At 47.6% G+C, this 288358-nt stretch overlaps 4 protein-coding genes and 1 pseudogene across 4 annotated transcripts; 2 read left to right on the top strand and 3 right to left on the bottom strand.

Moving 5' to 3' along the window:
- Window positions 1-24616: 24616 nt before the first annotated feature.
- Window positions 24617-103738, top strand: UBTD2 (ubiquitin domain containing 2). Its single transcript, XM_075541948.1, has 3 exons — window positions 24617-24806; window positions 82743-82979; window positions 101331-103738. Exons 1-3 carry the CDS (start codon window positions 24737-24739, stop codon window positions 101726-101728), a joined length of 705 nt encoding a protein of 234 aa, XP_075398063.1. The 5' UTR covers window positions 24617-24736; the 3' UTR covers window positions 101729-103738.
- A 4357-nt stretch (window positions 103739-108095) lies between these two features.
- On the bottom strand, window positions 108096-120861 carry EFCAB9 (EF-hand calcium binding domain 9). The gene is made up of 5 exons (XM_075542725.1): window positions 120726-120861; window positions 113882-114030; window positions 112932-113108; window positions 111546-111683; window positions 108096-108140 (listed from the first exon to the last, which is right to left on the bottom strand). Exons 1-5 carry the CDS (start codon window positions 120859-120861, stop codon window positions 108096-108098), a joined length of 645 nt encoding a protein of 214 aa, XP_075398840.1.
- On the bottom strand, window positions 117354-119561 carry LOC142438929 (cysteine-rich protein 2 pseudogene; annotated as a pseudogene).
- A 24730-nt stretch (window positions 120862-145591) lies between the features above and the next one.
- On the top strand, window positions 145592-286079 carry STK10 (serine/threonine kinase 10). Its single transcript, XM_075541947.1, has 19 exons — window positions 145592-145997; window positions 176354-176518; window positions 210043-210091; window positions 217579-217728; window positions 228660-228732; window positions 229904-230098; window positions 230820-230901; window positions 243879-244013; window positions 247583-248125; window positions 250261-250391; window positions 257489-257612; window positions 258031-258210; window positions 262173-262265; window positions 262970-263099; window positions 265620-265744; window positions 268126-268314; window positions 269218-269343; window positions 272099-272212; window positions 282449-286079. Exons 1-19 carry the CDS (start codon window positions 145842-145844, stop codon window positions 282587-282589), a joined length of 2901 nt encoding a protein of 966 aa, XP_075398062.1. The 5' UTR covers window positions 145592-145841; the 3' UTR covers window positions 282590-286079.
- On the bottom strand, window positions 242680-242877 carry LOC142438925 (translation machinery-associated protein 7-like). Its single transcript, XM_075540963.1, has one exon. It carries the CDS (start codon window positions 242875-242877, stop codon window positions 242680-242682), a length of 198 nt encoding a protein of 65 aa, XP_075397078.1.
- Window positions 286080-288358: the final 2279 nt, after the last annotated feature.

The following is a 288358-nucleotide window of genomic DNA, read 5'->3' as shown; positions in this document are numbered from 1 at the left end:
GTCTCGATGAGTCAGAACTGACTGCACCTAACACGGACGGCGACAGCAATCATCATCATCACAGTCATTCAGCTGATGGCAACTATCATGGTAATTATGATTGATACCATAATAAAAATAGTTTATATACAATGATCCCACCATTATGTGTTATCAGTATTAAAACACTTCAAAACTATCAAACTTCTATATGTATGTGTGTATACACATACATACACATACACACTGTAGTGGCTGTATGTTTCTGTGTGCTAGATTCTATGCAACCAGTATTTCAAATATTACCAGCAGAGTCACCCATGTTAGACAGAGTCACCCCTGGAAGCCAAGCCTTCGGGCTAAAGATGGACTAGGAGGAAGGACCTGGCTATTTGCGTCTTTGGAAAAATTGGGCAGTGAAAACTTTACTAGTCGCACTGGACTACTGTTTCATAGAGCACCCGAAGATGAGCCCCTCAGGCTGAAGACACTCAAAATGTGATTAAGGAATAGCCGCCTCCTCAAAGGAGGGACGACTAAAGGCATGGATGGAGTAACGCTTTCAGAAGCTCCACTCGCTGATGTGGCACACCTCAAAACACAGCTTCAGACATGCATTAGTAATCCGAATGTGCGCAGGGCCGGCCCCAATCCCAGAAGAACGCACTACCAAGGACAGCGCTGAAGATATCATCTGGGGAGAGTGATGGGTCTGCTGAGCCCGCATGGAAGCAAACTACGAGGAAAAGAGAGAGTGGACCGCATCCTGGTCCACCAAACTTCTAGGACAACATTCCTGCTTGGAGCAGCCAATGCACAGAGAGGACCATAGGGCCGACCCCTTCACTGACCCACAGCGCTACAGGGGACAGCACTGGAGACACAGTGCGGGAATTGTACCCGGTCTGACCCCCCGCACCGGGGCAAAACATGAAGGCTGCACAACAGAGCAGGACAGAGCAGAAAGGGGAGCACAGCAACGGAGTCCCCGAGGAATCCCCAAAATAGACTTCTGACTCGGGGGGTGGGGCTTGGCACCTCATCAGACCCTATCAGAAAACATTCATAAGGGTCAGCAGAAAAACCTGGAACTATTTATAGGATTCTTTTTTCTTTTTCATGTCTATCTATATAAAATAGGCAGGATTGTTTACAATCTTGAGGAGAAAACAACAAGATCGATGGTTCCAGAGGAACATGGGGCGAGGGGGAGGGAAGGGGGAGTCAACAAACCCAGGGACAAGGGAGCTACAGTGATCTAAATTGATAATGAGAAGGACATAGAATGTCTGGTGGGGTTTGATCAAGTGCAATGTAGCCGAGAGGAACTACTGAGGAATGAAGGCTGAACATGATGGGACAGAAGGAAAGTAAAAGGAAATAGAGGAAAGAACTAGGAAGCAAAAGACATTTATAGAGGTCTAAATACAGGCATGTATATATGTAAATATATTAATATGTGATAACAGGGATATAGGTCTATGTGCATATATATATATATTGTAGTTCGTTCAAGGATCGTTTGCTGGCCCTTAGGAGCATTTTCCAGTCCAGTCTGTTGGGGCACCACGCCCTGGCCCCAAAGTCCACTTTCAGCATTCCCTGGGGACCTTGAAACTCCATTCCCTTGCTGTTCCACTGCACTCCCCCAGTGCTTTGCCTCGGTGTGGTGGGATCAGGTCAGGTGCAATTTGCGCACTGTGTCTCCGGCGCTGTCCCCTGTATCGCCCTTAGTCACTGAGGGGCATCATGTCTCATAGTGGGGCCAGCCATGTTGTTCTCTCTGTGGACTGGCTGCTCTACTCAGGAACATCATCCTCACGGCCTGGTGGGCCAGGCTGTGTTCCACTGTCTCCTCCTGCCCCTTCATCTGCTCCCATGTGCTCTGATCAGATATGTCCATCTCCCGGAGCTGCAGAGTCAATGTCGTCCTTCGGAACAAATTCTTTTCGGGGGAGGGGCAGGAATCCACTTAATTTTTTGGTGCTGGGGCCAGTCTCCCAGCTATGTGCATATATTTATATGCTGTGGCAGTTACATAATCTGGTGTCAACTTGAGACTATTAAGAAAATTGGGTGGAGTTTAAGCCTGTCAATCAAGTCACAGTTTGATTACCTCATTTGGAGGCACTACAGCTAGTAGTAGCTCACTGGAGGCCAGGTCTGCTCCCTCTGCTTCATCTTCCTGCGAGACATTCCAGTTGACAAGCCACATGGAGTCAGAGTCCTGGAGCTGGAGGAGCCACATGGAGATCCACAGCAGCACTGAGCTGCTTCCTCTACCACCGGATTCACAGGACTTTCCACCTACTGGCCTGTGACTGTCCTTCATTCAGCATCATTGCATGTGTTGTGTGAGTTTGAAGAGGAATTTACAAATTGGTATCAGACATATGGGCTAATATCTGACTTATGGACTTGATCTGGACTGGGCTGGGATGTTTTCGTAATATAAAATTACTCTTTATATAAAGCTCTTTCTTATACACATATGAGTCTCTCTGAATTTGTTTCTTTCATTAACCCAGATTAACACATATGTTAAGTATTAAGGTAACAGACAGACATTGAGCCTCTACTCAAACCCTCCCTCCATGCAAGAACACTTTGTTATAATAACCTAGCATTCTGTGATGCTCACCTTCCTGACATGATCGCTGAAGACAAAATGGATGCATAAGCAGATGTGGTAAGGAAAACTGAGGGTGCCCGGCTATTAAAAGATATAGCGTCTGGGATCTTAAACGCCTGAAGTTAAATAAGCAGCCATCTAGCAGGGAAGCAACAAAGCTCACATAGAAGAAGCACACCAGCCTGTGTGATCACAAGGTGTGGATCAGATCAAGTATCAGGCATCAGAAGACCCAAAACAAAAAATCGTATCGATGTGACCAAGGCGGGATGGAGCAGAGACCCAAAGCCCATCTGTAGATAATAGGACATCACCGCATAGAAGGGTCACAAGGAAGAAATGAGCCAGCCAGGGTGCAGTATAGCACTGATGAAACACACAACATTCCTCTAGTTCAGGGGTCCTCAAACTTTTAAACAGGGGGCCAGTTCACTGTCCCTCAGACCCATTGGAGTGCTGGACTATAGTTTTAAAAAAACTATGAACAAATTCCTATGCACACTGCACATATCTTTATTTTGAAGTTAAAAAACAAACGGCAAAAACACCCGGCGGGCCGGATAAATGTCCTCGGCCGGGCTTCATGGGCCGCCCACGGGCTGTAATTTGAGGACGCCTGCTCTAGTTCTTTAATGCTTCCTCCCGCTCCCCACCAGTGCCCTCCCCACAACGCTATCATGACCCCAGTTCTACCTCACAAATCTGGCTAGACTGGAGCATGTACACTGGTACAGAGGAGAGTTCGCTCTCACCACATGGACAGGACACCCCCTCAGGAACAGTCATGGGAATAGTGGTACCATGAGGGTAGGGGAAGGTGTAGGAGAAAGGGGAGCCAATTGCAATGATTGACGTTATACTCTCTGGGGAAGGTTTCGGGGGGGTGTGGGGAGTTCTGAATTAAATTTCTCAGAACACTCACAAAAGGCAGATGCTGTCGTTCTTTGGCCCTTCAGAAAGCCAGCAAGCAAATTGCCTCTGGCACCACATAGTAACTGTTACCAGGCCCTTTGCTCTTAAGTGGTCAGCTTTTGCTCTGACCACACCACTTGTGAGCCATTGTTTGATGGTGCTTTGTCTTCAAGACTGGACTGGAAACCCAAATTTCATCTCCTGTTAGTTTTCCCCCCAAGAAGTGCTTCAGGATCTTGATCTCACTTGTTTAAAACTGCCTTGAAAGCTCTGCTCTTGTCTGCACCTGATCTGGGTACCATCATTTTGACACCCAGCTGAAGTCTGCTCCACTTGAACTTTTTCCACATACAATTCAACAGTTTGACCATATCAAGAAGAGTTGTGCAAACATTACTATAATCAATTTTAGAGCATTTTCTTCTTTTGTAAATTCATGATTAGCTTCCCATTTCACCGCGCCAGCCCAACCACCCATGCCATATCCCCAAGAAACCACTTTAAATTTTCAATTAGAATTGTGAAAATGGAGCCAGTTAACAAGTCTAAGGTGTTGCTATTGTGTCTGCTGTTAATTGTCAGTCCTCCTTATTTGGGGCACGAGCAAGATTAATGTTTCCCCTGCAAATTGACGTGATGGTCTACTGCCGTGAGTAGAATCTTCAACATGGCCTCATTGCTCCTTAAAGCAAATTATCCATTAGTAAGCCGCTTGTCTCCCCAGGAAATAGGTTTCCAGGCTCATTTGTCATCTCACCGGAAGAAATTCCCTGAGAATAAAGCCCAACACAAAAGAAAGCAGAACAAAAAGGTGTGCAGAACATGAACCTGGATGTTAGAGATTCTGTTGGGCTCCTCAAAATATGTGTTAGAATTGTCACCCCCACCTGCGAGTGTAATCGAGTTTGGAAATTGAGTTTCTCTTTTCTGTTTATAAGGCAATTCCAGTGTAGGATATGGTCTATACCTCATTACTTCTGAGTTATAAAAAGTGCAAAATAGACACACATATCCACACACACAGAGGAAGATAGTCACCTATGACGATCGTCTGCTAAACCAAGTGTGGTGCTTACATAATTTCATGTCAACTTGAAGATATATAAAGTGTAGCAGTGGCAGGTCGAAGCCTTATGGCATCTTCTTATGGACATGGCCCTTTCTCTGCCTTCACCTCCTTCAGGTAGACCCCGCAGGCTGCCAGGAGCCCTGGAGATATTACTGCCGCCATTGGATCCACACGACTCTGCACCCACCAGCCTGTGATCTTCCTGCATCTGTATCATTGCTTGTGACTGCATGAGTCTGAAGAGGGACTTAAGGACTGGTATCAGACTTAGGGACTTGAGTTGAATGGAACTGGGATGTGCTCTTGATATATAACTGCTTCTTGATATAAAATACTTTCTTATATATATGTATATGAATATAATGAGGTACCCCAAAATACATAAATTTCCCCTCAAAGCTATGTATTTACAAAACAACTTAATCACCCTCAAAGTACTCTCCATTACATTTAGTACATTTGCCAAAGCTGCAATTCCATTCTTGGAAACATTTTTCAAACTCATCTGTTTGGATGGCTGACAGCACCTCTCTTGTTTTTATCTTTCCTTTGTTTTTTTCCCCCCTCACCTCTTTTAGTCATCAAATTGCTGCCCTTTCATGTCCCTCTTCATTCACAGAAACAAACAAACAAAAAAAGGTCACACAGAGGGATATCAGGTGAGTAAAGAGCACGGGGCAAGAGAGGCATACTGGGTTTTGCCAACCACTGGTCTACTGAGATGGCTGTGTGAGCAGGTCCCCTGCTTAATCTGGCCTTTTTTATTGTACACTGTAATGCAATCTTTTCAGAACCTCTAAATAGGAAGCTTGATTAACAGTCTGACCTGGAGGAGCAATCTCCAAATGCACTAGCCCCCTCACATCAAAAAACCAAATGAGCATCAGCTTGATCTTTGATTTCACTTGACCAGCTTTTTTCGGGGTGAGGGGATGATGGCATCTTCCACTGGTTTGATTGATGTTTGCTTTCGGGGTTGTAAGGATAGCACCGTGTTTCGTCGCAAGTAATGACATCAGAAAAATGGCGGGGTCGCTTCTGAGCCATTCTTTCAAGCACAGCAAGTTTCACTCATTGCTCTTTTTGCTGGTCAGTCAGAACTCAAGCCACAAATTTCGCAGCCACCCTTCTCATTCCCAAATTTTGCATTAACACTTGCTGAACCGGGCTCCAATATAGTCCAGATAGCTTCCCCATCTCTTCAATGGTCTGTCGTCAGTCTTTGAGCACAAGTGCATGCATTTTGTCCACAGTTTTGTCCATTTTGGAAGTTGAAGGACGTCCAGAACAAGGCTTGTCATCAATCAACAGTTCACCTTGTTTGAAATGAGAAAACCACTCATACACTTGAGTTTTTCCCGTAGCGCTGTCCTTGTAAGCTGTGTTCAACATCACAACAGTTTCTGGGGCATTTTTCCCAAGGAGGAAACAGAATTTCACAGCCACACACTGAAATTGGCCATCACAGAAAAACAAGGTTCAAGTGAAACGACTACTGGGTGCACTAACTCAGAGCAAGTTTGCTGGATGCTCACCCAGCTAGAAAAAGGCAAACTCTGAAATCTCCACCAAGTGGAGATTTTTTCCAGTTTGGGGTGGGGGGTTCACTAGATTTGTGTGTATGAGGGTCACTAGATTTGCTTCTCTAGTCAACCCAGCCTAATCTACCAAGGAACCCTGGCACCTGGGTTACTGCCAAGGAAGGGATCAACACTACATTTACCCTCCAGATGGGTGAGAAAACCATTTCTGTTCTTTACAACCACTCCCTTGTGGTGGTTTTGTGACCAAAGCACTAGGACACGAAGACACAGTAACGCTGTATCTACCTATATAATTGACAGAAGGGAAGAAGCAATTTTTTCCTTCTGTCAATTTGAATTGAGTACCTGTCACTGGCCACAGAAGGAGTACTGGTAGAGATTATTCGATGATTATTATTGTTTGATCAGTTGTATTTGGAGATTAGGCTTTTTGTGGTTCAATTCCAAAAAGGGGAGCTCAGGGAACGTAAAGCTGAATAAGCCATCTCTCCCTCCAGACTCACCATGTCACATACAGAAATACACGTCATGACTGTCCTTGGGTGTAACACAGGAACAGGAGAGCACGCTCCAGTGGGCTGGAGGAGTGTCTGGGAGAGAGGAGAAGGGGGAGTGTCTTCACTGGAAATTTATTTGCAAGCATTTAACCGGGTCTCCATGCCTGGATTCTGTAAACCTTTCACTGGTTGCCTGCTTCAATTAGATTTTAATTGCCCACAGCTAGTGTGTGCTGCTGCTGTGTGGAATGAAAGCTTCACTGGTGCTCTGTGCGCAGGATTGCCTGGTGGGCACCTCCTAGCCTCCATCTAAGAGCAGCCCAGGCATTGGAAAGGAAGGTATTTGCGGGCGAACTGCTGCAAAGACGCCCTATCCTTTACGGGCCTATAGAGGGAGCATATGACTCAGTTACGGCTCCATCCTCCAGTCTCCCGAGGGTGAGTCATTCAGCTAGGTGGGGCTATGAGGTAAGAATTCCACTTGCTTTAAAACATGGCAACTACATCAAGCTCTCCCCATGTGTTGCTCTGACACACAAAACCCCTCATACTGCCTAAAGCCCTCCAGTTACCTGGCCCAGGCTGAAATCTAAGCCCTTGAACTGGGCACACACACTTCATGTATGCACCAAGCATTGTTCCAGGTGCTTGGGAGACAAAGACACATACAAACTGCTCCCTGTCATCAACCAGGAACCCTGGTGGTGCAATGGCACTCAGCTGCTAACAAAAACGCCGTTAGTTCAAACCTACCAGCTGCTTTTCAGGAGGAAGATGAGGCAGCCTGCTTTCATAAGTATTGAAAGCCCAAGTTGATGGCAACAGGTTTGGTTTTTGGATCACCCTGCCATCCAATGAGAGAGTTCCAACCCAAGCACACTTAGAAGAAAACAAACTTAGGGGGCAGGTTAGGCGAGGGACAAGACAGCAATGGACAGAAGGGGTGACATGTTCGCTTGAGTGAAAGGGAGGATGGAGGTCCAAAAGAGGGAGAAGAACCATCAGAGAGGGGCCGGGTGGTGAGTGGTTTGAACTCTTGAACTCACAGGTCATGGTCTGAAATGCAAACCCCCGCTTAACTCACAACAAGGAAATCACACACACACACACACACACAGAGAGAAACAAATCTGTAGTTATCAGCTGTATATCAACTCAGGTTAGCTATCGAACGTCAACCAGTTACACAAGCTAGGTGGCTTCAAACAGGCCTACAAGAACAACAACAAATTAACCCCACTGTTGTCAAGGTAATCCTGACTCACAGCGACCCTATACAGTGTCCATGACTATACATCTGTACAGAACTGCCACCTCTTTTGCCCACGGAGCTGCTGGTGGGTTAGCGGTCACATCGTTGACCATGATGTCACCAAGACCCTTTCAACCAAGCTTCAGGGGAATAAAATGAAACGTCATAGGTTTCATGAAACTCAAAACTCACTGCCATCAAGTCCATTCTGACTCATTGCGACCCTGCAGGACAGAGGAGAACTGCCCCTGTGAGTTTCCAAGACTGTCACTCCTTATGGGAGTAGAAAGCTTGTCTTTCTCACCCCAAGCAGCTGGTGGTCTAGAACTGCTGACCTTGTGGTTAGCAGCCCCTCTCATTGCCCAAAGTTCCAGAGAGAAAGTTCAGACAGACATAGCTGGGTTGAGCTCAGATGATGTTTTACCTCTTTCTCGGTCACGTTCTCATCTGGGTTGGCTTCCCCAAAGGGCAGGCTTTCCAGGAGCCCTGGGGTGGTGGTGATGGTGATGGAGTGTAGTGGGTTACACTTTGGGCTGCTAACCACAAGGTCAGCAGTTTGAACCCCGCAGCTGCTCCGTGGGAGAAAGAGTTACACTCTGGTAACCTACAGGGGCAGTTGCGTAGAGTCCCTATGGATCAGCATTTACTCCATGGCAAAGAGCTTGGGGTTTTTCTCTTTATGTGGCCCCAGTGCGTCACCTTATGGGACAGTAGGCTGTTCTTCCTCACAAATTCATGTTTAGAAGAAATTCCTTTCTTCAAACAGTCATGGATCTGACACATATTAGCTCAAATTGGATCATATGCCCATTCCTAAAGTGATCAGGGGTTTAGAATACACTGATTCAGGGAGGTAATGGGACTGAATGCCTCACCATGGGCCACTAAGTCACCATGAGGACTGAGCTGCCCATCATGAACTGGGTATTGTCTGACCAACAGCATCATAAAGTTGGACGTGCACAGCAACACTCCATTGTTAAATGGAAGTGGTCTATATGAGATCAAACCAAAGCAGGACCTGAAGGTATAAGCAAGTGGCCTGTGTGATCATGAGGTGTTGACAGGATCGGGTATCAGGCATCAGAGGAACCCAAGCAAATAATCATATCTATGCAAAAGAGGGGGGGTCAGAGTGAAGACCCAAAGCCCATCTGTAGACAATTGGACATCCCCTCACAGAAGGATCACGTGGAAGGGACGAGCCAGCCGGGGTGCAGTATAGCACCGATGAAACACACACATTCCTCTAGTTCTTTTTCTTCCCCTCTAGTTCTTTAATGCCCCCCCCACAATTTTGACCCCAGTTCTACCTTACAAATCCAGCTAGACCAGAGCATGTACACTGGTGCAGATAAGAGCTCTTGACTCACAGAAACCAGGACAGATAAACCCCTCAGGTACAATAATGGAAGTAGCGATACATTGAGGTAGGGGGAAGGTTGGAGAGAAAGGGGGAGCCTATGGCAATGATCAACGTATAACCTCCCCCACCCCTACCCCTAGGGCAATGAACAACAGAAACATGGGTGAAGCGAGACAGTGGATGGTATAAGATATGAAAATAATAATGATTTATAATTTATCACGGGTTCATGAGGGTGGGGAAGGGAGGAAAAAATGAGGAGCTATACATGGGCTGAAGTAGAAAGAAAATGTTTTGAAAAGGATGATGGCAGCATGTGTACAAATGTGCTTGATACAATGGACGTATGGATTTTGATAAGAGCTGTAAGAGCTCCCAAGAAAATGATTAAATAATAATAAAAAGCACAAAAGCAAAACAAACCAAAAAGGAATATGCTGATTCACTCAAGCAGGGTGATCGTCTCCGTGATCAGTTGGGGTTCAGACATTGTGATCATTCTGATTTCGTGGGCTGATTTTCTAAAACAGATCGTCAAGCCTTTCTACCTAGTACATCTTCGTCTGGAAAGTGCTGAAACCTGGTCAGCAGCATAGAAACTCACAACCCAATTGGTAGATGGGTGGTGGCTGTGCGTCCAATGTCCAATGCGTAATCAAGAGAACACAAGTAAACCTGGATGGAGCCTGGCCCATACAAAGGAGGCCAGAATTCTTCCATGCAGCCTTTAGTGCCTCAGGTGTATCGCTTTACCTCTAAACATGTCCGTGTGTTTTTCTAAGAATGAGGACAGTCTCTCTCACAATCACAGAACAGTCATTAACATTAGGGAGTTTCACATCGAAACACTATTTCTACCTAAAGAGACCCAGAAAAGGAGCTTTGGTGAAGCAGTGAGTTATGTGCTAGGTTGCCAACCACAAGGTCAGCCATTTGAACCTGCCAGCCTCTCCTCAGGAGAAAGACAGAGCTTTCTACTCCCGTACAGATGTAGACTTGGAAAATGACAGGGGCAGTTCTCCCCTGGGCTGTACGGTTACCAGGAGTCAGAATCAACTGCATGGCAGTGGGAGTTGTCTTTTTATAGGATCTATATTTGTGCCCATTCCAAAGAAAGATGATCCAACAGAATGCAGAAATTACCAAATAATATCACATGCAAGTAAAATTTGACTGATGACCATCCAACAATGATTGCAGCTGTACGTTTGCAGGAAACGACCAGAAATTCAAGCTGGGTCCAGCAGAGAACATGGCATGGGGGATATCACTGTCGATGCCAAAGGGATCTTGGCAGACGTCAGAATACTAGAATGATTTTTACTTGTGTTTTACTGACGAAGCAAAGGCATCTGACTGGGTGATTATTAAAAATAAGAACCATGCATAGTATTGAGAAGAGTGGGAATTCCAGAATACTTCCTTGCGCATGTGCAGTAAGTGTCGATTGACTAAAAGGCAGAACAAGGAGATGCTGTGTAGTTTGACATCAGGAAAGGTGTGCATCGGGGATGTATGCTTTCATCAATCTATCTGCCGAGCAAATAAGCTGAGAAACTGGGTTACATGAAGAGAAACAGGGCATCAGGATTGGAGAAAGACTCATTAACAACCTGTGACAGATAGATGACACAACTTCACTTGCTGAAAGTGAGGAGGACTTGGATGGTACTGACTGATGACGACAAAGACTACAGTCTTCAGTATGAATTACAACTCAGTGTAAAGAAAGCCCAAATCCTCACAACTGAACAAATAGGTAGCGTCATGATAAATGGTGAAAATATGGATGTTGTCAAGGATTTAATTTTGCTCGGATCCACAATCAATACTTACGGAAGTAGCAGTCAAGAAATCAAACAGCGTATCACATTAGACACATCTGCTACAAAAGACCTCTTTAGACTCTTTAAAAGCAGAGATCATTTTGCTGACTAAGGGCCGTCTCACCCAAAGGATGGTATTTTCAATTGCCTCATATGCATGTGAAAGCTGGACACTGAATAAAGACGACTGAAGAAGAACGGATGGATTTGCATTAGGGAGTTGATGAAGACTGCTGAAAGTACCTCAGATGGCCAAAAGAACAAACAACTCTCACCTGGAAGAGGTGCAAATCAGAATGCTCCTTAAACGTGAGGATGGAATCTCCTTATAGAAGGGTCTCGGGAGGAGACGAGCTAGTCAGGGTGCGATGGAGCAACGATGAAACATACATGGTTCCTCTAGTTCCTAAATGCACCCCCCCACACACACACACTATCATGATCCCAATTCAACCTTACAAGTCTGGTTACACCAGAGGATGTACACTGGTACAGACAGGAACTGGAAACACAGGGAATCCAGGGCGAGTGATCCCTTCAGGATCAGGGGTGTGAGTGGTGATACCGGGAGAGTGGAGGGAAGGTGGGGTGGAAAGGGGGAACCGATTACAAGGATCTACGTATAACCTCCTCCCTGGGGGACGGACAACAGAAAAGTAGGTGAAGGGAGACATTGGACAGTGTAAGATATGACAAAATAATAAATTATCAAGGGTTCATGAGGGAGGGGGGAGCAGGAAGGGAGGGGAAAATGAGGAACTGATGCCAGCGGCTTAGGTGGAGAGCAAATATTTTGAGAATTATGAGGGCATTGAATGTACAAATGCGCTTTACACAATTGATATATGTATGGACTGTGATAAGAGTTGCATGAGCCCCTAAGAAAGCGATTTTTAAAAAGCGAAGATGGAGAGACTTTATCTCAAGTACTTTGGACACATTATCAGGAAGGCTCCATCTCTAAAAATGACGTCATGCTTGGTAGAGGGTCAGGGAGAAAGAGGAAGGTCCTCAAGGAGATGGATAGGTACAGGGGCTGCAGCAATGGCTCAAACATAAGGACATTGTAAGGCTGAGGCGGGACTGGGCAGTGTCTCCTCTGGGCATATGTAGGGCTGTAAGGCTAGGAACTGACTTGATGTCACAGATCAACCATCCTTACATAAGATGCTTTGGGACAGCGGTTCTCAATCTCTGGGGGTCAAACGACCCTTTCACAGGGGTCACCTAATAACATCAGAAAACACATATTTCCCATGGTCTTAGGAACTGATACACCACTCCTCTCTCTCCAGGCGGGTCCACTCACATGCAGAGATGCCCACATATGAGTACCCAGTGTGAAGATTGTTACCCATGCTACACCATGCTTTGAGACAACATTTCATTGATTTGTCATTAGAAATAAATATTTCACAATATATAATTACATATTGTTTTGTGATTCATCACTATGCTTTAATCATGTTCAATTTGTAACAAGGAAAATACATCCTGCAACTGAGCACAAGGATCTACATATAACCCCCTCCCAGGGGGACGGACAACAGAAAAGTGGGTGAAGGGAGACGTCGGACTATGTACGACATGAAAAATTAATAATAATTTATAAATTATCAAGGGTGCGTGAGGGAGGGGTGGGGAATGAAGGGAAAAAATGAGGAGCTGATACCAAGGACTCAAGTAGAAAGAAAATGCTTTGAGAATGATGATGTCAACAAATGTACACATGTGCTTGACACAATGGAGGTATGTATGGATTGTGATAAGAGTTGTATGAACCCCCAACAAAATGATTTAAAAAAAGGAAATGATGATGGCAACATATGTACTAATGTGCTTGACACGATGGATGAATTTATGGATTGTGATAAGAACTGTATGATCCCCCCATTAAAATGATAAAAAAGAAAATACATCTTATATATCAGATATTTACATTATGATTCATAACAGTAGCAAAATGACAGTTATGAGGTAGCAATGAAAATAATTTCATGGTTGGGGGCCACCACAACATGAGAAACTATATTAAAGGGTCACGGCCTTAGGAAGGTTGAGAACCACTGCTTTGGGGTGCAGTGACTTAAGCATTGGGCTGTTAATTGCAAGGTCGGCAGTTTGAACCCGTGGGAGAAAGATGGAGGTGTCGGCTTCTGTAAAGATTTACACCTTGGAAACCCTGGGCCCTAATCTGCTTTAGAGAGGTGCTATGAGTTGAAATTTTATCACCTGACCCACGCATGTCCTTTATAGATGTTTTTCTCCCTCCAGTTCAGGGTCCAGTCTACAATGCCTAAAATGAAACGAAAGCCACTGCTGTCAAGTCAATTCACAGGACATTCAGTCCTCATATTTCTTTAGCCTCTGTAGCCTAAAACACCTTTTTCAGCCATTCCTTTGTTATTATTATTATTTTACAATAATATGGGGGTTTGGGTGAAGGAGGGTGCAGCAGCTGGGGTTGCCATTCAACAATTTCTGCACAGGTCATTCAGCAACATTGGTTGCAGTCTTCACAGCCCACCAACCTTCTCATTGCTTTTGTCCTGGTGGTTTCGTTTCCCTTTGCCCTCACATTCTCATCTTTATTTCAAAGTAATTGGTGACCATTTGGTTTCCCATAGGTGATTTTTCAAAGAAGCACAGTATTGATGAGTGATGTTCGGTATTTTGTTACTTAGCTACCAGATGAACTCGGGGCTTAGCCTTGGCTCAAGGTTTAAAGATTATGTCAAGGCAATAGGCTCAGGGAATCCTCCAGTTTCAACCAGTCCAGTAGGTCTCTTGTTTTGTCTTTGTTTTATTTGGAAGGAACTGGAGGTTCTGTTCTACATTTTCTCCATTCCATTAGGGCCTGGTGTAGTAGTTTCATAGTCTGGTGTCAATTTGAGATTTGAAAGGATTAAGAGTGAAGGGGTGGAGTCTAGTCTGTCAATCTTTGTATAGTCAATGAGCCCTCTGTGGGGGCATGGCCTTCTGAGAATTTTGGAAACTCCTGATATTCCTCCTTGGAGGTAGGAGATACCTCTCTCTCTCTGCTTACTCCCTGATACAACGCTCTACTGACAAGACACATGGCATTACGCCCTGGGAGCTAGAGAAGCCACATGGACCTACCCTGATGCAGTCAGACCTCTGTAGCTGGAGAAGTCATGTAAGAGACCCCTGCCAGCGTTGAGATGCTTACAACGCCACTGGACTCAGAAGACTTCCAACCCACTGGGCTGTGATCTTCCTGTATTTGGCGTCATTGCTTGTGTTTTGTGAGTCTGAAGAGGACTTTATAGATTGGTATCTGACACATGGGTTAATATTGGACTTAAGGACTTCATCTGGACTGGGCTGGGATGTTTTCTCAATGTTCAATTGCTCTTGTACCTAAACCTCTTTCTTATTCACATATGAGTCTCTATGAATTTGTTTCTCTAGTTTACCTGAACTAACACACCTGATTAGAATAGTTGGTATTGGTAGCCAGACCACCTAGTTCTTCTGGTCTCAGGTTAGGTGAAACCATATTTTCATTTTTATGAGATTTACTTTAAGCAAAAAAAATTTTCCCTTTTAGTATAGAAATCCCCTCCATTTGAGTTTAACTGATGTTTCTTCAGGATTACAGCTAGGTTATACACCCCCAGTCAGAATACCACTTAGATATTCTGTCATCAATTATTCTGGTATCAAGTTTGATCACTAGGTCAAGAGAATGTCCTTTACCCCCCTACTGTCTACTTAGGTTTCCCCCCTCCCTTTACAATGAATCAACAATTTGTGGAGGATATTTTTAGACATTACAAACATCTAACTCCTCATCAAAATTTCATATCCATTGATGATCTATTGCTTAATTTTCCTGACTCAATCTTTACTTTTCTGGTGCCATGAATTATTTTATATGGCCTTTCAAACCATATAGTCTTTGCAACTCCTATCAAATGTGAAGTGTTTGTGACCCACCAATGCGATTGGATATCTTGCTAATAATGTCAGTAAGGAACATGGCATCTTTTTGGGGGCACGGGGGGTGACCATAAAAATAAGGTGTATGAAACTCTCTAACATAGGAATTGATTGGTTTTGTAACCCTGCTAGACTGAGCATGAGTTACCCCAGAGGTAGAAAGGGGAATCTCACGACCATCAAGAGAGAGGAGCCAGGCATGGAGAGCACCCTTTGGACCCAAGATCCCTACACTGAACCTTCTTGATCCTGAAGGGAAAGTTGTGACACCAGAAACAGCAAAAGACAAGAAACGGTGACAGTGAAGTGGGAGTAACAGAAGCAATAGCACCAGGAGGCAACAGAGACGGGCACAATAGCTTTCCGGACCCACAGAGCAGCGGTTCTCAACCTGTGGATCTCGACCCCTTTGGGGGTCAAACAACCCTTTTACAGGTGTGGCCTGATACACAACAGGTGCAAAATTACAGTTATGAAGTAGCAATGAAAATAATTTTATGGTTGGGGGAGGGTCACCACAACATGAGGAACTGTATTAAAGGGTCAGCAGCATTAGGAAGGGTGAGAACCACTGTCACAGAGCAAGAAAGCTGAGCACCTTCAGGCAGGTGACTAGCTAGCAGAGTGGGGTGCTTCTGGGCTCATGGCAAGCTAGGTTTGCTGACCCAAAGAGTTAGAAGTGAGTACTGTTGTGCCATTCCCAGCACATTTTTAATGGGGGAGGGGGCACCTAATTCAATCCGGAACAGTTAACAAGCTTCCAAAAGGGTGGGGTGAGAAATATTGTCTTACTCTGGGTTGAAGGAACAAAGCCAGTGAAATGTATATATTCCTATAGAGAGAGATTTACTTGAAGGAAACAGCTCCCACAATTGTAGGGTCAAGTTGCTAGGTAAATAATATATTGGAGGACAAGATGAAGAAGGCCAATTGGGAAGGTATTACAGTAATCAAGGTAAGAGGAGGTGGTGGTGACAGCAGGGATGGAGAAAAATTGAACAGAGTCAATATACTTCATGGGTAAAGAGGACATATTAATGGACTGTGTGTAGAAATTAAGGAAGATGAAGGAATCACCAATAACTCCTGTGTTTGAGACTTGGGTAATTGAGTGACTTGATCATTTGTGGTGGAAGGAAATGACTGAACAACAATAACAACAACAAAAATTGGCAAGGGAATGTGGAGCATCAAGTTTAGTCCTAAACATGTGTTCCTTGATATTCCATCTAGGAAACTAAACTGCTTCAGGAAATAGCTGATGTGCAAATTTAAAAGGCTGGTTTCTGGGCTTGACCTCAGATCTGCTGGATCAGAATCTCTGATAATCTTATTTTAACATGTTTTCCAGATGACTGAAATCCATACTACAGTTTAACAGCTGCTGGACCTCACTCTTCCCATTTTCCTCCTTCATTTTTCTTCTTTTCTCTTCTGCACTTGCCAATTCTCCTTGAAGGCTTGGAGAATTGGCTGAGTAAAGAAGGCACTAGAAATATAAGAATAATAAATATGTACGGATATAGTAGTGTATAATATATAACAATAATAAACATTTATATACACAGCCCCAAAATGCATGAAGCAAAAACTACTAGAATTAACTAATGAATTCTACAATGCTCAAGATATAAGAACAATACTCAAGAATTGGTAGTATCTCTATACAGTTGCTATGAAAAACTTATAAAAGATATCAACAAAGTATTTCCACCTACAATAGTATCAAACATAACAAAGCATTTAGGAATAAATTCAACAAAAGAAATGTTAAAACCTGTACACTGAAAACTATAAAACATCATTGAAAGAAATGTAAGATATTCACAAGTGGAATGGTATACTTGCCTCTAGCGGGAGAGGCTTAATATTAACATGGCAAAAGGACCTACAGATTCAACACATTCCTTATAAAAATCCCAGCAGCCTATATTTTTAGAAATTAGAAAGGTGATTCTACAATTCATGTGAATATATAAGGGATTAAGAATAGCTAAAATAATTTTGAAAAAAAACCCCAAAGTTCCAGGACTTACATTTTCCAATTTCAAAATTATTATAGAAATACAGTAATAAAACAGTATGATACTAGCATAAAGTTAGACATAAATATCAGAAGAAGAGAATTGAGAGCCTGGAAATAAACTCTCAAAATGATGGTCAATTGATATTTTAATACAGGTGTCAATACAGTTAAATCAGGAAAGAATAGTCTTTCACACATGTGCTGATAAACAACAACAACAAACCAAATTCACTGCCATTGAGGAGAGTCCACGTCACAGTGACTCTATAGGACAAAGTAGAACTGCTCCTGTGGATTGGTAAGGTGGTAATTCTTTATGACAGCAAAAAACCTCATCTTTCTCTTACAGAGCTGCTGGTAGGTTCAAACTTCTGACCTGAAGGTTAACAGCCCAACTCATAATCTATCATGCCTCCAGGGGTCCATGGAGAACTGGATATATACATGCAAAAGGATATTAAAAATTAAAAGTGGATCAAAAACCTAAACATAAGAGTGAAGACTATTAAACTATTCGGAGTAAACTTGGGAATAAATCTTCATGTCTGGATTAGGCATTGATTTCTTAAATATATACTCAAAGCCTAAGTGATAAAAGAAAAGAAAGATAGATAAATTGCATTTCATCAAAATTGAAAACAAGTCTTACAAAGGACTATCAAGAAAATGAAGAGTCTAGAACAGCAGAAAATACTTGCTAACCATAAAACTAATATGTCCCACTATAATGACTATAATAAAAGATAGAAATAACAGCATTAGTGATGATTAAAAGAAATTGGATTGTTCATACATTGCTAATAGTAGAGTGAAATTGGTGCTGCTGATTTGGGAAATAGTGTGGCAGTTCCCCCAAATAGTAGATGTAGAGTTACCATAAGACTCAATAAAACAATTAAAATAATTGATCCACCACAAACTTGCTCACAAATGTTCATAGAAGTCTTATTCATAATAGTGGAAAGAACCAAAAAAAGCCATCATCTGATTAATGCATAAATCAAATGTGGTATAGCCATTCATTGGATATTACAAGGCCAGCAGTTCGAAACCACCAGCTGCTCTGTGAGAGAAAGATGAGGCTTTATATTCCCATGAAGAGTTAGTTCTACCCTGTCCCGTCCTTATAGGGTAGATATGAGTCGGTGCGGTTTCATAATTTGTTATGATCCACACAGTAGGATGCTTTGGCATAGTCAATAAAAAACAAGTAAACATCTTTCTGGTGTTCTCCACATTTGGCCAAGATCCATCTGACGGCAGCAGTGATATTCCTTGTTCCACATCCTCTTCTGAACCTGGCCTGAACCTGTGGCAGGTCCCTGTCAATGTACGCTGCAACCTTTGTTGAATGGTCTTCAGCAAAATTTTACTTGCATGTGATATTAATGATATTTTTCTGTAATTGCAGCATTCTGTTGGGTCACCTTTCTTTGGAAAAGGTACAAATATGGATCTCTTTCCATCAGTTGGCCAAATAGCTGTCTTCCAAATTTCCTGGCATAGATGAAAAAGTGTTTCCATTGCTCCATCAGCTTGCTGAAATATTTCAACTGCTATTTCATCAATTCCCAGTGCCTTGTTCTTGGCTCATGCTTACAGCACAATTTGAACTTTTTTCTATTGACTACTTTTTGGTACAGTGACTCTATGTATTCTTTGCATTTTATTTTGATGCTTCCAGTATCATTCAATATTTTGCCCATAAAATTTTTCAAGATTTCAACTTGAAGCTTGAATTGTTCTTGAATTTTTCCAGTTCAAGGTAGTCTGACTGTGTTTTTCCTTTTCGGTTTTTAACTCTAGGTTTTTCCACATTTCATTATAATATTTGGCTTTGTTTTCTTGAGCTGCCCTTTGAGATTTTCTATTCAACTCTTTGAGTTCACCATTTCTTCCATTTGCTTTAGCTACACGATGAGTAGTAGCAAGTTCCAGAGTTTTTCTGACATCCACGTTAATATTTTCTCCTGTGATGAATGATGTTCTTGATGTCCTTCCACAGCTCATCGGGTCTTCTGGCACCAGTGTTCACTGCATCACACCTGTTCGTGAAATGTTTTCAAAATTCCAATGGGATCACTTCAGGGTCATATTTTGGCTCTGGTGTTTTTGCTTGAATATTCTTCAGCTTCAACTTGAACTTGCATATGAGCAATTGATGGTTTGTTCCACAGTCAGTTCCTGCACTGGTTTTAGCTGCTGACTTTGAGCTTCTCTATTGTGTCGTGCCACAGATGTACTAATTTGATTTCTGTGTATTCCATATAAAGAAGTCCATGCGTATAGTTGCCCTTTGTGTTGTTGAAGAAGGTATTTGCTATGAAGAAGTTGCTGGACTTGCAAAATTGTATCATGTGATCTCCAGCTTCTCACTAAGACCCTAGTTTCCAACCACCATTCCTTCCCCTTTGTTTCCGACTCTTGCATTCCTAAGAATGGGAATTCCAGAACACTTCATTGTACTCATGTAGACATGTGTCAAGAGGCAGTTGTGCTAACAGAACAAAGGAATACTACATGGTTTAAAATCAGGAAAGTGTGAGACAGGGTTGTATCCTCTCACCATACTTATTCAATCTGTCTGCTGAGCAAATCGTCAGAGAGGCTGGATTATATGAAGAATAATGTGGGATCAGGACTGAAGGAAGGCTTATCAACAACCTAAGATATGCAAATGATACAAGCTTGCTTTCTACAAATGAAAACTTAAGGCACTTGCTGATGCAGATCAAGGATTGCAGCCTTCGGTATGGATTACAAGTCAATGTCAAGAAGACAGAGGGCCTCCCAACCGCACCAACAGGTAACAGCATGATAAATGGATAGAAGGTTGAAATTGTCAAGCCTTCGTCTTCCTTGGCTCCACAATCAATACTCATGGAAACAGCAGTCAAGAGACCAAAAAGATGGGTTGCATTAGGTAAATCGGATGCACAATACCTCTTTAGAGTGTTGACAAGCAAGGATGTTACTCTGAGGACTAAGGTGCACCTGACCCAAGCCAGGGTATTCTCTATTGCCTCATTTGCATGTGGCAGTTGGACACTGAATAAGGAAGACCGAGGAAGAGTCAATGCATTTTTCCTGTGGTGCTGGAGAAGAATATGGAAGTGCCAAGGGCTGCTAAAAGGAAAAACTGATCTGTTTTGAAAGAAGTACAGCCAGAGTGCTTCTTAGACACAAGGATGGCCAGGCTTTGTTTGACATCTTTTGGACATGTTGTCAGGAGAGACCAGTCCCTGGAGAAGGACATCATGTTTGGTAAAGTAGAGGGGAAGCACAAAAGAGGAAGACCCACAAGGAGATGGACGGACACAGTGGCTGCATCCATGGCCTCAAGCATAGGAACAATTGTGAGGATGGCACAGGACTAGGCAGTGTTTTGTTCTGCTATGCATACGGTCGCTGTGAGTGGCATGGACTAGATGGCCCTTAACAAACACCATGTGAGTCGGCATGGATTCCAAGGCCATGAGTTTGGTTAGAGCAGCGGTTCGCAGCCTGTGAGTTGAGACCCCTTTGAGGGATGAATGACCCTTTCACAGGGGTCGCCTGAATCACAACAGTAGCAAAATTACAGTGATGAGGTAGCAAAGAGAATAATGTTATGGTTGGTGGGGGGTGGGGTCACCACCACAGGAGGCATCAGGAAGGTGGAGAACCGCTGGGTTAGAGGATGACCACAACAAAGAATGAAACACGGCAAGGAGCCCTGGTGGCATAATGGGGTAGGCGCTGGGCTGCTAACTGCAAGGCCAGCAGTTTCAAACTAGCAGCTCCAAGGGAGAAAAGATGAAGCTTTCTATTCCTGCAAAGATGGACCGTCTTAGAAACCGACAGGGGATGTTCTACTAAGAACTCCTCTAGAGTTGCTACACATCGAATCGACTGGATGGCAGTGTGTTTGAGCTTTATGCTGTTACATAGATGAATCTTGAGAACATACAAACATGAAAGGTACGGTCACAGACCACAGAAAATGCACTGCACTGATACCAGTGTATTCAAAAAGTGCACAGAGGAATGGATCAAAGGATCAAGGAAGTTTCCCAGGAACTTTTTGAAGTATGAAGTGTCAGCATAGGCAAATCAAAAAGGAGAGAGACCAACCAATGTTTGCGTAGAGCTGGTAGAAATGGATGTCAACGGCTCATCAGTAGTGGTTTTCCATTGGGCGGATGCACATGCTCTAAAATTGATTGTGGTGCTGGTTGCGCAAGCGTGGCTATATTAGAAACGATTGGTTTCTATCACTTTAAGATAGCAAATTATATATGAATTTGAGCTCAATAAAGGGTTTTTAAAGAAAAATACAAAGGGGTACCAAAACAAAAACAAAAAAAAAAGGGGGTACCAAAAAGAATCAAAAACCCAGATTTTTTCAAAGCTATGTATTCAAAAAAATTTTTTTTACAAAACAACCATATCACCTTCAAAGTACTCTCCGTTACACTTAATACATTTGTCAAATCTGCGATTCCATTCTTGGAAATCTTTTTCAAACTCATCTGTTGGATGGCTGACAGCACCTCCTGTTTTTTTTTCCTTCATCTCTCCTGTGTTTTCAAATTGCAGTCCCATTGCATGAAAAGGTCCCTCTTCATTCTCAGAAACAAAAAGAAGTCACACGAAGGGAGGCCAGGTGAGTAAGATATGTGGGGCAAGAGAGGCATGCTGTTTTTTGCAAAAACTGGGGCACTGAGATGGCTGCATGAGCAGGTATACTGTCACGATGGCAAAACCAGTCCCTCGTCTGCCACAAATCAGGTCTTTTTGTCGCACACTGTTATGCAGTATTTTCAGAACCTCTAAATAGAAAGCTTGATTAACAGTCTGACCTGGTGGGACGACTCCAAATGCACTACAAGTCAACATATGCGTCTGTTTGGGAAGCTGTCCAGAATGAGGTTTGTCATCATTCGACATTTAGCCTTTTTTGAAATGAGAAAACCACTTGTACACTTGAGTTTTTCCCATAGCGCTGTCCTTGTAAGCTGTGTCCAAACATCGCAACAGTTTCTGCATTTTTCCTGAGCAGGAAACAAAATTCACAGCTGCACGCTGCTCTCTTAAATCGGCCATTGCCAAAAAAAAGGAGGTTTGAGTGAAAATGCTTTTATGAAGAAATACACTGTGACCAGAGAGAACCTGGTAACACCACAGTGTGCACTAAGTCAGAGCGAGTTGCTGGATTCTTATTCATCAGGAAAAATGTATACTATGAAAATTCCGCTCTGCCCAGCACAATTCCAATTTCTTTTGAGTGCCCCCTCGTATAGAAATACACACATGCAAGAAAGCACTGTGGGAACCTATGAAGTAAATTGGAGCATGTTGGGAAGATTAGATAGATGATGCTAAGCATGACACTAAGTTGATAAAGAGCCCACAGACCTATTAATATTGGCTCAACTTTACAGGGGAGAAAACAGCTCTGCAGAAATGGAATGTCCCATAGCGAACACATAATGAAATCAGACCCCAAGCCAGGAAATCTGAAAGCAGAGCCTGGTCTCTTCCCTGCTATGTTATGCTGCTTCCTCTCTGCTGTAGGAGGAAGACAGGTTGGAGAACATCCGGAGCTGAGAAGTTATAAGATGGATGAGACTGTGCTCTCTTCCTAGTGCCACCTCGGCCGTGCTCATCAGAAAGCACTCACCACTTGGTTGCTCACCATCTGTGTAATAGACGCTGTAGAAGTCCACTTTGATTTCTGAACTTTCTGAAGTAAAACTCAGGATGAAAGAAGCCCTTTGCAAAAATTCAGCAAGTAGCTTCTGTCCTTCAGAGAAGTACTGTCTGTCTGCCTATGTGTATACTCAACTAAGAAAGATCAGATAGAAATCTTTGTGGCACAGCCCCTGAATACTCCTAACATGGCGTGTATAGCAGCTCTATTAGAAGGTTTATGATTAGAATTAGGAGAATACTAATTCTTCAATAAAAGCAGACTTTTTTTACAGGACATTTTTGGGCTTTAATACAAATGCAGAGTTGTGTGTGTGTGTGTGTGTGTGTGTATGCGACTCATTTTAAAAATCCGAATAGCAAATAAATACAAGGACCTGCACTTCGGGCCATTTCTGGAAGCTGGTTTTTCAGATATGGAAAAATCCCCAGTCAAAGGGTAGGAACATGCTTAAGACTCTTGATCCGTATTGCTAAATTGCTTTGCAAAAAGATTGAACCAATTACACTCCCACCAGCAGTGTATGAGAATATATTTAAATGCAAATTCCAAGCTGCAGTGTCTTTTTCTTAGGTATTTCACTAAAAAAAAATTGTTGTTTTTTTTTTACCCCAAATGCTAAGCAAAAGCTGACCCAGGATGTTAAAAACAGAAAGCCTGAAAGGAAAATGGAGCAGGCAGTTCAACCTGCTCTTAGGTGGATGTAAGCTTTAGAGAGGCCCAAGCATGAAGATAAAGATGTAAAGCTCTCATAGCAAGCACAATTTTGAAGGAAGCTCCACAATTTGGCTTAAATTGCAATGAGTTAACGCCAAGAATGCGGGGCGGTGATCAGCTAAATTAGTTTTTAAGACGCAGAGTATTTTACTTTTTTATTTTACGCTGCACGGAGGTTCCACGCGGATTTGAGGTAGGATCCCTGAGAAAATGCAACAAGCTCACGCCCCCAGAACTCTGGCCAGGCTTCTCTCTCCGCACGGGGACGGCCTCGCCTCCCCAATCAGTCCAGTTGGCCAACCACAACGACCGCCTCTTCTTCGGTTCTAGCAGTGATTTTAGGGGGCATGGCGGTATGGAGGGCAAGGGGAAGCCCGGACTTGGGATACCCATCAAACTGCGCGCTACCCGCTTCCAAAAGGTGCTGCGACCTCAACGCTCGGCTGGGGAACTTCTTTGGGAAACCCCATCCCCTGCCTCGAGCGAGCCTTCCATGATTACTTCAGTGCCCTCGCGCGACTCGCTTCCCGCAGAAAGATAAAGAGCTGACGCCCGAGGAGCCAGAAACTCGGTTTTGTTCTCCTTTCTCACTTTTGTTCCGTCTTCCCGGCTACAGGACCCTCTCTTCCCGGTCTTCTCCCCACCCTCTCCCGTCCCCTCCTCCAGGCTTCCTCGCCCTTCCCCGTTTCCCCCCGACAGACCCCTCTTCGCCTCTTTCTCTCTCCTCTCCCCTCCCACTCCCCCCGGCAGCCCCGCCCTCAGCCAATCAGAGCGCGGGCCTCCCCCGGCCCCGCCCCTCCCCGGCCGTTCGGGGCGGGCCGGGCCGAGCCCAGGCCGCGGGTGCTGGAGGGCGGTGCCGCGGGGCGGGGGCCGATGGGGCCTGGCGGACGGGCGGCGTCGGCGCGGGCCTCGCCGGGACGTGGGTGTGCGGGGCTGTGAGGGGGCGCGGCAGGCGGGCGCTGCGGCCCGCCCGGGATGGGCCAGCCCCGGCCTGGCGGGGCCGAGCCGGAGGCGAGGGCGGCGCGCGGGCCGGGCGGGCGGCCGGGAGGCTGAGGTGAAGTGGGCGCGGAGGAAGGGGCCGAGCCACGGCGGTGGGTGGAGCGGCGAGGGGGGCGGAGGCTGGGCCGCGGCGGGCGGGCGGGCGAGCGAGCGGAGCGGCGCGCCTGTCCGGAGCTTGGCGGCGTCGGCGCCGGCGGAGGCTGAGGCGGCGGCGGGCCCGGACGAGCGCCCGGAGGTGGCGGACGAGGCGCCGGGGGCCCCCATGGGCGGGTGTGTGGGCGCCCAGCACGACTCCTCGGGCAGCCTCAACGAGAACTCGGAAGGCACCGGAGGTAGGTGAGCGCCAGGGGGCGGTCTCGGCCCCCCATTGTTCCCGGCCAGGCCCGGCCACCTGTCCCGACCCCCCTCGGGCCCGCGGGCCGCGGCCCCCGCGCCCCTTTGTCATCCTCCCCTCCACGTCACCCCCCGCGCTCCGCTTCCGGCTGCCCCGCGGGCCGCGGGGGTCGCCCCCTCCCCCCCGCAGGCTCCGGGAAAAGTCCTCCGCGCGCGGGGAGGCAGCCGCCGGCCTCGCCAGCCGCGCCGCCTCGGCTCGGGGAACTCGGACCGGGAACTGCCTTCCGGCCACCTCACCCCCTTCCCAGCCCGTTTAATTATTCAGGAGCAGGATGGCGGCGCCGGGCTGGCAGAAAAGCGGATTGATGGGGCGGAGGAGGGGGGCGGGGAGCCTCCTGCCTGCCCGCCGACGGGCCCGCCGCCGCGCTCCGCACCCTGGCCCGGCCGCCGGAGTTGGCGGGGCTCAGCTTTCCAGAGTTTCCGATGACAGCTGCCCTCGCCGCTCCCCGTTTGGCCATTTAAACCCGCAAGTTTCTGCAGCTCGACCGCGGCCGCAGGCGTTGTAAGGCGGGGAGGGGAAACGAACCGCCCGAGGACAACGTGGCTTCTCGCTACAGGCTGGGCCGTGGGGTCAGGGAGCTGTCCGGTGGGCGACGCGGGTTGCGGCCGGCCGCAGGGAGGGGCGGAGGTGCCGGCGGATGAGGACTGGCGGACCCCCGTAGGAGCGGTGCTTGCAAAGTTTGCGAGCGCGGGACGCGCGCCGCCGCCCCGGTACAAGTCGTTTGCGGGCGAGAGGGGCCTTCATTCCACCGGGCGGTGTGTGGCAGACAATAAAATTCGTTCTCCCAGGACCGTGTGTCGGTACTTTGATTGGTAGCTGTTAGAATGCTTTAGTTCGAGAATAAACAGCCTCCCAGGGATGCCAGAGATAACAGTTTGGTTTTGTTCTGACCTGGTGTTATGGCTCCAAGTAATGAACTGCAGAGAGAAGTTCCTAAACTCAATTGTTGAGGATGGGCCCCTGTAAAACCCTTTAAAAAGAAGAAAAGTTACCATGCTGGCATTTCAACCAATTCCTTGTCCGGTCTCCTAAGTTTTGTTTGTGCCCTTAGCTTTAAGTTGCTGTGTTTCCAGAATTTGAGGTTCACCCTTGCTTACTATCGGTGGGTATCCTCGACGATTAAATCCGGGGCAGTCTGTCGAAAGCTCCGTGAAGGGTGTCTGGAGGATAAAAGTTTCATGGAAACACTGGTGCCGTTCATGCCATTAGCACTATTATTTGGTGACCCAGTAATAACAAGGAGATCTTAAGTGACAGAGTAAAACATTTACTCTTTTTTACTCGATTTTAAATAACCTTAGGCGAAATGGCAGTGCGTTTCTTTTTTGGAGTTGGGGTCAAATTGGAGGCCAAAATAACTCGTTTTGAGGTGGCCGTTGATGGTCCTGGAGTATACTTGTTAGGTCACTGTTTACACTCTGACTTATAAGTTCTACCCAACTTTTTTGTTCCTTCCTCTTGATAAAGAACTTGAACCAATTTATTAAAACCTTTTGTTAATGTGACTTAAAAAACCAGCCAGACAGTGTTAGTGTGGGCTTTTAATAGCATAAGGAGTCCTGGTGGTGGTGTGGTTAAGCCTTGAGCCTAGATCTGAAAGGTAGGTGGCCATTTGAAACCACCAAGCTGCTCCGAAGGATAAAAAGATGTTATAGTTGCAGCCTTGGAAACCCATGCAGGGGCTTGCTCTGAGTGGGTATAGACTCAGTGAGTTTTATTTATTTATGTTTTTTTTTTTTTACATATTGTGAAGCCTTCTCAAAAACTCTGCCCTCAAGCGGATTCCTTATAAGTACACAACCGAGTGTGTAACCACTGCACTGCAGGGCCTCGTCTTTCTGTCTCGGAGTCAGCTGGTGGTTTTAAACGAGACCGCGCAGTTAGCAGCCCTACTCTTAACTACTATATCACTAGGACTTTGGTAACTTACTACCAATGGTATCCAGCTAGTTAGCTGTAGTGCAGTGGTTTTCTTTTTTTTTTTTTATTAGGGGCTCATACAACTCTTATCACAATCCATACATATACATATACATACATCAATTGTATAAAGCACATCTGTACATTCTTTGCCCCCATCATTTTCGAAGCATTTACCCTCCACTTAAGCCCTTTGCATCAGGTCCTCTTTTTTCCCCTCCCTCCCTGCTCCCCTCTCCCTCATGAGCCTTTGATAATTTATAAATTATTATTTTGTCATATCTTGCCCTATCTGGTGTCTCCCTTCCCCCCTTTTCTGTTGTCCGTCCCCCAGGGAGGAGGTCACATGTAGATCCTTGTAATCGGTTCTCCCTTTCCAACCCACTCACCCTCTACTCTCCTAGTATCCCTCCTCACCCCCTGGTCCTGAAGGGATCATCCGCCCTGGATTCCCTGTGCCTCCAGCTCCTATCTGCACCAGTGTACAACCTCTGCTCTATCCAGACTTGCAAGGTAGAATTCGGATCATGGTGTCGGGGGAGGGGGGAGGAAGCATTTAGGAACTGGAGGAAAGCTGTATTCATCGGTGCTATGTCGCACCCTGACTGAAGTGCAGTGGTTTTCAACCTTCCTAATACCACCACCTTTTGATAACAGTTCCTCATATTGTGATGTCCCCTCAACCATAACATTATTTTCGTTGCTACTGTTATTATGAATCATTATGTAAATATCTGATATGCAGGATGTATTTTCATTGTTACAAATTGAACATCATTCAAACATAGTGATGAATCACAAAACAATGTCATATGTTGTGAAATATTTATTTCTAATGACAAATGAAATTTTGTCTTGAAGCATGGTGTAGCATGCATGGGTAACAAACAGGCGTCTCTGCATGTGGGTGGACTCACTAATGACAGAGGAATGGTGTTTCGGTTCCTAAAACCATGGGAAATATGTTTTCCGATGGTGTTAGGCGACCCCTGTGAAATGGACATTTGACAACCCCCCCAAGGGGTCATGACCCACAGGTTGAGAACCGCTGCAGTAACGTCAGTATGGTGGAGGCCAGAGTTCCTGGGAAGGTAACCTGCTCTCTACCTTTCCAAAATAAAGCTTAGGAAAAGGAACATTAATCATCAACTGCTTTGTTTTCTTTTGGCTTGAAGGAATGGTCCTGCTCTAAATAGAGGTGGGTAGGTGGGTGGGGAACTGTGAGATAAAAGGATCAGCTTTGAAATTTAATGATAGAAGCCTTTATTCTGCTTGATTGCCATGAAACTTAAAGAGTAATTGTTTAATAGAGTTAGGTAGCTTAGGTGAGTTGCAGGTTAACATGACCAGTATTTGTAGTGGTTACTGGTTGGTCTGTGATGTTCGAAACCACCAGTTGTTCTTCAGGAGAAAGACCGGACTTTCTGCTTGCAAACAGTTACAGTTTAGGACCTAAACTCACAGGGCCATTATCCTGTCCTATAGGGCCACTCTAAGTCAGCAACAATTAGATGGCAGTAAATTTGGTTTGGGATAGGTTTTTGTTAGAAAGAGGCAGGTTTTGTCCTAAGGGTGTTGACACAGGTCCTAAGCTTTCAAACATATATCACTGCCATGTAGATAATTTTGACTCCTGTAGGACCCTGTACAAGTTCTCTTCTAGTGCCCTTTTGGGCTCCCAAGGCTATATCACCCTTTCTAGTGTAGAAAGCCTTGTCTTTCTCCTGTGGAGTGGAAGAAACATACAGTAAAAACTTCAAAAACATACAATAAAATCTTCAAAAACCACTGCCACCAAATCAAATCATAGTGAGACCCTATATAGGGTTTCTGAGGTTGTAAATCTTTGGATTTCTGGTTCTATGCTATAGGAGCCTACTGCCTCATTTTCCTCCTAAAGGGAAACTGGTGGGTTTGAACTGCTCACCTTGTATTTAGTAGTCCTAAGCTTAGCCCACAGCACCACCAGGGCTGATTAAACAAACAATGATGGTTAGTAATTTTCTTGTGGACATAACAGGTCATGAAAATTATATTATCAACATGGAGTAAAATGGATCTTTCATGTACTTTCTGTGACATTTAAAATGTGTATTGATTAAAAATGGGGAAAATGTATATTGATTATGTGCCCCAATTTAAAATTAGTTCAACCCTTTCTGATTAACAGCCAGCATTTGTTAAAAAACAATAGTCTTTTATTATTGTTACTGTTTTAACCTTTAGATTGGATGAGATGGTGTACTTAGTTTTAGGAAAGGGAGCTTCAAAAAGTTCATGGAAAGATTCCAATTTCTTTTAATTCCATTTTTTCCAGGAATTGTTTGAAACTCCCAGGTACGTGCAAGTAATTGAGTGAGTGTATGTAGTGAAAGTTTCTAGATTAGTTGGATTACTTAGAATTTGGTTAATTTTTGCGAGAGAATGAAGGAAATGGCTTAATTCACGATAAGGTTTGTATGATCATTATTTTGGGCTCATTTGTGGTATCATCCCTAGCATAGCTTGCTTAGAATTCCATTTTTGTGTTTCAAAACTACTTGAGCATTTTTTAAATGCCTAATTTTAGCCAAGACAGGCATATATCATACAGGTTATGAAAGATCATTTAACCGTTCTCTCCACACTTTCATGTCTTAGCTAAGATTTTCAGTTGCTTTGACAGTTTTAGACAGCATATTCTGTATGATTCTCTACTTCACGATAATGACATTGTGATGCTGGCACTGGCACTGAAGACCTCTACAGGAGGCTTTAGTCCACAGCATTTAGTCCCTTCGATTTTACTTAAAACATAACATATACACAATGTGTGTGTGAGAGAAAGATAATTAGTTGAATTTAGCTAACCAACTTTTTTCACTTTGTGCACATCTTGCAAGAGTATGTAGTTACGTACCAAGAGGATCTCTGTTTATAGGTGCATCATTCATTCTTTATACAGGCTATTCCAAGAGGACTGATTTTGGGGGACCACAAATTTCCAGGTTTTCATGAGAGTAAGACTGCTGGACAGTCTGTTTTTTGTTTTTTTAAGACTTCATTTCAGATAGTCTTAGGAACATCATGGAGTCCTTTCAGATATCCATTTATAGCCTCCTTACAGACACCTACTCAATGAGTAAGAGTGGTTTTGGATTAATAATAGCTATCATTTATCCAGTATTTATTATATAACAAGTAGTATGCTAAGTGATTGTTATTTCATTTAGTTCTCAAAAACTTTTTAAGGTGAATAAATACCTATTTTATACAAGAAGAAAATTGAGGGTCCTCAAAGTTCAATAACTTATGTTCAGCTTCTGGGAGAAAGTTGCGACTTTCTACTCCTATAAAGAGTTACAAGTCTCAGAAGCTTTGTCCTAGACACGGGTCCTCAAGCTTTTTAAACAGGGGGCCAGTTCACTGTCCCACAGACCCGTTGGAGGGCCAGACTATAGTTTAAAAATAAAACTATGAACAAATTCCTATGCACACTGCACATCTTATTTTGAAATAAAAAACCAAGCGGGGCAAAAACACCCGGCAGGAGGGACAAATGTCCTCGGTGGACCGCATGTGGCCCACGGGCCGTAGTTTGAGGACGCTGTCCTAAAGGTTGCTGTGAGTTGGAATTGACTCCTCGGCAGGCCATTTGGTTTGGTTTGGATGTTCAGCTTCATGTAATTTATGAATGGGAGCTAGAATTTGAACCCATGAGTATAATAAATGCTAGTTTCTTTGTGCCCACTCCCTCATGTTAATTTTTTTAATCCATAGAGTAGCTAATCCTTTATTGATGAAGAGAAAATATGTATAACCAGTAAGTCATATATATTAAAACTAAAATTTGCTTTCTCAACTATGAATAGAACATAAGCTTAAAGGTTATTTCCTCTGTTTATAATCTGGTGAATGGGCTTCTTAGCAGTGAGATGATTTTATAAAAAGGTGACAAAAGTTAATTCATAAACTTCAGCTTCTTTTAAGAGATGATGGTTATATTTAAGTGTTTTGCAATCAAAAGCATTGAGCACGTGCAATATGCTCAATGTTGTATCACTTGCTTTGATTGAAAACCAAAATCCTATTTCTTGAGTATCTAAAAATCTTTTAAGGAAATTAATATAATATTCACAATGGAAAAAATCTTAAAATATATAGGTAGGTGGATTGGTAGTACAGGCATTGTGAGTTAGGTATTGGGCTACTGGCCGTAAGGTTGGTGGTTCAAACTCAGTAGCTACTGCATGGGAGAAGGATGCAACTGTCTGCTCCTGTAAAGATTTACAGGGAGGGAGGGCTGGGGAGGGGGAAAAATGAGCTGATAGAAGGGCTCAAGTAGAAAAAAAATGTATTGAAAATGATGAAGGTAACATGTACAAATGTGCTTGACACAATGGATAGATGTATGGATTATGATAAGAGCTGTATAAGAGCCCCCAATAAAATGATTTTTAAAAATTCACAGTCTCATAAACCCTAGATAGGGTTACTAAAAGTCAGTGTAAGCCACTTTTTAAAAGGCATGTTTTTCAGGGCCTGGTATAACATGCCAGGTGGAAGAGTAGGCTGGAGTTAAGGTTTGAAGCTGGTTGTAAATGACACATGAAGGAGTTGGGTAATGGTTAATAAGGTGGTTGCAATGTTTGAAGCAGTGTGTCAGGAAATGTTGGAAAGATTGGACAGGTAGTGAGTAGGATGCTACTATGGACTCTTGAGGAAGTCTCATGATTTGATGAAAAGAGAAACTGACTATACTGTGTATTCAGTAAAGATGTAAATAAGTTGTTGGTCTTATAAAATTCTATCATGCAATTCTCAGCTTAATTTCTATCACCAAATTCATGTTTTCCAACTACTGTTTATTCCTTTTTGTTAACAACTTTTGCATTACATTCACCAGTAATTATTAATGCATCTTGATTGCATGTTTGATCAGTTTTTGACTGCAGTGGTTGGTAAAGTTTTTAATTTCTTCATCACTAACTTAATGTGGTTAGTCCCTGAATTTGAATAATTGTTGTATTGATTGGATTTCCTCAAAGGTAGATAAATATAATGGTAGCCTAGACAGCAGTGTGTACTTCATGATGGATTTAGCAAGACCCTTTTTCTGACAGTGAATGCCATGACATTCTTCTTGATTGTGTTATTCCCAGTATCAGATGTTCTGATTCAAAATGGCCAACATCTGCCCATTTCAGCTCACTAATGCTAGGATATCAGTCTTCATGCTTGCCACTTCATTTTGGCCACTTCCAATTTTCCTAAATTCATAGTGCACACATTTCAAGTTCAGACCCTTAGAAGATTTTTGCAGGTGTTTCTCCTTACCTGGAGTTATGCCCCATCAACAAATAAAGATCTTGAAGGTTGTATTCCCATTGTCTTTCTGGGCTAACATCACCATGGTTGACTCCCCTCTAAGAAATCATCTCTTTCGCAGTCACATTTTGAGTGCTCACCACTTACCAGTTCGTTGTGCTGTGGTGGCTTGTGTGCTGCTGGCAGCTATGTCACTGGTGTTTCAAATGCCAGCAGGGCCACCACCCAAAGGGAACAGGGTTCAGTGGAGCTTCCAGACTGAGAACAGACAACAAAGAAGGACTCAGTTCCACACTTCAGAAGAAGAAATCACTGAGAAACTTATACCTAGCTTCCAAGTATTGTCAGATAGTGAAAGCGTAAACAAAGGAAGCAGAACATTGTTGACAATATGCTGGGGGATGGGCCTCCCAGGTTCTAGAGCACTGAAAATGTGAGTGAAGAGGTTTAAACAATTGGAGATTAAAAAAGTGGAGATAACATTTTAATGTTGCGCAGAAGGTTAGATATGAAATTCTTAGATGGTTAGGGTACAACACAGGTGTACCCTAATGAATGGGTCAACATTAAATTGTTTCAAGAGATAGCGTATGATCAAGAACCCACTGTATTGAAGAACTTTGAGCTGCACTGAAGGCCTTAGAGAAAAACAAGGCTCAAGAAATTAGTGGATGTAGACACACATGGGGGCTACATCTGACCTCCCTCTGTTTCCAAGGCAGATTACCATAAGGCTGGAGTCAGACCTGCTTCCACCTTCCATCCCTTTGCAACCCTATTCTGATACCAACTGACCCTCACATGAAACTCTACTTTTATGGCTGGATTTGATAATTCATTGTAGTGGACACACTCAAAAACCACTCACTGCAATCAGTCAGTGCTGACTTAGAGCGACCCCCTGTGCGTTTCTGAGTAGAAAGCCCAGTCTTTCTCCCAAAGAGCTGCTGGTGGTTTAGAACTGCTTACCATGGAAATTGCAGACCAACTTTAACCCCATACACCACCAGGGTTTCACTAGTGGCCACAAGAGCTCACAAATATTCTCACGAGTAGAGGGTTTACTAGGGAAGTTAACATATGAGAAATGCTCAGTATGCAGGTCTCTCTCAGGGGTCTCAGCCACTGGGCCTAGCCTCTGCCCTACTTGGCTGGTATTACAAAGCACTTTTAGGGCTGCTAATAGATGCCAAAAGGGGGTGTCAATGAGCTATGAGCTTAACCTGAAGGCACTCAGCTCCAGCTCTATGTCTCTTTCCCCTTCCTCCCCTCGCCCCCATCCAATTAAGTGCCCAGAAGTACCCTACTTTACAAGCCAGCGTCTGCCCACAGCATGCAGCTTTACTTGCTATCTAGACTGGGAAGCCCACTGTTCCATCTTATGCTTTGACTCTTGGTTCTGCTGCACCTTTAGCACTCCTCATGTCATAGCTGTATATTGGATTAAAGAGGTTCAATGTACAGGGATACCAAGGTCCAAAAGACATGCTCTTTGGCTGGTGGTACAACCTCTTCCCTGCTTCTGAGAGGGCTTATTTTATACCCAGCAGATGACAAGCATATTTAACAACAGAATCACATAATCCAGTCACTGCCTACTTATTCAAATCCATCAGAAAAACAATGGTCTTTTGGTAAGAGGTGGGCTAGACTAATCATTATCAATAATGATCACTGTGTTACAGTGGAATAACAGTAGAAAAGTTGCCACAAACCGAAGAAGCACTAGAAGCACTTGTTTATGCAAAAAAAAAAAAATTTTTTTCAAAGACAACTAACTACCTGCCAACGGAATGGAAGAGATCCGTATTTATGCCCATTCCAAAGAACGGTGATTGAAGAGCTGTGGAAATTATCAAACAGTTATAGTAATATCCCATGCAAGTGAAATTTTGCTGGCAAGAATTTAAAAAATAGTTGTATTACATTCACAGAGAACTACCAGAAATTCAAGCCGTATTCAGACAAGTATGGAATGAAGGCTATGTTCATTGCTGATGTTCGGTGGATCTTTGCTGAAAGTAGAGACTACTATTGTCTTCTCTTGATTATGCAAATTGAACTGGGTGAACCATAACAAATTGGATCACATTGAGAAGAATGTGAATTCCAGAACACTTCATTGTGCTCATTCAGAACTTGTATGAATAGGCAATCATTTGAACAGAACAGGGAAATGTATGGCTTAAAAAATCAGGAAAGATATATATCAAGGTTGAATCCTTTAATGATACTTACTCAATTTGTGTGGTGAGTATTAATCTAAGAAATCAGATTATATGAAGAAGAATGTGACACTAGTATTGGAGGAATGTTTATTAATAACCTGGGATATGCAAATTACACTACCTTGCTTGCTGAAAATTGAGTATTTGAAGTGCTTTCTGATGAAAGACTGCTGCTTGTATGGATTGCAACTCTATGTAAAGAAAACCAAAATAGACAACACCACGGTAAATAAAGGTAAGTCTGAAGTTGCCAAGAATTGTGTTTTATTTGGATCCATTGTCAATGCTCATGGAAGCATCTGTCAACTCAAATTTGCTATAGACAAGTTTGCTGCACAAGATCTCCTTAAAGTGTTGAAGAGCACGGATGTCATTTTGAGGAAGATGCGCCTGACTCATGCCATAGTATTTTCGATTGCATTATATGCCTGTGAAGGTTGGACAGTGAATAAGGAAGAATTGATTCATTTGAATTGTGATTTTGGCAAAGAATATTGCCAAAACAAACATATATCTTGGAAGAAGTACATCCAGACATGCAGAATGCACTGTAGAATTGAGGATGCCGGGACTTCATCTCCCAGACTTTGGACATTTTCGTAGGAGAGACTAGTCCCTGAAGAAAGATATCATGGTTGGTAAAGTAGGTGGTCAGCATAAAAGGAGTAGACCCTCAAGGAGATGGATTGACACAGTGGCAACAATGGGCTCAGATATAAAAATTGTGAGGATGGCACGAGGTAGTCAATGTTTTAATTCTTTTGTGCATAGGGTCACTGTGCGTTGGAAACAAAAGCACCTAATAACAGTGTATAGGAACCCCAATGGCAGAGTGGTTATGCCTTAGGTTCCTAACTGCAAGGTCAGCAGTTCGAAAGCACCAGCCATTCTGTAGGAGATAGATAAGGCTTTCTACTCCTATAAAGAATTACTGTCTTGGAAACTCACAGGGGTTGTTCTGCCCTGTCCTACAGCATTGCTATGAGTCAGCATTGATAGCATTGAGTTTGATTTTTGATTTTTTGTTTTGTTTTTAACAACCAGTGCCCTGATGGTATAGTGTATTACATGTAGGACTGCTAACCACAGGTCAATAGTTTGAAACCGCCAGTGTACTCTGTGGGAGAAAGATGAGACTTTCTACTCATAAAGAGTTAGAATCTCAGAAACCCATGGAGGCAGTTCTGCTCTGCCCTATAAGTTTCTATGAGTTGAAATCAACTTGATGGCGGTGAATTTGAGTTTTGATTTGGTTTTAGCAACAGCAGTAGCAAATGCTTAGAAGTACACATGAATTTTACCATCTGAAGATATGAAATGACTGCTATATGTAAGTAAGAAGAGGAAAGGACCAAGAATTTAGTCCTGAGAGCTTTTTGCAAAAGGATAAATTACCCCATAAACCAGGGCCTGACACACAGTAGGTGACCAGTCCTCTGAATTTAGTTGTATTGATGAGAAACAGAAATAAAGATTTCTACCTATAAAACTTCCAGATTTGAGTGTATGTATTTGAACAGGCCATTTCAGAAAATAATTAGGTATTTCTTAACTTTCATTCTACATTTGTTGTTTAAATAGCTCAGTAATTTGGTGCTGAGGTTAAATCCCCCTCTGTTTTCAGTCTTTTATCAAATCAAGTGGTTGAAAAACTTCCCCAATCAAAAGAATCTTGGAATTTGTATTGGAGAAAGACAATTTACAAGAAAATCCTGGCTATGGAAAATGAGGCATTTTTCATCTCTGACTTTCTTAGGCACTGATGATTAGCACACAACAATATGGGCAGATTGTTTAATCCATTCGAGATGATAGGGATTTCTATTCCTCTGACTTTTGATAGCCCTAGTTAGTGCGTAGCAGCTTTCTTCCTCTTGGACAGACTTTGATAGATTTTATTTGTAAAGCTATGCAATTTTTTTTTACTGCAAAGCCTTGGCAGTATCTTGTTAGTAGTAATATGCCCAGGCGAGTCTTCTAATGAGAATGGTTATTCAATGGCCATCAGTAGTAATGATCAACTTTTGTCTTTAAATAACTGAATTCATTTTACATTTCTAGTGGCTTTAGGACAAACATTCTTTTCCTGTAATACAGTCTTAGGTTGATTTAGGTTAAGCAACGTGATCATATTGAGCCTGGTGATAAATTGCTGACCTTGTGATTCTCTCATTTTTTCCTTACTGCAGACCACCTGAATGGTTTATCTTCCTTTGGAGGACCAGTGTACTTGATTCTTCCGCCGTCTATCCCTACCCAGTTTTCTGCTTCTACTTAGGGACTTCCAGCAAGCTCCTCATGATTCACTGGTAGTTCAAAGACCATAGGTTGAAAACTTTACTAATGTGTATGTACTTAAAGGTGCATATATGTTGGCCAAGAACAAGCAGCATGTATTCATCTTGCATCAGCTACTTTTAAATGCAGTCAGCAAAAATCACATTTTTTTAATATATCCAAATATTGAACTGAGGTCAAATATTGCTCACTGTACATTGGATGCTTTGTTGCCATATTTTTACATACTTGCAATAAAAAGTATCCATTTTAGCTTTTTTCAGAAATGTATCCATTTTAGCTTTTTTCATTTGAAGTATCCATTTTAGCTTTTTTCATTTGAAGATAGATGTCTTGAGAAGAAAAAAAATTCCATATGAAAGTCACTTTATATGAATTTTAGCTAGGTGTCTTGTTGATAGACATTTGCTCCAGATATGACTAAATGAATTATACCTGCTCCTCACTTATTACCTATTTCATCTGACAGTTTGCATTTCCGACAGTGGGGTGGGGGCAGGGAAGCTTTCAGGCTATTTTGTGCATTAAGGAGGCAGTGGACTTGGTTGAGAAATGTCCCCTCCTTTAAGAAGGTCCCCAGGCAGCTTCTCAAAAGCTTGGGCCCTACTGTCCCACACCCTCTCCTCCCTCCTGCTGGCTCAACTGGTAGGGCTGTGCTGGCCTCCACACACAGGCAGCACTGAGCCAACAAGCGTTTGCTTGTTATGCTTTTCCAGCTCCTCTGCAGCCAGAGACTCTTCCAACTCAAAATTCCTGTTGAATAGGAAGAAAGCAAAGGGAGAGCAGGTTTGGGATGGTGAGTGAAGGACTTGCAAGCTTCGGAATAGAACCCTGGAGGCAGCCCTGGGAGATCTCAGACCCAGCTGAGGAGCCAGCAAAAGTGATCTCAGTGACAGAGTGCATCAGTAGATCTTAGCTGTTATTTAGTGTTTTTAACTTTCTAAAAAAAAAAAAAAAAGACAAATGGATGGGCTGAAAATAAACAAAATCCTCCATTTTTGCATAATGTCAATTTTTACATAGAAACTTGCTCCTTGGAACCTCACTATATGGATAAATGAGTAGGTTTAATGACTTTCAGCCATTTCTGATTGAGTTCTTAATTTCAAAGGAAAGCACAGATTGTTTTTGCATTTATTATATTTAATTGGATGCTAGGTATAAAGAGGTTCAGACTACTGCTTTGCATCCAGATACTTTCCATGCCTGTAGACCTTGTGACAAGAGTATTTTAGAAGTGAGCAGTGTAACAAATGATCCAGTTCATTTCACATTGAATCTGCTTTATGATAAACTATCATCTTCAACTCAAGACCAATGCTATATTTCTCAGATGAGTTAGATGCTTCTTCCTGAAACTTTAAAAATAGCCAGCCCCCGTTGTCTCTAACCCGCCAGCACTTGAATCTAGTTCTAATTAAAGATATAAATAAGACCTGCTTATGATGACAAAAGGAGTGATGGTGTAGTGGTTAAGCATTAGCTACTAAGTGAAATGGCTGGTCAGACCCACTCATCACTTTGGAACATGTGGCATTCTGCACCACTGTCTAGATTTACAGCCTTACAAGTCCTGTGGGCAGTTCCACTCTGACCCACAGGGTCCCTGTGAGTCAGTAGTGACTTGATGGCTATGGGTTTGGGGTTTGTGATGTTAGTTTACTTGTAGGTTTTGATGGAGGGTCCCTGTACGTTAAATAAAAATCTAAAACTAAGCTCATTTCATTGCATTGTTTCTAGTTCATAGTTAACCTTTAAAGGGTTTTTAAGACTAAATTGTTTATTACGGAAGAAATGGCCTCATCTTTCTCCTGAGGAGCGGCTGGTGGGTTTGAACCTCTGACCTTATAGTTAACACCCTAACTAAGGGACTCCATATACAAGGTAAATAGGTGAAGTTTTAGTTTCTGGGTTCACAGACAAGGTGGCATTAAAAGCTTGAAAGAAAAGGGGGCTAGAGTTCATTAAATGAATAAAAGACTGTTCTGGAAAATGAAATTGTACAAAGATGTGAAAAAGCATGACATGGGGACATTGCAAGAAGCGTAGGGCAGGGACAGAGATAGTTAAACTTTATAAAGTATGAAGGGACTTCAAAATTTTCACAGAAAATTTTGTTTATCTTGCAATATCCTATGAACTATTTGAAGCCCCCCTCATACCAGAGAGCCCCGGTGACACAATAGATTAAGCATTCAGCTGCTAAATGAGAAGTCATCCATTTGGACCCACCAGCCCTTTCTGCAGGAGAAAAGCAAGGCAGCCTGTATGATGGCCACTATGGTCACTAAGAGTTGGAACTTGGTGATAACAATGGCTTGGTTTTGTGTTTGGCATTGCCATTATCAATAGACCAAGATAATTTTTGTAGTTGACACTAGTTAAGTTGGTCTTTAAAATTTTTCTGGTGGGGGGTGTTTTTAACTAACTAGTTACCATGTGTGATAGTTAAGGTTTATTGCGCCAGCCTGGCTGATAAACACATGTGGGAATAATTGAAGGGTGGAGAGAGATGACTCAGTGAGCCTCACCTTTTTTGTTCTCTGGTCTCTTGTTCTCTGATGGTCAGACCAGTGTGCGGCTGCCTTAGCTAGCTCTCTGCCTGAGCTGGCAAGGCTCACTTCCTGCTAGACATCCCCGAGGAGAAGCCACATGGACCTATGCTGGGTGCTGGAGCAGCCTTGTGGAGACCCTTCCAGCACTAAGATGCTTACATGCTCACTGATTCGGCTTTCCTCCTGCAGTCAGCGTCATTGCATATGTTTTGTGAGATTGAGGACTTTGAGACTGGTGTCAGACATATGGGCTAATGTTGAACTTAAGAGTTTGGACAGCACTGGGTTGGGATGCTTTCCCAATGTACCCTTTATATAAAACTCTCTTGTAAACATCTGAGTTTCTGTGAATTTATTTCTCTAGTCTATCTAGACTAACATGGTGTAATACTGAATTCTGAAAGATTATTTTAATACACAATTCCTATGTTACAATGACTAAAGAATACTTAATCTTTTATCATTCTGATGTATTGCCAGAAAAGCATATGATTTAACTTTCTTACCCATTTACGTATTTGTCTTACTTCAGTCTGTAGCTCTTAATTAGCTCTCCGTTTTCTGGCACATGGTGAGAGTTTGGATGAGTTCTGTAGATCTGTGTTAGTCCCTGTTCAAACGACAGTTTTAAACATAGTGAAAAGTTGCTAGGCTAGTACAACAAAATGTTTGAATAGTTAATATTTGCGTTTTATGTTTGTTTTATGTTTTTTTTCTTTTTTTACATTTTATTAGGGGCTCATACAACACTTATCACAATCCACACATATACATACATCAATTATATAAAGCACATCCGCACATTCTTTGCCCTAATCACTCAAAGCATTTGCTCTCCACTTAAGCCCTCTGCATCAGGTCCTCTTTTTTTTTCCCCCCTCCCTCCCCGCTTCCCTCTCCCTCGCGATGTTGTACTGATGAAGAACACAGCTTTCCCCCAGATCCGGGATGCTTCCTCCCCCCAACTACCATGATCCAAATTCTACCTTGCCAGGCTGGATAGGGCAGAGATTGTACACTGGTGCATATGGGGGCTGGAGGCACAGGGAATCCAGGGTGGACGATACCTTCAGGACCAGGGGTGTGAGGGGCGAGGCTGGGAGAGTGGAGGATGAGTGGGTTGGAAAGGGGGAACTGATTAAAAGGATCCACATGTGGCCACCTCCCTGGGAGAGGGACGGCAGAGAAGAGGGGGAAGGGAGACTCTGGATAGGGCAAGATATGACAAAATAACAATCTGTGTTTTATGTTTTTATGTGTATTTTTGCCTAACTGTTTGAAGTGAATGTAGACATCTGGGCACAACGTACATCCCTTAAAATAAAGTTGTTCACCTCCGATAACATTTCACACCTAAGAAGATTTATAGTGTTTTCTGAGATCTAGTCCATAATCAGCTTCTCACTTGTTCCCAAATTGTCTTTTGTAGCCCCTTGTTCTCAAAATAGAATCTAGTCAATATTTACACATTGGAACAAGACACATTTGTCATGTCATTGTCCTTGGCTGCTGGGGAAATTGACCCCATGTGTATTACCAAGTGGTACCGCCCCATGAGGTATCTTGGCTTTAATCTTTTTCTGTTTTCCTTCATGTTATTTATTTTGCTGTTTTTGAGAATATGCTTGGCAAGACGACACCAATTCAACAGTTTCTGTATGTACCATTGAGTGCTTTCCGTATAGTCTTTGAGTTACACAGTTACTCCCAGCCTTCTTTTCTGTGTTGCTCCTCCTCTGTTAACATAAACTCATTGCCTCCTAAGTTCCTGTGTAATGTTTCATGTTGCTGTTGTTCATTTAATTCCATGTAGGATTCTTAAAAGAGCTTAATGCTCAAGGCAGGCACTTTTAGTTAAGCTAAACTATTGTAAGAGAACTTAGAGGATACTTTTGTTTTAAAGTTTCAAGATTATTTCACAGCAATAGTTTCAGGAGTTCACCCAGGAAATCTGAGTCTCTGATAATTGGAAATTCTTTTCTGTAGTTTCCCATGTTGGTCAAAATTATTTTGTAGAACATTGAACATGTTATTAGGTCATGAAAATGGCCCTTAGCCTATATCCTATGAAGATTATGGCAGTATATAAGCAATACTCTATCTCTGTCTGCCATTGTAAATATGTCTGTCAAACAACTTTTGCCAATTCACATTTAAGTGAAGTCATACAATATTTATCCTTTTGTGCTTGCCTTAAGCATAACATCTACTCTGTGCACATTAGCCTGTGTTGTCTAATCTTTGTGGAAGCTGCCCAGCCTTTTCTCCTGTGAGGTCATTAGTGGATTCAAACTAGATGAGGCTCTTCTTCCTTTCCCCATGACATTGACTCTAACGAGTTTTGTAAAATGTCCTTCCTTCTCGATTTGTTTTATTGTTTGCTTGTGATGTCGTTTAGTGTCCCGCGTTTCCTGTAAACTGGAATAAGGGTTTGTTGTTGTTTGTAAGTTTATCATGGTTGTCTTAATGATCCTAGTGACATTGTGGGTTGCAAGCAGAACTGCTAAGCAGAACTGACTCAAAAGCAATGAGTTTAGTTTTATTTAGTTTTATGATACTTGTAATATATTCTCAGACTGTAAACTACATTGAACTTGGGAGAGAGTCTTAGCTTTTGTTCTTTCATAGTGCTGTAGGCTCAGTTAATATTTGCATAGAATATGTCTCTGACTTTATAAAGGCTAGGAGGGAAGTAAAATTCCCTCTTACATCATGTCTCTGATGTAATAAGAACTGGGAGTGAGGACCTTTGAGCTGTGTCCTACCTCTTCCTCACTTTATATGTGACCTTAAATACATTGCTTTGACTTTCCAGCTTCTTATAAAATGAACATGTTGAATGGATCAGTAGATTGACACTTTTTAAGCAGTTGAATCTTCTTTTTAAATGCATCTTATAAGGTGGCTCCATAGCTCAGGGGTTAGAGCACTGGTCTTGTAAATGCATCTTATATTCAACCTCAGTATGTCAGCCTTAGGACTTTATTTCCTTTTTATTTCAGCTTCGTTGTACTGACACAAAGATGCACGCTTTTTAAAAACCGTTGAATCCTTTTTTAGATGCCTCTTATATTGGACACCAACATAACAGCCTCAGCGTTTAATTTCCTTTTGTTTCATTTTGACTGTATTGGTGAAGAGAGTCATGATTCACTAAAAATAAAAATAAATGATTTAAAGTCTCAAAGCTCTGTAGGTGATTTTTTTCCCCCAAAGATGAAGCACCAGCACTATCAACGGTGCCTATAAATTTAAACAATAACACCTGTCAGGCAGTGTTAGGACTTATATTTTCACTGAGTATTGTTCAATTACTATGTGATGATGAAAACATGCTGAGCAAATGCATTTGAGCTAGCTATGACATTTAATCTCAAGAGCCAGTGTGTTATGTGGATTACTATGCTCACTGGTATAGTTTTACATGAGTAGGTGTGTATGTGCTTACAGTAACAAAGGGCATCAGGCAGAGAAGCAGCCTTCCCAATCATTGACATTTACAAGTAGTTCCTCACGTTTCATACATGCGTCAAAATAGCAAGAGCAGCTTCATTCCAATGTCCTCACAAGAAATGAGACCCTACAGCCCAAGCCATTTCCTGGTGGTCTTTGTATCTGAAATGTAATATCTGCCATGTGATGTTTTTTATTGTGGTTCTTGAAATCCTTTTTTAAAAATGTATTTTGCAAAGTAATTTTTTATCATGATTGAGAAACACCATAGCAAGTGTTTATTTTGTTCCCTAGGGTTCTTTGTAACCCAGTTTTTAAAAATCATGTGACCAGATCCTAGGAAAAACTCTTTACTTAACACACATCACTTCAATACATTTTTCTCCACTTTGCAGGAAGGTGTACTATGTTGGGCATTGTTTGAAATGCTTGGAGTTGGTAGAACTACTTAAAAGGGTACCATGAAGTTGGCTCATCCTTACAGGGATCCCATGGACAACAGAACAAAAGACTGCCCAGACTTGTGCCGTCTTCACAATCCCTGATGTGCTTGAGCCCATTGTAGCCACTATGCCTGTTTGTTCATTCATCTTGCAGAGAGCCTTTCTTTTTGAGTCTTGGTGATGTGGGCTACACATTGAGCTGCTAACCACAAAGTCTGCAGCTCACAACCACCAGCTGCTCGGAAGGAGAAAGAGAAGGTTTTTCAGTCCTGTAAAACTTTACAGTCTCAGAAACCCACAGGGGCTCTTGTACTCTGTCCTATAGGGTCACTATGAGTTGGAATCAAGTTGAGGCAATGGTTTTTTGTGAGTTTTCCAGGGGCTAGACTTACGGTTCTCAACCTGTGGGTTGTAACCCCTTTGGGGGCCAAATAACCCTTTCACAAGGTTCGCTTGTTTCATAACAGTAGCAACATTACAGTTATGAAGTAGCAACAAAAATAATTTTATAGTTGGGAGAGTCACCAGAACATGAGAAACTGTATTAAAGGGTGACGGCATTAGAGAGGTTGAGAACCACTGAGCTAGACCCTTCTAAAGAGCATTCTGGCTTGTACTGAAAAGATAGTTCTATATTAAGTTTGTGCAATTTAGAGGAATAAATTGCTACCCAGATAACTTCAATGCTCAGAAAACTATTTAAAAGCAAATAAAAGAAAGCTAAAACATGGAAAAAGAAAGAATCGGTGAAATAGTGACTTGTGCATAGACCACTAACTACAAGCTTGTTACAGATTTTGGGAAGTTGTTGATTTGTCCACCTCCATCACCTTTATCACCACTTTCCTACTCCTGCAAATTGATTTGCGTTTGCCAGGAATTTGGGGAAGAGTTAGTTCAGTGCGCTATCCATTGTGCCACAGAGCCCAGCTCATTTGCCAAGAATTTTAAGAGTATCTGGTGGTCTTTCTCTTCCATGAGAACTCTTGACTTTATAATTCTGTTTATAAAACTCTTTCATTGTTTAAAATGTGAACTTTATCTCTGAGGCTATTCCATCTGACTTGCCTTCACTTTTCTGTGTCTTTTGGACACAGACTATTCCAGCATTAAGTAAATGACTCGTGGTTGTAGGTGCTATTAAGTCCCAAATCCAAAGTTCAGACCTCTGTCTGGAGGATCTAATTCATTCACAGGGCTGTGGAAGCTGGTGAGATCAGGGCAGCCGATAAGCCACCACCCAAGGAAAACCATACGCAGGGTCCAGAGCCAGAAGTGACAAAACGTCCAAAAATCAAAGCAGATCTAATTGTTTCTGCATTTGCTCAGTCTGAAAGGGGAGAAGGAGGTCACCCAAAATTGGTTTGGATAGAGGTATGTGTGGCTTTTGCCTTCGGCAAACTACACCCCCAAGAATATGTGACTAATAAGGTGCTGATGATTTTCAGGTACCCTCCTACTCAGGGACCCTATGTATCACAAGATGAAACACTGCCAGCCCTGCACCATTCTCACAATTGTTGTTGCAGCCCCTGTGTCAGACCATCTCATTGAGGGCCTTCATCTTTTTTGCTGCCTTTCTTCTTCACTGTGTATAATGTCCCTTTCCAGGGACTGTTCTCCGGAGTGAAGAATGTGCAGGTGTGCAGGAGACAAAGTCTAGGAGCATTCTGGCTATACTTCTTCCAAGACAGATTTGTCTGTTCTTTGGCAGTCCATGGTACTTCGGGATTCTATGCTAGCACCATAATTCTGACTCAAAGTGACCATGTAGGACAGGCTAGAACTGCCCCTCTGGGACCAGCACCATAATCCAAATACATCAATTTTTCACTTATTCCAGTATTATTCCAGAGTTCTTTATTATTGGTAAGGTGAAGACTCATAGTACTTTTTACCTTAATCCTGTTCATTAGCATAACTCCCTCATTTGGAGGGAATTATTTATTATGCTAATATATTACCCATGGCAAAGAGGCTAGAATTTCCAGCATATCACAAAAGTGGCTATGGCCACAAGGGCCATATTAAGTAATTGAGCATATCATAGGTCCGCTTTGAGTTATTTTTTTTAATATGGTGTGATGTAGGGGCCCAAGTTCAGTCTTAGGCATACAGCTATCCCATTGTTCCAGCACTATTTTCTGAAAAGACTATTTCCCCATTGAGTGGTTTTGGCACTTTTGTCAACAATCAGTTGAATGCTAGCATGAATATAAACATTTACTTCTACACTCTCAGTCATATCTGTATGTCTGTTCTTGTGCCAGTACCACACTTTTGATTATGAATTTAGTACATTTTAAATGCTTTATAGCAAGTTTTATTCTTGCTTTAGCTATTCTGGATTGCTTGCATTTCCATATGAATTTTAGGATGATATTTCTATTTCTGGGGTATCTAGGATTCTGATACAGATTGCATTGAATCTGTAGATCAATTTGAGAAATGTTGCCAAGTTATTTCAAGTAACATGAAATCTTCACTCCTCTTGGGTCTTTTATTTTCTTCAATGACATTTTGTAGTTTTCAGTGTACAAGTTTAATATGTTCATTAAATTTATTCTAATGTATTTTATTCTTTTAGTAGTGGCTGAGAATACACACAGCAGACATTAATTCAATGGTTTCTACTTGTACAAGTCAATGACATTGATTACAGTCCACAAGTTATGTAACCGTTCTGTTTTCTGATTTTTTTTCTTCTTCATTAACATAAACTCACTGCCCCCCCCCAAGGGTTTCTATCAAATACTTCTGCCGTTGTCATTTTGTTCCTATGTAATTAGTTCTTAAAAGCTTATAAAGCTCAAGGCAGACTCTTTTTTTACTATGTAAAGGTAGACTGTTTGGTTTTAAGAAAATTCTATTCTTTTTGGTGTTACTATAAAGTGGAATTGCTTATTTGGTTTTATATTTTGATTTTGCCGTGCTAGTATATGGAAAAGGAGCCCTGGTGGCACAGTGGATTAGATGTGCTTCAAACTGCAAGGTCAGTGGTTCAAACCTGCTCCTGTAAAGAACTTCAGTTTTGAAAACCCTATAAGAATGGTAGTTCTTGAACTCTAGGATTGCTGTGAGTTGGAATTGATTCATTGGCAGTGACTTTGTTTTTCCCTGACTAGAACTTCTACCACAGCATTAAATAGAGATGATGGATTTGTAAGTTCTTTTTAAAGGAGTTCATCAGTGAAGCCACCTGACCCCGGACTTTTTGTTATGATTTATTTTAAAATTACTAATTCTCTCTATCAGATTTCCTATTTCCTCATTGGTCATTTAGTAGTGTGTTAATTTCCAAAGGAACCTAGATAGCTCAGTGGTTTAAACACTTGGTTGCTCACCAAAGGCTTGAGCAAACGCAACAGGTACTTCCAGGGAGAAAGATGAGCTTTCTGCTTCCATAAAAGAGTTCAGCCTTGGGACCTCCGTGAGGCAGTTCTGCTCTGTCCTGTGACATCACTAAGACTCAAAAATCAACTTAGTGGCAGCAGGGATTTTTTGTTTAATTTCCACATATTTATGGTTTTCCTGTTTTATCCGGCGCTTGTTCTAATTTCATTTCATTGTATTTCTAGAGCATGCTTTGTATGGTCTCCGTCCTTTTACATCAATTGAATCTTGTATTATGTACTAAACATATGGTGTGTCCTAGAGAATGTTTCCTATGCACTTGAGAGAAATGCATTTTCTGCTGTTGTTGGATGAGTACTCTATACTCATAGACTCATAAGAAGCCTCTTAGGTCTAGTTGACTTATAGTATTTTTAAGTTGTTTATTTCTTTTTGATTTTCAGTCTAATCTATTCATTACAGAAAATGGGATGTTGAGGTCTTTATTGTTGACTTTTTATTTCTCTCTTCAAATCTGCCAATTTTTATGTCAAAATTTGATAGTTACGTAATATTTATATTTAAAGTTGTATTGAATCCCTGATGAATTGAGCCCTTCCCTTCTTTGTCTTACAGTAATAAGTCCAAAAGTTAATTTTGTCTGATAACAGTATAGGTATTTCAAATCTCTTTTTATTGCTGCTTGCTTATGTGGCATATCTTTTTCTACCCATTTACTTTCTATTCTCATGTCTTTGATTATAAAATGTAGGTCTTACAGATAGCATGTTATACTTTTTGGTAGGGATTGGCCTCTATTTTGCTAGTCTCTACCCTTTGATTAGAATGTTTCCTATTTATATTTTATGTAATTATTAGTAAGGTAAGATTTACGTATGTTTTGCTGTTAGGTTTTATTTATTTTTGAGGGGGGTATATTTCTTTCACTCCTTTATTGCCTTATTTATTTATTATTTTTTTAGTACTTATTTTCTAGTGTACCATTTCGGTTCGTTTCCTATTTCTTTTATGGTTCGTTTTTTAGCCATTTTCTTAGTGTTTGCCCTGAGGGATTATAAATTATTGATTTTATTTTTTAATTAAAAATGATTAATTTTTAACAGTCGAGTTTGAATTGATGCCATCTTGGTTTCAGTCGTATATGTAAACTTTGTGCCTTTCTAGCTCTGCTCATCTCCCTTTTGTGCTATTATTGTCATGCGAATTGCATCTTAAGATTAAGATTTGTGTGCCCCCCATCAAAGAACAAAAGATCATATCATGTGTGCTCACCTTCCCAACATGATCGCTGAAGACAAATGGGTGCATAAGCAAAAGTGGTTAACAAAGCTGATGGTGCCCGGCTAGCAAAAGATAGAGTGTCTGGGGGTCTTAAAGGCTTGAAGGTAAACAAGTGGCCATTTAGTTGAGAAGCAACAAAGTCCATATGGAAGAAGTGTACCAGGCTGTGTGATCACGAGGTGTCTAAGGGATGAGTTATCAGGCATCAAAGAATAAAAAATCAAATCATTGTGAATGAGGGGGAGTGCAGATTGGGGACCCAAGACCCATCTGTAGGCATCTGGACATCCCCTTTCAGAAGGGTCTCGGGGAGGAGACGAGCCAGTCAGGATGCAGTATAGCAACCATGAAACATACAACTTTCCTCTAGTTCAGGGGTCCTCGAACTTATTAAACAGGGGGGGGGGACAGTTCACTGTCCCTCAGCCCCTTGGAGGGCCGGACTATAGTTAAAAAAAAGAAGAAGCTATGAACAAATTCCTATGCACACTGTATATATCTTATTTTGAAGTAAAAAAACAAATCGGGCAAAAATACCCAGTGGGCCGGATAAATGTCCTTGCGGGCCGCATTTGGCCCACGGGCCATAGTTTGAGGACACCTGCTCTAGTTTCTAAATGCTTCCTTCCCTCCTCCCTCCTCCCCCATCACCTATCATGATCCCAATTTTACCTTACAAATCTGGCCAGACCAGAGGATGTACACTGGTTCAGATAGGAACTGGAAACACAGGGAATCCAGGACAGATAATCCTTTCAGGACCAGTGCTGAGAATGGTGGTACTGGGAGGATGGAGGGAGGGTGAGATGGAAAGGGGGAACTGATTACAGGAATCTACATATAACCTCTTCCCTGGGGGATGGACAACAGAAAAGTGGGTGAAGGGAATGGGTAAGATATGACAAAATAATAATTTATAAATTATCAAGGATTCAGGCGGGAGGAGGGAGTGGGGAGGGAGGGGAAAAATGAACTGATACCAAGGGCTCAAGCAGAAAGCAAGTGTTTTGAGAATGATGATGGCAACAAATTTACAAATGTGCTTGACACAATGGATTTATGTATGGATGGTGATAAGATTTGTATGAGACCTCATTAAAATGATTTTTAAAATTACCCATCAACACAGTATATAATTACTGTTTTATGCAATTGTTTAAGTCAAGTAAGAAAAAAAATTATAGCCAAATTTTGAAGAACATCCTGTAGCATTTCCAATAGGGAAGGGCTGCCCCCAACAAATTTTCTCAGGTTTTACATATCTGGAAATGCCTTCATTTCTCCTTCACTTTTAGATTAGGTATATATTTTTAATTATTTTTTTAATCTTGGGGAGTAGAATTTGGATTGACAATCTTTTCATCACTTCGAATCTGTCATCTCACTAGTTTTTGCTCTTTATGGTTTCTTTTTTTTTTTTTTTACATTTTATTAGGGGCTCATACAACTCATCACAATCCATACATATACATACATCAATTGTATAAAGCACATCCGTACATTCTTTGCCCTAATGATTTTCAAAGCATTTGCTCTTCACTTAAGCCCTTTGCATCAAGTCCTCTTTTTTTCCCTCCCTCCCTGCTCCCCTCTCCCTCTTTATGGTTTCTAATGAGAAAATGACCATTAATTTTCTTGAGGATCCCTTGTATGCCATGAATTACTTTTCTCTTGTCACTTTCAATATCCTATCTTGGTCTTTTCAACAGTTTGATTATGTCCTTATGGTTAAGGATGCCTTTGAGTTTATCCTACTTGGAATTTGTTGAGCTTGCATGTTTTGATGAATATTTTCCATCAAATTTGAGAAAACTTCAATCATGATGTCTTCCAATATGCTTTCTGCCCCATCTTCTCTTTTCTTTCCTTCTGGGACTCCAGTTATGCATATATTGCTGCCTTTGTTCAGGTCTTATTGTCAAGTTCTTAGAGGCTTTGTTCATTTTTCTTCTTTCTTTTACATTTTTTAATTGTTTCTTATATTCAAGGTCTCGGTCATTTTGAGTCCAAGGTTCCTGGTTCTTTTGCTTACTCAAACAGGCTGTTGCACAGCGAGTTAGGCCCTGGTTTGATTGTATTCATATCAATTAATCCGTATCTCAGGGACTTTTAAAGCTATCTATGGATATCTCAATTAGAACTTTTTCCTCTTTAAGCTTTTTGGTTACCTGATTGTTTGCCTTCAAATGCTTTGCTACCTCAAGCGTGTGCAATATTTAACAATTGTTCATTGTTTTTTGTTTGTATGGATTTTTTCAAATACCTCTTGGGGGAAAAAAGGCTATTTACATTTGGAGATCTCTGAGGAGAAATTAAGCCTTCTGAATGGTAGTTTCAGAGACCATGCAGACAGGTGAAATAGTGAGAGTCATCTGAACATGAAGCTCTGAAAGCTGTAACCCCAGTCTGACTCCTACTGGGACTGTTCATATAGATGGTGGTTTTCCTTGTGATTGTATCATACCTGCTATTTCATGGCTGCCATCCAGCTGGTGAGAAGGGTGAAGAGACAAGGACAAGTTAAAATGCCGCAAGGCTATTCTTACCAAGATTCAGGCTTTTTTATTTAATGAGAAATAATAAATGTTCTCTTGATTATTGTTTGTCATTGATTATTTTCTGGAGTACTTTAAAAAGTAGCTTTTGCGTCAATATTCTCATTGCATTTATGGGAGAGATGGTTTTTCAAATCTTTCCTGATAATGTCATCCTTAATTGTTGTTTATAAAGAGATTAAATAATTTTAAAGCATTTTTCCTTTACATTTACCCACTTAGTTATGATTTTTGGTGCTCTGCATTCCTTCATATAGATTCATATTCCCATCTCTTACCATTTTTCTTCTGCCTGAAGGACTTCAGTGTTTCCTTTATTTCAGGTTAGGATGTGATGAATTGTTGCAGCTTGTTGCTTGTCTTTGCATCTGTATGCTTGAGGCATGCTGTTCTATTATTTACTTGTAGTCCATTGCCATGTTTTGCTCTCCATATTATTCTGACCTAATAAATTGAGTTGGGCAGGGTTTCCATCTCATTTGTCTTCTCAAAGTGATTTTAGAGAATTGGCATGATTTTTTTCCTGAAATGTTGACTCAGTAGTAAAACCATCTGGATCAGGAGTTCTCTTTTTTGGAGAGCTTTAAAACCAAATTTAGTATCTATAGTAAAAACAGAGCTAGTCAGAGATTGTCTTTTTCCCCCATCTCTATTATCCTTGGAACGTTTCCTGGGTCTATAGTGATGCTGACTGTTTCATTCCTGTCATGTCCATTTTTGTCTCCTCTTACTTTGGTCAGTCTGGATAGAGGTTTATAAACTTTATTGATGTTTTAAAAGAATCAGTACTTGGTTTCATAAATTTTTCTCTATTTTTCTATTTTCTGCTTTTTGAATGAATCTTGAGAAAACTTGCATTTCCTGCATTTTCAAGACTTTCACATTTTCTGCTAAGCAGTGATTTTTATCTATATCCCAAATTTTGATATATTTCTTTTCTTCGTCTATTTGGAGTACTTTCTAATTTCCTTTGGGATTTCCGGCGTGGTTCATTGAGCTGTGCATTAATTTGTAATTATTGGGAATCTTCCAGATATATTTATTAATTTCCATTTTTGGAATTAATAATAATAGTCACTGTTGTTGGTAGCTGCCATCAACGTGGTTTCTGACTCATAGTGACTTCATGTGCAATAGATTGAGACATTGATCTGTTCTGTACAGTCCTCCCAATTTTCTTATCTGTGAGCGCATTGTGCTGCCCCACCACTTTAGCAATCAAGATTTCCTTCTCCAGGGATGGGTGTCTCCTGACAACATGTAAAGTCTTGCCATCCTTGCTTGTATAATGGTCATAGAATATATTTTACGTGAACTCAGTTCTTTTTTTAATGCGTTTGTATGAGTTTAAGGCCTGCTTGTTCCTGAATGTGATCTGTCTTGGTCAGCGTTTTATGTACATTTATGATTGCAGTGTCTTATTGATGAATTCATTATTTTGTCATCATCTGCCTTTGGAGCTATTCCTTATTCTGATACTTTGTCTGATAATAATGCAGCCAGGTAAGCTCTCTTTTGATTGTTGCTGTTAAACTTAAAAACAGAATTCACAAGATAAACAAGTGGCCATTTAGTTCAGAAGCAACAAAGCCCACATGGAAGAAACACACCAGCCTGTGTGACCACGAGGTGTAGAAGGGACCAGGTATCAAGCATCAAGGAACAAAAAAAAAATCACATCATTGTAAATGTGTGAGTGCATAATGGAGACTCAAAGCCAATCGGTAATGGGTGAGTGCAGAGTGGAGACTCAAAGCTCATCGGTAGGGAACTTACTGAAGGGTTGGGGGGAGGAGATGAGCCAGTCAAGGTGCAGGGTAGCAACAAAGAAACATATAACTTTCCTCTAGTTCTTAAACACCCCCCCCCCATTATCATGATCCCAATTCTACCTTACAAATCTGGCTTGACCAGAGGATGTACATAGGCACAGATAGCAACTGGAAACAGGGAACCCAGGACAGATGACTCCTCCAGAACCAGTGATGAGAGTGGCGATGCCTGGAGGGTGGAGGGAATGTGGGATAGAAGGGGGAGTTGTCGGACAGTGTAACATGACAAAATAATAACAATTTATGAATTATGAAGGGTTCATGTAGGAGGTAGTGGGGAGGGAGGGGGAAAACGAGCAGCTGATATTAAGGGCTCAAGTGGAGGCAAATGTTTTGAGGATGAGGGCAACAAATGTACAAATGTGCTTGACAAAATGGATGTATGTATGGATAGTGATAAGAATTGTGTGAGCCCCCAATAAAATTATTTTTTTTAAAAGAACAAGCAGATCTGTCTTAGAAGAAGTTCAGCCAGGATGTTCTGTAGAAGCAAGGATTTGAGAGTTTGTTTCACATATTTTGGGCATGTTATCAGGTGAGACCAGTCCCTAGAGAAGAAGAACATGCTTGATGAAGTGAATGGGGCACCAAAAAAAGAGGAAAACCTTGGAGAAGATAGATTGGCACAGTGGTTGCAACAGTGGGCTCAATCATAAGCACACTTGTGAGGATGGTACAGGACCTGGCAGTGTTTCATTCTGTTGTACATGGCATGGGTGCACTATGAGTCCGAACTGCCTTAATAGAGCCTAACAACAACACCTGTTGGAATTGACTTGAAGGCCATGGGTTTCTTTTTTTTTCTTTCTCCTTTTCCTTTGTTGGGTATGTGAGATCAAATGGTCAACATTTACCCCAAAGCCAAGATGAGAAGGGGCAGGGATGCTAGATCAAAGGAACCCAAACAATAAAAAATAATGAGACTTTTGACACATGGGAAAATTATAATTATTGTCATAGATCAACTTGTATAACAATTGTTAAATAGGAGCTTAATGTGCTATGTGAACACATTTAAAACAATAAAGCCCTTTTAAATAACTAAAAAGAAACAACCAGAACTCACTGTCATCAAGGCAATTCTGACTCTTAGCGAGTCTATGGACAGAGTAGGACTGCCTTTGTGAGTTTCTGGGGCTGTAAGTCTTTAAGGGAGCAGTAAGCTTCATCTTTCTCACAGTTTTGGTAATGGGTCCAAACTAGTGGCCTGTTGTTAGTAGTCTAGGTGTGATCAAGTCCCTTTCCACTCACTGTTACCCTATGGACAACAGGGAGTAACACTGCTGGGTCCTGCACCATCTTCATAATTGGCTGTTTTGTTTGAACCCACTGTTTCTGACTCCATCACTGTGAGGGTCTGCCTCTTTTTTACCGATCATCTATTTTACCATGTATAATGTTCTCCTGGAGGGATTAGCACCGCGTATATTCGAGTATGTAATATGAAGTCTTGCCATCCTTACCTTAAAAATAAGCAACAAAATCTTATTATGAATTGTGTGTTAATCTGGGTACTTTAGAGAAACAAGTCCACAGAAACTCATGTATATGAGAGAGTTTTGTATAAAGGTTAAGTGCACATCAAGAAAACATCCCAACCCAGTGCTGCCCAAACCCACATGTACAACATTAACCCATGTGTCCGACACCAATAAAGTCCTCCTCCATCTCACAAAACACACTATGATGCCAACTGCAAGAGGAACGCCGAATCAGTGAATGTGTAATCATCTCAGCGATGGCAGGGATCTGGCTGCTCCAGCATCCAGGGCTGCATCTGGGTAGGTCCATGTGGCTTCTCCTTGGGGATGTCTTGCAGGAAGTGAGCCTTGCCAGCTGAATCAGGCTAAGGCAGCAGCACTCTGGTCCAATCATCACAAAGCAAGAGCCAAGAACTCGAAAGATGAGGCTAACAGAGCCATTTATCTCTCTGCACTTCAATTACTCCCACTTATGTTTATCAGCCAGGTTGGGTAAACTTTTATTGTGAATTAGGTGAAGGTTACAGAGCAGGTTAGTTTCAACAATTTTGCTGTATGTCATTAATTGCAATCGTCACAGTGTAATATCACTTATTTCACTTTCTTGTATTTTCTGTTTCTATTCCAATTTCTTTCCTAACTCTTCTTTCTGAACTTTGACCTTGGATAAATGTTGCCCTTTTGATCTAAAATGGTGGATTATTCTAAGGAGTATTTACCTTTTAAGTATTATTGTTTCTTCTATAGACCTGTGTATTGTTTTTCTAAAAATGGTGGAGGGGCTATGAGTTTATTTCTAGACCTCATCCTCACTTTTAAGCAGCATTCTGGCTGTACCTATTCCAAGGCAGCTTTGTTTATTCTCTGGTTTCCCATGGTATATTCAGTATTCTCTGTCAGCACCATAATTCAAATATATCAGTTCTCTCAGTTTGGTTTTCCTTACCCATTGTCCAACTTTTGAAAGTGCGGTGATTGGAAAGATCATGACTTGGGACAAATATGCGTTAGTCTTTAAAATGGTAACTTTGCTGTTTAACACTTGGAGATTTTTGGTTTGGTTTTTAAAAAACTTTTTTACAGCTTAGTGACTATGCTTTGGGTTGCAGTACACAAGGTTAGCAGTTTGAAACCACCTGCCACTCCTTGGGAGAAAGATGAGGCTTTCTACTCCTGTAAAGAGAATTAACTCGATGGCAGTGAGCTTGGGTTCTTTATTGGGAATTAAGTGAGATTTATAGAGAAAATCATTGTTTTACACCCCACAATTCATACACATTCTCATTTAGCTAATACATTGTATTCCCTTCAATCTACCATCACTTATCCCATTTCCTTTCTTTGTTTTATGTTTCTATTCCTTTTTTTCTGACCCGCTGAACTTTGTCCTTGGGGCAATAATGACTTTTAGATCTTAAAAGGTTGAGTTTTCCAAACACACAAGTGAGTTACGCTTCAGTAAGGACCATAGTCTTGGAGGCCATCCCACCAGCAAGCTTGGTCCCTTTATGATTTTGAATTCTGGTAGACTAGAGGGTTACATATGGGTTGCTAATCAAAAGGTCAGTAGTTCAAAACCACTAGCTGTTTTTCAGGACAAAAAATGCATCTTTGTACTCCTGTAAAAATACAGCCTTTTGGAAACCCTTAGCGGCAATTCTACTCTGCCCTATTGGGTCCCCTGGAGTCTGAATCGACTCGGCTCAGTGCCAGTGAGTTAGGTTTTGGCTATCTAGGACCTTCTAATGTGACCTGTTTCAGAGTAGTTGGTAGTGGAACCTGGACACCATCTAGTTCTGGTCTCAGGGTTGTGGAGACTGTTTGTGTAGTCCATTAGTTCATTGGGCGGATTTTTTTAAAAAAATTTTTTTAGAGTGAGTGAGAGAGTGAGTGAGTGAGTGAGTGAGAGTGAGTGAGTGAGTGAGAGAATGAGTGAGAGAGTGAGTTAGTGAGTAAGAGTGAGAGAGTGAGAGTGAGTGAGAGAGTGAGAGTTGAGTGAGTGAGTGAGTGAATGTGAGTGAGTGAGTGAGAGAATGAGTGAGTGAGAGAGTCAGAGAGTGAGTGAGAGTGAGTGAGTGAGAGTGAGTTAGTGAGAGAATGAGAGAGTAAGAGTGAGTGAGTCAGTGAGAGTGAGTTAGTGAGTGAGTGAGTGAGAGTGAGTTAGTGAGTAAGAGTGAGAGAGTAAGAGTGAGTGAGTGAGAGAATGAGTGAGTGAGAGAGTGAGTGAGAGAGTAAGTGAGTGAGAGAGTGAGTGAGTGAGTGAGTGAGTAAGAGAATGAGTGAGTGAGAGTGAGTTAGTGAGAGAATGAGAGAGTAAGAGTGAGTGAGAGTGAGTCAGTGAGTCGGTGAGAGAGTGAGTGAGTCAGTGTGAGAGAGAGAGAATGAGTTAGTGAGAGTGAGAGAGTGAGTTAGTGAGTAGTCAGTGAGTGAGTGAGAGTGAGTGAGTGAGTGAGTGAGTGAGTGAATGAGAGTGAGATAGTGAGTGAGAGAATGAGTGAGTGAGTGAGAGAGAGTGAGTGAGTGAGAGAGTAAGAGTGAGTGAGTGAGTCAGTGAGAGTGAGTTAGTGAGTGAGTGAGTTAGTGAGTAAGAGTGAGAGAGTAAGAGTGAGTGAGAGAATGAGTGAGTGAGTCAGTGAGAGAGTGAGTGAGTGAGTGAGAGAGTGAGTGAGAGAGTGAGAGTGAGTTAGTGAGAGAATGAGAGAGTGAGAGTGAGTCAGTGAGTCGGTGAGAGAGTGAGTGAGTGAGTCAGTGAGAGTGAATGAGTGAGAGAGTGAGAGTGAGTGAGAGTGAGTGAGTCAGTGAGTGAGAGAGTGAGTGAGTGAGTGAGTGAGAGAGTGAGTGAGAGTGAGTCAGTGAGAGAGTGAATGAGTGAGTGAGAGTGAGTTAGTGAGTGAGAGAGTGAGTTAGTGAGTGGGAGAGTGAGTGAATGAGTGAGTGAGAGTGAATGAGTGAGTGAGATAGTGAGTGAGAGAGTGAGTGAGTGAGTGAGAGTGAGGAGAGAATGAGTGAGAGTGAGTGAGATAGTGAGTGAGTGAGATAGTGAGTGAGAGAATGAGTGAGTGAGAGTCGGGCGGATTTTTTTTTACATGAGTCTTTTGATTTCCTTCATCTTAGATGACTGTGCACAAATTTTTAAGATCTCAATCGATACTAAAGTAGGATATAGAACATTGTCTTTGTGAACTATATTGTGCCAATTGACTTTGATCTCCCAAAGATCTATGATCCTGATTCCTTGAGTCCCAGTGACTTTGTTGTTCTCTCTGTGCTAATATATTTACAGAGGTTTCTTGTAGACATCCTATAATTGAGTTATTTTTAAAATGCAATTTCACAATCTATTTTATTTTTATTTATTCTTGGGGAAAAAAAACACTTTTTTTAAAAACTTAGATGGGAAGACAAATGCAATCACGGGGTCCTTACGGAATTTCCCATACTGCTCAAACACATAGAATTGCCAAGTCTTGCAGGTCTTGGTCTGTTATTTGTAGAAAAGTGCTTAACCAGGTAAGTGCTGGGAATTCCTGCACAATTTATTCCGACAATTCTAATGATGACCTGTGTTTTCAAAGCAACTGAAGTGAAGGAGTTAAGAGGAGAGGTGAACAGGTTGAGAACCTGGAAATTTGTTGGAAGTCTATAGATCTTGAAATCCATGTATAACGAAGAGCTAAAAACTCAAACCTACTGCTGTTGAGTTGATTCTAACATACTGGGCTGGGCTGCTCACTGCAGCCCTCCAAAGGACTGGACTGCCAGAGGATTCCCACCAACTGCTCCATAGAAGATGAGGCAGTGGTGGGACATGATTAATGGCAATGTAACAGAGCTTTTACTGAACCCAAGTGAAGGCTGAACATGATAGTGGGACAAGAGGAAAGTAAAAGGAAATGAACTAGGAGACAGGGCATTTATAGAGGTCTAAATACAGGCAGTACATATGTAAATATTTATATATGACAATAGGGAAATAAGTCTATGTACATAAATTTATAGGTTTAGTATTAAGATAGCAGGTGGACATTGGGCCTCTACTCAAGTACTCCCTCAATACAAGAACACTTTGTTCTAATAACCTGGCATTCCATGATGCTCACCTTCCTGACACAATCGCTGAAGACAAAATGGGTGCATCAGCAAATGTGAAGAAGGCTGCTCGTGCCTGGCTATCAAAAGATTTAGCATCTGGGGTCTTAAAGGTTTGAAGGTAAACGAACGGCCATCTAGCTGAGAAGCAGTTAAGTCCACATGGAAGAAGCACACCAGCCTGTGTGATCATGAGGTGTCAATGGGATCAGGTATCAGGCATCAAAGACCCAGAACAAAAAATCATATCATTGTGAGTGAGGGGGAGTGCAGAGTAGAAACCCAAAGCCCATCTGTAGACAGTTGGACAGTCCCCTACAGAAGGGTCGCAGGGAGGAGATGAGCCAGTCAGGGTGGAGTTACACCATTGAAACATACAACTTTCCTCTAGTTCTTTAATGCTTCCCCCCCCCCCCCCCCAGTATCATGATCCCAATTCTACCTTACAAATCTGGCTAGACTAGAGGATGTACACTGGTACAGATAAGAGCTGAAAACAGGGAATCTAGGACAGATAAACCCCTCAGGATTAATAATGATAGTTGCAATACTAGGAGGGGAACGAGGAGGTGGGGATCTACATATAACCCTCTTCCTGGGGGACAGACAACAGAAAAGTGGGTGATGGGAAGCATCGGTCAGTGTAAGACATGAAAAAATAATAATTTGTAAATTATCAAGGGCTCATGAGGAGGGGAGGGGGGAAAAGGGAAGGGCTAAAATGAGCTGATACCAAGGACTCCACGTAGAAAGAAAATGTTTTGAGAATGATGATGGTAGCAAATGTACTTTGCTTGACACGATGGATGGATGGATTGTGATAAGAGTTGTATGAGCCCCCAATAAAATGATTTTTTTTTAAAGATGAGTCAGACTGCTTCTGTAAGATAACCACCTGGTCTAGGAGGGTCAACTAGGATTTAGAATGGAGCAGCAGGTTTAGTCAAGGAGACCGTCAAGTGTTTCTTGCTGGAGGTATTAGGTGGGTCTGAATCTGAGGATCACACATGTGACACTAGAACTGACCTCTGTGGCCTTCTAGGCTGTAGCCTTCCTGATGGTTTAAGAAAGTAAAAGATTGAGGATGAAGAAAAAAGAGATAATAAGCAAATTAAGAACCAGAAATGGGCGAAGACAATGACTTTTCTATAAAGCTTACAGAGAAAAAGCCTTCCCCTAGAGTTGCATCCTGAATTCAGACTTTTAGCCTCCTAAACTATGTTAAAATCAATTTCTGTTTGCTAAAGCCACCTACTTGTATTTCTGCTCTGGCAGCACTAGATAACTAAGAAAGAATGAACCACCAGAAGAGTGGAGTGCTCTGACAGGTAATGAAAATGTTGGAGTAGTTTTTGGAATTGGGTAATGGGTAGAGGCTAGAAGAGTTTTAAAAGTGCCTAATAGTAAGAGCCTAAAGTGCCTTGAAGAGACTGTCGGTGGGCTTAAGGATGTCAAAGGCTCAGAAGGAAATGATAAGAGATAGAGCAAGTCTCTATCATCTTAGAGAATACATACGGTCATTATGGAAATTAAATATGCTTCTGGTACAGCTTGAAAGCAAAATGATGAACATGTGATTGAACAATAGAAGAGAGGTGCTTTTTAAGCAGTAGCAATAAACATCTGAATTATGTTCAAATGTTTGGTAGAAGGTAGAATGTGTAAATGATGCACTGGAAGATTTAGCTGAAGAGATTTCTAAGCCAGCTTTTAAAGGGGCTGCATGATTTCTCCTTGCAGCTTATAATGAAATTCGAGCGAAAAGAGATGGATTTAAAAGTGTGAAAAATGAAAACAAACTTAAAGATTCGGAAAATTCTATTACACCAACTTAAGGACCTATGTCCTAGAATGTTCACCAAAAATGTGGCTACACAATCTTTTGTTAAAGAGATTAAGCCCATGTCTAATGGATCTAACCAACTACCAGCAGAAGATCCATTTAACTTAACTTGAAAAGGACAGAGAAAGACTAAAAGACAAGAGCATCTACAGCCAGGAAACATTAGGGAAGCTACAGCTGTTTTCCGAGAAAGGAAAGGATTATCCCAGAAACAAGTTAGAGATCAGCAGGATGCTTAGAAGCAGCATAAGGAATAATGTCTTTTGGGTTTCAGAGGTGGAGCCAAGACCTTCTGAATCTTTTAGGCTGGAGTCATAGCTTCCTAAGTTTTATAGAATTTAATCTGCCATCTCAGTTCTGGAATGTTGTGTTACTGTTAAGTGTGTGCCAAGAGGATGAGGCCGTAGCAGAAAGCTGAGATGGTGAGACTGCCATGTCCACGGTGCAGAAGAACCTGACTTGCTGGCACCAAGAATGTGGGATCATCACTTAGATGGCCAAGGAGAACTGGGTCCCCAAAATCCAGGACGCAAGAGTTATCATTCTAGGGGGCCACAAGACAGAGCTGAAACCCAAGGCCAGGAGGACTTTACCAGTATCCAGAGTCTGGAGGGCACTACTTATAAAGTCTTAATGTTCTGTCTTACATTTCCAGGTTCTAATATACATTACAAATAGCTACACAGAACCCATGGGAAAAAAACTAATGGTTTATTAAGGAATTGAACAAGTTGTAATGCCAATGAGAATTACTCAGGATTGAGTGGTTTACCATGACATTTACAAAGCTCTGTCAAGTATGTTAAAGTGCCCAAAGGGCATACCACTTTGCTATAAGTCTCAACCCAAAGGCATTCAACTTAAGCACCAAGGACCAGCAAACCCAACTTCCTGAATTAGGTGCCCAGAGGTACCCTACTCTGGAAGCCAGCCTTGCAGACACTCAGCTTTACTTGCTCTGTGGGTTGGGAAGGACATCACTCTTTTTGATGCTCTGGCTCTGTTAGGTTTCTGGAGTGGGTTGTACCTCAGTTCTTTGCTTCACACACTGAAAGAATTCATACCAAAGCATGTTTTGTAATCCAAGTGAGTTCGTATGAAGGACCCAAAAAGTTCTAGGTGTTACAGTCTCAAAAGGGTACACACTATTTCTGGAAAGCATGCCAAGCCATCAGGAAGCCGAGCTAGGGTTCACAACTGGGCACGAAAAGCCCAGTTGTGGGAAAGAACACCCACAAGGGTGGAACTGGGGAACATAGGAACCAAGAGGTCAAGGGAGCTCGTGAGTAAGAGAGCAAGAGCCTAAGAGCCCAGGAGTGAGGGGGCCTGCCAGAGCGGTGTGTATTTGCCCTTCCCCTCTGACCTACCACAAGATCAGAACACAAGAGCGAAACTGGCTTTCCCACAGCTGGCTTTTAAGACCTCTGGCTGGGGATGCATGGATGAAGGTATTGGTTGACCCCATTGGCTAGTGACTGCCACCTGTGATGTTTCTAAGTTGGGTGTGCCCAAAGTATTGGTTTTACCTAGGCCTTTGGTGGGGGTCCTAGTCTGCACATGCTCAGCTTGGGTCTTCCCATGGGTGTCCAATGGCTGCCTGTTTTCTTTCCAACCCTTCTGTGGGGGCCTTTGCAGGCATGGGAGACAGTCCCACTTGTCCCTGGCCTAGATTTAACTACCTAACATTTCCCTAGTGAATGAGTATGAACTTAAATCTTTGGGGTACTGGGGGATGACATCTCTAGCTGCTTCTGGCTGTCAAGAGGGACACACCGTGGAACTTTTGGGTCCACACTCTTCCTACTCTGTTGGGAAGGGTTGCCCACTTAGGGGCCCGCAGTGGATGAGGTTGGGGTGATCCAGGCACCGGTGATCCTGAGGATGGTGATCCAGGCACTGGTGATCACACTTGGCTTAGTGTCATAAATAACCTGATAACTTTTGGAAGAAAAACTTAGGTAAGGCTGGGGCAAAGCTGTGAGATAGCAGTGTCCCTGGAAATGTGGGTTAGTCTCACACTGGAAGATCTGAAAAGAAATCTCAAGATGTGTGACAGGCAAAGGCGCAAGTTTACTTTAAACACAGGAATTGTGTGAAAGCATTTACTAGCTTAAAGACTGCTGTGGGTCTGAGGTAGGGTTTTCTGCGGTCTTGGGGTGTTGGTGAAACACCTTCTTAAGATGGCCCAGTGGTGCATAGGAGTACTTGTTTGTTTGATTTGTGTCTGAGGGGCCCGGTTGCAACGGCTTCCACAGTTTTACCCACGATTGGTGTAGCCAAGCATTTTACCCTGCAACTTTAATGGCAGGGAGGGTAGAGAGAATTACTGATTAGGGGCCCTTCCAGACTGGCTGAAGCTGGGAATTGGGGGACCTGCCCTTCCAGATTTTTATAAGAACTAGGTCTCCGGACGGGCACAAGGTGGGTAGCTTTTCCTCCCCTTGAGCCTGAGGAAGCCCATACCGATAAAATGCCTTCTGACATTGGGCTACTCTGGCATATTACTATATTACAGCTACCTCAAAAGCTATAGCTGACTCTGTTACAAGGAAAGGTTGTCCATATAAAACTTCATAGGGGCTTAAGCATGTAGGTTTATAATAGATAAAAATACAAATAAAGAGTAAGAAAGAAAAGGCCACCATCAATATTTTAAAAGCCATTGAAGAAATTTCTGTGGTGAAATAAGAGAAATACTTGTGCCTAGCAAATTCAGATTGGGTCAAGAAGGGAGGTCCACTGACCAAGTATATTATACCTTGGTTCGATCCACCACAATTATCAAGCTTACAACAATCTCTCTCTCATAGTAAAGTTGTGCGAGTCTCTCACCTGTAGCTAGAGGGGATCTGCCAGAGGCTTAATCTGACTAGATAGTCTGCAGATGGATTTTGGGCTCCCACTGCCCTCCATAGCTTTCTACAAAGTGGGTGTTGACAATTTAAGCTCTGATACTTTTCCCTTAAGCATATTTGGTTTTTGTCATCGCCATCTTTGGACCACACAAGTGCTTCTGTGGGGATTTAGTTGACAGAGGGCTTATTTTCTATACATCGGATGGCGCTACAGCTTGCAGTTACTCCCAGGTGAATCCTATGAGTGACTTCACCTTCCTTACTAGACCCAAGCAGAGAAAGGTCGTTTGGTTAGAAGAGCCATATTAAATAATTCACTGCCCCTGTATTGCCTAGATGGCTTCAGAGAATAGAGAATTTAATTGCTCTGCTGGGTTTTTTTTTTTTTTTTTTTTGCTGCCCTTTATTCCTTTTTCTCCTGGGACAGCTCTCCGTGTAAAAGGATGAAGACAGAAGAAAAAGTTACCCCACTTTCTTTGGAGTATACTGTATCCCATTTCTTGGTTCCTCTGGCTAGAAAAATGGGTTTTCTGAGTTTTACATACCTGCCCCACCACTATAGCTGGGAGAGTGAAAAGACAAAATGAAGTTTGGATTTTCTTATAGAGCCTACTCATAAGGGTCCCTTTATCTGGTACTCTGACCAGAAACAAACCTCTCATAGTGTGCAGTGTGTCTGCTCTTCAGCTCTGCCCTGGGTCACCCTCAGCTCGCCTCCAAACGGATGTTCTTGGAGTTTGACTCCTCAGTCAGGCTGCTATTTTTCAACTTTTAAGAGTCAGGGCTGAAGGATATGAGTTTGTATCTCAACGTGAGACTATGTAGGATGATTAGGCATTTACCTGAAGAGAAAAAAAACATCTACCTACAATTCCGATTTTACACGTTTGAGTAGCAGAGATTCATTTTCTAAATTGCTTGATATTTCACATTTACAGTTCCTAGATCCTGTGTTATAATCAAATATGGAGAACTTGGAGAATGATGTGGCATAAGAGTTCAAACTAAAGCATTGCCAGTATTGTTTTCATGTCTTACCTACATTTCACAGTTTGAGACTTTCTTCAAAATTTTTATTGGAAGAATATTGAAACATGAATCAATAGTATTGTGACTACCCATGCGCTTTCCATAGAGATTCAGTAGTCGATAACTTCAAGTTTGTAGAAAAATGGGACTTCCATGATGTTTCCTATGACCCTTTTGAAGCGCCCATGTTCTATATATGCTTATGGTTATAGACACACCACTCCTCTTTTTAATAGCTGACCTCCTGGAAAGTTGTATATATCATGTCACTTAGCCTCTAGAAATTTGGGCATGCCTTTTGTTTATGAATCAGACTATATTCTTACATCACTGCATTACCATTAGAAAATGAAATAATGCCTATCATCTAACCTTAGATTTTTCCAGTTGCCCCTAAATGTTCTTTTTACAACTTATAATCAAACAAACAAACCAGGTTCTGATCAGTGTTCATGTATTTCATTTCTCCATTTAGTCTGTCTCCTTTGAGCAAGACCATTGCTTTTCTAAGGACAGTTTTGCTTCCTTCCACCCCCAGAGACAGTTGTCAGTTTCTGAAGGCATTTTAACTTATTCTTTATCCTTTGTATTTTTTACAAACAGGAAATGTTCTTTATTTGAAGAAGATTTGCAGCTGCAAAGAATGGTTTTTAAAAATCTATCTTTTTTCTTTCTTTACTCACACTCTGTAAGGAAAAGCCTTTCTGCTCTCTCTTTTTTAGTAGTAGTAGGAAATTTTACATTTTTATTCATTCAGTATTTTAGCATCCGTTTCAGTACTTGTTAACATTAGAAGTAATCCAGATGTTGTCTCCTGTAAATGTTCTTCTGTGTTTTTGGTGTGTTACCATTAGCCTTCGCATACCTTCTTGCATTCTTGACATACTGGATTTAACTAAGTTCACTTAACTTTGTCTGCCCCACTCCAAGTAGCCCTGGTTCCTTAGTGGGGAATAAATAGTATTTTGAAGTAGGTTTGGGAGATAGGTATGCTCATTGTTACTGGGTTGTCAAACCAACCTATAAAATGCTTTTATCTTTAAATCATGAGTTCATATTGGTACTTCCAATTTAATATAAACTTGTTTTCTTATACTTTTTAAACATTTGTATTTCTTTCCTCTTTTGTTAAAAATACTTATTGATGTCAACATAGTTCCTTATTTGCTTTATCCTACAGTAAACGTCACATTTCAGAATTCTAATATTTTAGGTGAGTTGTTTTGGAGTTGTTTTTTTTTAATTCTAACTTGAGTGATATTTAAGAAGTCTTTTTTTTTAAGGTCTTAGAATTTGTCTTGCTAAAGTTACATTGTCAGGGTATTATATTCAAAATTAACCTGAAATAATTTTATTCTTTGTATATGATGTTGTCAACTTGTTGTACAGTTACATTTATTTCTATTTAATGTTTACTTCTTTAATGCTTCAGGGTTTAATGTTATGTTTTTTTTGTTGCTTTGATTATTATCATGGATTTATTACATTATATAAATTTATTATAAATATATATTAAGAAAATGGCTCACACAAATGTAGAAGTGAGTAAATCCAATCCAGTTGAAGTCTAGGGGTCAAATGTTAATCTGGAAGTTTCCAACTGGTGTAGGTGGGAGCACTGAGGAAGCAGGAAGATAAAGCTGGAATACTCCAGGCTGGTAGATAAAAGAGGGGGATGCTGCCAGCGTCAACAGGACAGGCTTGTGGCCGCAGTGTTTAATGAATCCAAGGTTGGCCGTTAGATGACAGGCTGCTGATGACTCAGGGTTAGCAGGCAATATGACAGGCTGTTGACTCATGTCCAGAGATCTGTGAGTCAGATGGAGGATCCAGACCCAGTTAGAAACCAAGTAAACTTCCCTACAGCATCCATTTATATGGGAACTAGACTACACTCCAAAGGAAGCTTGCTTTAAATTGCATCAAGACTATGACCTGAGGAAGGGATTGCATTCCACCCTAATTTTAAAACTTTTGTTCAAGGCATATCTCATTATGGGATTGATCACATCGTGTCACGTGATTGGGGGCAGAAGGGGGGTTTTACTAGACCTAAACTGCCAAACCACTGAAATCCAGACCCATTCAACCCAAAAAATCAAACTCACTGTCATCAGGTTGATGCCGACTCATTGCCACTCTATATGACAGGGTAGAAAACCCTGCCTTTGTGCCAGCCAAGTTGTCACAAAACGTAACAAAGCTTTTGAGTGTTTTCTGTTCGCGCCCTAAAATCTCTGGATCCCAATTCTGGAAATCAGAGATTTTCTTAAGGAAATCACTCTCTTAAATGGAACAGTGTAAAAAGTGGAAACCCAATCCACAAAAGATTCTGTCATAGGAGAGGATGGAATGAAGGAGTAGGGAAGATAAAAACCATCTATACCCACCAAACCAATAATCAGTATTAGCATGACTTTATGTTTTATTCACTGTCTTCATCAATGTGACTTTAATATTATAAGAAACAATTACCAAGGGCAATAAAAGTTGCTAATAATTAATATTGTTCATTCTAGGAATTTTCAGAAAACTTATTTAAATTTAAATTCACCACCACCACCATATGGCAATATATGAATGTATCTTGCTTTTGTTTTTCATATGCAAAATATTTACAATTTTTGTCATCCTTTTATTGGGGCTCTTATAACTCATAACATTCCATACATCAATTGTATTAAGAATATTTGTACATCTGTTGCCATCATCATTTCCAAGACATTTTCTGGAAATGATATCAGTTCCTCCTTTTTCCCCTCCCTTCCCCACTCTCCTGTATCCTTGATCAATTGTATATTGTTGTTATTTAATATCTTACATTGTCCTTTGTCTCCCTTCACCCACATTTCCATTATTCGTCCCCTTTTCTCACCCTTCCCCTTTCCTCCTACCCTCATGATAATGTTATACCCATTACTGTTCCTGAGAGGTTTATCTGTCCTGAATTCCCTGTGTTGAGAGCTCTTATCTGTACCAATGTGTGTTCTCCAGTCTAGCCAGATTTGTAAGATAGAGTGGGTCATAGTGGGGCAGAGCGGGACTATTCAGGAACTAGAAGAATGCGGTGTGATCCGTTGGTGCTGTATACCTTGGTTAAAGCCTCCCTTTCTTATACTACTTCTGTGGGGGGATGTCCAATTATCTGCAGATGGGCTTTGGGTCTCCACTCCAACCCCCTTCTTTTGCATCAATATAGTTGTTTGTTTTGTATCTTTTGATACCTCTTGCCTGATCCATGAATACCTCATCACACAGACTGGTGTGCTTCTTCCATGAGGGCTCATTTGCTTCCCTGTTAGTTGGCAACTTGTTTGACTTCAAGCCTTTAAGACAATATGTTTTTTGATAGCCAGGTACCATCCACTCTTTTCACCACATTTGCTTATGCACCCATTTTTTCTTCAGTGATTGTATCAGGAAGGTGAGTATCAAAGAGTGCCAGGTTATCAGATCAAAGTGTTCTTGTGTTATGGGAGTCCTTGAGTAGAGGTCCCAAATCCCTCTGCTATCTTAATACTTATACAAATATATGTACACTGGCCTCTATCCCTTTCATTATAAACTAGTACATTTTAAAAGTTAAATACGTATTAAAAGGTATGCAGGCATATTTTGCTTTATTTATTAATTGCACTGTGCAGATACTGTGATTTTGTTGTTGTCTTTTTTTTCCCTTCAAAGTGAAGGTTTGTGATAACCCTGCATTGATCAAACTTATCAGTGCCAGTTTTCTAACAGAACATGGTCACTTCATGTCTCTGCATTACATTCTGGTAAATCTTGAAATAGTCCATTTTTATACAATATTTTCCATTAGCTATTGCATACTTAATGGAGTATAATGCAAATATAACTTTTATAAGCAATGGGAAGCAAAACAAAAAGAATTTGTGTAATTCACTTTATTGTGATAATCTGGAGCTGAACGCACAGTTTCTTTGAGCTCTTCCTGTACTCAGAAGTCTCCCTCCCTTTCACCCTACATCCCCTGTAGATTGCCACTTTATTATCTGGTTTATACTTCCAGTATGTGTTTTGTTAATAACCAAAATCATAACATCGATTTTTATTTCTAGTTTTTTTAAACAAAAGTTTTAAACCACCTATCTATACTGCTGTGTATGAGTTTGAAAGGGGAAAAAATGTACCAGTATATTGTAGTATGGTATCTTACAAGGAGAATTCAACGTGTTCAAGGAAAAAATGCAATTAAAAGATAATGGGATTTTCCAACAAACCTTTTGAAGTTCCTGTGATTCTGGAAACTATGTCACTGATATTTCAAATAATAGTGGGTCACTTATGATAGACCAATTTCAGCACATTAAAAACTAAGATAGGAAAAAGGCCTAGCAGTACACTTCTAAAAAGTAATCAACAGAATGCAAGAGTTCACAACAGATTACAGTGATAACTCAGTTGTCAAACTCAGCTTGTTCCGAATACGTGTTTGAACACTGAAAAGTTCAAGAATTGGAAATATTTTCCCATAAGAAATAATGGTGGAACCGATTACAAGGATCTACATATAATCTCCTCCCAGGGGGGACGGACAACAGACAAGTGGGTGAAGAGACGTCAGACAGTGTAAGATATGACAAACTTTTTAAATGCGGCCAGTTCACTGTCCCTCAGACCCATTGGAGGGCCGGACTATAGTTAAAAAAAAAAACAACTATGAACAAATTCCTATGCACACTGCACATACCTTATTTTGAAGTAAAAAAAACAAGCGGGGCAAAAATACCTGGTGGGCTGCATGTGGCCTGCGGGCTGCAGTTTGAGGACACCTGAACTAAAGTGTCACCCCTTTGTGTCATGGCATGATTCAACACGTGATTAACTCTCAACCTATATTGGTTTTTGTGGGGTTTTAAAAAAATCATTTTTGGGGGGCTCATACAACTCCACATAATCCATACATTCATCCATTTTGTCAAGCACATTTGTATACTTGTTGCCATCATCATTTTTCAAAACATGTTCTTAATATTTGAGCCCTTGATATCAGCTTCTTAATTTTTTCCTTCTCTGCTCCACTCTCCCTCCCTCATGAACCCCTGATAATTTATAAATTATTTTTTCATGTCTTGCACTGACCGATGTATCCCTTCGCTTGTTTATCTTCAAGCCTTTAAGACCCCAGATGCTATATCATTTGATAAACTGGGCATCATCAGCTTTCTTCACTATGTTTGCTTATGCACCTACTTTGTCTTCAGCAATTGTGTCGGGAACGTGAGCTTCATGGAAGTCCAGGTTAATAGAACAATGTCCATCTGCTACCTTAATACTAAACCTGTAAATGTGTACATAGATCTATTTTCCTATTTTATATAAATATATTTACATAAATACGTGCCTATATTTAGACCTCTATAAATGCCCTATGCCCCTTAGTTTTTTCCCTCTATTTGCAGATATTTTTTTCAAATTGGACTTTCAGTCCAATTATCGAGCAAAATTATCAACACTGAGCAGAATTTTTTCAAACTTTGCTGTTCGAGTAGTGTAATGTTCAATCGAGGTATCACTGTATTCTTGCTATAGTGCTGTAAGATAAGCCCCGAGTTGGGAAGGCACTCAAAATCCACAATGGTCACAGCAACGGCATTGCACATCCCAGTAATTTGGGAGGTGGTGCAGGGCTGGCAACATTTTGTTGTGTATGGGCTTGCCATAAGTGCTGCCAGCCTAACAGCACCTAACAACACCACCAGGTAAACCCTAAGGTATGCCCTGCCTCGGGATTTTACCTTCTTACTACAGATACAGCTGACGATCTGCTTTCCCATAACTCATGAAAATAGATTGCTGGGCTGTTGCTTAATTAATAAGCAATCTGAGTATAATTTTTCTTTCTTTTTATGAGTTTTGAAAGCTTCATTCCCTTACCTTTTTTGGCAAACTGTGTACTCACCATTGCTAATTTGCCACCAGGTGTTTGCTTTTCTTCTCCTATTTTAAGAGTTTTCCATGAGGGAGATCAGCCTTTTGTGAAACAGATTCTCAATATTTTCACCAACTTGTCATTTATGGTTTGATTGCCATCTTTTAAGTTAGTTTATGTCATATTGAATTTGTCAGTCTTCTGGGAAAGTTATTGCTTTTTTTAACCCAACCCACTGCCATGCAGCCGACAAGCCTAATATTTCTCCCATAGATTGTTGATGGGTGTGAACCACCTGCCTTGTGGTTAGCAGCCCAGCACCTAACCCATTTCATACACATTTTGTCTCATGTCATCAATTACCATTTCTTCAATATGCCATTGATTATCCCACTGCTTTCCTCAGTTTCCAGTTTCTGTTTGTCTTCCTCTCCTAACCTTTCTGAACTTTGACCTTGGACAAATGCTACCTTTTTTAGTTTAAATGGTTGAGTATTCTAAGGTGTGTGTGCATTATTAGTGCTATTGTTCACTTATAGACCTATCTATTGTTTGACTGAAATTTGAGCTATGGGGGTAAGCTCAGTTCCAGAACTGAAGACTTAGAGCCGTAGTTTACCTCAGGGATTCTACTAGCCTCTGTCCAGTAAGCCTGGTCTCAAATGATTTTGAAATTTGTTCCACATGCTCTATACCTAGGATCTTCTGATGTGATTCCTCTTCAGAGAAATTGATAGTAGTCGTTGGGCACCATCTAATTCTTAAGTATCAGGATTTTCTTAACCACTTATTTATTTTTAATAATTTTTTTATTGGGCCTCATACAACCCTTATCACAATCCATACATACATCAATTGAGTAAAGCACCCTTATACATTCGTTGCCCTCATCATTCTCAAAATTTGCCTTCTATTTGGGTTCCTGGAATCAGCTCGGTTCCCTACCCCTCCCTCCCCGCTCCTCCCTTCCCCCTGCACCCTTAATAGTTTATAAATAATTATTTTATCTTACACTGCCCGGTTAACCACTTTTTAAGAACAAAATATATATATATTGTTGATGAGAATGTACACGGTAGAACAATAGTTTCTGCGCATAACATTTAATGTCATTGATTACATTCTTCCAGTTGTACAACCTTTCTCACCTTCCCATTCTGAGTTGTATACTAGGTGGCTTCAAGTTGTAAACTAGGTGTATATTTTGTGAAAATGAAAAGCAAAAATAATAGAATTACCCTGTGAACTTTTTGAACCCTCAAGTATTATAGAATAGGACTAATCCTTGCTTTTTCTTGACTGTGTTCTTTATGGAAGCAGATTGCCATGGGTAGGCTAGAACTTACCAGATTTTAGCTTTATAGTCTGGTAGAGACCTACGACACCTCTATATGAGGGAGCTTCCAAAAGTTTGTGGAAAATCCCATTATCTTTCAATTCCATTTTTGCACATCCATATTTAAGTCTTCTATTTAACTTTAGCATTCACTTTCTTGCATTTTCCAATTACAGTGTTATATTGCCTGTAATTACAGATAGTCTTACTTCTTTCTGATTCTTGTACTTCTAATTGCTTTGTTCTATGTTGGCTAGCACCTTCAGTGCAATGGTAAAAAGTAGTAGAACCTGGTGCACCAAGACGTGACTGCAACATACTGGCAAGAAGCAGGGAACCAATAGAGAGGTCTGAGGGACCGACCCCAACCCCAACTACATGGACAGGCCCCATGCCCCAGAATAACTCACTTCAAAGGACAGCACTTAAGCTACAGCTCATGGAGAGGGACACGTCTGATCAGAGCACACAGGAGCAAATGAAAGGGGAGGGAGAAAGAGTGGAGCATATCTTGACCCACCCAGCCCCAAGGATGATATTCCTGCTCAGAGCAGCCAATGCACAAAGGACCATAGGACTGGCCCCACCATGAGACATGATGTCCTTCACTGACCCATAGTGCTGTGGGGGACAGCACGGGAGACAGTGCGGAAATTGTGCCCACTCTGAGGCAAAACACTAAGGATGTGCAACAGAACAGCAAGGGGAGCAAAGCAATGAAGTCCCCAGAGAATACCCAAAATAGACTGGGGCCAGGTCATGGCACCCCTTCAGACTCAACCAGAAAACACTCCTAAAGGTCAACAAACAGACCTTGATCTATTTACAAGCTTTTCTTTTATTGTTGGTTTTTTGGTTTGTTTGTTCATTTCATTTTCTTTTGTTGCTTTGATTTGCTGTCTTGTTTTTGTGCTTATTATTGTCTCTGCATGGCATTCTAGATAAGATAGGTGGGATAAACATCCCAAGGAGAAAACAATGGACCAATGGTTCTGGGGGGAGCCATGGGAGATGGGGAGGCGGGTAAAAGGAAGTGGGTGTTAACAAACCCAGGGACAAGAGAATAACAAGTGATCTAAAATTGATGGCAAGGACTGTATAGGAGGCCTGGTATGGCTTGATCAAGGGCAGTGTAACTGAGAGGAATTATGAAAACCCAAATGAAGGCTGAACATGATAGTGGGACAAGAGGAAAGTAAAAGGAAGTAGAGGAAAGCACTAGGGGGCAAAGGGCATTTATAGAGGTCTAAATACAGGTATGTACATATGTAAATATATTTAAATATGGAAGATAGGGAAATAGATCTCTGTACATATATTTATAGGTTTAGTATTAAGGTAGCAGATAGACATTGGGCCTCCACTCAAGTACTCCCTTAATGGAAGAACACTTTTAATAACTTGACGTTCCATGGTGCTCACATTCCCTACATGATCACTGAAGACAAAGTAGGTACATAAGCAAATGTGAAGAAAGCTAATGGTGTCTGGCTATTAAAAAAAGACATGGTGGTTGGATTCTTAAAGACTTGAAGATAAACAAGTGGCCATCTAGCTGAGAAGCAAAAAGCCCACATGGAAGAAGCACACTAGCCTGTGTGATCATGAGGTGTTGATAGGATCAGGCATCACAGACCCAGACAAACAAATCATATTGTGAATGAGTGGGAGTGTGGAGTGGAGACCCAAAGCCCATCTGTAGGCAATTGGACATCCCCTTCCAGAAGGGTCACGGGGAGGAGATGAGCCAGTTGGGGGTGCAGTATAGCACCATTGAAACATACTTAACTTTCCTCTTGTTCTTCTATGCTTCCTCTCACCCCGCCCCCCTCACTATCATGTCTCAATTCTACCTTACAAATCCAGCTAGACCAGAGCTAGATAAAAGCTGGTAACACAGGGAATCCAGGACAGATAAACCCCTCAGGACCCATATTGAGAGTAGCAATACCAGGAGGGTAAGGGGAAAGTTGGGGAGTAAGCAAAACTGATCACAATGATCTACATATAACCTCTTCCCAGGGGTACGGACAATAGAAAATTGGATGAAGGGAGACATCGGTCAGTGTAAGACATGACAAAATAACCATTTATAAATTATCAAGGGTTCATGAGGGAGGGAGGGAGGAAATGAGAAGCTGGTGCCAAGGGCTCCTGTAGAAAATATTTTGAAAATAATGTTGGCAGCAAATGTACAAATGTGCTTGAAACCATGGATGTATGGATTTTGATAAGAGTTGTACAAGCCTCCAATAAAATTTTTTAAAAAGTAGATTGTAGGCAACTATCCATGAATTAATAGAAGAAAACTTACTTGCATTCCAAACAATGTGACTCTAAGTAATGCCACTGTCCCTGTAAAATAACCATTTGAGAATTTAAGTACTTAAAGTTATTCCAATTTTATATCATTTTAAAACAAGATTTGCCACTTAAAAAAGTCCGTGAACTAGCATGGTAGCTAACAAAAACGTGGGTAGCTGTTTTTGTTGCCTGTTTGTGTGGTCAGGTCATTAGCAAGTGGTTTTCTTATAAACTGGGCGGAGCTTTCATAGTATGCATTTTTCCCATTAGGTGAGCATCGAGCAACTCTCTCTGTGTTAGTGGTGTTGCCTTGGGAAGGTTTTCTCTGGTCACGGTGCATTTTTTTCTTAAAGCAGTTTTGCCCAAATCTCATTTTTTGTTACGGCCAGTTTAAGATGACAGCTTGCAGCTGTGAAATTTTGTTTCCTGCTTGGGGTGGGGGGGAAATGCTACAGAAACTGTTGTGATGTTGAACATAGCTTACAAGGACAGCGCTATTGGAAAAACTCAAGTGTGCGAGAGGGTGGTTTTTTTCGTTCCAAGAAAGGTGAAATGTAGATTGATGAGAAACCTCATTCTGGACAAAAATTCCTCAAATGGACAAAAATGTTGATTCATAGTGTTTATTTGTTGTTGATTTCAACAGGTCAGACTGTTAATCAAACTTTATATGTAGTGGTTCTGGAAAAAAAAGATAGTGTAATTGTACAACAAAAAAGGCCTGATTTGTGATAGACATGGGAGTGGTTTTGCCACCATGCAGAACAATGCACCTGTTCATACAGCCATCTCATTAGGCCAGTTTTGGGGGGAAAACAGCATGCCTCTTACCCCACGCACCTTACTCACTTTTGCAACTCCTTTTTGTTTCTGCAAATGAAGAGGGACAGCAAAAAAAAAACAAAAACAAGGGAAGTTTTATCAGCCATCCAAACAGATGAGTTTGAAAAATGTTTTTAAGAATGGAACTGCAGGTTTGAAAATGAATTTAGTGTAAGGGAGAGTACTTCAAAAAGGACAAGGTTGTTTTCTTTAAAAAAAAATTCAAATGCACAGCTTTGGGGTGGTGGTGGAAATTCAGGGTTTGGGGGGTATGCACTCATAGAGTATCCATTGCCCATAATGAGAACCCAAAAAGATTACTATTGTTAGAAAACAGCATACACTTTATTCAAAGTGAACCTTTGTTCTTGAGTTGTTGCTTAGAAGACACATTCTTCAGCCCACGTAAGAATGAAGATACTGTTTTCAGCCCACATGCAGTGAAACATGGAAAGAGAGCTCTGGACTTTGAATCTGCGCTCTAAGTTCTGGCACTGGCTTTTTCTGCTCTTGAGCAAGTTATTTACCTTCCTTAGGTTGAACAGTGAAGTTGTTTTGTACAACCTAAGGCCTTTTCTACCTCTAAATTTCCTCACACTAGAGAAGATACGGTCTGATGTTGATTTTGTGGCATTATGATGCTCTCAGGTTGTTGTTAGGTGACTTTGAGTTGGTTTCAGCTCATAGGGAGCCTGTGTACAACAGAACAAAAACACTTCCTGATCCCTTGCTATCATTATTGTTGCCATGCTTAATTAAGCGGACTGTGTCAATCTGTCTTTTGAGGGCCTTCCTCTTTTTTACTGCCCCCTATTTTACCTCCAGGAACTGGACTTTGCTGATAACATGTCCACAGTACATGAGACAAAGTCTCCTTTCCTTGCCTCTAAGGAACATTCTGGCTCTATGTTCAAGACAGATCTGTTTTGTTCTTTTGAAAGAACTTTCCATATTCTTTGCTAATACCATAGTTCAAATGCATCTGTTTCCCTTATTCATTGTTTAACTTTCACCCGCTTATGAGGCTTGAGCCAGGTGCACCTTAGTCTTCAAAGTAAATTCTTGCTTTTCAACTCTTTAAAGAGCTGTTGTGCTGCAGATTTACCCAGTGCAATGCATCTTTAATGCATCTTTGTTCTTTTGACTGCTGCTTCCATGAGCAATGATTGTGAATCCATGCAAGATGAAATTCTTGACAACTTCAATCTTTCTCCAGTTATCATGATATTCCCTGTTGGTCTAGTTGTGAGGATTTGGGTTTTCTTTACAGTGAGTTGTAATTCATATTGAAGACTGCAGTGCTTGATCTTCATCAGCAAGTGTTTCTAGTAGTTCTTACTTTCAGCAAGCAAGGGTGTGTCACCTGCATATTGCAGGTTGTTAATAAAACTTCCTCCAGTCCTGATGATAACACATTCTTCTTCTTGTAAGCCAACTTCTCTGATGATTTGCTCATTCATACGTTCCAATTTCTAATAGTAGATTTTTATAGCTGTTCTTTTTAGTTTTTGAGTCATGCTCCATCAGCAAATGAAGATCTCAAAGGCTTTACTCTTGTAGGCCTTACTCCATCCAGGTCATTATGGTCAACTCTGTTTTGAGAAGCTATGCATAAGGTTTTCAAGAGCTCTTTCCTCCAAAGTGGGGAGCCAAGTTCTTCATTGACTGGTCTTAGCATGGGAGCTCCACTGAAACCTGTGTACTTTGAGTGACCCTGCTGGCATTTGGAATACCAGTGGCATAGCTTCTGTCATCACAGCCACACACAATCCACCACAGTGGATATGCCTCTTTGTGATATGTAAAGAACTCAATGTAAAGAAGACCCAAATCCTCACAATGACCCATTGGTAACATCGTGATCAATAGAAAGATTGAAGTTGTCAGGTGTCTCGTCTTGCTTGGATCCACAATCAGTGCTTATGGAAGTAACGATGATGTCAAAGGAGGTGTTTCATTAGGTAAATCTGCTGGATAAGACCTCTGTAGAGTATGAAAAGCAAAGACGTCACCTTGAGGACTGAAGTGTCCTTGACCCAAGCCAGGATATTCTCCATTGCATCACATGCATGTGAAAGTTGGCATTGAATAAAGAAAATTGAAAAAGAATCCATGCATTTAGATGGTGGTGCTGAAGAGGAATATTGAAAGTCCCATGGACTGCTAAAAGAACAACCAGATCAGTATTGGAAGAAGTATAGCCAGAATGTTTGTTATAGGCAAGATGGCAAGACTTTGTCTTACATATTTTGGACATCTTGTCAAGAGAGACCAGTCCATGGAAGACGTCATGTTTGATAAAGTAGAGGGGCAAGAAGCCAGATAGATTGACACCGTGCCTACAGCAGTGGGCTCAAGAACAAGAACGATTGTGAGGATGGCTCAGGATCTGGCATGGTTTCGTTCGGTTATATATAAGGTCGCTGTGGGTTGGAACAGACCCGATGGCACCTAACGAACAAAAACTTTGAGGAGGCAGCTCTTCTTCAGTCCTATTTTGAATGTCTCCCAGCCTGGGGGGTTCATCTTCTGGCACAGTCTTTGATAATAATCTACTCTGTTCATGAGGTTTTTAGTAACTAATGTGTTTTGATGTTCTCCATAGAGTTTTCCAAAATGAATTCCCCTGTAATGACAGCCTATTCCTTCTTTATAGTCTGTTCTTAGTCTAGAAGCTCTGCTGAAACTGTTCACTTTGGGTGACCGTGCTAGTATTTGAAATGTGATGCTTTCAGTATCACAGCAACAGAAAAGTCATCATAGTACTGACAGACAAGTAGTAGGCAGGTTAGGCCTTTTTAAACCCCTGGTTTCCTGATGGCTTATGAGTTGCCCTGCTAGCCACAGGTCAGCACTTTGCCACTAGCTGATCTTTTATGTTGTTGTTTTGCTGTCTTTTTGTTTTGTTTTTTCTTTTTTTCTCTTTAAAATTTTGTGTCAGTGGCTTTTTTGTTTGTTAGTGTGTCGGTGTTGCTGCTGTCGATGCCATGTTCTTATGTGCTACTTTGGTGCTGTCAAAGCCATCCGCATTTTTATGCACATATTAATATATCTGCAGGTCCACCTAGATAAGATAGGCTGGACAAACAATGTGAGAAGAAAATAACGGGACCAACGGTCCTGGAGGGACATGAGAGAGTGGGAGGTAGGGGAAGGGAGGAGGTGTTGGCCAACCCAGGGACAAGGGAACAACGAGTGGTTCAAAACCAGTGGAGGGAAGGGATGGAAGGACTGGTAGGGAGCGACCAAGGGCAAGGTAACAGAGGAATTACTGAAACCAGAATGAAGGCCGAACATGGTAGTGGGACAGGAGGAAAGCGTAAGGAAATAGAGGAAAGGAGTAGGAGGCAAAGGGCATACATAGAAACCTAAATACAGACGTATACATATGTAAATATATTTATGATTATGGGGGAAATAGACCCATGTGCATATATTTATAGGTTCAGTAGTAGGGTATCAGGTGGACATTGGGCCTCCTCACGCGCACTCCGTCAATACAGTAGCACCTTGCTCAGCTAAACTCATTCCATGATACCCACCTTCCTCCCGACATGATCGCTGAAGACAGACATGTGCATAAGCAAACACGGTGAAGAAAGCTGATGGTGCCCGACTATCAAAAAGATAGAGCATCTTGGGTCTTAAAGGCTTGAAGGTAAACAAGCGGTCATCTAGCTCAGAAACAACAAAGCCCACAGAGAAGAAGCACACAAGCCTAAGTGAACACAACGTGTTGAAGGCATCAGGTAGCAGACACCAAAGAACAAAAATCATCATTGTGTGATCACCTTCCCCACATAAAAGCCAAAGACAAATGTGTGCATGAGTAAGTGTGGTGAAGAAGGCTGATGGTGCCCGGCTATCAAGAGATATAGTGTCTGGGGTCTTAAAAGTTTGAAAGTAAGCAAGCAGCCATCTAGCCCAAAAGCAGCAAAGCCCACATGGAAGCAATACACCAACATGTGTGATCATGAAGGGCCAAGGGGATCAGGTCTCAAGCACCAAAGGCGGGGGGAAAAATCATATCGTGAATGAGGGGTGTGCATGATGGGGACCCAATGCCCATCTGTAGACAACTGGACATCCCTTGCAGAGGGGTAGTCGGGTGGAGATGAGTCACCAGGGTTCAGTGTAACAATAGTGAAACTCACAACCTTCCTCTAGTTCTTAAACACTTCCTCACTCCCGACTATTGTGATCCTAATTCTACCTTGCAAACCTGGTTAGACCAGAGGATGCACAACAGTCCAGTTGGGATCTGGAAACACAGGGAATCTAGGACAGATAACCCCTCAGGACCAATGGTGAGAGTGGCGATATCAGGAGGGAAGGTGGGGTGGAAATGGGGAATTGATCTCGGGGGATGGGCAACAGGAAAGTGGGTGAAGGGAGATGCTTGGCAGTGTAAGATAAGATAAATTAATAATTTATAAATTATTAAGGCTTATGGGGGGCCGCAGAGGGGGAGGGAAAAATCAAAATGAGCTGATTCCAGGAACTCAAGTAGAAGGTGAATTTTGAGAAGGATGAGGGCAACGAATGTATAAGGATGCTTTACTCAATTGATGTATGTATGGATTGTGATAAAAGTTGTATGAACCCCAATAAAATGGGGCTCCTAAGTGAAGCTTTTGACTCCTGTGAAGATTTATGGCCTGGGAAGCCTACAGAGGTAGTCTACTCTGTCCTATATGGTCATGATTAATCGGAGTGACTTGTTAACAGTGAGTCCGGTTTTTACTCTGGCAGATAGGTGCTTTAGGTAAAGGCAACATGTGTATTATGTATGTAGTATATTCTAGATTTAGGTGAGAATAAAATATTTTGTTAGTATCCCTTTAGGTTAGCACAGTCTGTTATGAAAGACTTCTTTCTGTTTGGTCTATTTTTGACTTGAGAGTGACAGAAAAAATTTCTCTCCATTCTCAGGATTTCAAGACTCTGTAATCAGTCTAATGTAGGCACATTATTCCAATCCTCTCCTTGCTGCTTTAGCACCCTTAGAATTTTTTGAAACAACATTTTGTCTTTTGAACGCGATCTCTTTAAATATTCAGGTTTTTTTCCTCAGGCTATTGTATTAGGGAAGCTAATGCTTCCAATTTTCAATCTGTTAAAGCTATTATTGTTGGAATCATATCTTGATATTTACCTGATGTATAGATTTTTGCCTTGCCTTTCTCTGTTTGAAGAGCCTCTACACTAAATCAGAGTCTTCTAAGAGGACCCAAAAGCAAGAAGACAGCTCCGGTTATTTTTCATTTTAGAGATCATTGTTTCTTATTAGCACAATGTCAGAATCAGCTTTTGGAAAAAATCCATTCAATTGTAGAGTAAAAATAGTTAAAATTATGTGCTATTTCGATCCGAGAAGCAAGCCTGACTGAGACTTTCTGTTAGGCCTATTTATTTGTCATCGGGTGGAAAGAATTGTTGAAAGGTTATAAAGAAAGATATGGAGTTAGATGAATGATTAAGAGGCTTCTGAGAAGAAGGTAAATTTAGGACAAGGTTTTGAAAATAGTAAATGTGGATTTATAGACAAAAAGGAGGGTGAGGGAATAGATGTCTGAAAACCCTATAGCATGTAATATAAAAGGATCCGTAATCTTCATGAAATTACTTAGACTGATTATTAGTTTTTGGTTTCTCACATGTTAAATCATAAAGAGGATGATTAGTTGCCTGCAATGTAAAGATTTAGGGGAAACTGGGGGATTAAAGGATATATATTTTTTCTTTTAATTGTTTCATTGTTAGACCTTTATACCTAGTCCCAGATACTATGAATGGTATTGAGCTTCTGTGTCTTGATATTAGGAGACAGAAGATACACGGAGCAGATAAATCCGAAAGTTTAGGAGCATGAAATATAATTCCATGGGTATTTTTACTTCTGTTTCTTCATAATTGAAAATGGTTGACACAGTGCAAGCATTAGCAATTTAGCCACTAGGTTGATTTCTATGGCTAAGTATTTTTGCAGAAATGTAGTTTTATAATAGATACAACCTAAAATCCAAGTACATGACTTGGTGAGCAAATTCTTCACCAGTGTGCTTTGGTAAATGCACAGGAAGAGCAGGGCAGTCATAAAACAGTTCTTTTTAGCATTCAGGCAGGGACTTTGTGCTAAATTTGGGGTATGTTAGGTTCCAGAAAGAAATTCTGAGGGTGGGGGTAGAGGAAGCAGCATCTCCATCTATGTGTTTACATATGTAGCATCTATGTATGCATATATATATACACGGTATAGAATGAATTTTTTATTGTTAATTAGATGAGGCAGCCTATACTTTTTACAAAAATGTCTAAGGATATTATAATTTGCATAGTCCTTCTAAATTTATTTTCATATATTTAATAGGCACTTGTAATTTTATTGTATGCTGGTTGCTATTATAAGTACTGTATTAATTTTTTAAATCCATGTAACAACCTTAAATGCTTTCCTAAAAGGACAGTTCAGACGCTTTTGTTAAATGTTCGTTTTCCCCCTTGCTAATTGTTTATGTAATACAACTGAGTGGGGCAATGAACTGCATTTACATTGACACGAAACTTTTAAATTCTGATTTTGTAGTGAATATTTTGTATTGCTCAATAGTGTCACTGAAATAATAGTTTCATGTCGCAGAATATTTAAGTAATTTAATAACGATACTCTAAGCATATAGCCTGTGCTACAATTATTTGTGACATAGGGAACAGACTAGAAACCTAAATTGGAATAAAAATAAGCTTCTTTCATGTTACAGGCACTTATTTGGTCTTATTTACTTTCGCACTGAGTAATTACTTTCAAACTTTTGACAGCATATAGATTTGAAAATGCATTTGGAATGATTATCCTTAAGCAGCATAATACATCATCTATCCTTTTTATGAGAATTTTGTACTTCTGCCTCCTACAGATTGGGGGCAGATGAAATGAAACGACTGCGTTTGTAAGGAAAGTGCTTTTCCTTGTCCACAGAATTTCTGCCTCTATTTCAAGATTGCCTTTCTGCTGGCATCCTCGGCTTAAGGGCCTTGTCAGTTACTTTGATTGGAGGTGCTGAGATGGTGGACATTTTGGTTTTCATGTTCTTGCCTTTGCCTTGCGATGCTCCCACTTTGATTGGAGGAGCCACACCAGACGGTATCACTGGGACATGCACCTTCTCACCTATTAGGGCTTGAGGTTAGACAGTTCTCTGAAACATTCAAATAGGTGTCTTACTGAGGTTGCCCACCTATTTGCCCTGTACAGTAAACAGGACTGTGCTAAACTCACTTAAAGGTCAATCTTACAGAAAAGAAAAGTCGCCTCTCCTCACCTTGTTGGTGCAATCAGTGCACCTGTACATTGTGACGAGCTGACCTACCTGAACACTCTTGGAGAATGCATCCAGATTGTTTGGATAATGCAGGGAAAGTCAGCTAGTATCCATTGTGTGGCTCACGGATGAACTGAGCCTGACAGACACATATCCGTAGTGCCACCCTTGTACCTTCAGAAAGCACTTGGTGATTACATAAGGAGCCTGAGGTTCCATTCCCAGCTCTGCTACTACATAGGCCAAAGGGGAGAGGACAGAAGACGCCTGCTTCCTTGAGATCAAGTAGCCAGATTGGGTGAAGAGAGCACAATTTAATCCAGGAGTCCAACCAAACACCCTTGGCAGCATTCATTGGTCCTGCCAGCCTAGTTTAGGATATGGGAATGACCTATGAGCTAAAGTCATTTTGTTTTATGTTACACATGGCCCAAATTTAATTTGGCCTTAGGCCAGGAAGGGGTGGGGGTTAATTTCATGGATACCGTAGAACCGTTTTTTTTAGTAATGTCTCTTAAATTAGCCTTTAATTTACTCTTAAATATAGAACATTGAATTTTGACACACACCCTCTCTACTTCCTACCTACTCTTGTCATTTATTTTCCACCTACTCTTTCTTACCCAACACTCTACCTTTTCATCAAGCCTCAATTTTCTTTTGACCTATTCTCCCATCAATCAAACTATTATCTATGACTCTGTATTGAGAATTTTACATATGGATCCATAGGTAAGGCTGGTGGCATGTCAACATGACTCATAGAGATAGGTAGATGAGCATATGGCAGGTGTCTGCATGCTAACAAAGACTCTTCCTGTACTGCTACTATGTAATGACCTCTAAAGAGAGATGCCACCATTTTCAGAAAAAGGAGTGGACTCTTCTCTTGCATTGAAACTAGAGGCACATATCATAATTCTTCTGCTCCTTGTGGTGGGGAGTTTATCCTTTGGCCAAGAAAAAAGGATCACCTGATTTAATCCCCATTTGTGCAAAGACTAAAGCACCGGTTCTTCCCTCTTTGCCCCTTATTAGATGAGCTCCGGTTAAAGGGTTTCAGAGAATGGCACCGCAGTCCTTTTGGTTAATGTTTAGAGAAGGGGATGCTAGAGGGAGCAATCGTGTAATCAGGTTTCTTCTTGAAGCTGGTGGTTTGGCTGTTAGCTCTCCTACACTGTCCATCAGTCTGCCTCCTTGAGGCGACTCAGTCCCTGTTTCCTGATTTCAAGTGCCCGAAGATCTTGAGAGCCAAACTTGCATTTGTTTTTTCCCAGGAGTCTTGGATCTCTCTGATGGAATCCCTTGGCTGTTTTTAAGTGATTAAGTGCTCTGCTGTGTCCAGTTGGGTCACTGTGATTCGGATTAGGCAGTTAGGTTTGGCTTTTGACTGGTAACTGTTTTTATGCACTGCCAGTATAATCAGTTAAAACACATTTTGCTGTTTCTTCTAGGTATGTTGTTTAATCATCTTTTGAATAAAGTATATTGAGTTGAAAAAATCTAACTTGTCTTTGAGAGATAGGGACAGCCATCTAATACTTTGTGGTTTTATAATAGATCGGGGCATTTTTTGGAACCTAGAAATTAAGAATCAAAAAGAGGGATAACTATTAATGAAATGTTTGTAAATTTTAGTTTTGATGTCAGTTCTCTCTCGCTCTCTCTTTTCAGTTGCTTTAGGTCGTAACCAGCCTTTGAAAAAGGAGAAACCAAAATGGAAAAGCGATTACCCTATGACAGATGGACAACTTCGCAGCAAGAGGGATGAATTTTGGGATACTGCACCAGCGTTTGAAGGCCGCAAAGAGATTTGGGATGCTTTGAAGGCCGCAGCACATGCTTTTGAGAGCAACGACCATGAACTGGCACAAGCAATCATTGATGGTGCGAGCATAACATTACCACATGGTAGGTTGGCTCTTCCTCAGGGTCAGATGGGAACACTGATCGTCTCTGATAGCAATTTGGAACCAAAGTAGTCTCTGCGTATTCTCGTTCTCTCTTTTTCTTTCATGTAGGAGGAGTGATGTTTCTTTCTGCGTCTTGTGTGTCTTTCATATCAAGGCAGCTTGTCCTTTGTGAGTTTGTTTTCCTAGGTTGTTTTAATACGTATTAGTCATAGGAAAGAGAATGCTGGCAGGCTGAATGTCCTAGTTTCCATGTAACCTAGGTCTCCAGAAAGGTCTCTTTTCTCCCCTAGCCCATCCATTGGAGCCTAGGCTCACATCAGAGCCAAGTCTCAATTTCCATCTCAGAAACATGGAAACACAATGGATGTTCCTTTGGTCATGGTACTTTCTAACCAGGTATTTTTAGCATAATGAGCAGACCGACACTTAGAAGTGAGTCCCATGTGCGCTTAAGGATGACTTTGCTTTCTCTGATTTTAGCCCCAAGCATGATAAGAAACCTCCTTTCCTTAGGAATAGACCACTGCAAGCCTTGGATATCTCTAGGGATGCTTATCTGCCAGGCCTGTGCGCATAACTCCTGTTGGTCTCTTTGATTAAAAGCACATCCTGAAAAAAGATTCAAGTCCCTCATATGTTTTCAGTGTGAAATGCCAAGGAAAGTAATGCTCCTGGCAGCCCTACCAGCCAACAGATTGGCAGAATTATTCTTGGATATTTGGGAATTTGTATGAGACTCAACTCCCTCTTAGGCTTAAGGAATATTTTCTACTTTAGCATGAAAGATCCTAGCTGATGTCTGTGCCAACCTCCTTCAAATCTCTGTTAACAACTTTCTGGTTATTATTATGGTTGTAGTTGGTGCCCTTGATTGAATTCCTCTATTTATAGCTGAAGCCTGTCAGTCATAGTCCCTGAGTAGACTTTTCAATTCTGTTGTATCTAATACTCTCCAACTCACCACCAGTTTATAATGAAGCTGCCTGATTACATGCTTTTCCCCATATTTATCTGCCAAGTGGGGTCAGTGGAAATTTTTCCATCTTTTGGGCATTCTTGCATATTCTTTTATTTTGGACACATTTTATTTTATTTCCCCTTACACATCTCAAAGTATATAATATTTTAGGCTTAAATTATTCTGTAAGCTTTGACTGTTGTTTAACTCAGTGTTTAAAAACACAGGTGTGGGTACCAGATCTGGTCTCACTTCCTGCCTCTGCCATTTTACCCACCAGCAATGTGTCTTGGACAGATCACTTCCCCATGAGCAGTGGTTTTCTCATCTGAAAAACATGGATAGTAAGTACATTATAGACTGGTTGTCTTGATTAAATGTGATAGTAATACATATAAATTGCTTATTGTGATTTCTGGCATATAAAAGCCCTTCATAATTAATAATGCTGATGGCTTTGCTTCTTGAACCATCATTAGTAAATCCCTGTACCAAAATATTTAATCACAGATTTTGATGAATGCGTGTATTGTCTACTGGTGACATCTTTATTTGTCTTTATACTTCCTCCTTCCCTGAAAGGACTTTGCCCTTGGGAAATGCCTGGTGGAGTTTTTAGATGATGTTGGTTCTCTTGCAGCAGAGATAGTAGCTTTGTTAGCTGGATACGAGAGCAGTAAGGACACAGACAGTTCAGCCTCATCTTCTACTTGACCCACCCGTGTCACCTCCTGTACATCTATCTGCATTGCCATCCAAGTCCCGATGCCTGGACAATCTGAAGAGATTTGGGGGGCATAAGCTCCTCTCTAAAGTATCCTAAATAAAATCTATCTCCTTTCTTGTTTTCATCTCATACATGTTGTTATCTTTTTTGTTTTAAACGTTTTATTAGGGGCTCATACAACTCTTATCACAATCCATACATACATCAGTTGTGTAAAGCACATATGTACATTCATTGCCCTCATTCTCAAAACATTGGCATTCCACTTAAGCCCTTGGCATCAGGTCCTCTTTTTTTTCCCCTCCCTCTTCGCTTCCCCCTCCCTCATGAGCCCTTGATAAATTATAAATTATTATTTTGTCATCTCTTGCTCTGTCCAATGTCTCCCTTCACCCCCTGTTGTCTTTTTTTTTCATAATCTAAGCCTTGTTCATACTTAAATTCCCTATGTAAATACTATAAAAAGTTGCCCCTAATAAAATGTAAAAAAAAAACAACCATGTTCTAGCTTAATAATAAAATGCTATAAGTTCTTAAAAGTTTGAAAACTTGATGAAAATTTCTTTGTAAATGTTGTTTGCACATCTCCAGTAGCTACATTATCTGTGCCATTTGTTAATTCAGATTGTATGTTCAGAATGAGCAAGGCTTGTGCGGTTTTTTTGTTTGTTTAGACTAAATTTAGAATATGTCACTTTTCTGCACAGAAATCATGTATTTCCTGATGATATTTTTCCTATGTGATGAATGATTAGCCTCTTTCTGAGTCATTTTTAAAGAAAGCAGCAAAAACACATTTCCCTCATGTTTCCTCCTTCCTTCCTTTTTCTCATAGTAGCCCCATTGATAATTATGTTCTTGTCTCAGTTCCAGGCAGCAGGTCATATTCATTATATTCCCGCTTTGTCTAAGAGCAGGATTAGCCTCTGCCTTTTAATTACCTTCCCCTGTTAATATCAGTGATAAGTCTTGAGTGCATTGTTCTCAAATGGCAATGGGAAGCATGAAGAGCGTGCTGGGCTTCATAACTATCTGGGAGTTTGATACAGACACGCATATATGTATTTTCCCTTTGGGACCGTGACTCAGACTGAGGGTGGTATGAACGTTGCATATTATGTGGAAAGAAAGCATCAGCTTACTCTCATACCCAATACTTCCTCCCCCACCCTAGATAAACTTCATTTTTCTTGAGATGCATTTTTTCATTGGTGATTTTAAATTTCTTGAGGACTTGTTTACTGTTCCCCTTCTTTTGCTATTACTTAGCAATCCCCCAACCATTCACAGTCTAGAATTTTGCTGATGAAACCTGCAATAGAAGTGACTTTCCTAAATTAGCATAAGCAGACTTTTAAAAAAATCATTTTATTGGGGCTCATACAACTCTTATCACAATCCATACATACATCAATTGTGTACAGCACACTTACACATTCGTTGCCCTCATCATTCTCAAAATTAGCTTTCCGCTTGGGTTCCTGGAATCAGCTCCTCATTTTCCTTTTTTCCCTCCCCCTCCCTCCCTACTCCCCTCCCTCCCTACTCCCCTCCCTCATTAACCCTTAATAATTTATAAATTATTATTTAACTTATCTTACACTGCCCGGCATCTTCCTTCACGACCCCCCCCACCCTCATGAACCCTTAATAATTTGTAAATTATTATTTAACTTATCTTACACTGCCCGGCATCTTCCTTCACCCACTTTTCTGTTTCCTATCCCCCAGAGAGGAGGTTATATGTAGATCCTTGTGACCGGTTCCCCCTTTCTACCCACCCTTCCCTCCCAGTATCGCCACTCTCACCATTGGTCCTGAGGGGTTCATCTGTCCTGGATTCCCTGTGTTTCCAGTTCCCATCTGTACTGCTGTGCATCCTCTGGTCTAACCAGGTTTGCAAGGTAGAATTAGGATCATGATAGTTGGGGGGAGGAAGCGTTTAAGAACTAGAGGAAGGTTGTGAATTTCATTATTGCTACACTGAACCCTGAGTGACTCATCTCCTCCCGACTACCCCTCTGCAAGGGATGTCCAATTGTTTACAGGTGGACATTGGGTCCCCATCATGCGCTCCCCTCATTCACGATGATATGATTCCACCACCCCACCCCCCGCCTTTGGTGCTTGAGCCCTGGTCCCCTCAGCCCTTCATCATCACACATGTTGGTGTGCTGCTTCCATGTGGACTTTGTTGCTTCTGGTCTAGATGGCTGCTTGTTTACTTTCAAGCCTTTAAGTCCCCAGACGCTACATCTCGATAGCCGGGCACCATCAGCCTTCTTCACCACTTACTCATGCACACATTTGTCTTTGGCTTTTATGTGAGGAAGGTGATCACACAATGATGGTTTTTGTTCTTTGGTGTCTGCCACCTGATCCTTTCAACACCTCTTGTTCACACAGGCTTGTGTGCTTCTTCTCTGTGGGCTTTGTTGCTTCTGAGCTAGATGGCCGCTTGTTTATCTTCAAGCCTTTAAGACCCCAAACGCTATATCTTTTGATAGCCAGGCACCATCAGCTTTCTTCACCACATGTACTTATGCACACATCTGTCTTCAGCAATCATGTTGGGAAGGTGGGTAACATAAGCAGACTTTTGTTGGTGTTGTTGTTTATTTGTTATTTAAAAGGCCACCCAGGAGGTCATTTTTACTTTTTAAAAATCATTTTATTGGGGGCTCGTACAACTCAACACAATCCATATATACATCCATTGTGTCAAGCACTTTTGTACATTTGTTTCCTTCATCATTCTCAAAACATTTGCTTTCTACTTGAGCCCTTGGTATCAGGTCCTCATTTTTCCCTTCCTTCCGTGCTCCCCCCCATTATAATTTATAAACTATTATTATCTTGTCTTATCTTACACCGTCCAACATTGCCCTTCACCCACTTCTTTGCTATTTATCCTCCAGGGAGGAGGTTATATGTAGCTCCTTGTAATCTGTTTCCCCTTTCTCCCTTACCTTTCCTCCACCCTCCCAGTATCGCCACTCTCACCACTGGTCCTGAAGGGATCATCTGTCCTGGATTACCTGTTTCCAGTTCCTGTCTGTACCAGTGTACATCCTCTGGTCAAGCCGGATTTGTAAGGTAGAATTAGCAGACTTTGTTGTTGTTGTTTGTTATTTTAAAGGTAAGCCAGGTGGTCATTTTTACTTTTCAGAATCTGGTACATAATATAATGACTGTTCAGCCATTTGTAGTTAAAACTTGGTTAGTCTAAGCACCTAGGTGGCAGAAACTGTTTATGTTATAAAGATAAACGCTTAATGCTTTCTGATATTGTAATTATTTTATGGAAGATTTAAAAAGCCTTTTTAAAAGTGCATACTCCTTTTCTCCTACCTTCTAAATTTCTAGGAAGGTTGCTCTCCTTTTTGTTAATAATATAATTCCATAATTCTTAGCACCAGGATGCTGATGTTTTGTTTATGTCCCTGCAACTCAAATGTAAAAGATTTCTTCCATACTTCCCTTCATGATTACTCCTTTTACTATTCCTCAGACTCTCTTGTCTCCTTTCATAAGGAGGGACTGAGAGCTCCAACTTGATTCTTCTTACTCATTGCCCAAAATTGCTATCTTGTGTACCAAACACTTTTTGCTTTCCTATGCCTGGGGATATGGAGGGCTGAAAAGGTAATTCTTAAAGACACAAACTTAAAAAAAAATCTTTTTAAACAGCAGGTTTTGAAGAGTTGGCTAGAGTTTCTCCCTCTTTTCTTCCCCTTTTTAGAAAAATCAAAATATATTAAATATTAATAAAGTTACATGTAATGCAACTTAAGTTTTTTAAAACACAGACACTTATAAATAGCATACCAAGTACTCTTTTATATATCAGGAGCTATCATTTGATGTAAAGAAATTTGGACAGAGAAAATCAGGAACAACTCATGTTGAGTGCTCACTATGGGTCAGGCACTGTACCAAACATATAATTTGATTTTATTTCACTCTTATGGATGTAAAATCACCTATAACGCTGTCCACGTTTGACAAATGAGAAAACTGAAGCAAAGAGGTTGATTTTTCAAAGCTGTAAATCACTGAATTCGTATTTGGACTCAAGTCCTGGCTCTCACAGTAACTAGACCAATTTAATGACCTAAACAAGTATTTTCACACTTGTTTTTGAAGTGATTACCCGTCGGTGTTTTCCATGTGCAAACCATTTTAGCCTCCCACGTTATATAAGTACTTATGAAGGGTATGTTGGTTTTTGTTGAATGGTATTAAGTCTATTGGGGTTTTTTAGTCTGTAATCTTGATGAGATAGGTAAACTTCTATTAATACTAAGAAAAAGAAACTGATTATTTAAGGCACAGGCAGAAACGATGCTCCAAATGAGCAGGTCTGGTTTCCCTTTCCCTAAAGTGTATCCAGTCCCTAGAGAAGGACAGCATGCTCGGTGGAGTGTCAGGGACACTCTGGTTGAGGAAGACCTTCAACCAGATGCATTGGTACAGGGGCTGCAGCAATGGGCCCATACTTAGCAACAGTTTTGAGGATGGTGCAAGACCAGGCACATCTTCGTTTTCCTGTGCATGGGTTATAAGGAATTAGAACCAACTCAATGGCCCCTCACAATAAAGTATATCAGAATCCTGTTGAAAAAAAGAACCACGACAGATTCTAGTTGCATAAAGGTCCCTATAAGTTGTCATTTAACAAATTTAATCAGTAGATTAATTCATGTACATAAAACTCAAAAAAGAAAACATAAAGATACTATACTTCCTTGGAAGATGATGTGTTTCTACTGTAATTAGAATGGTGTTTTGACGTGAAACAGCATCTTTGATAAGGGATCTGATCATTGATAAATTATCATTTAAGTATTACATCCTCTTTATCCTCAAAGAAATAAATCATTTGGCCTTATTAATGCAGATATAGCCACGCCTGCCACTGTCCTGTCCTTCAAGTAAATCAACAAAACATAGGCAAGGGGAGAGATCACCCTTCAGACTTGCTGTGAGGATCTCTCTGCCATTCTAGAGGTTGACACGCTTCGTCTCAGGTAGGCTTCTGTGCTGACTTCTGTAAAGCCAAGGCAGCTCAAAGTAGACCAAGGTGTGTCTCTATTTGCTTCTGATCTGCACCCCTGTCCACATGAAAGAGCTGAAAACCTTGAATTAAAGATCAGAGTCCTCTAAGAAATGGGCCGAAATGCTACATTAGTTCTTAGTCACTGCTTGATTATCACATGATTAGCAGTGCATAATATACTAAGCCTCCCTTCATCTCTGCTTATTAGCAGAAATAACATACTTGGGTGTTCTGAATTCCACTGCTTTTATAGCTGGTTTGGTGGGATATGATAGCTAAACCTGTGCTTCTCCTAAAGTCTGACTACCAGACATAACTCAGACTTCTCAAACACGCTGCCATTGAATCACAGCGGCCTTCTAGGACAGGGTAGAACTGTTCCTGTGTGTATCTGAGGCTGTAAGTCGTTACAGGAGCAAGGAGCCTGGAGAGTGGCTGGTGGCGTCGAGCTGCTGACCTGTGTCTAGCAAGCGAACTCATAAGCCACAGCATCACCAGGGCTCATTACTTCTCATTCTCAGCAATGTGTCTGTGTAAGAACACCTTAAAATGCCACTGGCCTGTGATTTGCTGGCATCTCAGCTGCTCTGAAATTGCCCTTCTGAGTGATCATTTTGATGGCTTCTGGCCCGGTAGTGATTCTGAGCTCTAGAAAAAGCCTCACGACATGGACTCAGGCTCCCTGAACCTTGGTCTTCCATGACATTGTTATTGGTAAGCTCTCATCTTAAGTCGTTAGAGGTTTAAAATGTATGGATAAGGGAGCCCATATTTTAGAGTGTTTTCTGTGGGTTTACTATTATATGTTATAGGCAGTTCTGCATATATTCTCTCATTAAGCCTTACAACAACTCTGAAGTAGATGCTACAATAATGCTTGAGAAAGCATTCCCAACAACCTTGTCTAGAACTAACGACTAAATTCAAGCTTGTATGACTTTCACTCAGAAGCTTCTAGGTCACCTTTCAGATCTCCCCTCACCACTGATCTTTTCCATCATCAGGCTCAGCGGGGGCTGCTTGAATAGGGGTCTAACCCACTTTTCTGTTCTTTTGCATTCTTTCTATTATCTAAAGAGCTTCCCATTGTACAAAGCCTCAGAGGTCTAGGACATTGGCAGTTGAGTTTATCTTAAAAGGGCAGTTTCCATAACAGCTTGACACCTGTTCTAAGTACTAATTTTTCAGCTTTATTTCGGTGTGTTGAAGTACATGAAGGATTGGCACAGTGGCTGCATCAAGGGGCTCAGGCATAAGAATAATTGTGAAGATGGCACAGGGGGTTATTGCGTAGTGTTTTGTTCTGTGCATACGGTCGCTATGGGTCAGAGCCAACCAGATAGCACCTAACCAACAACATTGAAATACATTCAACAGCACACACTTAAAATACACATTTTGATCAACTTTTAACTTTTTTCAATACCTGTAAAATCGCCTATACAATCAAGATAGCCTGTTCATGTGACTATGCTTCGTCTCAAATGGTAAGATTTTTTAAGACTGGCCTGCAGTTTTACAGAAGTGAGACAGTAGAAGGTAACCACTGGGGCCTTTGAACATTTGTAACGACATTCTTTTTTTTTTTTTTTGCTTCTGAAAGGCTGTGAAAGTATAAAATATTAGGCTTAATGGCATTCAGTATAAAGCTTTTTTTATCATTTGGCATTCAGTTTGTTTTTCTGTTTATAATCTTCTAATGGAATATTTGTTTTTCCATTTTTATGGTAATCATTTTATTGGGGGCTCATATAACTCTTACCACAATCCATATATACATCCATTTTATGTTAGCACATTTGTACATTTGTTGCCCTCATCATTCCCAAAACGTTTGCTTTCTACTTGAGCTCTTGGTATCACCTCCTCTGGAGTGAAATATTTTGAAGCCTGATTAAAGACAGCCTTCGAAAGCAGTTGACCTGAGAAAGTAGCACATCATCAAAGTAAAAGAAAAATAAAAAGAATTTAAGAAAATTATGCTGCAATCAGAGCAGAAGGTGTGGAACCTGGCAGCTCTTTTCCTGCCTGGGGAGCTCACAGGGCTTCCTGAGCTGGGGAGCTAGTGCCCTGCCGGCAATTATCCTGGTACCATCTGTCTGCTAGGACTGGAGGCGCGCTGTGAGGGGGTGGGACGAAAACAACAAGACCTGTGCGTCCTTGCACAGAGGACAGTAGGTGAGCAGGGAGAGCACGCCTGGCAACCCCAACCCACTGCCTCCGTGGAGTCCATTCCAACTCACCGTGACCCTGTGGAGTTTCCAAAGCTGTGTATCTTTAGGGGAGCAGATGGCTTCATTTTCTTATCTCAGCTGCCAGTGGGCTTGAGCTGCCAACCTTGTGAGCAATCCAGTACTTAACCCACTGTGCCACCAGGACTCCCTTAGCACCCATCGAGACGTGCTGAAGAGACTGCCCATGGGTAGTCCCTAATACCTTCTGAAACTGCGAGTGCAAATGTGACCTGGTCACTTTGGCAACATGGACAAGTCCGTATGTTACCATTTCAGAGTGAGTCTGTCGCTTTGGCTTGTCCTTGTTATTTTTGGCTCCTAAGAACAGAAATTTATTTCACAATTCTAGAATCCAAGAGTTCAGGTCAGCATGCCAAGCAGCTGAAGATTGTTCCAGTGCCTCCAGATGAGATCCTTGTTTTCCCTTCCTTGTTCCCTCTAGCAGCCCCTGGAGTTCCCTGGCTTGTGGGTGCATCCTCGCTTGGCTGGCCTGCCTCTCGGTGTCTGTCCTTTTCTGTAGGACACCACTCAGACTGGATTTGACCCACTCTGCTCAGTTAACCTTAACTGGTAACCTCTTTAAAGCCACCGTTTTCTAACACGCGTACGTGCACAGGTACCAGGGCTTGGTACTCCCTGGCGGGGAGGAGGGCATACATAATTCAACCCATAACACCTGACAAGCAGCATTCGCCTTCAGTTTTTAGCCACAACAAAACTCTTCCATTCCGAGACCCCTGTAGGCTCACCCTCTAGTCTCTTGTCTTCCAACAGATTAAGCAGTGCTAAAATGTTCCTAAAGCAAAGCCATTCACGGCCAGGTTTTGTGAGCCAGCTGAGAAATCCTGCTTTGAGACCCTACATTAAGCATGTCTTTAGGATTCTGTTCTACCCAGTGTTGTAGTTACATAATCTAGGGTCGGTTTGTGATTTAGGATTAAGAGTGAAGGAGTGGAGTCTAGCCTATCAATTGGGTTATAACCAATGAGGCCGCTGTGGGCATGGCTTTCCCCTCAGGATTCTGGGAGTTCCTGTATTTCCTCCCGGGAGGAAGGAGACACTTTGGACTGACTCCCTGAGAGATGCTCTCCTGACAAGACAGATGGCAGGCACTACACTGATAGACCCCATGCCCTGGGAATGGAGAAGCCACGTGGAGACCCCTGCCAGTGCTGAGATGCTTACAATGCCACAGGATCCACAAGACTTCCTACCCACTGGCCTGTGATCTTCCTGCATTCGGTGTCATTGCATGTGTTTCATGAGTCTGAAAAGGACTTTATAGATTGGTATCGGACATATGGGCTAATAACGGATTTACAGACTTGATCTGGACTGGGCTGTGATGTTTTCTCACTTTTCAATTGCTCTTGCATACAAAGCTCTTTCTTACACACACGAGTGTCTGTGAATTTGTTTCTGTAGTTTAACTGGAGATGACACAACCAGCAAACCCAAGCTTTTTTCATTGCTCCTAGCAATTGTTCCCAGTCTGTTTTTTTGTAACCTTCTCCACTTGCTTCCTAGTTCATTACAGAAGAAAAGAACTTGACCGAGATTCTTTTCAGGCCTGTCAGAGAGCTAGTCTTTGGTATTTCCTGCCTTGTCTCCAAGCCTGGAGAGCCATTGACTCCACCAGCCCTGACCACTAGAGGAGTGAGAGTTGAACAGCAGCCTGTACATTTTCCTGCAGTATTCCTTTGAGAAATATTTTAGTGTGGGAGTTGTTTTGTCTTAGGTAGAATTTCTCACAGTGATTTATTAGTCACATTGGTTGTGATGTTCTCCATGTCATTGTTCTTGGTTCCACCCTCTGTGTTCTGCTTCCACTGATCCAGCTCCTCTTTCGTCCTCGCCTTCTCACATGCGCTTTTGACTACGTACATGTCGACCTCCTGGTCTGTACAGTTAATACTTCAAGTGAAACGTGACTCATTGGGTGCTACTGTCTTATTTTTATAATCCAATCTGTTATTTGGCTAAGTTAACCTCCAAGAGTGGGTTCAGTGCTAGGTTAAAAGGGCATCGTAGGGTGATAGTCTCAAGGATTTCTCCAATCTTATCAATCCAGTAAGTGTGGTTTCTTTTGTTTGCATTTACTCCCCAATCTAACCAGAATCTTCTATTGTGTCTCTGGTCAGAATGGTTGGTAGTCAAGGCCAGGCACAATCTAGTTCTTCTAGCCTTGCGTTAAAAGAGGCCATGGTTTGTGTGGGCTGTTGGTCCTGTGTACTAGTCTCTTCTCTGAGTCTTGTTTCCTTCATTCTCTCTTACTCCACATGAATGGAGACCAAGTCGTATCGTAGGTGCCCACTCACATGCATTCCATACCCCAAGTGGTATTCACTAAAGGCGATGTAGAATATTAGCTTTATGAACTGCTGTATATACTCATGTATAAGCCAAGTTCGGCTTATACACAGGTCAGTGGTACCCCAGCGAGGTGTAACATCTCGCTTCCCCCCTCCCCCAGGTAACAGGACAAGCGCCTGTTATCTCGCGGGTGATTGCCGTTTCTCTGCTGTTCATTCAAAGCCCCGCTGACACTGCAGGGCTTTGAATGTTTGTTTACTCACATCTAACCAATCAGAGCCGTCCTATGCTGTAGACGGCTCCAATTCACAGAAGCACCTGTAGTGATTCATTTACGTCGGCAGCTGAACTGGTAAGGATGTGTCTGTGGCTGCGTTCCTGTGTCTCCCCTCTGGTCTCTGTGTTAATTCACATCCAGCATTCCCCCGCCGGCACGGACTCCCCCTTCCTCCTGGCTAACACGGTGAGGAGGGGCATTACCATGAAAGTTCTTTTTCAAAGTCCTGTTTTTTTATCCTATTAGAAATGGATATTCTTGAACCAAAACAAAAACACCAGTCATATGAGGCTGGTTTCACAATGAAGGTTGTGTCAGGAGCAGAAGAGAGCAATAACAGTATTGCAAGTAGGAACTTCTGTGTTGACGAAAAGCAAGTGAGGGAGTGGCGGAAAATGAAGGCTGACTTGGAACAGGTACCAAAAGCTAAAAAAGCTCGTTGTGGTTTAACGTCTTTTTATGGGGCTCTAGAGAGTGAATTGCATAAATGGGTTATGGAATGTCGTCAAAATGGTTACTGCGTAACACGCATGGGAATCCGCGTACGTGCTCTACAAATGGCTAAGGAACACAAATATAAAGCACCAGGCATTGAAAAATTTGCTGTGTCAGCAGGATGGTGTACCTGCTTCATGAATAGGTTTGGCCTACTATGTTTGAGACAAAGAACAAAGATTTCCCAGAAATTTCCACAAGACCTTGAAGAAAAAATCATGTCATTCCAGTTATTTATTATAAAACAAAGAAGGATTTATAATTATGACCTGGCAGATATTGGGAATATGAATGAAACTGCCATGATTTTTGATCTTCCAAGCAACAGAACTGTGGCAAGCATAGGAGAAAAAAAAAACGTTTTTCTCAAAACCACAGGAAATGAAAAAAAAAAACACTTTACAGTTGTTCTATCATGTTTGGCTAATGGAACTAAGGTGCATCCTGTCATTATTTTTAAAAGAAAGACCTTGCCTAAAAAGATCAATTTCCCACCAAGAATTATTGTGCATGCACATGATAAAGGCTGGATGGATGAAGATGGAACAAAAAAATGGCTGGAAGAAATTTGGAACTGACGACTAGGATCAGCCTTAAAGAAAAAGCCATCGTTACTTGTTTGGGATATGTTCAGAGCCCACCTGTCGGATGACATAAAAAATTGGCAAAATCTAGTAAAGTTACTTTAGCCGTTATTCCAGGTGGGCTTACATCTGTACTGCAGCCTCTGGATGTATCTTTGAATAAGCCTTTTAAAGACCGTGTGTGAAGGATGTGGCATGAATGCATGTCATCTGGTTAAGCCCGACTAACAAAAGGAGGAAATCTCATGAAGCCTGACATAGAGTTAATAGCAAAGTGGGTTCGAGATGCATGGGAAGACATTCCAGAAGACATGGTGCGACGTGCCTTCCAGAAATGTAGTATTAGTAATGCTATGGATGGCAGTGAAGACAGCGCTTTGTGTGAAAACGACAGCAGTGATGGTGATGACATTGTCTATGATGACCTCACACCAGCTGGAGCTCTGCATAGGGATATGGATGATGATGAGGAATCCAGTTTTGAAGGATTTTAACTCTTTCCATTTTAGCTTGGTTGCTGATTGAGCTCAGGGAATAGTACTCTTAAGGTATCATTCTTATTGTTTTTGTTGAACCTATTTTCCACTTACTGTGCTGGTTTACTAATGTTAAATGACTTGTCCTTTTATTTATGTTTTTTATTTAAAATAAATATTTAAATACATCACCCCACTGATGTCTCAATTTTCAGTAATTTTATTTTCATTTGTTTTGATTATTGAAACTCACCAATAGCTTCTGCGTTTTCCACCCTAGGCTTATATTCAAGTCAGTCCGTTTTTCTGGTTTCCCAGGTAATAATTAGGTACCTCAGCTTATACTTGGGTCGGCTTATATTCGAGTATATACGGTATGTTATGCCAGCTGTCTTAAGTTATCCCATGAGACTATGGGCCTACGCCCTTGAGCCCAGTAACCCAATCCTACGGGTTGTTTGTGTTCAGGAAGTCTTTGTAACTGTTTGCCTCTGTGCTTTACTATCCTTGTTGTCTTTAAGCACGCTGATTTCTTTAAGGAAAGTGCTTCACCTTCTAACTGACCACCCCATTTCTCTCTCAAGGGTTATAGATAAGACAGTGACGGTAGCATGTCCATTTTTCACACCACTGACACCTCAGATCACCACCTCCTTTGGTCTGACTTCAGAGGCCTCAGCTCCCATTTCCTTCTTTACCCATTAGCATCGTTGGCAAAGACTCTGTCGGGCTGCTTATATGAGGGGCCTTCAGAAAGTTTCTGGAGAAATGGAATTAAAAGACAGTGGATTTTTTTCTGGTGATTTTGAAGTTCCTCTCTCTACTCTTCCTCCTTCCCATTATATATCTTCAGCCAGGAGTCGAGCCCCGTGTGTAGTTTTAGCCCTTCTTCAGGACTCATCTTTTCACTTTGTCACCTTCTGGCTGAGTGACCCTGGACAAGTTCAGTTACTTCTTTGTGTAAAATAAACACCTCCTGGGGCTACTTTGCAGATAAATGTTAAAATCTATAAAGTACTTAGGATACCATGAGCAAGTACTCTGGAGTGTTCACTAACTCCTTTTCCCAGTGCTTGCTTCGGTTACCTGCAGGCAAATCTGTTAACAATTCCCAGCGAGCCTGAACCAGTGGGTGACTAAGCCGAGGTCCGGTAAGCCCCCTTTCTCTGTGACGTCCTGTCACTCTGGCTTCTCCATCCTCTGATTCATCTTTCCTTTGTGTTTTCTGTCACGTGTAACCTGTCAGACCCTGCTGGGCACCACTCTAGGCTCTCAGATCTGAATCTTTCCATTTCTGTCATCGGACAGTCCGTTAGCGGGGCCCCTTGATTCCATCAGCCGCTCGCTCTGCCTTCATGCAGGTGGGAATATTGCCTGCCAGCTTTGTCTGTTCACTCGTGTAACCCTAGCACTTAGAACACTGATGGCCAGGCTGTCAGTTCTTTAAAAAACAAACCAAACCTGTGGAGTCCATTCCAGCTCCTGCAGCTAGATGTATGTCCGAGTAGAACTGTGCGCCATGAAGTTTTCCAGGGCTGGTTTTTCAGAAGTAGATTGCCAGCCTTAGTTACACATGAGAACTTCCTCGTGAACCTTTCTGTCATGTATTGTTGCTTTCATTTAGTCATTTCACTTCACTGATTCTACATTCACCTCAACAATCACTTACTGTGTCATACTGCCCTGGTACTTACTCTTGTTTTCACTTCATTTCCATCCTGTTGTGCTCAGACTCTATCGAGCCACTCCCCACTCTGATGTCTCAGCTCCCGTGTTTCAGCATAACGATTTGTTACTAAGTCAGTGGTGGGTGTGTTGTATCTGCTTGCCTTGACTGAAAGCTCCCAGGGATCAGGGACAAGAACTGCTCCTCTCTGGTCACCTCTCTCCTCAGTGCTAGTGGCATGCCCACTACACATTGAAGGGTTCAATGAATTCTTCTGCAGGGATTGTAGGGATTGTTTCCTAGCGGCCTTTCCGTAGTGCTATGAAGTGGTTTGGGAGAGAGCTCTGCCAGCATCTGGTCCCATCTCTACCAGGAGTTTCACCTCTAGTTAGGAGAGTTGGTGGAGGCATTAAAGGGCTTTGGGATTAGGTGACTCTGAAGAATCTGGGCCACGGAGGAGCCCGTCTGGCTCTGAGTAGGTCGGTCATTTTGGACTACATTGTAAATGTGTATGCAAGTGATTGTGTTCATTGGTACTTTACTCTCTGAGATATTTAATTAGGAGGAGAAAGTAACTCCCTAAAACTATCCTGAACCTGAAACTAGATCAGTTTGACTTCTGGTATAGATATATAACTCAGATTATACTTTTGCAGCAGTTTAGTGAGCAAAAAGTGACCCATAAAATGTAATAATAAATTTAAAAACATGTTGCCTTTCTAAAAATACGAAAACATTGAACTCCGATTTAGTAAAGAATTGATAATATCAGACTGGAGTAAGAAGATATGCTGTCAAAAAAGGAAGATAATGTGTCACTGCTGAATTGGGAAAGTTGTTGAATGCAAAAATAATTTGATCTGTAACCCCACGTAATTCACAATAAAAGTGCTTAAAACAAGTTAAAGCCAATGGGGGGTGGGGATTGAAACGCAGTCTAGTTGTGCCTTCCAGTAGTAGGGCTGCTCTCACTCATTTATGACGGAAGGACTGGACTTGTAGGACTGAAGGGCAGGGTGGGCAGGACTCTGGTGTTCCGACTGATGAGGCGAGAGTGTTCAGACCTCGGAAGACCAGCCTGTGAGAACGAGCGTGTGTTTTGAAATGGGCATGCGCTGCCCTTGTGACACTGTATTGCAGTTGTGAGTTGCCATTGAATGGACTCATAGCGCCACACTCACAGTAATAGAATTTTCATTTCTTTTTTTTAATCTTTTATTGGCATTTAATTCACATATCATTCGGTTCAGTAGTTCAAAGTGTTGCACAATCACCTCCACAATGAATTTTAGAACATTTACTTTTGTTTTATCAGCTCCCCATTTCCCCCATACCCCTTCTTACCATACCCCTCAAGAAGCCATCAACGCAACCTCTGTCTCTCGAGCTTTACCTATCCTGGAGTTCATACACAGAAAAACCTACTCCAACTACCCCGCTGTCTGCAGGACAGCAAGACGACTCACATCCCTGGCCTATGGTCAGAGGGGACTCACCAGAGATTCAATCCTTGTAGGGACCCTGTGAATGGATTGGGCTCCTGCTATCATCCTTAGCCTTCTGCAAACTGGGTGTTCTCAGTTTCAGCTCTGACACCATCCCTTTGCCCCGTAGAATTTTAAGGCTGTCATTCCAGACGCAGATCTCCAGGTCTGGTCTTTTCTCCCGCAAACTGCTGGGGCGGGGGGTGTTTCAAACCACCCAGAACAGAGATGTTCACAGCTGAGCATTTGACCATTGTGCGAAGAACCTGCGGTGCAACCTCTAGCCCTAGTTTTTGACCTCGGAAGCAAAAACGCAGGCTGCTGTTCAGACAAGCCCCCCCCCCCCCCCCCTGCCTGCACTTAAGCTGCTTTTCTTGCCACCTTGCTATTGCACACGGGCCACAGTGTGTGAAGATGAAGCAGCAGCCATGCTTCGTTGTGCTGTTGGAGAAAAGTATGTCCAGTGACAGAATAGTCAAGGTGGCACAGCTGGGAATGTCCTCTTCCTGGAATATTTGGAATAGTCCTCTAAGAGAATGTTTTTCTCACGGAACAATCATTTAACTATTTATTGTACCCATAAATGTAAAACTGATACTGTTGAATCCCTAACATCAGTGATATATGTGCCTGAAAATGTTTTGTTAACACCAGTGATAAGATCTAGAACAAACTGCCTCTTCTCTTACCTTCTTCTCCAGATAAGTTCACCTGAAAGACATTGGTAGGCTTCTTTGCCTCCAGCTGTATGGCATATCTAACCCAGGCTGCTCACTTAACCACCTTTACCTGTGTTTATACATGCATCCGTCCTGCTGTCTGCTGTTCACTGATGTGAGAACTGCTGGTGACCACTGCTGAGTTTGAGTTAGATCATCTCTACAGTGCCCTAGCAGTGTTCTTTAGGGACAATGTAGAGGCCACCCCGTAACATCCAGTCTCGGGAAGAAGAGGGAGAGTCATGTGGGTGATGGTGGAGACTGAGCTTTCACTCACCAAGCACATCTGGGTTAACTAAGAAAACAGACTCAGACCGACCCATTGGCCCCTTGGTGACTGCCCAGGCTCCTTTCAAATGCTTTGTGGTTTTAATCGATAGATGGAGGTGATGGATGGGCTTCCTGGTGATGAGTGACTGTGTCACACCCTGGTCACCAGCAGGCTTTGCTCATTAGTGTTTTACCTCCCTTGGCAGTGACCTCAGAGATGGGTTCAGGAACTCCACAACTGTTACTGCGGATGTTCTCCGGGTCCCTTGGCCTTATGCGTGAGGGTTTTGAATGTGGTAGATGGCTTTGATCCAAGCTGATCATCAGCTGGCATTAATGTTGCAATGAGGATTGACATGATGATTAACACCAAAATGGAGCATTCCGCAAGTAAGCGTGCTAACACCCCACGGGAAAGCCCTGGTCATTACACTGCACTGTCTGTGCTTTATAAAGAAATTAGTCTTTTAAAAAAAACTACAAATGTCTTCATTTCCTTCTCTGAGTTGGCTGATTATAAACTTTATACCTCTTGTTCTTCCTCCTCAATTGTAGCTTCTCTGTAGCAGAGTAATTAATTGAGGTAAATATAACACCTCAGTCATTTCTGTGGTAACTGTGCTAATGAGATTGGTATAGAAGTGGGAAGCCGAGGTGGCTGGCAAATTTGTCACTTCCAGCTTGTGCTCTCCATAGACAAGGTCCCTCTGTCCAGGCACTAGGGAAAGTGCTCCTTAGAGATCCATTTCTGCATTGCCTTTCCCCTACAGGTAGCAGGTTCATTTCTTTAAAATATACCCTGGTGTCAGTTGCATTTCCTTTTGATTTGGTCTAAACATTCATGTTGTTGCAGGGCAGGGCCAGGAATCTGGGATCCCAGTTAACTTAAAATTAAGTACACACTCATAAATTGGACATGGGCCTTGATGACCCTCTCTGGTGACAGTGATGGGCATAACTGTGTGTGTTTTTCTCTACAGTGACCTGCGGCAAGAGAGCCGTAAGCAGTTTTCAAGATATAGATGCACAAGGCTTTTATTTAGATTAAACTCTTACTCATCTCTCCCCCCCCCTCCCCCCTTTGAAGGTGCGCTTACCGAGTGCTATGATGAGCTGGGAAACCGCTATCAGCTTCCAGTCTACTGCTTGGCACCACCAATCAACATGATCGAGGAAAAGAGTGACATAGAGACTCTGGATATACCTGAGCCACCACCCAACTCTGGTTATGAGTGTCAGCTCCGTTTGCGCCTCTCCACCGGCAAAGACCTAAAACTGGTGGTCCGCAGCACAGACACGGTGTTCCACATGAAGAGGCGGCTGCATGCAGCGGAAGGCGTGGAGCCCGCCAGTCAGCGCTGGTTCTTCTCCGGCAGACCTCTCACAGACAGAATGAAGCTGGAGGAGCTGAAGATCCCAAAGGACTATGTTGTGCAGGTCATCGTGAGCCAACCTGTGCAGAGCCCGACCCCAGTGGAGAACTGAGCTGGCCCTTCCAGCTCCTTTCTACGATTGCTCATGTCGGCGTTTCCTACTCTATGGCGTGAAATTTATTTTCACTGTTCTGAATTCCCTGCGAATTGATTTAGTTCTGTGGAATGACCAGTGAAAATTTCCATCTGTGATGGAGACCCAACAAAAATAATTAATAAAACACAAAGAGCCAGCCTGTGAGACTCATGTAATCACATTTCTTATTTGAGAGGCATTAAGAAGTAAGATACCATTTATTTCAAAGTACCCAACACTTCGCACTATAAACAAAACAGTGCGTCCCTGAAGAACAGCACCTAGCACCTTTTGAATACAAAATATTTTTTTTAAGGAGTCAAATTATACAATCTTCAGAAATCATCAGTGATACTTATAAACTGAGGGTTTCGTTTTTGGTTTTTTAATGGGACCTGCAAGAGCAGCATGTGCGATTTGCTTTCGTTCTGCTTTAATTGATAGCCATAAAGGATTAGAGGAATGGCAAGTTGTGCTTCAGTGCTGCTTCTCCGGCCCCCGATACTGAGCTCCTCATTTACAGCCTCACTAAATGTTGGTGCCTTCATCCTGTTGATGGCAGCCGCCCTCTGGAACACTCAGCGGTAACTTAGCCAGTGCATTCAGAGCTCGGATGCTCATTGGATGCTCAGCATCTTGTCCTTTTTGCTGCATGGGTGTTTGGAAATGTCTATCAGTAGGCTGTTTGTTTTGGTCACTACTATATAATGCCCTCGTTGATCTACCTAGTCTGTTCAGAACTTTTCATAACTAACTGTACCCCAAATGCATCATCCCTGGGCCGCCAAACAGCGTTTCCACCACAGAATACCAGTGTAATCACCCGTTTCCCTAGTTGGCAGGGAGGACAGACCCAACCTCTCTGCTTGAGAGAATGGTACCTATTTTCAGTCTTTGGGGAGAAAACCCATAACTCAGAATTTACATGCGCAATGGCTCACCGAGGACACTTACACAGCAACAGGGAGGCATCCTCTGCGCTTCAGTGCTGCCCACTGTGCGTTACCTCCAGGCACATCTCTCCCCTCTTCTGTCCTAGCAAAGAGGTAAATGAACCATCGGCATAGTGGACTAGAAGACAGAACCTCCATGAGGTAACCTGATTCCTCTACATGATGACAGGAGCAAAGCTGCTCAGAATTGAGTTTCATCCGGAGGCTTGTTTTTAAAGGTTACTTAAGAGTTTGGTTCCATAAATGAGCGGAGGCTGAAGCGATCACTTTAGTCCTGGGCTGATGAGATGGAAGCATAGAGGCAAGCAGGCGCCTGTGCCCTTCTCAGTTGGACAGTATCAAACTTCCATACTTACTTGGATGTGACGCCAGCCCCATTCATTTTGATGGCAAAGTGAAATGGCTAATCACTTTACATGTAATGTTTAAGATGCTATTATATTTCCTACAGCCTAATTAGATATATCTACCATCATCATTTATCATGTTTCTAAGAGCTTTACTTCCATGTTTTATGCAATCTTTTTAAGATTATGGCTATATCTGACTTAGGTTTGTTGAAGATTGAATCTGAATCCAAGAGAAGACGCTGCATTATTCCCAAAGCAAGCTTGTCTGTCAGGAAGTAGGAAGATGGAACTATCTCTGTATGGTACCTCAGTCATCACACGGCACTTCTGTCCCTTTGTGCCGCAACGAACGGCAACATCTCAAAGTTTATCAACTGGAAAAATCAAGTGCTCCGGCTTACTTTTCTGCAGTAAAGTTGGTGGTATCGTCAATGATCTATCATCGGTACAAGATGGCTTTTGTTTGCTGTCTCCAGAGTTTAGTTTATTTTATTTTAAAGGAACATATATTTTGAATCATAAAATCTACAGTCATGTTTAACTAACCTAGGTGAGAAAAACCATGGTGCTGTTTAATTTGTAAATAGATTGATGTAATATCGGACCAATACTTGATGTGTATAATTTTAGTATGTAGGGTTTTTGTGGTTTTTTAAAAAAAGAAAAAAAAGTGTTTACCTTTTCTTCTTGTCTTTGCCTTATTCTGGGTTTTCAATGATTGTTATTCTCTCTCTAAAAGATTAATCTGCCCCAGTCAGTGACAAGTGCGAAGGCTTTGCTCCTTTGTAAACACCCGATCCCTAAGTGACAGGGTGATTATCAGTGACCATGGGCTCTGCTGGGCCCAGCAGACATGGCCACGGGGAGAAACGCTCCACCTGCTGCATACACATGGGGGCTCAACCAGGCGGCCCTTCTGTCTCTTCCGAACTGTGCTGTGAACCAAACACTGTTCCTAGTTTTCAGGAGCACAGGCCATTTATCACCCCGTTTGCATCCAAGTGATGAGTTTTGTGAATTTTTTTCCACTTCAAACGCTTGGCACATGTGCGCAGTAAAATAATCCAGACAGACCAAAGTGAGAAAAGTCTTTTCTTCTCCAACCCTCCCAGCCCCCCACCATAGCCACTGGTACTAGCTTCCTGTGTGTCCTTGAAGATCCTTTAGTTCAATGACTCAAACTAGCATGCTTCAGAACCACCTGGAAGGCTTATGAAAACATTGCTGGGGCCGAATCATTTGTTTGGTTTTTGATTTTTACATTGTGAAGTGGGTGAAGGTTTGTAGAGAAGACCTTCAGTGTGTACTCAACCATCCACACCTTTTTGTGGTGTCTTCATTGCAGTCTCTTCCATGCTACACCACTCGTCCCACCTCCTCCCTGTTTGCAGCTTCCACTCCTCCTATCTGCTGAATTGTGTCCTTAGGATATTGCCGGCCCTGGTCTCTCAGCTGGCTGATTATTCTAAGGTGTGAATCTCAGTAGTAGTATCATTCCCCTTCTGGGCTTGCTTATTGTTTGGCTGGAAATTGAGCCAGTGGGGTCCAGACCTGAAGGAAGCTGAAAGGCCGTAGTCTCAAGGACTCCACCTGTCTATCCACAAGAACATTGCCTTACAAGTTCCCAGGTTCTGCTGTCGCTGCTTGTCTGGAGTGTCGGCGCTTTCAGAATCACTGGTAGCAGTGAGTCTAGTCACCCACCGATCCACTCACTCTTTCCCACAAATACATACGCTCTTCTATCGCCCTTTGGCTCTTCTCTTAGAGATGGAGATCATATGAGTAGATGCGGAGCTGCCTGTTCCTCGCAGCTGGAGTAGCATCGCATTAGATGGTGGGCCTCAGTCACACTAGCCCCTTCTTCCTGGGTAGTTAGGGTATTTCTAATCTTGCTACTCTGAGCCAGTCTTCTTTATTCATTGTCCAGCTTCCACATACACATGAGGCAATTGAAAACACCATGGCTTGGGTCAGGTACGCCTTAGTCCTCAAAGTAACATTCTTGCTTTTCAATTCCTGCTCTAAAAGGTCTTGTGCAGCAGATTGTCTTTTGATTTCTTGACTGCTGCTTCCACAAAATTTAACTGTATGTGTTAGTCTGGGTAGACTAGAGAAGCAAATTCATAGATACTCATGTGTATAAGAAAGTTTTATATACAAGAGCAATAAAATATTGAGAAAACATTCTAGCCCAATTCATAAGTCCAAAATTAGCCCATATGTCTGACACCAGTGTGAATTCCTCTTCAGACTCATGAAACACATGCAATGATGCGAACTGCAGGAAGATCACCGGCCAGTGGGTGGGAAGTCTTGTGGATCCAGTGGCGGTCTAAGCATCTCAGCGCTGGCAGGGGTCTCTACATGGCTCCTCCAGCTCAGGGCAGTGCGTAGCGCCATTTGTCTTCTCAGCTAGAATGTCTCCCAGGGAGTGAGTTTGTGTCCCGCCTCCAATGAGCTTTTTATTTCCTTATTGCCTCCAAATGAGGTCCTCAAGCTGTGACCTGATTGGCAGGCTAAACTCCACCCCTTCATTCTTGAGTCTCAAATTAACAGATTACATAACTACCACACTGTAGATCCAAGCAAAATCAAGTTTTACTTACACAACTTACTAAGTTCCCTATCTGTCTCACCTTCTCCAAAGGTGGTATAAGGGCACCTTTGTTTTATGGTGTTTCTAAAGCAGTGTATTTTTCAATGATCCTTTCTTTGTATGTGGCCAAATTATCTTGTGTGTACCTCCCAGCTCAGAAGTATGATTTGACATTTTATTTATGGATAAGAGCGGGAAAAACAGCCTGTTTCCTGTGATTTCCATTTGAGTCTCTTGTAATCACTTTAGCCCACAATCTCTGTTCTGTTGGGGCTGCTCAGGTGGGCAAATACGTTGTTAGGTACCATCAAAGCAGTTCCTACGCATAGCAGCCCTACATTCAATAACAAAACACTGCCAGGTCCTGTGCCATCTTCACAACTGCACTTGTGTTTGAGACCATTGTGTAGCCCCTGTGTCAGTTCATAATTAAGGTGACATGAAGTTTCTTACTACTCTACCGATGTCTCTTAACATCCACCAAATGATAGAGTAGAACTATGCAAATAGTGTGTGAAACTAGTAGAAGAGATTGGTTAGATTTTGTTGCCAATCCCCTGGGTGTAAGAATGAGCTATCTCAAAGAGGGACAGAGAGAATTCCAAGGACCATCAAGGAAAATAAGCTACCTAAGGAGCAGTTCAAGATCCCATTCCAAAAGAGCAGAGACGAAGAGCAGAGGCCGTGCCATGGAGAACACAGGACAGGTCAAAGGAGCCAGGCAAGGAGACCTTGCGGAAGAACAGAAGAGCAGACGAGAATGGTGAGGCAGAGCAGCAAGGCAGGCTTCCTGGTCCACAGAGTGGCTGAGAGACTAAGGACTGGAGGCTTGCCTGCTGGAGGAGAGGTTGGAATCAGAAGAGGGTAGAGGAGAGAGGGTGGAGGCATGTCTGATGGCTCAGGGCAATAGGTTTGGGCACTGCGGACTTGGATGGTCCCTTTCCCTTGTGTAGCCAGAGGACCTCAGATAAGGCCCCCACACTGTTTACTGCATGGCATGCCTGTCTCGGCTGTTGTCAGCATAGTGGATCTGGCTTTGTCTAGTCTTTATCTGTGGCATGAGACTTCACAAGTGCTAATACATGAGAGCTAAAAACCAGTGAGAAATTTTTTCACTTGCCACCAAATTCTTCCCTTAATGTTGATGACAAATTGGAAGAGCCCATCCAGGGGCCCTAGGCCAGGATGTAGTAGGGCAAATAGGTGTTTCAGTCAGCATGCCATTCCTCTACTAGTGCACAGCTTGTTGACCAGGAAATTCTAATGTGCTTAGTGTATTATGACCATCTAAAATATACCTTAATGTACATGGTCTAAGCTTGACACTTAAAAGCATATTGTAGTAGATGAACTCACAGTGGACATAAGTTGAAGCCATCTACATGCAAACGTACACACTTTTATCAACATAATTGAGTGAGAAATGGCATGGAGGTGAAGTCTGGCCTCTGACCACTATACAAGGGAGAAGGAGACTCCTAGTCCACACCAACTTGCTTCCACCCTCCTTTAGCCTGTTCACGTACCAGCCATCCTTCCACTACCCTTACTTCTCCGGTGGGGTCTGCCCCCGGTGGCAGTAGCCACAAAGAACTCTCCATACTCGTGGTTGTGGAGTTTATTAGGGAAGTTTACAGGTTACAAATCGGGATAAAGCAGCGTTCAGAAAGCAGTCCTGTTTGAGGTGTCCCTTCCTAGCCTTGTCAGCAGGCATGTCTTTCTCTGGCTCTCAGCCTCCGCCCTGCTTGGATTCGTGCGCTAGAAAACAAAAGGCACCCCACTCTGCAAGACAGTCTTCCTCGTTCTGTGGTCCTGGGTGTCCACCTCTCGGCCACTGGACAGCTCCTCCGCGCTGTCTCATGGTTTTGGTGCGGCAAGCCTTTGGGGCCTCTGCTCTTCAGGCAGGGACCTGGCCTGTGCTCGGCCAACAGCTCTTCTTTATGGACAGTTGTGGCACTGCTGTCCTGCTTCTGAGACGCCGCCCTCTTTATGCCCAGCAGAGTGGCAGGACGGACCAATGCCCGAGTCACTCGCCTGCACCTGATTTGCATGCTCCCTCTGAAGCATTAGTGCTAGGGATAGAAGCAGCATACCAGATAGTCTCACGTTAGCACGTTGAAGGAGAGAAGTCCTGAAGTAGACACACATGGTTTTCTCAGTTGTACTAGCCTCAGAGAATTAACGCTTTATAGGTCCAATTATGTTACAGTTTTTAAGCTGAATTTCTGCTTGGGGCCATCAAAACTAATGTTCCTGATCATCACGGAAAACACCCCACCCCCTCCAGTTTATGAAGATGCTCGTACAAAGCATCATTCTCTGAATCTGATAGTTGGTTCATGATCCATTTTATACTCACTTGATGGACTTCCAGAGAGGGATGCAGGGTTAAATAGTGCCCCACCATCGCCGCAGCCCCCAAATGCACATCTACCCAGAACCTGTCAGTGTGACCTTATTTGGAAAGACATTCTTTGCAGATGTAACCAAGTGAAAAGGAGTCGTTTGGACCCTAATCCCAATGAGTCAGGAGAGGGAGAGTTCAGGGCAGATACAATCAGATGCAAAACACCAGTGGTGTGAGGACGGAGGTATAGGTCAGAGCCACGCCACCTACACGCCAGAACATCGCTCAGACTGCCAGCAGGTGGCCGAGGCTGGGAGGGACCCTGCTCTTCTGACTTCCAGAGCTGTGGGAATGGGTCTGTTTTATACCACCCCGTCTGCAGTAATTCCTTATGACACCTCTAGAAACTCACACAGAGTGGGGTGACTAGACCACTTGCTAGTTCCTGAAACTTCTGTCATCAGATGTAGCTTAAGATTAATTTATGAAAAAAGTGGGGGGAAAGATTAATTTATGTGGCCCATGTGAATGTCTACTGGTTACTGAAGATCCCTTGTGCCGTATTGATTACACATCGGACTGCTAACTGAAAGATCAGCAGTTCGAACCCACCAGATATCCCTTGGGAGAAAGATGGGGCTTTCTACTCCTATAAAGAGTTCATCAGTCCCAGAAATGTACAGGGCACTTCTACCTAGCCTATAGGGTCTCTGAAAGAGTCAGCATCAACTCAATGATGGTGAGTTTGGTGTTCATACCTGTTCCTAAGGAGCCCTGCTGGTGTGGTTCAAGTGCACCTCTCCTAACGTAAAGGGTGGTTTGACCCCACCAGCCACCATGCAGTCTGCGTGAAACTTCAGCCTCAGAAACCCGGTGGTGCAGGTCCACTCCACCCTATAGGACCACTGGGTCAGAATTGGGATTCTGAGTTTATGCTTGTTACCTGTGATGAGCCTTCCTTGCCTGCCCCCTCCTGCAATCTTTAATAACAAATCTGAGAAGAAGAAAGAAAGCCATATATATGGCTTCCATGGATCTCAGGAGCCTCATCCCCCTTGGAAAACAAGAGACAGATGCTATCTATAAGTCCTCTAGATTCTCTTCCCCGAACCACACCAGATCCTAACGCCACGGTCATCCAGCGAAGCAGAGAGCTTGGCAGAGGACTCCCAGCCAGATTGGATGCCTGTCACAACAACGCCCTGTAGGTGCCCTGTTCTCTCTACCTACTGGCAGAGGGCCAATGATCCTCAGAACCTAACTGCAAATGTCACCTCAGCAGTGGAAGGGTAGTGACCTGCTCTAAGTAAGAGGTCCTGCAGCATCTGTTTGTCTTCACACAGTCCCAGGAGACAGACATCACTGCTTCTGTGAGCAAGCCAGAGAGCAGAGGGAATTAGGTGTGGCCTGGGTTCTTTTTTGTTATTGTTGTTGTTAGCTCCCTTCAGTTTGGACAATGCACATGGGAGAAGGGGTAAAGTCTTTGCTGTGATTATCGAACACGATTGCGATTAAACATCTCCCTTCACATGAATGACAGTCTTAGATAAGCAATACTGGTCGGATCTGTGGTGCACACACAAAAATGTAATCCAACCTGATTTTTGTTACGGGGTACTGTAGTGACGAATGACTGATTCGACGACGTCACCTTGGGTTCTCTGGGACGTGTGTTGTCCAGAGGTAAGTGAATAGATGAACGTCTATTGCTCCTCGGGTTCCGGTCCATTCGTGCACAGCAGCACACTCCAGCCAAGCAGGATTTAAAATGTCTCTAAACCAGCGGTGGCTGCAGACAAGTCCTCTCCGTCATAACCCTGCTCACTTCCGCACCTCACAACAGTGCCGCCCTCCCGAGAGGGCCGAGGGCCAGGTGGGCTCCCGGCAGAGGTAGCTCAGGAGGTGATGGTGGCTTTGGGGGGATTCCAAACGAGTACTGATAGACTTTGTCCAAGGACACCAGATGAGCGTGGGGCCTTCCTTAAGAAGACGTTTTTCTGAGGGCGAGAGATTGTACTGGTGAGCAAAAAGCCAGGAAACTGAAGCCCGGGAATTCTCTCCAAGACAGTGTACCTACTCATTCCTCAAGGGGAGCAAAGACTGTCCTATGAGAATTCCATCGGAAACGACCCATCCCCCTTACAGGCCTGATCTTGCCCCCTCAGGCTTTTTATGCCCTGAATGCAAAGAACATGTAAATGGAACACAATTCAAGTCCCTTAAGCATGCCAAAGTTGCCATTTGGATGATGTCACTTGAAAAGCACACGGGTTGTTTTGGGGGGAGGCTTAGATGGAAACATGGCTTCAGAAGAATCTACACCTAGGAGGAGGTTTTCCATGAGGCCTCTATGATTTTTATAGCGTGATGTCTCTCTCGTCCCCTAATTTGTTCCTCAGAAATTTAGAGTCAAAGGAAATAAATCAGCATGTCGCAAGAGGGATTTCTGAGCCATGCCCTCCCATGAGGCATTACAGCCTCAAACCCTTAAGGACAGTTCTCCCCTGCCCTATAGGGTCACTCTATGTCAGCATTGACTCGATGGCAGTGAGGAAATACCAGCTTAAGACTTAGGTGAACTGATGCTGACTGGAGTGCGTTACTCAGCTCCCTGCTTATAAGCTAAGGTGTGCCATGAACCTCACACGTGAATCTTGACTCTCCCGCTAGTAAGTTAGGTATTTCTGGATGAAGTGCTTAGTCTCTGCTGGCCTCAATTTCCCCTCTCTGTAATCGAGATTCAGAACACCTACTTGGCAGAGTTGCAAGGCTAAATGAAGCTAGAGATGTAAGCCAGCCACCCTACCAATCATGCAGCCAATGATGGTTATCGCTCATATGAAAGAGCCAGGGAGGAATCATGGTCTTGTGCCAAAAGAAACAAAAAATCAAGGCGCTATCACACAAAAGGACATACAGTACTTCTCTGACCCTGGGACATTTGGTATAGTTCGTAGGCAGTTAGTTCATCGGAGAGTAACTCGGGTTCTAGAATGAGCATTAGCCCCACATCCGTATCCTTCTCTCTCCTTTATGATCAGAGGGTCTTCACTGCCAGCCACTCTGGCTTTCCTGCCACCCAGGGGTCTCCACCCAAGGACTGGAAGCATGGGGAAGACACTGAGGGTCTTGGGTCACGAGAAACGAATTGAAAAGTCATAAGTATTGGTAAATATTGGGGTAATCAGAGACCTAAGGAACAGATTTGATCTGGAAAAGAGCAACTGAGGCAGGACATGTAAACAAGGTTGTCCCCAGTGGATTCTGAGGTCAGTAGAGAAGCCGCTGGTGTAAAGAGCACTCACGTGGTCTCTCCGTAAGTAAAACTCAGCAGCAGGACAGCCTAGGTTTATTGTTCTAAGTTCACGATAGACCGGGGTTAACAATGTTCATTTTATTTGGTACTTCCCAATGTCTTTTTCCCAAGACCAGCCTTTTGGAAAAGCTTGGTTTCGTGAGGCATTTGCTTTTTGGGCTTAGACTTCATCTCTTTCGTTTTCTCCTCTTTCTCTTTCTCCTTCTCTTTGGCTTTGGCTTTAGCTTTGGCTTTGGCTTTGGCTTTGGCTTTCTCTTTCTCTTTCTCCTTCACTTTCTCTGTCGCTTTCTCTTTCTCAGCTTTTTGCCTCTCTTGGTATTTGTCAACGGAGAAGATAGTAAACAGCTTAAACTCCTTGTAATTGATATGCTTGTGTAGAAAGACAAAGAAAAATCATTTCAGGGAGGATTTAATACTTTGCTTCAGATAATAGCAAATTATAGTCATTTCCCATGGAGACCTTTGGAAACTTGAAGCAGCCTGGTCGATAAGGACATGATTGTAGTCGAATACCAAGGAACAGTGGGGAAATAGTACAGGCTCCAAGGGAACCAAGGGTCACTTTCTTACTCCTGTGCTGGCCAAGTGTGGACACTTGCAGCTGGCCTCTGAGGCCTTTCAAGGGTGTCCTTGTCAGCTTTGGCTCCCACTTGCTTTCCCAGGATGGACTCGATCAACCTGAGAGGATTCACTGCCTTCCTCATAGCTCTTACCCCATCATGACCCTTTCCTGTCGGCCCCTCGGCACCTCTGACACCCCGACACCCACTGCCGCCGTGTTAATAGGCAGTGATACCTTGTGTCGCACTCAGTTCATTCCAGTCGTGTTTGACTTGAACACTAACAACGCTGAGAGCTGCACCTCTGTTTTTCCAGGACTTGAACACAAAGTTAACAGGCCTGGGTTGTGGAAATACCCCTAAAACATCTAAATCCAACAAATATAGTACATTAAATATCAAAACGATACAGTAAATTAAACGATTACATTTTACACAAATAAAGCGCCAGGAATAAGAAGACGCGTGATGAGGAGTGCTTCTGTGCACTCACAAAGCACTATAGGCTGTCTGGGCGTCACTTAGACTGAAGCGTCGCTCCGTGTGCCTGTGGGAAGCCAGGACATGGGCCTCACTCTCGGCCCGGACAGGTTTTTCAAGTCAGATTTTCAGTTCCACTATCAAGCAGTTATGATTTTTTATTTATCTTAGCCATTCACATCGTGGAAAGTTCTAGCTTGGACCCATTCGACAACCAAATTATCACTATATTCCTTCTGGGCACTTCTGCATTTCTCTCATCATGTACCCGCACTTTGTGTTCAGTCTCATCTCTATGGGCCTATAAATCGAGGAGACGCTGATTCATAGCAACCTTGTAGGACAGAGTGGAACTGTCCCATAGGGTTTCCAAGGTTGTAATTTTTCAGTGAGCAGCCAAATACTTTCCCATTGCCCCTCCACCCCCCACAGGGCTCCTTCTGACCTTGGCCTTGCGCAGTGTACCCACTTGATAGTTTCTCCTGCCCTCCTCTCCCTTCCCCACTGTGGTTAGCAAGACCCAGCCCTCCGCTTCGGTGCTGAGAGGCCGCCTGCCCCTTTCCGCGACTCCACTCACATGGTCACCGGTGAAGTCAAATTCTTCATAGAGCTGTTTGAGTTTTTGTTTTTTAATGTCAAAGAGAAAGCTGAATAACTGGAAGTCTTGCGGGCCAAGTTTCAGGTCCCCATCCAAGTCAAGCAGCTCAAAGATCGGCCGGGAGTGGCGATAAAGAAATTGCTCTTTCAAATGATTCTGTTTTGAGAGAGAGCGAGACGTGAGTGCTGTGGGCACCATTTTCTGAGCAAGTTCCTCCAAGACTCATCCTCACTCATGCACTTCCTAGAGAGGCAAGAGGCATGATCGTAGAAGCTAAAAGGTGGATAGGATTCTGTCCCCAGTGCAGCAAGCCCTGCTGTAGCGTCTGCATTCAAGGGGAGCATCCTTCCCTCTGGAGTAATTGATGCTGTCACATGGGACCCGAGTCCCCTCTGTGCAGGTCCTTAGTTTTTTCAGTGAAATCACCCCGTGAGGCATCATGGCTGAACAAGGTCCCTGTCCTCATGGAGTGGGCAACAGGTGACTAGGTCTGACCCTAAAAGGGGGGCTAACATAAGGCAGGAATTCACAAAGAGCCTGTCTCCCCACCGTCATTGTCATGCACCCCTTCAGAGAACTCACTGAGAGAAGGGAAGAAGGCACGTGAGATGACCTCAGAGGATCATCAGACAAACCGAAGAGAAGCCAAGCGGGGCCCTGCCCACACGAGGGCGGGCTTTAGATAGGGACGCTTTGTGGGAGGCCTGGAGATGGGCCGAGGGCAGAGGCGGAGTCGATGGTGTGGAGTATTTCTAGGGGATGGACGGATGATTTGGGAACCGACTTGAGTCTCCGGTGTTTTCTTCCTCTAGTTTTGAGTGAAAAGGAGGAAAAGTTGGGCTGCCTTCTTCCTTCAGTGCTACCGTGAGCCCAACGTTGGTGGCAGCCAAGCGCTTGCCCTCTGCTCCAGACCCCCACTGGGTACTTGCCTGGTGCGCCAACAGTATACAGATCAACATGTAGAACTGGTCAAAGTTGACCTCGCCCGAAGCGTTCCAGTCTAGCATGTCAAAAGTCTTCATGATCTGTGACCGCGTCAGGTTTGTCACGTGATGGAGGAAGTGAAAGAACAGCACATCTGTAAAGGGGGAGGTGAGAAGGTGGTTGTTCTGAAGCCACCCTGTGAACATGTGAAGCACCTTGTTGCTGGGTGCCATTGGGTTGATTCCTACTCCTTGTGACCCTGGGCGACACCACAGAACTGCCCAATCGGGGCTCCTGGAACTCCCCGGGAGCTGCTGGTGCGCATTCTAGCAGCAAACCTTGGGTTCGAGCACTTAATCACTGCGCCACCTGGGCTCCTTGGAAGCTACAGATGTGGCAGTAATTTTGAAAGCTCACTGACCTGGAAAGGCTTTGGTTTCTGGCTTTGGTACTACACCCTTCATGACGGCAAGCATTTCCCCCACCTCTCTCCAACTCCATAGGAGCACTGGGGGCAGCGTCAGGTCGGTGCTGGGCTGCTAAGCCGCTCTGAGAGACAGAGGTGAGGCTGGCTGCTCCCGTGAAGATGCACGACTCTGAAGCCCCAGGTAGAGTGGCTATGAGTTGGCATCGGCTGGATGGCAGTAGGTTTGGGTTTGATGAGTTTCCAATATTCATTACCCTTGAGCTCCGTGGGAAAGCACTGCTAGGTGCTGTGGAGGATGAGATAGTAACTGGGCTTGGGTCCTGACCCTGCTCACATGGCTGGAGCAGACAGATGTGCATACATGATACCTGATACCATGCCAGGTGGGAACCAACAGATCAAGCTGTGTACAGAAAACTAAAACCAAATTTACAGTCATCAATGGATGCCAACTCATAGCGACCCTATAGGACAGGGTAGAACTGACTTTGTGAGTTTCCAAAGACTGTAACTCTTTATGGGAGGGAATGCCTCATGTTCTTCCTGGGAACAACTGATAAATTCAAACTTCTGGCCTGTGGTTACCAGCCCCATCCCTTATCCACTAGGAAGGAGAGCTTAATTCTCTAGCCTCCTACGACACTTCCTTAGACAGTTTCAGACTCGGCCTGCACCTTGCCCTGGGTGGTACAAACAGTAAGAAGCACTCAGCTACTAAATAAAAGGTTGGTGGTTCAAGTTCACCCAGAGGTGCCTCAAAAGAGAGGCCTGGCAACCTACTTTCAAAAACTTTTAGCTATTGAAAAGCCCTATAGAAGAGTGGGGGTCTATAGAGGATATGGGGCTATGTCTACATGTGTATTTATCTATGTCTACATGTGTATTTATCTTCTTAGATATAACCCAACACCTTGAGAAGCCTCAGGAGACACCAAGGCCTATTGGCATAGCATGCTTCCCAAGGCGATGCTCTAGATACTGCTTAGGTGAGTGGTGTCTATAGAGTCTTCAGAAACTGTGCATCTCATGGTTACTCACTGATTGGAGGAAGAATAACGAAAATTAAAGACCCGTGGAAACAATACAGGGGCCCAGTGCACTAAACACACATCAGCTTCCACGACCCCAAGACCAGAACAACCAGATAGATGGTGCCCAGCGACCGCTACCAAGTATTCCAAAAGGGATCACAGTAGAAGGTCCTGTAGAAAGTGGGAGGCAGATGTGAAACACAATTCAACATCCTACGGAGCAGGCTTCCTGGTTGCATAGAGACCAGGGGAACCCCTGAGATGATGGCCCTTCATCATTCTTCAGGTCTGGAGCTGAACTCTTCCCCACCCCACCCCCCGCCCTTGTTCCATTTTCAATCAAACAATCGACGACAAGGGGAAGATCACACTAGGAGATGTGCTCCCCTTAGCACAACCAGTCGTCTGACGTCTGCCCATGGACCGAGTTTAGAAGGGTTAGGAAGGAGGGATGGGAACAGGGCACACAGAGGAGTGTGGGGTGTGTGGGGTGCCCTGGTGGAGATTGCAGTCCGTGAAATGAAACAAACTGTGGATGAGCTGTTGAATGGGAGACGTCTGCTCTGTAAGCCTCCACCAATTCACAATACTTAAAAAACACCCCCTCAACACCCCCCCCCCAAAAAAAAGCCCCGTGGAGCACAATTCCACCCTGATCCCATGCATTGCCAGGATGCAGAATGGATTTGATGGCGTAGGTTTCGCATACCATACGATTCAGGGGCTCACTCACCTCGCCAAGACTTGGACACTCGTCACCACAATCGGCATGAGAACATTGTCTGCATTCTTGGACGCATCGTTACTCGCTCCCCTTGTCTCCCTCTTAATTAAAACTTAAAGAGAACTTAAAAAAAACTTCATTCCTCTTCTATGAAAGCATCGATATTCCTCAAGTTTGTAAAAATACAAAGAAATGCCATGGGAGAAGGGAACTAACATTATTGAAAGCCTGATCTCGCAAGCACTTTAAATGCCCTATCACCTCGGACACTGGCATCCCAACATCCCCTTTATAATACAGACCAAACCCAGCCGTGACCACCAGCGACCTCGGGGCAGAAGAGAACTGCGCCTGTGCGGCGGCTCCAAAGGCTGTAGAATTGTGACAGGAGCAGACTGCCACATCATTTCTCCACGGAGCAGCTGGCGGGGCGGGGATTGAACCACCCGCCTTTTGGTTAGCTACCGAGTGGTTTCACCACTGTGTCACCACTCTCCCGTTTATTGTAAGTCCCAGATACCAACGAGCACATGTCAGCACTTCTCAGTGTCGTGAACATAGATATTCTGGCTCGGGACACTTTGCATGGCTCTGAGATTCTAACTTCCAGAGATGGATACTGTTGATGTGGGGACCCCCGCTCTGCGAGACAGATCTACCTCCCATCGTGAGACGCAGAGCTGGGGCTCAAAGGTGGGTCTTTCTGATGCCACAGCCTGTGCTCTCCCACCTCTTTTGGACATTTCAGAAACAAACCTACCGCCCTCGAGGTGATTCCGACTCAGCAACCCTTTAAGGCAGAGTAGAACAGCCCCTGGGGATTCCTGAGACTGTCCCCTTTTTTTGAGGTGGGGGGAATTCTCAAACTCTTTATCGACTGTGTGGTGTCTGCCATGTGAAGGCTGTGGGGCCGTGTGTGCTGAGCGAGGGCGTGCCCACAGGCACTGTGAGATCATAGCTCAATTAGCATAACTCGGGGGCAACAGGGGAAGGAGGAGGAGAGACCATCTCTGAGAGACCAGGTGGAGGACACAGGAGACAAGAGGATGCATGGGGACACACAGAGACAGATGGGCACGGATATGTGGGGGCATGGGGCATATCTGTGGGATATTGGAGGACAGATGTTCAATATATATGGGGAGACCCACAGAGACATGGGGTGACAGCTCATGGGGGGTACATGGGCCTCATCGGTAGATAGCACCAGGAGTCCTTCCCCACAACTCTGGTGCTTTGGTCTGCAAGTAGCCCTCGCTGGGCATCCCCCAGGGAGCGGGGCAGTAGGCCAGCAGTCAGGGCAGAGGTAGGTGGTGCCTAGGGCTGGAATTTGCCTTCGGGTTCCGGTTGTAGATGTAGCTCCCCACCGCCCCTGTGTTCATGTCCTTGAGTCCCAAGAGAATTCCCCAGCAGGGCTTGTGGTCATCGTGCTCCACGTGCCCACCCACCGGGGGGGGGGGGGTCAGCAGGCATGGCTAGTGCCAGCCCTTGCCCAGAGATGTCACCTTCTTTCTCCGCAAAGTAGACCCTCTTGTTGCAGCAAGGACACTTGTTGGCTCACCAGTGAAAAGTTGTGATGCTGGGAGCTTTCTGGAAGCTTTGCTGAGCCCCTTGGGTCGGGGACTGGCCTTCCGAGCCTCATCACGGGCCACGGGGACCTCAACAGGACCGGAGACTTGGAGCCCCTCTGCTGGGCCTTTTCATAGATGTAGGAAAGGTCTCCCCCGATGCTCACACCTTTGGCCCCAAACAGGGCGGCATGTAGCTAGGCTTATGGCAGAAGGGTTTCCCCGTCTGCTCACTGTGGCCACCTGGTGTCAATGTCTTGTTACAGCGCTCACACCGGAGACAGAATTTATGCCAGTCTTGCACAGGGAGCTCATCTTCTCGGCAAAGTACAAGGTCTTGTCACACTTGGGCCCCTTGGAGGCCTTGGTCAGTGTGCCCGCTCGGCCTGTGCTCGCAGCTGGTGCCGAGACTGTAACCTTAGGAGAGCAGAAGCATCTTCCTCCTGCGGAACGGCTGGTGGGCTTAACTCTAGGATTGTGTGGTTAGCAGCCCAGCTTGTAAATCACCAGGCCGCCAGGGGCCCTTCTCCCTGTGCATCAATCAGTCTGTATTCACTAAATGCATTCAGCGTGGGGGGCACGCTTTAATTCAAAACACAGGAAAAGTGCCCAACATTCCGTTCAACTGGGCCTCAGTGGGCATAAGATGGAAGAGACATACATACTGTCGGTGTAGGGCCACTGAAGGGGGTTCCCAACCGCATCTGCACCAGCTGGGAGCTAGTTAGAAAAGCAGGCTCTCAGAGCCCCTACGCATCCAGAATTAGAATCTGTATGTTCATGTGACCCACAAGGGTCTGGGCAAAGCCATACAGTTGGAGAAGTGCTGACGGAGACGGATGAATCTTTGGGATGATTCTTTAACTGTCCACATGCGGTTTCCCTGCACCCTTCCAGTCTGGAAACAATCTCCTGCGTAAGATATGGCTCCACTGAAGAACTCACCCTAAACACAGCTGTGTAACTTGGGGTCCCAGCTGAAGATAGCCACGAGCCCCTGAGCCAGTGGGCACAAAAGCACTCTGGGGGGCTTCTGATGGCCTACCGATGTTCCTTCTCTGTGCCCCACTGTGGGTGAGCACCTGGAAAGAACAGGGCACACTCACAGTGAGGGGTGTTTGTGGGGTGGCTACTTGGGACCCTTGTAAGTGTGGTGATGGTGTTGTTGTTGAGTGCTCGGTTCTGATTTGCAGCGACCCTGTGCACAGTAGAACGAAACACTGCCCGGTGCTGTGCCTGCCTCTGGAGAGGTCCTATCTGGGCCCTAGCCCGTGGTGACAGCCTGTGTCAATCCATCTCCTTGAGGGCCTTCCGTGCTGTCGTCTGTGCTGTGAGCTCCAGCTCATGGCAACCCCCATGGAACGTTGCCGTCTTGACAACGGAATGTGCGCACGTCGGTCGTTGCAGCCCGGTGTCTTGGCAGTGCCTTCCAGCCCAGGGGCTCCTCTTCCAGTGCTCTACCAGACAAAATTCTGTGGTGGGTCACAGGGTTTCATTGGCTTAATTTTTGGGCGAAGATTCCCACAGCTTTCTTCTTTGTCCGGAAGCTGTCCTGAAACCTCGTGGCCCTGCTGGCATTTGCAATCTAGTGGCAAGCTTCCCACACCATAGCGATATACCAGCTGCCACAGCACCACAGACAGACAGGGCTTAGCACCCACTGCCACCGAGTTGGATCGACAAAGGGTTTCCAAAGCTGGAAATCTTTATGGGAACCCCCTCATCTCAGGGGGTGTTTATTTCTACGGACCTTGTGGGTGTTAGTCCAGGGCTTAGTCAGCAGCACCACCAGAGCCTTACAGTGCGTCTAAAAATCAACTCCGCTGCCATCCACTTGATTCGGACTCAGACTGACCCTAGAGGGCAGAGTAGAGCTGCCCCTGGGGGTTTCTGGGGGCTGTGACTCACTTCAGGGTGATCAAGAGCCATGGGCATGATCTCACTTCTTAGAGAGCTGCACCCTGGGGGAGCGGTTGATCCCTGGATAGATCAGAGTCTTCTCAACAGACTTCCCAGTGAGACAATCTGGGGTCTGAAAGCCTGGGTGTCAGCCCCAACCTGGCTATTTACAGTGAGGCGCCCTGCAGCTGCCTAGGGTGGGGTTCCCTCCAAGACATGCTGACAGACCAAATGTGAATCCATCTGCCAAGAGCAAGGCTGAGGCCTGAAAGTATGAGGAGGTGGCCTCTTGTTTTTCGTTTTCTTCTGGACTCTTTTGAAAATATTTGTGTACAAAACAAAAAACAAGCCGAGACTCACAAAGGACACTCATTTTGTTAAGGTCAGAATGAATCACCAGACAAAACCCCAACCCAAAGCTACCACTGTCGTATCCATTCCAACTCACGGGCTCCTGCAGGCGAAAAAGAACCTAGAATATTCTAAGATATGATAACTTAAAATCTGTGACTGGTTGTGAACTAATCCAACTCAAAACCCACTGCCATGCAGGTGAATCCAAGCAGACCGCCTCATCTTTCTGCCATGATGCTGCTGGTGGGTTTGAACTACTGACCTCCTGGTTAACAAGCACTCCACCATTTACCCAACACCACCACCTGGGCTCCTAGAGCTGCGATATTTTTGGGGTCACTTACAAGTAGCAAGAATTAGAAGAAGCCTTACAGACCCTCTGACCCAAACCCCTCACGGATGGGAAATCAAGTCCTGCTGAGGGGCCCCAGTTCATGCCCGAGGCCCTGCACAGGGAAATCACTAACTGTCATAACACACACGTATTGAATCTTGATGAAGCGCTAAGCTTTTCCCACGCAATATCTTATGTAAGCCTCATGTTTAAGAGGTAGACAAGGACTCCATGATGAGAAGTCTCATTTTACAAATGAGGAAAACGAGCTTTCACGTGCTCCAGATCCCCCAGGAACAATGGAGCCGAGATTCAGGCACAGGCTGCCTGAACCCAGAGCCGGTGACCCCCACCGCCCTGCTCAACTACGGCGTCTCAGCTCTCGATTGGCCACTTCTCCCTGTGGCTCAGGAGGAAGCTGAAACGAATGTGTGTGACCCAAATGGTGTACAGGTCGTGCCAGGTGTACCTGCCCACGCACGAAGAGCCGGTGGACAGGGGGGAAGACTGACCGTTGAGGGTGTTGTTGTGGTGCACGTCGAGAAGGTGGAAATAGTCCAGCAAGGCCTTCGCATTTCTCACGGATAACAAGCAGTAGACTTTGTCCAGGTAGAGGTGCCACAGAAACGAGCCTTCCTTCACGTTCATCCTGCTCCTCTCTAAGACCAAACGTTCTGAGTGAGAGTCTATTTATGGGACAGAAGAGAGAATTCTGCCACGGAACTAGAAGGGTTTTGAGTCGCTTTGGCAACGAAGCACTGTTAAAATAGGTTCCTCCCAACTCTTGCTGGAGACGTTTATTACAGCGCGGCAGCGGCAAAGAGTAGCTATTGAACAAGGTGGGTTGATTCAGTGGCTGCATCGCTCGGCTCACCCCTCAGGACAACTGCGAGGAGGGCAGGCCTGGGCCGTGTTCGTTCTGCTGTGCAGAGGACGGCTATGAGCCGGAACAGTCTGGACGGTGCAGGGCAATCGCAATGCGTTGTCGACTCAGACCTGCTCCTCCGCTCCTAACTGAAAGTGCAGCTTGTTTGCAGTGACCAGGAGCATGTGCTACCCAGCAACACCTGAGCCACGAGGCCCCAGCGGTTCTCGGAGGAGCATATTTAGGGAGGAGCCTAAGAACATGTGCTAGAAAATGGAAAAATACAGAAAAGTGTAATACTGATTATTGTTAGTTAACACTAAAGCACACATCAGTGAGCCAGAAGCACAAAGCAGTGCCTATCGTTAGCTATAACCAAGGCATGTTCTCTTGTCCTTTTTTCTTGAAGATCTCCTACTATATCCCAAAGCAGAGTGTTTTGTATCCTTAGAAGCCAGTGTTGTCACTTGCCAACTCAAAGCCAACCAATCTTGCTGCTTCTCTGTTCATGTCCCACAAGCCTCCCCCAGGACTGGACCCCTTTGAAGCAAATCCGAGACATACCATTTCTCTGTAAATCTAAAGATACGTATTTCAAAAGTGACTACACACCACTACCACACTTGGAAAAAATAAAATAAAGAAAAGTGAACTATTAGTCATCAACTATGTAGTCATTGTTCAAATTTCCCTAATTGTTTCTTCACTTTACCCCATTGATTTATTGTTACCTTTTTTGTGTGTGACTCATAAAGGTGTTCAGAACAGGTGCATTTTCCATTGAAGTCGTGCATAGTTTAATTCCATCCCCTCAATGTAACATCCACTCATCCCACTTCCTCCTCGAGCTTCCGGTTCCCATGCTAATTTCTTCCCTAACCCTCCCTACCTTCTGAAATTTGCCCTTGGACAAATGTCACCCTTTTTATCTCAAATATTTGATTGTTCTAAAGAATATTTACCTACGTCTCGTGTTAATATGCACCTTATAAACCCACTACCGTCGAGTCAATTCCAACTCATCGTGACCCTGTAGGACAAGCTAGAGCCACCCCGGTGGGTTTCTGAGACTAAAGCTCTTTATGGAAGTAGAAAACTTCATCTTCTCACAGAGAAGCTGCCGGTTTCAAACTGCTGATCTTGCAATTATCAGCCCGACTCATAACCACTGTGCCACTAGGGCGCCATAGCAACCCTGTATGTGTTTCTGAGTCTGTAAATCTTTACAGGAACAGATAGGCTCACCTCTCTCTCAAGGAAGGATTAGTGGTTTTGAACCACCAACCTTGCAGTTAGCAGCCCAATGCTTACCAGAGCTCTATCTATTGTTGGATGAAAGTTGAGGCATAAGAGGTTCTGTTCCAAGCCTGAGGGATGGCCCATAGTCTCAGGGGTTTTAATCATCTTTGACCGGGAAAACTTGGCCTTTTTCATTTAAATATTTTTTAAATATTATTTTGTTCAATAAGGAGCTGAAATAGTTCTACACATTACATTTAGACTGTCTCTTAAATCCCTTTAGGTCTCCCCTCCTGCCTCTATTTTTCTTGTAATTTATTTTGTTGAATAAATCAGATTATTATGTGGAGAACAGATTTAAACCCTTAACATGTACCTCTGTCTCCAGGACTTCCTATAAGCTAGGTAGAGGTGGAGAAGACGTTGTTTTAGGAAAAGACAGACAAACTTTTGGCGAGTGTGATAAAAAGAACGAAAGAGATTTTTTAATTAGGAAGGAGATACAGTACTGAAGTAGAAGAGAAGGAAGACTCAGTCCATTTGAGGGTCAGACGTAGTTCTGTGTATGTATCGCCATGTGGACTCCAGCTCACACATGTTTAGACCTGTCTCCGCCATCAGTGGGTGGCTGCAGACGAGTTCTCTCGGTAATACATTTGTCTTAATCTCATTTGGTGTTTTTTGCCATGAGGTGGCTGGGTGGGGGAACCATTCTAAGTTCAGGGTTAATGTCAAAATTTTAACAAAACTAGAGTAGACATCTTCCCGAATCATTGAAACTGCACAATACAATTATAGCAATACTGCCCCACATAAAACAACTGTTTTTTTTTTAGCTGGATCAGCATCTTAAGGAAGGTAGGGAAGACCTCAAAGATAAGCCAACAGAGGGAAGACCATCAACATCAAAGACTGAAGAAACAAGTCCAGGAATTGGTGGAAGATGAATATAGAATTTCAATTGATGTAATAACTACTGAAGTTGGTGTCACCCAAGTTATTTTACTTAATGTAATTAGAATAAGCTCCCGTAAAAATAGCAGTTACAAAAAAAATGCTGTTACCCTAAAGTACTCCATGCCGTCTCCGTGGGATTTTTATAACTTACTATGCTGCTCAAAATCAGAGCGCTCAGGTGTGGATGTCATCCTCCCAGGCCAGCTAATGCTGAGAGCCTTCTCTTAGTTACCTGTTGGTGATCAAAGGCAGGCCCTGCTATCTAGTTAGTCAATAAAGAAACCTGAGACCTGTCTCAGACTTAACAAACCTTGCTGTGCTCTTTGCTGGCTTGTGGTCAACAGTCACTTTTTGTGATTCACCTGAAAACTGAGTTAATGTAAAAGATCTATACATGACTCCCCAAAGTGTAAATTCTAAAAGCAAAGGTATATATTCTCTCTGCGCTCCTATTTCAAACAGAACACTACAAAGACGGTCTCCTTTTACACTGCTGTGGTCTCCTCGCTGGCAGACTTTCTCAAGAAAATCTCTCTTTCTTCTTGACTTGGAGTAGGTAAGTCGGCTGTACTGCTTTGGGGTGAAATACTTGCACTTCAGGTGACATTGGGATCTCACCTTGTTCAAAATTTTAAATGTTAAGCAAATATCTTAGACTAGGCAAACTTTTGGCTCTCCGGGGCCAGCAGCATTGTGCAAAGATCAACTCGCACCATCCGTGTTTTAAACACAGTCTGAGCTCATTCATTCTGTAATTGTACCCAGGCACGAGTCTGAGATTTACCAAAACAATCGAGAGGACGGTCCAATCCAAACAGAAGCTTCTGAGGGGATCTGTTGGATTAGTTCAATGCAAGGCTCAAAGGGCAGCTTAGAAGGTTATGGCCATTGGTTTTTTTGGATTCCAAAAGGCAATTTGGATAGATTTTTCTCCAAAGACACGGGATGATCCTGAGAGCTTATTAGGAAGAAGTTTTAAGAAAATTGAAAATGACATTGGTGAGAAAAATGCTAGGAAATTTATGCCAAGGGATCTTTTCCCATCATGAGAATGCACCTATCCTTTCAAGGGCAACAAAGGCTGGCCTATGAGAATTCCATTGGGAAACCTTATCCCAGTCACCCTACAGCCATGATCTTGCCCCTTCAGATTTCTTTTTGTTCCCTAAACTCAGAAACATTCAAAAGAAACACAATTTGAATCCCGCAAGGCTGCCACAGTGGCCCTTTGGGCGTGGTGTAAATCAGAGCGCACACATTCTGTAGTGGAGGCTGGAGAGATGAAAACTCTGCCCTCAGACGGGCAGACCTACGTGGAGGCTGTGCCAACAAACAACCGCTTTTTTTTGGTTATTTTTGCTTAATGAAGGTGCCTATGAGCTTGTAGCAATACTTTTTTACTTCTCTAAGGAACCGCAAACGTGATCCATTTAATTTTACATGTTCCAGAAGCCATTTTTAACAAGCCCTTGTGGTGTGCATGTAATGCGTTGAGCCTTAAGCTGCCAGCAATTCAGCTCACCCAGACACATGACAGACGAAAGATGAGGCCGTCTGCTGCCATAAAGATCAACCTTCTCAGATTGCCCAGGTTGCTATCAGTTAGAATAGACTCAATGGCAGTGGGGCTTTTGGGGGAGGGGGTGGCGGGGGTGAGGGTAGAGTAAGTTAAGCATTGGCTGCTAACCAAAAGGTTTGCAATCTGCACCTAGCAGCTGCTCAGCAGGAGAAAGATGACTTCCATATGGGGCAGTTCCACTCTGTCCTCAGACTCAAACTCTCAGTGACACTCAGAGATCCTATAGGACAGGGTAGACTTATTCTGAGACTGTGATTCTTTACAGGAGAAGAAAGCCTCATCTTTCTCCCTTGGAGGGACTGGTGGTTTCAAACTGCCAATCTTGTAGTCAGCAGCCCAAATAACACCAGGGCTCTTCAGCCCCGTCCTACAGGGTCATTGTGAGTCAGCAGCAGGTTTGCCTGGGTTCACTTTTGATGGTGTAGTGGAGCGCAGTGGTTAAGCACTAGACACCTTACCTAGAGTATGGCGGTCCAAAGCCACCAGCAGAAAGGTGAGATTGTCGGCTCTGTACATATTTACAGCCTTGGCAACCTTACAGGACAATTCTACTCTGTCCGATAGGGTTGTTAAGAATTGGGATTGTTTTGTTAGGTAGGCTAGCATAGAGCTGGGGAATGTCCATTAGCGCATGCCCAGAGAGCCAAGCACGGGAACAAGGAGTGGCGCTGCACATGCTCAGAGGCTCAGGTAGGCATGGGTGGGCGCTAAACCTGGATTGGCCCACCTAGGCCACCTGGATTGGCCCACCTAGGCCAGGTGAATTCAATTCAGCCAATGGGGTCAATCAGGGGTCTTCCACCACGCCTCCCCGTGGAATCCTTGAAAAGGGAGGAGCCCAGAGTCGACAGAGAGACTTTGTCTGCGTGATGCCGAGCAGCTTCCGCCAGGCTGCGTGGTCGGGAGGAGTCCTATGGGTGCCGTGTAAACCAGAAACTTCTAACTCTCATAAAACTCACTTGGATCACGAACCAGGCGTCAACGTGAATTCTTTCTCTCACAGGGCCAAGGACTGAGGTCTAACTCTAGCTCCAGAGAGATCTAACACTGTGACAGCAGTAGCCATATATTTTAAATGCTAAAAGAAATGAGTGAAATTAATTTTTTTTATTTATTAAAAGATCATTTATTGGAGGCTCTTATAACTCAACAATCCATACATCAATTGAATCAGGCATATTTGTACATATGTTGCCATCATTCTTTTCTAGACATTTACTTTTTTAAAAAATTTAATAAATCTTTTTATTGGGGCTCATACAAGTCTTATCACAATCCATACATACATCAATTGAATAAAGCATCCTTACACATTCATTGCCCTCATCATTCTCAAAATTCGCCTTCCACTTGGGTTCCTGGAATCAGCTCGTTTTCCTTTTTCCCCTCCCCCTCCCCCTGAACCCTAAATAGTTTATGAGTGAAATTAATTTTAATAATATATTTCATTTATGAGGTTACCCAAAATATCATCACTTTAGTTTGCAATCAATATTTTTTAAAATGAAGTATTTTGCATTTTAAAAAATACATACTGGACAAGCAATGTTGCAAGTACTCAGTCACATGTGGCTACTTGTGGAATACAAAAGACTGTTCCCCAGCTGGTCTCCCCAAATTATGTCAGACCTAGGACACTGCTTGCAGCTAATGGTGAATGATTGTCAAGTTATCTCCCTGAAGACTCCAGCCATCCAGAGCAAGCAGACACCATTGTTTCTCCCACAATAGGTGGGGCTCACTCCCTGCTGTTAAGAACAGTGGATTGCTTCCCCTGAAAGCTTAGGCTAAATAGTCTCCAGCTCCAGGGCAATCAAGGTTCGGGCAGCCATCCTGAATCTGGGATCTGCCCTTCTTGTCACATGTATACCCTTAATCCCTCCTCTTCCTATTGCATGTGTACCCCTAGATCATCCCACTACCATTACTGTATTACCTGTAGTAAAACCCCTTGCTGTGACATGTCTTTACCTGTAATTAGGGGGCTTCCATGCCCCCAAAAGATATATAAACCTTGGTTAGTAATAAATCCATCTCTCTTGCTCCTGCCATTTCCACCTTCCACATCCTCACATGGACCACCCAGCTGGGCTGAGGTGAGCATGCTATGAATGTGTCTGACTCCTTTATTTCACTCTCTTCTATGTTATTCTCAATGACTTTACTAAAATCTTTACATATTATCGCTGTACAATTGTGCCTACCGTACCCGTGATTAGTCGTGGGGGCTGGCTTCCCCCACAGCTAGTGTCTATCACATTGGGCAGCACAGACCTAGATTAATATAATTAGTTTTCTATGAACACTGACTTAGCGCATCAAATGCCTGAAATGCCCAACAACTTTAAAAGGAAACAAATGGTATTCAGTGATGAGGCTTACAGGTCACAAGATCAGATGATCTCATGGGGAAAGCGTTCTCTCTCTGTCTCTCAGGAGGAATGTCCTTGTCTCTTCAGCGGCTGCTTCTTGGTTCCTTGGCGAGCTCCATCCATGTCCTGAGGTGCTTCATGGACTTGTCACTGATTATTTTCACAATGCTTAGTAGTCCACTGTGTCTATCTACCAAAGTCTCTTCATTCATTCCTCTACCAATGGGCATTGAGGTTGTGTCCTTCTTCTTGGCATGTGAGCCATGCTGTGATGAACATGTGTTTCCATGTGCTGACTCTTAAATCTTTAGGCTGTATAGACCCAGCAGAAGGATTATTGGGTTGGATGGAAGGATGGAATTTCGATTGCCCATCGTGTGAAGTAGCGCTGCATTGCTTTCCGCAGTGGCCATGCATACCTACAGCCTTCCAGCAGTGTGGGGGCACTCCAATCTCTGCAGCCTCCCCAGCAGTTGCTACACTCTCTGTTTTCCAACTGGGCTGCCATTGCCGCTGCAGGGAGGTATTTCGTCAATGCGTTGGTTTGCTTCTCCCAGATAGCTAGTGACCCTGAGCATTTCTTCATAAGCTTGTTGGCCATGTGGATAGCATCTTTGTCTGTTCATGTCCTCTGCCCACTTTTTAATTGAGCTATTTGTCTTTTTTTAATTGAGATATTGCAGTGTTCTGTAACTTTTCCATAGTCTCTTTTCCCTTGTGATGTTGTCAAAGATTTTATTCCCAGTCCATGGGTTCTCGTTTTATTCTTTTGATGGAGTCTTTTAATGCATCCAAGTGTCTTATTCATAGTAGGTCCCAATCATCAATTTCATAATTGTATTTGGTAGTGTGTCTATGTCCTGCAAAGGGGCCCTTAAGTTAAACTCTAGTTTCTCAATGATCCCTATTGCTCTGGGATTTATATGTAAGTCTTTGATCTATCTTGAGCTTTTATATATGGGATGAGATATGGGTCCTATTTTATTTTTCTATAGATGAAGATCCAATTTTGCCAGCATCATTTGTTGAAAAGGTGATATCTCAATCTCTTTGGACCTTTATCAAAGATCAGTTGTCTGAAGGTTGATTAGTTTATTTCTGAGTTCTCTATTCCACTCTATTGGTCCATGTATCTATAATTATACCAGTAACAGGCTGTTTAAACGATGATGGCTGTGTAATAGGTTTTGAAGTTGACTAGTGAGAGACCTGCTACATTGTTCTTTTTCTTAAGAAGTTCCTTGCTTATCTTGGGATCTCTTCCCTCTCTATATAAAATCCATTAAGTTTTTCCATCTCTTTAAAGAATGAAGTTAAGATCTGGATCAGAATTGCATTGTTTTTATAGATTTCTTTGGGTAAATTGACATTTTCACAATATTTAAAGTCCCTATCCATGAACATGGAATGTTCTCCCATTTATGTAGATTTTTTTTTTTGTTTCTTGTAATAGTGTTCTATAGTTTCCTTTGTACAAGTCTTTTGTTTCTGAGGTAGGTTTATTACTAAGTTTTGCATTTTGGGGTCGCTATTCAAAAACCAAGTCGAGACGGCAGGGTGGAAAGCATGCCTGTCCCAGAGAAAGCCTTTTGTTAAATGGCTTTTCTGCATTATTGATATGATCGTGTGGTTCTTCTCTTTTGTTTATGTGGTGGATAACGATGATTATTTTTCTGATGTTGAACCACCCTTGCCTGCCAGGTATGGATCTGCTTGATCATGGTGTATTTATATATAAATATTGTTGGGTCCTGCTGCTCAATATTTTGCTGAGGATTTTTGCATCTTTGTTCATGAAGGATAATGTTCTGGTTTTCCGTTGTTTTTTTCTTTTATGTTTTGTCTTCTTCCGTCTTGGTGTTGCCTTTGACTGGTGTGGCATCCGGGTTATGCTCCCTTTATTACATTGGTGCCATAGTTTGCTGTTCTGTTCTATTTTCTGGAATAATTTGTGTAGAACAGATGTCAGCTCTTCTCTGAACACATGGCAGACTTCCTTGTTGAGGTGTACTCTGTAAGTCTGTGTTAATTTGGATAGATAGTTCATTTCTAGAAATATGTCCATTTCATCTAGGTTTTCAAATTTCAATCTTTTTTAGTAATGTGTTATTTTAAAATTTCATTTGGATCTGTTGTGATGTTTCTCCTCTCGTTTAGATATTTGCTTCTTCTTTTTCTTTGTCTTTGTTACAATCACCAGTAGTTTGTCAATATCCTTAAACCTTACAAAGAACCTAATTCTGATCTTGTTGACTTTTTCTGTTTTCTGATGTTGTTTATTTCCACTGTAATCTTTATGATTTCTTTTCTCTAATGACTAAAAGTTTATTTTTTTACTCTTGTTCTGGTTGTTGAATATGCTGGATAAAAGTGTTCATTTGGGTTCTTTTTATTTTTCATGTGTGTTTATTGCAATAAATTGCTCTCTAAGCACTGTTATTGCTGTGTCCCAAAGGTTTTTGTATGTTGCGTTTTCAAGCTCATTTGTTCCAAGAAATTTTTAAAATATCATTTCCTAATTCATCAATTACCGAATAGCTTTTAGGCAACATGTAGTTCAGTGTCCATGTATGTTTAATTTTTTGCCCTTGCTTTTCTTTCTTTCTTTTTAAAAATATTTTTATTGACATCTTACTCATTCCAGCATATCCCTGTTTTTCTTATCATTTTCAAATTCTATGGCATTGTGGTCTGAAAAAAGGATTGTAATCTCAATATTTTTTAGTGTATTAAAGTTCATTTTGTGTCTTAAAAGATGTCTTATTCTAGAGAATGTTTCATGTGCACTGGAAAACATGTATACTGTGTTATTGTGGTGGAGTGCTCTGTATATGACTAAGAGATCATATTGATTAATTGTGTTGTATAGTTTTCTGATTATTGAATTTTTTCTCAATTATCTGTCCTCCTTCAAGAGTGACATGGTACCTTATTATTGTTGTTATATTGTCTATTTCTCTCCTCAGTTCTAGAGGAGTTTGATTAAAATGATTCAAGGGTCTTTTGCTGGGCATGTATATATGTTTATTATGGTAATGTCTTTAGTTTACTATCCTTTCAGTAATTGTATAATGCCCTTTTGTTCTCTCATGATGGATTTTGCTTTGCAGTCTAATTTATCAAACATTGATATTTACACTGCTGCTTTTACTTGGTTGCTATTAGCTTGATATATATACTTTTCCCTAACCTTTAATGTTTATTCTATCTTTGTCTTTGTATGTAAGGTGCATTTCTTATAAGCAGCATATCGATATGTCTTGTTTTCTTATCCAGTCTCCTCCCCTCTATTTCTTAATTGGTGCATTTAATCCATTAACATTCAGTGTGGTTGATACGTGGGACTTTGCTGCTCTCATTTGAATACGTTGTGTGTGTGTGTGTGGTATTATGGGTTTCTTTGTTCTTTCTACATTTCCATGTTGCTTTGAGGACTGTTTCAAGTGTGTTGGTTTCTGGTGGCGGTGTCTCACCTTCCTTTTCAGAACTGTTCCATCCCCATTGACGTAGACTCACTGCCCTCTAAGTTTTTCAACTAAATTTGTACACAAGTCGCTATCATCATTTCTACAACATTTTCTTTCTACATAAGCCCCTGGTATCAGCTTTCCCCATCTCCCTCCCCCACCCTCCCACCTTTGTGACCCCTTAGTAAATTATAAATTATTATTATTTTCATATCTTACATCATCTGCTGTCTCCCTTCACCCCTGTTTCTGTTTGTTTGTTCCCCTGGTGGGAGCAGGGAAATGTTGTTATCCGTCAATTACTGTAAATGTTCCCCCCTTCCCCCTCATCTTCCCCCACCCTCATGATATTGCTACTCCCATTATTGTGCCTGAAGGCTTCCTGGATTCTGTCTGTCAAGAGTTTTTATCTGTACTACTGTAAATGCTCCTATCTAGCCGGAATTGTAAGGTAGAAATGGGATCACTATACTTCGGGCGTGGGGAATGGGGAGGAAGCACTAAAGAAATAGAGGAATGTTGTTGTTTCATTGGTGCTATACCACATCCTCGCTGGTTTGCCCCTTCCTTGGGACCCTTCTGTGAGGGGGTTTCCAACTGTTTACAGATGGGCTTTGGGTCTCAACTCTGACCCCCCTCGGTCACATCGATATAATGTTTGTTTTGGATCTTGTGATGCCTGATACATGATCTTGTTGACACCTTATGGTCACACAGGCTGGTTTGCTTCTTCCATGTGGGCTTTGTTGCTTCCCTGCTAGAGGTCCGCTTGTTTAATTTCAAGTCTTATCAGGCTATATCTTCTAATAACTGGGCACCATAAGTTTTCTTCAACACATTTGCTTATGCACCCATTTTGACTTCAACGATAGTGTCAGGAAGGTGAGCATCACAGAATGCCAGGTTAATAGAACAAAGTGTTCTTGCATTGAGGGAGGACTTGAGTAGAGATCCAATGTCTGTCTGCTACCTTCCTAGTTAACATATAAATATATGTACATAGACCTATATCCCTATCATTATGTATTACTATATTTACATACATACGTGCCTATATTTATTCCTTGATAAATGTCTTTTGCCTCCTAGTCCTTTCCTCTATTTCCTTTGACTTTCCTCTTGTCCCACTATCATGTTCAACCTTCATTAGGTTCTCAGTAATTCCTCTCGGCTACATTGCACTTGATCAAACCCCACCAGGCAAACCCTCCTCACCATCAATTTTATATCTCTTTTTGTTCCTTTGCCCCTTAGCTTGTTAGCTCCCCTCCTCTTTTCCCCACCTCCCCCTCTCCCCCTCTCCCCTGTCCCCCTGGATCTGTCAGTCTCATTGTTTTCTCCTCAAGATTGTTTATCTTGCCTATCGAATATAGATACATATGAAAAAAAAACAAGAAGGAAAAAAAAAAGGTGAGGGGCTATAAATATTTCCAGGACTATCTGCTGACCCTAATGTATATTTTCCACTCGAGTCTGATGAGGTGCTAAGCCCTCCCTCCAAGTCTGAAGTCTATTTTGGGGACTCCTCAGGGACTTCGCTGCTTTGGTCCCCTTGCTGCTCTGTTGCGCTCCCTTCATGTTTTGCCTTGGTGAAGGGGCGTGGCAGACCAGGCACTGTTTCCAGTGCTGTCCCCTGCAGCATTGTGGGTCAGTGAGGGGACATTGTGTCTCCTGGTGGGGCCAGCCCTCTGGTCCTCTCTGTGCCGTGGCTGCTCCGAGCAGGAGTGTTATCCTCGGGACTTGGTGGGCCAGGATGCATCCACTGTCTCTCACTCTCTGTTTCCCCCGTAGTTTGCTTCTGTGTGGTCTGGGCAGACCCACCACTTTCCCTGGACTGTATCTTCAGTGCCGGCTTCTGCAGTGGGGCCAGCCCACACTCACATAAATTGTTTTAAGTTTTACTGGCATATAGTTCACACATCATACAATTCACTAGTTCAGCCACATCAAGAAGGGTTGTACAGGCATCACCACAATCCATTTTAGAGCATCTTGTGCTCAGCGTTATTAGCTCCCCATTTCTTCTCAACTGCCCTGCCACGCCCCCAAGGAACCATTTATCCAGCTACTGTCTATAGATTTAATCTATCCTGGAGTTCATATACAGAAAAACATTTTTAAAAAACTGACAACCCAGTAAAATGGATAAAAACCTCAATTAAAAAACACAAAATATTAAAAACTAGAACATATTTCAGTGGATCATAAAGGAGATCAAATGATAGGGTGGCAAATTTTAACCTAATTGCATCTGTAACAACCCACTTCCCAATGCATTCTGCGAGATAACAAGGCTGTTCACATCCCTGGTCCATGGTCAGAGGGGGTTCACCAAGGGCTTGATCCACTTATTTTTATTAAAGAATGGAAGCAGCTTTAAAATGGGTCTCCAGGGAGATGAAATGATAAGCTATTACATGTGACCTCTGTCTGCCGTGATTGACTTTGCAATGTTCTCTGTCTGAGAGCAGCACAAGTGATACCCTTCAACTATGACTGGAGGGGTTCATCAGAGCTCAATCCGTGTGTGGACCCTGCAAATGGATTGTAGGCTTCCACTGCCATCCACGACCTTCTACAACCAGGTTCTCACAATTTAAGTTCCGATGCCATTCTCTCCTTTAGATTTGGATTATATTATTTGCAGATTTAAAAAGAATCATTTTATTAGGGGCACATACAACTCTTATCACAATCCATACATACATCAATTGTATAAAGCACATCTGTACATTCGTTGCCCTCATCATTCTCAAAACATTTGTTCTCCACTTAAGCCCCTGGCATCAGCTCCACATTTTCCTCCCTCCCTCCTCCCTCATGAACCTTTGATAATTTATAAATTATTATTTTGTCATATCTTACACTGTCTGACATCTTCCGTCACCCACTTTTCTATCGTCCGTCTCCCAGGGAGGAGGTTATATGTAGATCCTTGTAATCCGTTCCCCCTTTGCACCCCACCCCCCCCTCTATCCTCCTGGTATCACCACTCTCAGCACTGGTCTTGAAGGGATCATCCATCTTGGATTCCCTGTGTTTCCAATTTCTTTCTGTATCAGTGTACATCCTCTGGTCTAGCCGGATTTGTGAGTTAGAATTGAGATCATGATAGTAGGTGGAGAGGAAGCATTTAGGAACTAGAGGAAAGTTGTATGTTTCATCGTTGCTACATTGCACCCTGACTGGCTCCTCTCCTCCCCCCTGTGACCCTTCTGTAAGGGGATGTCCAATTGCCTACAGATGGGCTTTGGGTCTCCACCCCCCGCTCCCCCTCATTCACAATGACATGATTTTTTGTTCTGATGATGCCTGATACCTGAGCCCTTCGACACCTCGTGATCACACAAGCTGGTGTGCTTCTTCCATGTGGGCTTTGTTGCTTCTGAGCTAGATGGCCGCTTGTGTACCTTCAAACCTTTAAGACCCCAGACGCTATATCTTTTTTTAAAATTGTTTTATTAGGGGCTCACACAACTCTTATCACAATCCATACATACATCAATTGTGTAAAGCACAGCTGTACATTCTTTACCCTAATCATTCTCAAAACATTTGCTCTCCACTTAAGCCCTTGGCATCAGGTCCTCATTTTTCCCCTCCCTCCCTGCTCCCCTCTCCCTCATGAGTCCTTGATGATTTATAAATTATTATTTTGTCATATCTTGCACTGTCCGACGTCACCCTTCACTGACTTTTCTGTTGTCTGTCACCCAGGGAGGCAGTCACATGTAGATCCTTGTAATCAATTCCCTCTTTCCAACTCACTTATCCTCTACCCTCCCAGTATTACCACTCACACCCCTAGTCCTGAAGGTGTCATCTGCCCTGATTCCCTGTTTCCAGTTCCTGTCCATACCAGTCAGACGCTATATCTTTTGATAGCCGGGCACATCAGCTTTCTTCACCACATTTGCTTATCTACCTGCTTTGTCTTCAGCAATTGTGTCAGGAAGGTGAGCATCATCGAATTATTTGCAGATTTTTTTAATGAACAACTTTATGAAATATTTTGGTTCGTTTCTAAGTTATCCACACATTTAATAAAAAAAAACAATGTTCTTGCTCTGAATCCCTTTTTTACATCATGAACTTTATGTCTGGGATCATGTTCTGGCCACTGTGAGCTCATCCTCTAGAATTTTTTTTTCAGGAGTACTTATTTGCAATCGCTCTTATAGATCTCTTTGAGACAATATCTTAATCTCATCCTCATTTTAATTTTTACCATAGATAACATATTCCGTTGGGAAAATCCCAGAAGGTACTTCTTTGTGCCCATCACTCAATTTCATACTTATCACCTATGAACAATCCTCTTATTTTTATCTCATCATCCCTGAGCCTGGGTTATTCTGAAGGAAATCCAAGATGTCCTATAACATTATCTTTTAAAGGAAAAATCCATAACAAGGATGCCCACTGTCAACACGGCTATATAATGTTATATTAAAAGTTCTAGTCAGAAGAAAAAAAAAAAATAAAAAAAAAAATAAAAAAAAGTTCTAGTCAGAGCAGATGGATGAGAAAATAAAATAAAAGGCATCCAAACAGAAAAAATAAACAAAATGATTCCTATGCGCAAATGACATAATCCTATAGAAAATCCCAACACACACACACACACACACACACGACTAAAACTAATTTAGCAAATTTACAAGGTGTAAGATTAACCCACAAAAATCAATTGTGTTTCAATACACCAGCAAAGAGCAATATAAGAAGGAATTTAAAAATATAATTGCATTTCCAATGATATCTCCAAAAATAAAATACCTAGGAATCAATTTAATTAAACAGGTGAAAGACCTGTACATTGAAAGCTATGCAGAATTGCTGAAATTCAGAGCACTGAAATAACCCTGTGCTCGTGAGTTATTAGGATAACCATATTACCTAAAGTAAACTACGGATCAGTGCAATCCCTATCAAATTCCTAATGGTCATTTTCACAGAAATAGAAAACCTAATTTTTAAATTCACACAGACTGGCAAGAGGCCTCAATTAGTCAAAAATAGTCTTGAAAAAAACAAAATAGAAAGACCAAAGTTGGAGGAGTCATGATTCCTGAATTCAAAAGTTACTACAAGGCTACAGTAATCAAAGCCACGTGATCCTAACCCCACATGAAGCAGAGACCAATGGAATAGAACGCAGAGCCCAGAAACAAACCCTCACCAATATGGTCAATTGATTTTGACAAGGGTGTCAAGCCCATCCAATAAGGGTGAGGATTTCAAACAAATGGTGCTGGGAACACTCAACGCCAAAACAAATAAATAAAAATAAACTTAGACTTAGCTTGTACCATATATAAGGCTAACTAAAAACCAAAATTTAGGAGCTGAAATGACAACACTTGAGAAGAAAACAGAAGGAAATCTTCATGCTCCTTCATCAGACAATGAATTCATAAGGGTGTTAGTCCAGGTAAGCTAGGGAAACAAATTCACAGAAATTCATGTATAAGAGAGAGTTTTATATAAAGGGTAAGTGTACATTAAGAAACCATCCCAAAACAGTGCAGCCCAAGCCCAAAGTTCAACATTAGCCCATATGTCCAACATCAATCGACAAAATCTTCCTCCATCTCACAAAACATAGACTATGATGCCGACTGCAGGAGGAAAGCCAAATCAATGAACATGTCAGCATCTCAGCGCTGGCAGGGGTCTCCACAGGGCTGCTCCAGCACCTAGGGCTGCATCAGGGTAGGTCCATGTGACTTCTCCTCAGGGATGTCTCCCAGGAAGTGAGCCTTGCCAGCTGAAGCAGGGACCTGGCTAAAGCAGCTGCACCCTGGTCCAACCATCAGAAAGCAAAGACCAGAGAACTAGATAGGCGAGGCTCACCAAGCCGTTTATCTCTCTGCCCTTCAGGTAATCCCACATGTGTTTATCAGCCAGGTTGGTGCAAAAAACCTTAACTATCTCAATAAGTCTGACACTAAAATTACCAGTGACAAAATAAATAAGTAAATTGGATTTTCTCAAAATTGAAAATGTTGTGCAGTAAAGAACACCGTCAGAGTAAAGGGATAACCCATTGCATGGAGAAAAACTATTGGCAAATCACCTATCTGATAAAGGATCCAAATCCAGAATATACAAAGAACTCCTACAATTAAACAGCAATAGCACAACAACACAATTAAGAATGAGCAAAACCAGGTTTAATTCCACCAGAGATGTTTCAGAAGGAAGTCCTGGTTTTGTGTGTCAGAATAAAATTGCTTCATTGGGGGGCTTTCACTGATTGTTTTTTCAGAAGTTTACCAGGCCTGTCTTCCGACTTGCCTCTGAGTAGACTTGGTCCACCAGTCCTTCTTTCAGCATCTGGGCATGTTAACAGTTACAACACCTAGAGTCTCTCCAAATAAACCACATCTGTGTTTCAGCACCTGTGGCAACTGAGATGATAGCATCATCTCTCACTCAGCCATTGCAGTGTCTTGCATGAATACATACGTGGTCAGATGTAGTAGACCCACTCTTGCATTCATCAGATAAATATTTATTGGCCTCAAGTTTTTATTCACCCCTGATTTCATCCTGCTAGTATTATATTGAAACATTTTTCATTTCTTTCATAAGTGGGATTGATTTACCATTGCCTTTTTGTTATCCTTATTTCATTGTAATAAAAAATGTTAAACCAAGAAGAAATGTTTAAAAATTGATTGTGGTGCATAAGCAAAGGTGGTGAAGAAAGCTGATGGTGACCAGCTACAAGGAAAGACCATATGGAAGAAAAACAACCAGCCTGTGTAATTACGAGGTGCCGAAGGTCAGTTATCAGGCATCAAAGAACAAAAAATCATATCATTGGGTGCTCACCTTCCTTCCTATACGATCGCTGAACACAAATGGGGCACATAAACAAAGGTGGTGAGGAAAGCTGATGGAGCCTGGCTATTAAAAGATATAGTGTCTGGGGTCTTAAAGTCTTGAAGGTAAACAAGTGGCTATCTAACTCAGAAGCAACAAAACCCACATGGAAGAAACACACCAGCCTGTGTAATCATGAGGTATTGAAGGGATGAGGTATCAGGTATCATCAGAACAAAAAAACATGTCATTGTGAATGAGATGAAGGGGAGCGGGGGGTGGAGACCCAAAGCCCATCTGTAGGCAATTGGACATCCCCTTACAGAAGGGTCGCCGAGAGACCAGTCAGCCAGGGTGCAGTGTAGCAACGATGAAACATACAACTTTCTTCTAGTTCCTAAATGCTTCCTCCCCCACCTACTATCATGATCTCAATTCTACCTCACAAATCCGGCTAGACCAGAGGATGGACACTGATACAGATAGGAACTGGAAACACAGGGAATCCAGGGCGGAAGATCCCTTCAGGAGCAGTGGTGAGAGTGGAGATACTGGGAGGGTGGAGGGAGGGTGGGGTGGAAAGGGGGAACTGATTACAAGGATCTACATATAACCTCCTCCCTGGGGAACGGACAATAGAAAAGTGGGTGAAGGGAGACGTCAGCCAGTGTAAGATATGACAAAATAATAATAATTTATAAATTATCAAGGGTTTGTGAGGGAGGGGGGAGCAGGGAGGGAGGAGGAAAATTGAGGAGCTGATGCCAGGGCTTACGTGGAGAGCAAATGTTTTGAGAACGATGAGGGTAACGAATATACAAAAGTGCTTTACACAATTGATGTATGGATGGATTGTGATAAGAGTTGTATGATCTCCCAGAAAAATGATTTTAAAAGTGATCGTGTTAATGACTGTGCAACTGCTCATGGTATGCTTGATCTATTGAATTGTATGATAAACTCAGCTCATGAGATGAGTTGGGTGGATTTCTTTTTTCCCCCTTATTCTCTGAATTTCTGTAAAGGGAGAAATTAGTTGTAAAGTCACAGAAACCTGTTGTCATTCGGTAGAGACCGATTTGATGATGGATTCCATTTATTTAGTGACTATTAGTTTATTTATGCTTTATTTTATTATAATTATTTATCATTTATATATTTTATATAATTTATTTGTTGTTTACATTTCTTTCTAACCACCTAGTTCACTTATATTATTTAAAATGACATGCTGTGATGTTCACACGCTCTAGAACACCTACTACTATGTCCCCCTTTTTCGTTTCCTCCAGTGAAAACTTTTCTTTGATTCGTCTTGTCTGTTATTTAAAGCAGGCAGCTTTGAGTTTTTCAAACCCCTTTGTTTATAATTCTTTGTGACTTTACTGAGATATAACTTACATATCATAAATTGCACCCATTTTGCAGGTACAAACCAATAATTTTAAGTAAATTTACTGAGTTGAGAAATTATCACCAGAAAATAGTTTTAAACATTTTCCTCTCCAGTGAAATTCCTGCTGCCAATTACAGTTAATTCTCATTTGACATCCGGCCACACACAATCATTATTCTACTTTCATTCTTTATGGATTTACCTTTTCTAAGTCATTCATGTAGTTGGGTTATCATAAAGGTGGTCCTTTATGCCTGTGGCATCTTTTACCTAATGTTTTTGAGTGAGTCTTTCCCTTTTTGTTTCTCATTTCATTTTTCCTAGAGTGAGCAGAGAGCCAGTCAAAGAGCTCTGGGTGACTTGGCCCTGGCGTGGGGTGAGCTGGGCCTCTGACCCGCAGCCTCCCCAAGCCACAGCCCCTCAGAAGCCTGAGCCTGTAGCTCCCAGGGGGGAAGCCTCATGGCCAAGCCTCTGCCTTATAGTTGGTCAAGTGATTGGAAACCAACAAATGACCTGTGTACGTTTCTATTTGTCTCTGGGGGTTGAATCAGGAGTGTGCAAGTGTGGGCTACTGGCCATTCTTCAGGTGATCGCAAACTTCTCCAGTGCCAGCGACTTAGCAGGTTGTGGGTGCTTTTCAAACCGCCCGGCAATCTTTCTGTCAGGGCACTCTTTGCACAGCCCACCACCAGTCCAAGCGGCTCTCTGCGTGGTAGTTTTTGAACAAGGGACCCAACAGGGGTGGAAACCCCTCAACACTGATGCTCTCTTGGAGTGTGACATTCCGCTGAGACGGCACATGTTTCTCAGGGAGGAGGACCATAGTAAAGAATCCGTGAGAGCGCAAAGGATTAACGCACTCTGCCTACTGCCAAGGTTGCTGCGTAAGTCTGCCTCAAGAAAGGCCTGGTCCTTGATGGCCCCTCACTAACCCACGGTGCTCAGGGGGACAGCACTGGAGACACAGTGCTGGTATTGTGCCTGGTCTGATCCCCCTGCCACCCACCCCCCTCCTGAGAGTGAAACACAAAGGAAGCGCAACAGAGCAGCAAGAGGAACAAAGCAATGAAGTCCCCAGGAATCCTGAAAACAGACTTTGGGATCTTGGAAGACAATCAGAAGGGTCAGCCCACAGACCTGGAACTCTTTATAGGCTTTGTTGTCGCTCCTTTTTCTTGTTTTTTTCCCCCCCATGCTTTTCCACATAAGACAGGCGGGACAACCAATCCCAAGGACAAAACAACTGGCTGATGTCTCAGGGGGACATGGGAGAGGATGAGGTGAGAGAAAGGGAGGGGGAGCCAATAAACCCAGGGACAAAGGAACAATAAAAGATCGAAAATCGATGGCGAGGATAGTGTGGAATGCCTGATGGAGGTTGATCAAGTTGATCAAGTGCCATAGAGCCGAGAGAAAGTACTGAGAGTCGAACGAAAGGCGAACATGATCGTGGGACAGGAGGAAGGTAAAATGACATAGAGGAAAGAAGTAGGAGACAAAAGATGTTTATAGAGGTACAAATACTTACATGCACATATGTAAATATATTAATAGAGATATAGGCCTATGCACATATATTTAAATGGTAAGTATTAAGGCAGCAGACAGGCACTGGGCCTCTCTTCAAGTACTCCCAAGAACTCACAAGTACTCGCAAGGACACTTTGTTCTAATAACCTGGCATTCTGTGATGCTCACCTTCCTGATATGATCGCTGAAGTAAAAAATGGGTGAATGTGGTGAAGAAAGCGATGGTGCCCAACTATTAGGAGATATAGTGTCTGGGGTCTTTTTATTATTATTAAAATTTCATTTTATTGGGGCTCTTACAGCTCTTATAGCAATCCATACATCAATTGTATCAAGCATATTTGTACATATGTTGTCATTATTTTCTAAACATTTAGTTTCTATTTGAGCCCTTGGTATCAGCTCCTCTGCTTTCCTCCCTCCCCCCCACTTTCATGACCCCTTGAACAATGATAAATTATTATTGTTTTCATATCCTACCCTGACCACTGTCTCCTTCCTCCCATGGCTTCTGTTGTTCGTTCCCCTGAGGTGTGTGTGTGTGTGTGTGTGTGTGGTGTTATGTGTTGACCATTGTGATAGGTTCCCCCGTCCTTTCTGGGGTCTTAAAGGCTTGAAGTTAAAGGAGCAGCCATCTAGCAGACAAGCAACAAGCCCACATGGAAGAAGCACACCAGCCCGTGTGATCATGAGGTGTCGACAGGATCAGATAACAGGCATCAGAGGACCCCAAACAAATATATTGATGCAAATGATGGGGGTCAAGTGGAGACTGAAAGCCCATCTGCAGACAATTGGATATTCCCTCAAAGAAGGGTCATAGGAAGGAACAAGTCAGCCAGGGTGCAGAATAGCACTGATGGAACACACAATGTTTGTCTACTTCTTTAATGCTCTCCTCCCCCTACTATCATGACCACAGTTCCACCTTACAAATCTGGCTAGACCAGAGCATGTACACTGGTACAGGTAAGAGCTCTGGACACATGGAATCCAGGACAGATAACCCCCTCAGGAACAGTAATGGTTGTAGCGATACCACGAGGGGGGCAGGAATGGGGAGAATTTGGAAACTGTCTACAATGACCAACATATAATCCACCCGCCAGGGAGACGAACAACAGAACAACCCACCATGAAGGAAGACAGTGAATGGTGTAAGATATGGAAATCATAATAATTTATAATTCATCAGCGGTCCATGAGGGTGGGAGGGTGGGGGAAGTAGGGGAAAAAAGAGTAGCTAATTCCAAGGGCTCAAGTAGAAAGAAAATTTTTTAAAGTTATGGCAACATATGTACAAATGAGTTTGATATAATTTGTGTATGGATTGTTATAAGAACTCTAAGTGCCCCCAGTAATATGACTGATTAATATAAATGAATGAATGAATAGATAAATAACTAAATAGATACAGACAGAAAATAAATAAATAACTAGATAGAGAAACAAACAAACAAATAAGCAAATACAAGGCCTGGTGATCTATTTCAGAAACTCAGCTGCCCAAAACCTTCCGGAGCATGGTTCTAGTCTGACGCATGAGGGCGCCAGGATTCAGCAATGCCTTGTTGGTGACAGGTGGTGGGATCTTGCAGCCACTGGCCGCCCAGCACTGTCCACGTGGAACCTGACAAGTAGATTTGGATAAAAAACTTTGTAACTGTCTCTAAGGCACAAGAGAGTCCCTAGATGGCTCAAATGGTTAAGTGCTGAGCACTAACCAAAAGGTTGGTGGGTTCGAATCCAGGAAGAGGTACTTCAGAAGCCAATGTGATGGACTTTCTCAGGATCACAGCCTTGGAAACCCCAGGGACCATGGTTCTACTGTGTGTGACACACATGGGTCACCAGAAGTTATCAATTCAATGGCAACTGGTTTGGTCTGTTTTGAGGCTAGGACACAAGCATAACAGTGGCAGCAACATGCGTCCACCGGCTGGCATCCAGGATGATGGCCGTCCACGAGGAGTTTAAACAACAGAACAAATCTGGGCCACGAAATACAAGAACAATTTAAATTAATATGCCGGGTGTGTATCTCTGGAGAATAGCACCCATGGAATTAGTTTGAAATTGCTGCCTGGTCTCTCACAGCTGGCAACTAGAAGCTACTCATTGGAGCCCCTCCCCTACGAGGTGCCCAGGGCATGTGCCATTCCTGCTGTGCCCTAGATGTTGTTGTTAGAGGTCGTTGAGTTGGTTCTGACTCACCCACAGGGCGTGTACTCATCCAGCAGATCCGAGCACTGCGCAGCCCTGCACCCATTCTCAGAATCACTGCTGTGTTTGAGACCACTGATAGTCACTGTCCATCCATGAACCCATCGCCCTAAGGACTGTCCTCTCTTTTGCTGCCCCTCTACTTTACCAAGCAAGAAGTCTTTCTCCAGGGACTGGTTTCTCCTGAAAATAAACATGCCCAAAGCACAGAGAGGAAGCCTTGCCATCCTCACCTCCAAGGAGCATTCTGCATGTACTTCTTCCAAGACAGATTTGTTTTGGCGGTCCATGGTAAATATTCTTTGGCAACCCCATAAGTCAACGGCATAAATTCTTCCTTGTTCATTGCATTGCTTCCCTGCACACAGTATTCAACTAAAAATACCATGGCTTGGGCCAGGCACACCTTACCCCTCAAAGTGACATCTTCTTTCTTTAACCCTTTAAAGAGACCTTTTGTCACAGGTTTGCCAACTGTTTGATTTCCTGACTGTTGCTTCCTTGAGCATTAATTATGTATCCAAGTAAAATGAAATCCTTGACAGCTTCAATCTTCTATACTTTTAGTGTGGTGTTACCTATTGGTCCCACTGTGAGGATTCTGGGTCCTTTTATGCTGAGATGTAACCTGTACTGAAGGTTGTAGTCTTTGATCTTCATCAGTGTCTTAAGCCCTCTTTACTTTCAGCAAGCAAGTCTGTGGCAGCTGCATATTGAAGATTGTTAATGAGCCTTCCTCGGATCCGAATGCTGCCTATATTATATAGCCCAATTTCTCTTAATCATTTGCTGAGCATCAGATTGAATAAATCTGGTGAATTTCAAAACTTTCTTCTGACATCCATTTTGGTCTTTTAAAAAATTTCCTGTCTTTTTAATGACTCTTTTGCTTTCTAAGTGTATGATTTCCTTTTATAACTTACTATGGGCTTGGGGGGCATTATTGTTTAGTGCATCCAGCCTATTCTTTAGATCAGGGGGCCCTCAAACTTCTTAAACAAGGGGCCAGTTCACTGTCCCTCAGACCCGTTGGAGGGCCGTGCTATAATTAAAAAAAATACTGCAAACAAATTCCTATGCACACTGCGCACATCTTATTTTGAAGTAAAAAACCAAACAGGGCAAAATCACCCAGCGGGCCGGATAAATGTCCTCGGCAGGCCGCATGTGGCCCATGGGCTGTAGTTTAAGGACGCCTGTCTTACACAGTCCAATATGTTCATCCACATACAATCCTGTTATTCAATCCTATTGAGTGAAGTTATATAATCATCAATGCTATCAGCTCCCCTTTGGCCCTCACCTCCCTTTTTCGGCACCCTTGGGGAACTATTGCTCCTGCTACTGTCTCTGAAGGGTTATCGATCTTGACTTTCATGTACCAAATGATCTTAAACATACAAAGAAAAATAAGCAAATCTAGCAAACTTAACTAGGTAAAACAAACAAAAACATAATAGTAAAAGGAGGAAGTATTAAAAGAACTGGAGGATACTTGTGAACTTCATCAGTGTTATACGGACCCTGGGTTTGCCATCCCTTCTGGGTGGCCCTTCTGAGGACTGTCCAATTTTCTTTCAGGTGAGTTTTGGGTCTCCACTACACCCATACCCCTTCACATCAATTTGATAGCTTGTCTTTGAGCTGATACCTCTTCCTGTCCATACTTCATGATCACACAGACTGGTTGGTGTGCTTCTTCCACGTGGGCTTTGTTGCTTCCCTGCTAGCTGACTGCTTGTTTAACTACAAGCCTTTAAGACCCCAGACGCTTAATCTTTTAATAGATTTCACCATCCACTTTCTTCACCACATTTGCTTATGCACCCATTTTGTTTAAAGGCTGATTTTGGCTCTCTCATTCACTGTCACGAGTCACTTCTGATCCACAGAAACCCTACAGAGTACAGTAGCACTGTCCCCTTTGGGTTTCTGAGGCGGTAAATCTATACAGGAGCAGATAGCCTTATTTTTCTTCCAAGGAGCAGTTGGTGGTTTCAAACTGCTGACCTTGCAGTTAGCAGTCTATGTCACCAGGGCTCCCTTGGTTCTCTAGATACCTTATATCTAGGGACTGTGGTGGCCTAGTGGGTTACGTACTATGCTAACCATAAGGCCATCAGTTCAAATCTACCAGCTGCTTTCCCCATGAGAAAGAGGATGAGAATGGATAGTGAGGTCTGGTTTTGTTTTTGGATACCAGAGATTCGCCTCTGCAGTGTGCAAATGTGTCTACAAAACCACGAGAGAAATAAATCCCAAAGCAGCCCCCCAAATTCTCCTGTCCTGATGGGTTTGTAAGACGGGGGAGGGTGGGAGAGCGGGGAGACCCTCTCCGAGGAGCCCCGACGCTGCGTTTTGCGCACTAGGAGGCAGCACCGCGCCGCGCTGCGCGGGCCGGACCCGCAGCCAGGACGGTGTCCCGGGCTGCCGCCTCCCGCGCCCGGCCTGTGCGTCCTCCTGGGAAGAGTCGGGGCGAGCGGGGCAACCTCGCGGGGAAGTTGCGGGGTCGAGTCGATGAGCTGGTGCCCGTTTGTCTTTTGGGCACTGAGCACCATCAGTGGGGGCTCGCGAAATGCTGACTCGCTTCCCAGGAAAGTTCTGGGCGCCAGGCGGCGCGGGACGGCCGGTCCCCCGGACCCAGGACGGTTCCGCCGTGGGGTCCCCTCAGCTCTGCGAAGAGCAGCCGGGCGCGGGCGGGAGCGGGGCGCGGGAGACTACAGTTTCCAGAGTGCCCTGCGGCGGCGGGCGGAGTCGGCGAGCGCGCGCAGCCAATGAGGGGTCTCGGGACGCCGCGGGCAGCGGCAGGTGGAGCCGCGGGCCGGTGGGCGGGCGCGGGGCCGGGTCCCCGGAACGCGTCCCGGGGCTCGCGAGGTGGGCGGAGGGCGCGGCGGGAGCGGGGCCGGCGTTCCGGAGGCGGCCCCCGGACAGGACCCGGCGGGGGCGGGCCCGCGGCCGGCTGCGCGGTTCCGGGTCTCCGGTCGCGGCACAACCCAGGGCGCACTTGCCGGGGCCGCGCTGCGGGGCAGGGCGGGTCTGGGGAGAACCCCGAGCGCCGCGGTCGCCCAGGCACAGCCGCCGCCACCGCCGCCACTGCCACTGCCACTGCCACTGCCAGCCACAGCCCGAGCCGGCGCCACCTCGCCCCGCGGCTCGCGCGCTCAGAGCCATGGCTTTCGCCAATTTCCGTCGCATCCTGCGCCTGTCCACCTTCGAGAAGAGAAAGTCCCGCGAATACGAGCACGTCCGCCGGGACCTGGACCCCAACGAGGTGTGGGAGATCGTGGGCGAGCTGGGCGACGGCGCCTTCGGCAAGGTTTACAAGGTGAGGGCGCTGGAGGCGGCTGGGCAAGTGTCCCGGGCTCCGGAAGGAAGGGGCGCCGGCCCCAGGCAACCCCAGCTACGGCTGCCCTGGCCCAAAAGTCGGGGTCCCAGGCCTTGGCCTCAGTGACCCTTGCTCTTCGGGGAACCCCACCCAGTCCGGTCCCGTCCTGTGAGCTGGATGCTCCCACTGACCGCAGCTGTTGCCTACCCAGCTCCGTTTTGAGCACTTCCTGTGAGCCCGGCACTGCGTTGGGCGACGCAGGGGGAGACAAAGGGGCGCCCAGCATTGGAGAGGGCCACCCGTAGCACCCGCAGTTAAAAACAAACCAACCAAAAAAACCCTGTGCTACAAGACATACTTTTCAGAGAGACCGCGCAGAGGCTGTGGGTTTGCCCAGGCGATTGGGGAAGCCCTGCTGCGTCGGGAGGGTTGGGACCAGTGAGGTTGGAGTGGCGGAGAAGACACCTGAAGAAAAGCCAAAGGCAGGGCAGGGGGCAGGGGGCAGGGGTAGGGCGAGGTTCGGCACGTGGAGTCTGAAGTTCGGGTTGGAATCGTGGGCGGGGCTGGGTGGAGGGGAGCCAGGGCCCCAGGAATGCTGGGCTACGGGCATCAGATTTTGATTCTGTGTGTCTGAGTCACAGCGGGGGAGTCACCCTGTCTGCAGTCACCTCTCCCCTCGAGGGATACCGACCGAGGGGTGGGTGGGGCCGTGCTGATGAAATCTAGACAGCTTGCAGCAGGACTTTGTGGGCTTCTGTCCCCTCGGTCCTCCTGAGTTGCTGAATTGCACTGGGGCTTTCAACAACACCTACAAGCAGAACCTACTCCCCGCCGCCCGCCCGCCCCACCTTGAATCGCCTTCCCTGGAGGGAAAAAGCTTCCTTGGGAGACTCCCACCTGTGAAGCGAAGTGTGGGCTTCCTAAAGCAGTAGAGCGCCCTCGGTTCTAAAACGCCATCACCCTCCTGGGAACCCTGAAGTTTGGGTCACTCTAGCCCCACCATTGTCTGTTGGGAAAGCGGGACTTCCCCAGGTCAGACGTGAGGACAGGGGCCTTTTGACTGGAAAGTGGCTCAGAGCCCAGTTACTCAGAGTGTGGTCCCCAAGCCAACATCAGCAGCAAGGTCTGGAGCTTACTAGAAATGCTGAGCCTCAGACTCCACCCCAGAGGCTTTGAATTTGAGTCAGCATTCTAACAAGATCCCCAGGTGATTCCTAAGCACTTGGGAGTTTGAGCAGCTCCGCTCTACATGCTTAGAGAGCAGCGGCCCCAGTGGGTGCCTTTGTAACCTTAGCATCTCCACTGCAGCCAGCATTTCCTGTTACAGGGCGGGAGCCCCATAGGAGTAAAGGTCCTGTGGTTACAGAGGCGGCTCTCCTGTCGCTCACACCCTGGCCTTTGGGTTGATTTTTTTTTTTTTTACCCTTCTCTGTTTGAGAGAGTTAGTGCTTGTTTTCCCTGCCCTTTCCATAGCCGAATCTATCCTTCCAGGCCAGGAGGAGATAGCCTCTCTGGCCACGTGCTGTTATGACCCTGTCTGCCTAGGACAAAGTCTACCCTTCCAGATGGGCTCTGACCACCTGCGGTTAGCTCACTCCATCTTCTACTTTCTGCAGACAATTCAGTAGGTGTTTTGAGTACACACTGTCAGTGTTAAACAGATGTTTGTTCCCTATGACCAACTGCAGGCAAGTCGATTCCAACAACCTCATGTGAGTCAGTGTAGAACTGTGCCCCTTGGGGTTTTTCGTGGCTAGTTTTTCTACCCTGGCAGTGGAGTGGGTTATGCATTAGGCTGTTAACTGCAAGGTCAGCAGTTCAAAAGCACCAGTCACTCCTCAGGAGAAAAATGAGGTTTTCTACACCTGTTTATTTTACAGCCTCAGAAACCCAAAGGGACAGTGCTACAGTCCTCTGTAGGGCCCCTGTGAATCAGAATTGACTCGTGGCAGCGAATGAGAGAGCCCAAATAAGCCCTTACGCAAAATGGGTACATAAGCAAATGTGGTGAAGAAAGCTGATGGTGCCCCGCTATTACAAGATATAGCATCTGGGATCTTGAAAGGCTTGAAGTTAAACAAGCAGCCATCTAGCAACAAAGCCCACGTGGAAGAAGCATGTATGGTCATGAGGTGTTGACAGGAAGAGGTATCAGAAGTTCAAAAACAAGTAACCAAATTGGTGTGGAGAGTTGTGAATGTAGTGGACCCCTCTGAAAGATCATTGGACCATCCCTGTCAGAAGGGCCACACGGAAGGGCTTTCTGCTCATAGAGCGGCTGCTGTTGTTGGGTGTTGAGTCGGTCCCAACTCATAGCGACCCTGTATACAGTGGATGAAATACTGCCCAGTCCCGTCATCCTCACCATTGTTCTTACGGTGGCGCCTCAGAAACCCACGGGGCAGTTCTCTTCTCTCCTGTCGGCTTGCTGTGAGTTAGGCGATGGCAGTGAGTGAGTGAGAGAATTTTTCAGAAGCAGTTCACCAGACCTTTCTTCTGAGGCACCTCTCGATGGGCTCTGTTTTTTGGTGGGCCTAACTGTACCACCCAGGGGTCCCTATCCCTTCACCAATTGCTGCTGGTGTCACTTGGCGCATTGTCTTTCAAATGCAGGACCTTGCATTTGTACTTGTTAGATTCTCCGTATCATGTGTGTGCTTGTCATGTCTGCCTGCCTTTGTCCTGTTAGATTCGCCTGCTACTCTGGGAGTTTTGTATCAAGGAGCTCATCTGATTCACATCTAGTTTTGTATCCTCCTGGTTTTCCAAAGCCAAAGCGCTAACAGTTTTTTAGGACTCCCCTGACGCTGCACCTTTCCCCCCAGCCTTTCTGTTTGCCTTTATCTGTCTGCCTCAGGAGAAAAAGAGGCAGATTAGATTGATTTTGTGCAAGGTCAAGCTCATTCTCATCTAGAGCTCAACTGATTGCAAACTAGTTACAAAAGAAAATCACATCCATTCGGTTTCTTGATACAAAGTAAAGCTCACAAGTTACTTGACTTCAGATTTTTCTTCATTAACACGTCTTTGTTCTAGATTTTTAAAATTTTGTATTCTGAACATGCTGTAGGAAGGTGGGGAAGTGTCTGGCACGGTATTGAGTGGAAAAGGCACCCTTCAGCAGGGAGTGCTTGCTGTCCTAGTAGCTGAGGGAGAAAGCTACCCAGGCACCGAAAAGGGACAGGCATTGTGCAGAAATGTAAGTGGTTAGGCTGGCATTTTGCTTCTTGGAAGTCCCTTTGGTTTTGATCAGATGCTGCCTTTAAATTAGTTGCTTTAACAGTTTCAAAAGAGTATGTCCTCGTGATGTAGTAGGCTACACACTGACTTCATCACAAGGTGGGGATTCAAACCTGCCAGCTGCTCCCTAGGAGAAAGGTGAGGCTTTCAACCCCCCCAAAGATGCAAAGTCTCAGAAACCCAAATGGGACAGTTCTGCCCTGTCCTTTAGGGCCACTGTGAGTTGGAATCGACCCGATGGCAATGAATGAGAAGTTTAAAATTGGGGACAAACCAAAACATAGCAAACCAGCTGAAAAGAAACCCAACTACTGCGACGGTCTGTTCTGACCAAGGACACAGGAGCAGGTCCGAGGTGGAATGGGAGTAAAAGGTAGAACAAACTCAAATTCTTAAAAGCCAGATTTCCTGGACTGGAAGAGACTCACTAGAGGGACCCCAAGATACCTTGTGAACTTGGCAAGGAAGCCTGTCCTGGAGGTCAATTTTCAGCCAGAGAATAGATTAGCTCATAAAAGAAAGTGTCGTCATGAGCAGTGCACTTCTTTAAATATTAATCATCTAAAAATAAATAAGACCAAATGGTCCACATTTATTTTTATTTTTTTTAAAGTTGGGATTTAACACATATATCATTCCATATTTCAATCACATCAAGTAGTACTATCATTACCACATCCAATTTCCAAACATCCATGTTTCCCTTAAAGCGAGGATGGCAAAGTGTGTGGTGGGGGTGGGGCAGGGAGGCTAGATGAATGGAAACAAAACAAGCAGAATGGAAAGATGCAAATGTTGACCAGACCCGCTATGGAAAATGTGGCCAGTGTGAATTTAGATTACTGTGATTATGGACTGTTACTAAGGAGAAGTCGAATGCGCCGTGTCAACTTTCACCAAAACCACAATTAAATATAGACGTTTTTAAATGACAACAACAACAACAAAAAATCCCCACATGCCTCCATCCATTGTTGTTCACATGTGGATATATTTCCTTCCAAACTTTAATCTTCATGTGGAAATGCAATCCTAGCGATGGCAGTGTGTTGTCTTTTAAATGTATGTTACCTGTCATTCCTAAAGCTTTTGCTTACATTGTTGGAAGTGCCTTGCAGGTAACCTGCTGGGGTGGCTCAGCATCTCGCATCCTAACCTTATGAGGCATTTGGGAAACTGTTATACTGTGAGAACGTTGACGTTCTTAAATGCTGAGTGTACTGTAAACAGCTTGTGCATGCTTATTATGGTGAGTAGATTCTGACTCACAGTGACTCCAGAGGACCAGGTAGAACTGCCCCTCTGGGTTCCAGGGGTAGTAAGCCTCGTCTTTCTCTCTTGGAACGTCCAGTGGTTTTGAACTGCTGACCTTGTGGTTAGCAGACCAACACATAACCACCCCCCCACTCAGGCTCCTTCAGCCGCCATGAGACATCTGTGCGCCTAAAGTCCATGAAGGCACGCAATCAAAACCACGGGGCTCACAGAGAAAACTGGAAGAAGTACCTGACACTCAAAGACGTAGGGAACCAAAGGATAAGAACGCAGTGAAAAAGAGCACCGTCGTTATCTGCTTTGTAAATGGTGAGTCCGTACCAGAACCAGGATGTTAATCTAGGTCAGTGTGGCCCTAGACCTGACATTGTTTATTTTCTCTTTAATTAAAGTAAGTTATACGCATAATACAAACATGGACACTGGCGCCGTTTGGAAATTCGTTGACGTTCATCGCATTTACCATGTTGAACTTTTTGAAGCCCCCTTGGATCCGAGGCTGTGGGCCCAGATTTCCAGTTTTACAATGAGCAGCCTGGGAGCAGAACTGCCTATATGTGGTTGAACTGCCTTGCTCCTCAAATTCTTTATCCTAAATGATTGGTTTTTTTAGGCTCCACTCCTAGGAAGGTATTACTAGGTCAAAGAGAATGCACATGTGAGGGTTGCTACAATGAAATTAAAATATAACACTTCTCGGAAATACACACACAAAACACACAAGCAAACAAGTAAGCTCTCACTGCCATCAAGTTGAGTCCACTCTTGGTGACCCCTATGACAAACTAGACTGGCCGGCCCTGTGGGTTTCTAGCTGCTCACCTTACCCCCACGGCTCTCACATGTGACACTAGAGTCTCCCTTTGTCCCGTGCTCTGGCTGAGAGCTAGTAGCTGGGCTGGCTTTGTGGCATGATTGTCAACCTGCATCCTTCAAGTGCGACATCCTGTCTCCTACAGCCACCGCTGGCCCCCAGGCTGAGGTTTCCCCTTTACCTCCTCTCTTGCCTAATACTGTGAAAGCTAGGCTTCCGCTTCCTTTGGGGGCTCCAGGGCGCCTCCCCTCCTCCGGAAAGAGATCTGCCCTCCCCACTCCCAGTCCCCTGCCAGCAGTAACCTTATTTCCGTTCAGCCAAGTATTTTTAAACAGAAAGAACCTTTGCTATTGTGCAAGGTTCCTGACGTGGTTGTGCCACAGAGGGGTCTGAGCCCTCCTGGGATGCCGCCTGCTTGGTGGATGCATTGGGCGCTGGCATATGGCGGGTGCCCTGGGAAGCGACTCCAGAGAGACCCTGGTAGTTCCATCTGCTCCCTACCACTCACCCAGAGATTGGCCCATCCAGTGCCTTCACGGAAGAAAGGCTTGGTGATCTCTGACACATGGGGTTACCATGAGTGGACTCCTGGCAGTGGGCTTCATTTTATCCTAAAGAAATGAACTCAACAGCCAGCTGAACCCCGGCTCCCTCACCCATGCGAGACCTCTTGTTCCCCATCTGCTGCTACCCAGATTAAGAAAGACAGTGCTAGGGGTTTGCACCCCAGGGCCCAGGGCAATCCTGGTGGTTCCTTCCAGCCCCACTGCTGGTAGTTGGGGGAAGATAGTTGAGGTTCCTTAGGAGGTGCATTCCAGCCCTGGGTGTCTCAAAAACTCAAAACAAACAAATAAACAATACCTCCCCCCCCTCAAATAAAAGCCGCTTCGCTACCTCACTACCATCAAGTCAATGCTGACTCAGTGACCCTGAAGGAAAGGGTCAAACTGCCCTGTTGAGTGTCTGAGACTGTCGCTGGAAGGGAGTGGAAAGCCCTGTCTTTCTCCAGCAGAGGGGCTGCTGGTTTCCAAGTGCAAGAGCAGCCCAGGTTAGCAGCACAACTGCCCCAGCAGGGCTCCTCAAGCCCCAAGCCATGCTCCTCCTGAGAATGGCACCTCCCTGGTGATGTCTTTAGCACCTGGTCCCCATCCAGGAAGTGCTTAGGAAACAAAAGTAATGTATTACTGTTGATGTGCTTGGTGACAGGCCTGGTTGCCGTGGAGTCAGTTCAAGTGTGTCAGAGTAGCTCGGTGCTCTGTAGGGCTTTCCATGGCGGGTTATACGGAAGCAGACCCCGAGACAGGTTTTGATTTTCTTTTTATTATTATTTTTATTTAAATGGGACCTCTTGCAGATATTCTAACAACCCTGTATTTCAGTTAGATCAAGCATAACTGTACAAATGCCACCATCAATTTCAATACATTTTATTTCTTCTTGAACTCTTTGATATCAGCTCCTCTTTTTCCCTTCCCTCCCCTCCCCCACCCACCCTTACTATTATATTATATATTGTTACTCTTTTCCGTATCCAGCACCATTCAGTGTATCCGTTCACCTGCAATACTGTTATTCATTCTCCTCACGTGGGTCGTCATTGCCATCAGCTCCCACCACCACCTCGCTCCGCACCCGCAGGAAATCATGGCGCCCCCTTACTGTTTCTGAAGGGATAGCTACTTTGGCTGTCATGCATCTAGCACTCTTAATTATACAAATGGACATACGCAGGTCTAGCAAGGTTAATGAGGTGGAAAAAAAAGGCCATACTAGTAAGGGGAGGGCATATTACAGAACTAGAGGAGAGTTATGTGTTTCATCAGTGCTATACCACTGCCTAGATTTATCATGTCTTCCATATGCTTCTGTGAGAGACTGTCCAATTATCTTAGAGGTAGGTTTTTGGGTCTCCACTTTGCCCACGCTCCTTCAGGACAATTTGATTGCTTGTTTTTGAATGTATGATACCTATCCCCGTTGACATCCCATGGTCACACAGGCTGGTGTGCTTCTTCCTTGTGGGCTCTGTTGCTTCCCTGTTAGATGGCCGCTTGTTGAACTCCAGGCTTTTCTTTCAAGGCATTTCTGGGTGAACGCAAACCTTGTAGTTACCAGCTAAGTGCATTAACCGTTTCCGTTACCCAGGGACTCCTTGGTACCGAACAGATATGGCTCTGGTCAGTTCCCATGACTTAATGTACTTATGTGCTTAATGTACTTAATGGGTATATGCAACCCTTAGATAGGGTTCTGCCCCTTGACTCTATTGGCGTTTGGGGCCCTGTCGTTCTTTGTACGGGGCAGTTTTCCTGTGCATTGTCTGATGTTAGCAGCTTCTCAACATCAGCTTCATTAAAAAAGGAAAGAAAAACAGGACAAATGAATTTTAGTAGTATATGTGAGTTAACCCAGAATATCTAAAGTAATCATTCATGGAGCTTTGATGGAATATATTTGTATTTGTGTGTACACACACACACACACACACACACACACACACTCACTTATGGAGCTCTAATGGTATAGTGGGTCATGTGTTGCGCTGCTAACCGCAAATTCAGCCGTTTGAAACTACCAGCTACTCCATAGGAGAAAGCTTTCGAGACTTTTTGCTTCCAAAATCATTGGCTGTCTGGGAAGACCACAGGGCAGTTCTGCTCTGTCCTATAGGGTTGCTATGAGGTGGAATGACTCAATGGCAGCTAGTCGGAATATGTACACATGTATACCTCTGTATTCATATCTGCACTCTCTGTCTTTGGAATGTGGTGTGAGGCTGGTGGCTACTATGTTGCACGGTATACATTTGAGCTACACTATTTGCTGCTACCCACCCCTCTGCCCCTTTCTGTGGCCTCTCAGGCACAGTGCTTAGTGGGCTTGAGGGCTGGCCGTGGCCTGTGGGGCTGGCCAGGGTGAGTCTAGACTTGGAAGATGGTAGTGGTGATCGAGGTTCAGACTCAGCACAACAGAACGAAACCCTGCCCAGTCCTGCGCCAGCCTCACAGTGGTTGCTATGCCTGAGCCCACTGTGTCAGCCAGCGTTTGTCAGTCCTTCTTGTAGAAAGAATCTTCCTTTTTGTCACTGCCCCTCCACTTTCTTTTTTTTTTTTTTTCAATTTTCTTCTTTTACATTTTATTAGGGACTCATACAACTCTTACCACAATCCATACATATACATACATCAATTGTATAAAGCACATCCATACATTCCCTGCCCCAATCATTCTCAAGGCATTTGCTCTCCACTTAAGCCCCTTGCATCAGGTCCTCTTTTTTTTCCCCTCCTCCCTCCCCCTTCCCCCCTCCCTCATATGCCCTTGGTAATTTATACATCGTTGTTTTGTCATATCTTGCCCTATCCGGAGTCTCCCTTCCCCCCTTCTCTGCTGTCCCTCTCCCAGGGAAGAGGTCACATGTGGATCCTTGTAATCAGTTCCCCCTTTCCAACCCACTCACCCTCCACTCTCCCAGCATCGTCCCTCTCACCCTTGGTCCTGAAGGTATCATCCACCCTGGATTCCCTGTACCTCCAACCCTCATATGCACGAGTGTACAGCCTCTGTCCTATCCAGCCCTGCAAGGTAGAATTCGGATCATGGTAGTTGGGGGGAGGAAGCATCCAGGATCCGGGGGAAAGCTGTGTTCTTCATCGATACTACCTCACACCCTAATTAACCCATCTCCTCTCCTAAACCCCTCTATGAGGGGATCTCCATTGGTCGACACTTGGGCCTTGGGTCTCCACTCTGCACTTCCCCCTTCATTTAATATGATATATATACATATATACATACATATACACATATATACACATACATACACACACTTATATCTTTTTCTTTTTTTTTTTGCATGATGCCTTATACCTGGTCCCTTGGGCACCTCGTGATCGCACTGGCCGGTGTGCTTCTTCCATGTGGGCTTATTTGCTTCTGAGCTAGATGGCCACTTGTTCACCTTCAAGCCTTTAAGACCCCAGACACTATCTCTTTTGATAGCCGGGCACCATCAGCTTTCTTCACCACATTTGCTTATGCACCCATTTGTCTTCAGCGATCCTATCATGGAGGTGTGCAGTCAATGATATGATTTTGTGTTCTTTGATGCCTGGTAACTGATCCCTTTGGGACCACTCGCTCACTCAGGCTGGTGTGTTCTTCCATGTGGACTTTGTTGCTTCTGAGCTAGGTGGCCGCTTGTTTATCTTCAAGCCTTTAAGACCCCAGTCACTATCTCTTTTGATAGCCGGGCACCATCAGCTTTCTTCACCACATTTACTTGTTCACCCACTTTGGCTGCCCCTCCACTTTCCCAAGCATGATGTCCTTCTCCAGGGAGTGGTCTCTTCTGGAATTAGTGAGTGCTAATTAAGAAGGCCTTGATGTTAGGCCAAGGAATTTGCCATTGGTATTTTTGACCTCAGCTTATGTCTTGCCTGCCCCAAGTCCCATAGAGCCTGAGCAGGTCAGCCAGTTGATGTTAGAGAGGCCAGCTTTGGATGGGAGTGAGGAGTACTATGACCAGAGATGATCAGTGGCTTGCTTGCGGTCACACAGTTGGGAGATGCAGATCAAGACTTCCTGGTCTTCTAAGACCAAGGTGGCCATGATGAGTGATGTCACTGGGTAAGAGTGACTGAGCCCCGCAGGCTGCAACAGGCCAGTGTGGCAGGGAAGACCAGATGTGGTTGAGGCCCAGAGGGAGCATAGGGAAGGGAAGTGACTGGTGGAAGGTGGCCAACCTGAGAAGGGGATGTTGGAGGTGAAGGTGGAGACACAGAAGCTTCAAAGTCAGCGGTTCTCAAAGTCAGCGGTTCTTCAAAGTCAGCGGTTCTCTGTGGCCGAGACCCCTTTGGGGGTCGAAGGACCCTTTCACTGGGATCGCCCTATTCATAGCAGTAGCAAAATTACCGTTATGAAGTAGAAATGAAAATAATGCTATGGTTGGGGGGTCACCACCACATGAGGAACTGTGTGAAAGGAAGGTTGAGAACCACTGTTCTAGGTGGTTAAGGCTTGACGGTAAGGAGGAAAGGCAGCAAGAGAGAAGAAGACAAGACGGGAAGCTCACATTTGCCAGGGGTCAGACATGGACACGGGGTGAGTTCCTAGGGTTTGGGCCTGGCTCTGCCTCTTGGATTGTATGGACCTGGGAAATGAGCTCTTTGTGCTTCAGATTTTTTAGCTGAAAGTGGTGGTGGTGGTTATGTACCCCCTCAGAAAGCTGTTGGAACTTGAAATGAGACCAGCCCTGTAAATCTCTTGGTCGAAGATAAAGCCAGTCGCCTGTGTGTCATATGACTCCTCTGTGTTTTCAATGGCTGGTCGTTCCAAAGTAGATCACCAGGGCTTTCTTCCAAGGGTAGACTTGAACCTCCAACCTGTCAGTTAGTAGCCAAGCATGTCAACTGTTTGTGTCAACCAGAGATTTCTCAAGCCATAATCCAAGTTGATTCTAAGGCAAAGTGACAATGTTTCCGAAGCTTTGGCCAATTTTTGGAAATCTTTGTGCATGCAGACAGCCTCATCTTTCTCTCTTGGAGTGGCTGGTGGGTTTGAACCATGGACCTTGTGGTTAGCAGCCCAATGCTTATCCCATAGTGCCACCAGGGCTTCTTAGAGGAGCTTCACTCAATGTTAGCCATTAGAATCAGGTCTTGAGCCCCTGCTCTGTGCCAGGCTCTGTGGTTTCCAATGTGAACAAGACAGATGAGTCGGATGTGCATTTTGCTCTTTCTTGTCTCTCCATTGTTGGCCCCATGATAGCCGAGCCCCAGTGGCCCAATTGTTACATGTTGGGCTGCTAACTGCTAGGTCAGCGGTTTGAAAGCACAGCCACTTGAAGGCAGTGGATGGTCTTTCCAGGCCCATAAAGAGTTACAGTCTCAGAAACTCACAGGGCCAGTGGCAGCCTGTCCAAGGGTCATGATGGGTTGGCATCGCATCCATGGCAGTGAATTGAGGAGAGTCCCCGTGAAGGGGAAGGGCTGGCCTCTATATTCCACGCCACCACTGATAAGTAGTGACCACCCTGCTGATCAAGCCACACAGCTTCTCTGGAGCCGATGGGGACTTCAGCCCAGATCTCAGAGGCCTGGAGGCTAGGCCCAGCCCTAGTGGGAGCTGGAGGGTGGGGGGGGCCCTGTTCAAGGAGAGGGCGGGGTCATCCCAGGGTGGTGCTCCCCTGGGAGCCCTGCCAGGCATGGCCCTGCCTCCCAGGCTGAGCCCGGACTCCAGCTGAGCCTGCTGAGGGCCTCTCTCTGAGAGGAAGTGGTGAGGGGGTGGGAGGCCTCAGCTAACAGAGGAAGTGGCAGGGGGAGGGGGCCGGTGTCAGGCAAGGAAGCTCCCACTCCTGGGGCCCTGGTGGGGGTGGGGTTGCCGGCACCCCAGCACCCTAGGCCACAGGGCATCTCTAAAACTGGGCCAGGCAGGGAGGGATGCACCCCACTGCAAGGGAGCCTCCTCTTCCCTTCCACTTCCTCCTTGCCTGCCCCCCTCCCTCACAGCACTCACCTCCACCCCACTGCCCCCTCCCCTCTGCCTTCCTCTTTCTCTGGACTTTCCTTATTGCTGCACTCTGCCTGCTTCCTTCCTTGTTGGTGTGGTGGGCCATGGAGGCATTCCCACCTATAGTCCCCTCCCCCCAAAGCACATCCTGGTAGGATTTCAGCTTAGACATTATCCCACGGGAGTAGATGGCCAGGCCCTTTCTCCTGGATGGGCCGCAGCCCTGCGTGGCCAAGAGCTTCGCCATGGACTCTGCAGGGCTTCCTCCAGCACTTAGACTGCGCAGGAGCCTGGCAGTGTAGTGGCTATGATGGGCTGCTAACCACAAAGTCATTGGGTTCAAAACCACCAGCTGCTTCTTGGGGAGAAAGAGGAGGCTCTCTACTCCCATAAAGAGTCTTGGCAATGCACAGGGACAGTTCTGCCCTGTCCTCAGGGTCGCCATGAGTCAGCATGGACTCGGTGGCAGGCAGTGAGTGAGTGAGGAGGCTATACTAGAGCTAAGATGTGGATCGGGGGGAGGGGGGTGGTGGTAGCGGTGGCAACTGTGCTGTGACTAAAGCATCACGTCCAGCCTGTCTCCATTTAGTTGTCGCGGAGGAGTGGGGCCCCTGAGAGAGGCTGAAGGAAGCACAGCCTTTCTGCCTCAGGACCTTGGCACGTGCTCTTCTCTCTGCCATGTCATTGTGTTCCTTCAGGACCTAGTTCCAGCACCCCCTCCTCAGAGAGGCCTGTCCTGACCGTCCCTGACCTAGGGACAGCTCTTGTTACAAACAAGGATTTCCTCGAGGGTGTCTCCGTGTTTGATTTCTGGCCTTCCTGGCAGATGGAAGGTTTGTGAGGACAGGAAGTTATCCATCTCCCTTGTATGTCCCCCCACATCTGGACCAGTGCCAGCTCACAGGAGATGATCAGTATCTGCTAACAGGAAGCACGGACGCCGGGCCCAGCGTCCTCATGCTCCCTAGGTGGGCTCAGCTTCGGGGCCAGAATCTGCTCTGAGTGTTCTGGCTCCATCAACTCCTTCGCTGTGTGACCCTGGCCAAGTCATCTCACCTCTGTGCCTCCATTTCCGTTTGTTAACTTTGGCGTCGTGAATTGGGTGAAGGAGTACAGAGCAGATCAGCAGTTTTACATTCAGCAATTCATAAGCATTTTTTGTTTCATTCATTTCTACCCCTTCAGTGTACCATGACTCATTCCAGCGTTTCCAGTTTCCATCCCTCCATCTTTCCCAATCCTGAACTTGGGCAAATGCTGCCCTTTTGATGTCAAATGCTTGATGTCCTCTCTAGTATTATTGCCCCACTTACAGGCGTTTGTGTTGTTTGGCTGTGAATTGAACCAGAAGGGTGAGTTTATTTTAAGACCTGAAGTGTGCCCTAAGGGCTACATTTGGAGTTTTGTACCATATTTTCCTCCTATTCTATCCAGGACTTTCCAATGTGATCTCTTTCAGAGCAGTTGGTCGTGTAACCAGGCACCATCTAGTTCTTCTGGTCTCCAGGTTGTAGAGACAGGCATTGTGTGGTCCATGGAAGGAGCCCTGGTGAGTGGCATAGTGCATTATGTGTTGGGCTGCTAACTACAAGGTCAGCAGTTTGAAACCACCAACCGCTCCTCAGGAGAAAGCTGGGACTTTCCATCACCGTCAGGGTGACAGTCTTAGAAACCCACAGGGTCTCTGTGAGTCAGAATCGACTCAATGGCAGTGAATTTTGACTTTGGTTTTACTCCACTGAAACAACTGTTTCCATGTGTCCTCCATTGTCATCCCTATTGTCACCGCCAGACATCAGAGACCATGAGTTTTCAAGACCCCAGTCGCTCCTCACCCAAGCCACATGGAGAATGCTGTCTCTGAACTGTGTCAGGCCAGTTGACCAGGGCTCCTCTGTGAGCCTCCGTTTCTGGGGCTGCAACATGAGAATCAAGGCAGGACTGACGACAGAGGGGCCCACAGCACCGTGCCTGGTGGGAAGCCACGGGCCCTCCCTATGACTGCTGTTCCTGTGTGGGTGGCGGTTGCTGCCGTTTGACTAGATAGGTGTCTGGCTTCCTGAAGCTGGACGAGCAGGAGCCCTGAGATCTGTGGTTCCGCCCCACCCTGCCTTGCTTGTTAAGCTGGAGGCTGCTCCTGGGTGGGTGCTGAATGGGGCTCAGACTAAGATCCGTTGTGTGTTATGATGAGAGACATGTGGATTTGATGGCATTAAAGAAGGCTCCCATCCCAGCATTCAAGGTCAGAAAGCCAGTATGAAGATCACAGCTCTGTGCCTGCCCACGGCCAGTTGTTCGAGGGCAGGACGACGGGGAAGCAGTGTCCATGTCCCCGAAGAAGAGGATGCAGTGTTGGAACTCTGAGCCTTGCTCTGTGCCCACCTTCTTGGCGAGCTCTAGCCATTCCGGTCTGGAGCCAGGCTGATTCTTGGCCCTCGGTGGCTTTGTGACTCTGAGCTCGTGGCCCTGGTAGAGCTGACGCAGTTCCCTGCTGGACCCCAAGTTTGTTTCTCCCTCTGTTTGGCGTCTGGGTGGGCTCTTGCTCAGTCCTCCTCCTGTGTCCTGGAGCTCCCATTTTTGGGGCTGAGTTGAGGTGACAAGGGACCCCACTGGAGGGCAGCCTGTACGTCCAGTTGCCCGTGGTGTTTCATGGCTCTCCACAGCTGCTCAGCAGTGTGCCCCAAAGCAGACCCTTGGGGCACCCCTGTTCTCTGTGCACCAGCCCTGCCACGGAGGCTCCTGATCCGGTCATGGTGCTCGTCCTGCCCGGTGAATCCCAGCTAAGACTCTGACTTGCTGGGTGAACTTAGGCAAGTGACCTTTCCGCTCTGTGCCTCGGCTTCCTTGTCTACAGAAATGTGATAGCAGCACCTCTCATACATGGGATATCAGACATATTTATACCTGCAGTCTTTAAAAAGAAAAGCTACTTACCTAGAAAGAGATTTCTATCAGTAAATGGCTTGCACAGTTGTCGAAGGGGCTAAGCCCAGTCTGATTGGTTAAGGCCGTGAGTGAGATGTCAGCTGGAGGCTTCTTCTGACTCCTGTAGATGCAGGGGCTGACGAACAGGAAGCAGGAAGATGAAGCAGGAAGACCCCAGACTGATGGATACTGAACTGAATGCATCCGAGACGGGCTCAGGGAATCCAGTATATGTGCCATCTTATGGGGCCTGGAGCCAAGGATACAGAGCCAGGACATGGCGGAATTCCCTTGAGCCTGGCTTTCCATCTAAGTTGTGTTAGTGTTAGTGAGTGTGTGGGTGCATGTGGGGCTTAGAAACTGACCCAGGCGTTTGGAAGACTGCTTGGCAGCATGTAAATCCAGGCCCCAGCCCAGGTGTCCTCAAACCATAGCCTCTGAGGACATTTATCCAGCCTGCCGGGTGTTTTTGCCCCGCTTGTTTTCTTACTTCAAAAATAAGATATGTGCAGTGTGCATGGGAATTTGTTCATAGTTTTTTTTTTTAATATAGTCCAGCTCTCCAACGTGTCTGGGGGACAGTCAGGCAAATGATGTCCCCTGGAGCCGATGGAACAGGCGACCGCAGCCAGCAAGGGCCGTGTCAACGAGGGCTTTGTGATCCAAAGGGCTGCTCATGACTGCTTGTTAGAGGCAAATCCAAAAGGCAGCTCCGTTGATGGGGTTCCATCAAGCACAGAAGACTGGGTTTGGGAAGAGAGGCAACACATGGACAGCTTCCGCAGGGCCCAGCCTGTTGTTTAGCCTTCACTCGTTGAATGGGCGCTGCAGCCCCACCGTCCGGAACTATCGACATCTTTATTGGACAAATGAGGAAACTGAAAGAGAGCAGGGCCAGGGTCACCCGGCCGTAGGTGGTTGCCAAACAGTCAGGCATCGCCACACCAGGAACAATCCTAGGGGGAGGTTCTCAGATCGGGAATATCTCTGGGTGGCTTGGCTCGGCTCCATTGTACCATTGGACAATTTTCTGCCGTGAGGGTACATTACTTGGAACACAGAACCGAGCCGAGTTGAGAAGTGGTTACCGTGGGTGCAGGAGGAGGAGTTTTGCTCAGGGGCCGTCGAGTTTATGCTGAGGGTGGTGGAATAACTTGTCAAAGGAGATCAATTGCGGTGCACAGCACGAGGAGTCTAGTCAATGGCACTGAATGACACATGGAGAAGTTGGTGAGGTGGAGAGTGTTTTATTGTGCATATTTTTACTACAATTAAGAAATAATGCACAATAGCCTGGAATCCTAGGAAGAAGGAAATGTTCTAAAGTTGACTGTGGTAAGGCTTCTTCGACTCTTCTTGATAAGACTGAACTGCTGAATTCTATGATATGTGGATGAAATGCCAGTAAGACGTAAAAACAAAACAAAAACCCAGCTTCGGGTTTTTTTGGTGTTTTGTTTTGTTTTTGCTGACCCCAATTCCTAGCACCCCCAATGGGTATCAGAGTCTTAATGTCATGAAGTTTCAATGACTGGCTCTTCAAAAGTCGCTTAGTGGGCTCAAACATAGGATAGCTGGGAGGAGGGGCAGACCGGGCAGTGTTTCCTCGCTTCCTGCCAGGGTCGCCATGAGCGGGAACCAACTGGACAGTCCTGGGCCTTCTCACAGTGGGACTCCCCCAACTAACCCTCCCTCCATTAGTTGGTGAGGGCTTCACTGGTGGCCCCCCATGGGGACTCCTGTTACTTCCAGAATCGTGAAAAATAGGACACAACGCATGATTGCCCTTGAACTGGGGACCAACTTCAACCCTTCTCACTTTGGGGACTGTCTGGAAAACCAGGCTGGTGACAGGACATGTTTCCCGAGTTGAGGTGAAGTGAGATGACATATGTAAGGTGCTTGACTGGTACGGGACGTTACCAAAAGAACACTGCCACGAAGGCAATGCACACTCATAGCGAGGCTGTAGGACAGGGTGAAACTACTCCTGTGAGTGTCCAAGGCTGTAAATCTTTTTTTTTTTTTCATTTTTAATGGGTTTAATTCCTTTTCTTTTTTTTTCCTTTTCTTCAATATAAACCATTTTCTTGGGGGCTCGTACAACTCTTATCACAATCCATACATACATTCATTGTGTTAAGCACATTTGTACATTTGTTGCCCTCATCATTCTCAAAACATATGCTTTCTGCTTGAGCCCTTGGTATCAGCTCCTCATTTTTTCCCTCTCCCTCCCAGCTCCCCCCTCCCTCACAAACCCTTGATAATTTATAAATTATTATTTTGTCATATCTTACACTGTCTGACATCTCCCTTCACAGCACTTTTCTGTTGTCCGTCCCCAGGGAGGAGGTTATCTGTAAATCCTAGTAATCGGTTCCCCCTTTCCACTCTACCCTCCCAGTATCGCCACTCTCACCATTGGTCCTGAAGGGTTCATCTGTCCTGGATTCCCTGTGTTTCCCATTCCTATCTGTACCAGTGTCCATCCTCTGGTCCAGCCAGATTTGTAAGATAGAATTGAGATCATGATAGTGGTGGTGGGGGGGGAATTTAGGGAGTGGAAATCCCCATCGAAACCACAGAGTGGCTGGAGGTTTCAAACTGCTGACCTTGCAGTTAGCAGCCCACCACGTAGCCCATTATGCCGCCAGGACACCTTGGGGAGGACATAGGAGGCCCTCGATAAGCATGTGGCCTTCCTTCCTTCTACCTTTGTGCTTAGAGTCCTGAGCCCACCCTGACTTCAAAGAATCAACCCGTTGCTGTCAAGTGGATTGTGACTCTGGGTGACCCTGCCTGTCACAGAGTGGGGCTGCGTGTCACAGGGTTGCTTGGCTGTGCTCGTCATGGAAACAGATTCCCCCCCATCCCCCTCCCCGCTTTCTGTGGGGCTGCTATGAAGGTTTGAACCACCAACCTTCAAGTTAGCAGTTAGCACCACCCAGGGACCTTTTGCTGACTTCTACACTCTAATAACTTAGCACAGAGCCTGTTCGCGGCCCTGCTTCTGGGAAAGCTTGGGGCTGTGGCGTCAGGGAAGTGGCGCCCTGGTCACCTTCCCTGCTGCCTTTGTGAGCAGTACATCGGTTGGATTTCCATCACTTTTGATGACCTGCCATCCAAAGGCCCCCCAACCCTGCCAAGTTGGGCAGGTGGCCTGGGATTTTGACTGTGGTCATGGTTTAGGATCATTGGGGCCAATCTTGTTTGAGTTTCGTTCTGTTTGCTGGCCCAGAAGAGCTTCCATGGGACAGGGTATTAAATGCGCGTCTCTGGAAGCTGGATCTTTCCTCTCTTTTGTGCTTCATAAGCTTGGCCGTTCTAAAGTGTCGCTTGTTCTGAAACTCAACTGTCTCAGTTGTCGTTAAGCTGAAACTTGGCACTGCAGTTATTGATCTGGACGAGGCTTCTCTCTGCTCAGCAGGACTGGTTAACTGAGCATCCTGGCCCATCAAAAGCTCTTCCTCCCTCTGTGCCAGGGAACAGAGACCCAGAACCTAACTATGGGTGGGGTGGGGGCGAAGCTAACTCTCGTCACACTCTGTTTCCCTCTTACATGGTGGGTGTATGGGGAGGCACAAATACCCATTCATACACTATTTAATAATACTTATTGAGTATTTACTAGAGGGTACCTCCAATAATAGGCATGCTGATGAACAAGAGGAGCATGGTTTTAAGCTTTAAAACACACTTCCTCACTCCCTCCCACACTCCCAAGGGAGAACAGAAACAACCAGTGGTGACTGACTAACCCATGGTGTCTGTGTTTTCCCATGTGCCTTTGGAATTGCCCACATCTCCATTAGGACACTGGGAGGATAGTCTCCAGGCTTCCCCAAGGGCACTTAGCAGTTAAGCATTTGACTTAGCCCTTGAACCTAGGTCTTTTAATATCTAATCCTGTCCTATTTGTATGCTGTGTCATTTGATGGGACTTTGTTCATTTCTAAATTTGTCAAAATAGGACAGTGGATGGGGTAGAATATGTACCTGTAAAAATAACTTATCATACTTGGCTATAGTACCGAGCCAAGCACTGGTCTTTATCCAACCTCTCTCCCATTTATCTGTCCATCAGTGGGCCCTTCATGGACCCATCCACTCACCTTATCAGGCATTTTTCCACTTGGCCACCATAGGTTGATTCACGTGCAATTGAGAAAAGAGAAAAGGCTTCATGATTGCCCACCTCCTTGATGTAACACATATGTTTCCTCATTCACTCATTTATCTTCCAGCCTTCCATCTATCTGTCATCCATCCTTCTGCTCACTTAGGCTCTCTTTCATTTTCCTATGCATTCATCTCTTCTTCCATTTACTCATCCACCTATTCATTCACCTTTCCTTCATCTTCCCATCCATCCCCCTGTCTACCCAACCTCTCTCCCATTTACCCACCTGTCCATCTACCGATCCTGTACCCATCACCCACTTGCCCATTCATTTTCCCACCTATCTACCTGTCTACCAACCCACTCACCCATTTACTCTGTTACCCACCCATCTATTCACTCACCCACCTTCCTCCTTTTTTAAAAAACCATTCTTTATCTTTCCATCTACCTGCTTTCCATCCTCCATGGACTGCTCAGTGCCAGGCTCTGTTGTTGTTGGTACCATCACATCAACTCTGACTCATAGCGACCCTGCATGCAACAGAACAACCTGCTGCCAGGTCTTGCCCCAATATCACCATCCTGATGCCTGACCCCTCTGCTTTACCAAGCATGGTGTCCTTTTCCAGGGGTTGGTCTCTCCTGATGTCCAGAGTATATGAGACAACGTCCCACCATGCTGGCTTCTAAGGAAATTCTGATTGTGCCTTTTTCAAGAAGGATTTGTTTATCCATCTGGTAGTCCATGATATATTCAGTATTCTTTACCAGCACCATAATTCAAATGCATCAGTTATTTTTCAGTCTTCCTTATTCATCATCCTACTTCCACATGCATACAGAGCTGTTAAAAATACCAGGCCTTAGGTCAGGTGCACCTTAGTTCTCCAAGAAGCATTGTTTGCTCTTGAACACTTTAGCGGGGCCTCGAGCAGCAGTTCTGCTGTCATTTGATTTCTTGACTGCTGCTCCCCTGGGTGTTGATTGTGGATCCAGGTAAAATGAAACCCTGACAACGTCCATCTTTTCTGTGGTTATTATGACGCTGAGTTGTAATCCATCCTGAAGGCTATATTCTTTGGTCTTCATCAGTAAGTACTTCAAATCCTCTTGGCCTTAAGCAAGCAAGTGTGCCATCTGCATGTCACAGGTTGTTCATGAGTCTTCATCCAATCCTTGTGCCGTGTTCTTCATATCGTCCTGCATCTTGGATTCCTTGCTCATGAATAACTATGGTGAAAGGATACAACCCTGACAAGCATCTTTCCTGACTTTTAAACCATGCAGTATTTTCTTGTTCTGTTCCAAATACTATCTCTTTTTTTTCTTTTCTTTTTTCCCCAAATAGTACCTCCTGTTCTTTGTAGCTACATGAGTACAATGAAGTGTTCTGGAATTCTCATCCTTCACAGTGTTGCCCGTAACTCGTTAGCCACACAGTCAAACGCTGTCGCATAGTCCATAAAACACAAGTAAGCATGTAATGATGATCCCTGCTCTCTGCCCAGATCCCTTGGACCTCAGCAGTGATAGCCCACAGTCCACGTGGTCAGGCTCTGTGGGGCAGATGAACACTAAACAGGCATAGCTGGTCTTTCAGGAGCTGACAGCAGGGTGAGAGAGAAGCCGTGGAGACCAGGGACGGTGGCTCCCGGCTGTGGCGGAAACCTTCATGAGCTACGAAGAAGCTCCAGGATAAAGAAGACTTCCTGGAGTGGCTGACGGAGTGCCACGTGGTGGGGTGGTGAAGTCCAGGGATGGGAAAGAGATTCCAAAAAGTGATGGGTAAAGCATGACAGAAAGCGTGGAAGAGGGAAGGAAGCCTGATGGACCGGCTCTAGCAGGGTCTGAAAAGAATAATAATGAGCAACAACACACTGCCTTTGAGCCGATCCCAGTTCATAAGCGACCCAGCAACCAGGACAAGGTAGAGCTGCTTTCCCAGGGGTTCCAACACTGCAAGTCTCCATGGGAGCAGAATGCCTCCTCTCTCCCCTGAGGAGCGCTTGGTGTGTGAGCTTCTGACCTCGTGGTTGGGCCCATTGCATCAGCAGGACTCCCATCAAGGTGGGCCAGGGCAGAGCGAGAGGGTTGTGCTGGGGGAGTGTGGGCTCTGTCGGTGGGGGGCAGGGAACTGTGGAGGGTTTCGTGTTGCAGGTGGTGGAGGGTTAGGGAAGGAGGGTTGGCACTGGAAACATCTGAGTGGGAGGCCCCTGGAGATGTCACTCCCCTGGACTGCTGAGGGGACCGGACACTGGACAGAGCCAGACCTGAGTTTGAGACTTGCTGCCACTTGCCTGACTGTGCGATCTAGGACAGGTCACTTTTCCTCGTCAGGAGAAGCAGGTGGGAAGCCCATCTGTTGGAGAAGGGCGGGGTGGTCCCTAGGGTCTGAGAGAGCCGGGGAGTTCTCTCGGCCCTGTTTTGTCCTGAAGCTCACAGTGACCCCTGCCCCTGGAAGGCCAGGCTCCCCTCCTAGACTGTGTGTCCCTGCCAGCCAGGGCCCTTATGGGGCCTGGAACCGAAGGCTGACATTGGCTGTCTGCTCTGGCTGTGCCTGCTGACCTGAGACCTCCCTCCTTGAATTCACACTTGGCTGTCCCTTGCATGTAGCTGGCTCCGTGTGACCCCAGCCCCCCCAGCCAGATTCCTTTCTCCTTAATAGGGTCAGAATCCCTTCCCGCAGTTGGCAGCATACAAACATTAATGTATTGCATGTTCTGTGGAGAGCAGACCGAGCTCCCGCTTGGTCCCTGCTTGATTCCTGGGGCCTGCGCCCGCCATGGTTGACCTATGCCCGAGAGGGCCATCCAAAAGAAGGAGGAAGAGGGAAAGGGAAACCTTCAGCCAGACCACTCCAGTCTTTGGCAATGGCCCCCACGCCTGCTATTCACTTGACAGGTCGGCTGGGAGCAGCCAGGTTGCTAGGAGACCTCAGTAGTAAGCAATCGCCCAGAAAGGTTCCTCGGCCTGGTCTTTGCACCCACTCGGTGTCTTTTTCCTGCTAGAAAAGTGTTCCGCACGCCCTGCCGAGGCCAGGCGTGACACACTGAGGGAGTTTTAGGTGAGCCCGCACCTCTGTGACCCACACCCGTCTCTCAGCGTATCCTCCTTCCAGTCTGGAGGCTGGAAGCTATACTGCTAGCCTTTCCAAGGTCAGCCAGCTCACCCTTGGTGGATGCATTGTAGGGGAGCTTCCAGACTCCGTCAGACTAGGAAGCAAGGCTTGGCAATCCGCATCCTCAAAGTCAGTCACTGACAACCCTAGAGTACAGCTCTTCCTTGACACCCACAGGGGTCAGTTGCAGTGAATCCTGGGCTGGCCCGCCTGCCCACAGCTGATGGTGGTGACAGATGGGGAAAGAAGAGGTGTCTTTCCGGGTCACTTTAGCAAAAATACAAAACAAAAGGAAAACAACACAATTACCGCTCAGGTGATGTGTCCCGGACCACATGGCCTGAGCCAGAGGCTGTGACTGTGACCGTGACCGGGCCTAGGCCGTGTGCCTGGAGGGGGGCTGGCTTCACGCCTCAAATTCGCTGTGGACTGAGAATGAGGGCAAGTTGGCTCCTGAAGGAAATTGAGTTTGGGGCCTACAGGGGGGTACAGGTGGTAGTCAGGGCTTTTGTGCCCCCCCCCCCCTGCAGGAGTAATTTCTCAGCAGCCCTCTCATTCACACTTTTAATGTTTGAGACAGCTGGTTGGACTGGACCTGGGGTCTCCGCTCCCCTGTGGATGCCGTTCCCTCGGGCACAGGGTGAGGAATGGGAGATCAAGAGCGTTTAGGGAGACGGGCTAGCCTGCTTCCTGCTCCCTAAGTTCTGTGCTCACGTTGACTCCTGAGAAGAGGAGAGGAGACCCCGGGGCTGTCCCATGCAGGCTGCTATGTCCCTGTCAGGAAGCCCCTCCCCCCAGCCCCTGTCTGGCCGACTGGGCCCCTTGGGTGGAACATGGCCCCTAGCTGGGAAGGTTCTCCCTACCTCCTCCTGGCAGAGCCCTGTGTGGGCACAAGGGGGAGGATTGTTCCCGCAGAGGCCAGAAAACACAAGTGGCCACTGTGTGTTGGCTCTCGAGGGTGTGGGCTGCGGCATTCGTCACTGCTGGCCAGCACTTCCCAGAGGGCTGGGCTCCCTCGCCCTTCGCTGGACCCCGACCTCGCCTCAGCTGTGGGAGAGACGGACGTCAGAGACCACAGATAGCCACTTGTTCCTTCTGCCACTCCTGGCCGGCCAACTCCCACATGCCCTGTCTACTTGGACCCCCCTTAGCTTCCCAGGACCCACCTCCTTCCCAGGTTGCCCTCCCACCAGCACAGGGAGAGCTGGAGTAGCATTTCCCCACCCTACCCCTACCCAGAGGGAGAAACAGGCCTGGGCTGCACCTTTGAAGAGGCATGGAGTTTGAAGATGCGTAGATCATAATTCAAATCCCACCCCTGCCATTGACCTACCCTGTGACCTGGCGCAAGTGACTTCACCTTTCTGAGCCCCCATTCTCTTATTCAAGGGTCTGACTCATGGCCACTGTGTGTGTGTCCAACTAGAACTGGCCTTTGTAAGGTTTTCAATGGCTGGGGTTCCTGGGTGGACTCGAACCACCAACCTGTGGTTGGCGGCCAAGCACATTAACTGTTGGTGCCACCCAGGAACTCCTTGTAAAAGCCCCTGCACAGAATTGTAACAGAGTCAGAAAGGTGGGCCAAGGGGATCAACCTGTGTCCTCTTGTACCCTTCTTTTCCTTGTCCTACTGCCTGGTGAGGTTCATTTTCAGGCTACCCTGGAGGAGCTTCCAGCCAGCCATCTCCCACTGTAGTCTCCCAGGGCTTGGCAGCACCTGCTCTGAAGGTGCATTTCATTGGCTGACTTGATCGTATGTTTCCTCCTGAGCCAGTCATTGTGGCCAAAGGGAAAATGCAATGCTTTGATTGGCCAGGATGAGTTGTAGATATGGAGGTGGAAGCAGCTCCCTTGCCCCATAGCAACTGAGAATGAATGACGTTGGGTTGGTCCCATTGAGGGGGTGGGGAGAGGGAAGGGTACATTATGCTCTGAGAAGATCAGTGATTCGTGTAGACAAGTTCATCATGCAAGCAGAAACTGCCTGGTTCACTAGAACAGAGCCGCAGACATAAGGGGGCCCCATCGGCGACGTCCGTGGCGGCTTGCGTGTGGCTGTGATACTGGAAGCCATGCCGTGGGTATTCCAAACTCTAGCCGCGTCAGCCATTGTGGACAGGGGAGCTTCTGACTCAGACAGAGGAAGGCAGCGACCTCCTTCTGAAAAGTGGTCAATGAAAACCCTGTGGATCACACCAGGATCTTGTTCAGTCCTGTGGCCCCTCACTTGGAAGCCACCCAGAGTACACAGTGGCCGCACAATGTCCGGAGCGCTGCCGTGATGGTGAAAGTGGCAGAGGCCCAGCGCAGGAAATGGCAGCGGCTCTTGCTCTTGTGCACGGGGTCATGGTGAGTGCGTCGGGGCTGCAGCAACGAACAACACAATCATGGTTGAATGAACAAGTGAGTGGGTAGGGCACATGCCGGTTCCTGGCCGCCCCGTGCAGTGAACAGAGCACGGGCTGGGACTCCAGAGACTGCCACGCACTGCCTTGGGTGTGCCCTGATGCCCCTCGGTTAGGAAATGGGCGTGACAGATAACACCTGCCTTAATGGCCTGTGGGCCAATTAGCTTCTGGCAGCGGGGCAGCCTGCAGCTGCCAAGCGCGCAGCCAGTGTGAGTGTTTGCTGCTGGCCATGGTTTGCATGATCTGTAACAGGGAGACAGACAGGCCAGCGGGGCCTGCTGAGCATTGGCCAAGAAGTGGCTGCTGGGAAGTGATTGGGAGCCCAGGCTCCTTGAGTCAGGTCGGCTTGTGTGTGGATCCAGCCTGCACTGTCCATTTGCTGTGTGACGCAAGGTGAGGGGCCTCTCTGAACCACACCTTCTCATCTGTAAATTGTGACAACCGCCACAGAACAGCCTCCCCCCCGCCCCTGCGGTGGCTCGACTCTGATCCTGGAGACCCGGGTGGCAGAGAGTGGAGGTGGAACAGCTCCAGGGGGTTTGCATGGCTGCCACCTCCGGACCTTTCTTCCGCGCTGCAGCTGGGCGGGCCTGAACTGCCGGCTTTTCAGTTTAGTCACTGAGTGCACCATGTGTGTCATCCTTTTGTCCGCGGTGCTGGGTCGCTGCCTTCACCAGGCTGTGGGAGAGCGTGGTTTTGGACAAGCCACGCTCTGTCTTTGTATCTTTAGCAGTAATAACATGTAACACTTTATGTACTCAGTTGAGTCAGAGGGAGCCTACAAAAACACAACACAACAAAACACTGCTGAAGTAGGTATACGGTAACCCGAAAGGTACTGTGTGAGTGCAGTTTCCCCTGAGTTTCCTTAAAGCGGGGAAAAGACCCGCGTGTGCTCTGTGAGTTACAATGGTGATAAAGGGCACGAGGACCTAAGGAATGGAGTAGTGTGCGTGTGACCCAGGCCCAGCACCAACGTGTTGGGTGCTGCATCTTTACGGAAGATCCCAGATGCTGTTCATAGCTGACATGGAGACACGCCTTCGGTGGCAGTCTAGAAAAGAAAAGGGGCTGAGGTGGGGTTGAATCACAGGCAACTACTTGCTTTCTTGGAAATCCCTGGGCACGGGAAGCAGCAGTGAGCGCCAGACACGGGTTTCACACGTCAGGCCCTCCTTGACACCCGAGAGCAGAAGGGAAGACCCTCTTCCCTTAGCAAAGATCGGGCGAGCATCTCCCAGCTTTACCTGGATTTGGTTTTTAGAAGAGGGCAGGGGTGACACTGGAAACAGCATGGCTGGGGCTCGGCTAAGCCAGCCTCGGCGTTCTCCAGTGGATTGTGTGCACCTGCGTGTGTCGCAGTCCATTCCTGTTGGTCTCTAGGACATCCCCCTCGGCTCTTCCTGCAAGAATACTGTGAGCCTTGTCTGTGTGGAACATTAAATCAGTTCACAGGCATTCTCAAAACACTGCCTTTCATGGATACTTGAATTAGATCTGAAAGGCCAAGTTAACTTCCAGAAGACTACACACAGAAGACAAAATATAATGCTGGGGGAAAAGATATAGATATATGATGTATAATATTTGTAAAACCCTTCTTTTAGTAAATGATTGTATTTACATACAAATAACACATGCGTTTTATGTTTTCTGTAAACTGTGCAGCTCCCCCGCCCCCCTCTGGGTTTGTCTCTTATGTACACAGTGCATGCCGTCCACGTGTGCAGGCTCTTTGTGGGCACGTTATATGTGGGTGAGTGGGGGTGGGGTACCGTCTCACCTCTCTCAAACAGCCACTGGGAGGAGTGTGTGCTGATTTGCCGCACGTCATCCACGGGCCTGTGAACTCGTGGAGCCGTGTCGCTGTGTTATTGGAGATGAGGGTGGGCCTGGGAGGCTCAGCCCAGGATCTCTCTCACCTGCAGCCCTCCCAAGGCACTTTCTGGCCCATGCTTTCTGCTCCCTCCGCCGCTCTGGTGGGCCCTGGGCTCTGGGGGACCCAAAGCAGGCTGGGCAGCAGCTCCTCCCTGTTGACACTGGCGGGAAGCTGGCCACTGGAGTCCCACCTGTGGTCAGCACTTCCCCTCAGGATTCAGGCAGGTCTTGTGTGCTCTTGGAAAATCATCCCCATCAGGGCCTCCCACACCTTTCCAGGAAGCCCAGGAAGAGGTGCGGCATAGCTTCCTTCCCAGCGCTCAGGAGTGGAAGGTCTCAGGTTGCTGCTAGTGCTACTCTGGATGGACCTAGAGACCTGGAGGTCAAGGTGGTTGCCTTGGCTAAAGGCCCCAGCTTACACTCTGTATCCCCCCCCCCACACCTTCCTGTCGTGTCTCGTGGGTGTGCAGAGAAGTTACTCACACATATGTGGACAAAGCAAAATCCAGACTCCTGCCAGCAAGTCCGTTCCCCCGACTCACAGCGAAGTGCTTTTTCTAGGAGCTTTTGAACTCAGAGAAAGATCAATTATTCAGTGCTAATATCTCCACACACACCCTGTTCCCTCGTGCTTCTTCACTTCCATTCTTGAGTTATGAAAATGCAACAAAACCTTCAGAAAAGTGCTCTGTTTTTTGACAGTCTGTTGTAGGGGTGGGAAAGCAGTCAGCGATATGAGAAGCGCAAAGACAGGTGCCCATCAGTTAGTGTGTATGCGAGAGAGGGAGGCACAGGTGATAGAGACATTGATGACAGGTTCCTGAGGCCTGCTGAGCAAGCTTTCAGTCTGAGTATTCCGGGGAGGACTCCGTGGACGCTGAGGTGGGGCCGAGTGAGCAGGGTGAATTCTAGGAGGAGGTCTGGCCCCAGGGAATGTCCCTCCCCTGGACTGGGCTCAGAGGAACCTGGCTGCCTGGCCCCCACTCCAGCTCTGCAGCATGGCTCTCTGGGCGGCTCTGCCCGGCCTAGGTGGGGTGAGAGCAGCACCTCCACAAGGGCTCATGGAGAAGATAAATGTGTTCAGATGTAAAAAGGAAGAGCAGGCCTGGTGCAGGGTGAGCGTGTGACAAGCAGGCCTGTGTTGTTACCACTGCGAGGGGCGCTGGGGACTTTGGGCCCAAGTGGAGAACCCTAAAGATGACACTCACTGTCCTGGGTCTTATTGAAACTCCCAGTGCTCCTCAAGGCCAGGGTCGAGCTGTTCCCTCAGGTTTCTGAGGCTGTAAGTGTTCACGGGAGCAGACAGCCTCCTTGTGTCCTCCCTCCCTGTGCTGCGTGGATAAGGAGACGTGCATCATGTGCATATCCTTTCCTCTGGTGGTGGACTCCGAGGCTGTTTGCAGCTGCTGCCTTGGGAGCAGTGCTGCCATGAACACGGGTGTGCGTCTGTCTATTTGTGTCACGGTTCTTAGGACACATAAACCCAAAAAAACCAAACTCACTGCCATCAAGTCAAAACCAACCCTGTAGGATGGGGTAGAACCGTCCCTCGTGAGTTTCCAAGACCGTACCACTTTACAGGAATAGAAAGCCCCATCTAAACGGTGGAGTGGCTGGTGGTTTCGAACTGCTAACCTTTTGGATGGCAGCCCAACACGTAGTCACTATGCTACTTGGGCTCCCTTCAGGTATATCCAGCCATCGAATTTTGATTGGCTAATTAAAAAAAACAAACAACCTTTTTATTGTGAATTAAGTAGGGGCCTATTTTTCTTTTTGCAGTTAGCAATCTAGAACAACTTATCGAATCTCCCAGTAGCTTGCCCTGACCTCCCGCCCCCCGCCCCCACTCCCTTTTTTGGTACAGTTTCATTTTCTCCTTCATCCACATATCTACGCCTTAGTCTAGTGCTTCCCAAAATGGGTGACACCCCCCATTGGGATACGCAGGAACATTTGAGGCTGGGGTGGGGTGGGAGGGGGCTCTAAAACCAGGTACCTATACTTTATCCTGGATTATGAGCTATAGGGTGAAGTTTTCTTGTTGGGGGTGGCGGAGAGCAGCACTGAGTAATTTTCCCCTCCTGAAAAGTGGGTGATCGACCAAACAAATTTGGGAACCTCTGCTCCACCCCTAGGATAGTTTTTGGAGGTAGATCAGTAGGCCTTTCTTCTTCCGTGCCTGTAGACTGGGAGACTTGGTGCTGCTTTGGTCACTGTGAGGATCACGTGGGGGGACAAGAATGGACTTGGTGTGCCAGACACACGAGAGTGACTCAGCCCTCCATGTTTCTTGGGGAGTCCGGCTCCAGAGCCTTCGTGTAAGCAGGAGTGTGATCAGACTTGCCCTTGGAAATCCCTCTGGGAGGAGCCCCGGTAGGGGCTAACATGCTGAGCCTCCTCGAGCACGCGCTGAGGCTCAGTGTCCCTGGGTTCTGCAGTTGGCTAGGCCCCTGGGTGGCAAGCAGTTTTACTGAACTGTTCACATAAAAGGAGCCGGCTACACAGGAGTCAGGCACTGTGCGGCCAACCGGCAGGTCTGTGGTTCAAACCCAGCAGCTGCTCGGTGGGAGAAAGGCCCTGGACCTTCCCTCCCCCGGAGATGACAGCCTAGAGAGTCTTTGGGCGGTCCTCCCCGTGTGTCTCACGCATGGGGTCGTGATGAGTCAGACTCAACTTGAGGATGCGCAGGACCAACCACAGCAACTAACCTAAAGGTGGGTGGTATACACCTGCCCAGGGGTGCACTGGAAGAAAGGTCTGGCAATCTTCCCCTGTACCAATCACTGCCCAGAGAACCCTGTGGGGCGACTGTCCTCCGTAGCACATGGGTGACCGTGAGTTAGAATTGATGTGGAAGCTACAGGTGTCTGTTCGCTTGCATGCTTGTCTGCACTAGCTCGCAGGTGGAGCTGCTCGCTTTGGGGAAGTCATGGTCGGGAGAGTGGTCTTAATGCCGGAACCTCCTGCAGCGCTGGGGCAGCCCCCCTTTAAAGGCTAGCAGGATGGTGGGAGGGAACGACCTGCCTTTGAAGTAGATCACAGGCCTTTCTTCCTGGTCTTCCTAGTTGGAGTCCCCCCCCCCCCCCAACTTCTCCCCCAGTCCTGGGCCCCAGCTCATGTGTGGGTTGGTGTGCCCCCTTTATATGGTTATTTCCGCTGTCTTTCTCATAAGAAGCAGTTGCCTTGCCCAGGGGAGAGACCTGTAGAGGGCAGCCCCACTGTGACTGGTAAACACTGACATAAAAGTTTTTCCTCATGCTTATAAAAGGATGCTGATAAACACACGGAAGCTTGGCTATTAAACATGTGTAATACACAGGGTGAAAGTACCACATCAGCAGCAGCAGAACCACCACCACCACCACCATCCTGCCCCAGCCGACTGTCAGGATGGGGTGTGTCTTTCCAGAGTTTTCCTTTCATTACACACACCTGCGACCATTTGTGAATGCGCAAGAAATAGCCTGCAGTAGAAACCTCGCCCTCACGCAGGAGACCCTGGTTCGATTCCCAGCTGAGGCACGGCAGCTACAGTCACCCGTAACTGTCAACTGAGGCTGCCTGCTGCTCTGAGGCTACACTGGCTTCAGAGGAGCTCCCAGGCAAAGGGGAACTATGAAGGGAGGCCTGGCGACCTGCTTCTGAAAGTCAGCCTTGAAAACCCTATGGCTCACATTGGGTGGTAGGTGTGGTGGGTGTGGCACAGACTCCAGGCAGTGTTGGGCTCTGTAGTGCTTGGGGGCACCAGGAATCCTGGGCCAGCTCTCCAGCTGTTAGCCACACTCCTCTGTGAGACTTTGTGTATTTCAGCATCTGGATGTACCACACCGTTTCCTTAAGAACAGAGCACTGCTTCTCTGCCTGCTTCTCATGCTGACACGGTGCAGCAGGGTGCTGACACAGAGGAGCGCAGCTGTCTCTCGGTTGAGCTTTTCTGTCTCCATCTGGAAATTGGCCTCCATATTCACGCCCTGCCCCTACCTCCTGCTGGACTCTGAGCTGGCCTCCCAGGGTCAGCTTCCTGCGTGAGCCGTGTTGACCGCTGTCTCTGCTTTGCAGGCCAAGAACAAGGAGACGGGGGACTTGGCTGCGGCCAAAGTCATCGAGACCAAGAGTGAGGAGGAGCTGGAGGACTACATCGTGGAGATCGAGATCCTGGCCACCTGCGATCACCCCTACATCGTGAAGCTCCTGGGTGCCTACTACTACGATGGGAAACTGTGGGTAAGAACACCGCCGCCTGGCCCCTTCAGGTCCTCTGCACCCCCTGTCCCCTCCCCTCGGGGCCCCACCATGGCTCTGCAGGCCCCCACCTGTGTTGATCCAGAGCCCCCGAGTCTGGTTCTGACATCTTTAGATCTTTCTCAGGGTTTCCTTTGAAGGCAGGGCCCAGGGAAGTAGGTGGGCTCTGGGTCCCCTGCCCTCCCTTTTGCCCCAACTCTGAGTGGTTCAGAGCAGGTGCTTCAGTTTCCAGTGCTGGCCCCAATCCCAGCTCTGCTCTTGCCGGGCCGTGCCTCAGTTTCCCATGCTTAAGGTGAGGGTAAAAAGAGTGCTAACTTGGGGGATTTTTCATGAGGGTAAAATGATTGAATTTATATTCAGTGCTTACAACAGGGCCTGGCACGGGTAAGTGCTCAGTTTTTTGTTTTGTTTTGATTTTTAACAGTTTTCTAGCCACTTCACCCACACATCATACGATCCACTAGTTCAGCCCTATTGAGAAGAGTTGTACAATCTTTACCACAATCCATCTTAGAACATTTTCTTCTTCCTTGTCTTCATTGGTATTTTTTTTTTTCAATTTTGGCACAAATATACACCAGAACAATTTTCCTATGTAACAACTTTTACATGTATATTTCAGTGCCATTGATTATATTCTTCGTGTTGTACAACCATTATTGATCTCCCTCTCCAAATTGTTCCACCAAGCAAATTGTTCCCTAAGCAAAAACTCTTCCCCTTTCTTCCACGGTAACCGTAAGTCAAGTTTGGCTTCTTTCTTTTTTAAAAAATAATTTTCTTGGCACAACATTCACATTTCATACACTTCCATAGTTAAATCGCTTTTTAAAAGAGTCGTGTATACATCCTCACAGTCCGTTCTAATGCTCGCTGTCCCCAGGAGCTCGCTGTGTTGGCTGTCTTACTGATGGCCACAGTGGTGCCTCTGCTGCCCCTGCGGCTGCGGGGCCCTTCCGACAGCCAGCCGCACCAAACACAGGGAGCCTTTCCTAGCAACAGTAGCAGCTTCGTCCTCCGACGTGCAAAATGCAGATGCAACTCGAAACCTCACCTTCCAACCTCTGCATCCCCCCACAACTTCCAAAGACCCCCAGCTTTCATAGAAGGTCAAGCCTGCCTCACTTCCAGGTCATGCTTCTCAGCAACTCAAACCTAACTGCTCAGAGCACACAGCTCTCTCCAAACCTCTTCTCACCCTGTGCTTTCCTGATAGAGCACCCGCCTTATTTACAACCCCACACTCGGTCCATTTGTAACACAAGGATGTGCAGAACAATGCTCCAGTTAATTCTAAATGCAACTGGAAGAGCGCCAGGCGCCCATGTAGACATTTTGAATGGGGAACTGAGGGTCACTGGGAGGGCTGGGCAGCTCAGATGTTGCAGGGGCTGACAGCAGCCCCGGTCAGATTACCCCACACGGCAACAGTTCACTGCCACATGCATCGGGACTAATCATCATTTGGTGTCCGAGCAGTGATGTTTAAACATTTCATATTCTGCTGTGAGCATTTATAAGGTTTTACGGCTTGGGTTAGAATGTAGGAGATTGATGTGAGGGTTGGAGTCAACAGAGGATGCTTTATAATTTATTAAACTTAAAATAATAAAAAATAGTCACTTGGTTGTTTATTCCTTGTTTTTGCAAAGAATGCCAGACTTTTAGGAACAGAATTACCGGTGCTGGGTGGGAAAGTTCTGTTTCTCTAGCAGAGGGTCCTATGGCTTTAGAAACCACGCGATGGTTTCCCTCTCACTTCAGCATTGCTTAAACATTAGGTAATTGGGGGGGGGGGGGTGTTTGTGGAATGTGGAACTCAAAGATAATGGAAACTTTCCCTGGACTTTTTGAAGCCCCCTCAAAGGGATCATTTTTTTTAAGGTTAATTCGTACCCTACGGGATGTTTCTTTGTTTTTTAAGGTGGACTTAGACTATTTGTATCTGCGCAGAAGCAAATCTAGAAAAATATATACTCCAAATGATGTCTACGGTTAGTTATCTCTGGTGGTAAAACTTTGGGTGGTTTTACGTTTTTGTGTGTTGTCTGGTTGGAAAACTGAAATGCTGCAAAGGGTGAGAAGCTGGCCCAGCTGCCTCCTCCCTGCCTGGAGCTCTGGTTACCAGAGCTGGCTGCCTGCCCTCTCCTCCTGTCTCCTTGCCTGAGACTAGGAGACAAGGAGCGTGACACTGCCCCACTGGCTATCAGCTTCCTGCTTCTAAACAGTTACAGTCTTGGAAACCCACAGGGGCAGTTCTACCCTGTCCTATGAGGTCACTGTGAGTCAGCGTTGACTCAATGACAGTGAGTTTGGTTTGCTTTTGGTGTTTTTTTTTTTTTTTTGGTGGGGGTGGTCATCAAAGGATAGAGCATTTTAGAAAAATTTTAAAAATGCAAAGTTTACTTCCTGAGGTAACAAATCATGGATCACGTTTGGAGTATTTATTTTTCTGTGCACACACACATGTACACATGTACATTTTAAAAGGTGAACTTCTACCGTGCCTGTGGTTGTACCATTTATATTTTAAATGAACTCGCAGCAGGTTTGCATGTCCATGAGGACACATCTACTGTTCATGTTCCCTGCTCCGGGGGCTCCATTTTCCACTGTCCTCCATGGCTGGCATTTACCAACCCAGCCTCTGCATGGAGGCGATGTGGACTCACAGCGGCCCTCGGGGACAGGCTAGAGCTACCCCTGCAACTGTTAATGGGACTGCTGCTTATGTTATTGTTGTTATAGATGACTCCATGTTGGGCATCTTTGCTTTGGCAGGGAGGGGGTAGGGGGGTAGGCATGGTGTTTTGAGAACTTCCTTAGGATACATTCGTAAAAGTAAAAAAAAAAATTAAGGTTTAAAATATGTGTTATTGCCAAACTGGCCATGCAGAACCACATTGGCTATAACCTAAGGAGCTCTCTCATACACCCACTCACTCCTTGGTCCACCCACCCCTTACCTATCCACTGGCCCACCCGCCCAACTACCCACCCCTTGGCCCACCCACCTTCCCACCATGCTCCCATTCAGTGTGCGTCCTTGAGTGGAATGACACTGTGTATTCACTGAGGAAAATGCCTATTGGGTATCTGCTCCCATTACTGGTGGGGGTTGTGTGCCAAGTCCATTGCCTTCCCGCACCCAAGGAGAGCACCAGCAATGTTGGAGTTGGTGTTAGCTGCTGACAGGTCAGCCTGGCTCATGGAGACCCCACCCACTGGCTCCAAGCCAGTCCTGTAATCTGTTGGTCATTGGCCCATTGAGGTCCATAGACTCTCTCACTGGTTGATATTTGAAAGAAGGTCATCAGGCCTTTCTTCCTAGCCTGGGTCACCTCAAGCAGCTCAAGTTTATTGAGTGTCTGCTTTGTGCTGGGTCTCTTGCTATGAGCCCTGCTTGCATTATGCGACTTGTCACTCTTGGTGGTGGTTGGCTTAGTCCCATTTTACAGGAGGAAGTGGGAAGCAAAGCGGCTAAAGAGGACCTCGCTTGAGGTCACTCATGAGAAAGTGGCTGAGCTGGAAGATCAGATTGATGAAAGAACAATTTTCAGTGGGCTGTGGCTTTCCCGAGCTGGTTTAAGTAGATAAACCAGAATGTTTTGTACCAAGTTGTTACTGAAGGCTGGTACCCGCTTATCTTGTACCGTCCTTCATGGCCAAGAATGTTTCTCATATCCTCCTTAGGAGCCACCCTACAGCCTCCTTTTGTGCCTTTTAGACCAGTGGATCTCAACCTTCCTCATGCTGCAACCCTTTCATACAGTTCCTCATGGTGTGCTGGCCCCCAACCATAACATTATTTTCATTGCTACCTCATAATTGTCAGCTTGCTACTGTTAGGAATTTGGAGACCCCTGTGAAAGGGTCATTTGACCCCCAAAGGGGTCAAGACCCACAGATTGAGAACCGCTGTTGTAGACTCTGAAAGGCCCACCTCCTCTTTTTCTCCTAAAAACTTTATTTCTTTTATTGCTCCCTAAGCTTTCTATCTTATCTATCTAGTTGAACTAAGCTATTGCTTGGTTTTAAAATGACTCCAGGGGATATTTTTTGGTTTAATGTGTAAAGGTTATTTCAAGGCAATCATGTCAGGGATTCATCTAATCTGCTGGGATTCCAGAAAGGCTGGATTTTGTTGTGCATGGCCCCCTTTTGATCAACATTCTTCTGTAGACTCTTTAGTTAAAATGACCAATAAAGGTAGCTGGGCACCGTGCAGTTATTTAGCAAAGGAGGACGTTATCCATGGGGGCAGTGAGCTACACATTCCACATACTTCTCCCCCTGGTGGCATAGTGGTTATGCATTGACTGCTAACTGCAAGGCCAGCAGTTCAAAACCACCAGCCACTCCATGGGAGAAAGACAGGGCTTTCTGCTCTCACAAAAAGCTACAGTCTTGGAAACCCACAGGGACAGTTCTACCCTGTCTTATAGGGTCACTATGAGTTGGCATGGACTGGATGACGGTGAGCTTTTGTTTCGTTTTATTTTTCCAATTCCTAACTCCTCCATTGTTGTTTTAGGTAAATAGAGACCAGTTGTTGTACCTTGTATGACCACTTGCACGCCTTTAAGACTCCAGGCTTTATGGAATAGACTGAGCGGTAGGAGAAAACAACAACACCTCACTGCCGACTCTCAGCCACCCTGTAGGACAGGGGAGAACGGAAAAACCCCATCTTTTTTCTGCGGAGCAGCTGGTGGTTTAGAACTGCTGACCTTGTGGGTTGCAGCCCAATTCATAACCACTATGCCACCAGGGCTCTTTAAGCCATAGAAAAAATCACTGAGCACGTGATTAGGCCAATTAACTGGGCATTCCCATGAAACCATGACCTTGAACCTGCAAACCAAGGAACCAAATCCTATGAGATGCTTTGGTGTCCATAAACAACCTCAGAAGCTGCTCTCTTGTGTTTGTTGTTGTTTCTAAATGTGCCTGTCACACAACTTTTGCCAATTCAATTTTCTCCATGTGCACCACTTACTGACAGCGAGTACCCTAACCAGCTGAGCAACCTTACCTGTAATCAATGTGATTTTCCCTCACTACTGACTCCCCTTTCCTCTCCCCTCCTGCTCCTGACAACTACACATTAACTCTGACCTGAATACATTGACCCTTTTCTTATCTTTGTAAACAATGAGGTCATGTGTCCTTTTGTGATTGGGTATTTAGTTTAGCATAATGTCTCCACACCCATCTATCCTTTCTCCCAGGGGCTGAATAGTAGTCCATTGCATATTTATATGCACCGCATTTTGTTTTTTTATATTTGTTTGCTTTTGAGCTTGTAGGTTGTGTCCACCCACTGGCTGTACAAGTCTCATCCGGAATCTCTGCTCTCAAGTCTGCTGAGCATATGCCTAGGAGGGGACTTGCTGTGTTTAGTGTTCTCAAGGAGGCTCCACACTGCCACAGGAGCATTCCTGTCAACAGTGGACAAGGCTTCCCGTTTCTCCCACAGCCTTGCCAACACTTGTCATGCTCCATTTTGTTTGCTTGCTTTCCAGTGAGAGTGAAGCTACCTCTCCTGGTTCTGATTCGCATCTCTCCGAGGACTGGTGACACTGAGCATCTTTTTTGGTGTTTGGTGGCCCTGTGAATGTCCTCTTCAGGTTTTAGACCTTCAGGGAGGTGGAGCCGGCACTGGGAAGATAAAGCAGAAAGGAATTTCGCGCAGAAGTGATTTCGTGGGCACAGGTGTGGAGGGAGGGAAGGTATGCCGTGATAGGGTGATGGCGATACTAGCATGGGAGCAAGGGAGGTGATGAAAGATGAGGGTGTGGAACTAGTTGGAGGCCACCTGGTGGAAGGCCCTGCATGCCAAGTGAACAGTCTGCCCTTGATCTTTCAGATCGGTGGTTCCCCAAACGTGTGTCAGGCCAGTAGTATCAGCAAGCCCAGGGTCCGTATTAAAAATGCGCGCAGCAGAGAAGGGGGGAAGGGAGACTCCGGATAGGGCAAGATATGACAAAATAACGAGGTATAAATTACCAAGGGCACATGAGGGAGGGGGGAAAGGGGAGGGAGGGAAAAAAAAAAGAGGACCTGATGCAAGGGGCTTAAGTGGAGAGCAAATGCCTTGAGAATGATTGGGGCAGGGAATCTATGGATGTGCTTTATACAATTGATGTATGTATATGTATGGATGGTGATAAGAGTTGTATGAGTCCCTAATAAAATGTAAAAAAAGAAATAGAGGAGAAAAAAATGATTAGGGCAAAGACTGTACAGATGTGCTTTATACAATTGATGTACGTATATGTATGAACTGTGATAAGAATTGTATGAGCCCCTAATAAATTGATAAAATAAAAAAATAAAAAAAATAAAAATGCGCGCTAGGAGACTTCGTCCCAGACCTACTGAGTCAGAAACAGGGTGGACCCAGTGACCTGTGCTCGACCGAGCTGGGTGGGTGACCCCTGGGCAGACATGGGTCATCACGGGTCAGAGTCAGGTGGACAGCAATGGAGTAACTTGTTGTTGGTGACGCTGCTTGTTTACACTCGGGAGCCACTCTCTTTGGTAACCAGAAGTTGTCCGCAGAGGGCAGTGAGACACATGCTCTGTGTTTTGGAATGATGCCAGGCTTTAGATTGACCAGGAAGTTGTTAGAATAAACCAGGCCACTGCTGACAGAGAGAGAGAGCAATGGAAAGCCAATTGTGGCAGATCTAGTCAGATTATAATGTAATGTCCTATCGTTTGATCTTCCTTTTGACTCATCTTGAAGTTGTTCCAGTTTTTAATATTTTCTACATTCTCTGACTATTTTTCTGTGTGTTGTCTGGTTGTCATTGGGATTTGGTTTCTTTGTTTGCTTGCTCCATATGAGTTTGTATGATTGTGTTTTGTTTTGTGTGGTTTTCTGTATAAAAAACCCAGGACAGATAGATCTATAGAGCCAGTAACTGGCTAGGGGAATGGCAAGGGAGGATGGGGGACATGAGGAGCCAACAACAGTGAGGAAATGTTCTGGAATTGATGGTGATGGTGATTATGCAGTCTTCTTAATATGACTGAACGATTAAACTGTGTGACAGGTTAAAAAAACTGCTATCACTTCATAACCATTATTAAAGAACGTAGGCAATAACAAGTGCGGCCAAAATTGTGGAACAGTCAGCATTGCTGTTGTGTATGGACGTTTATGTAAAACTGTTTCTTAGAAACAGTTGGCAGCTCCTCAGTTGGATTGATACTTTTCAACTGAGGTTTTCCTATGTGTTAGTTTGTTATTGTTTTATTTTGTTGCGTGTATGTTCTTCTTGAGATGAATCCATGATAAGTACATCCGGCGGGACAGTAACTGGATTCATAGTTTCTTGGGGTTGGAGAAATAGGAGGTAGTAACGAATACAAGAAATTGTTCTAAGATTGATGGTAGCGATGGCTGCACACAGCTTTTCAATGTTGAAAATACCGTGTGACATGTGAATGATATGCCAATAAAGCAGTTCCATTAGCTAATTTAAAAAAGACTAGGCCAGGCCAGTGCCGCATGGATGCGAGGTGGGAGTGTCATGTCGTTGGGAACAGCTTGAGAGGAAGGCACATTTGAGTGGGTCTTGAAGGATGGATAGGAGTCCTCTGAAGGGGTCAGAGGAGGCAGGGCACTCAAGTGAAGTCTGGCAGGAGGTGAAGCCTTGTGCTAAGACACAGGATTAAAGAATGCACCAACATCCTCCACCCCCACCCCCACCCCCGCTCCGGGATTTTCCTTTTGTGTAAAGTTCTTGGACAGCCACGTGACCAGTCCCATATCTCCTGCGTGGCCCAGGAATCAAGTTTTCCACATAGTGTATCTTTGACAAGACCAGTCTTAGACCTTGTGTGTGTTCTCAAAGGGTTAGGGATGCAAATTCGGCTGTTGTCCAAGTGTCCTGGACCCCTTCCCAAACCACTATAGCCAAGCACAGATACCCACCCCCCTCACCCCCCAGGACACGGTGGGGGCCATTCACCAAACCTTTCTGCACTTCTAGATGCACGAGATGGACTAATTTCCTTTCAGGATTTGTAATCCTAGCAAAATCCTTCTTGTGTTTTCTCTTCTTAAAACAAATAGTTTTATTGATCTATAATTCACATATATAATTCAAAAGTTCAATAGGATTAAAAAGAGTTGTGCACCTATTGCAATAATGAGTTCTAGAACGTTTTCTTCCTTGTTGTCAGTGTTATTAGCTCCCCAGTACCCCCGATAAGCCATCAAGCCAGTTACCGTCTCTCTAGATGTGCCTATTCAAGGAAGCATACCAAAGGGAGAGAAAAACAACCCTCAACAACAATAGCAAAATAAACCAGAGACAAGCCTTCCATCAAAAGGAAAGCAGGAAATAGTCAGAACTAGAACAACTTCAAAATGGGTCAAAAGATAAGATGTTAGATTTCCGTCTAACTGCATTCTCAGCAGTCCGCTTTCCATTGTACTCTGCTTGGTAGCAAGGCTTTCCACAGCCCTGGTCTGTGGCCAGAGGGAAGCCACCAGAGGCTCCATCCTTCAAATGCTTTCTTAGCACCACTTTCTTTCCCTTTGGAATATCAAAGAATGCAAGTAGGGGCAAAAATAACCCAAACGCCCAATGAGCACCGTGCCACAGGTCAGCAGTCGTAGCCGGATCCCCTCCTCCATCAGAAGGAATTGCTGCTCAGGCTCCAGTTCATGCACGGACAGGTTTATTCCAAAGGAAGTCTGTTAACCGCGTCTCAGTAGTACACGTGCCGTAATCTCACGTGGCGCCTTCACAAAGGATGTCCAGTTAAAGCAGTGGCTTCCAGGGGATCTGCGGGACCCGGCAAATTCAAGGCCGAGAGTTCAGTGACTGCAGAAGGTTATGGCACCTGCTTTATGGAATTCCCAAGGGGAATGGTGGTTGATTTTCTTGAAGGACATGGGACTTACCATGGGGTTTGTTATATAGAAGTTGTTAGAAAAATAAAAGCTTCGTTGCTGAGGAAAGGCCACAAAAGTCATGCAGAGAAATCTTTTGTCCATCCCGACAATACGTCGCTCATTCTACAAGGGTAACAAGGACTGTCCCAGGAGAATATCATCGACAAACCTTACCTCACTCCCCCTACAGCCCTGATTCTGCCCCTCCAGGTTTCTCGTTTGCTCTCCAAACTCAAGGAATTTTCCAAAAGAGCACGTGAGTTCCTCAAATATGCTGGGTTCAGAGGTCTTTGGGCAAGGGTCTGAGAGGCAGAACCCCATCTGGGGAAGTGGACAGGCAGAACTTGGGGATACTCGCTCCAGACCACAATAATGCAAATCCACCAATAGCATGACAGCTTTGGCTTCCTGGTTCACAGAAAAATGGGGTTGACATATGCCATAGTCTGCTCAAAGGAGCCCTCTTTGGAGTGGCCTCTGTGTAGGCTGAACCATTAACCTGACAGCTAGTTAGTCAAGTGCTTAACTGCTTGTACCGTCCCCTGATATTTTAGCAGTGTACCCGTTTAGGCTTTCCTATTGCTCACTGCCATCGAGTTGATGCTGACTCATAGCGAGCTTATAGGACAGAGCAGAAGCAGCCCTGTGGGTTCTGAGAGCGAATCTTCACAGGAGTAGAAAGGCACATCTCTCTCCAGCAGAGCGGAGGCTGACCTTGCAGATAGCAGCTCAGCACTGTAGCCCACCACGCCGCCACCACCACGACTCCTAAAAGACACAAGAAATTAAATGATATAGTTTACGTAAAGCGCTATTGCTGTCATAGAGACTCAGTAATATTTTTCTCATTAAGTAGGTGCTGTATACACTTACAGCACACCTCAATTCAGGAGTTAAATTTTTATAAGACAGCCTTGGTTTATATTAGTTGCTAGTGTAAGGCGCCTTGAGTTTGTGAAATGTGTACTTAAATGTCATAAAATGTATAGTGAAAAAGGCAGATCCATAGTCTCTAGTTGTTCCTAAGAATCCTTACAAATGTTTCCCAAGAATGGAACTCAATAACCGAATTGAACACCAGTTGTTAAATTCCAGCGAACTAACTATAACAGGGAAGAATACACATTTACTTCCTCTGCAGTGACACTAGCACACGAGCCATATGTGAGCTGCTCAGTGGCCACATGTGGTTAGCGGCTGCCCTGTGGACAACGTCCCCGCGGACACACGCCCAGACACCCACAGGCAGTGAATGCAGGAAACCCGGGGGTGACCGCATGTATGTCCTCAGGTTTTTAACTGTCCCCACTTCCCACCCTCAGTCTTAACTGAGCCAGATTTGGGGGTCTGGGAAAGTCTTTCAGGGGTCGAGTCTGATTGTCAGCATGAATTACAGGAGTGCACAGCAGAGAGTGGAATGCTGATCCATGTGAATAGCCCTGGTGTATAACATTTGCTGACTTGTGTGATATAAATATCCCCACCCTGGTCAACTTCAAGCTCCCACTGTGACCCGTACTGCTGATGTAGCATTGATGGCTACGCCAGTCCTGCCCGGGGGTTTCCAAGGCTGTAAATCTTTAGGGAAGCAGACAAATGCATCTTTCTCCCACAGAGTGGCTGGTGGTTTGGTTTTAGCAGCCAAGTGCTTTAACCACTGCGCCACCAGGATTCCTGTTGCTCCCAGGTGCCAGGATGTTGCTTCCAACTCAGAGTGACCCTGTGTGCAACGGAACAGCACACCGCCGGGTCCTGCACCGCTGGATGGAGCATTGGATCCCTAGAGCAGCGGTTCTCGACCTTCCCCATGCCGTGACCTTTCACACAGCTCCTCATGTGGTGGGGACCCCCTACCATAACTTTATTTTTGTTGCTACTTCATCACTGTCATTTTCCTCCTGTTATGAATTGGGTGACCCCTGCGAAAAGGCCGTTCAACCACCAAAGAGGTCACGACCCACAGGTTGAGAACCACTGCCCTAGATAATAGTATGATCTAGTAAAATAGGGGAGTAATGAGTTTTAAGTACTTATCACCTTTATTTTTAACATAATTTCAAAGTTTTAATGCTCAAGAAAGACTTGTACAAGCCTATAAGCTATAAATTTGTATAAGTATATGCAATTTAAATTTTCCTAAGCACAGCTAGCTCACAGGCTTCCTGAAAATGTAGCCCTGAGGTCTCAAGTTGGCTTTGGCAGTCCCGGTCCTGGAGCCCGATAGGAGAAGTCACCGTTGGCTAACCCACACCCTGTTTCAGCTGGGTGTCCTGCAGCCGGCCCACTTGAGTGCAGGATTAGACATTTGCAGATCAGAGAGGGACTGAGATTTACCCAAGGCCACGCAGCAAATCTGTGGCCAGACATGTGGCGGTCCTCAAAGACCAAGGGTGGGAGAGCTGCTTCACCCCCCATTCCCCTCTGAAAAGCCTGCCGTGGCTCCCGCGTGCACTCAGCATAGACCCCAAGCCCGCTGGCCTGGGACACAGGCTGTCTGCTTTGCCATCTGTCCCCGCCTCTAGCGCTCTTCTGCAGTTGTGCTCAAAGGCTGTCATGTCACCAGGCCTATGCTTTCTCTTGCCTCCTGCCGCCAGGCACTCCTCCAAGGTTATCTAGGTAGACCTTAACTCCCACCCCACCGCCTTCTCGCTGAGCCCACCAGTCCTCCTGACTGCAGCTGTGCAGGTTGGCGAGCATCCTCAGGCAAACAGCAGGGGTCAGAGCAGGTGCTCCAAGGAAGGGTCTCTTCCAGGTCATGGAAGTTGTTTGGGGCTAAGCCTGCTGCGGGGCAGACGGGTGTCAGGGAGGGCCCTGTGGCCCTGCCTTCGCGAAGGCCGTTCTCCAGCACTTTGTAACACTCAAGCAGGAGCGGAGGTAATTCCTCATTCCAACAAAGCTTTTTCTTTGATGCTGATTGGATGGGGGCCACCGTGTCTGGAGGGTAGTGAGTACTTAGTAAGTACCACTGCCCTCAGCCCTTAATTTCTATATCCACTGCCTCTGTGTGAGTGTGAGCGCGTGCATGTGTGTGCACACACACGCTGTAAACTGCAGCCCTGCCCCTCTGTCGTAGTAAGCAGGATCATGCACACAACCACCCCCAAGATGACCACTCCTGAATTGGCACACCAGGCTTTGCAGATGTGATTGTTGAAGATCTCCAGATGAGTGGATGGGATATAATCACAAAGATTCTTAAAAGAGAGGGGTGGGAGAGCTCGAGCCAGGAGAGGAGGGGGTGGGAGGGGAAGCAGAGGGTGGAGCTGTGCCTCGGTGAGCTAGGGAGTACCGCAGCTTCTCAACCGGGCATGGAAATGGGCAAAGTCCATCCGGGCCTTGGACGACTGCATAAGACCCGTGAAATCATTTGGTCCCTCCTTGCCAAGGCAACCATAGGCTGGACTTGAAATTCAATAAATCTAGAGGCTTTTTCCATAGCAACATACGTTTATATTAAAACTAAACTCACCGCCATTGAATCGATTCTGGCTTATAGTGACCCTATAAGTCAAGGTAGAACTGCCCTGGTGGATTTTGAGGTTGCAACTTTACAGGAGTAGAAAGCCTCATCTTCTTCCTCCTGAGGAGCATTTGGTGGTTTCGAACGGCTGACCTTATGGTTAGCAGCCCAGACTAGACAAGTCATGTGAGTACAGGCTGGAACAGACACATACGCTTTCTCGCAGGCTCCCCGAGGCCCATCTGCCTGTATTGCAGTGACTAAGAGGCCTGGCAGGCTGGGAGTGCACACACTGCAGAAGTGTTAACACAATGTGACAAATGGGGTGACTATGAGAGGAGGGGTGAGGAGATGATTCCTCGAGATGCTGGTGACCTTGTTGATGCTAATACTGCCGACGTCTTTGTCAACACAGCTGATAAGTCCAATCCAACCTGTATCCACACATCCACCATCCACAACCCTCCCCCAAACTGAAGCCCAGATGGAATGGAGTGTCTTTGCTACACCATTCGATGTGGAACCAGCTGATGTGTCTGATAAACCTACCATCATTCAGCTGCAAAGCCATGACGAGTGGAAAGCGAGGCACAGCTAGACACCGCGTGTGTTCTATAAACGCTGCATATGCAGTGATGAACGCCCCCCTTTAAGGAGACGCGCATTGACATTTGCATCTGGATGCAAAACAGCTTACGCCACTGCGGGGTTGACACCAGCCTGGAGAAGCAGCGGTGAGTGGCAAAAGCGCCGACGCCAGCTGACATCACACCTTACCAAGGGAAGCATTCTAGCCATCACATTCCAAAACCACCACTGCCGTCGAGGGGATGCCCCTCACGCAGCCTTCTAGGCCAGGGTAGCAACCCCTGTGAGCGTTTGCCATTGTAGCTCTCTATGGGAGTAAAAACCCTGTTTCTTCCCAGGTGGGTTCAAGCTGCTGACCTTGTGGTTAGCTGCAGCCTAACGCATACTCATGCCAACAAGACACCTAGCTATCACATTAGGGTGAGTTAATTAAATGTTTGACCAAACCTAGCAAGCTAATTTTTTTTTACATTTTATTAGGGGCTCATACAACTCTTATCACAATCCACACATATACATACATCAATTGTATAAAGCTCATCCGTACATGCTTTGCCCTAATCATTTTCAAAGCATTTGCTCTCCACTTAAGTCCTTTGTATCAGGTCCTCTTTTTTTTTCTTCCCCTCCCTCCCAGCTCCCACAAGCTAATTTTTAAGTTGATAGTTTTTTATGGCCCGCGAATCATGTGAGAAATATCCAAATGGTCCCTGGCAGGAAAAGTTTCCCCACCCCTGGTCTAAATGCTGAAAAAGGCTAGGAACAGGTGTTCCCGTGTCGCCGATCCATCACAGCAGCAAAATGACAATGACAATAGTTTTATGGTTGGGGGGTCACCACATGAGGATTTGTATTAAAGGATCAAGGCATGAGGAAGGTCGAGAACCACTGGTCCAGATGGAACCAACCCTGCGGTGGCCACCTTGACTGAGCCCAGTGAGCTTGTGTTTAGCCCCCAACCTCCAGAACCCTTAGATAGTGACTGTGTTGGGTTAAGCCCTGACGTCTGTGGTAACTGATAAACCTGGCCTTTCTGTCTTCCACTCAGTGATCTGTCCTGAGTTGACATCAACTCAGAGCCAGGGAAGGCCCGCCATCCTTCCCTGGAGGGCATGCACAGCCAAACCTAAAGTTTCTCTATTCAGGAAAGAAGATTTTGTTCTAACACAAGTAGATCTGTCCAGGAACCTCCCTTGAAGTTATCAAAGCACCAAGCCCTTTGCCTGGCATTGAAGGACCTTCACGGTCTTGAAATCTTCCCGCGGAGTACAACGCCCTCGCCTCCCACCAAATACTGGCAACCATGATGGACTTTACCAGCTGCTCAGGGCTGGAGCCGCCTTTTCGAAACCGCCTTTGTCCTGTGCTTCCTTAGTGGCTAATATTATTTGAAATTGTATGCACGTTTTAAAATATGAAACGTGTATTTTAGAAGAAACCTTTAAATCACTTCGCTGAAAACGAAGGTAGGAGCTACTTGCCATTGATAGAAATAGATGGACACAAACCAATTCTGTGCCCGTGGACTGCCAGAGATGTTAGTCTGGGCACAGCCCTCCCCCAGTGAGAAGTGGGACTGTCACTTGTGGGGAAAGTGACTCATTAGCATACTGGGGCCCACCTGGCACTGAGAGGAAGAGAGAGAGCTGAGGAGGGGGTACCTCACACCCACTAGGTTCCTGCCCTGGGGCTGCTATAACAAAGTACCACAAGCTGGGAAACTTAAAACAAGAGAGACCTTTTTTCCTCTCTGGTTCTGAGGCCCTATCTCCTCTGGAGTCTTCAGGGGAGAAGGCTTCCTAACTCTTCCTCACTTCTGGTGGCTGCTAGCACTCCTTGGCTTGCAGCTTCATCACTCCCCTCTCTGCCCCCATCTGCACATGGCCATCTTTCCTCTCTGTCTCTCCTTTTTTACAAGGAAACCCCCTCCTCCACTATGACCTTGGTGAGCTGCTAGCATCTTCCAAGAACCCCTTTCCAGTTAAGGTCACACTCACAGTTGCCAGGGGGTCAGAACTGCCACATAGCATTTTGGCAGATTCAGTGTGATCCTTAACACCCATGGTGCTGTGTGATGTCCCCATGCACATCTTCTCAGTACGGGGCCACACTCCCAAATGACATCCACAGCCTGGTCAAGCCCCACAAGGCCAGTGGTTGGGAATGGCCCTCCTGCAGGCTAAGGCGGGAACGCCCAGAGTGACTTGTCCAGAGCCCATCTGTCAGTCAGTCAGTGGGGACCTGACAAAGCCGAGTGGTCTGAAAGTCTGGGCTTCGATCCCCTTCTCTGACCTGAGGCCAGTGGTCTTGCCCCCACAGTCCACTTCTCAGCTCTCCTTATTGACACCAGGGCATCTCCAGCACTCATTGCTCTGGCATCTTGATACTCTGCAGAAAACAGAACCAGCGCCTCTCAGTTGGGGGGGGGGGGGAGGCCTTTCCCACCCACATCCTGTTGTAACCCCCAGGCAGCTTCCAGGACTTTCAAGCTCCATTTGGTCTGTACGTGGGATGCTCTCTGTGGACGCCTGGAGCTGTGCCCTTCTTGTGGGTTGTCCTGGGCATTCTGTTTAGCTCCAGCTTATACCCATCAGACGCCAGGAGCATGGCCACCCAGCTGTGACAGCTACAAATGTCTCCAGACATTGGCAAAGGTCCCCTGGGGGACAGAACTGCCCCTAGTAAGAACTGCTGTCTGGACCACTCCCAAGGTGGTTCGAGACTTGCCTCCTCGGTGGTGGGTGGTGGGCGTCCGTCACAACACACCGGCCACAGCCCTAACGTGTGTGCAACGTTACATCAGCGGCTTCACACCGCCCATCTCAGGCCAGATCAGGTCTGCAGACACCTTGTGTATGGCCATGTCGTATGTTCATTTTGCCAAATTTGGGGTGGGGGTTTTCTAATTTTACATATCTATATTTATATATAAAACAAAAAAACTTGCCAATCAGCGTTTTTTATACTAACAGTTCAGTGACGTCGTGTATGCATATCATGTTGGACAGCGAGCCTCACTGTTCATGTCCCCATAACCCTGCTCCCGTTCCCAGAAGCCCGGCGCCCCACACGTGGTTCTCAGTACACCCCAGTCTGAGCCCAGGGGTGGGTCCTCATTGTGTGCAGCCTTCTGCTGTTGCTTCTTTTTTAAACATCATTTTACTGGGGGCTCTCACAGCTCTTATCACATCCCATACATCAATCGTATAAAGCATGTTTGTACATATGTTGCTATCATCATTTCCAAAACATTTTCTACTTGAGCTCTTGCTATAAGCTCCTATTTTTCCCCTCCCTCCCCTACTCTCTCACCCTTGTGGGGGTAGTGCTGTATATCCAACCTTATAATGGGTTCCCCTTTCTTCCCCTTTCCCCTCCCCAGCCATCCTCCTAGCCTCATGATTTCGCCAATCCCACTACTGTTCCTGAGGGGTTTATCTGTCCTGAATTCCATGTGTCAAGAGCTCTTATCTGTACCAATGTGTGTTCTCTGGTCTAGCCAGATTTGTAAGGTAGAACTGGGTCATGGTAGTGGTGGGGAGGAAGCCGTCAGGAACTAGAGGAATGATGTGTGATCCGTCAGTGCTAGACTGCACCTTGGTTGAATCATCCCTTCCTTACAGTAGGACTGATGGGCATGAGGTCTTTCCTGATTCCCATCTCTATTAGAAAAGAGGAAGTGGAAGACTGACCCCAGAAACTCTTTCCAGAAAAGTGTGGGGGAGGATGGTTTTTCATATATCTTATCCGCTTCATCCTACATACGTTGCACAGGAGGTCAGGAGAGACCAGTCCCTGGAGAAGGACAAAGTCAAAGGTAAAGTGGAGGGGCGGAGAAAAAGAGGGAGGCCTTTGAGGATGTGGACTGGCACAGCGGCTGCATGCACGGGCTGGGCATAGACAGGAACAGTTGTGAGGTCGGCGCAGCACCGGGCAGCGTTTCCTTCTGCCGTGCACAGGGTTACTGCAGGTCAGAGCCAGCTTGATGGCACCCCACAACAATTTGCTTTAGCCCTGGGCATTAGCTACCCTGACTGGTGGACCTAAAGTTTATCCAGGCTTCCTGTCCTCGGGGGTCCAGTGGAGCCTGTGGGCTTCCTGGAAGAATGCACCCACCGAGGTGTATGTGCAGGAGGTGGTGGGCTGGCCTGGGTGGGTGGGTTCCTCAAATCAGTGCTGTGAGCCGGGGATAGGGCGGCCTCCAGAGTCTTGGTTTGGGGCCTGCCCTGGTCTAACCTCAGCTTCCTGGCAGACTCCTTCTGCCCCAGTTTTCTCATCTGTGAATTGAGGAAGGGCCTAACTGCAGGAATCAGGGAACTGGGTGGTTGCTAGTTGCTGGTTCCAGTAGAGCAGTGGTTCTCCACCTTCCTGATGCCGCGACCCTTTCACACAGTTCCTCATGTGGTGGTGACCCCAACCATAGCATTATGTTTGTTGCTATTTCATCACTGTCATTTGCTACTGTTACGAATCGGGCGACCCCTGTGAAAGGGTCATTCGACCCCCCAAAGGGGTCGCGGCCCTCAGGTTGAGAACTGCTGTCCTAGAACAACAGACGGCAACACTCTCAGTCCTGCGCCAGCCCCACCCTTGTCCCTGTTTTTGAGCCCATGGTTGCAGCCACTCGGCCTCTTTCGCTGACCCTCCACTTTACCAAGCCAAGGTCCTTTCTCACGGGCTGGCCTCTCCTGATACCATGTCCAAAGTATGTGAGATGAAGTCATCGCTGTTTCTAAGGAACATTCTGGCAGGACTTCCTCTGAGACAGATGTGTTCATTTTTTCCTGCAAGTCCATGATGTATTCAGTGTTCGTTGCTGATACTGTAATTCAAAGGCATCAGTTATCCTGCGGTCTTCCTTAAGCAGAGCTTTAGAACTGGGCTTGGCATCTCCATTTCACCCGGGTCCTCCGTGTTCCTGGCCCGGGACCTGGGTAAGACCCCTCTGTGGTAGACGCCTTCAGGGACACAAAAAGAGCCAATGGGCTGCCCTGGGTGAGGAGGGCTCCCATCCCTGGGAGCAGCCGGAGCCGCTTGAGGTGCCCCGCCTAGGGATGCTGCTGAGACTTCTGCCCCTGGAGCCATCTGGGACTGTGGTGACCAGAGGGGCAGCTCAGGCCTGCTGGAGGGTGGCTGCATGCCTAAAAGTGCACGTCACGAGACGAGGAAGAGCGAGTCTCCACATCACGGACTTTGGGTGCGGCGGACAGGCCACTGGCCATGTGTGCTCCTGTGTGGCCACGCTGCTGGCGGGGCTTTCCAGAGCCTGTTGTCTTGGGCTCCAAGGCCAAAACCGGTCCCAAGGTCACTAGCAGAGTGCAGATACGGGCGGGGGTCCCACCACGAAGCCGTTTTCCTTCCCTTCGCTGTCACTGAGCACTCACCGCTTCAGTATTCTTCCTGTGTAAGAGCCGGCGGCGTGAGCTGTTTGTCATGCTCTGCAGGGACCACCACGCTCCAGGTCCAAGTTTTCCCATCTGCCTTAGCAGGGGCTCGGGGTCCCCCACTTCTCCGGGCTCCCACCAGCCCCGATGTCCCCACTATTCAACTGTGGCCTCTCTGTACTCGAGGGCTCAAGACCCGCTATGTAAGTGGGCTCATACAACATTGTCCTTTGTGACTGCCGTGCCCGCTCGGCATGATGCCTTCAAGGTTCACCCCTGTGGTAATCCGACCACCGAAAGAAGGGCCATCTGGCCCTGCTCCCAAGTGGCATCTCTAGGCTTTCAGACCCGCCCAGGCTCTGCCCCGGCCCCTGCCGCTGCTCAGGTGACTGCCCTGGGCCTGCACTCCCGTCCAGGGTCTACTGGGAGCAGGTGGTGGGACTCCTGGAGGGGCTGTGGGCACAGGGAGGTGTGGGGGCAGGGGCTGTGGGCACAGGGAGGTGTGGGGGCAGGGGCTGTGGGCACAGGGAGGTGTGGGGGCAGGGACTGTGGGCCGACTTCTGTTTTCTTTGTGTTCTTGGGCTGTTTCTTCTCTCTGTCTTACTCCCGGGAGGCCTCAGGGCACAGTCACTGACAAGCTCTCAGCATTTGCAGCTGTTGCAGAGTTATGTGTCTGGAATTAGAGCCTGCTCCACATCGATGGTTGCCACCACCCGTCTGTCCCTTTGTCGGGGAGGGGGTGGTGTGTGTGTGTGTGTGTGTGGCTTATGTGTGCCTGTGATGCTGAAAGCGGTGACACCGGGATTCCAGAAACCAACAGGGTCACCCACCTGCACCGGTGAGTTTCCAGACTCACACAGACTAGGAAAACAGGTGTGGTGATCGATTTCTAAAAGATTCCAGACCTCGGGAACCCGGATGGAGCCCAGTTCTACTCTGAAACATGCACGGGTCCCCATGGATTGGAGTTGACTGGGCAGCCACTGGCTTCTGTGGCTGTTTGGGGTCACTCCTGCCTGGACATGCACCTATGGTATCCCTTCTGAGCGCTGCCTAGGAATTAAGTATTATAATGACTTCCGGCCATACAGAAGAGCAGCTGGAGCCCAGATCAAACTGAGCCTGCTTGCGCTAAGGTCATTCTAGGCCAGGGCCAGAAATGGAACTCAGGTGTGTATGAGCCCAGGTGTGTGTGACTGCAGAGTGGAAGCCCTGTGCTCACCTTGGTTCACTCAGTGTGTGGCCCCGGTAAAGAGGAAGAGAAGTCAGTTACACACCTGCGCATCTTCCAGGTTCAAGAGTAGCAGCACCTGCCTCAGCCTGCAGTGCCGCCTCTCCACAGCACCCCCTCCCTCCACAAAAGCAGTTGCTGTCAAGTCAGTTCCGATTCATGGTGACCCAGATCCTTCGGCAAAACCTTGCATTATTTTAGTGGGACTGCTGACTCCTACCAGTGGGGCCTCCAGCTCTCTGTCTGCCTTTCCTTTTGGACCTGCTCCCTTTTAGAGCCTGTCACTCTGTCTCCTGCTCCCCTCCCACAGGACAAGGGGGCTGGCCCTAGGCCATTCATCTCTGTGCAGTGCTAGGCCTGGTTTAGGGCATGGTGGATGGACTTAGGGTCACAGGTAGCTGTGCAGACAGGGACTGGAAGTTCCATTTGCATCTCACCAGATAGGCCGAGCCCTGGCCATGGCATTGCCTGTGATAGAAGTGAATATGCGGGTGAGGTGACAGCGACTGGCTTTCACCGGGCCGTGTTAGATGCTAGGCTCTGGGCTGCTTGGGTCTGCACACATCGTCTCAGTCAGTCTCCCTGGATGACATCCAGGCAGGAATTATACCCATTGGACAAATGAGGAAGTAGAAGCACAGAGATGTTCATCACGCTGCTTAAAGCTGCCCTCGTTCAGGAGACCCTGAAGCCAGTGCCCCTGACCGTATCAGAGCACTACCCGAAACCAACCCCGCAGCCGCCCAGTTGACCCTAGCCCATTTCTGCCCATCTGTGCTTTCTGTGGCTGGATGCAGGTAGCCACGTCTTCCGCCTGCAGGGCTGCTGGGAAGTTTGAACTGCCACCAGGGCAGCAGTGGACACCCCTGAATTGGAATCACTTTATGTCTGTCTTGGAGATGTTTTGTGACTTAGGCAAGCGACTGGAGCATGGAGCTATCTTAGTCTTCTCATCTCTGAAATGGGTGTCTAAGCAGTCCCCACTCCAAGATTGGAGCTTTCTGAACGTGCCTGCCAGGCTCAGCAGGGACTGTGTTTGCTGTCCTTCTCTGGCCCGGGTATCCTTTCTCCCAGAGGGGGGACCGGGAATTCCTTGCTCAAGGTTTCTGTGACCATGGCGGGTGGGGCAAGGAGTGGAGGAACAAGGCCTAGTGTTCTTGGGAGGCCTGGTGGGTGTGGGGCCGCCTCGCTCAAAGGCCTCATTGTTTTTCTGGGACTTTGAGGTGGGCAGGTCTTGGGACTCCACCCACGGGGACAGGCTGCTGATAAGCTGGGGACATTTTTGAGTTGACTGTAGTTTTGGGTGGCTGCCTTGGGGACTTCCTTTCACAAGCCTCAGTTGAGTAACCAATAACTTCTGTCTTCTGAGCTGATGAGGGGTGTTGGGCGGACAGGGAGCCATAGCCAGAGGAGAGTGGCTGTCAGTACACGAGGCATAGTGAGCTGAGGACAGGGCATGAGAGGACACAGGTCCAGAAAGGGAGAGGTCCCTGCCCGTGTCCACATATCCTGGCTTCCCTTGTACCTTAGAGTCAGACTAAGCCGAACCACACCAAACTTCTTGGTAACCCAGGTGTTGCAGAACAGAGCTGCTCCATCGGGTTTGCTTGGCTGCGATCTTTATGGAAGGAGAGTAGCCCCCTTTTCTTCTGCCACCCCTCAGGGTGGGCTTGAACCACCAACTTTAGGCTAGTGTCCATGTTGCTGTCAAGAGGATTGCTGCTCACAGCCATCCTCCCGGACAGAGCAGCACTGCCCATGGCTTGCTGAGGCTACAGTCTTCTGGAAGCCAACTGCCTCTGTTGCAGCGCAGCTGCAGGTCTGAACTGCTGACCTTTTGGTTGAAATTTAGATGTCAGGGCTTCTGGGGTAGCAGACAAGAATAAGCCCATCCGCACCACCTGGGACCCCAGAGTCAGACACACCTGAGTTTGCACCCCACTTCTGAGACTCAGGAGCTGTGACCTTGGGCAAGCGCCCTTCCCTGAACCTTGGCCCAAATCTGACAACCTGGGTCAAGTGTGAGTGATGAGTGAAGGAGCCCTGAGTGGTGCCAGCTGTGCACCTGGTGCTCGGTGATGCCAGCAGCACCCCTGGAGTGGGGGGGGGGGAGGAGAAGCAGACACTTGTTGTGTACTAAGTAAGACCCAGCCCCTGATAATGGACTTTTATATATATGAAGGGACTTTAAACATTGGTGGGAAAGTCCCATTCTTTTTTATTTCCACAAACTTCTGGAAGCCCCCTCATTCCAACCAGCTTATTCAACAATAAAGTGACTTCGGTTACCTCGAATCCTAAGGTGCCGATGTTGAATACGACCAGACGGATGTTGAAAATGCAGAACCCACTGCTGTCTTTTTTTTTTCCCCCCACTGCTGTCTTATTGGCTCCATCTCATAGAGACCCTATAGGCCAGAGTCAAGTTTGCTCCTTAGGGTTTCTGAGACTATCACTCTCTAAAGGAGCAGACAGCCAGCCTCATCTTTCTCCCACAGAGCGGCTGGTGGGTTTGAACCCCCAACCTTTTGGTTAGAGTCCAACACTTAACCTACTACACTAGGTTGGAAGTGAGGCTGACAGCGGCAGATCTGAAGCCTGACCAGGCCTCTTGGCTACGGTTTATCAGGCCCTAGCTCCAGTTGTGCTGAGCACTGTTTGTTGGAGTGAACACTGTTTGTGTACACAGGCCAGGGAGGCAGGGCGGAGTGGAATCCAGGCCCAGAGCATGGCCTGGTCCTCTTGGTGGTATGAATGCCTAACCTCTAGCCTTGCTATCATCCCTTAATTGTCCCTTGGAGATGGCCAGGATATGACAGCAGTGACCTGCCCTTTGCCCCTGATGCCTGTGGGCTGTAAAGGTTACTGTCTGAGCCCTGTGGTCTTATCTGCACGTAGCATCCTGGCTCCCTTATCTCTGGATGAGCAAGCTCTTTGGGTGAGTGACCAGTGGGGCCCAGAGCAGGCTGTGATAGGGAGACGGGCCCTGTCTGCCACTCCCCCCGGGGCTGTGCTTCACCTCTTTGCGGAGTTGAGGCATGGGGTTGGGGGGGGTGAGCACTCATCTCAGACTGTCCCCTGGGGAGCTGGACAGAGCCCAGACTTGACATCTCAGCAGGTTCTGGTCAAATCCCAGCCCTGCCCCTTACATTTTGTCACCTTGTCCTCTCTGAGCCTCAGTTTCACCGTGTGTAAAATGAGAATAAGCTCCTAGTACCAGGCAGCATGTTTATTCCCATTTTTTAACATACCACCTGATGTTACAGCTGGCACTTATCACCAACTTTAACATCAGGTGACATGTTAAGTCCCAGAGAAACTCAGGCACAGAGGTCAAGGTTCCTCAGTGGCAGTGGGCTTGGTTTGGTTGTTTTTGACCCCCTTGAGAAGCAGGCTGCCTGACGAGGCAATGTCAAGTCGGGAGACTTCTTAGGAGGTCAAGTGTCAGTTCTGACTCAGGGCAGCCTCACCTCATAGCAGGCCCACGCACAAGGGAACCAAGCCCCGCCCGGGCTGCAGCCTCACCTCTGTTGTCCTAGTTTAGCCCACAGTCTGAGAGGATGCACACAACGTCCTGTCGTTTCCCAGCTGTTCCGAAGGTGCTCTCAAAAGCTGATCATAATCAGTTATAGGAGCCTGAGCGACCTACTGCTTAAGAGTTTGGCTGACAACCCCAAGGTCAGTAGTTCGAAACCACCAACTGCTCCTAGGGAGAAAGATGCCGCTTTTTGCGCCTGTAAAGAGTTATAGTCTCAGAAATCCACCGTGGTGGTTCTATCCTGTCCCGTAGGGTCTCTCTGAGTGGGAGTCCACTTGATGGCAGTGAGTTTGGTTTTTGAGTTTTGATCATTGGTAACACGTATTGAGCCATTGTCCATGCCAGCTAATGTACAGTAAACCCCAGGAGATGCGGGCACTTCTAGGGCCCACATCTCAGTGAGTGGCAGTGAGGCCAGCGTGCCTTGTCTCTGCCTGGCGCTCAGTAAACTGGAGCCACATTAGAGAGCATGTGTGAAAAGCAGATGCTGCCGCCCCCCGCCCCCCACAACCCCGTCCATTCCTACCCATGCCTAGTAGTTGCCTGCCTCATGAGGAGGTCTCAGCCATGGAGGGGACACACCTGTGTGTTGCCAGAAGGTGGGCATCGGGTTAGCCAGCATGCAGGTGTCCTGAAGGTCACAGGTGATTCTCGCTGCGCTGAGCACACGCTTCCTTCACACAGCACCGAGGACGTGAAGGTAGAAGGTCAGCTGCCTGGACTCGGGGATGCTCTCCTCGAGCCTCTGCCACTGCAGGCCAGTGCCTCGTCTCGCTTCTCTGGTCCAGACGCCCGTCTGAGTGTCCTGAATGGAACCCCGTGGGGGCAGGAGCAGCGTTTCCTTGTGGCCCCAGTACCTGAAATGCTACCTGGTACAAGGTCAAACCCAACCCAACTCGCTGCCTTCGAGTCAGGTGGCCCACGGGGTTTGCACAGCAGCAGCAGCAGCTTGCCACGTCTCTCCTCCTGGGGCTCCGACCACTGCCTCTCGGCAGCTGAGCAGGTTACACCATGGCACAGGGCTCCTGGCCCATGAACTCCTGTCACCGTGAAGGGGGGTTCTCCACCTTCCTGATGCCGCGACCCTTTCATACAGTTCCTCATGTGGTGGTGACCCCCCCCAACCATAACATTATTGTTGTTGTCATTTTGCTACTGTTATGAATCGGGCAATCCCTGTGAAAGGGTCGTTCGACCCCCAAAGGGGTCTGAACCCACAGGTTGAGATCCACTGATAAATGAAAGAACAAATGGATGAGTGAGTGAATGCACGAGACTGGGAGCAAACAGAATCAGGGAGGAGAGGTGACTGCCAGAGAAGGCGTCATCCACGAAGGCTGTCGCGAAGCCCCCAGTGGTGACCTCTAGGGAGCGTGCATGGCTGAGGCTGTGACAGCAGTGAGGTCCGAGAGCTCTGGAACATGGAGGACGGACCCAGAGCACCCCTCGTGTCCGCCTGCCTTGTGTCCAAGCTCGGGCAGCCCACTTCTTAACCTAGGGCAGTGCTGGCTCACACAGACCGAGGCTCCAACCCCACGCAGCCGGTGTCAGCTCTGGGTCCCTGGCGCAGATTTTCCGGCTCTCTGAGCCTTGGTCTCAGTGGGGGAGCCGAGCCAGTCTGCGTTACAGGCTGAGGTTAGACCTTGTGTCAGAGATGCTCAGGTTCCTGTAGGGATGGTTCCTGTCGTGCTGCCGGCCCTCTTGATGGGGAGGGAGGAAGGGGAGCACAGGAATTGAATATGAGCCCTCAGGTCACAGTGCCTGGGTTCACATCCGGCCTCCCCTCTTATTAGTGGAGGACCTTTCCCCAGTGAATGAAATGCTTTGAGTTACCGTTTTCTCATCTGGAACAGAAGTCTGCCAGTATACCAGTTCTGGTCCAAGCCCGGCCTGCCACCTGTGTGTGTGTGGATAAAGTTTTATTGGGACACAGCCAGGCCTGCTTGTTTATATAATGCTAATGACTTCTTGTTGTGTTGCAATGGCAGTGGTGAGTAGTCTGACAAAGATCAACTATTTGCTAAAGGTCACATGCTGAAACTACTACCTGGCTCTTTACAAAAAAAAGGTTGCTGACACTTCATGAGCTCATCACAGTGCTTGGCTGGCAGAAGTGCCATGAGAGTTCTTTATGTATTTTACAAACTAGTATCTTATTGGAGCTAGACTAACACTACTGGGTAAACATTGAGCTGCTAACCACCAGGTAGGCAGTTCAAACCCACCAGTAGCTTCACAGGAGAAAGGTGAGGCTGTTTGTCTCAATCAAGATTTACAGCCTGGAAACCCTGCATAGAATGGCTGTGCGTCAGATCAACTTGGTGGCAATAGGTTAGGTGGGGGTGGTTAGCCCTTATCTCAGCGGTTCTCAACCTGTGGGTCGTGACCCCTTTGGGTCGCCCAATTCATTACAGTTATGAAGTAGCAACAAAATAATTTATGGTTGGGGGGGGGGTCACCACAACATAAGAAACTGTATTAAAGGGTGTGGCATTAGAAAGGTTGAGAACCACTGCCTTAACTAATATATGACCGGCAACTGTTTTCTCCCATCCTGATTGTTGTTGTTAGGTGCTGTTAGGCACTGACTCGTGGTGTACCCAGCACAGCAGTAAACAACCCTGCCGAGGTGCATGCCACCTTCCCTACGGGCAGAACACGAGTCCATCATGGCAGCCGCTGTGTAGCCTGGGAGGGCTCCGCCTCCAGCATTGTGTTGGAGTGTTCTGCGTGAGCCATGGGGCTTTTCCTGGCTAATTTTCAGAAGTAGGTCACCAGACCTTTCTTCCTCCTCTGTCTTAATCTGGAAGCTCTGCTGAGACCTGTCCACCGTGGTATTTGAAATAGTATAGCTTCCAACACCACAGCAAGACAGGCACCATTGCAGTCCAACAATCCAACTGGTCTTCTTAATTAAAACCTACCTGTTTCTGAGCAAAGTCTTGGAAGTTTATGATACCAGCTTATCATGCATGCCCCCTGAAGTCTTGACGAAGCGAAGGGAAAAGCACCAGCCCCATGTATCGAAGTCTTGGGAGAAGAATGTAAGCCAAGGCACAGGCAGGCGCAGGATTAAAACCTAGGCTAAGGGAGGTCACTTGGCTCAGAGCATCTCAGTAGCCCAAGCAAGTAAATCAATCAAGAAAGAGAAGCACCAGGGGTCACGGAGCACTCGGGTTACGGAAAAGGAAGCAAACCGGCTTGTCAGCGTCCTGCAGCTTTCTGAGTGCTGGGCTCTGGGGAGGGTGCATCGCGGGCCTTGCGTAAGGGAGGTTGTGCAAGGCGTAGTTCTCCTGAAAGATGCCAAACCGCGAGATGTGACCACTTCTCCTTCTGCCTCTAGATAACAGTCGAGGGCCGTGGCGCAGTTCTGTAGGAGGTCTAAGGGTAAGCTTACTGGTGATTTTGGGCAATAGAGATTGCCAAACACAGAGGAGGGCTAGCAAAAGAAAAAAATAGCGCCATGAAATTCCAGAAACCCGCAGTAACCGAAAATATCAAAACGTGAAGCTGTTGTGTCTCCCCCCTCCCCATCTCTAACCCTTCCCTTCTCTTTTCCTTTCATGGATCGCTGGAGCACAGCTGGGAAACGTCAAGAGACGAAATCACATTCCCTTTAAATGTTCACTGAGCTTCAGGGTCAAAAAGAAGTCTTAAGGGACAAGATCAGGACTGCAGGGTCGGCGGGGGCGGGGGACGCGGGGAGACGGGTTCCCAGTGGGATGGCTATGAATCGGCACATTGTCTTGATGGAACAACATGTCTTGTTGCGACTTCCCTGTCTTTAGTCTCACCAGTGCAGTTTCAGTCCTACATTTTCATCCTGTGTCCTTGCAGAAAACCTGTCAAGCTTACTCCTCTGGAATCCCCAAAAGCAGCACTAGAACCTTCTGAGCTGACCTCTCTGCCTTGCTTCTCCTTGAGGTCTTCTCAGTTTTCCTTAAAGTGCTTGATCCAGCTAAACTCCCTGTTTCATGTCGAGCAACATTCCGTAAAGTTGTTGCGAACATCAGTGATTTGGAAGGATGTCCACTTGAGTTTTGTCAAAGATTTATATTAGCCCTGAGCCCAGAATCGTTTGTTTCCATAGCACAAAACGTATCCTTCTTTATGAACGCACCCTAAGGAGGCTCACCAAGAACCAACCAACCAACCAACCAAACTCACTGCCGTAGGTTTACACTGTAGGGTCGGCTACGACTTCCCTGTGGGTTTCCGAGACGGAAACTCTTTACAGAAGTCAAAGACCTCCTCTTTCTCCCAGGAAGCAACTAGTGGTTTTGAATCAATAACCGTGGGCTTAGCAGCCTGGTGCGTAACCACTCCACCACCAAGGCTCTAGCCAAGAGGCTAAGACAAGTGAAAGGACCGCAAGAACATGCCATCCACTAGCTGCAGCCATCCACTGACTGCAGCCATCCACTGACTGCAGCCATCCACTGACTGCAGCCATCCACTGACTGCAGCCATCCACTGACTGCAGCCATCCACTGACTGCAGCCATCCACTGACTGCAGCCATCCACTGACTGCAGCCATCCACTGACTGCAGCCATCCACTGACTGCAGCCATCCACTGACTGCAGCCATCCACTGACTGCAGCCATCCACTGACTGCAGCCATCCACTGACTGCAGAGACACGGCGGAACATGTTTTGTTTGGACTACACCTATGCGTGTATGAACAGGAATTCTAGGAGTGATACTTTTGAATGTCGCCTCATGTTAGCCGTGTGGCCACAGCGGGGTTCTGCTGGGAGTTCCGTCTATGGCCTGGATGATGGACAGAGATTATAGTGGTCATTTCTTCCGGGAGGAAACGGAGGCCCCTGGAGATTGAGTGGCTATACAGGGGCACGCAGCCAAGTAAATGGCAGAACCAGGACTCGAACGCAAGCCCACTCTCTTCCTTTTCCATTGTGTTAGTCTGAGTTGACTAGAGAAACCAATCCAGGATATATATATATATATATATATATATATATATATATATATATATATATATATATATATATATGAGAGTTTTATAGAAAGGGTAATTCTACATTACAAAAGCATCCCAACCCAGTCCAATCCAAGCCCATAAGTCTGATATTAGCCCATATGTCTGATACCAATCTATAAAGTCCTCTATAGATCCACAAAACACATGCAGTGACACTGAATGCAGGGCGATCATAGGCCAGTGGGTAGAAAGTCTGTGGATCCAGTGGCGTTGTAAGCATCTCAGCGCTGGCAGGGGTCTCCACGTGGCTTCTCCAGCTTCGGAGGTCTGGTTGCAGGAGGGTAGGTCCATGTGACCTCTCCAGCTCAGGGCACTAGCATTGTTCCATGTGTCTTGTCAGCTGCAATGTCTCCCAGGTGTCTCCTGCCTCCAAGGAGGAAAGACAGGATTTCCCAGAATTCTCAGGAGAAGGTCAGGCCCCCACAGAAACCTCATTGGCTATGATCTGCCTGACAGACTAGACTCCACCCCTTCACTCTTAAATCTCTCAAGTCCCAAATTAACACCAGATTGTGTAACTACCATATCCATTACACCCTGTTGGGTAGCCACTGTGTCTCAGGCCCAGCCTGTTGCTTTACCAACACCACCTCGTCCCATCCTGACTGTAATTCTGGAAGGCAGGTCACATCACCCCAGTTTTATAAAGAAGATTAACCATGGCCCGAGGCTGCACACATGGGGAGTAAGCCAAGCAGGGATTCCTAACCTGGGCGAGGTGATGGCACGTCAAGGCCGGCAAAGATTCAGTGGAATTCACACAATCATGTGTTTGTATTTGTCTCTTCCTGGATGGGAGGAGCGAGGATAACTTTCACAAAGTCTCTAATGACAAACTAGAAACGGAGCCGCTGAACTCAAAGGCATCACAGTAGCTGCGTCTGTTACCCGCACCCCCATGCTTCTCTTGTGGCTGTCTGTATCCCCTGCCATTAGGAGAATTTAGGCATCTTCCTGCTCTGGTGGAGCAGAGGATCGTTCAAATACAGGTGTTGGGCCAGGCCAGGAATGCTTAGCACCTACATCCAAGTCCCCTCTGCTCTCTTCATTGGCCCCTGGGAGAAAGCGTGGTTGGCGGGTGTGGGAATGAGCCAAAGACAGAATGGATGGGCAGCCTTTGATGGCTTTCCTAAGTTGCTGCAAACTGGGGGGAAGCCGCAATCAGGTCTGCTAGGCTACTTGCCAGACAGACCAGACCGGAGTCTCCTCAGCGACTCTGTTCCTCTTTCCCGGGGGAGTGTGGCCTGTGAGAAGGTCCAGTTGGCCTTCCTGGAGGTGGTGTCTTCTTCCCTGGACACTGTGGGACCTGCCGTGGTTTCCTGCATCCAGACATCCATTGCCTTGTCGCTAGAGGTTGCTCCTTGGTGGGACCCTCACTAAGTCATGTGTGTTACAAAGAGCAGCAGACCCTCAGTTAGTTGTACAGCTGAGAAAAACGGAGGCCAGACCCTCGGACTGCCTGACCCAGGGCCACAGAGCTCACGAGCTGGGCCTGGCCCTCACCACATCCTCATATTGCATTGCCAAGCCGCTCCAGGAAGGTCTGTCCTGACGCCCCCCCCTCCCACGCCCCCCTTCAGGCTACAGAGTTGGCTTTGGCCCAGCCCGGTCTCCCTGAGGTTGTCTTTCCTGGTCTGAGGGGGTTGGGGCGGGGGTGCTTCTGGAATATCCAGGGGGCATTGAGGGACTTTGCAACCAGCTGAAAGCTGGTGGGTTCTGGCGTGTGCGGAAGTCTGGGATGCTTTCCCCCTTCCCACCTACCTGCACCCTTACTGGGAGGAGCTGTGTCCATACCTGACACGTCATTGTCCGTCCTCCTCTCTGCCCTGTACCTTGGAGTCTCTGGAGAACCGGGGACTGGCCCTCTTCTCCCGGGGCCTGTCCCCTGCTGGGTGGGGATGAGGTGTAGGATGAGTGGATGCCTGAGAGTCCCGGGAGGTGGGAAACCTTGATCAGTGTGTAAGTCCAGGTAAACTAGAGAAATAATTCATAGACGCTCATATGTGTATAAGAAAGAGTTTTTTAAAAAGTTTTATTAGGGGCTCATACAGCTCTTATCACAGTCCATACATATACATACATCAATTGTATAAAGCACATCTGTACATTCTTTGCCCTAATTATTTTCTTTTCTTTTTCTTTTTTTACATTTTATTAGGGACTCATACAACTCTTATCACAATCCATACATATACATACATCAATTGTATAAAGCACATCCATACATTCCCCGCCCCAATCATTCTCAAAGCATTTGCTCTCCACTTAAGCCCTTTGCATCAGGTCCTCTTTTTTTTCCCCTCCCTCCCCGCTCCCCCCTCCCTCATGTGCCCTTTGTAATTTATACATCGTTATTTTGTCATTATCTTACTCTATCCGGAGTCTTCCTTCCCCCCCTTCTCTGCCATCCCTCTCCCAGGGAGGAGGTCACATGTGGATCCCTGTAATCAGTTCCCCCTTTCCAACCCACTCACCCTACACTCTCCCAGCATCGCCCCTCACACCCTTGGTCCTGAAGGTATCGTCCATATGTACCAGTGTACATATGTACCAGTGTACAGCCTCTGCCCTACCCAGCCCTGCAAGGTAGAATTCGTATCATGGTAGTTAGGGGGAGGAAGCATCCAGAATCTGGGGGAAAGCTGTGCTCTTCATCGGTACTACCTCGCACCCTGACTGACCCATCTCCTCTCCTAAACCCCTCTATGAGGGGATCTCCAGTGGCCGACACTTGGGCCTTGGGTCTCCACTCTGCACCTCCCCCTTCATTCAATATGGTGTATATATATATATATATATATATGCACACATATATGTATATACACACGTATTCTTTTTTTTTTTTGCATGATGCCTTATACCTGGTCCCTTTGGCACCTCGTGATCGCACTGGCTGGTGTGCTTCTTCCATGTGGGCTTTTTTGCTTCTGAGCTAGATGGCCGCTTGTTTATCTTCAAGCCTTTAAGACCCCAGACACTATCTCTTTTGATAGCCGGGCACCATCAGCTTTCTTCGCCACATTTGCTTATGCACCCATTTGTCTTCAGCGATCCTATCATGGAGGTGTGCAGCCAATGATATTATGATTTTTTGTTCTTTGATGCCTGATAACTGATCCCTTTGGGATCACTCGCTCACACAGGCTGGTATGTTCTTCCATGTGGGCTTTGTTGCTTCTGTGCTAGTTGGCCGCTTGTTTATCTTCAAGCCTTTAAGACCCCAGTCACTATCTCTTTTGATAGCCGGGCACCATCAGCTTTCTTCACCACATTTACTTGTTCACCCACTTTGGCTTCAGCAGTTGTGTCGGGAGAGTGAGCATCATAGAGTACCAATTTAATAAACGAAAGTATTCATGCATTGAGGGAGTGCTTGAGTAGAGGCCCAAGGTCCTTCCGCCACCTTAATATTAAACCTATAAGTGTAGACAATTGGATCTATTTCCCCATCCTCATATATATGTTTGCATGTACATGTCTTTGTCTAGACCTCCATAAATTCCCCTTGACTCCCAGCCCCTTCCGCTATCTCCCTTGACTTTCCTCCTGCCCCACCACCATGCTCCGTCCCCACCTGGGCTACAGCTATACCTCTTCTCTATGCAACCTTACCCTTGATCGTTCCCCATCAGGCCTGCCACTCCCCCCTCACTACCATTTTGGGTCCCATGTTGTTCCCTTGTCCCTGTGTTTATTAACACCACTTCCTTACCCTCCCCCCCTCCCCCACCCGGAACTGTCTGTCCCCCCGGAACTGTCCGTCCTATTGTTTTTCCTCCAGATAGTTCATCCAGCCTGCCCTATTCAGACAGACCTGTGGAGACACTAACATGCACGAAAACAAGACAGAGGAAAACAAAGCAACAGTATACAACCAGACAATAAAACAACAAAAACAAACCACTGACAAAGAACAAAACAAAACACTTCACAAAAGAAAGGCTTGTAGTTCGTTCAAGGATCGTTTGCTGGCCCTTAGGAGCGTTTTCCAGTCCAGTCTGTTGGGGCACCACGCCCTGGCCCCAAAGTCCACTTTCAGCATTCCCTGGGGACCTTGCCACTCCATTCCCTTGCTGTCCCACTACACTCCCCCAGTGATTTGCCTCAGTGTGGTGGGATCAGGTCAGGTGCATTTCCCACACTGTGTCTCCGGTGCTGTCCCCTGTATTGCCCTTAGTCACTGAGGGGCATCATGTCTCATAGTAGGGCCAGCCACGTTGTTCTCTCTGTGGACTGGCTGCTCTACTCAGGAACATCATCCTCACGGCCTGGTGGGCCAGGCTGTGCTCCACTGTCTCCTCCTGCCCCTTTATCTGCTCCCGTGTGCTCTGATCAGATATGTCCATCTCCCGGGGCTGCAGAATCAATGTCAAGAAAGAGTTTTATATCAAAGAGTAATTGTATATTGAGAAAACATCTCAGCCCAGTCCAGATCAAGTCCCTAAATCCGATGTGAACACATATGTCAATACCAGTCTATAAATTCCTCTTTAGACTCACACAACACATACGATGTCGCCAAATTAAGCAAGTCACAGGCCAATAGATGGAAAGTCTTGTGGATCCAGTGGTGGTAGAAGCATCTTAGCACTGGTGTGGGTCTCCATGTGGCTTCTCCAGCTCAAGGGCTCTGGCTCCATCAGCCTAGCTCCATGTGGCCTGTCAACAGGATTGTCTCGCAGGGAGTGTGTGAAGAATCCTCAGGAGAAGGCCACGCCCACACAGAGGCCTCATTAGCTGTGACCTGATTGACAGGCTAGACTCTACCCCTTCACAAGTCGACAGATTATGTAACTGCCACAGTCGGTCTTGTCCTCTTTTTGGGTCTCAGTTTCCTCGTTTGTAAATGGGGAATGTTGGATGAACTGATAGGAGGCCTGGAGGTGTGCAATGTATGAAGTGCTGGTTTGTGGACCCGTCGGTGATTCCAACCCACTCTTGCTCTCTCTGCCGGAGGACGGCGAGGCCGACTGCTCCGGTAAAGGTTCTCAGGCTCGGAAACCCAGAGGCAGTTCTACCCTGTCCCTACGAGGTGGTCTGGACTTGAAGGGAGAGGGTTTGAGGGACACCCGGTGTGTTCAGCCCATGAGAGCTTTGGTTCTGGGGGGTGGAGACAGGCAGTGGCGTGTTCTGCCGAGAGCGGAGGGGACCCCTGAGGGCTTGGCCATGTGTGGCGATGCACAGGACCCTGGATGGAGGCACTCACAGGCTGGGACGGGAAGGAGAGAGCAGGCAAGCCCGGGAGGCTGCTCTGTACAGCTGTTGGCTTCTGTTTGTCTGACAAACCACGCGCCCAAGCATTGCCTCTGGGGAGCTGGGCCACGGGGCACTGAGCTGCATGTTCACTGGGCATCCCTGCTGAGCTCTTTGCTTCTGTTTCTTGCAGATCATGATCGAGTTCTGTCCTGGAGGCGCCGTGGACGCCATCATGCTAGGTGAGTCTTCCTGGGTCCAGCCTGTGTGAGCACCTCCCACCATTGTCTCCTGTGGGAGAAAACAAAATGCTTGTTGGACGAGCAGTAATACCCCTCAGGGCCTGCGGAACGGGTCACTCACTCTCTTGGGTTCCCTTGCCCACCTCTCCCCAGCATTATTACGGGTTAAAAGGAGAGAGCCGAGGGAGGATATTTTTGGAAATGGGGACGTTTTGTAAGTGGCATGTGACATGTCGGGTCTTGATGTCCCGGGCTAGTGTGAGCACTCAAAAGCTCACTGCATCGAGTCGGTGCTGACTCACAGCTGCCCTGTGAGCTTCTGAGACTCTACTGCTTTACTGGAGTAGAAAGCCCGTCTTTCTCCCAAGGGGTGGCTGGTGGTTTTGAACAACGGACCTTGTGGTCTGCTGTCCAATATGTAACCACTACACCACCAGGGCTCCTGCACTTGAGCACTAGCAAGAGGGGAAAAAATAGTGAGCACCAGTGTGTTGCACATTTTCACCATGTGCCAGAGATCATGAGCATCTCAGTCATGTGTATTACTTTTAATCCTCACATATAAAATTTGGAAGAATAGCTCTGATTATTCCTTTGGGGTGGGGTGGGGGGGTGGAGGGGCTCTGTATAACTTTTTTTAAAGGGTTAAGAAATCAACATGCTCTTGGGTCTCTACTCAAGCACTCCCCCACACTTTGTTCTGATAACCCAGCATTCTGTGATACTCACCTTCCCTAACAATCACTGAAGACAAAGCTGGTGCATAAGCAAATGTGAAGAAAGCTGATGGTGCTCTGCTATCAAAAGGTACAGTGTCTGAGGTTTTAAAACCTTGATGATAAACAAGCGGCCATCTAGCTGAGAAGCAACAAAGCCCACATGGAAGAAACACACCAGCCTGTGTGATCATGAAGTGTCGATGGGATCAGGTATCAAGCATCAAAGACCCAAAACAAAGAATAGTTTCGATGTGAATGAGGGGGAAGGTGGAGTGGAGACCCAAAGCCCATCTGTAGACAATTGAACATCCCCTTACAGAAGGGTCACAAGGGAGAGATGAGCCAGTCAGGATGCAGTATCATACCAATGAAACACACAACTTTCCTCTAGTTCTTTAATGTTACCCCCCCTCCACTAACAAGACCCCAATTCTACTTTACAAATCTGGCTAGATCAGAGCATGTACACTAGTATACATCAGAGCTCGCAACACAGGGAATCTAGGACAGATAAACCCCTCAGGACCATTAATGAGAGTAGTGATACCAGGAGCATAAGGTGAAGGTAGGGGGAGAAGGGGGGAAACCAATCACAATGATCTATATATAACCCCCTCCCGGGGGGGGGATGGACAACAGAAAAGTGGGTGAAGGGAGACAGCAGTCGGTGTAAGATGCAAAAAAAATGTTTATAAATTTTCCAGGGATCATGAGCGAGGGAAGTGGGGGCAGGGGAGGAAATGAGCAATACCAAGGGCTCAAGTAGAAAGAAAATGTTTTGAAAATGATGATGGCAACAAATGTACAAATATGCTTGATAGGATGGATTGTGATAAGAGCTGTAAGATACCCCAATAAAATGATTTATATTAAAAAAACCCATCATGTTCACAGACCTCCACGTGAACTATTTAAAAGTGAGCAGTGAGAGGCACTGAGCACATCACGCTGCGGAACGGCAGCCCCTCCGTCGAGTCCCAGGGCCTCCCATCACTCTAACAAGCCTCCTGTCCGCTGGGCTCGTGCCTTGGTGCTGCAGTGACCGAGGGCCACAGTGTGCATGGGTGTCAGCAGTGGACTGTCTCGGTTCTGAGGCTGGAGGTTCAGAGTCAAGCGGGGCCGCACTCTCTCTGAAGCAGGCTCTGGGAGAGAGTGTCCCGCATCTTTCTTTTAGCGCCTGGAGTTGTTGGGAGCCCTCAGCATGCCTTGGCTTGTAGCTGCATCACTCCGTGTTTGCCACCACCGTCACCACATGGCACTGTATTTGTCTTTCTCCTCTTCCTGTACAGACACCAGTCCCACTGTGCTAAGGACCCGCCCTGCTGCTCCAGTAGGATCTCTTCTTACTCATGACCCTATTTCTAGGCGAGGTTGCACTGGGCGGACATGCCAGGAGTGCCACTGTGAGAACGGCGCAATAGTGGCCACCTGAGGTCCTCCAGCTCTGAGGGAGGCAGAGAGCCAAGATGAGGAGCTCACTGCTGATTGCTCCGAGATAGAGTCAAGCAGCCCTCCTCCACCCTGCGGCCTCATGCATCCCCCCACACTCTCTCCCCCACGTCGTCAGTGGCCATGGCCACACTCCCAGGTGTGATGTTTATTAGGGGAGCAACGGGTTAGAATTAAGGACCGGAAATGAACCAGGATACTGATCTTCCATCAGAATAATGCCTGTTCAGCTGTGCTTACAGGAAGGCCTCTCTGGCCTTCAGCCCCTCAGCCGCCTCAGACTTAGGCGAGTCACAAAGCTGTTTAGCTCTGCCAGGAAGTACACAGGGGATGCTGCTCTGCGCCCAAGCCTGCTGCCCAAAGGTGTTTCTGTGGATGGGTCAGCGCACCTGCTGTGGCTGCCTTGCTCCGTGCGGAAGCCCTCTGCAGCTGCCTCTGGCTAGTCTCCTGCTGCCACCGCCACTGCCACCACCGCCACGTCTATCTGTGTCAGTACCATTTACCACCTTATCTCTTGCTACAGCTCTCCCTGTTCACTGGATCTGGAGATTCTTGGAGCAGGCGACCAGGGTCCAAAGGACAGACCCACTTCACTCTTGGTTCTTGCCCTGGTGGGACAGTGGCTAAGTGCCTGGCTGCTAGTCAAAAGATGGGTGTTGTGATTCCTCCCACCCTTCTACAGGAGAACGATGAAGCAGTCGGCTTCCAACAAAATCGCAGCCTTGGAGCCCGAGGGGACAGCGTTACTCTGTCCCACTGAGATGCTGTGAGTTGGAATCCACTCTACAGCACTGGGTCTCTAAGCCCAATGGGATGGCAAAACTGACCCATCCCCTTGTGAGGGCTCATACACCTTAGCTAGGTGGCCTCACTTCCACTGGGTTCCATGTGCCTATTTGGATTAGCAGGTCACAAATATCTCATTGATGTAGTCCCATTCAGTCACTTTGTGGAAGTCCCTAGATCACTTAACTTGCTTTTCAGTGGGTGCCGCTGAACCGGTTCTGACTCTCAATAACCTGTGTAGACACCAAAGAAAGGCTGCCTGGCCTCCTGTGCCATACTCACAGTTGTTGTCATGTGTGAGCCCCTCGCTGGAGCCATGGTCTCAGTTCATCCTACTGAGATTCTTCCATTTTTCACTGTCCTTCCGCTTCACTAAGAATGATGTGCTTTTCCAGGGGCTGGTCCCTCCTGATCGTCTGTCCAGAGTACGCGAGATAAAGTCGCCCCATCTGTGCCTCTAAGGAGAATACTGCTTGTGCTTCTTGTAAGACAGACTTGTTTGTTCTTCTGGCAGTCCACAGTATTTCCAGTGTTGTCAGTATCATAAGTCAAATACATCAGTTCTTCTCCAGTCTTCCTGTTCCTGGACGTACAACTTTCATAAGCAATATGAGACGATTGACCATACCATGGCTTGGGCCCTATTAGGTAATTTCCTGTACCACAGATGTGAATTTGTTGGCAAACACTGTTGAAACCAGTACACCCATTAGGCAGTCTCTCCCCCTTCTCTGCTCCTCTGAGCCCCCAGGAATCGCCCATCTGCAGTCTCTCTCTGTGGACTAACCTTGTCAGGATCTTTCCTCCCAGTGGAGCTGTTCAGTGTGTGACCTTGTGAGTCTAGCTTCTTTGGCTTAATATTATCTTTTTGAGAGCCATCTTTTTGTAAGCGCTCTGTTCCTTTTGATGGCTGAGTCTTACAGGAGGATGTGCACTAGATGGTTCATTGATTCCATGAACAACTGCCTCCTTAGCTATGAATGAGACCAGTAGAATTGGATGGTACCCGACTACCTAAGTGAGCATTTTGGTTGAAGATTCTATAGCAGAATCTTGATCAGAAGGGATAATGACAGGATTTCCATTTCCCCTGGACTGCAGACTTCCTGGAGCATGGAGGCTGGATGAAGGCCTGTAACTGTCACCCTAAGATGATCTTTGAACCTTAAAGCAGACATACCCCGACGTTTTCTTAAAACCAAATGGCAATTTAGCTTACTCTTTACCTTGAACATGACCCTCTGAAGTACGGCGTGTATGGGATTGATTTGGCAGCAGCAACTCTAAAAGGTAGGTAGGAAACTTAGCAGACAGGGAGCGTAGGTTAATGAGCGTTAAATGATTCAGAAAAGGAAAGTGGAAATGATTACAAACCTTAATGTATGTCATCAAGGTCACTAAATGTTACGTGTAAAAACTGTTGAATTGCTGTATGCTTTGCTGTGTGCATGTTCTCAACAGCAGCCACAGAATAAATCAGATTTAAAAAGAAAGTCCTTAGGAATACAGTTGTGCTCTGGATCACCACAAGTTGGAATCAACTCAACAGCAACTGGTGGTTTGAATGTCACACATGTACAGTGTCCCTGTTCTCATCCTGAGCTGTAGGAATTTGGGACTCACACATCTTCTCTGCCGAGCCACATGCCGCTCTCAGCTCCCAGATGGATAAATAACAGTGGAGAGGAGGACACAGGACAAGCATTATATAGCCCTTGGGTGTGCCTTCTCTCGGCAGAGACTGCCTTTGACGATTATTATTGTTCTGGGTAGAAGCCAATGAAATAAAAACAGTAGTGTCGTCCAAATTAATCTTCTCCAGGTGATAAAGGGCCAAAGATGGTTCAGACTGGTTCCTCACTAAATTGCCATTGAGTGCTTCCAAGGCCTCGTCCCCTACACCAGGAGGGCTGTTCACTGAACAGGTTGGAGGGTCAAGCCCTTCCAGAGGCACCTTGGAAGAGGCCTGGCAAATCTACTTCTGAAAAGCTAGACATTCGCAGTACCTGGAGCATAGTCTCCACGAACCCACGTGACTCACCGGAAGCCCGTCCGCTCCTCTGCAGCTGATCCCAGGCTGAAACACTCATGCGCTCTCTGGTGGGGGCCCTGACTGCGGTGGTGATGTTGTTGTCGGGGGCTGTTGAGTCGAGACACCAGCTGACCCTGTACCGCCCCCACAATTGCTCTTAGGTTTGAGCCCCTTGTTGTCGGCCTAGTGTCCATCCATCTTCTGGAGGGGCTTCCTCTTTGTGACCTCTCCTCCACCTCCCCAAGCATCAGGCAACATGCCCAGCGTTTGGCCTCTAAGGAACATCTATCTGGCTGTACTTTTTCCAACACAGATTTGTGTCGTTTGAATGCACGGCTTTGTCTTTGGTCTTCCTTATTCCGTGTCTGACTGTCACATGCATGTGAGCTGACTGAACATACGACGGCGCTGTAAGTCCCCCTGCTCTACAGGAGATGGGGACCCAGGGAGGATGCGGGGCTTGCCAGCAAGCACGCAGCTAGTGAGTGGTAGTGCCTGGGCTCCAGCTCAGTCAGTGTGGCCTGGCCCCAGCTGGGGCAGAGAGGTGAGAGAGGAGGCCGCAGGGAGGAGCGCAGAGAAGCCCCGTCCTCTGGGTCTGGCTTCCCAGGGCACCCAAAGTGGCGCCTGCACTCCTGGCTCGTGTCTATATTTATCACCTCTGGGGGACCGGAGCACTGTGGATTCCCGGCCAGGTGCCTGGAGGGGAGATGCAGAGGTGCCGTCTCTCCCAGTGGTCTCCCCAGAGGGAGGCCTCGGAGCTGCTAAGGAGCATGGTGGCCGTGCTTCTTCAAGACAGGAGCGCTCATTCTGCGGGGGTATGTTCACTCTTCGTCATCCAGACTGCACTTCAGATGCCCCCGTTCCTCAGTCTTTCTGATTCATTGTCTGACTCTCGCATGCGAATGAGGCCATTGGAAACACTGGGGTCACCTTTGTCCTCAAAGCGACATCTTTGCTCTCTAACACACTGTGCCAGAGGTCTCGTGCCGCAGATTTGCCCACTGCAACGCATCGTTAGATGTCGTGCCTGCAGCGTCGAGGGGGTTGATAGTGGCTCCGAGTAAAATGAAATCCTTTCAGATGTCAAGCTTTTCACCATTTATTTCACCGCATCTGTCCAGTTTTGAGGATTCCCACCCCTCCTCTTCCTTGGGGTGTAGGGCATCCTGAAGGCTGTAGTAGTTAGGGAGGCGTTTTTCCAAGCCCTAAACCAGCTGTGTCTCTGCTTTGCTTAGACTCTTTCTCAGACTGCCCGGCAGCTAGAATGCAGCATGCCCGCCCGGGCCTCGGAGGCCCTGCAGCATCCATCCCTGCAGCCCTCTGGCCTCCCTCTCCCCGGTGGCTAATCCAGCTCCTTGACACATGGCCCCTGTGCATGAAGCCCTCTCCCCCCGTCTCCCCCCATCCATTTCCAGGCCTCAGGAAGGCCCTGGGGGTGTGGAGGGCATGTGTGTCTGATCTCCCGTGGGTGGCCCGCACCAAGGAAGCCCCGGGGACCAGTCCCTCAGGCCTTTCCAGCCTCTCTCATCTCTGGGGCTGCCAGAGAGCCATTTCCTGAACACCAGTTCCTTCCAGCTGCCACACTGCCTGTGCCATGTCCTTGTCCTGGAATGCCCCTGCCCGTCTTTCCCCCGGAAGTCCCAATGTTCTCTCCAGACACAGCTCCAATGTGCTGTCTCCCCCAGACAGAGGACACTGCTGCCCATCCTCCCACACCCCTGCCGGCCCCTCTGTTCCGAGCACAGCGCACTCACTCGGTGCCTGCCAACAACCCAAACCAAACCAATGACTGTGGAGTCGATTCCAACTCAAGGCTCCCCATTTGTGCAGAGTAGAGTGGCTCCTTTGAGTAGCTTTGGTGGCATAGTAGTTATACAATGGACTGCTAAACCACAAAGTCAGCAGTTTGAAACCACCAGCCCTCCCATGGGGGATAGATGAGGCTTTCTGCTCCTGTAAAGAGTTCGAGTTCAGTCTGGGAAACCCACAGACAGTGTTATCCTGTCCTATGGGGTCGCTGTGAGTCAGAATCAACCCCATGGCAGTATGAGAACAACTCCAAATTGTTTCAAGGCAGGAGCCCTGACTGGTTTGAACCACCAACCTTTGGGTTAGTAATTGAGTGCTTAGCTGTTTGTGCCACCCAGAGAGCCTGCTGACAGAATACCTTTCTGACTTGATTGGGGTGGCATTTACCAGCCCGAGCTCTACAGACTCCTGACGTGCTGGTTTGAATCTCAGATCTGCGGCTCCCCACCCGCTCCCTCGACCAAGTTACTTACCCTCCCAGCCTCAGTGTTCTTTGTAAAATGAGGGTAGCCCTTGCTCCCACCTCTCAGAGCTGCTGAAAGAAGGAAATGGGCTGGCACACATAAAGTGCTCACAGGCAAACAGGGCACACAGTGAGTATCCTTGCTCGGTGTTGTCTGGGCTGGCGTTCAGCCACCTACGTGTTTGCTGAACTGTCACCATCTGACTCCTGTCCTCCTGTCTGTTTGCAGAGCTGGATAGAGGCCTCACCGAACCCCAGATTCAGGTCATCTGCCGCCAGATGCTGGAAGCCCTCCACTTCCTCCACGGCAAGAGGATCATCCACCGAGACCTCAAAGCCGGCAACGTGCTGATGACGCTGGAGGGCGATATCAGACTGGGTAAGGCGCCGGCTGCAGGATTGGGTACAATGTGGCCCCTGTGGACAAGAGGGAGCTGCCAGTGACCCCAGACATCCAGCACGGTCAAAGTCCCCCAGCCCTGTTCTGGGCCCCAGGCGTGTCTCACCCCTGTGGTTCGGGCTAGACGGTAGTTCTCCCCTGGGGGGATAGTGCTCTCTCACGATGTCGGGCCAGGTTGGCAGGCAGTTCAGGTTGTCACACTGGGGAAGGGCTGTGTGGTCCGTGCCAGCGCATGGCAACCTGGGTGTGTCAGAGTAGAGCCGTGCGCTATCCTTTTTCGGAAGTACACTGCCAGGCCTTTCTTCTGAGGCACCTATAGATTCAAACCTCCAACCTTTGGGCGAGTGACTGTGCCCCATCACCCCGTGGTGGAGACCGCTATTGCTGTCTAGCGAATGTCCACTCATGGTGACTCTGGGGTGAGTTGTATGGTAGCCAGTGCATTTCAAAGCTAGGGTCTTTCAGACGCAGGTCACCAGGTTGAATGGCCAACTTTTGGGTTAGTAGTCAGCAGTTAATCGACCGCTCTACCTAGAGAACCGTGTTCAACCTCCACCCCCAAATCTGGAACACACCCTAGAGTGTGGGGCCGAGGCAGAGGGGTGTCCACTCCCACACTGAGTTGGCTTGTCATGTTGAGACACCCAGAAAGGTGTTGAGGGCAGCAGGAAAGTCTGGCATGTGGTGGGTGTGTGCACCAGTGTTTACACACTGATCGGAGGGTTGAGAGCTGGGTGGGGGTGCCTTCTAGACCCCGTGGTGCTGATTTGTGGAGGCCTCTTTCCTCCCAGGGCTGAACCTGAGGCTGGGCCCAGGGGAGTAGTGACACTGTCTGCGTGGGTCCCTGGAGGGACACCTCTGCCCAGTCTCCCTGTACAGTTCAGAGGCTCAGCAGAGAATGGCTCCAGCAAACCTTTCTCCCAGCGAGTGTGTCCCCACGTGGAGACAGAACTTGTGGTTCTGAGCTGAGCCGGCTTAGAAAGAGAGACAGCAGGGTGAGCCGGCCGGAGCGCGGGTTCACATCCTGGCCCTACAGCCTGAGCTGTAGAGCCCCGAAAAGTGCCATTAGCTTTCTCACCTCAGGGGTGTCATCTGCACAATGCAGCTGGAGGCAGCCCTTCCTCACAGGGTTGTTGGGGAAACTGGATTGAAGTGTACAAAACCCAGTTGCTGCTTCCTCGGGTTAAGGGTTTACCTCTGCCTAGGGGTTTCCGGCTTCCTCCGAGAACCAGGTGGGCTTGGCCACAGAAAGCCCAGGTCCAGCGCCTGGCTCCGGCGAAGGAATCCATTTGTGGGAGACCACGAGGAAGGCCCTCTGTGCAGAGATAGTCGGGGTGCTAACCAGGGAGTAAGGTGAAAACACTTCCTGCCGTCAAGGCAATCCCGACTCCTGGCGACCCTGCAGGACTGGAGAGAGCCGCCCCCGTGGGCTTCCAAGACTGACACTCTTTATGGGAGCAGAAAGCCTCCCCCTTCTCCTGAGAAGCCGCTGGTGGTTTCGAACTGCCGCCTTCTCAGTTAGCAGCCCAACACGTGACCACTTCGGCACCAGGGATCCTTGAGGTGTGGAATAGACTCTCACATTTTAAGTCCCTGTTTGTGCTACCACTGGCAGTTGGATGACCTTAAACAAATTAACCAAGAGTCCAGAGATGATGTTTGATTGGACACAGCTGTGGGGGGGGGGGGGTTGTGTCTGTGATGTTGATGACCGCTCATCTAGGCATATGGGTGACAGGTACCAGGTGCCCCACAAAGCCTAAAGGAGTTCCTTTCGGGCCCTTTACAGAAACTGTTGACTAATTTAGATGAATCTCCTCACCTCCTGGAGCCTCAGTTTCCTCGGTTGCAAGGGGCAGGTATGACAGTGCAGTGTGGGACAGCCCACGGTGTATCCAGTGCCCAGTCACCAGGTGCGCCTGCTGCTGCTGGCTCCGACTGATGGCGAGCAGCCCCGCGATGTCAGAGCAGCACTGTCCTCAGAGGCTTCAGCTGCTGGGTTTTCAGAAGTAGATCACCAGGCCTTTCTGCCAAGCCACCTCGGGATGGACTCGACCCTCCAACCCTTTGACTAGCAGTCAGACAGTTGCACCACACAGGATGCCCCAGCACAGCAGAGTCCTGGGTTGAGCAATGTTTCCCATAGAGTTCCTCACCGTCTCCAAAGCCCTGGTGCCTACAGGCAAACAGGGGCCCTTTTCTCATGTCAGGCGGCAAAGGCTCTTTCAGGCTCTTTCAAGTTCCAAGCAGAGGTCAGATGGTAGTTTGAGTTGCCTTAATGTGCCCAGCACAGAGCCTGACAGGTGCTCGTGGCAGGCTGCCCACGTTATCAGGGCGGCTTTGTTCCTGGCCATATGTATCTAGTTGCCTGGAAAACAAAAGGAGATAGGAACAGAAGCCTTATAATGGACGCTTCTTTCAGTCTCACATATGCTCGTGAATCTGAGCCCCTGGAAAGACGAGGAAGCGGAGGGCCCAGAAAGGAGAAGCCACCTGTCTCAGGTCGTACTGTCATCTCCTGCTTCCCTGCCTGTGCTGTTTCCCTGGAACCCGCCTCTGGAAGCATCCAGTCATCGGAGAAGTCACCTGAGTGCCCAGATGGACACCTCCCTGTTAGCGAGCCCAGAGGTGAAGGGCCACCTCGGCCTGAGGGAGGAGGCCCGTGGGAGGGCAGGCAGGCCTGGACGCCTGGGCTTTCCTCCCCCACCCCAGTGTCAGAGAGCCATGCCCTCTCCTGGCATCAGCTTTCCTATCTGTAGCACATGACCCTGGCTAGTGTTTGTCTATAAGGCACTGATGGTAATTTGGGTAGAATGGTTTTCCATGTGTGATTCCCGGGCTCACTGGAATCCCCAGCTCACCCACCCTTCTCCATGTATATCCAGAGGCCCGGAGATGCACCCTGATTGGGATAGGGGCTGGACGAGTGAAGGGTTGGGGAGCCAGGGGAAAAGGTGAGCCACAGAACTGCACTAGGACAGTGGCGTGGCCTTCACTTGCCTCGCATTGTCAGGAACGATGGTTCCCTCACCTTGGAGTCTCTCAGTCACCTGCGATTCTCTTCTCTATTGCCATCCATTCAAAGTCCGCTGCTGTGTACATGTGTCTATAAGTCTCATAATGTGCAAGGTCGCTCAGCAACATGTTAGGGATAGCATGTGCTGGCCGCCCTTCCAAGGTGGCACTTACAGATACAGCCTCTCTCTCTAAGGGCTGGGTGATCGAGACAGATGGACCGCAGTGCACGTGACCCCTCACCAACCACGCTTTAGGTTGCGTCCAATGTTTGACCCTTTCACACGATGCTATTAGGAGCAGCCGTAGCCTAGCCATCTCTTCTGCAGGATCCGTTAGAGGACATGGGTCGTGTGGTGGTAGAAGTCTCGCCTTCCTTGCAGAGGCCCCCGGTTCGATTCCTGGCCAGTATACCTCCGGCACAGCTAAGTGTTGCTGTGACGATGAGCAGGTTTCAGTGGAGCTTCCAGAATAAGACAGACTAAGAACAAAGGCATCTTCCTTCCTTCCTTTTTTTTTTTGGTTGCAGTGGGAATGGCTTGCAAAGAGACTTCTATTCAGTGACTCAGGAGGAAGAAAAACCTTTCCAGCCTGCATGGCCAGTCTTGGTATTTCTGAGTAGGGAGAAAGCTCTATTTCTGACAAACGAGTTGATGGAAACACTGCAGATCACAACAGCCTGATCGCCATTGTTGGCGAACTCCGTTCAATGGTGAACTGGGCAGCAGTTTGATTCATTGTAAACGGTGTCGCCACCCCGTCAGGGATCAAGCTGATGGCAGCTAACAATCATGTTCCCAGAAATAGACCTGCTTCAAGCATTTGGTTTACAGCCCTGTTTTATGTTACCCCTTTTCTAACATGTATGACTAGAGGAATTCTGGCCACGCTTGTCTATTCATTTATTCCTTTGTAAACCATGTCTGACATCTGTTGTGGCAGATGCTATGCTGAGGCTACAGCTGTGGACAAAGCAAGGACCGGCTCTTCCCTTCTGGACATGACAGTATTATCAGGCGCAATGTCCTACCTCCCCAGAAACAGGCTCTGATTCTCGTTTTAAAATGAAGGAAGGAGAGTAGTGACTGGAATCTTAAAAGCTTGAAAATGTCTATCTGACATACATGTATCACTATTGTTCTCTTCCCATCCAAAACAAAGAAGATTGAAAACTCAAGCAAACAACCCAGATGACCTGTAGACCGGAGGTTCCGCAGGTCCGGCCACCACTACCAATCCTCTAACTGGATTCACAGTAGAAGGGCCTGGACAGACTAGGAGATTAAGGTAGAACAAAAGTCACAATCATTCAGAACCAAACAGCCCCCAGACTGACTGGTCTGGTAGAGGCTAGTGTCAGACCTTTGAGATGGCAGCTCTGGATGCCTTTCAAACCTGGGACTGAACCCACTCGCTGAGCTCACTTCAAGCAAACAATAGATAGGCCTATAAAGTAAACATTAATACCCACACAGAATGTCCTCCTCAAAACAATCAATCCTATGAGCCGGAAGGGTGCCTTTGCCTGAAAACACAGCACCAAAGGCAGGAGGGTGGGCAGGTGGCTCAAAGCAGGGGACTCCTGGAGATGTGGGAGGAGCCCTTTTACATGGGGTGGGGGTGGGGGTAGGCACTGCACCATTGTCACAAAACAAAAATGTGCATAAAACATTGAGTGGAAAACCAAAGGGCTTGGTAAACATTGCCCTAACCCACAATTAAAATTTGTTTTTAAAAATTAATAAAATGGGTGAAAGATGGGGAAGCTGCAGCTCCCCAGACCTCTGCTGGGCCCACAGCAGGGAGGGCGTGGGACCGACTGTGTGTCATTGTGGACGTTGGTGTTTCTGTTCCTGTACTTGCAACACCGGCCCCACAGGCCCTGTGCCGGGGATAGGCACCCTCTGCCTGCCTCCTAGAAACCCTGCCCTGGGGCTCGGGCCCGCAGCAGCGATACTACTAGAGGGAATTTTGCCTGGCATGGATCTATAGTCAATGCTTATGGAAACGATAGTCCGGAAATCAAAGGCCACAGTGCATTGGGTCCATCTGCACAAGACCTCTTTAGAGTGCAGAAGGCAAGAATATCCCTCTGAGCACCAAGAGGAGTCAGTCCCAGGGCGTGGTTTTTTTTAACTGTCTCATATACACGTGAAAATTGGGTGGTGAATAAGGAAGACCAAAGAAGAAGGGACACATTTGATTTGTCATGTTGAAGAACCCTGCCATGACCCTGAACTTCAAAAAGAAGACGTGCAGCCAGAATGAGCCTTACAAGGGATGAGAGCCCTAAGACTTGGTCTTACTCGCTTTGGACGTGTTGTCAGGAGAGACCGGTCCTTGGAAAAGCACACCAGGCTTGGTCAAGGAGAGCGTCGCAAGAAAGATGGAGACCCTGCAGGAGACGCTGGCTGTCATGGCGGCGACAGGGGGCTCCGGCACAACGGTTGAAAGGCTGGTGCAGGACTAGACGGTGCTTGCCCTGCTGGGCATCAAGTGGCTGTGAGCGGGGACCTAAACACCCACACTGTGCTCCCGGCAGATCTGTCGCTGTTGTCCAGTTACCACGGCACATCGAGGCATGCGTTTCCACGACACCTGCTGCTCGCACCTGCCGTTGTTGTTGTTGTGCGTACCGTGTTTCTACAGTCTCTCGTATTAAACACTCCAGTGTTTGAGCTGTAATATTGTGGTAATTAGTAGTTGTGAACCTATGTCAATAACTTTTGAGAATGAAGTAGTAATTAAAGGGAAAGGAGGGGGAAAAAAACCTGTTAAAGGCTTCTGCTCCGTTACTAATAATGTTATAATTAATGTCATTCAACAAAGAATGATTTTACAAGATAATTAAGCTGCTAGGCTTCGTGTAATCTAAGAAGCGCTCCATCGAAGCCGTTTTAACTATGTCACGTATTCTTCTATGCTGAGTGTTACTAGGAATTCTTTACGGTCTCCTATAGGCGGAGGCCTTGCACTAGGTGACACACCCCTCGTAATGCCTAGTCCCTGTGCCCAAAATATTTCCTGGGAGGTGCCAGCTGTTGGCATTAGCTGGGGAGCCAGGGCCCCATGGGATCCAGGCTTCTCAGCAGGAAGGGGTGATCCGAGCCCGTAAGCCACTGGTTTTCACCAAGGAGCCCAAGGGGCAGTCGATACCTTGCCCACAACCCCTGGGCTCTGCTTTTCCTCTCAGCGGCCGCAGTTGCTGAGTTCCACCTGGAGAGTACCAGGGCGCCCCACCCAGCCCCTCAGCAAGACTCTCTCCTGTCCCGTGGGCTCTTGTCAGCTATGATCCCTGCTTTTCTGACCATTCCCAGGACGGAGAAATTCCCAGGACAGCCTCGGCCTTACGCCAGTTGCTGTCGAGCGGATTCTGACTCCCAGCACGCCTTTGCGTGTCAGAGGGGAACTGAGCTCCAGCGTGTTTCCAGTGGCTGATTGTTCACAAGTAGAAGGCCAGGTCTTTTTTCCGAGGCACCTGGGAACGTGTTTGAGCCTGCAGTCTTTTGTTGAGTTGCTGAGCATGCTGGCTGCTGGCACTACTCGGAGACTGCACCTCAGCTTTGACGAGCAGAACATTCCAAGGCCAGGCCAGCTGCCGTGCCCTTAAAATAATCTCCATCATCTCCACTCCCAGAACATTTACCGTGAGCCAGGCTGGAGGTAGCTGCTGGCTGTCTCACAATGTGAATATTCTTGACACCCCCACGAGGTCATGCAGACGGGGAAACAGAACTCACAGCAAGGACCTCTACAGGGGAGCAGACAGCCGCCTCGTTTTCCTTAGGGGTGACTGTCTCTGGGTGCGAACTGTCAACCTTTCAGTTAGCAGCCGAGTCTTAACCACTGTGCCAGCAGGGTGCCTTACAGCCAGAGGCACGAGGGGTGGGGCTCCTCTGTACAGTCCTGCCCACGTCCCTCAGCAGCAAGGGTTCGAAGGGAACCTGCTGGTGGTGCTGGGCTGTGTTTAAAGATAAGCTCTATTTACTCCCTATTGGTTAATCTTGAAAATAATACCTCTCTATCATAGCAAGCTTACGGGATTCGGAAAAGTAGAAGAAACCTGGCTAAGTCTTACCACCCACGGACAGCTGCTTCCCCGAGGCAGGGGGAGGGAGATGTGAGGAGGCATAATACTGATCATGCAACCGAGTCAAGAGTGCCCCTCTGTGTCCTGGCTTCATGTATCAAATACCTAGGTGCCGGGTTGTATAGCGAAGCTTCAGGAACTCATCTTAGTGACTACAGACTACTCTGTTGGTGAGATAAATGCTTCTCTTGATGATGCTGCTCAGTTGTTCACTTGTTGCTTATCTTTTTTACCTCTTCCGATTTGCCTGTGCACGTGTGTGATAGACCATCATCTCGGTGGCTTTATTGTTGTGTGTGCATCGCCAGGTCTTCTCTTTTCAGGTGTAGAGTTTAGTGTCATCGGTGATATGCATCCTGCTGATACTCCATCTTAAGTTCTTTTTTAGATGAGGCAGGCTGGTGTGATCTGTTGGATGGACAAAATTTTCTTTTTTTATATAACTCATTTTATTGGGTGCTCGTATCACAATCCGTCCATCCACACATTGTGTCAGGCACATTTGTACATTTATTACCATCATCATTCTCAAAACATTTGCTTTCTACTTGAGCCCTTGGTATCACCGCCTCATTTTCCCCCTCCTTCCCCGCATCCCTTCCCTCACGAACCCTTGATAATTTATAAATTATTATTATTTTGTCATGTCTTACACTGTGCATTGTCTCTCTTCACCCACTTTTTGGTTGCCCGTCGCCTTTCTACCCCACCATCCCTTTACCCTCCTAGTATCTCTACTCTCATTAGTGGTCCTGAAGAGTTCATCTCTCCTGGATTCCCTGTGTTTCCAGCCCTTACCTGTACCAGTGTCCATCCTCTGGTCTAGCCAGATTTTAAACAAAGGTTTCTAATCACTCCCCGACAGGTAAGCAAGCATGATGGTTTTTAATCTGTCCCTAATACAGTTGGCACAATTTTTTGGGACATGTTTTTATGAACATGTGTTGGTAAGGTTCTATCGAGTCAACTCTGCCTCAGAAGCAGACGGAACCACCGCTTGGGCCTGCGCCATCATCAGAATCATTCCTGTGTGCGAGCCCATTGTTGCAGCCACGGTGACCGTCCATCTCTTTGACTATCATTCTCTTTGTTGTTGACCCTCTACTTTCCCAAGCATGATGTCATGTTCAGGGGACTGGTTTCTTCTGATAACACGTCCAAAGGACCTGAGACGAAAGTCTCCACTTCCTCTCCCCTAAGGAGCACTCTGGCTCTCCTTCTAAGAAAGATCTCTTTGTCCTTTCCGCAGGGCATGTCACTTTTAGTATTCTGTGACGGCACCATAATTCAGATGCGTACATTCTTCTTTGGTCTCTGTTATTCCGTGTTCAGGTTTCACCTGCAGACGAGGTGATTGAAAGTACCATGGCTTGAATTGGGCCCCTGGGTCCTCAAAGCAACGTTGTTGCTCTTCGATATTTTAATGAGGTCTTGTGTGACTGATTTACATAATGCAACGCATCATTTGATTTCTTGACTGCTACTTCCACAAGCAGGGGTTATGGATCCAAGTAAGATGACACCTTCTGTCTTTTCTCCATTCATCACGATGCTACCTAGTGGTCCACTTGTGAGGATGCGGGACTTCTGTGCACTGAGCTGTAACCCTACTCATGGGTGAGATCCTTGATCTTCACCAGCAAGTCCTTCAAGTCCTCCTCACTTTAAGTAAGCAAGGTTGGGTCAGCTGCATAGAGCAGGCTGTTCATAAGCTTTCCTCCAATCCTGATAGTGAATTCTCCTTCATAGAATCCAGCTTCTCTGATGGTTTGCTCAGCACACACATTGCTTCAGTGTGGCGTGAGGACACAACCCTGCTGCACACTTGTCCTGTTTATAAAAGAGTTTGAGCAACTGCCTCTTGATGCATGTACAGGTGCCGCAAGAGCACAGTGCAGTGTCCGGTACCCCATGCTTCTCAAGGGTATCCATAGCTTGTTTGGATTCACCGTCGAGTGCTTTGCATAGTCAAAGGAAACACACACACAAACATGTTTCTGGTGCCCTCTGCTTCCAGTCAGGAGCCATCTGACATCAACAGCTATAGCCCTTGGTCCACATCTTCTCGTGGCCGCAGCTTGAATTTCTGCTTGGTTGTTCACAGCAGGCAGCGTCCTGTTGATGTAACTCCTGCACTGTTGTTGAATGCGCTTCATCAAAATCCGGCTTGTGTTTGATACGGATGATGCAGTTTGAGAAGTTACACTTGGTGTTTACAAACGGATCCCTTCCGATTGGCTGCCCAGGTAGCTGCCTTCCAAATTTCCTGGCGAAGACAAGTGTGTATTTCCTGTGCTTCGTCAGCTTGTTGAAACATCTCTATGGGTTTGCTGTCACTTCCCGGGGCCTTGTTTTTGGCTAATGGCCCCAGTGCAACTAGGACATCTTCAGTCATTATCTCTGGTTCTCGGTCACATGCTGCCTCTCGTCGCGGCTGACGTTGACCAGTTCTTTTTGGTCCAGCGAGGGCGTGTTCTTACTGTCATCTGTCAATACCACCTGCGTCGTTCAGTATTTTGCTTGTAGAATATTTCTCTGCTGCCACTGAAGGCTTGACCTTTTTCTTTGGCTCTTTCAGCTCAAGATGTATTGAGTGTTTTTTTTTTTTTACTTTCCTTTTTTTGTTTTAAAGATCAGTTTCTTGGGGGCTCTTACAGCTCTTAAAACAATCCATACATCAATTTTATCAAGCACCTTTGTACATATGCTGCCGTCATCATTTTCTAAATGTTTACTTGCTATTTGAGCCCTTGATATCAGCTCCTCTCCCCCCCGCCACTTTTTTGACTCTCTAGCCCCAGCCTTTGCGCATTTCATTGTAACATGTTACATTGCTTCTTCGCTGTCCTTGGAATGTTCCGTTCAGCTCTCTGAACTTGATTCCTTCCCTGTGCCTTAGCTACTCTCTGGTCAACAAGTTTGGGTCTCTTCTGACATCCACTTTTCGCGTTTATTTCTTTATTCCCTCCCTTCCTTTCTTCTTGTCTTTTTACCGTGCCTTTGCTTTCTCCCGTGTGATGTTTCTGATGTCATCCCACAGGTGGTCGGGTCTTCTCTCGTTAGTGTTCAACGTGTCACATCTGTTGAGATGCTCTTGAAACACAGTTAAGGAGGGACAAAGGGACTGGGAATACCACATTTCACTGCGGGCTCGGCTGGAGCATGTGCACAGGTACAGCTAAGAGCTAAGAGCCCACGACACATGGAGTCCAGGAACAGGAATTGGAGCAGTGAGACCAGGAGGGCAGGGGGGAGGTGGGGAGAGAGGGGACGAAGGGGGAACCGATCTCAATGATCGGACACATAACCAAACACACACCCTCCAGGGGACGAACAACAGAAACCATGGCGGAAGGGAGTCAGCAGTTGGTGTAGATATGAAAATAACAATCATAATTGATAAAGGGGTCACAAGGGTGGGGATGGGGAGGGAGGGAAAAAAGAGCTGATACCAAGAGCTCAAGTAGAAAGAAAATGTTTTGAGAATAATGATGGCAACATATGTACAAATGTGCTTGATACAATTAATGTGTGGATTGGTCTGAGTTGTAAGGGCCCAATAAAATGGTCTTTAAAAATGTTTTGAACTTGATGGGGCTATGTTGAAAAATTGGGTTCATATTTTATTTTTCCTTTAACTTTATTAGTAGATATTACATATTCGTGATGACTACTTTTCTTAGCTAGGAGGGGCATCTGATGGTTGACTTGGGCTGTGTGTGCCTGGGTCGCCTGCAGGCCTTGGCACCGAGGGCTGTGGGTGCAGGAAGGTCCATCGAGACTGACGCTGAGGTTTGCCTTGCAGCCGACTTTGGCGTATCTGCCAAGAACCTGAAAACTCTGCAGAAACGGGACTCCTTCATCGGAACGCCTTACTGGTGAGTTGTGCTGCTTCCGGACACTGAATGCTCAAGCAAACTTCAGACCTCACAGTCCCCCAGGGACCGCCAGCGGGTCAGAGGTCAGCCTCCATCACTTACCAGTGGTTCCACCGTAGACATGTTGCTTCCCTCCTCTGGGTCTCGGTTTGCCCACCTACCCTGGGAGAGAACAGCACCTGCTTAGCGGGGTGAAATGAGGGGACGCAGGTAGGACCTGCTTCATTCTTAATAACCAATGTGGGATCCCTTGGAAACGGGGTCGGTTCTTGATTGACTGCGCAGGGGTTTATTGTCAGGCACGGCACTAGGGAGGAAGGGTATATACAGTTGAACAACACAAGCTCGATTTTCACCCTGACTGAAGTCTCCCTGCACGTCTCTGATTCATGTTTTCTCTCCTTTTCCTTTCTAATAATAGGCCGTTTAAAAACACCTCTCTTACTCAACTTCACGCGTAACTACTTTCTGTTTTGTTCTGTTTGCAGTTTTTTTTGTGAGGGTGGCTTCCATTTTTCTCCAGAGTAGTTCATCTTGGGCTCCTTTCTTGCTCAAAGGAGCCCTGGTGGTGTAGCTGCTAGCCACCAGGTCAGTGGTTCAAGCCCACCAGCCGCCCCAAGGGAGAAAGATGGGGCTGTCTGCTCCTGTAAAGACTGACAGTCTCGGGAGCCCGAAAGATCAGCTCTACTCTGTCCTGTAGGGTCGCTGTAGAGTTGAGAATCAACTCAAGAGTGAGTTTGGGTTTCTGGCTTATTACTCATCCTTTCTTTCTCTCTCTACCCTTTTATACCTCTTTTTCCTTTTCTCTCTCATCCCTTCTGTCTATGTCACTATATTCTCTCCAGCCTTCCTAGCCCCCCATTTTTCTTCCTCTTCCCGTCTCACCCCAACCCCTTCCCTCAGGACTCTGTTCTGGATTGCTGCCGCCACCTTGTGGTAGGCATCGGAAACTGCAGGAGGACACGGAGGCGGAGCAGCTTGGAAGGAAGGCATTTTTCTGGGTGCCTTGAAGCCTGTGAGGAAGACAGTGGGATGTAAAGTAATGCAAACGATGACTCAGGAATGCCTCCAACACCATGGCTTTGGTTGGCGGTGGTTCTTGACCTCGAATCTCCAAGAGGCGTCTGGGAAAGCCAGATGCTGAGCCTGTGTTGTCCCTTGGTTGGTTCAGGATGGCCCCCGAGGTGGTGATGTGTGAGACCATGAAGGACACCCCGTACGACTACAAAGCCGACATCTGGTCCCTGGGCATCACGTTGATTGAGATGGCGCAGGTGGAACCCCCGCACCACGAGCTCAACCCCATGCGGGTCCTGCTCAAGATCGCCAAGTCTGACCCGCCCACGCTGCTCACCCCCACCAAGTGGTGAGGCCTTGGGATGGCTGGGGGTGGTTGTGGGGCGGGGCGAGGTCAGGACATGCTGTGGGGGGGTGGGGGGCGGGGCGCAAGTCAGCAGGCCGAGCTGGGACTAGAACAGGAGCTGACACATGTTTGAGGTGGAAGAGCCAATGCTGTCTCTCACAATTTAAAAAGTATTTGATGGCCATAACTATGTTTTCACAAAGGAGATCACCATTAGCTGACTGATGTCCGTTAAACGGTTTCCATTGTATGTGCACATGCTGGAAGACCCCCACATGGCTAGGTTTGCCCATCCTGTGGTGGAAGGTTCATTGGATCTGAAGGTTCAGATGGGCTTGAGTGGAACTAGGGCAAGGATTTCAGGTCTCAAAGTATCAGAGCAGTCGGGGGGCGCACAGCACACACTCAAGTCCCCGTACCTCTTTCTTCCACCGTGTTTCCTATTGAGATCCCCATGTAAGCCAACCAGGAACCCCTCAGGAACAGGAGCACACCCTGGGCTGGAATTCGGGTGCTATGATTCAGTGGGTGACACTGCCGAGGTCCCTGCCTGTGCCCGTTGCTGTCTCCCTGAAGGCCTGCCACCTCCGTCTGCTTTGTTCTTGGGGGTGGGAAGGTTTGGGACAAAGGCAAGTGGAATCTGTGACGTAAAGGGGGGGTGGTTCCCCCAGGGCTCTCCAGCCCACATACTGCTCCCAGCTCATTGACCGCACCTGTCCTCCAGGTCAGCCGAGTTCCGAGACTTCCTGAAGGTGGCCCTGGATAAGAACCCGGAAAGCCGGCCCAGTGCCGCGCAGCTCCTGGAGGTGAGCTAGCCCCTCTTGCGGAACACAGCTTCCTGCTGCTCTCCGACCCCAACTTCCTGTGGAGGTGGGAGGTAGGCGAAGGCAGTTCCGGTCCTCAATGACCTGGAATGGGACTGCCCCCCTGCCTTGCCAGCGATAGCCCTGAGGAATTTCCAGCTGCTAAAGTCTTGAGTCTGGTGGCTTGTGCTGGAATTTGTTTCCAAGTGGGTCCAGATTCAAATGAGTAGCCAGACTCCTGACTGCGGTTCCAGTAAGTAGCAGTAGTAGGGGCCTGATAATAGTGGTGTGACGCACGAAAGGATGCAGGGAGCACACACTCCCTTACCCTAGTGCAGCCCCGTGGCGGGGGGTGGGCTGGGTGGGGTGTCATTGAAAATAAATGAGGGCAGCTCGCAGCACGCACATACTCCAGCCAGCCCTGCTCCTGGGGAGTCTGGAGGCTACAGGGTGGCAGCTAAACCTCTGTCTCTTCCCTCTGCTTGACTGAGTCTTCATAAATCCGAGAGGTCAGAGGTCTGGTCACACTGAGAGAAGCCAAGAGCTAGAACCACTATGCTAGTAATTCAGTAACCGGTCAGCCTGCAGGCCCTCTTGTTTCCTCCCGGAGCGCAGTAGCATAGCTGGCAAGGGCCGGCGCCAGCACCGGGGCGGGGCGGGGCTGCTGGTGAACTGGAGCGCATGGCTTAGCCTGACTGGGCCTCAGTTGTCTTATCCGTTGGGTTATTGTAGCTAATGTCCTCAAGTCACTTCTAACTCTCAGGAACCCCGTGAACAACAGAACAAACCGTGGCCCCTTCCTGCTTCATCTTCATGGCCGTCCGTGCACTCAGGGCCTTTGCGGTGGCCCCTGTGGTTTGAGCCTGCCGACCTAGGGGCAGGCCTCATCGTCCCGCAGTGTCCCCTTCCGGGCTGCAGGGCTCTCCCTGGCTGATTTGGGGAAAAAGAGCATCCCCTTGGAGCTCCCCTGAAATCTGCCAACCACGGTGCCCCTGGTGGTCAAGTTGCCAGCACCATGCCCCATGCCAGCCAGCCCAGTACGACAAGCTGACCAACACAGTGCCATCCTCACAGGGCTGTGAGGATGAGACAGGCTTGTGCAGGCGGGATGTGGTGGTGGGAGCTGCTGTCGAGCTGGTTCCGACTCCCAGTGACCCCGCTTACGACTGGAGGAAATACTGTTTGGCCCTGCACCAGCCTCACAGCCCTTCCCCTGTCTCAGTCCATGGCCGTAGCCTCTGTGTCCATCCACCCCACGGGCAGTTCCTCCTCTCCTGATAACATGCCCAAAGCACATGAGACGGAATCTCCTCATCTTTTCTCCTATGGAGCGTTCTGGCTATATGTCCTCGAAGGTGCATTTGGTCATTCTTGGCATAGGATAATTCGATGTTTTCTTGCAACACTGTAACTTAAATGCATCCCTTCCACTGCATCTTCCTGTCGTCATGGGCCACCTTCCACATGCATGTGAAGTGGTCAGCAGTACCAGGGATTGGGTCAGGTGCCTGCACCTTCGTCCTCCGAGGTCATGTGCAGCAGAGGCACCCGAGGCCACCTGCCGTTTGATTCTTGGCTGCTGCTTGCACAGAGCTTGGTTGGTCATCTTAGTCAAATGAAATCTTTGGCAATTTTTCTCTTTTCTCCATTTTATCAAGAAGCTGCTTACTGGTCCAGTTGTCAGGAATGTTGGTTTCCCCCCTGTTGTGCTGTGATCCATCCTGAAGGCCGCCGTTTCCGTCTTCATCCGTTAGTACTGCTCGGTCTCACTTGCAGCAAGCAAGGCAGGGCATGTGTAGCGCGGGGGAGCACTTGCTGAGTGTGTCCACCCTCGCGTTAGGTTGGGGTCTCAAGGGAGGCAGGACCACCGATGCTTGAATGTGTTTGTAGATAGAAAGATTTCTATCAAGAACTGGCTTGTGCGATTGTAGAAGTAGGTAAGTCCGGACCAGTTCAAGGCAGGCTTCTCCTGCCTCGTGGAAGCTGATGAACAGGAAGCAGGATGGTGAAGCAGAGACAGCAGGGACACAGGCTGGCGGGTGCAGAGGCCTGAAGTCAGCCAAATGAATCCACCATCGGGAGTCTGCTGACAGCTCCTGGGATCGACAGGTAACACCCAGGAGATCAGGAAACCAGACTCAGGCTCTATCTCTGGCAGAAGGCAGAGGCCCAAAGAGGAGTCGATTCTGCTCAGTGTCCTTACATAGAAAGGCTCAGGGCACCAAGGAGGCGTCATCAGGCTGTGACCCAATTGATAGGCTGAGCCCCACCCCTACCCTTACCCAGGATTGTCTAATTGGCATCACTCCTAACCCTCACCATGCTCCTCCTCATCAGTGAAAAACAGGTGAGAGTCAAACTGCTTTTAAAACCCTGTGGGCAGTCAGTGCACCCTTTCCTCGCCTTAGTCTTCTCCCCAACCTACCTCTGTGTCAGAAGCGTTTGCTGTCAACACGCACGGTGATGAAACAGTTATGAGCAGAGACTGGGGTGCCTGGGCTGAACGGATGTAGGGAGTATTGCAACGAGGCATGAAAAGGGACGCAGCCGGGATGACGTGGGGTCTGCCTGCTAGGGCGTCGTCCTGGCCCCTTTAAATCTCTGCGGGTGTCTGACAGCAAGTGTTCGCCACTTCATTTTCTGGACAGAGTGGGGGTACAGCATCAGGCTGGGGGACTGGGACCAGTGGAGCAGTGGATTAGGGAGCCACTGACAGTCAGATGCAAGATCTCCCAGCCACTCGGAGCCAAGTGTTTCCTGTGAGCAGGCACCTCCTGCCCCGACACATCTGGCCTCCAGAACATTCCCTCGGGAAGAGACCAGCTGTCCTCTTGCCCACACAGCAGCCCGGAGGCTTAGCCTGCGCCTGGATCCCATCAGATAGCCGGAACCCATCCTGCCAGAGCATCGCCGTGTAGAGCGCAAAGCCAGGAGCCTCTTCCGCAGATCAAGCAGCTCTCCCGGGGTGCTCCCCCGCTCGTACTTCCTGTGTGCCCTGGGTCTGCGTTTGGTACACTACGCAGGGTATTGCGGTTGCCTTGTACCCCTCCGGCAGTTCCCCCATCTGGTGGGGTCACTGTGAGGCCAGTCAGCTCACTAACGGGTTTGGTTGTTTTGGGTTTTTACTCCACAGAATGGTGGGTGTGAATGAGATTCTCCGAGTCGCTCTATTTTTTCTGTTAATTTATTTTTATAAATTGTTGTAAACTACTCAGAAGGTTCGTGGGAGAAATCCGTGATCCTTTTTAACTCTGCTTTTCCACACACTGTTTGAAGTTCGCTCTAGTGTCTGAGTGACACTAGCTGCATTCCCCAGGGTGCAGCCATCTCCACTATCGACTCCTGGACGGCGCCTCACTTTTGTAGCGTGCCAGCCGTCTCGTATTTGTGCCTTGTGAGCCTCACTGCTCAGCTTGCCACGCGGTGGTGGCTGGTGTGTGACTGTGAAGCGGGAAGCTGAACCACGCGTTGCTCATGGGGGACAGGTCTCAGTGACGCTTCCAGACTAGGACGAAGCAAGAGGCGTCTGAACAGTCAGTCACTGACAACCTGGTGACTAGCGGTGGAACCTTGTCTGAGATAGTGCCAGAAGATGCGCTCCTACCTTGGAAGGCACTCAAAATACGACCGGGGAAGAGCTGATCCCGCACACTAGAGTCGACCTTGGCATCACGGGGGGAGAAAAGCTCTCAGGACCTTCCTTTGCTGGCAGGGCCTGGCTCAAAATGAGGACAGCTGCAGATATCCACCGATCATCCGAATGTGCAGCGCAGACTGTGAGTCCGGGAACACCGGTAGTCCTCAGAGATGAAAGGAACACATCAAGATCCGATACCCTGGGTCTTGATGAGCCAGAACGGACCGGGATTGGTCCTATTGAGTCAGTCAGTCCCATGGTCGACCGTTTCCCAGCATCCATGGGAGAAGGAACGTTCCGAGATCAGTTCTGAGTACAGAGCTATCCATGGTAGAGTGATCCCTCTATACCCAAAGGAAGACCTGCCTACTCAGGTTTATACGCATCCTCTAATGCCAGTGAGGAGGACACTGAGGATCTCTGCGAGCTTCTGCAGTCTGAACTTGACCAAGCATGCCACCGAGACCCCTGCTGATTAGAATGAGACAGCTGAGAGCAACGAGGGAGTATCTGCTGTTGGAAAGCATGGCCGTGGCGGTTGAAATGGTGCCAGAGAGGGCATGAGAGAATTTTACAAGACCAATGACTTCTCCACTGCAAATACCCTTTTTGTATTTTCAACATAATGAAAATTTCCAATACACACCTACCTGGCCAAATGGAATACATCGATCAAATCAATCCCACCTATGGAAAGAGAGGTTGGGGAAGATCAGTATCATCCATCAGAACAAGGCCAGAGTGGCTGACGTGCAAGTTGAAATTGAAGCTGAAGAAAAATAAGTACACAAGAGCCAAACTGTGACCTTGGGTTTATCCCACCCGAATTCAGAGACTCTCAAGAAGAGATTTGGCACATTGTACACCATGATGTGCAACGACGAAAGCAAGCATCATTAAAAAGAGCGGGAAGAAAGGAAAAGCCAAAAATGAATGTCAGGAGACTGGACACCTTGCTCTTGAATGTGCACCAGCGAAAGGGAACGGGGGAAGCGAGGACGTCACAGAGCTGAACAGCATCTTAGTGAGCAGCTTGAAGAGGTAAGTGAAGGTGCAGAGACCCGAAGTCAGAACGCCGAAAGGCAAGAACACACTCGGAATTTCTCAAGTGGAAAGAACCGAAGAAAAAAGTTCAAGTCTTGAGTTGGAATATTGAAAGATTCTATAGGCAAATAAAGAGCCGTGGTGGCATTGCCGGGTGTGAATTGGGCTGCCATCCGGTCGCCTTGAATCGGGATTTACGCAATAGCTCTGAGTTTGGTTTGGTGTGGGCAAAATATTGAACACACGAAGCATCAAAATAAAATGGAATACACCGAGTCACGGTCCCAAAAATATCCTCAACCATTTCAGAAGGCAGTGCCTGATCAAAAACCGATGCTTTTGAAGGAAGAAGTCCAAGCTGCACGGAAGCATTGGAAGAAAAAAAAAAAAGAAAGAAAAAAACATACCCCAAAATGGGTCCAATAATTGCCAGGATGCCATTTGAAGTATTTTAACAAACGGATAACAAGATATTTGGAAGACAGCCAGCAGAGTGGAAGAGATCCATGTTTGTGCCCATTCCAGATAAAGATGATCCAATGGAATGTAGAAGTTATTGAAAGATATCATTAATATTGCACACATGTAAAAATCGCTGAAGGTGATTAAAAACAGTGGCATCAGCAGGCCGACAGAGAGCTGCCAGGAATCCAAGCCAGATTCACAAGAAGTGAAGCAAGACCATCAGTGCTGATAACAGATGGACCTCCACTGGGAGCAGAGAATATACCAGAAGGATGTCCCTTGTTGATGGTGCAAAGACACTCAGCTGTGCAGATCTGTGAAGATCGGGGCTTGCAGACACTTCATCATGCTCGTGGGGACCTGCACAGACATAGACCGCGGGGCAGTCACTTGAGCACACCCATGACTGTGTGGTTTATAACCAGGAAAGGTGTGTGCAGGGAGGTGTCCTTACTCAATCTGTGTGCTGAGCAAATAATCCAAGAAGCGTGGTTATGTGAAGAATCGCGTGGCATGAGGCGTGAAGGCAGGCTCGTTAATGACTTGCAGTACATCACCCTGCTTGCTGAACGTGAAGAGGATTTGATGCACGTGTGAGGAAGGTCGAAGAAGATGGCCTTCATTATGAATTACACTTCAGCATAAGACAAAAATCCTCACAGCTGCATCGGTAAGCAGCGGGGCCATGGTAAACACACGGCGAGAGTGATGTGGTCAGGGAGTTCATGTGACTTGCGTTTGCAGTCGACACCCATGACTTGCTGGAGAAGGACGCCGTGCTTGATAAAGGGAGGGGCGAGCCAGAGGGCACAGGCCCTGATGAGACAGACTGACGTGGTGGCTGCCGCAGCGGGCTCAAGCACAGGGACGGTTGTGAGGCTGGCCCAGGACCTGGCAGTGGTTCATTTCGTTGTACGTGGAGGGGTCTCTGTGAGCTAGAACGGACCCGAACATACACTTACTGGATCTACTCAGGAGGTGCTGTTAGCGGCACACTTGGATACTAACCAAAATAATGCTGATTGTGGTTTGGGTCCACCCAGCGGTGCCCCAGAAGAAAGGCCTGGCGATCTTTCTTCAAATGAGCTGTGGAGCCCAGTTCTGGGGTTCGCATGCATCTCCGTGAGTCAGAGTCGACACCACAGCAACTGATGTGGTCTGAATACGCGTTGAATTTGTCCGTACAGCCAGTCCACTTCGTCTCAAGGGTTCATGTCCCCTGGTGATGATGCTGAATGTGGGGATCAGACCCCGGGGCTTGTCTTACCCAGCCTATGTCAGCCACAACTGACCACCCTCCCTGGGAGCCCACTCAGATCCGCCTGCCTTCTCCCTGCTTGCTCCTTCACTCACTCTTCTCTCTCTGGTGAATGAACAGAGCAGGGTGGTGTACCTGGCCTCAACCTCAGCCATCTCAGCCAGCCTGGCCTGCTTGTCCTGCACCAGCTCCTGGCTCCAGACGCTGACATGTCTTCACATCGATGTCCAGTAGACTCTGCAAACCTAATCGAACCGCAGCGAGTGTCCAGATCTGCCCTGAACACCATGTGCTGGATCAGCCCCCTATCTCCCACGTGGCAAGCACCCTTGACACCTCTCCAGTCTGCCAGCCTTCTCCCTCCCTGCTGCCCAGAATCTGACCCCTGTCACCCCTGCAATGCCACCGCCGTCTGGGCAGCCAGCATCTCTGACTCAGATGACTGGTCTCCTGCCCTCAATCAGTCTGCTCTCAGCACCCACACACACCAATCCCCCTGCCTTCGAGGCCATGCCGACTCATAGCCGCCCTCCAGGGCAGGGTCGAACTGCCCTGTGAGTCTCTGGGACTGTCACTCTTTGCAGCAACTGGTGGCTTCAGACTGTTGACCTTACAGTTGGCAGCCCAGTGAATAACTCCCGACCTCACCAGCCTGTCACCAGCACTTCTTTTAAGACTTCAAATCAGCTCGTGCCCCTCCCGTCTGAACCCTCCAATAGCTGCCTTTTCACAGAGGTTGAAGTCCTGAGTCCTGCTGGCCTCCAAGGGCCCATGTGACCTACCACCACTGATGAGCTGCCTCTTGAAATGCATGAAAGAGAAAGAGGAGGAGGGGCTGGGGTGGCGGGGGCACTGAGAGTTGCTGATGCGTAGAAGCCCGTGGCTGAGTTTCACGGCGCACCGAGGTTAGCTGAGGGGAAGTAGGCCGGAGTTCTTGGAAAGGATGTCTGTTTAGGAGGGCCGGTGCCAGCTGGAGAGCTCCCTGCCTTGGCATCTCAGGGCTTCCAGCAGAGATGCCCCAAAGAGCTGCTCCTCTTCCTGAAGGAACAGGCAGCTGGCCCACTATGGTGCAGGCCTTCTGCTCGGACGCCCAAGAGCCCTTTCCTGGGACCATGCAGGCGCACGTCCAGCTTGGCCACCCTGGGACGACGGTTCAGGGCTCTCCCTTGCAGCATAGCCAGGGCTTTGTCTCTCTAATGGGACTTGGCGGTTTGCAGACCTTTTCTAAGCGCACCCTGGAGGCAGCAGAGCTGACGGAGCTGGGGAGACAGCCTGCGGGTTGTGTCCCAGGCAATTTGTAGCACAGTGCTCTGAGCCTGAGCCGCCATGGAGGGGCTGCCGCTATGGCCTGCTCTGCTCTCCCTGGACTTGCGGAGCTCATCTGGCCCTCTTGCAGAGGCCTTCTTAGAACCCACCCTGACCCCAGCTGCCCCTCTGCTGCTCAAGGACCTGCGAGCTCACGGAGGCGGTGGAGCAGATCCAACCTCAAGAAAGCAAGGCTCCTGGCCCTGCTGGAGAGCCACTGGTGTGGTCAACGGGTGATCCTCGCACCCTGATGAAAAGCTGGTATTTCCAGAAGCCTGGGCCTCTGGCCGGTCTGCCTCGGCCACTGCAGGGAAGCATCTCGTGGCTCACGGGCAACATGAAGCTCACCTGCTCCACCAAGCCGTGTTCAGTGGGCGTGCGGGAGGGGATGGCTATGAGCGCAGAAGGGGCCCCCGAAAGGCTTTTCGGATTATGAGCCTGCTACTGCTGGTGACGGGGGTGGTGGTGGTGGTGCTGTGGGTGAAGGTTGTAGGAGGGGGTGCTCGTGACAACAGTGGTGGTAGTGCTGATGCTGGCAGTGAGGGTGGGCTGGGGAGGATGGGGTTAGCTACCATGCCACTTCATACAACCACGCTCTTAATCGAGTGAACGAAGGACCAAACAGGCTCAGAGACATGACGTAATGTGCCTAAGTTGGTGGGGGAACCTGGATTTTATCCCAAGGAGCCCCTGGGGCGTAGTGGGTTAGGCATCGGGCTGCTAACCACAAGATCAGCAGTTCACTTCCACCAGCTGCTCCGAGGGTGAAAGATGAGGCTTTCTGCTCCCATGAAGAATGCCAGCCTGAGGAACCCACAGGCAGCCTGCCTCTGCCATATAGGGTCGCTATGAGTTGCAATCTCCTAGATGACAGTGAGTTTTAGGGTTTGGAGACACACTCTAGAGCAGCAGTTCTCAACCTGTGGGTTGCAACCCCCTTGGGGGTCAAACAACCCTTTCACAGGAGTTGCTGGATTCATAAGAGTAGCAAAATGACAGTTATGAAGTAGTAACAAAAATAATGTTATGGTTAGGGGTCAGCACCACATAAGGAACCGTATGAAAGGGCCGCGGCATCAGGAAGGGAGAGAGCCACTGCCCTAGAGTTCAGCGTCCGCACTCTTAGACTGCGATAATGCTCTGCTCTCGTGATGAGTGAACTTCTAGCAAGACCAGTCGAGACATTTGGGAAAGCCCTGGTGGCACAGTGATTAAGCACTCAGCTACAAACCACACGTTCTGTCTGCAGTTTGACACATGAGCCACACTGGAGGAAAGCCAAGGCCATCAGCGTGTGCTCGATAAAGATTCACTGCTCGGAGACGCTGAGGCAGGTCCATGCTCCCCTGCCCCATGGGTGGCTGTGGGTTGGGACCAGCTCCGCAGCAGTGGGCTTCCAGACCTTTTGGCGTGACGTCTGTACAGAGCACTGTTAGTGTCACGCCTCCACTGTCGCGCTTGGATGTGACCTCCGGTTTACCTGGAACTCAGTCCCAGCCCCTCTCCGAGATCCTGCTCCGCCCTCTCCTCTCACAGCTCCTCTGCTCCCTGTTCCACTGCCCGGCAGCTCAGGGCTTTGTCCCTGCATGCACCCCTCTCCGCTCTCAGCTCAGATCAATGTATTAGTCTGGGTACTTTAGAGAAACAAATCCACAGAAACTCATGTGTAAGAGAGTTTTATATAAAGGTTAAATGCACATCAAGAAAACATCCCAACCCAGTGCTGCCCAAACCCACAAGTCCAACATTAACCCATATGTCCAACACCTATCCACAAAGTCCTCCATCTCACAAAACTGATGCAATGATGCCGACTGCAGGAGGAAAGCTGAGTCAGTGAATATGTAGCATCTCAGCACTGGCAGGGGTGTCCACACGGCTGCTCCAGCACCTAGGGCTGCATCAGGGTAGGTCCATGTGGCTTCTCCTCAGGGATGTCTTGCAGGAAGTGAGCCTTGCCAGCTAAAGCAGGGAACTGGCTAAGACAGCTGCACCCTGGTCCGACCATCAGAAAGCAAGAGACCCAAGAACTAGAAATGTGAGGGTCACTGAGCCATGTATCCCTCTGCCCTTCAATTAACCCTACATGTGGTTATTGGCCAGGTTGGCACAATAAACTACCTCAACCGGTGTGCACCTCTCTCCACTCTCAGCTCAGATGCTGCCTCCCAGAAGGCTTCAGTCATCTCTGACCTCAGTAGCCTTCCCCATGCTGGCCACCCTTCTGTTCCCCCAGGCTCAGGTAGGCGGGGCTCCAGGACAGCTCAGGAATGGTGATTTCTGGTCCCCTCCAGACTCGTGGGCCAGGGAGACACAGTGGGGATGGAGATCAGGTCTAGAAGCTTCCAGTAGACCAGGAGTCTTGATTTAAACTCCGCATCTTCCAAGTTTAAGGCACTATTCTCTTAGCTGGATCGGACCTGACCTTGGCCTTCACTGGCTCACATGTTTACAGCACTGTCTCTCCCACTGAGCCCTCAAGGGCAGGGACCACTTCTGTCTCGTCTTATTCCAGCACCCAGCAAGTTGCTGACCTCAGTATGTGGCTCTAGGAAGAACCCCTTAAATGTTAAAGCCTTTGCTAGTCTGGAGCCCTGGCAGCATCGTGGTTCCGAGCTGCACTGCGGTCTATAAGGTCAGCAGTTCAAACCCATCAGCTGCTGCACAGGAGAAAGATGGGGCTACTACTCCTGTAAACAGTTAACACTCTCAGGAACCCTCAGGGATGTTCCACCCTGTCTAGGGTGCCTCTGAGTCAACATCGACTGGATAGCAATGAGTTTGCTAGCTTGGGCTGACCGAGAAAAAGCTGGGCAGGTTTGAGACGTCTGAATGGCAAGGCTCTTTAGAAGCCGTGCCTTGTAGTTGTTGAACACACTGACTAGGGTGTTGCCTGGTGCCCTGCCCTGAAAGAGCTGAGCTAAGTGCACAAGCAGATAAGAATGCTTTGTGGTGAGCATAATCAGTTGTGAATTACTTTACAAGGTGCTAGGAAACATATCCTCCTTAGGAGTTTCAATACTTCCCCAGACACTGTTTCTCAGCTGATAAGTTTCCTACCCGCCAGAGTATGTGAATTTCACCATAGTCTTCCTGTAAACTTCCAATGAGCCTATTCCAGCTTAGTGACATCAGCGCCACCCCCAGCATTCCTCCCGGAGATCCCTGGGTGAGTGCTCTACTAAGGAATCCCAGATCCTGTCCACACCCTGGCACTTGGGATAAGATGCCTCAGAACAGGATTTCCTTATTTAACATCTGCTGAGACCTTGAGAACAGGAGCCCTGGTGCTGTAGTGGTTATGCGTTTGGCTGCAATCTGCATGATCAGCAGTTCGAAACCACCAGCAGCTCTGCGGAAGAAAGAGCTGGGCTTTCTACTCCCTTAAGCGGATGCATTTCGTGTGGGTCATTATGAGTCAGCATTGGTTCAATGACAGTGGTCAGTTTATAGGCCTTAGAAGAAGCCCTGGTGGCAGTGCTGAATCAACATTGGGCTGCAAACCACAAGGTTGGCGATTCAAACCCACCAACCGCTCTGCGGGAGAAAGATGAGGCTGCCTGCACCCGAAAAAGGACTTGCCATCTTGGGAACCCTCTATGTGATCACTGTGAGTGGCAGGCATTGACTTGCTGGCCATGGGGAGTGGGAGACCTTTGAAATCATCTCTGGGGGGGCACTGGTAGACAGCCCTCAGCCGCTAACCGGAAACTTGGGGGGGGGGGGGGGAGAAACCGCCATAGTGCTTTCTGCACACCTTGTCTCTGACTCTCAATCTGCTCTAAGAAATCAAGCCTGGTAAGAAAAGAAATGAAATCACGGAGAATTTTGTTCAGTGCCCAGAACATAGTCACCCGGGGACCATTGACAGTTTAAAAAGATAAACGACAGGAATTCCCTCTTATTCTGCTGATTATTAATATTTTTTTCTTCTTTTATACAAAAGTTTATTCTTAAATGTACAGCAGGCTCCAAGACAACACTTCATTCTAACTATAAGTGGCAACAAAAGTTCTAGCAGGGAATCCAGATGTCTACACAGGAACAGAATCAAGGGCCATCATTGCCTCAGCTACCAAGAACAGCCAGATTTCTTAATTCCACCTGTGGCCAGGGGCCCCTTCCCCGCAGCCTTCGTCTTTAGCTCCTCCAGTTTCTTTTGTTCTTCCTTCTGTTTTTGCTTGAAAGCCTTATCTTCCTCGTCCATCGCCTTGTTCTGCTTCTTAGGTTGTTTCAGGGGCTGCTTCTTGCCACCTTCGCGGCCCAACATGGCGCCTGCCGCCCCTTCCCCAGACCTGCCACCGAAAGCCGATTATTAATATTTTTTAAAGTCTAGAGAACTCTGCCTTGAAGGACTTGCAACTAATGTTATCAAACTAAATGTGCCTGAATTGCAGACTGGCTTACTGATGCATTCTATAAACCTCCACGCCCACCACAGTGTGAATACGTCCATCTAAAATAGAATGGGACAGGTGGTCATTGACTTCACGGATCTTGAAATGATACCTCAATAAAATATATAGCCCGTTGTAACCATGTGCTGTGGACTCAATTCCAGATCAGGCCGACCCCACGCGTGTCAATGGTTTTTAAGAAGTGATCACCAGAGTTTTCTTCTGAGGTCCCTTCAGGCGGATTTACGCTGCTCCCCGTCCCGTTAGGAGCTGAGCTATTAGTAAAACATATCCCACTGCCATGAGTCGATTCCGACACTTTGTGACCCTGTAGGTCAGAGTAGAACTGCCTCTTTGGCCTACTGAGGCTGTAAACCTTTACTGGAGCAGAAAGCCTCTTCTTTCTCCCAAGGAGCAGCTGGTGGGTTCAAAGTACTGACCTCAAAATTAGTCACTGGAATGCATAGCCTTCTTAATAAAATACATAGATAGTGTATTTGGAGAACCATGCACTGAAGCCTTCTAAAAAGGAAAATGAGCAAATGCCCAAGCAAAACCTCAGGCATTCCTTGAGCTTCTGCTTCGGGCTGAGTGCTTCCATCTGCATGGTCTCTAATCCTCAAGGCCTCCCCCTGGAGCCTGCAGGACTGTCTCCCCTGCAGACTGGAGGAGCCTGTAGCCCAGAAAGGTTCTGTGGAGTGCTCAGTGTCAAACAGCGGGTACGTGGCAGAGCTGAGGTTCACAGGCCTCCATTTCCCTGGGACCATCTGTCTCTGACCTCAGCCCAGAGCTTTGGCTCTCCAGTTTTGAGTGATCCTCTCCACCCCACCCAACTCCACAGTGGTTCTGACTCAGGTGTGTTTTGTGCCCCCAGCATCCCTTCGTCAGTAGCATCACCAACAACAAGGCTCTGCGGGAGCTGGTGGCGGAGGCCAAGGCCGAGGTGATGGAGGAGATCGAAGACGGCCGTGAGGAGGCAGAAGAGGAGGAGCCAGCGGATGCTCCCTCTGTAAGGCCTGGGGCTCGGGCAGGAAGGGAGGTTTCTGTTCCCGTCGAGCTCGGAGTCCAGACGCCCACATCGCCGGTTACATAAGACAGGCTCACAGGCCAGGAAGACATCATGGGAGCTAGGGGTCAGAATCTAGAACAGTGGTTCTCAACCTGTGGGTCTTGACCCCTTTGGGGAGGGGGTCAAACGACCTTTTCAAAGAGGTCATCCGATTCATGACAGTGGCAAAATTATAGTCATGAAGTAGCAACAGAAATAATTTTATGGTTGGGGGTGTCACCACAATGTAAGGAACTGTATTAAAGGGTCGCGGCATTAGGAAGGTTGAGTACCACTGATCTAGAAGTTTCCAGGAGAGAGCAGGAATGTAGTTTTTCTTCACATGGAATGTTCCCATTTTTAAATGCTGGCAGCTATTCCACGCTTCCACACCTCTTTGACCTTAGTTTCCATGATACAGAGTGAGCCTGCTCTCACCCACCCCACTTCAGGATAGACATCGGAGGCCCCACAGCAGCAGAGGCAGCTGGCCCAAGGGCTCTAGCCACCCCAACTCTGCCTGGCTGCCCTGAGAGCCGAGAGGACTCTGCCTTCGTCTATCTGTAGCCCATCTGCTGCTGTAGCACTTGTTAGGCAGCAGTGAGCTCATTTAAATTAAAAAGACACACGTAAAATATGCCAAGCCTAACACATCAGTGGGCCTGATTCTGGCCTGAGCAGCTGCTTTTCAAATGATGAGGCTGCCTGTTCTGAGAGGCCGGGATGGGCTGTTACCTTGTGAAGCAGGAGCTGCCCCTGTCCCCTGCAAGCCCGTACACCGACTTCGTGGAGCTTAAATCAGCCAGGGGTGCACTTAGAAGCTGGTGCAGAGCCTCACCTGAGTGCAGAAGCCCTGAGAGTGTTGTAGGAGACAAAAGAGCCCCTAGGTTCAAATGTCGCTTACAGCGATACAGATACGAAGTCTTAAACAGGAACAGAGACAGTTTATCCGGATAAAGGTGCCCGTCGCCATGAACCCATAATGATGTCCAGGGATTTACAGAAAACGGGCTCCTTAAATCGAACACGGGTGCAAGGGCAACTGCCACAGAGGTGTGCTCGGCAGCGGGTCGCAGCTGCAGGAGGGACTGCAGCGCTGGAAGGGAACCATGACTGGACAGGTCATGAACCATGACTGGAACATTATAACCATGACTGGAACGTTGTACTGCACAGAAGAGCTTACGATACTGGTTCAGGGGCCTCTGACCCAGGCAGCAAGGAGGATATGACTTAGTACCCCAACTCCATCCAGGGCTCACCCTAAGGGGTGGACTGACCCGGGGAGCAGCCACAGTCACTCGCTCTTTTTTTTTTAAAACAGGTTATTACATGTCTTTAGTTTTCTGCGATTCTTTTAAAAAATTGTTATTAATTGGGAGGTAATACATATATCATTCCATAGCTAAATAACATCAAGCAGTATTGTACAATTGCTACCACAATCAGTTTCCAAACATTCTTTTTCTTCCTGGACTCCTCAATATCCATTCCTTTGTACCTCCCTCCTCAACGATGTACACACCATCCCCCACTCAAAACCCCTATTCTGCTTGCTGTTCCCCATGAGTTCATCAATCCTGGGCTTCATATACTGAAAAAGAGAAAAACATATAACACAGCTTCAAGAGGGGTGACCTGCAATGACATACACCTCTGAGATAAACCTTAATATGAATAGACAAAAGCAAGGCAAAGCAAAAATTCAGAAAATGTTGAAAACCAGATCAGGTCCATCTTCCATCAGAGGGGGGATCAACTGACAAAGTGTAAACCATTCAAGTTGCTTTATCCCTGTGGTCTTCTATACTCCTCTCTCCAGTGCACTCTGCTTAGTGACCACTTTCCTTCCGTCCCTCAATTATGGATGGGGAGATCACCGAGGGCGTATTTCCTACACAGTTCCCACAAATCACAGTCACTGTCCTAGTACACTCTGTCTGAGGGCCAGGCCACTCCCTTTGCAGGCTTTAACAGTCGGAAAGAACTCCGTGGAAGCTGGGTTTGTGTGGAGACTCAGAAACAGATTAGAGCTCCAACTGTAAACTGCCGCCTTCTGCAAACACAGTGCTTCAGAAGGGCAGCTCTAGTCCAAGGGCAGGTGGAATCAGCACAGGGGCCACAACTGTGGACTTAGCTCCTTCCTGGGCCTGGGTCCACGAGGCGGCGGCAGACAGAGTTGGGGGTAGGGGCAGGCGGAACGTGGTCCCCGCACCATGCTTCCCCACAGTCTGGGGCCAGTCTTTGCTGGAGGGTCGTTGAACGATTTCAGGCAGGGCTGGGGGTTGGCCGGGGAGAGGCAGTGCAGACCTGAGTTTCAGAACCATCTCTGGGTGCTGAGGGAAGGTGGATGGAATTGCTTCCAGTTGCTGTCTTATCCAGGCTCAAAAACCCAGGAACTGGACCCTAGAGGCTATGCACAGCGTGGTTCCGGTTATTTACCAAGTGGACACGGGGTAAACACTCACCTGCAGCACTTACTCGCCAAGGCGTCCACTCGGACTCAGGCCGTCCGTCCATCCATCCATCCCGTCAGTGCACTGAGCAGTAGGGTCGTCAGCAGCAACTGCTTCTGCCTCGCCATGCCCAAAGGCCGGACCTCGATACCGTCCCGTTGAGGACAGGGAGCAGGCCTCTGGGGAATGCCCTGCGAGTTGTCTATGCGGGCTCTCATTTCCATTCATGAAGCTGGACATTGGTGTCTGACCCTTGGAAACAGGTGTTCTCTGTCACAACAAACGTTTCCAGTGCTCTCTATTTCCCACCCGCTGACAAGAAGAGCCAGACCCACGGAATCACTACGTAGTGGCTGGAAGGTTGACTGCCACCCCTGACAACTAGTCTTTGATCGGCCTTTGTGCAGCTTTAAGACTTGACTGGCAGCCATCTAAACATCTAGAGCGATGAGTAGAAAAATCCAGAATTCTAACTTCTAAAACATCGCAAGATCTGGCCGCAGTGGGCCCAGCCCCCACATTGCCACACTTGAGCAGACTGACTGGCTGCTGTCCCTGAGGCAGGGCTGGAGCTTCTGGACACAGTTGCTCCTGGAAGGGCCACCACCAGCCAGTCACCTAGTCCCCAAGGAGACTCTGACTCATGGCGACCCCAGGTATGTCCACAGGGTTTCCAGTGGCTGATTTGTCAGAAGTAGATCACAAGGCCTTTTCTTCTGAGGTACCTCTAGGTAGACTTGACTCCCTCGCCTGTCAGTTAGCAGCTGAGCATATTGCCCATGCCTGTCATCCCAGGACTCTTCCTACAGCAAGAGTAAGAGCTATTAAACGAAGCTGGAATCATTGACTGGCACCTTCCTGTCCCTTAAAACAGGGATTGTGTTGTTGGTTAGGCAATAGGGAGTGGTGAGGACTGTGTCTTACTAGAGACTAGTGTCTTTTCCTACCCTGGCCCTAAGCCACCTGGTTGGGGTCTGGCTTCCCAGCCCTGCTGTGTCTCTGCCTGTCCTTGCACGTGTAGTGGTGGCGGCAGGACTGTAACAGTTGGCTTTTTGGTTTTGTATTTCTTTCTAGTCTCTGGTGAACCACACCCAGGACTCTTCAGAGGGGAGTCAGCTGAGCACCGGTGCTGACGAGCCTCGCGCAGAGTCGCCTTCTACCCCGTCTGTGCCCAGCGAGCCTCAGGACCCAGTGAATGGACCCAGTGGCGAGCCTTCTGAGGACAAAGCCCTCCAAACCACCGGTCCCCCCGATGTGGCTCCTGGAAAGAATGGCCTGGCTGTGCCTGCCCCCCTCCGGAAGTCCCGGCCCGTCTCGATGGATGCTAGGATTCAGCTCACTAAGGAAAAACCGGTCCCTGGCTGGGGTGACCTCAGTCCAGCCACTGACAGGTCCCACAAACCAGGCCAGAGCCGGCCCAACAGCAGTGCCCTGGAGACCCTGGGCGATGAGAAGCTGGCCAATGGCAGCCTGGAGCTTCCCACCCTGGCAACTCCTGACCCAGCCAAGAGGGACTCAGACTGTGCCAGCCTCTCCACCTCCGAGAGCACAGAGTACAGCACCTCGCTCTCCGCCGACCTGTCCCTGAACAGAGAGTCAGGCTCTCTGTCCATCAAGGTAAGGCCGCCACTGGCCCTGCAGACGGGGAGCAGGGACTGCTGCAGGGTGCTCTCTGGCCCCCTCTGTGGTCCGCGAAAGCACGTCGCCACTGCTCCCTGTGCAGTGGCTCATGAGGATTGCCTTTTCTTTAAGGAACTTGAATGTAGGTCCATCCACAGGGGGGTGTGGTGGCTCAGTGGTAGAACTCTCACCTTTCAAGTACTAGCCCTGGGTTTGATTCCCAGCCAGTGCCCCTCATGGGCAGTCTTTGCAGTTGCCATGGTGCTGAACAGGTCTCAGCGGAGCTTCTAAGCTAAGACATAGAAGAAAGGCCTGGTTAGCTACTTCCAGAAATCAGTCAGTGACAGCACTGTGGCGCCCAGCAGCCCAGAGTTGGCATGAATTAGGGGGCAATTGGAGAGCAGCTAACCACAGGAGTTTGACTCATAGCTGAGTCTCCCAAGTATTGGGGTTTGGTAAGGGCTTAGTCATGTCCGGCGGCTGGTCCGTGTGTGGGCAGAGGCCTTGGTGGAGTTCAGGAGCGTGAATTGGCAAAAAGAAAAAGGACTCTTGAGTGTTTGCATGAGGACCCGTGGTGGTGTAGGAGGTTCCCATTAGGCTGCGATGGGCAAGGTTTGCCGTTCGGAGCCACCAGCAGCTCCTCAGGAGCAAGGCCAGGCTCTCTACAGCCACAACCAGTTACGGTCTCAGAAGCCCACAGGGGCGGTCTACCCTGTCCAATAAGGTCGCTGAAAGCCAGAGTAGACTTGACAGCAGTGAAGTATAGAAACAGGTTAGTTTTTTGCTTTCTTACTGGGGTTAAAGGCAGGCCCTGGAGGTGTAATGGGTACACATGGGCTGCTAACCATAAGGCCAGCAGTTTGAAACCATCAGCTGCTCTCAGAGAGAAAGACTGGGCTTTCTACTCCTATAAAGAGTTTTATTTTCAGAAACCCACAGGGGCAGTTCTACCCTGTCCTATAAAGCCACTATGAGTCAGCACGGACTATGACAGTGAGTTTGCTTTTTTTATTTTTAAAGGCCTGCCCCACCCCCAGCAGGGTGGGGGGACATACCTCCCTGCACTGGCTGGCCTGCAGTGACCTGGGCTGACCTTGACAGGCAGGGGATGCCTGTCCCCGCAGGGAGAACTTGTAACCAGGACAGTGTTATTTGAGGGCTGTCACCAGGCCCCCCCTTTCTCCCCTGCACTTCTCTCTTGCCAGTGTCCATCCCTCCCTGTCCCTTGGACCCATCTTGAACCAAGCCTGGGCCCTGCAGGGGGATGAGAGTCAGGGGTGTCTGAGGCCAGGTGACATGGGAGATGGAAGAGTGTAGGGATGGCCCAACCCTCAGCAGCTGGCAGTGGGCTAGTCTCCACCGAGCAAGAGTGAGATCAGAGCAGCTTTGAGGGTACAGAGACCGACTGCTGGGGCCAGCCTGGCTGGTGGGCTCCTCTCTGAAAGACCCCATGAGGAGGTACCCCAGCTGAGCTGCCATGGTGAGACCCTGTAGGCACAGGCCCGCCCCTGAGTCAGTGCAGATTTTCGGAGGGTGCCGCAGGTTACTGGCTCTGTGCCGTGCCAGTCAGGGTAGAGGTCAGAGAGGCGTCCAGGTCAGATCAGGCTGCCTGCTGGCTCGGTTAGGAACCAGCTCTGGGTCGCCCACGTTGGGTGTGGGCCTTGCTGATGGGAGTCTCGAGTCCTGGAATGACAGCTATGAGGCAACACTTGCCATGAGCCAGGTGCTCCTCCATGTGACTCCGTGCCATCCCAGTGATGGTGAGGCAGGGACTGTTGTTACCCACCTTTGAGGAAATGGAGACTCAGACAGCACAGGTGACCTGGCCAGGTCACAGAGGAGAGCCAGCGTCGGCACCCAGCTCTCTCTACCATCGCTACCTGCAGGAGAGTGTGTGGGGCAGTGGCAGGGTGGGCAGGCCTCAGGGCAGTGTTTGAAGACTAAGATTGAGGTGGGACAGGGCTACACTCAGGCCCTCGGGTGGAGAAGCTTGAGACGAGAGAGGGGCAGCGGACTCCCACGTCCTCTCTGGGCTGGCCTAGGGCGAGCCTGGGGGATGGGAGGCCCCTCTCTATATGCCTGCAGCTTCTCCGTTGAAAGGCTGAGCTTTGCCTAACGACTTTTCCCACCAGGACTCCAGGCTGCACAAGAAGACCCTCAAGCGGACGCGCAAATTTGTGGTGGACGGAGTGGAGGTGAGCATCACCACCTCCAAGATCATCAGTGAGGATGAGAAGAAGGACGAGGAGATGAGGTTCCTCAGGTGCGTCCAGGCTCCCATTACGGCCACTGGGGGCGTGGCTGGAGGTGTGCGTGGCATGTGCGTATGCAGTGGCTTTGACTGAAGACTGCACATCCCCGTGTATGTGTGCATCCACCTGACCACCCACCTACCCATCCATTCATCCACTCCCCACCACGTGCCCGTCCACCTGTCAGTACAGCCAGCCAGCTGTCAGTCCATCCATTCCTGGCTGAGTTTCTCAAGTAGACCATCAGGCCTTGCTTCCCAAGTCTACACAATCTTTTGATTGGAAGTCTAGTCTCCACCCTCTCCCCCACGCCCCCACCCCCTTTGTAAATGAGAAGCCGCTCGTCTGAGTTCAGTTCTTAGCTGGGAAGGGAGTAGATCTGAGATGAGTGTGGGGTTTGCTTCATGGCCAGTGGCTGCTGCGATAGACCACGGCAAGAAGCAATCCTCGTCTACTTCGGGGGGCAGAAGCCTATGAACAGGGCTCGCCCCTTCTAGAGTCTCGGGGGAGAATCCTTCCACGCTCTCTCCAAGTCTGGTAGCTCCTGGCATTTCTTGGCTTATGGCCACCTCACTCAGTCTCACATGGCCTCCTCCTCCTATGTCCGTTTTCTCCTGCGTGTCTCTGTCATGGGGTCACTGACCAGGCGTAGGGCCCATCTATCTCATCCCAAGTTCCTAGATCCCATCTGCAGAGACCCCTTTTCAGAGAAGCTTCTGGAGCTTAGGATGTAGGCAACGCTATGAGGGCCGCCATTCAACCCGTGACTCCAGGCGGCTCGGTATGAGGATTTGCACTGGACTGGTGCTTCCTGGGGGCAGCTTTGCGGGGGCCAGGTCTCTGTAGGAAAAATTTGTGATTGGTTGGTTTGGTGAAAGTTCCAGATCATCAAACACACATTTTTTAAAAGCACTCTTGGAAAGAAGGCAGACTGTAGACAAAGGGCTCAGGGAGCCAGTGAGCATTGGACCTGGAGGGGCTCCCAGCCAAAGCCAGGAAACAAACCATCCACAAGATGATTGACAGGAAAAGCAGGGGAGGCGCCATGGAGGACGCCGTGGGGGCGGGAAGCACAGGCGCAGGCACATTTTCCTGTGGCCTGGGTGAAAGTCACCTTTCACTTCGCGCTTACACATTTTCTGCTTCTCCTGACACTGGTTACACGCCCCTCCCCCCTCCCTCTGGGGTTTCCATCTGTCCCTCCTTCTCTGCCCTCTGAGCAGTGCCGGGCACATGGGGCTCATTGTTCTCCAGGGAAGGCTCTACCTGTGTGTGGTATACACGCACCTTCTGTCCTCACCCGTGAGGCTAAAGAGGAGCAGGGGTTGCTCCTGCCCAGTGCCTGGCCCTACCTCGTGAAGGAACAGCCACCTTCCTGGGAGGGGCCCAGGACTCATGGCGCTGCGACCTCAGGGACGCACTTCCTTCCACCCTCTCCCCTCTGGGCAGTTCCCTTTCCAAAGTCCAAACCCCTGGAAGCGGCGCCCTCTGGCGGCGACACTGGACATCGCCCTCGGAGAGGAGCTGCCCGCTGTGCTGTTCAGGTTGTGAAAGGGGAGTCCCCTTGCACAGGTCTTTCCTTGTGCCTGCCTGTGCTGCAGTCTGGAGGTGTGAGCAGGTGCCAGGCCGCAGGGGCCTGGAGGCTCAGGCCCACACCCCTGTCGTGCCTGAATCCTGGCATTCCTAGAGGGTTTAGCTTCCCCTGTGGGGGCCCCAGGTCACCCAGACCTACCTCAGTCAGTCTGCTTCTGAAATATCATCTAGTAGAAGCCCAGTGGGCACAGCGCCCGGACACGTGACTTGAAAACAACCCGGGGGCTTCTGTTTGTTTTTGTTTTGTCAGTGGGGAAGTGGGTCCCACGTAGGTTGGGGACCCTGTGACAGCAGGTTTCATACGTGATATTCAGGGGCTCTTTCCACAGCAGTACACAGACGGTTGCTTCTTCATCGTCTTTTCTTGGTCTGGAAGCTCTGTGGAAACCCGTTTGCCTTGGGCATTGAAAACGCAGATGACGTAGCGTCCAGCAGCAGCACAGCTGCAGACTGACACTTCTGGGTCAGACCCCCGGCACCCCTGCCCTTCTCCCTAAAATGGCTTGTGCAGGTTTCTTCTGAAGGCGGAAGCCTGGTGTGCCTGTCCGAGCCCCTGCTTTCTGCACTCTGAGCTGCTGGCCAGTGTGCCAGTTCTCGAAGCCTTCCTTTCTTTTCAGTGTCTTTGGCAACACTCACAGAACTCACCTTACCTTTCACTCCCCAGAAGAGAGGCGGCTCAGAGAGCAGAGGTGCCCTGCTGGTGCTGTGGCTTAGGGACTGGGCTGCTCACTGCCAGGTTGGCGGATCAAATTCACCAGCTGCTCCTGAAGGAAAACGATGAGGCTGTCTGCTCCCATCAAGATGTACAGCCCCAGAAACCTTCTAGAGCCGTGGTTCTCAACCTGTGGGTCGTGACCCCTTCGGGTTGAATGACCCTTTCACAGGGGTCGCCCGATTCCTAACAGTAGCAAAATTACAGTTATGAAGTAGCAACGAAAATAATTTTATGATAGGGGGGACGGGGTCACCACAACATGAGGAACTGCATGAAAGGGTCTCGGAATTAGGAAAGTTGAGAACCACTGCTCTAGAGTGTGGTTGAACCAACATTGAGTCAATGGTTGGGGGGGTGGGCGGGGAGGGTTGTATGTGAGGTGCTTCTCCAGAGACGCAGGGAGCCCTGGCCACCACCTATCCTCATGGTCTTCCGAGCTCCATTTTTTCAGCAGGGCACCTCGTCTCACCTCCAAAGGACCTGAGCGTCAAGGTCATTGTCCCCATTTTACAGATGAGTCTGTGGAGTCCCACAAGACTGGGTGACTGCCCAAGGTCTGCAGCTGGAAGCCAATGGAACTAATGTTTCAAACACGGCCCCTCTGGGCCTCAAAGACCGTGCCCAGCCTCTCCTCGTGGTGGTGCTCCCTAGATGGTCATACCTGCTCAGGGCGGACTGCGGTGGAAAGCGGGTGCCCCATAGTACAGACTGTGGGCGCAGGCCTAGAACCCAAGTCTTGTCCTTCTCTTCCTGAGACATTTCCAGGAAGCTCCTGGTTCATAGTCACAAGGCCCAAGTTCTTTCTGCCGCATGTAAGTTCATTTTCCCTTTCTGATTTCATGTTGTGTCAGGAGATGCATACTGGCTCGTCGTGACCCAACGCCCAACAGAAAGAAACCGCCGCCCAGTCCTGCACCATCTTCCAGACCGGTCCTATGTTCCGGCCCGTTGTTGCAGCCACGGTGTCAAGCGTTTTGTTGAGGGCGTTTCTCTTTTTCACTTTGTTGTGGTTGTACGGTGCCCGTCGAGCTGATTCCAGTTCATAGCTGCGCTGTGTACACCAGGACAGAAATCTTCCCAGCCCCACGCCGTCCTCACGATCATCCCTGTGTTCGAGCCCATTGTTGCAGCCACCGTGTCCATCCAGCTCCTTGAGAATCGTCTCTTTTCCCCTGACCCTCTACCAAGCTTGGTGTCCTTGTCCCAGATGGTCCCTCCTAATCGTGGGTGCAAAGAGCATGAGACAAAGACTCGCTTTCCTTCCTTTGAAGGAGCATTCTGGCTGCTCGGCTTTCGAGACGGATTTGTTCTTGCTTCTGGCCGCCCATGGGCTAGTTCATATTCTTTGCTAACACCATGGTTCAAAAGCACCAATTCTTCTCTGGGCTTCCTTAGTGGCCATCTAGATTTCACATACCAGCTGGGCTCTGTGGCGCAATGGATAGCGCACTGGACTCCGAAGGCTTCCCAGCAAGTGATTCAAATACACATGAGTGATTGAAAGGATCATGGCTAGGGTCAGGTGCACCATAGTCCTCAAAGTCACACGTTTGCGTTTGAACGCTCTGATGACGTCGACTGCAGCAGACTTGACTGATGTAATGCTCGCCATTAGAATTCTTACTGCTGTTTGCATGGATGTGGATTGTGGATCCAAGTAAAAAGAAGCCTGACAACTTTCATCCTTTTCTTTCACTGCTTCCGTTTGATGAAAGTGCCACTTTACTGAGGGTCCAGGGTCACGGGGCTCAGGAGAACCTGCCAGCAGAGAGGGGCGCTTACTTGACCTGCTTCTTGGGACGCAGGTTGTGGATGTGACCACAGTTCTTCCTGCAGCAGTTAACGCATGTGTGAAGGCGGGCAGAACATCCTCCTGCCGCAGGTCATTCTGTCCAGGCTGTACTTCAGGACCAGCTGGCGCAGGAAGGGCTCGGTGATGCCACCCCACAGGCCAAGCACCAAGTGCAAGGTGGGCTCTCTCTGGATGCTGTAGTCCGAGAAAGCAGGCACCCCCCAGCTGTTTATCAGCAAAAATCAGAGGCTGCTCGTTCCGGGGGAATGCCCCCCTTGCCTTGGGTCTTAGCTTTGAAGTTCTTGAAGTTCACAAAGATCTGCTTATCTGCGTTTGCCGCTCAGGCCGCCTTGTTGAAGAGCCAACGTCAGTCTTTCCTTCATTGAGCGTGACCCTCCTTTTCTGTCCCGTGGTGAGGGTTTTATTATTATTTTTATGTTGAGCTGTAAAGTAGACCTACTGGAGGCTGTCGTCTGTGACCTTCCTCAGATCAGTACTTCAAGCCCTCCTTGCGTTCAGCCAGCAAAGTCCCGTCATCTGCAGATTGCAGGTGAAGGAAACCTCCCTCTGATGGATCTCCGAGCAAGGCAGCATCTCAGATTAACGGGCAGCCTACACATGGGGTGCCTACAGCCACAGGCTACTCTTACAGAAGGGATGCATTCCGATTTTTAATGTAACTGCACAGAAAGAAATGTGGCTCGTGTTTGGAGATTTATCCTGCCAGTATTTCATTGTTGTTCTGTGAATAGAAGATGTAGGTAATTTTGAAAAATGAAGCATTAGTGTGGGGTGTAAGCCACGTTTTTTATGTATTTGTTTTTTGAATCGGTAATATAATCTTATGGTTCAAAATTCCAAAAATCTAAGAAGGTGAACAGTGAGGTCTCCCACCCCCCACCCCTTCTTTTTAGCCTGCCATTAGCCTGCCATGGGGTTCCCCTCCTGAGCTGTATGTGTGGTTTTGAGTTCTGTGCAGAGACGTGCAGCCATGCACAGACCCAGGGCCCACCCGTGGATTGCCTGATTCATGTTTGACCCAGATGGTATGGCCACAGTGGGTGGCACCCTTAGCTCTTGTCTCGCTTTTTGGCACTTGGCGATCATACCTGTATGCCCATAGAGTTGCTGTTCTGTTGCCAGCAGTCGTCCTAGTGCAATTTAATATTTTCCTAAGACATGAGGAGCCTCGAGGACACTGCGCTGGGTGAAGTCCTTCGGTGAGAAAAGGGCTAATAGGCAAAAGCTGTTTTCCACACACAAGGAAACATTCTTTGGTAAGGTTACCAGTGGTGGGAAGGCAGAGGAGGGTACATTGTCAAACTTCATGGTGATTTTGGTGGGTGTTTACTGAGCAACCTGGGCTTCCAGGCAACAATTCCTGTGTTTCCCAGCCTTGATTGCTGTGTCCAGGATGTAACAGCATACTTCCTACTTCCTCCTCCCACTTCCTCCTGGGTTTCCCGCTTCCCCTCCATCTTCCTGCCTCTGAGCCTGATCCCTGGGCAGACGCTGCCCTCTGATCTCGTGGTTGATTGTTCTACAGGGGACCCCTTCCCCACTATAACCCCTCTCCTTCTACCCCTGTCATTAGACTAAAAGATGCGCCAGTGTGAGTTCAGTTCCAAGCCTGAGAGTAGCTAAGACTCAGTTTCACTAGCTCCACCATTCTCTCTCAGGCTGGTCTTCCTGTTTTTTCATTGTCATTTTGAGTTTTGTTCCACATCTTTCTCCCATTGTATCCAAGACCTCTAGCTTGGATCTCAGTGAGAGTGGTCAGTGGTGATAGCTGGGCGCCATCTCCTTCTTCTGATCTCAGGGCTGTACAAGGGTTCGCTTGGCCCATTTGTCCTTTGTGCTGAGTATCGCCTCGTGTTCTCTGCTTTTCTTCACCTTCCTTCTTCAGGATGATGAGAGGCCAATACATGCACCTTAGATGGCTGCTCACAAGCTTTCAAGACCCCCGTCAGTACTCACCAAAGTAGGATTCAGAACCATGTCTCTGTGGACTCGGTTTGCCAGTTGACCTTCACCTCCCCTTGAGACTATGGCCCTGAGCCCACAGGCCCACTGCTGCACCGTTTCCAGTTATTTAGGGATGCGCCAAACAACTTTGCTTAGTGGCTGCGCTGTGTTGCAGACCCACCAGCAGCGTATGGGGGTGCCGGTCTCTGAACCCTCACTACCACCTGGCACTTTCTGTTTTCGGTGTTTTAAGCAGGCTAGTAGTGCTGGGTGACGTGATTTCTCACCATTACTTTGACTTGCATCTCTCTGGTAAGAATGGAGGTTGCCCTGCTGGAGCTCTCGGGTAAGCACTGGATTGCCAGCCACAAGGTCACCAGTTCAAATCCACCAGCCCCTCCACAGGAGAAAGTGGAGGCTGTCTGCGCCTAGAAAGACGGACAGCTTCTAAACCCTATATAGCAGTGGGTCTCCACCTTCCTAATGCCGTGACCCTTTAATGCACTTCCTCATGCTGTGGTCACCCCCAACCATAATATTATGTTCGTTGCTACTTCATCAATGTCATTTTCCCACTGTTATAAATCGAGAAACCCCAGTGAAAGGGTCATTCAACCCCCCAAAGGGGTCACGACCCACCAGTTGAGAACCGCTGCTATATAGGATCACAACGAGTTGGCATTGACTGGATGGCAGCAGGTTCATGGCTAATGAAGGAGCCTGGTGGTGCTGTTGGTTGCTAACCACAAGGTCAGCTGTTCAGACTCACCCAGCCACTTCTCAGGAGGAAGATGAGGCTGTCTGCTCCCATTAGGATTCACAGCCTGGACCGCCCTCCACAGGTGGCTGGATGGCAGTGGTGGGGTTTGGAGGAGCACCCAGTGCTGTCGCTGAGCACCCAATGAGGGCTGAGTGCTAATCATGTCCCTGCCCCTGACTTGTGGGATGCTTCTCCCCTCCCGGGGCCTCCCGAAGTGTGTCGTGCTGTCTTTCTCAGGGACCACTTTCTGGCTGAGGATTGTCCGTGTCCTTTCCCCCTTCAGGCGCCAGGAACTCCGAGAGCTGCGGCTGCTGCAGAAGGAGGAACACCGGAACCAGGCCCAGCTGAGCAGCAAGCATGAGCTGCAGCTCGAGCAGATGCAGAAGCGGTTTGAACAGGAAGTCAACGTGAGTGAGCAAAGATGGACCCTGCAGGCCTTCTTGCCCGTGGTCCCCCCTCCCCGCATCCCCCAGAAGGACCTGCAGCGTGAGGATGACTGGGCAATAGGAGCAACTCCTGGCGGTTGCCCAGTCCCCACAGCTTCACAGCCGTATTGAGCATTGACTTGTGAACACAGAATCCCAGGAAGGTCCCAGCGACTGAGTCACAAGGGAGAATTTCTAGAGGGAAATAACCTTTCCCGGGGACTGTGCCACAGCGCAGCGAGTGAGGGAACAGAGAGGTTAGGTCAGTTGACCCAGGTCACACAGCAAAGAGCATTTTAACACCCCTTCCCCCCACGCTCAATCACGGCTCTGGGCTCTCCCAGGTGCTCTGTCCCAGGTATGATGTGGTTCCATGAACTTGCCCTTTGGTGCTCTCCAGACCAAGAAGAAGTTCTATGACACGGAGCTGGAGAACCTGGAGCGCCAGCAGAAGCAGCAGGTGGAGAAGATGGAGCAAGACCACACCATGCGCCGCCGCGACGAGGCCAAGCGCATCCGCCTGGACCAGGAGCGGGACTACGCCAGGTTCCAGGAACAGCTCAAGCTGATGAAGAAGGAGGTGAGTGTGTGCTGGGCGGAGCATTCACATTCTCTTGCATGGAGGAGGTAGAACACACACACCCCACCCCCCCACCCCATCCCCTCCCCACCCCAGCCAAGACTTCGTTTCAACAAGGAGGGCCTTAGATGGGGGGCGCTTGTGTCACTGGAAAGTCCAGGTGGAGCTGGGTGTGGGTCTTCTACTGTGTCACCAGGAGCCGCTACTCTGCTGTCCTGTGTTGGCCTCACTGCTGGGTGGCTTTGCCTGGTGAGCCCTGGCCACTTTGTCTTCTCCTGGCTTAGCATATCCACTGAAAGAGGGGAGAGAGGAAGCCAGGGACAGTGGCCCCAGAGGAGTTGAGGTGCTGTTTCCAGAAGGAGCGTGGGGGCTTCCTTGCTTGGGGCCCAGGGGCCTTTTGTTCCTCTTCCTTCTCCCTGCTGGCAAAGGCAGGTGGTACGGAGACCTGCAGAGAAAGGCCAAGGCTTCGCCTGCCCCAGGGCAAGACATCCAGACCCCAACGAGCAGCCCACCCCTCCCCATGTCACACCGCAGTCTCGGCAGACACCAACGTACTGGGCCAAAGAGAACGGAGCACATCCAGCCGCTTCAAGAGGGAGCATATGGCCAAGAACTGATGGCACTTACGGAAGACGGCTGACCTACACCGCAGGCACTAGCCGAAACGGGACTCCAGGAATGGATGGAATCTCAATGAAGTACTTCAGAAGCCGGGTGCAGCCCTGGAAGTACTACTTGCTTAGGCTTAGACATTTAGGAGCCATGGAAGAGATCTCTACATGTGCCCATTCCAAAGAAAGGTGGCCCAGCAGAATGTGAAAATGATTTAAAAATATATTGTGACTAGCACAGACAGGTAACATTTGACTGAAGATCATTCAAACCATTTGCTGCAGGACATTGACAGGGAACTGCTAGAGGTTCAGGACGGATTCAGAAGAGGACTTGGAGCAAGGATGTCATTGCTGACATCAGATGGCCCTCGGCCGAAAGCAGAGGACACCAAAGATGCTTCCTTGTGTTTTATTGCCAACGCAAAGGCATTTGCGTGGATCGTACAAACTCTGAGTGACATTGGGAAGAAGGGGCATTTCAGAACATTTAATTGCGCTCATGTAGAACCAGGAGGCAGTGGTTTGAACAGAACGAAAGGGCACTGTGTGGTTTTCAATCAGTGTAGTCTGGGCTGCGTACATCCCCCGTGTGTCTTGGAGAAAGCAGGGGACTGGGCTCCACTCCAAGCTCTGCCACTCAGCTGGGTGACCTAGAGCAGCTTTAACCCATCTTCAGACCCCAAAACTGAGGTCTGGAAACAAGGGCTCGGACTCACAGGGAAGCGTCCCCAGGCTTCATCAGCACCGCACCCTCACCCTCTCCCTCCACCTGAGCTCCTTACATAGCTGAGGAACCTCAACCCCCAGAGATCTTGCACCTCGGACCTGCTTCCTATACTCCCTTCTACTCCCTAGCCTGCCTTTGCCTCTAGCTCTTGGTAGTTCCTACCCCAAAAAGTTGTGGTAAAAATTAAATTGAGTTACTGTGTGTTCGTCCAGGTTGACTAGACATACAAATCCAGGGAAACTCATATGTATACAAGAGAGAGCTTTATATCATACAATAATTGTATATAAAGAAAACATCCCAGACCATTCCAGTTATGTCCATAAGTCCGATAGTAGTCCATATGTCTGATACCAGTCTGTAAATTCCTCTTCAGAGTCATGCAATACAATCAACGATGCCGAGTGCATCACAGGCCAGTGGGTGGAAAGTCTTGTGGGTCAGGTGGTGGTAGCGTGGGTCTCCACGTGGCTCCTCTAGCTCCAAGGTACTGGCTGTCATCAGAGAGCTCCATGTATCTTGGCAGCAGGAATGTCTCACAGGGAGACAAAGCAGAGAGATGGTGTGTCTGTCCTGCCTCCAGGGAGCTATTTATATCCCTTGTGCCTCCAAATGAGGTCATCAAGCTATGACCTGATTGACAGGCTAAACTCCACCCCTTCTCAGGTTGACAGAAGATTATGTAGCTAACGCAATCTGTGAAGCAGCTAGAGCAGGCAGGCAGATGCTAAGAGACAGATGCTGCTGTTGGCCATGATCTGGATCACTGAATTTCTCTTCCGCCTCCAGATGACTTTTGTAACAACTTCTTGTTGAGAGGGTTGGACTGAAAGGATAGAAAGAGGTCACTCGTGGAAGCTTTGTTAACACTTTTATTGTTCAATTTAATCATTGATTTTAAAGACGATTTGCCCTGTGTGGAAGCCATTGGTTGTTGAAAATCATCGACCTCACAAGAAGAATGACTGTAAGGAGGGGGCAAGGCAGAAAGAAAGCTTTACCCACCGGGCAGCTCCCAGCGGCTCATGGGGCTCCCTGTTCATTTGTTACAGTGCGTGTGACTTCCAGTCACCCTCTCAGCCCAGCATTCTTGGCGTTGACACGAGTGGTCCTGGGGTCCTAGCATTTTTCTCGTGGGGGCTGCCCCCACCAGTGGCTGCCAGCAGTACTTCCCTAGTTCTAACAACCAGAACTGTCTCCAGACACCGCCTCGTGTCTCCTGAGGACAAAACTGCCTAGTTGTGAGCCACTGCTTGGGGTCAGCACATGCTTGTCCTACAGAGAAGTTAGCAGAGCCCTGAATTAGGGCATGTGAATTGCCCCTGTCCCCACAAGAGGGTATAGCACTGCCTCCCATACTGCCTGGGGTCAGAACTTCAAGGTGAAGAAGCCTCTTCAGGTATCCGAAAGGCTAAAACCAATAACCAAACCAAACCCACTGCCATCAAGTTGATTCCGACTCACAGCAACCCGACCAGACAAGATAGAACTGTCCCTGTAGGTTTCTGAGACTACAGGGCTTTAGAAAGCCTGTCTCCTGTGGAGCGGCTGTTGGTTTTGATCTGCGAGCCTTGTGGTTCATAGCCCAACACATAGCCCACAACACCACCAGGGTTTCTCTCTGAGCGCCCGAGGAGACTGAAAACCTACCCTGTGCTCTACCACGGACACACCCCTGCTTATCTCCTTCCTTCCTTCCTTCCTTCCCCACCCCCGGCTGCTCCTAGCCTGTGACCAGTGGCTTGGAGTTAGGAGATGGTCCTCCCTTCCCTGCAGGCCTGAGTAGCTCCCCGACACAGGAGGCGTGCAGGACATGCCTGATGGCTTTGACTGTGCCGACTGCAGCCCGGCCCCCAGAGAGGAGGCAGGGCAGGGCTGTGGAGTTGGATGACCTGGGTGGGAACCCTGCCTCTCTGCTATGCAGCCGTGTAGCCAGAGTGAGTCCCTCACCTCTCTGAGCCTCAGGCTTCCCGTCCGCAAAACCTGTGCCATTCAGCCCGTGTGCCGTTATAAACCTAAAGCCCAGTCCGGCGACCCGTAAAGGCAGTCACCATTGATGTCACCAGGAAGCCATAACTCATCTCTTGGAATTGCTTCCCTGTGTAGATTTTGACTCAGGCCCCCACCTCCCTCTGAATGTTCCCACGGAGTCCCTCCCAGCTCTTGGTTCACGAGCCATCCCGGAGAACCCCGAGAGCCTGTCCCTCAGTAGCTCTGCATCTCTGTGCCAGGGCCGAGTGCCCCTCTCTGACCCAGCCCCTGATACTGACTGACCACAGGCCCGTTGAAACAGGTGTGGGAAAAATCCCATGATGTTTCCATCTCATTTTCCCATGAATGTTTTTGAGCTCCTGAGGATGCCCAGATGGGAACCAGGTGGGTGTCAAGGACGGAGAATAGAGGGGGCGGGGAGTTGACCCGTATCTTAACTAGCGCATGTCAACATGTCACCGCTGTTGCTGCCCCGCCAGCTCCCAGCCGATGGGAAACCTGAGCCCGCGCATGGCAGAAGAGACACTGCGGGGAAGGGTGGTCCTCAGTCCGCTTGGCCGAGCCCTGGCGTGGCCAGCTGGCTCTGAGGGTGGGGGCTGGCCTCTGAGCACCCTGCTGTCTCCGAGCAGGTGAAGACTGAGGTGGAGAAGCTCCCCCGGCAGCAGCGGAAGGAGAGCCTGAAGCAGAAGATGGAGGAGCACACGCAGAAGAAGCAGATTCTAGTAAGTCTGCGTCCCAGGCTGGGGTCCTGGGGAAGCAACATTCTATGAGGCCGTGGCTGCCCCTGTGAGTTCGGTAGCACCACGCCCCGAGCCTTGGTCCTCTTTTGCAAAGGGCTTTAAAGATCCGCGGCACAGCCCTGCTTAAGCCGTGAGCAGCCCGGCCTTGCCTGGCGACCAAGATGGGCCGCCCAGGCTCGCCATGTTCAAAACTGCCTGTAGGTCCACGGGTGGACTGCAGTGGGTGCTGGGGCGGCGAGGCCCAAGGCTGTGAGTGAGGATAGAGTGATGTGATGGGGAGACTCGAGCCAGTCTCCCCTGTGGGTGTGGGGGAGAGAGAGAGAAGCCCAGGAGGGAGCGAGAGAGGAGGCAGGGAAGTCAAGTGGGGAGTGCACTATGGCCGTTCCAGCTAAGCTGGCCCAGCTGGGGCTCTCACAGGTGTCCAAGAAGCAGTGGACCGTAGACTGCGAGGAGGTTTTGAGGAGGTGCTGGAGGATCGGCCCGGGGCCGGGAGTGCCGAGGTTTCAGGCCTGGCAGCAGGGTGGCATGGAGGGCGGTGCCCCTCAGAACATGAGAACCTGGCCCACCAGTGGCAGTTGGTAGAGCCGTCCCGTCCGCTGCTGCTACTTGCTGGCCGTTTCCTTTGCCAGTGACCGCTCACGCTGACCCGGCCCTGGGTAAGGTCCGTTCTCTGCCCCTTCCCGCAGGACCGGGACTTTCTCGCCAAGCAGAAGGAGGACCTGGAGCTGGCGATGAGGAGGATCACGGCAGAGAACCGGCGCGAGATCTGTGACAAGGAGCGCGAGTGTCTTAACAAGAAGCAGGAACTCCTGCGAGGTGGGTGGGGTGAGGGGGGGAAGGGGCTTGACCCAGCAGCTCTGTGAGTGGACAGTCTAGCCTTAGGAAGATGGGCAGTGGGAGGGGGCAGGAAGGAAGGGCTTGGTTTCTTCCATCCTGAAGGGCTTAAACATCCCTGATGGCACAGCATTGCCAGGAAACATCCCACTAAGTGAGGCCAGGGCGCCAGGGGTCACCCACCCTCACTGCTGCGGCTGTCGTCGGTGGGCGTCCCCATGCCCAGCGGGACTCAGTGCGGCCCATCCTGCGCCATCCCCACAGCCGGCTGCACACTGGACCTCGGTGAGCTACTGAGCTTCTGCCCTGGGTTTGGGACAGTGGCTCTCCAGGCCTCTTACCAGTCTGACTTCGCAGACTCCTGCTCGGCATCTCTGAAAACACCGGCCGTCGGTGGTGCTGTCCGTGCACCAGGTGCACAGGCCGGGAAGGAAACACTGGCTCCGAGGCAGCAGGCGGGAATCCACCAGGGCCCGGTGGCCAGCACTGTTTAGCATTGTCTCAGAGCCTCAGTCCGCAGTGGGAGGGGAGGGGCATGGGGAAGGGGGGAGAGTCGAGTGCGTGGAAATGACCCATGGGGGAATGGGTGCCAGGCCGGGCATGTGAAGAGCCCCACCCTGATGGTTCTGTGTGCTGACGGCAGCCTCACCAAGCAAAGGCCAGCCCATTTCCATGTCCTCGTGGTGGAGTGGGTTACTCAAGACCAGCAGTTCAAAATCACCGGTTGCTCTGCGAGAGAAAGATTAGGCTTTCTTCTCCTGTAAAGAGGCACAGTCTCGAAAACCCACAGGGGCAGGATGCTGGCACAGGGCCACTATGAGTCGGCATCAACTCAGTAGCAGCGAGTTTGTGTTTTTTATGTTAACCTCACTGTGAGCCAGGCCATGCTATGATCCCCACTTCGGAGATGCGGTCACGAGGCTTGGAGAGTTCCTGTTCTTTGGCCAAGCCTGCACAGTTAGCGAGGGGAGAGCAGTGTCTGGGGCGCAGGTGTCATCTGGAAGCCACGCTTGGACTTTCCCCGGGCCCCTCCCGGTGGTCCAGCAGCCCAAGCCCCTTATGCGCCGCGAGACTGGGCAGAGCACCAGTGTGTCAGGAGAGCCCTCGCTTCTGTTTTTCTATCCCACCGTGTCTGTCCGAACCGCCCTGCGATTTACTGGGCCCCAGTGTTCTCATCTGGCAGCAAAGCGCAGTCACTGCTGTGAGGAGCCACCAGGGTGACAGTGCTCACAGAGCCGGAGTCAGTGGGACACACGGCACGTTTGTAGCAAGCCAAGCATCTGGCCGGGAGGACATGCGGGCCTCAGCCTGACATCAGCTCCCCGCCCTGTTCTGTGCACAGGGTCAGTTAACAGGGCTCCTTGTGGTAAAACTCCAGATCCCATCTCCACAGCACACACACAGGGTGTCTCCCTGTTGTAGGAGTCAAGGGGCGGTGTGTGGTCTGTTCTCATGCCTGCGCTGTTGCTGGGTGCCATCCACTTGGCTCCGACCCAGAGCGACTCTATGCACAACAGGATGAAACACTGCCCGGCCCCGCACCAGCCTCCCAAGTGTTCCTGCCCCGGAGCCCATTGTTGCAGCCTCTGTGTCCCTCCATCTTTTGAGAGCCTTCCTCTTGTCCTCTGCCCCTCCACTTGACCAAGAGTGATGGCCTTCTCCAAGGACTGGTCTCTTCTGACATGTCCAGTCCAGGAGCCAATGTCTCGCCGTCCTTGCCTCTCAGGACCACTCTGGTTGTACTTCTTCCAAGGCAGATTTGTTTGTCCTTTGAGTATAAGAGTATTCATAAGTACCGGTACTTGTAAGTACTCGTCACCAGCTCCCTAATTCAGACACATCGATTCTTCATTGGTCTTCTTTGTTCAAAGTCCAACTTTCACATGCATATGAAGCGCCTGATAATACCATGGCTTGGGTCGGGCTCACCTTGGTCTTCAAAGAAACAGCCTTGGCTTTCAATACTCTGAAGAGGTCTGTGCAGCAGACTTTCCCAATGCAGTCTAGATGATACCCAGTGTGGTGTAGATGCCTCCGTGTCACCCAATGTAACGTATAGATGAGGCTCCATTACTCTGCAGTATAGAGGTGCGGTAAGATAGCACCCAATGTCATGTACAGAGTATTACTTGATGTGATGTATAGATGAGGCTGCATTACTCAGTGCAGTATTGATGGTACTTAATGTCTCCCAAGGATGGCCTCCCTCCAGTGAGTCGTTGTGCCCATTTGGCAGAACTGGAAGCCGAGGCCTAAGGAGGTTATGTCCCTGGCCTCACGCGCAGCAAAGGCTCTGGGCTCCAGCCACAGTCCTGCGTGTCTCTGGGCGCTGCCTGCCACACAAACCACTGGCCACCGGGCATCCCTAGGAGCTGGCCCAGTCAGATCTGCGAAGGGGCTCATGAGATAGTGGCTGCGTGGCAACTCCTCAAGCCCAGTAGTGACCCGCTGGCCACTGAGGGAGGGGGCCTCACAGGACGTCGTCCGTCCATCTGTCCGCAGACCGGGAAGCTGCCCTGTGGGACATGGAGGAGCACCACCTGCAGGAGCGACACCAGCTGGTGAAGCAGCAGCTCAAGGACCAGTACTTCCTGCAGCGGCACGAGCTGCTGCGCAAGCACGAGAAGGTGAGGCTCCTGGGGGGCGGGGAGGCAGGAGGGGAGGGGCAGAGGGGGCTGGGGGAACCTGGGGCCACAGCCTGTGAGAGGGCCCTAGCCCTCCTCCGAGATGGTCACTTGACCTACGCTGAGCCGCTCTGGGCTTCTCCCTCCAGTGTCCTGTCCTGCCTGGGGAGCTTCCAGGTGTGAAGGAAGGGGGTCGATTAGGACAAGGAGCCTGCAGAGCCACAATCACGCGTGGGAGCACTGTGCCTTGGGGCCAGTGAGAGGCAGAAAGAGAGTGCCTGGCACCCCGAGGCCCATCATCTCCCTGCCCAGGAGCCCCCACAAATGGGCCTGGGGCCAGGGGAGGCAGAGAGGGAAGAGCGAGGAGTGGGGCAAATGCAACAGAGCAGAGGGCCCTACTGAGGTCCCTGATGAGGGAGGTGCAGAGGGCCCCAGCTCTGGAGGAGGCCCCTGGAGAGTGGTGCCCGGGCAGGTGCTGCTGTGAGCACCTCTGGCCTGGGCAGGGGTGGGGTGGGGCCGGGGGCTGCGTCCTGGCTGCAACATCTGTCAGAAAACCTTGCACCGAGTCTGGTTCGGGCAGCCAGCTTCCTCCTACCCTCCTGGCCTGGCCGAGCCATGTCACTTCTGTGGTCAGCCTCAAGGTCACGCCTGGGAGCTGGCCTCAAACTGGCCTGCTCACTGCGTCCAATGGAGGGCCCCGAGCGGGGAGCCTGCAGCTCCCTCAGTGACTGGGGCACCAGCAGGCGTGCCTGCTTCCATTTTCTCTTCCTGTTCTCTGCTTCCTGGTCCTCCTGTGCTCTTCACTGCTCTCCTGGAAGACTTGACCATTTCCACTCAATCACTGCTTCTGCCTGGAAGCCTTCCCGCCCTCCCCAGGCCAGTGAGGACCCTTGTGCTATAGCCAGAGGACCTGTGCTTCTGCGCCCACCATCTGTCTTGGTTTAGTCCGCAGAGAGGGGCAGACACTGACAGACGTGAGCTCTGACCCAGAGCAGGCCGTGGTAATGCCCAAGCTGTGCTCTGATGAAAGTCGGCCGAGGGCTGTGGGGTCGCACCCAGCTGGGAGCCCAGAGGAGGCTGCGTGGAGCTGCTGGTGTGGGTGCTGAGTGTGGGGATCCACGTAGGTATCAGGTCAGAGCGACATTCCAATGTGCTGAGGCTTTTCATTATAGAGGTTAGAGACGTCTGCAAGGCTGGGCTGGGATTCCCTTTGGCGTTCGTCTTGGCTCTGAGGTACCAGCTCGTGATGGCGTGCTGCCCGCCCTCAGGGCTGCCCAGGCATTTGGAATGTGTCTTCGTCATCTGGAGCTGCTGTCCCAGAAACAGCCCTGCCCAGGGCTTTAATGAACGGAAATTTCCTCTCTCCCAGGTCAGGAGGCTGCAAGCCCGGATTCAGGACACCAGCCCGAGGGGACCCCTTCTCTCGGTGTCTGTTCCTTGAAGAGCCCCACGTGTCTGGGCAGCGAACCTCCCCTGGTTCTAGGTCTGGGTCCAGACCACACACTGCCCCTGGCAGTCCTTCCGTGGTCATACTGAGGCCCCCTCTCTGCTTGCTCTCTCGTGAGGAAGAGCGGGATGCTAGCCCAGCCTGGGAAACTCCCGTCATGTTGGCCAGGACTGGGAGTGAGGTCACAGCATTCCACGTAACCCCTCGAGGATCACATCATGACTGATGATCACCCCATCTCCGAACTGCCAGGTTCCAACATTATGTAACTGCCCAACCACGCAGACTCCCAGCCCAGCCAGCTTGACCCATACTCGGGGGTGGGGGGCAGGCAGCCCAGTCCACAGCAGAAGGTAAGCGTCCTACACACTCTCAGCAGTCATTGTTCAAGTGAGACCAGAAAGTGTCACTAAGCGATGAACCCAAAGCCCAAGCAGGCCAGTGTCCATGGAGTCCCTTCTAAGGCGTGGCAGCCCCCTATGGACGGGGCGGAAGTGCACACGGGGCTTTTGATGGCCGGGACCTCTCCACAGTCCATCACCGGGCTTTTCCTGTGAGGCCCCTCTGTGTGCGTGTGAGCTGCCCATCTTCTGGGTAGTCACCGAGCGCTAACCTTAGCACCCTCGGGGCACAGCTGGGGAACAGTGGTTGCCATCATGGTTATTGATTCGGTGTGCAACAGAAGGGACCGCTGCCCACCCTGTGCCGTCCTCACAGTTGCTGCCGGGCCGCAGTCCCTGGTTGCAGCCTGTGTGTTCATCCATCCCTTAGCGGGGCTTCCTCTTCGACGCCCCTCTAACAGTGGGACATCAAGCACAGGCCATGCTCAGCTGAGCACGCCAGCCCGGGTCCTGTGCTCCCCAGCTGAGTTCAGCCCTCGGCCTCTGAGGCCTCAGGGGTGCATGTGACCGACCTCGGCCCTTGGGTGTCCCCGCAGGAGCGGGAGCAGATGCAGCGCTACAACCAGCGCATGCTGGAGCAGCTGAAGGTGCGGCAGCAGCAGGAGAAGGCGCGGCTGCCCAAGATTCAGAGGAGCGAGGGCAAGACACGCATGGCCATGTTCAAGAAGAGCCTGCACATCAACAGCGCCGGCAGCGCCGCCGAGCAGCGGGAGAAGGTCAAGCAGGTGAGCGCTGGCCGGCCGGGCTCTGCGATGCTGACTGCGGGCATCCTGGGCAGTGCCAGGCCTGGGGGGCCTGGTTCTCATTCAAGCGTGGAGATAGAGCTGCTCAGCACACGCGTGGGAGGAAGTGACAGACAGATGAGGGCAGGACCCACCGGAAGCGCCGACTACTGGGCGTTAGCGGTGACCCAGGTCTGCTGGGAGGAGGGGGCGGGAGTCATTTCTATAGGGACGCTGAGCTTTGTTGTTAGGCGTGTAGAAAACATTAGGACTCAGTAGTGGACAGGGTTACACACATGGTGAATGGGTTGTACAAATGAAAACGGTCAAGTGGCAAGTGTTTCATATGTGTGTGTGTGTGTGTGTGTGTGTGTTCCATCTATACATAGGCATATATATATGTTTCATATATATAGTCATTATACGTGTGCATCATCCCTATAATAAAAAGCAGCAGCAGCCGGCCTGGGGAGCGGGGTGCAGGTCCCAGTGGGAAGCCTCCCTGGCCTCCTGGTGGATGTGCCGGATGGAGGAGGAAGCTCCTTACTCCTCATACACCATCCCCTCTCACCTGCCGTGATTTATCTAACCAGCTTCCAAGGTGGGCACGCCCCTTCTCCTTCCGCGAGACCCCACTCCCGGGACACCCAGCTGGCTGGGTACATGGAGTCGGAGGCTCCTGTGAGGCCTGCATGGCACATACCCTTGGCTGTCTGGCACGTGCCACATCCTAGTGTGCTGTCAGTGCTGTGTCTGACACCAGCTGGGGGCTCTTTGACATGACTTGACGGCAGGGGCTGGCTCTCAGCTCAGGGTGCAAACTCGAAGTTCAAGGCCCAGTCTGAGTGGTGGGCTATGGGGCAGCCACCCACCCACCATCCCCACCCTGCCCCCTCTCTGTTGCAGTTCTCCCAGCAGGAGGAGAAGAGGCAGAAGTCGGAGCGGCTGCAGCAGCAGCAGAAGCATGAGAACCAGACAAGGGACATGACGGCACAGTGCGAGAGCAACTCACACGAACTGCAGCAGCTGCAGGTACGGCCGGCCGCCCTGGGGCTCCAGCATTCCTTCACCAAGCCGCAACACGGCTGTGACGTTAGGACAACTTTCCTACTTTGCAGGGTTGGGTGAGGATTTCTAAATGAGATCAGGGAGCTCAAAGTGCCGTGTCTGGGGCCCTGAATTTGCTGTCATTGTGCCTTGGAAACAGGGTCCCAGGTCTTGCCCCTTCCCTTGAGGACTGCATCCCCGTGGAGCTCCTGAGCCCTGGCTACTGGAGCCCAGGTGGTGCAGTGGATGAAGTGCTGAGTGGCTCACTGCAAGGACCCCAAGATCTGAAAGTCTTGGAAACCCACTGGGGCAGGTTGCTCTATACAGGAGGAGCCTGGCCCTGGAGCTGGTGGTGGATTGCGATATGTCGGATCTGAGCGATAGGGCTGTGCAGGCTCTTCTGGGCCCGTCCTAGAAAGGCAGGGAGGTGTGGAGGCCTCACTACAGGCATTGACGTCCTCCGGGCAGTGCTTCTGTCTGCCGCAGTGTGGTTTCCACCCCTGCCTCACTGCGAGGATGCACCGGGAGGGCCCAAAGGAATTGCCAAGCGCAGCTCTGGCATACCCAGGGTCTCGTGCCTCGGTGAACGGATCCCCAGTCGCCCGGCATTTGACCGTGTGACCCTAACACTATGGAGAGCCTGGATTCCAGACCACTTCCTGGTGCTCCTGTGGGACCTGTCCTTAAGAGGCGGGTGTGGGAACAGAACACGGGAAGACTGCCTGTTTAAGATCAGGAAAGGTGTGTGTCAGCATTGTAGACTCCCCCCAAACTCATGCAACCTATAAACTGAGCCAGTCATCGGAGAAGCCAGATTATATTGAAAAAGAAAGCAGCATCAGGATTGGAGGTTGCTTATTAGCAACCTGTGATGCAACCTTGCTTGCTGAAAGTGAGGAGGGCTTGCTGGTGAGGACCCCGGGCTACAGCCTTTGTGTGGATTGTGACTCAACGTACGGAAGACGCAAGTCCTCACCACGGGACCACTAGATAACATCGGGATAGATGGAGGAAAGCTTGCCATTGTCAGGGATTTGTCTTGCTTGGATCCACACTCAGGGCTTGTGGAAGCAGCAGTCAAGAGATCCAACGATGCATTGATTGGGTTACGCTGCTGCACAAGACCTCTTTCAGGTATTGAAAAGCAAAGATGTTACTGTAAGGACTGAGGTGCGCCTGACCCAAGCCATGGTATTTTTAATCATCTCCTAAACGTGGACATTGAATAAGGAAGCCCAAAGAAGAATGGATGCATTTGGATTGTGGTGCTGGAGAAGAACATGGAAAGTGCCAGAGACTTCCAAAAGAACAATTAAATCTGTCTTGGAAGAAGTACAGCTAGAATGTCCCTTAGAGGCAAGGATGGTGAGACCTAGTCTCACATACTTCGGGCATGTTGTCAGGAGAGACCAGTCCCTGGAGAAAGGCATCATGCTGGGCAAACGAGAGGAGGGGCAAAAAAGAGGAAGGCCCTCAACTAGATGGACTGGCTCAGTGGCTGCGACAATGGGCTCACACATAGTCACAGGGGTGAGAGTGGTGCCGGACCAGGCAGTGCTTCATTCTGTTGAACATAAGGTCACCGTAGGTCGGGACCCATGCCATGGCCCCCAAGACCAACGTGGAGCAGCTAACCAGCAGGTCAGGACTTTGAACCCACGGTCTGCCCCGGGAGCAAAGGATGAGGCTGTCTGCTTCCGTCAAGTCTGACGGTTCCACTCTGTCCTCCAGGGTTGCCGTGACTTGACAGCAGTGGTTTTGATTTGGGATCTAGGTCAATACATCTTGAAAAATAAAATTAAAATCTCCCATGGGTGGGGGTGGAGCAGGGGTTCGTTCCTTCTCGTTCAACTAAGTTACGGTTATGGTATCTGAATAAAAGCAAGTTCACTCTATTCCTCCTAAACCACAAGATGTGTTCCCTGGAGGCACCACAGGGACGAGTCCCTTCTGTGTGAGAAGTGCTGGTCAGTCTTAAGAAGCAGGGAGAGGGCAGTGAGACTGGGGACCCTCCGCCATGCCCAGGGCCTCGGCCGAATTGTCTCCTCGGGAAATGACATGCGGTAGAAGCTAGTGTTGATCTACCCAGATGTTTGATAGTGGTATTTATAATAGTGCGAGTGAAAAGCAACCTAACTGGCCAGAAATAGAGAAGTTGTTATGTAAATTTGGTAATTCATACCATGGGCTATTCTTTAAACTCAGCTCATCTCGCTACTGTGAAGTCAACTCCGCTCACAGCGACCGTAAAGGACACAGCAGAGCTGGCCCTGTGAGACTCCCGAAGTTGTAGATCTCCACGGGAGCAGCAAGCCTCCTCTCTGTCCCCCAGAGCAGTGGCTGGCGGTTTCCCAACACATCACCCACCATGAAGAGTGCGCATTCTGAAGAAGCGTTTCCATTCTAAGGTGACCCGTGTGTGAGGGGCAGACGTCAGAATTATATACACACAGTGTACGCCAAATGGCCTAGGACATGGAGCGAGTGACGCAGGAAGTGACTCCTTCAGGTGGTTGCCTTCAGGGTGAGAGTTGATCTCACCTGTGCTGGTGCTGGTTTCTTTGTTGTGTTAACTGCTGTGATTAATAATGGTGACACACACGGGGCCTGTCACGAAGGGAAGCAGCCTCCCTGGCTCTACACGCCTCCCTTCCTGGCGACGCGGCGTGCCGCGCCCCGGGTCTCAGCCCTCAGTGCTCTGCCCCCAGTGTCCTCAGATTCTGCTTACCGTTTGTTCCAGAATGAAAAGTGTCACCTCTTGGTGGAGCATGAAACCCAGAAACTGAAGGCCCTGGACGAGAGCCATAACCAGACCCTGAAGGATTGGCGGGACAAGCTTCGGCCACGGAAGAAGGTAACCGCTTGGGGCCTGGTGGGCTCAGCACCGTGCCTGGCCACAGGGCAGCTGGGGACAGCTTCCTGCCCATTTGGCTGGACTCCTGTGCTGTGGGAGCCACAAAATGCGTCTTGTCTTCTCCCACAGCCCTTCTCCTCTACCCACCCCTCCACCTCAGTGCCTCAGCAGCTGCCTGAGGGAACTAGCTCCCTCCCCTCCCTCCTGCCACCTTGACCAGTCACCTAGCTCTCTCCATTGTCTCTCCTTGATGTCGCCCCTTCTACCTGCTGTGCCTGAACCTGCAACCAGGGCTCCTTCCACCTGTTCTTGTGCCCCACCCACTCAGGACACTCCCCTACCCCCACCCCCGCCTCCATGACCCTCCAACCCTCCAACCCTCCAGCCCAGGGGTCTGTCAGGGCGGCCTCAGGCCTTGTGTTCTTTCAAGTTGCTGAGAGCCCCTAGAGGTGGTATTTATGTGGGCCACATCTGTGAATACTAACCAGATTAGAAGTTTATACTGAAAAAAGTATCTACCCCAAACATGCTTAGATGGATAGATAGATAGATAGATAGATAGATAGATAGATAGATAGATAGATAGATAGATAATACTTTTCTGAAAAAGCAACTGAATTTTCCAAGGCGAGAAGGCAAGTTTAAAGACTTGCACTCTTTTATAGTTAACATCTCTCTCATCCTGGTAGTTCAGTGGGTTAAGCATTGGGCTGCAAACCAAGATGAGCCATTCAAACCCAGCCGCCGCTCTGTGGGCAGCAGAGGAGGCCGTGCGCTTCGTACAGATGGGCCGTCACACTCCGTTTTGTGGGCTCAGGCGAGATGGAATCCACTTGACGGCCCTGGGTCCCTTCTGTGTCCGGCTGGAGAGAGGACAGCGGGATGGTGACCTCCAGGTCAGCACGCCATCCGGCGCAGCCTTCTTGTAGTTGGAGTTTACGGAGGAAAGCAGCCTCCCAGGAATGTGTACTTAGAACAGGACATCTTCTTTTTGCAGCGTGGTCTGATGATTGTAGGTCTTTTCCGCTGTATGACGCCCCCAGCTCAGTACGTGATTGTTTCTTCAAGACCAGGGACAATGTGGAGCCCAAAACCACCCCGGGCTCCCTGTCCCATGGTTAAGCTCCATGGTTAACAGTGCATCCACCCAGAGGTGCTTCAGAAGAAAGGTCTGGCAGTCTGCTTCCGAAAGATCCAGCCAGTGTCGGCAAAGCATGTGTGGAATCCCCTGTCAGCCGTGCATGGGAACTGTTGCCCCTGGCCTCGGAATGTCACCCACTGTGTGGGGTGAAGCGGGTTCACGGAGGCGGGCGGGGCCTTTCAATGCTGGTGGCCTTCCATCACAGGACACAAAAACCCATCTCCTGGAAGCAGCTTCCCCTCTAGAGATGGTGGGGGCGGGATTGGGGGAGGTCGACAAAGTCTTGTGAAATGCTCATTGTTTTGTGTGAAAGCACATATTTTGTTATTGGCATCAGTCCGGTGAGTTGTTTTCCAGAAGCGAGAGGCTAGGTTCATTTCAGGATATCGCTTGCCGGGTACCCAGCTAGTTGGCCTGTCATTCTCTAAGTCAAAATGAGGTCTGTGGGACAGAGGCTGGGGCGGTGCCGGGCCAGTCCAAACACACTGCCGCGACTCATGGCCACCCTGCAGGATGGGGAAGAACTGCCTCTGTGGGATCTGACAGGGTAGCTCTTCATGGGAGTAGAAAGCCTCATCTTTCTCCCTTGGAGCGGCTGGTGGTTTCATACTGCTGACCTTGCAGTTAGCAGCCCAACGCGAACCACTGAAACTCCAGGGGTCCTTCTCCCTCAGGCAGAGCCCTCCAGAGACATGGCCTTGGGGTCCAAGAGCAAGAGCTCTCTTATCTGAAACGGGCTGTCTTTCCCCCAATGAGGGCGTGGTGGTTAGAATACTGGCACTGTCTGGTGCCTTTGTCTTAATTACATGCACTCATTCATTAAAGTACCTTAGTTAATGATGTAGTGTTTATTAATTAACCGCGTGGGTCGGATGCTTCCTCAAACTCCGCACCTTCGCCCACAGCTGCTTTTGTACCATTTGCGCTGAGTGCCAGCACCGGGAGGAGGCCTAACGACATCTACATGGCGTTCTGAAGAGCATTCTGATCTTGCCGGCCCACTCTCTCCCACCCAAAGGGCCTGGGGGGCCGCTGATCCCGTTTTGAGAGTCGCTCACCTCACTCCCCACTCAGCGCTCCAAACCAGTGTTAGTACCCAGACAATCCTCCATGTCCCTTGCTTCCTGCTGGCCCATTGCCAGGCACTCTGTGCCCACCAGCCTGTGCTTGGCCAGCTCTGTCCACAGGGCGCTGGCCAACCGCCACCGCTCAAGGAAGCCTCCCCCTGGGGGTCAGTGTGGGGGTCACCCCTGGGCTCCGGCAGCTCCTGGTCCTGATTACACAATGAGTGACATTGTCTGCCGTCACTAACTTGACCGTTTGTGTGTGAGTCAGTCCTTCATGCCTGGGGCTGTGCACACACTCTCTGAGCATGTCCAGAGTGCCCCGCACTGTGTCAAGCAGTAGAGATCCCGGTGAACCCAGCCCACAGGGTGCTGCCGCGGCAGCTGACGCTCATGAAGAGCAGGTAGTGAATGAGTAACTGTCCCTAGGTAGTGTCACATGCTAGGGAGCAAAAGGGACCAGAAACTGGAGAAACCAGGGGGTGGGTATCAATCTGTTAGCCCTCACTCACGGCTGGCCATGTGACTCTGGGTGCGTGGAGTCTAGCTCCCTTGATGCCCGAGTGGTGCACACAGCTGCCCGAGCCCATGTCCCCGACCACTGTCCCGTCTCTGCTGTGCCACGGTATGGCGGGAGACGGGGAGGACAATTGAGCAAAGACCTGCAGGCCCTGAGTGCAGAGCCATGCAGACGTGTGGGCATGTCTTCCCCTGCAGAAAGAAGGGAGACTGCAGTGACCCCCAGGCAAGGGTGCCCTTATCACCTCCAAGGTACAACCAGGAGGCCTGGGGGCGGGGGGGATTACAGGATATGACATCAGAGAGGAGACAGGCATGTGTAGTCTGCCCTTTCCTCTGCCCAAGATGGAGCCGTTGGAGGGGTTTGAACCGAGAGCTAAGTGAGACCTAAATAAGGGGCCTCTGCTGCACCAATGCTCAGTGCAACGCTGCCCACAGTGACCACACAGTGGCGGCCACCCAAGTGCCCACCCGCAGATCAGCCATGCACCCATGGCCACCTCACAGCACAGGACAGAGTAGAGCTGCCCCTGTGGGGTTCGGAGCCTTGACATCTCTATAGGAGTAGACAGCCTCATCTTTCTCCCATAAAGGCGGGTTCGAATCCCTGGCCTTGAGGTTAGTAGCTCAGTCGAAGCCCACTACCTACACACAACAGAGTATGATTCAGCCGTGAAGGACAATGAAGTGCCCATCAGGCTACCACATAGCGCAGTGGTTCTCAACCTGTGGGTCGTGACCCCTTTGGGATTCAAATGACCCTTTCACAGGGGTCGCCCGATTCATAACAGTAGCAAAACAACAGTTATGATATAGCAACAAAAATAATGTTATGGTTGGGGGGTCACCCCAACATGAGGAACTGTCTGAAAGGGTGGCGGCATCAGGAAGGTTGAGAACCACTGATGTAGATGAACCTTGACAACATGCTGAGTGAACTAGCCAGACACAAAAAAGACACATGTTGTACGACCCCCACTGCCACAAAACACATAAACGAGACAAATGGAGAGGCAGAGGTTTCTGGGGACAGGGTTGGGGAGAAGAGACAGACATTCCTACTTACAGGTCCTGAGTTTCTCTTCGGGTGGGGTCTGCTGAGCCCACGGGGGTGAGGGCTGTACAGCACTGTGGATGTGAGGTCATGCCGGACCCACCCCAGCGCTGGGTAAGGGGAGGCCCCCGGCTGCTGGGCAGAGAGTGACCTGAGGAGGACTGGGTGCGGGGTTGGGGGGTGTTGCAGGCAGGCTCAGAGAGGGGGGTCCTCAGTGCTCTCTGCATGGTTTTCTCTGGGGGGTCTCTGGCTTTGGGACCTTGCACATGCCATCCTCCATCCTCCTCTCTGTCTCAGCTGTGAAGTGGTCCTACCAGGCTTGTGTGGTGTTGAGGAACAGTGGCCAGCCCACACCTCAGGCCAAGAATCCTCGTTCCCTCCCACCCGGCACTCTGAGAAGTTGGTGCAGAGCTGGTTCAACTCATGATGGATGGCCCACAGGGGCAGGTCTCCATGGCTGTGATGTTGGGGTAGCAAATCACCAAGCCTGTTTTGCAAATCACCTTTGTGGGGATTTGAACCGTCAACCTTCTAGCTACTAGTCAAGTGCTTAGCTCTTTAGACCACCCAGGGGCCCCTTTCTTGCCCTGCCATCATTGTGTATGTGTCCTTCTGCCCTGCGCCCTGCCATTGTGGTCTCGTCGGATGGCCTTGGCAGACCTGGAGCTGAGGCTTCCCTCCCCGTGCTGAGGATGGAAGCTGGGTGGGGGTGAGGGTGAGGGCAGAGGCGGGCTGAGCCCATGCTCGCTGGTTTCTGTGACCACAGCCTGCTGGGACTTTTGATACATGACACTCAGATCCTTAAGACCTTGCTGACTTGGGCTCCCTCTGACAGCAGGCAATCAACCCTTCCCTGGAGCTCTTCCCTGGGGGCGTTGGATGCTTGGCCCACCCTGAGAGCTGAAACAGAATGGGCTTAGCCACTGCCTCCCGTCCCAGATTTCACCCCGGGGTGGCTTGGGCTCAGCAGAGCTACCTCAAATGTGTGTCTGGGGAGCCGGCACTGGATATTTTTTCTGGAATGTTCTCATGGCTTTACAGTCAGCACCCCTGAGTCCCTGCCATTGGGTGGATGGGGGAGGGGAGCACACATGGTGGAGTAGTATTAGAAAGAAATCCACAGTCTCTCAGTACCAGTAAAGTGTTGCTTGCGCCCTAAACCGCATGGACTATGGCTGCAAACAAGCCCGTCTTCCCTTTGAACGTTGGTTTCCTGAGCTGTTGAACACTGTGGAGAATGTGTCTTCCCTCAGAACGGGCTTTGGCCCACCTCTGTTTTGGTCGATAACGATTTATGACAACAAGCCACGGCCGTCTGTTTCACAGTGCCTGTGGCCCCGTGGAGGAGTTGCAACAGAGAACGGGTGGTGCCCAGAGGGAAAATACTCCCTGGCCCTTTACAGGAGGGAACATCAACCCAAACCAACTGGCCGTAGAAGATCATGTAAAGAAGTACTGTATGGGGAGGGGTGCTGGTTGAGAATCCAGTCGTGCTTTAAAAACCTAGGCGTTGGATTTACGCAGACGTGGGATAAAGCCCTGGCTCTCCTATCACTAAACCTCTCTGTGCTCGAAAGTAGTAGCTTTGATTATAACTTGGTATTTCCAGAGTAGACGTCACAAACTGACGGCCCATGGCTGCATTGGCCCACAGACATGCTCTGTTTGGTGGGAGAGAGATCGGGCTCTCTCCTCCCATGAACAGTCTCAGAAGCCCACAGGGGGTCGCTATGGGTCAGCATTGCCTCCATGGCAGTGAGTCTGATTTTTGGTTTGGTATAACAAGTTGTCAAAGGAACTTTTACATAAAAACCTGAAGTTTCTTTGGAAAACACCACTGCATTGGCAGTACGGGCCACACTGTAACATGGGCACCCATCAGTGGAGCTGGGAATAAAACGCCCTCCACCAGAGCAGTGTGCCACAGCCCCTACCACCCCCTATTGCCTCACACCCAGCTCTTTGTGCATTTAAGTCCCCTGAGTAAGGAGCCCTGGCCGCACTGTGGGTTCTGGGTGGGGCTCCCCACTGCAAGGTTAGCCATTCAAACCCACCAGTTGCTCTGCAGGAGAAAGACGCGGCTGTCTGCGCTCCTAGAGGCTGGCATCCTCATGAACCTTGTGGAGGCTCTCTCTGATTTGGCATCCACTCGATGGCAGTGGGTTTGGGTTTGGGTTTCTTTTTTAACTCCCTTAAGTACTGGGTGTTGTAAGTTTTTATGAAAGCGTACTCAGCCTTGCTTTAACTTTAAATTAAAGGCAGAGAAAAACTCTTGAATTGGGGAAACAAGCTCTTATGGGGGGTTGGTGGTCATAATTCAATTCCTTGTGTGGTGGAGACTATTTCAGGGTATCCAAAGTCTAGTCAGAGGCAGTCGCCGGCTGGTCAGGCTGGATACAGAGTGGGAAGGACGACTCCTCTGACCCGGGCCACTGGTTGGTCAACGGGTTCTGAGTCATGGCGGCCACGGGGACTGGCGACAGTGCGGCCCAGGGTGTCAGATATTCAACTTTGAAGTGAGACCCCAATTCCCATCTTAGTCTTGCCCCAAGCTAACTGGGTGGGTTTGTGTACATGGCCAAGCCCACTCTTATCCTGTCTCTCAGTATAATAGAGCGCACTTTCCAAAATGAGATTATAGTCACAGACAGAGTCCAGAATTATATCACAAAAGGAATTGTGTCTAGAAGGGCCATATTAATGGACTCCAACTCACTTCCTTTCTCGGTTGGATACTCAGCGTCAGAGATTCTTCAGAAATTGTTCCGGTAATTGTTGTTGTTGTTGAATGTCCTGCAGTCAAGGCTGACTGTCGCGGTCCCACGTGAAACGGAAGGTCCTGTGCAGTCCTCACGATCATCGCCATCTTTGAGCGCATTGTTGCAGCCACTGTCCTTTTCCTTGAGGGACTGCCCTCTCTGGCTGACCCTCTACCAAGCTGATGTCCTGCTTCAAGGACTGGTCCCGCGCGATGGCGCTTCCAGAGTCTGTGAGATGATGAAGTCCCATCGTCTTCACTTCCAAAGACTCTCTGGCTGTGATTCTCCTAAGACAGACTTATTGGTTTTTTCGGCAGCCCACGGTCCTCTCGCTGGTCTTCACAGGCTCCGTCCTTCAGGTGCCTCGAGTCTTCTCTGGCCGCCTTACTCAGTGTCCAACTCTCACGTGCATATGAGGAAACGGAACACGCCATGGCTTACGGGCTCAAGTAGAAAGAACATGTTTTGGAAATGATGAGGACAACATATATACAGTGTGCTTGATCCAATTGATGTATGGATTGTTAGATCTGTAAGGACCCCCAATAAAATGATTAATAGTAATAAAAAGTAATGACAGAGGCACAAACATAAGCTAATGTGATAATAAAAGATTACAATTTAGATGTATCCATAGTTCAATCTTGCTTTTCGTTTCCATCTTGATTTCTTAATCGAAATCAGTCAACTTCCTACAATGAACTAGGCTCTAAATATTTTCAGCTTAAAAAAATCATTTTATTGGGGGCTCTCACAGCTCTTATACCATTCCATACATCAATTGGATAAAGCATATTTATACATATGTGGCCATCACCATTTTCTAAACATTTACTTTCTAATTGAGCCCATGGTATCAGCAACTTATTTTTCCCTTCCACCCTCATGACCCCTTGATATTTTCAGCTTTTATATATGACCTCTGTCACTGTTACCAAGCTCTGCCTTTGTAAGACCAAAGAAGTCATCAGTAATATATAAATGAATGGTCATAGCTGGATTCCAATAAAACTTTATTTACAAAATTTAAACAAAAGAAGAAGGAGGCAGAAAAGAAGACACCATGGCTTGGGTCAGGCACACCTTGGTCTCCAAAGTGGCATCTTGGCCTTTTAATGTTTCCCAGCGGCTGATGCCGCAGGTCTGTCTGCCCCATGTGGCACGCCACGTGGTTTCTTGACTGCGGCTTTCATGCAGATGTAAGTAAATGGAAGCCATCTTGACAACTTGCGTCTTTTCTCCATCGGTCAGGAGACTGCTGCTTGGTCCGGCTGTGAGGATTTTGCTTTCTTGCTGCAGGGGCACGTGCGCTCCATACTGAAGGCTGTAGTCTTTGACCTTCATCAGTGAGGACTTTCAGACTCCTTGGCTTTTGGCAGACAAGGTTGTGTCATCACAGACCGCCAGTGGTCCCTCCAGTCCCGGTGCCCGTTCTTTTTCACCCAGGCCTTGCCTCTCAGCTGATCGGCTCGGCACGCTTGGAGAAGCGTGGGGAAAGGATGGCCGCCTCCCCTGATTTTGAAGTCACCTCCTCGTGCTGTTTGAACAGCTGCGTTTGGGTCGACGTACCGAGTGTTTCTGCGTGAGCACAGTGCGGGGCTCCGGAATTCTCCTTCACAGTGCTATCCACCCACCTTAAGATCGCGCAGTCAGGGACTCCGTGTAGTCGATGGACTGCACGTACAGACCGTCCCGATGTTTTCTGCTTTCGGTCGAGATCCACGTGGTGTCAGCAGTGCTGTCCCTTGTTCCACAGCCTCTTCGGACTCTGGCTTGGATTTCCGGCAGCTTTCTGTCGATGTGCTGCTGCAGCCGTCTGCCTTCAGCAAAATGTTACGTGTGTGGTATTAAAGTTTCATTTGACCATTTCCACATTCCGTTCAGTCACTTTCCTTTGGAATGGGATCTCTCCCAGTCACTTCACCAGGTCGTTGTCTTCCAGATTTCTGCAGCTGCAGCTACGCACCCACTTGCGGAAGCGGTTCACTTGGTCGGTTCCTGGAACCTCATTTTTCGGCAGTGCCTTCCATGCAGCATCTTCCTTCAATGCGTTCGCTGGTTCTTGATCATCTGCTACCTCCTGAAATAGTTGGCACCCAGCTCTTTCGGGCACGGTGTATTCCGTCCATCTTCTTTGATGCTTCCTGGGTCATTCTTGCCCATTTGACAACTCCAGGCTTGTTGGTTTTTGGTTTCTTTGTCCTTCTGTGCTTTTGGCCTGAGAAGTGCCAAGTACGCTCTCTCTTTGTATTTTCTAGCTCAAGGTCTCTGTCCATTTCGTTGTCACACCTCAGGGTGTCTTCTCAAGCTGCCCTTTGTAATCCTCCGGTCAGCTCTTTCACCTCGTCCTTTCTTCTGTTCTCTTTGGGTGCTCTGCGTTCAAGGGCAAACCTCAGAGGCTTACGTTTGGGGCAGATCTGTTTAGCTGGGTGAACTGGCATGAGCCCCAGGGAAACTACCACCGTGTGTTTCAGATAGACATTCCCCTCAGCTTCCTGGTGAGCTTTTACCACATAGACACCCGTGGTCCTACCACAGAGGCCCTTAGTGGCCGGCACAGTTAACACGCTCGGGTGCTAAGCAGAACATTGGCGCCCGGAGTAGACCGACTGGCAACTGGGATCGGGGTGGGGGCTGGGCACGGACAGGATGGAATGGTCCTGCCACAGATCTTCAGGGCCAGCGCCTCAGCAGTGACGAAGGCCCATCTGCTCCAGTATCAGTCCTCCTGGACAAGGCTCCCTGTCGGGATGGCTATGTGGCTCTCGTCCCTCCCGCTTGTTAAGCTCTTTCCACTTCCACAAATGCACCAAACTCAACTGCTGTGGAGTCGATGCCGACGCCCCTGTGGGGGTCCGAGACTGTAACTGTTTACTGAGTAGAAACCCAGCCCTTCACCCTCAGAGATGCTGGTGCTTTCAAACTGCCGACCGTGCAGATCACGGCCCACGGCATAACCACTTTCACTTCCTAGCTCTGGATTTTCTGGATGGCTGTTTAGCCACCATCAGGTTTGTATCTGCCTTTTGGTTGTGTGGCGTTTTTCCATCTTTTGAACTCCCTCTGGATTGACACTTCTCCCAGCCATGTCTGTGAGCACACAGGAAATCCCTGTGAGGTGGTAAGAGGAGAGAAGAAGGGGTTCTTACACTGCGGGGAATGGCCTGGGAACGGAAACAGGAAAGACCCAGTGGCACTGTGGAAGAATGGCCTGGAGCCCTGCTCCAGTACAAGCTACAACCCAGGAAACCCTTTGGGGCACAGTTGGCCTGTGGATTGGGGCTGTTTGCTGTTTGTGGCCTGGGAAGGGAGTTGCTCGAGACAGCCATAAAAGTGTGGGGTCCTGGGGTTCCAAGCCTGCCACCTGTAGTCATTCTCCAGGGTCCATATCTGCACCCCCTCTTGGTAGTACTTAATAGCGTCACTAAGAATGGACCAAGGACCTGTCCACCAGGGGAATGTGTAAACTAGTAAGAGTCCATACGGGAGAGGGAGATGGGCTACCAGTGGGGACCGGGTGGGCAATTGAAGAGTTTGAGGGTCACGCCCACATTTCCATCTCTGTGACCCTGTGTGTTTCAGGACCTCGGCCTGGCTGTGGTTATAATCTTCCGGGGCTCTGGGGGCGGTCCTGTGATACTCCTGGTGGGGGAGGGGGCATAGCCAGACCACCTGCCACCTGCCCTCTCTGTGTCCTAGGCTCTGGAAGAAGACCTGAGTCAGAAGAAGCGGGAGCAGGAGATGTTCTTCAAGCTGAGCGAGGAAGCAGAAGGCCTGAACCCGCCCACGCCAAGCAAGGCCACCAAATTCTTCCCTTACAGCTCTGCGGAGGCTTCGTAATGGCCCCCCGGCCTGTGGCTGGCAGCTGGCTGGGCCTCGGGGGCCTCCCAGTCTCTGTGAACAAGGAACACTCAGGACCCAGCCCTCTTGCTTCTGTGCCACCTTGAGCCCCACCCCTTGCCCTGTGCTGCCAGCTGTGCCCGGTGTCCCCGATACTCGGGCACTTGTATAGGGGACACCCCAAGTCTCGGGGGCCTGATGTTAATGCCTGCTGGTGGGGACTGGGTCCGGAGGAGTGCGTACTCTGTAGCCTCGAGACCCCTCCTGTTTGCCAAAACACCTGCTGCTCTCAGTGGCATGGTTCAACTGTCTGTTAATCCTAGAGCTTTTCAGCCCGCGTGTGTGCGGTGTCAGACAAGGCTCGGCCCCCACCGCCTTTCCCAGTCCAGCTGGAGCTGCCTGGAGACACCCACATCTGCACCCCACTTGTCTCCCAGTTTACCTTCCATGTGAGAAGAGGCTGTGCCTGCCTCTGGGAGGCCCCAGATGTTCATTTGGTGGGCCTTGGGTGTCTCATGCCCCCCACTTCTCTCTCTCTCCTCTTCTTCTTCTTTCTCTCTCTCTCTCTCTCCCACACACACACACACGCACATACACACATGGCCTGCCTCCACCCTGGGTCTCTGGGGAGCACATGGCTGGGACACACGTGCTGCCTGAGCCTGCACCACTGAGCGATTGGTAGAGCAGCTGGTCTGCAGCGTGGTGGGTGTTGGCACCAGGCACAGGCTGCGCTCCAGCGATGTTTTCCTCACCTTGCAAGACTTCTACAATGCAGCTGGCTTCCGTCTCACACCTTCCCACCTGTCCACAGGTAAAGACTGGAGACAGCTGCTGACCTCTGCCCTGTGCCCCCTCCGTCCAGCCTTACATTCCAGACTGAGGCTGCTCGTCACTTGAATTTCGCTTCAAGAGTTAAAAATCACCGGGGACAGACTTAGTGCGCCTGCTCCCCAGGAACCTGACAGGAGCCACCCTGGTGTGTCTCTGAGGGAGGGGGAGATCTTGGACCTGCAGGCCACTCACTGCTCCCCCACCCACCCCAGATCCTGGTCCCCACAGGTCATCTAGCTCAATAAAGGGAATTGCTCAACCCAGCATGCGGTTTATTGACAAAGAACACCTTTCGCCACTTTGATTTCTCATTGCCTGTCGAAACAAGCACAGATAATAGCTGCGTGGGTCTCCAGGAAGCCATCAGAACACACACGTGTGCGCTCTTGGGCTCGTGGGCCCATCAGGAGTCTGGGTTTGCTGGTGATCGAGCCTCTGAAACTCCCCGAGAGGATGTTCTCCTTCATTCTTAACAGTGAAGATCAATGAATTCCTTGTCTGTTTCAAGCAATTCTCAGGAAAGTTTTCTCTGTTCCAGTGTTAACTCGATCCTTGGGAAGCAAAGTGCGGGAATGCTTGGGGGGCATGGGGTTCACCAGCCTTCCATCAGCAGTCGTGATGTTCTCTGAGCACCAAGGAGGGTGGGGGCCATCCTGGGTGAGGACGCATTCCATCCAGCTTGCCTGCTCAGTCTGGGGCCCAGATGGGCAATTTTCCAGGCCTCACATTCATGGACAAGTTAGCTGACAGCTGCCTTGCATTGGACTTGGGGCGCAGGTGCCCGGGAAACATCAGCTACAGTATGGTTGCGAGCAAACCAGCGGGTGACAGGGCCTCGTGGCCATGATCTTCTGGGGCAGCCCACTGGCTGGGACTGAGAACCAGATCCAACACCAGCTCATGGGGCAGCGTGCCTTCACACACCCCCTTAGCAAGCTCACCTTTCCCTCCCTCCCTCAGAATTCCCTTCCAGGTGTTGCGGCTTCCCTGCTCAGGCCCTAAGGGCCCTGGGGCCTTTCTGACTGCCATCTGCTCAGGCCTCCCCACTGTGCCGATAGGCAGTGCCCACTGCTGCCAAGCACTCCTGCCTGGCGCGAGTGAAGGAACAGGCGGGGATGTGTCTCATTTATAGCCCATTTTTAGCAGAGTAAATATAACTAACTTATATCCCCCCCCTTTATGAAGGACAGAGATTATTTTTATGTCGTTTTCCAAACTTTCTACAAAACTTGTAAAATGTGTTCTGTGAAGTTAACTGCAAGAGTGTAAATATGCTTCTAATAAAAGAACATGGCGAGAAGCTCTGGGTTTTGCATTCTGGGGTGCTCCTTGGGGACTTGGGTGGGGAAAGCAGGTCTTTTACACACACAGTCTGGTAGGAAAGGGCTGTCTTTCTTCTAAGCGACCCGCTTCTCCCAGTTCACAGAGCAGGGTGGAGCTTGGGGTGCCCGCTCTGAGAGAAGTCACTGTTGGGTGAGACATTACAGAGTGTTGTGTGCTTGTAAGCTCTATATACATTCAACAGCGTTCTCATTCACCAACAAGCAGCAGTCGACCCCTGAGACTATTCAGATGTCAATTTACCGGATCTGATAGCCCCATCAGGAAGCGTGTGTTCTCATGGTGCAGGTCCTGCCAAACCTCACAACACCAGGAAAGGATACCTGTGCGTTCACACTGAGGCCTTCTGAAAGGCGTTTGTCAACCAGACCGCTGACCACCCCCAGGGGTTGAAGAGCTCCGTGGGCAGGGTGCAGGGCGTACTTGTGCCCAATCGGCAGAGGAGGGCAAAGGAAAGGGGTGAGGATGGCAAGAATCTTAGCACAAAGTATGTGTGTGTGTGGCGGGGGAGGGTGTATTTCTGCGCACACGGCTCCAGCACAAGGGAGGCAGAAGGGCCGGTAAGACGGGTTTCCGCATCAATGGACGAGACTGGAGATGGGGAGAAGTCTGAGTGGAGAAAGCTGGGACGTTCACACTTCCCCACGGTGGCAGAATAGACTTGTGGGATCTGAGACAAGGGCACAGCCTGAAGGCTGGGGGACAGGGAGGCACGCCCCTGGAAAGAGGAGAACGCGGCAGAACCAGCCAATAGCAGCAGGCCTGTCAGAAAGCCAGCCAATGATAGGAGCCCATCGTTAGCTGAGGCCTTTGAGCTGAGCTAAGGGCCCTTGGGCTCCCCGCTCCCTGCAAAGTATCACCTTCAATAAAGTCATCTTTTCTGTTCAACCCTTTTCTCTGACTCTGGTCTGGATTTCCCCCCCCCCTAGAAATCTTTAACACCCCTATTTTCCAGTATCCTCAGAGCCCTTGTTGGGGGCTGTGGATACCAGAAATGAGGCTAGTTGTATGAAGGAGGGAGAGACCCTTTCTCTGGGCTCCGTGTGCTCTAAGGTCTGGGGGGGAGAGAGGAGAGAGTGCCCTCGTGGTGGGGTGGCTAGCTGTTGGGCTGCTAGCAGCCAGGTCGACCCTTCAAGCCCACCGGCTGTGCTGCGGAAGGAAGATGTGGATATCGACTTTCACCAAGTTGACCATCTCAGAAAGCCTGTACAGAGTCATGAGTCAGGATCAATCAACTTGCTGGCAGTAGCTTGTGTGTGTGTAATGTGATATGTGTGTTATGTATATATAAATTCCATGATTATATCACAAAGAACATATATGTCACTTATAATTAGTAATCTATTGTTTTGACCTGTTTGGATGCATGTACTTCATTATAATTTGTTTCTTTTGTGATTCTATGTGCCTTATTTCATGAACTTGAAAATATCCTGAGTAGAAGTGGATCCTCTTCATGGAAGTCCAAAGGAATCCGTGGGACATACACACACACATGCACACACACACACACACACACACACACAGAACCCACTTGGTCTCCTAAGCCCCTGGTAGTAGGTACCATGTTAAAGCATTCCGCTGCTAACCTGAAGGTAAAAGGCTCAAGTCCATTAAGAGGCACCTCAGAAGAAAGGCCTGGCAATCTCCTCTCAAGAAAGCAGCCACCGAAAACCCCAAGGAGCACAGTTCTACTCTGCCACACAGGGTGGGGGGAGAGGGCGGCGGGGGGTGGAGTGTGAGTTAGCATAGACCCCACAGCACTGGGTTAAGCACCTGCAGCTGTAAACAGGCTTTAACTTATACCCCTTCCCACCAACAGGTGGCAGTCACAGCATCAGTGGGGACCAAGCGCGTGGATGAGCAGCCGCCTTGCCTCCCTTTATGAAGGGCTGGAAACATGATCAGGTTTCCTGGGGAAAGAATTCATGAACGTGAAAGTTTCATTAGCCAATGCATAAAGGGATGTGTAGAACTGGGAAATGAGATCCTTCCATATAAACTTGAACACTGTGTCCTCTCACTCACTGCCCTTGAGTCAATGCCAACTCATAGCGACCCTATAGGACAAGGTAGAACTGCGCCTGTGGGTTTCCAAAACGGTAACTCTAAGAGTGGAAAGCCTTGTCTTTCTCCCTCTGAGTGGCTGATGGTTTCGAACTGCTGACCTTGTGTTTAGCAGCCGAAAGTGTAACCACTAGCACCACAAACATTGGCAATTGTCTTCATAATGCTTGTCCCCGTGAGACAATCCAGGATGACGTAGCCTGGGAGAATCAAGGGAGACTTCCCAGCGGAGGTGATTCTGAGATTCAAAGAACAAACTAGTCTGCACAAGCACCTGCGTTTAGAGGTTGGGGTATAACTGAGAGCTTGTGATCACGGAGCTGGAACGATGGACAGGACAGACCAGGTGGGGCTGTGCATGGCAGCCCAAGACTACTCTCCTAATGGGGGCAGAAGACTGAGAATGAATTTAGTGAGGAGAAAACTTGCTGTCGTTGAGACCCCGGCTCACAGCGACCCTACAAGATAGGGAAAAACTGCCCCCTTGGGTTTCTGAGACTCCCTCTTGACCAGAGTAGAAAGCGTCCCCTTTCTCCCATGGATTGGCTGGCGGTGTCCAACAACTGACCCTGGGGTTGGCCACCCAACAGGCAACCACGACACCGCCCAGGCTTAGGTTCAAGCAAGGCCGTTGAAATCATGACTTTAGCAGGGAGTTGGCCTGGGTTTTGTTGTTAGGGGCTGTGGCATCGGAGCAACTCTGTGCACAGCAGAACAGAACACCGTCCAGCCCCGCGCCTTCCTCACATGGAAGGTCATGTGTGAGCCTGTCGTTTCAGCCACTGCATTAATTCCTTTTGTCCAGGGCCTGCCTCTTTTTCACTGCCCCTCCCCTTCACCAAGCCGGATGCCCTCAAGACTGGCTGGCTGACCTCTGAACGCTCAGACTGAACATCCACCCTCACCCAAGGCGCCATGAAGGGTCATCGCAGGGAGCCAAGGGCTGAGTGGCTGTAGACGCTGACCAGCCCACTGCGACACCGGAGTGATTCTTTAGCTGTGACTACCAAGTTAAAACAACACGGAAAGCACCTCCACATCCAGCAATGGCCGATCCGGCCATGCCCGCTGATGCTGACCGAGTGCACAAAAGCACGGGGACCCCTGCCGGGAAGCATCTGAGTGGAGAGTGACCTGACCAGGAGTCAGGGAGGATGGAGGCCGCGGAGGGGAGGGACCCCGGTGCTTCCTCCAGGAAGCTCTGTCCATCGAATGCGGGGGAACAGAAATGAGGAACCGAGCATTCAGCGTCCCCCCAGCTACCAACACAGGAGTTTGTGTCCAGGCCAGGCTCAGGAAAGGGAGGTAGAATTTGTCCCTGGGTTGGAAGCCCAAAGAATTGAAGCCTATTAATACAAGTAAGGCTAACATTAGGCTCGTACTTTGGACGTGTTGCCAGGAGAGACAGGCCCCTGGAAGGACGTCAGGCTTGGTAAGGTGGAGGGGGAAGAAAGAGGAAGGCCCTCGACGAGGTGGATTGACACCGGGGCTGCCGCAGTGGGGCCGGGCTCAGAGCAACGTGAGGAT

This window comes from Tenrec ecaudatus, chromosome 2 (assembly GCF_050624435.1).
Source record: "Tenrec ecaudatus isolate mTenEca1 chromosome 2, mTenEca1.hap1, whole genome shotgun sequence".
Lineage (NCBI taxonomy): Eukaryota > Metazoa > Chordata > Mammalia > Afrosoricida > Tenrecidae > Tenrec > Tenrec ecaudatus.
The sequence above is the reverse complement of the archived record's forward strand: the minus strand, read 5'-3'. Positions and strand labels throughout refer to the sequence as shown.

What these genes read in the sequence shown, in the direction of transcription:
- UBTD2 (XM_075541948.1), top strand. Translation starts at nt 24,737, where the DNA reads ATGGGCGGGTGTGTGGGCGCCCAGCACGACTCCTCGGGCAGCCTCAAC. An exon ending in GAACTCGGAAGGCACCGGAG is followed by an intron (nt 24,807 to 82,742) that starts GTAGGTGAGCGC and finishes CTCTCTTTTCAG; the next exon opens with TTGCTTTAGGTCGTAACCAG. An exon ending in GAGCATAACATTACCACATG is followed by an intron (nt 82,980 to 101,330) that starts GTAGGTTGGCTC and finishes CCCCCTTTGAAG; the next exon opens with GTGCGCTTACCGAGTGCTAT.
- EFCAB9 (XM_075542725.1), bottom strand. Translation starts at nt 120,861, where the DNA reads ATGAACGTGAAGGAAGGCTCGTTTCTGTGGCACCTCTACCTGGACAAA. An exon ending in CCACAACAACACCCTCAACG is followed by an intron (nt 114,031 to 120,725) that starts GTCAGTCTTCCC and finishes CCCCCTTTACAG; the next exon opens with ATGTGCTGTTCTTTCACTTC. An exon ending in AAGCCAAAGCCAAAGCCAAA is followed by an intron (nt 108,141 to 111,545) that starts GCCAAAGCTAAA and finishes CTCCTTTTCACT; the next exon opens with TGGTTACATCTGCAAAGAAT.
- STK10 (XM_075541947.1), top strand. Translation starts at nt 145,842, where the DNA reads ATGGCTTTCGCCAATTTCCGTCGCATCCTGCGCCTGTCCACCTTCGAG. An exon ending in GGTTTGAACAGGAAGTCAAC is followed by an intron (nt 257,613 to 258,030) that starts GTGAGTGAGCAA and finishes GGTGCTCTCCAG; the next exon opens with ACCAAGAAGAAGTTCTATGA. An exon ending in TCAAGCTGATGAAGAAGGAG is followed by an intron (nt 258,211 to 262,172) that starts GTGAGTGTGTGC and finishes GTCTCCGAGCAG; the next exon opens with GTGAAGACTGAGGTGGAGAA.
- LOC142438925 (XM_075540963.1), bottom strand. Translation starts at nt 242,877, where the DNA reads ATGTTGGGCCGCGAAGGTGGCAAGAAGCAGCCCCTGAAACAACCTAAG.